The 287,737-nt window shown below is 43.1% G+C and overlaps 12 protein-coding genes and 1 long non-coding RNA gene across 36 annotated transcripts; 6 read left to right on the forward strand and 7 right to left on the reverse strand.

The window, feature by feature from the left end:
- Positions 1-3,503: 3,503 nt before the first annotated feature.
- LOC118302061 (RNA polymerase II elongation factor ELL-like) lies at positions 3,504-28,115 on the forward strand. Its single transcript, XM_035627874.2, has 12 exons — positions 3,504-3,730; positions 4,250-4,297; positions 16,404-16,531; positions 17,528-17,691; positions 19,391-19,635; positions 21,419-21,543; positions 22,377-22,491; positions 22,772-23,255; positions 23,889-23,940; positions 24,528-24,699; positions 25,142-25,186; positions 25,707-28,115. Exons 1-12 carry the CDS (start codon positions 3,593-3,595, stop codon positions 25,815-25,817), a joined length of 1,827 nt encoding a protein of 608 aa, XP_035483767.2. The 5' UTR covers positions 3,504-3,592; the 3' UTR covers positions 25,818-28,115.
- Positions 28,116-29,555: 1,440 nt separating this feature from the next.
- Positions 29,556-36,969, forward strand: wdr93 (WD repeat domain 93). 4 transcript variants are annotated; one of them, XM_035627877.2, is made up of 16 exons: positions 29,556-29,895; positions 30,762-30,858; positions 31,133-31,334; positions 31,615-31,679; positions 31,916-31,994; positions 32,105-32,190; positions 32,643-32,727; positions 32,810-32,948; positions 33,177-33,232; positions 33,508-33,594; positions 33,738-33,872; positions 34,438-34,621; positions 34,708-34,768; positions 34,878-35,034; positions 35,257-35,437; positions 35,580-36,969. In XM_035627877.2, the coding sequence occupies exons 2-16, from the start codon at positions 30,793-30,795 to the stop codon at positions 35,686-35,688; spliced, it is 1,692 nt and encodes a 563-aa protein (XP_035483770.1). In that variant the 5' UTR covers positions 29,556-29,895; positions 30,762-30,792; the 3' UTR covers positions 35,689-36,969. The 4 variants fall into 4 exon arrangements, with proteins under 4 accessions (XP_035483770.1, XP_035483771.1, XP_035483768.1 ...); XM_035627878.2 differs by having other exon boundaries at positions 29,564-29,895; positions 33,741-33,872; XM_035627875.2 differs by having other exon boundaries at positions 29,565-29,895; positions 33,177-33,247.
- A 259-nt stretch (positions 36,970-37,228) lies between these two features.
- Positions 37,229-46,085, reverse strand: LOC118302063 (gonadotropin-releasing hormone II receptor). 2 transcript variants are annotated; one of them, XM_035627879.2, is made up of 6 exons: positions 45,965-46,085; positions 45,673-45,743; positions 43,989-45,378; positions 41,641-42,244; positions 40,565-40,769; positions 37,229-39,359 (listed from the first exon to the last, which is right to left on the reverse strand). In XM_035627879.2, exons 4-6 carry the CDS (start codon positions 42,187-42,189, stop codon positions 38,806-38,808), a joined length of 1,308 nt encoding a protein of 435 aa, XP_035483772.2. In that variant the 5' UTR covers positions 42,190-42,244; positions 43,989-45,378; positions 45,673-45,743; positions 45,965-46,085; the 3' UTR covers positions 37,229-38,805. The 2 variants fall into 2 exon arrangements, with proteins under 2 accessions (XP_035483772.2, XP_047187454.1); XM_047331498.1 differs by having other exon boundaries at positions 45,673-46,085.
- A 7,024-nt stretch (positions 46,086-53,109) lies between these two features.
- Positions 53,110-54,857, forward strand: LOC118302066 (type-2 ice-structuring protein). Its single transcript, XM_035627886.1, has 6 exons — positions 53,110-53,196; positions 53,367-53,463; positions 53,566-53,696; positions 53,866-54,000; positions 54,088-54,199; positions 54,645-54,857. The coding sequence occupies exons 2-6, from the start codon at positions 53,409-53,411 to the stop codon at positions 54,713-54,715; spliced, it is 504 nt and encodes a 167-aa protein (XP_035483779.1). The 5' UTR covers positions 53,110-53,196; positions 53,367-53,408; the 3' UTR covers positions 54,716-54,857.
- A 913-nt stretch (positions 54,858-55,770) lies between these two features.
- zgc:123258 (uncharacterized protein LOC641502 homolog) lies at positions 55,771-70,383 on the forward strand. 3 transcript variants are annotated; one of them, XM_035627883.2, is made up of 17 exons: positions 55,771-55,980; positions 58,257-58,367; positions 58,806-58,988; positions 59,956-60,045; positions 60,609-60,742; positions 61,291-61,448; positions 61,540-61,636; positions 61,839-61,940; positions 63,000-63,081; positions 63,334-63,408; positions 64,140-64,196; positions 65,263-65,316; positions 66,182-66,281; positions 67,090-67,170; positions 67,403-67,563; positions 69,244-69,277; positions 69,849-70,383. In XM_035627883.2, exons 1-17 carry the CDS (start codon positions 55,927-55,929, stop codon positions 69,884-69,886), a joined length of 1,611 nt encoding a protein of 536 aa, XP_035483776.2. In that variant the 5' UTR covers positions 55,771-55,926; the 3' UTR covers positions 69,887-70,383. The 3 variants fall into 3 exon arrangements, with proteins under 3 accessions (XP_035483776.2, XP_035483777.2, XP_035483778.2); XM_035627884.2 differs by lacking the exon at positions 69,244-69,277; XM_035627885.2 differs by lacking the exon at positions 65,263-65,316.
- Positions 70,384-71,191: 808 nt separating this feature from the next.
- On the forward strand, positions 71,192-105,404 carry trpm7 (transient receptor potential cation channel, subfamily M, member 7). Of its 5 annotated transcripts, none has more exons than XM_047331501.1 (40): positions 71,192-71,400; positions 77,445-77,524; positions 78,723-78,761; positions 79,804-80,011; positions 80,336-80,549; positions 81,623-81,747; positions 81,850-82,021; positions 83,002-83,176; positions 84,163-84,286; positions 84,552-84,624; positions 85,690-85,790; positions 86,169-86,303; positions 86,437-86,490; positions 86,596-86,736; positions 86,876-87,010; positions 87,181-87,458; positions 87,545-87,773; positions 88,615-88,770; positions 89,087-89,230; positions 91,777-91,905; positions 92,118-92,369; positions 92,491-92,701; positions 93,245-93,377; positions 93,526-93,704; positions 93,850-93,982; positions 94,206-95,008; positions 95,938-96,032; positions 96,668-96,764; positions 96,937-97,013; positions 97,439-97,476; positions 97,751-97,779; positions 98,298-98,351; positions 99,211-99,255; positions 99,575-99,640; positions 101,860-102,143; positions 102,931-103,013; positions 103,256-103,461; positions 103,759-103,810; positions 104,105-104,211; positions 104,443-105,404. In XM_047331501.1, the coding sequence occupies exons 1-40, from the start codon at positions 71,398-71,400 to the stop codon at positions 104,553-104,555; spliced, it is 5,772 nt and encodes a 1,923-aa protein (XP_047187457.1). In that variant the 5' UTR covers positions 71,192-71,397; the 3' UTR covers positions 104,556-105,404. The 5 variants fall into 5 exon arrangements, with proteins under 5 accessions (XP_047187457.1, XP_047187458.1, XP_035483775.2 ...); XM_035627882.2 differs by lacking the exon at positions 71,192-71,400 and adding an exon at positions 76,080-76,465; XM_047331500.1 differs by lacking the exon at positions 71,192-71,400 and adding an exon at positions 76,080-76,465 and having other exon boundaries at positions 92,491-92,665.
- Positions 105,405-105,698: 294 nt separating this feature from the next.
- Positions 105,699-109,615, forward strand: LOC118302067. The gene is made up of 4 exons (XR_004790454.2): positions 105,699-105,860; positions 106,192-106,286; positions 107,464-107,540; positions 108,370-109,615. It is a non-coding gene; the product is annotated as an uncharacterized LOC118302067 (long non-coding RNA).
- A 2,648-nt stretch (positions 109,616-112,263) lies between these two features.
- bcl2l10 (BCL2 like 10) lies at positions 112,264-116,172 on the reverse strand. 3 transcript variants are annotated; one of them, XM_035627888.2, is made up of 3 exons: positions 116,028-116,172; positions 114,450-114,908; positions 112,264-113,266 (listed from the first exon to the last, which is right to left on the reverse strand). In XM_035627888.2, exons 1-3 carry the CDS (start codon positions 116,115-116,117, stop codon positions 113,144-113,146), a joined length of 672 nt encoding a protein of 223 aa, XP_035483781.2. In that variant the 5' UTR covers positions 116,118-116,172; the 3' UTR covers positions 112,264-113,143. The 3 variants fall into 3 exon arrangements, with proteins under 3 accessions (XP_035483781.2, XP_035483783.2, XP_035483782.2); XM_035627890.2 differs by lacking the exon at positions 116,028-116,172 and adding an exon at positions 115,735-115,889; XM_035627889.2 differs by lacking the exon at positions 116,028-116,172 and adding an exon at positions 115,149-115,430.
- Positions 116,173-117,798: 1,626 nt separating this feature from the next.
- On the reverse strand, positions 117,799-129,717 carry gnb5b (guanine nucleotide binding protein (G protein), beta 5b). The gene is made up of 13 exons (XM_035627887.1): positions 129,581-129,717; positions 128,463-128,613; positions 127,047-127,158; positions 124,888-125,024; positions 124,662-124,703; positions 123,927-124,003; positions 123,409-123,541; positions 121,153-121,296; positions 120,808-120,899; positions 120,172-120,220; positions 119,815-119,911; positions 118,738-118,904; positions 117,799-118,352 (listed from the first exon to the last, which is right to left on the reverse strand). The coding sequence occupies exons 2-13, from the start codon at positions 128,586-128,588 to the stop codon at positions 118,341-118,343; spliced, it is 1,188 nt and encodes a 395-aa protein (XP_035483780.1). The 5' UTR covers positions 128,589-128,613; positions 129,581-129,717; the 3' UTR covers positions 117,799-118,340.
- A 279-nt stretch (positions 129,718-129,996) lies between these two features.
- myo5aa (myosin VAa) lies at positions 129,997-179,081 on the reverse strand. 10 transcript variants are annotated; one of them, XM_035628480.2, is made up of 44 exons: positions 178,624-179,081; positions 166,730-166,840; positions 164,291-164,462; positions 163,546-163,690; positions 162,271-162,427; positions 160,217-160,360; positions 157,877-157,958; positions 156,134-156,241; positions 155,462-155,568; positions 154,508-154,773; positions 154,231-154,312; positions 153,958-154,098; positions 153,004-153,129; positions 152,060-152,143; positions 150,551-150,553; positions 149,386-149,541; positions 149,072-149,169; positions 148,647-148,733; positions 148,142-148,250; positions 147,730-147,941; positions 147,478-147,634; positions 147,111-147,350; positions 146,773-147,021; positions 145,572-145,665; positions 145,329-145,474; positions 144,958-145,071; positions 144,635-144,769; positions 144,197-144,253; positions 143,803-144,030; positions 143,332-143,340; positions 141,863-141,963; positions 141,638-141,694; positions 140,096-140,176; positions 138,817-139,015; positions 137,582-137,647; positions 136,921-137,014; positions 136,634-136,783; positions 136,169-136,323; positions 135,612-135,701; positions 135,148-135,298; positions 134,774-135,056; positions 134,477-134,651; positions 134,266-134,346; positions 129,997-133,725 (listed from the first exon to the last, which is right to left on the reverse strand). In XM_035628480.2, exons 1-44 carry the CDS (start codon positions 178,648-178,650, stop codon positions 133,573-133,575), a joined length of 5,682 nt encoding a protein of 1,893 aa, XP_035484373.2. In that variant the 5' UTR covers positions 178,651-179,081; the 3' UTR covers positions 129,997-133,572. The 10 variants fall into 10 exon arrangements, with proteins under 10 accessions (XP_035484373.2, XP_035484371.2, XP_035484372.2 ...); XM_035628478.2 differs by lacking the exon at positions 178,624-179,081 and adding an exon at positions 175,061-175,214; XM_035628479.2 differs by lacking the exons at positions 150,551-150,553; positions 178,624-179,081 and adding an exon at positions 175,061-175,214.
- Positions 179,082-179,991: 910 nt separating this feature from the next.
- LOC118302554 (cAMP-regulated phosphoprotein 19) lies at positions 179,992-184,041 on the reverse strand. The gene is made up of 3 exons (XM_035628784.2): positions 183,846-184,041; positions 182,845-182,967; positions 179,992-181,634 (listed from the first exon to the last, which is right to left on the reverse strand). The coding sequence occupies exons 1-3, from the start codon at positions 183,900-183,902 to the stop codon at positions 181,461-181,463; spliced, it is 354 nt and encodes a 117-aa protein (XP_035484677.1). The 5' UTR covers positions 183,903-184,041; the 3' UTR covers positions 179,992-181,460.
- A 1,682-nt stretch (positions 184,042-185,723) lies between these two features.
- fam214a (family with sequence similarity 214 member A) lies at positions 185,724-215,527 on the reverse strand. Of its 2 annotated transcripts, XM_035627795.2 has the most exons (12): positions 214,223-215,521; positions 195,962-196,146; positions 194,918-195,114; positions 193,105-193,230; positions 191,021-192,851; positions 190,577-190,702; positions 189,800-189,888; positions 188,765-188,861; positions 187,873-188,031; positions 187,649-187,717; positions 187,115-187,314; positions 185,724-187,010 (listed from the first exon to the last, which is right to left on the reverse strand). In XM_035627795.2, the coding sequence occupies exons 1-12, from the start codon at positions 214,251-214,253 to the stop codon at positions 186,857-186,859; spliced, it is 3,264 nt and encodes a 1,087-aa protein (XP_035483688.1). In that variant the 5' UTR covers positions 214,254-215,521; the 3' UTR covers positions 185,724-186,856. The 2 variants fall into 2 exon arrangements, with proteins under 2 accessions (XP_035483688.1, XP_035483689.1); XM_035627796.2 differs by lacking the exons at positions 185,724-187,010; positions 187,115-187,314; positions 187,649-187,717 and having other exon boundaries at positions 187,884-188,031; positions 189,756-189,888; positions 214,223-215,527.
- A 4,136-nt stretch (positions 215,528-219,663) lies between these two features.
- onecut1 (one cut homeobox 1) lies at positions 219,664-230,377 on the reverse strand. 2 transcript variants are annotated; one of them, XM_035627799.2, is made up of 2 exons: positions 228,901-230,377; positions 219,664-225,086 (listed from the first exon to the last, which is right to left on the reverse strand). In XM_035627799.2, the coding sequence occupies exons 1-2, from the start codon at positions 229,964-229,966 to the stop codon at positions 224,806-224,808; spliced, it is 1,347 nt and encodes a 448-aa protein (XP_035483692.2). In that variant the 5' UTR covers positions 229,967-230,377; the 3' UTR covers positions 219,664-224,805. The 2 variants fall into 2 exon arrangements, with proteins under 2 accessions (XP_035483692.2, XP_035483691.2); XM_035627798.2 differs by having other exon boundaries at positions 228,886-230,377.
- Between the last annotated feature and the right edge of the window lie 57,360 nt (positions 230,378-287,737).

Below are 287,737 nucleotides of genomic sequence, written 5' to 3' on the forward strand. Positions count from 1 at the left end.
GTATTTCATCGGGCTCTTTGAATTTATAGGAGAATGAGTAAACCTCTGCTCATCCGTCCTTCTTTCTCCCCCTCTGCTCATGTTAGAGCCATAACTGTGCGGAGCCATATGATTTTTCGTGTTGTCTCTGTGAGGCCGTGAAGTCATCTGTATTATTTAACCTTTGGTGGCAATGTAATGAAGTGATTACCAACCGTTCTGCACTGAAAGAAGGGGAATCCAGAGGAACAATAAACGCACCGCGAACGAGCGGTGCTCCTTGCCAGTTGCAGGTGTCCTGAGTCATTGACCTCAGGTGCGAAAACGTCACTCCCAGGGGCTCGGTCGGCATTAGCGGTCGCCCATGCAGCAGATGGCAAACCACAGACAATGAGTGGATGAGACAGATGAGCCAGGTAAAGAAGAGGGAGGGGCAGAAATGTGTTAATCTCCCACTGCCTGGCTGTTGAAGGAGCGACTTCAGACCTACATGCATCAGTGGGGGGAGGGGGAGAACTGCTGTATTTAAGTATTATTACATGTAGCATGTAGTCCCCAGTGCTGGTTTTACAGATGGACGCATATTGTTAAAACATGTTAAAATAAAATACACACATACTGTTAGTTAAAACATGTTTGCATTGAATTGTGGAGAAATGCACGGGGATCAGAGGAAACAAGGTTTTTCCAAACCCCAGTTTCATGGACGTGGGGCAGGAGGGGAAGATTCAGCACCACCTGTTCTCTGTTGACCTCCAGCAACCCCTCCTCCTCCTCCTGTTATGTACTTTCATTCAGGGAGTAGCTTAGCAATTTAGCCAAATTGGCTTATATGTCAGACTCATCTGCTTTGCAAACGGCCACCATCACTTGTTGGCTTTCTCACAGTTATGCAAACACTTAAGTTGCCTGGATTCGCTGTCGTTTCAGCTTGGTCATGTTTATTGGCTTCAGTTTGATCAACAGAAAACAGGCCTACAGTGTCTACAGAAGAGGCGTTAGTGCAGGAGCTGCTCCAGTTGATTCACTGATGGGTCTCGACCAACAAGACAAAGGATGGTTGGACAGACTGAGAAAAATGATGATACCTAAGCCCATTAACTCCTCAGAATAAGCATCTTTGCCATCAAGGATTATTTGCAAACTGACCCACATTGTGATTGTTGCTCTTTTTCCCTTTTTGGCCCCTCTGGAAGTTCACCAGACAAATGAATTACAATTAAATTAAAACAAAAACTAAAATTAATACATATTTCCCAAAAATGTTTTTAAATTTTTGCATATTTGTCATTGTTCAATTGCATTTAATTATTTTGCTATTTACGTAACATGACTGCTCCCATACGCCCACAGTAAAAGTCTTTAAAATTGAATTGACGATTCAACCATTACGTTGATGGGTTTGGAGCCAATCCCAGCTAACATTGGGCAAGAGGGGGAGTACACACAGGTCACCAGTCTACCACAGGGCTGACATACAGAGACACACAACCACTCACGCTCACATTCACAGCTACAGGCAGTTCACGTAGCCTGCGTGTCTGTGGGAGGAATCCAGAGTACCCAGAGGAAACCCCGCAGACACAGGGAGAATATAACATAACAAACTACTCACAGAAAGACTCAAGTCGAACTAACGTTCAAACCCTGAACCTTCTTGTTGTGAGTGGCAGTGGCAGTATTCCCAGAGGCCTGCACTTTTGTCAAGTTTACAGTCTGCTCTATGGCTGTAAATGACTCACTTTTTCACAGAGGAAATATGAAAATGTGTTAATTTCAACAATTTTAGTTTTTCTTTTAATCGATTCCATGTAAGGTAAAAATGTTCCTTTGTTCAAAGAGGCAGCACACAACGTTCGTGCCCTTTAGAAGTTCAAGACGTGGTGATATTGTTCGGTCACTGTCGTTAGGATGCTGCAGGTGAGAACGCAGATATTTTCCTCAGGTTCGCCTCTGGGGAAGCTGTCAACGCCGCTTTGGAGATAACGCAGGGAGAAGAAAGACGTTTGTAAACCTAAACTCCTGCTTCGTTTTTGGTTTTGCAATGTGTCTAAATGTGTCCATTCCCACTTTAAGTACAAGTAAAATGTATTCTTATGAATTGGGTGGATGTCTCTAATTATCAGGTCACATTCACAGTCTGATTGCCTGATCTTCTTTAATTGATAAATTGTCGCCAAGTTATGTGTTGTCATGAAACGCACTCGCTGACACTTTAATTATGGTTGACACATTTAAAGAACACTACTATTTATGAAGAAATGTTGATCGGCTGGTTTCGACGTGCCTGACCTAGTTGACTGCCCATCTATGGTCAAAATAGAGCCTGCACAATGCGGCGACATATTTCTCAGGATATCTTTAATGACTTGCATCAGATTTGTGTTCTTGTCTTTTTTGGGGTTTTTCACTAGGAGATTCTAATGAATGACAAACTCCTCTATCTTGGTATCAAATTTAGAATGCCTTTGTCATGTGTAAGATGCTACATTATGTGCTGAAATGACAAACTTGCTGTTTTTTAGTTTACAAAGAGAGTGTTTTATTCAAGGTTTTAGTCTCAATTACATCCCTGAGCAAGTCTGTTTTGTTTCAGAAACTTTAATTCTTTGTATGGCTCAGATATTGTAATATAATATTTTTTCACGTGAAGCACTATTCCGTTATTGTGTGGTCATGTATACGCAGAGGAACAAGCCGTTCAAGCAGCACTGACAAATCCGGCAGGGTAAAAGTGATGGTGTTAGCAGACAGTTGGTTATTTACACATTGAGCAACACACTCAGAGTCATGTCTCTCTCCACCTGGCAAATATAAGTCAAACATACAAACTGCTTTTAGCTTTGTTTCATTGTCTACTGAGGAATATGTCTGGCTCTTGAGTTGCTAAATGGGTCACTTTGTTCACCATCACTAACTTTGTGTGTCTGTCTTTTGGTACTCCGCGAATAGAGATTGATGAGATGAACCAAAACAGCCGTGTGCCTGTTAAGATGTTAAAACTGTCTGTATAGAGCTGAGGAGAACAGCAAGGTCAAGGGACAACCATCAATGGGTCTGCCATCTGGATCATTTGTTTATAAAAAAAACAACATTATTGGTGCAGCTTTAACTGTGAAAGAGGGTAGATCGAGATTCTATACAATAACCATACACATGATTTGTCTTGGGACAAATTTTAAAAGAAATTTAACTTTCCAATGTTTTTCCCATGCCTAATAACAGTGGGTACACGCTAACAACATCAAACAGCACACTCATCAGTATTGTACCCGTTATTTTGGTTGTGAAGTGATTTCTGATCTGATCTAAAATAATTTTACATGATAATGGCTTGAATAGTTGATTCCAACATGCATTGTACAAATAACAAAAGGGTGGTTGAGCTATATTGACAAATGAATGATTGTGGCAGCTGCCCTATCAGATTTGAGTTCAGCATTTGTCAAACTTGACAGGGGTACAATCTTGGTTGCACACCGGGTCACGGCGCTGGGCGTGTCTTCGTCGCCGTGGCCCCGCCCACTCGGTGACGTCTCCGGGAGCGCGTGGAGCGCGGGGAGCGCGGAGGGGGAAAGCGGCTCTGACCGCGGCGCAGCGAGGAGAGCCGGCGATGGCTTCGCTCGGGCAGGAGCAGCGCTACGGCCTCTGCTGCGGGACGAGCGGCCGGACGGGCCCCGGCGCGACGCTGTACCACGTCAAGCTCACGGACACGGCGGTCAAGGCACTGGAGGCTTACCAGCAACTCAAGGTACCGGCTTTAAAAAAAAAAGAAAAAGAAATGCGTGTGCGCGCGCGTGTGGGGATCATTTTTTTTTCTTTCTTACACTTGTCAAAGTTGCTCTCTCCCGTCTCTTCCTTGTCGGTTCTCACTCTTTCGTTTGTTGTTCTTTGTATGTTACGTGACTTCAGTCAAAAGGAGAGAACCCCCCCCCACACACAAACAAGTTCACAATCAGCTTCTAACTGCGCTGCCCCCTTTTCGTGGATGTGTCGGCTCCATCCCGGGACACTGACCGGGCGCCCGTGAGCCGAGGCCGTCAGTCAGCTGTTTTTAAATCACCTTCCGGGTGCTTGAGAAGCGGAGCGGACAGTTCGCACTCCGCCTATCAATCTAATTGACGAGTTGGCGCGTGTGTCTAATAATCAGGCCCAAGCTCGAGACCCCCGACACCGAGCGGGCCTCCCTGGTCGTGTGAGACCGGTGACATCAACATGAGGACTTTCTGTGCCTTACCTTCCTTTTCCTCCTCTCTCCCTCTGACTTTAGGGATCGTTGCCAAATGAACCGTCAATCTGTTTCAAAGGAAACCAAGGGGTAAGTGTATCACATTGCATTGCCATTTGCAGTTGTTATTCATGCTCAGCTTATTGTGCACATTCCAAAAAAAATCTTGTCGCAGTAAAGAACATGCAGGTTTGCTCGTGTATGAGGGCAACGCTTCTTACTTTAAAGGCATCTCTTAAGGTAAAGGTGCGTGCCAAATGCATTTTTCCTTAAATTCAACGACTGCTAAACGCTGATCGTTGACTCACATGTGCCACCTCGACACTGCTCGGGGGAGAGCTTATAGCCGCTGGTCTCCAGCAGATAGGAGGAGGCATGCAGGTTACTGGGTCAGGCTGGAGACTGTGGAGAGGCTTTGTTAGGTCAGCGGGCGACGCTGGGAAAAAGGAAGGTGGGAGGGAGGGGGAACACACACACACGCGCGCTCACACGCAAAGTGACAGAGCCGCAGTCAACAGTGCGGAAAGGAGTTATCATAAGTCAAATTTGCAGCCTTCGGTGACACAGATCGGCCGCCTGCACCTTCTTATCATTCGGGCAAATTCACTTTAATAACATATCTGTGTGGGGGCGTTCATCACGTTCACTTACCGTATGTAACACAACCATTGCACTGTAACACTGAGCCATAATCCGTGATACACAGCCAGAACTATTTGCGTTAAGAAGACTAACGTCACGAGCAGCTGTGTCCTCCGGTGAATACTTTACTTTTTTCAGCCCATGGTAATTGCACGGGCTGGTTGGAGAGAGAGAGTTGCGACCCCCTTCCTGTCCTGACAAGATGAGCTGAGTGCCGGTGCAGTTTGTGAGTGGGCTTGTGTGGTTAACAGACTGGATTGGACCTGAGTACGTGGCTCCTACTTTGTCTGAATTTGACATTCCAAGTGTTGCACTTTTTAAAATGTGTCTTTCCAAAAAAGCATTCTTAATTTCCGCCTTGAGAGAGAGGGTGTGGATTAGTCCAGGGTGTTTGTGTAAAACGTCCTAACTGGCTCCTGCACAAACTGTCTACCTTGACAGGAATGTGTGCGGCATTAAATTAGAAGAAAAGCTGCAAATCCAACCCAGGGCGTCACATCTCCCTCACTTTTAGCCGAGGGAAAGAGTTTGTGCTGAGAAGTAGTGAGCCATTAAAATGTTGCACGAGGACTGGAATCGGTCCACTCGCCTGGAGAAACTACTGTCGCTGCAAAATGAATCCATAGTCACCTTAAGAGGCAGTTTGTTGACTTTGCCCTGTATCCTCTGCAGGAGGGGGAAATACCAGCTGTTCAAACCAAAAGAAGGGACATTTAAATGAGTTTCTATTACACTGATTGTGTTGTAGTTTTTCTCTGCTGTAATGCTGCTGTATTGAATGCTGTATGTATATAATGCATGTCGGGAGATCAGAGTTAGGCCTGTGCCCGAGTCTGAAGTTTGACACCGTGACAGTTCATCTTTGGACCTCTACTGTTGGATTGCAGCCAATTTCACACCACGCCCCAATATATGGCACACAGAGCTCAAGTTATTAGCCAAATGAACGTTTAGAGGTAATTACAGGAGCCAAAATGCTCCTGATTACAGTGTGAAGCATCGTGACTTCAGTGTGCATTAGCGTTCCCCGTCTGTCTGACTCAGACAGTCATGAATATATGGTTTATTTTGACCCACTTTTGCTGCAGTAATAACGAGACAGGTTATATGAACTCTGGCCGGCTAATTTTCCCATCCTGTTCGCAGTTTGCAGTCCCACTTTTTCACTCTCTCTCTCTCTCTCTCTCTTTGTGTGTGTGTGTGTGTGTGTGTGTGTGTGTGTGTGTGTTTCGGTATGTGTTTTTATTTGTTTGATGGTGTGTGAGTGTGTTGTTTCGGTATGTCTTTTTATTTGTGTGATTGTGTGTGTGTGTGTGTGTGTCTATGTTGTGTGGCCTAAAGGCATGATTTATTCATGTCCCACCTCCTTTTTCCTGTCCTGCCCTCTCTTCTTATTGTGTGGCAGTCTCAAGACAGACCAGAGTGGATCCCCCCGAGGACCCTTTGTGCGTGGTGTGTGTGTTTATTTGCGTGTATAAAAGAGCGAGGGACTGAGGGAATTTTTGCCACTTGCGTTTTTTTATAAGAACCCGTGTGTTGGGGGTCTTTGTGTGCGTTTGTGTGTGTGTGTCTATGCTGAGATCTCTAGAGCCCACCCTTATTGTGTGTCGTCTCTTCTGATTTGAATAACAATGAGTGGGGGAATGCAGGCTGTGTGTTGTCACCCTGCTTAGATAACCCGAAAAGAATTGAGTCTTTTTAGCCCGACACATTACAGTCAGTCCAGATGTGTTGTGACCTGCCCCCAGGGTTTGTTTGTGCCCAACAAGATAGAAACTTTCCTGCTGTGGAACTAATGGAGTGGAGCCAAAAATGGGGGACACTACAAACACCTTCCATCATAAACACTCAGTAATTTAACCATCACCACAGGCCGAAGTCTAGACTTTTATCTTGGAAAAAAAAAAGAAGGGCAGATTGTCTAAAGCAGATTATCGAAATATATAAAGCACTGTAAAAATGTACTGTTAACGTGTGCGTGAATCATTTGGAAAGATTTAAAGAGTGCATAGCACTTATTGTCTTCACTTTTCTGGGCCCAGTATCCACCAGGGAATATGACCTTTATTGTGCTATGTAATTCAGGGGTCACTGCGACACGTGAAAAGAGTATAGTGCAATTAATGGGAGCACGTGCATACTTTCACATTCCATAAAATCTTTCACCGCATTCCAGTAATCTCTTCAGTATACTGCATATGTTGTGTATGTCACTTGTTATAAATCTGTGTTGTTTTCCAAAAGATCATGTTAATCAGTGTGTTCCCACAAAGGGGAAACTGTTTTGGGATTATGATGTTTTAAACCGCATAATTCCAGTTTGCCACTGTCTTGCTGCTACTTCTAAAAATCCAAGAATGTAAATATCGTGTGCCGGCAGGATTACGTATTTATTTAGCAAACGTGTGAGTCCAACATTAAGAAAGTGGCCCTCTGAGATCCTGCAGCAGCAGCTCTGGGGAAAAATGCGTTCACTGTCCAATTAAGCAGCTTGGAGATATGGAGCACATCTTGACTTGCTAAAGAACGTGTCCCGTTTAATTCCCTCATGTGAAAATCCACAGCATAAGCTAATGAGGCATAAAAGGGTACACGCGCGCGCTTTATAGTATTGCCCTGTATGTCTAGAAACATATAGCATTCTGTGGGATGGGGTTGGAGGAAGGGTTTTTGTCAAGCACAGTGACTCGCAATTTGTTGAAGTTGACAGTTTTGGCCCTCAGGCAATTGCCAGAGATGTATCTTTGTCGGCACTGCAGAGGGAAACCTCAGGGGATTCACGGGCACAGCGCCCGAGCCTACCATCCTCCTTCATACCCAACCTCCTCTCCGCGAGTACTGGGGCTTGTAGCACTGGCGGCAGCTCTGTCCCTCTGTGAAATTGCAAATGAAAAAGAATGTAAGGTGAGTGTAGGCCGGGTCTTGATTAGATGGGCTGTCTCCCACTTAAAGCCCCAGTGTGTCTGGTGCTAAAGTTGCAAACCGCAACCAACAGAGCACCTGACAAGGGACACTTTATGGTGTCGCGCGCTAATTCCATTTCCGGTTTCAGGCAGCGCTGAAAATTCGACACAAATGCGACGTCTTCTGGACCATTTTGTGCAACCGTATTCAACACGACAATATATTAAATTTCTGTTCTTCTAAATATTACACACTGTAGCTTTAAGGCAGCCACATTAATCCCGCACTTCCAGCATGTGGATCTCAACTAGAGAGACGACTCGTCGTGGCTCCAAGTGTTGACTGATTGACTGTTGGAACATAAACACACTTATGCATTTAACACACTGATTTTTAGGTAATAATATGGGTTGGCTGCGGGTCCTTTTTTAAAAAGTATTAAATTGTCTTAAATTCAGATTACATGGGTCTTAATGTTTTTAGGCATGTCGTAGGTCATAGCGGAAATTTCTGAACTCTGCAGACAATACAAGAATTACTAGTTCTGGTATGCGCTGCATTGTTAGTCTAGTTAAACCAACACCTTTCTAGCCAGACTGGATAGGTAGCATGAGAATGATGAATATTTTGGAAAAAAGTGTATTTTCACTTTTGGTATGTATTTCCATTGCAGCTTTAGTCTTATTTCATATCAAGTGGTATTAAAAAGGTCTTAACAAGATTTTAATTTTTAATAGCTAGTCGCCCTGATATAGGGTAACATTCTAGTAGCTCAATTCGGTACAAAGCACCCTACTTGGGACGTAACAGACAACATCTACATCAGTGCTGATATGTCTGTGAAAAGCCAATAAAATCGACAGACGGATTATCATTCAGGCGCTATTAAACACCCAAATCCTTCTGGTTTGTCTCTTTGCATGTTCTTCTCTGTCTCTGCTGCCCCTCGTCCTTCTCTCTTCCACTGGGCCATGGGAGACACAGACACACATTGTGTTGTGTATCACTGTCCTCCATTGTGGAGGGGACTTGTCTTTAATGGCATGTGTCAACTTGTGGCCCTGGGAACGATTGGGCTCTTTTGTTTGTGATGAGATGATGAGAAGCAGTGTTTACTGAAGTGTGGGGAGGATGAGGGTGGTGGCTGGCTGGCTGAGCATACATGCGTGTTTGTGGCTGTCATTGTCTGTGTCTTTAAGCCACTGGCGGAGATGTTTGGCTGATGGCTAGACTTTGGCCTTTCTCGCTCCTCGGTCTTATGAGTGGCAGTAATGCCGATTACACCCCGGTGAGAGGAGCTGTAGCTGAGCCCCCTTCTCTGCTCACGCTGGATTAACGCTGACGCACACATGCATACAGTTTGCATTTTCACCCGGCCCAGAGTGACTTGCCTCCTGCTGATAACAGACAGCGGTGGTGGCGGCAGGTTTCACTCCCTCCGCCACCTCCAACTGTGCCTCCTCCCTCTCCTCCCATCAACCAGAGAGGGGAAGCAGTGCAATGGCATCCCACTCTGGAGCCGAGGAGGCCAGAACAAAAGACAGCCTGTTTTCAGAAGGCCATTACTCAGGCTGCAGAGGATGTGGAAACAATGGGCTGCATGAGATCTACACCCAGACCCCACATTCAACCAAACCCTAGCAGGAAACATAAGCCCTGTGCACTGACAGCAGTCTCTCACAGCTTTTGTCCCATCGACTTTATAGTTCGATAAAGCCAAGAAAATGAGCCATTCCCGTCCTGCAGCTTTAACATGTGGAGACATTTATGACAGTTGAGAGTGAACTCTGGCTCATCAAGATAGTGGCGCAGCACACGCTGACCGACTTGACTTTTATCGTGTCAAAATTTAACCAGCTGAAATTGCAGTAGTTTCGTGTTTCTCAAGTAAAGCGTCACAATGTGAGAATTGCTCTCGGGTACACTCGTTGTGCTCCTACAGGTGGAAGGTGTAATTCACGTTTTTAGCACAGTCGTAAATACAGGTTGTGGTTTGAGCATCCCATAAGCATATATACACGTCCACAAGCTGATGGGAAAGGAACTTGCAACCTCTGAAGTGAAAGAATCACGTGGACTGAGGAGGCAGAGTAATGTTACAGGATTTCACAAAAAAAATACCACAGCAGTTTGATACTTATTGTGACGTTGGAGATGAAAACTCATATAAGAAAAAGAATGACAGAAGAATTGAGTGTTTTTCATTTAGCTGAAATGTAACTTGATGGGATGGAAGCGCCGGCATTCTGGTTAGTGGACTACCGACTCCACCTCCTGAGCCACAGCTAATGTGTCCTGTTGGTTGTAACAGAACTTCATAAACCAGCATCAAACAGTTGATGTAAACTTGAGCTTCGGGGGAAGCTGGCAGGGGAGAATGCAACTTGCAGGATTGGGATGGAATGTGAGCACTAGTATCTTTTTTTGTTGTTATCTTGAAATAGATTTCAATCTGGCTGTCACCAAAAAGTTTGCATATACACAAAATCACAAACAGAAACTAAAGAAATAGAAGAACCCAGGGAACTGCAATTAACAAACCTCAAAGTGCTGCTGCTCTGTTCGCTTGCATATGCCGGTATTGTGAAACATTGGTCAGCCTAATTTCGAACATGATTAATAAAGCAAGATTGTGAACACGAGTGAATGGATGTGTGCTGATTAAGGGCTCTCAACCAATATTATGAATGAATTGATATAGTTCAAATGGGGGCGAAATGGACATTGGACTGTTGAAATTAACATTTGATTGTGGGTGAATGAATCAGTATGTCATGGCTCTCTGCCTTGCTGCACTGGAGTCACACAACGTCACTTTCATTGATTGGAAATTAAATGTAGGTCAAGCTGAAACGAGCATATAGTTCAACAACAAATGTGGTAGAGTTCACAAAACAACTCTGCCTGAAAGAAAAATTATTTGCTCTTGCAGCAATTTAAAAAAGAAATGTGATAATTTGACTGTACATTTATGAAACCTCAAGAAAAGGTTACTGTTCCAACACAAGCAGCCTGAGGGCTCATCTCTAAAATACTCAATACACTCAAATGAGCATTGTCTAAATGTATATATTTGAAAGCTGTGTTTATGATTAAATAAGTGTACCCATCTCTCTTGTATATTGCTTTGCCCTTTAATGGACATAATGCACAAAATTGATATTTTATTGGTTTGGACCTCTATGGATAGGAGACATTTAAATTCATGAAGTAGCATTCAGGTGAACACTGTCCTGTTGACAGTGATGCTGCTCAGGACTGAGTTTGACTTTTGACATCTTTCTCCTTCAAGCTTTGAGACAATTGACGTCTTCATGATTCCTATTATGGCCCAGTCACACCTGTATTTAAAACTGCAAATGTTTGAAATCAAACCAGTTCTTGTCAATGTTTCCTGAGTCCCATATTTTCCTTTGCTGCAAATTAGATTCCAAATAATTTAAACGATGAAACTTGAGAGGTATCTGCCAGTCAAAAGCATATGTAAACGGCTAAAACTCAGTGCAGATGCAGAAAACAGATGGACAGACTGACCTACGCCTAGAGTAACGCCTTCGAGAGAGATTGATGGAGACGAAGGGGAGAGCGTCAGGGAAGGCTTTGTTTGCTTGTTATTCAGACAGAGGAGGAATTATTGGAAGAACAGAGACTGTCTTAGTCGTATTTACCAGGATGAGAATGTGGAGAGTGAGACAGAGGATCAGGGATAAAACTGAATTGTCTGGAAGTTAATGTGTGAATTTAGCCACCACCGTGGTTAGGATTGAAAGAATGAATTATATTTTGAAACACTTGCCAGGTTCAGGATTCTCTCGGTTGGCCTCCTTGCCTTTTGGCCCCCGTGGGTCACTGAGCCTTACTGAGGGCATAAGTCACTCAAGAATGACATTTTCAATTTTTTCTTATGCATTATCCCTTGCTAATAAAGTGTTGTTGTTTTTTGTTTTACAAATAACTACCTTGCCAACTTTATCTATGCTTGTTTTGTTGCTTCAGTCTTATTTCTGCTTCATTCAACAATTGCAAAGATCAGAAGGAACCCGCAGATGCCCTGAATATTTAACCTGAAAGGAAGACAATAAATATTTAATTATTCATGGTCAGTTGACTTCTTTAAGTGCCAAGTCCTTTTTTGTAAAGAGCACCGCTCTGGGTTTGAATTGTTGTGTTTGCCTCTCAGGAGGAGCCCGAGCGGCTGGGAAGGAGGGTGCTTGTTGTAATTTTCACAGAGGGGGCTCTAGAAATCTGCCCGTTAAGGTCATTCATACCACCATCAGTGGATGAATGCCAGCGAGTGCTCCTCGAGGCTCTGCATGTCTGCACATTTGTAACAGCTGTAATCCTGTAGCGGCACACGGCGCAGTCCTATGAACGCAATGTCGGTAATATTATTAATTGATGCCACTCTGCGGGAAATGTCCTCTGATCATCTCCTCTCCGACTGAGCGGCATAGAGTTTGGATCACGGTGCCTTAATGAGAACAAGACTTCTTACACATTAGAGACATTTCATTTCCACTGAGACGTCCATTGCATCCGCAGCTCTTTCCCTCATCAAAAAGAGATGTGTGAAATTGCCTCAAAGTGCTCGACAAAAACAACTGCTCCCCCAAATAAATTCGTGCTGTCAGTAAGTCAGGAATTTTAAGTTTTGTTTGACCAAGGCCAACAAAGTTTTACGACTTTGAGTTTATGACTGTGTTCCTATGTAATACCATTTACCCCGACACACATACCTTCCCTTTCTGCTGTTCCAATACTGCACATCCCAGGAAATGCATATTACACTTCTTTCACACTTCTTCTTTTTTGTCTTTATTTGGTCAGTCTGTCACCGCACAGCATCTTTCACATTACATGTTGCCATTACTGCAGTTTTAAAGGATTAATTGGTTGTGAGCATTGCTTATGATTAATTGACTGTTTAATCCATTAATTGGCTGATGGTTTCAGCACTTGTAGACAGTTGATAATTTCAAACCACATGACCTGGTGCTCTACAGAGCTCTGATTACCGGCTGTTTCCCTGGTTTCTTAACTTGGTCTGATTATAAAAGTTTCTCAATCAGAAGAGGGAGATTGCTCGAAGAGATTTTGAAGTGCAGGATGACAAAGATGAGCGAGGAGTGAGTGTTTACAGTGACATCAGTGTCTATATGTTTCCCCGTAGTGGTTGTGGAAATAACAAGTCTTTAAACTTTATTACCATTTAGTTAGGGGTATGACTAAGTGGTCTTTAACAAGAAAGTACATGCATCATCTCCTCTCTGTGAATTCAACATGTCTCCTGACTGCTGTCTTTAACAAACAATGCCACATCCAGTTTAAGCTTTTGGCATGTATCACTGCAGGGCTACCCACAGGTAACGATTTGATAATCCAGAACAGGACACAGAATTTACTTAAAAAACTGAGGGGATCCACCTGTGCATCTAAATGCAAGCCGCTCTGTATCTTGCCGTGCCATCAGAGCTCAGCTGTATATAGTTAGCATGTGGTGAAAGCCTGCGTGATAAGACATATGCAGTGGGCTGATAAGAGAAGAGAACCAACGTCTGTGTTATTCGAAACATCTGAAGTGACTTTTAAAAAACAGTTCAAATCAAGGTCTTGACCTTTTGAACCTTCTTTCTTCATAGTGTCATACTCAGTATATACCGCTTTCATACGTAAACTGACGAGCCTTTACCAGGATATCTGCAAGTTAAGTTAAACTCTGATGGATTGGTTGGTGTTAGACATTAAGCTTCGTTTACACTGTGTGACACTGGCGCACAAATAAAAAATGTTTAAAGCTCATTGCAGCATGTAAGTCCATTTTGTCCAGATAGTTGCCACTTTATATTCTATCCATTAATTTATCAATTAATTGACCAATTACTGCCGCTTTAATCTTCTGCCAGTATAAAAAAAATACTGGCTTTAAGAAAAGCCAATAATCACAAGTTACGATTTAAGAGTCTTGTCAATTGAACCACATTCTGTTTAAAATAAAAAGATTCAATTCTGTTATATACATTTTGACTCTTCAGGATTAATGTCCAGCCTGTGCATGGCAGTCTCACATGCTCGCATACGGGTCGAAAAATCTGAACAGCCGCTGGACATAGTTGGCCGAGGGAGTTTGAATTACGAGGAAATTGGATCCGTATAGGAGCAGAGGTACACGGAAGGAGAAACCAGAGGAAGTCTTCTATTCAAACTCATCACTTACACTTGCTTCCTGACCCAAAATGATGGCACAGCTTCTTACAGCATGAAGAATGGGATTGCTTGGGAAACTGCTGAGCCCCCTGCCACTGTTACAAGACAGTGAAAATCACTTGTGATGACGGCGTGGATCTACACTGGGATTGACTTTTAAAGTTGCCTCATTTGCTGCAGCTCTTGACAAGATCGAATCTCCCCCTCTGCATCCATTCTCTCCTACTGTCTTTCATGTACCCCCAAAATTAACTTAAGTACAGTTTCGCAAAATTTCTCATAAAACTAAATGAGAGTACCAGTGACGTATTTCAGAATAAACATGCAATTACATCTTTTTTTCTGTGGTCAAATGAGTCTAGATCTTGGCCCTTTTTTCTTCTGATCCTCATTTTTCCTGATCTGTTATTATGTCTCTGTGTGTGTTCATGTGTGCATTTGCCTGCCCTGGAGGTTGCAAGCTTGGCTCGGCAGCGCTCCACTGAGTCTGCCAAGAGATGGAGGCCTCTTAAAAACTCTGTTTGCCCAAGGAGATTTATTTAAAGTAACAGAGTCACTCTCTAGATACTGTCTGTGTGAATGCCTGTGTATTCTTGTGTGCATACACACAAGGTTGTGTAGAGATGCTGGGAAAACAAAGAGGAACAAGGGTTGTCTGTGTAGCTGACCTTTATAATTTTGCTTCAGTTGAATATTTCTCCACAGCTAATCTTTCTCAGTCAAAGTGCTTTCTAGTCAAATAACTGCACCGTGTTCACACCGTGGTATGGAATAGTAATGCACTGTAATACAGCCAATGTGGTTCTTTTGAAGGGGAAATCCCTTAGCATCCTTATTAGTGAACATTTTGCTTTAATATGCATATTTCAAGGTTTTCTTTTTCAATAGCTCACTCATTTATGAATTTAATGACATCAAACCACCTCTCAAGTGACCGGGACATCCTCTCACAACTTTCTCGGCTGTTAGTTTGTGAAAAAGGCCTTTGCAAATCACTAAGCATCCCTATCAGTGAGCATTTTGCTTGAATATGCATATTTCAAGGTTTTCTTTTTCAATAGCTCTAGGTCAATAGACATCTAGTTGTCCCAGACACAGAGGAGGTTTGAAGTCAATAAATTCATAACTGAGTATAATGACAGTGGGCAGACATTCCTATGTCGAAAAACAAAAAAGTTATTGAAGATGGAAATGGGTCGTCCCTGACAACGCCTATAGTGACATGAACAGAGGGCAGACATTCACTGCCTTGCGCTCTCTCCACTGCATCCTCATCTGGGTGATTTTGATTTGATTGAATCTTTGGAACGTCTCCCTGAATGAACTCCCCAACATATTCCAAACCTGGGACAGATGAAATGTCAAATATGAAAATGACTTCTCGTTCGTCATTCTTCTGCTATCGCCATTACAGTTTTAACATCATATGACAAGTTTAGGTCAATTTTCCACTTTAAATCCAATATAAATGTGTTCTTATGATTTGTGTGGATGTATAGGAATGGCCTAAACATTTCACCTGGCTTTACAGTTGCTGCTACAACTGCAGATCTTTTTTGTGTGAATAAGCAGATTTTGTACACCTATCTACAGTGTATTGAAACAGCATTTACATCATCACAGTATTACTGTTACTAAGGCTAATCTAAGTATCAGGTCACATTCACAGTCTGGCAAACCTATCCTTGCCTAGTCATTAATTGATCAATTATTGCCAAATTATGTGTATCATCAAACACCCTCGCTCACATTTATTGTGGTTGACACATTTAACAAACACTGTTATTTGTTAAGAGATGTTGATCAGCCGGTTTCGTCCTGCTGCCCATCCATGGTCAAAAAAGGGAACGCTGTTCTCGTAGGTGATAAATATAAGTGCGAATGGTGTCGTTCATCTATCGCCATTACACTGTCCAATCAGTTTTAACATCATAATGACAAGAAGTGCAGCATTGGGGAGCTACAAGCTTTTGTCACACTCTGGCCTTTGGCAGTGGTCTGAAAGAATAGGAAAAAAAAAACTTCATTGTTTGATGTTCATTGCAAAAAAAACCTTGACTTTGGAAGGCCCTGTGTTCTTGGCAATGAGGCATTTGGCGTCAGTTTGTCTCTGAAATTTTGCTGAGTAGATGATCGCTTTTCCCTACCCAAAGTTGTCAGTCTGAAAGATAACATTGGAAAGTCAAAGCAACCGGCTGGTACCAGGCCAGTAAAACAATACAGCTTTTCTTTTTAACACGTGATTATGTCCACACACAGTGTTGAATGCTTGGGTTAATGTCATTATACAGACGAAAGGCATGATAAAAACAAACACAAGTCTGCTATATTAGTGACAACACTAATAAGTGGATGCATTTTACTTCCCTGCGTTGTTTGTGCTGGTCATCTGCTGCTATGTTTGTTGGTTTGAGAAAATCTGACTTTCCTCTGGTTTTCCTCATAGTACATCAAGATACCAGCTCCCACACCAGAGTCGCTGTCTGCTCTTCGCATCTTCTCCTTCTACTTATCCAGCGACAGCAAAGACCAACCTCAAGCCAGCTTCGACTGCATCCATCAATATGTCTCAAGGTATGAAACTAGTTTTTTGTGTCATCTATTTCTTCCTTGAAAAATTTCACCAAACTCCTATACTTTCCTGTTTCAGGATTTTGCCTCAAGCTTTTTTTTCTTCTTCACATAAGTCATTGAAGATGATTATGGCCAAAAAAAAATGATTCAGCGCAAAGTTTCCAGATCTGTCCGTCACAACAGTTCACGGTTCAAGTGTTTGAACTACTGTGATCTACTGGCTGCGGCACATGGGACCCCAGATGTCACCAGTGGTCAGCACCACACTTTTGTTCATGTTTCCTCGGCTCTCTCTGTCCCCATCTGGGAATTGTGAGAGACGGGTCTACGCAGGATGGGGCAGTTGTAATTTCCTGTGTAGTTCTGGTCTGACCCTCACATTACTAAGACCTATGATACTATTGTTTATGGGGTGCTATGCTTGGAAAGTGAGGGTCATGCTCTGCTGCCGTTGCCTCCTGCTGCCAGATGGCAAACTGTGGTCTGAACTGAAACTCAGCTGCTGGAGCCAAGAGCAACAGCATAACAGTGTGTGGGCAATTTTGCCCCCATGCTCATTTTGATATTTAGAGGGTATTGAGGGGGAAATTGTCACAAGTCAGATTGTGATGTGAGTGTAAACAGTAAAGGGGTAGTAAATGGTTAAAGTGAATATAGTAAATCCCTGATTTATTTAATGCAAGTCCATGTTACTTTTGTCCAAGAGGATAGTTGTTTTTTTCAAGTATCCTTGCAGGTGCCAAACTAATCCTGGTAGTTTCCCACAGGCTCTAACATGAACCAGGATATCTGGCGTTCTCACTTCTAGCAGACTGCAAGTCTATTTCTGGACTGTGACATAACATACAGTAACCATAGATCTTGCTTAGCCAGCTTCCACCACAAATCCTCTTTGTGCTGGAGTCCATGTTGGTACGCTGCTCTAGTTTTTACAGTGTTTACGTATAGCCAGCAGAGAGCCCTGCGGTTCAACGGCTCTGTGCTTTTGTCTCGCAGTGACGGCCGTGAACAGCTGGAAGGTCAGGGCATCATCCAGGACAAGATTACCGTGTGTGCGACAGAGGACTCCTACCAGATGACCCGCGAGAGGATGTCTCAGGTGGAGAAGGACAGCTGGAGCCGCTCTGCCATTGAGATCAAACCTGGAGCCACACATCCAAGTAAGAATAGACTTTTGTGAAGCAAAAAAACAAGACGATCTGAGGATGATGCAGCAGCAGGAAAGGCCAAACAGCTTTAAGCTTGGAGAGAGGTCTGCTAATTGGATGTGGATAAACTGATGGTATAATAAAAATAAAACCATTAAAAGTAACAGGAATATATCCCTTGCTTGAAAATATAAAAAAAGCAGAAAACCAGATTTCTTCCTGTTTTGATGTGGAATGAAACCAGATGTGAAGGCCATACTTTTGGTTATAAAATAAGTCCCAAGACCTAACTTGTGTCTACTATTCATTATTTTATTATATTCTTTTAACTTTTGGTCGTCAGTTTGTTGTTGAGTCCAATTTTGTCTGACGTGGCTTAGAACAGAATGGATGTTTGTTACTGGTCAAAGTTTGCAGCATCTGTTCTTAAACTTTCCTTTAAAAGGTTAAAGGCCAGTGGGAGATTCAAAGTCATGTTCTTACAATTTGTGCTATTGAAAGGAATATTTTCTGAACATGTGATGGGGCGCATAGGTAAATAGTTAATTTGCTAATTTGCTGCAGGGTGCTGCCAAATGCTTACACAGAAATGGCTCACTATTGTTCCAAACACACATCACACACCTCTGATTATTACAAAAAGTTAACAATATGTGTTCCACAAAACTAAAAACAAGCATAAATTCACATGTTTTGCACCATTTGTCAGTGTGTTTTTTTTTATCTTAATCACCAAGGATACCATACAGCATATTGATCATAAGAGAGCATGAACTGACAAGCTATTTGCTCTTATCTTGTCTCTATATTCTCTTCTCGAACCATTGCTGTTATGTATAAAATTATGCAATAATGTGTCTTGGCATAGATCTTGACCCCCAAGTCAGTGCACCAGCTCCAGGGAGAATTAAATTCTTGATGGTTCAGACCAAATTTAGACTTAGAGGGTTGTGTAACATCAGGTCTTAAGGTGAAAATGACTTTGCAACATATGGGCCCAGAGGTAAACACTTAATAGCTACACTCTGCATTCCCCTCTCAGTCTCAGGAGGTGCTCGTGGACCAGGTGCATATTATCAGGCATGCCGAAATTTACAGAGCATGCATCTGACACTACATACACCCAACAACATAGTTATTTACATTATCCATAATATGTCTTATCATGATTACTGGCTGGCAGTATAATAATGACAATGCAAAAAGGTAATGCAAAAATTATCTCTTGGCAGGACATACTTTTCTGGTGGAAAAGAAAGCCTACTTTTCCTGTACCTCTCCCTCTCTCTGACCTTCAAAGCACAGATTAACCAGTAATGGGATTAGTGCAATGAAATAGCTTTCACTGCTCTAACAGGCCTGTCTGCAGCAAGGATGTAACCAATAATCAGCATGCACATGTGATCTAGAAATAAAGGTTACTATAAGATACTTTGACGAATGTTTTCCTCATTAGTCAGGCAACTGTCAAGTTAGCTTAGCAGAGAGACCTACTGCAGGCGCTGGACAGGTAGTGTTTGACAACTAAGTAAAGAAAAGATAAACTCTCTCAATGTCTGGAAACTTACAGCATTACAGAAACATACATGTTATGCAAACAAACTATCTGTTTAACATGATATGATGTAGAGATTGGCATAGTTTAATCAAAGTACAAACTCTGATTTACACCATGGGACTGAAACTTACTTATATCACTATAAATCCTCAGGTAAATGTGTGAAGTTCCACAAGAGGCCGGCTCCTGCTTCTACGTCAGACAGCAACTTCTTGAAGCAGTGTACCAATAACCAGAGGAATGGCGGCATGGCCACGCCGACCCAGAAGCCCCTGAGGGAACGCATCATTCACCTGCTGGCTCTGAAACCCTACAGGAAGCCAGAGCTGCTGCTGTGGCTGGAAAGAGAGAGAGCCTGCCCCAAGGACAAGGCTGAGCTGGGTCCTATACTGGAGGAGGTGTGCAAAAATACTTTAATTTGTGTGTTTTTCCATGTAAATGCATGCATACACACACAGCTTTAAGTCATCGGATCATGCCCAAATGGACTGCACAATCTTAACATTTAATCAACAATCCTTAACACACTCGGTGACATCTTAAAAATTATTTAAAAAACCCATTGTGGCTGGTGTTGCCTTTGTGCGCCTGAGAACATTTGACCAATACATGTTCCCACTGCTTACACATACAGTAAGAGCATACTTGTTTACGTGCACACACGTATCTGTAGTGTTACTAGGATCAGTTGGTTTTTTAACCACCAGAGAGTGTTCCAACCAGATATTTACACACAGTAAAATGCATTTAGTAGCCTAACAATTAAAGTCATTGCTTCCATTGTTCTCAGTGGGGATGTAAAGAACTGCAATCATTCATAATGTAGCAGCATCGATGCGTCACGCCACCCTTTCCATTAAAACCAACAAACCCAAACCTACAAAATGCTGCGTTTTGGCATTTTAGCAGAGAAACAATTTTAAAGTGTATGTGAGCCAGGATGTGAAAAGTAGAGTTTCCTCCAGCAAACATATAATCTTGGGCTGAGAGAAACCAAGGGCCAGTTGTGCTCAACTGAACTTGTGATCCAATTTAGAAATGTTTACGTTCAGTGACTTTCCTGTATACATATTTTAGTAATTCTTTAAGTGTGTGTGTGTGGGTGTGCGTGCGCGCGTGCGTGTGTGCGTGCGCATATAATTAGGTTGATGCTGTAATTGTCTGAGATTTTGTTTGTAGTGGGGCGGGCTGTTCTGTCAGCAGGCCCCAGAAAGATAGATGCTCTGAGTTAGACAGTCTGTCGAGAGCAGAGAGGAGAATAAAGTCACTAAGAAAGAAAGAAAGAGAAAAATCCTAAAACTCTCAGATAAGAAAATCTGAGAAAAACTGTTTTGCTTTTCATGTCCTGGACACCAGTTACTGAGAGTGTCACTGTTTCACTCCCTTATTACAATTTTGTTTATGGATTTAAAAAAAAAAAACACCATCACTTTAATCCTCAATATATCCTTGTATCACAAGTTTCCAAGAAGTCCAGTTGTAACTGTCAATTTCACTTGATCAGTGACTAGTGATTTTGGGTTAAAATACCTTGACAAAATTTTAATTGGCCAATGCATATTTGGCGAAGGGGTGATCATTTAACCTGATGTTTTTGAGTTGTTACATCCATGCAGAGAAAAATAAATTCGATTTTCTAGAGAGAAACAAACTGTAAATTGAATAAAATCATCAATATTATGTGGCACTGTTTCTATATGTGTTATCGTTAAAGTAATCCTCATCACACAGACCTTAAGGGGTTAAAATGCTGCGATATTTGTATGTGGAGGGCTAGTTTAAAATGATAGTATCCAGCAATAATAAAGACATGGTACAATTGCAATGAAATATACCATTCAAGAGATATGTGGAAGAGGTTCAGGCTGGAGGACAGCAGGAAAGGCATTCTGTGATAATGGTAGTGTTATGGCACACATATATATAGTGTGTGTGTGTGTGTGTGTGTGTGTGTGTGTGTGTGTGTGTGTGTGTGTGTGTGTGTGTGTGTGTGTGTGTGTGTGTGTGTGTGTGTGTGTGTGTGTGTGTGTGTGTGTGTGTGTGTGTGTGTGTGTGTGTGTGTGTGTGTGTGTGTGTGTGTGTGTGTGTGTGTGTGTGAGAGAGTGTGAGAGAGAGAGAGACCTGGACAGATGTGAATTTAGTCAGAAATTAAAAGACTGTTGTGGTGTCTTGTATTGTCAGGTGGCAAAGGCGAATCCCAAAGACAGCAGCTACCTGCTGAGGGATGACTTCTACAAGCATGTGCAGAGGGACTGGCCTGGCTACAGCGAAGAGGAGAGGCAGCTGATCAGCAGGCTGCTGGCCAGGTGGGTCTGAGGCGTGAACCCCACAGGAATCTCATCTCTGCTGTTGTAACTCACAATCAAGTTTCCCCTCTCACATCATGTTCAAGCCTGTTCCTCTGTGCATTTGTACATGTGTCTCTTTATAGCTGTTTTCAAACCTGAAAAATGTTTGGATATTTGTGTTCGGACTTTTTCCGGAGTTTTCCGTTCACATACAGTATGACGAGGCAGCAGGAGTCACAGATGACGAGGGCAGCTGGAGATTATCAGAGTCAGAGACGCGTTCACGCCAACTGGAACATTTCCGGAACATTCAGTGGCGTGTGGGTGGAGCAGCAGCAGCAGGCAGGACATGACTATAACCCCTATAAAGGGGGCCAGCAGGAAATGTTCTGGAAAATGTCCCAAGCAACATTTATGGACATAAACAACCCCTCCAGAAAAGTTTCATAAAATGTTAAGACTTCAGCGTATTTGAGTCAGGGATAAGGAGTTTGAGTCGGGGATAAGCACTTGGTGACACAATCTTTGTCACATGTGACTACAGACCTCTAATAACTGTCAACAATAACATAACGGGACATAACAAATATCCTTTTTAGCAGTAGGATTGCTTCACAGCTCTGGGCAGACAGAGACTCCCATCTTTATCTCCTCCACGTCTTGTTCTCTCATTCCCACACATCTCGTGCACTAATCAACACTCGGAAAACAGAATCGGTCTGCACAAAGAATCTGTGTTTCATGTTCCTTCTCATCCCCCATCAGTCCTCCTGTACATCCACATAACTCTGCAGTGATGCCAGTTGAACTTGAATTGGCTAATTACCATGTTCTGTCTTTCTGTTTAACAGGAAGCTGCAGCCGCAGATCAGCAACCAATTTAGAAGTTTTCAAGCAAACGCGTCTATATTAAAGCCCTCAGAGGATACGGCACTTCATCACAGCACAGTGAAAAATCCCTTAGTGGTAAATGGCCATATTGTTTTTCATTAACCGTTTGAAAATGTATGAAAGTGATTTCTTTCTTTTTTCTACATATGTAAATATAAATACATATACATTTACATTTATGTTCAATATTACACATCTACCATTTGAACTGTTGCCTACTAGTCTTTGGCTTGGTCTTTGTCTGAGTTGAGTTGAGATGATGTGAGGTTGTGAATGTCTGACATCAGATTGACGAGCGAGGCTGCAGATTGTTTATGTGGTTTTGATCTCTGGATTCTTCCCCTTCCTTTTCCAGAAACGCCCTGTGCCTTTTGACTCACTGGAGAGACTAGCTGTTAAGAGACAAAAACTTGTGGACCAGAGGTTGCAACAGCAATCCACTGTAAATGGACTCTTAAAAAATAAAGGACACGACAATGCAACTCCTACGGTCAACCACAGCTTCCACACAAAGACTGAGTTTCGAGGGACCACAAACCATAGTGGTAATCAGAATGCCTCGCCGGAGGGCCACGACAGCTTCCCTGTTGCGCACAAACTGTCCGGCACCTCTGACACACCTGTAACAGGGAACAGGGAGCAAGAACCCAAAGGAAGCGACCACCAGCCACCGCAGGGTCACTCTGACTGCGCTCACCAGCAGCTCACTATCAGCCAGCACCGAAAGAAGAAATCTAAAAAGCACAAAGACAAGCAGCGGGAGAGGTTAAAAGACAACAAGGGCAGTGATTGTTTGGTGACGAGTCCTGATCTTAAGCACAGCCCGGAAAAACTTGAAAGTAAGGCTCCATTTAATATTGATTTTCTTTTTAACGATATTTGCCTCCGTGACTTTTTTTTTACTGTTTTGATTAAGCCCTGAAACCAACACAGTGATTTCGGTTGAGTCTATCTATATTTGGCAGCGGTCTATCTTAACCTAAATTCATATTCTAGGTTTGAATATTCTGTCATGCTGCAGTGGTCGCGTCCCCAAGACGCCCTTTGTTGTCACGTGTCTGATCTGTTGCTTTTACTCTGCACTGGCCTCGGCAAAAATAAGTTGACCACACATACTTTGAACAGATGACCGGTGGTAATGATGTGTGAAGTCTCTCCAGGTCCCACAGCTCATTGCTGCACTTATACAGTATTATCTCATAAGCATGCCTGTGTTTGCTCCCTTAAGCTCCCTCTCTCGAGTCCTCAATGTGTTGTGTGGCTGATTGACTCAACAACAGCTCAAGCAGCGCTTTGGGTCTCTAAGCTGAGACGTCTCCTGACACCCACAAGCTCAGACACACACGCTGTGACTTTTGGAAAAACAAAAACATATTGCTTCACTTTCGGACAGTGACAAAAGTGTCATGTGTGAGTGTTTTGGCAAACTAATGTGGTGTCATTTTCTGTATTTTGTATTTTTTTTTCTCCAGATCTTGACATCACAAAAACTGTGGTCTCTGAGGAGAAGCCTGATTTTGTGCTGTGAGTGTAAACATGTTTATAAATCATTTTTCTATGATGATATCCATGTAGTATATCTTCTATATGTTTTCTTCCTATTTCGCGTGTCCGTAAAGTTAGTTTAAATCCCAATATTTTAACTGAATATTTATTATCCAGTGATGAGAATTTACAGTGACTGGCCTTGGTACAAGATAGTAGACAGACATTACTCCTTTTCCTATATTTATCTGTATCACGTACACGTATAACTTGCTCTACTGAAAGATCAGACAAAGATTTGTATCCAATAGTAATGAATGGGGATATTATGCCTGTATCATGGGACTGAAACTTTGTGGCCTCATGCTGCCATCATGTGTCAAAAAGATGTACTGCAGGGTTTAAGGAAGTTGCTTTTTTCAATTCTTGAAGTCAATTCAAGTCAATTGTGCATGAACGTATTATTGTGACTACTATAATATATATGCAAAGTGAAACCCAGATGGAGGAGTGTGTCCTATTTTATGCCTTTAATCTATCAAATATAATCAGTTAGACTGCTGAAGGTGACTGTTGACGACTACTGTCTGTACTGAGTGTACTAAAGTGTTTGTGTCATCTTGCAGCAACTATGGGCCCATAATGAGTTTGGAGCAACGTAAGAGGTACCAGGAAGATTTTTGTGCAGAGTATGATGAGTACAAAGACCTTCACTCCCGGATCGCCACCATAACTCACATGTTTGTTCAGCTAGGCTCCAAGATCAAGAGCCTGTCGCCGGGCACACACGACTACAAGGTACACACACACACTCACAATCAAACCACACCACACACACACACTCACTCACTCACTCACTCACTCACTCACTCACTCACTCACTCACTCACAATCACACCACACACAAACACTCACTCACTCACTCACTCACTCACTCACTCACTCACTCACTCACTCACAATCACATCACACCACACACACACACTCACTCACAATCACACCACACCACACACACACACTCACTCACAATCACACCACACCACACACACACACACACTCACTCACTCACAATCACACCACACACACACACTCCTAATCTTAACTACTGACACTAAATCCACTTCTGTCCACAATTGTCAGGAAATCTCTGACACACATATGCTATGCTAAGGTATTATTATGTGCAGCTGAAATAATATGTACAATTTAATTTTAATTTTCTCTTTTTTATGTCATGTAGATAATGGAAGACCAAATACTAGTAAAGTACAACAAGTATCGGAAGGTAAGTCAAATTGTTGCTGAGGTCAAATTTAACTTTTTGCTCTTCCTGAAGAAATCACATGGATTTTTTTTTTAATGTAGCAAGATGCAACCATTTTAATTTAGAAGATTTGATGATTGATTTGGGTGTTTGAAAAACCTTCAAAAGTTTAATATTGACTATGCCAATATACAGTACCATATCATTGTGTGATAGTTCGAATCATTACCCAGTGCTTAACAGCAGGAAGTTACAGAATTTTTTTTCTACTACCAGCTTTGAACTTAAGAACATACATATTAAAATGTTTTGTTGAAAGAGTACCAGAAGTTGTTGACTTTAAGGTTTATGTTCAGTGTCATCGTAACTGTTCCGCACTTGGCTCCATGTGGTGTTTGAGGTTTGCATCATCAGCTCAGACATTTCACATCATCAGGTCGTTTGGCAGAAGGCAAACTGCTTGTTGGCTTTGTTGGCTGAATGAAAACGTCGTAATGTTAAAACTTGCTTTTTATTAAAACGCTCTCTCCCTTCCCTACAGAAGTTCCCAGGCTACCGGGAGGAGAAGAAACGCTGCGAGTATCTCCATGAGAAACTGTCCTACATCAAACAGCTCATCATAGACTATGATGTCTCTCAAGCTTCTTCGTAGCATATAGGCTCCCTGCTGACACCAGACTTTATTTATATGGAAGATCCTTCTTTGCATTAACAGCACAGGTATCAAACAATACATTTTTTTTACCTGAGATTAATGTAAAAGGTTGTGGAGGAGACTGCAGGCGTCACACGGACAACTTCTGCCCGGACCATGGATGATGCTGTGAGCACTAATTATTTTATGACAAGGACAGATTTCACTTTCATTTATAAGTCTGTTTGTATTGACCTCAGCATTTGCTTCAAACGATGTCCAATGGAGAAGCGAATATAGTCTTGGGATTATGGGATTGGTGCAACTGTGCACATGACAATGCCATGACAGACAGTTTCCCTAATAGTTGTTGCCAGCCCTGTAAAAACCAGTGTCAGTGTAAGCCATTTTGTTGGATATATGTGCAACGTAGCAAATGAGTCCACACGTTTCTAATGTAGTTTCCCTACAACGTTAAGTTTAAAGTAATCACTGCATCAGCTTCAAGATACTTTTAAAATAAATTGACTTTGTATTGGAGTGAAATAATATCATCTTATTGGGATTAAATAATATACAATTGATGTGATGCGTTAGAATGAAGATAATTTGCAATATAGTGCTAAAGTTCACTTGGATTCATCAGGCTAGCTTGTGTCATGAGAGGAGAATGTGGAACTGACACTTTGGACACTAAAATCAGATCCTTATCATATTTAATAACATTTTGAAAGCAGCTGTGTATATACAGAGAAGAAACTGAAAAGCATATCAAAGGCTGTATATTTGCAAATTCACATAGAACCTGATGCAGCACAGTCTGAGGGATATATCGGTCTGTGCCTTCTCCCAAATGCACTTGCGACTATCTTCAGTATTTATTCACCACACCCTTTTTTTTTCTTCTTCTTCTTTTTTATGATTGGTGAAGGTACCAAAATGCTTGGCTTTATAGGCTGTTGCAATAACTTGGACCATTTACTGACGTGGTCAATCAGGCGCCGAGTCTATTTTTAAGTATTTCAACCCACTGGAAAGAAGTGTGTTCCGCTCTCTGCTTCGAACTACTGATGTATTTATTTTAAACTTCTTCTGTCATGTGTTGTTGGTCTCCTCAGCTTGAAGCGTCAGATTTTGTTAGATCAAAGTGTTTGTGTGCGAGCAGCTTGGGGTGGGAGAGGTGGATGAAAGGCTCGACTTACGTAATATGGTTTGTCTCCTTCTGACCTGACAATAGTGGTGAGTCACTGGGTTTAGAGCTGCCCCCAAGTTCTTCTAAATATGTTATAATATGAAATGGCAAAGAAAGGCTGCAGATGGGAGAGCGGCCACTTCACCAAATACTTAAAACGTGTCTTAAAATAACCAATTGAGGTATTTTAAATATTAACCTGGAGGGTTTTATATTCTTCGGTTTCCAGTTAATAATCAGCACCCAGTTAGGTTTTCTTGCACTAACCCCAGTTTGAAAGAAAAGGGGGAAGCAGGCTCATGAAATTCCCGTTCAGATTATATTGTAGGATAACAGTTTTTGTACTGAATGTTCAATCACCAAGTCAATAATGTACATAGAAGCCTTAAGATTACACTTCAATAGGAAAACAATCTTCAAACTGCCAATATCAATATGGAGTTAATATCCACCCTCATCTGCTATCTGCCTTATATTAGTGTTAGCCATTAAACCTGTATTAAATGTATTTTTAAAATTGTTTAGTGCACACTTTGATTTGCTTCAAAGGCATATCTTACTCAGCAGTTGAGTTTGTAATCCTCATACGGTACTCCGTTTTAAAACCATCATCCAGACACATGGTCAGGCATTTATCATGAGGAATTATATTAGTGGTCCAGACTATCACTGATATTCCTATTTGCATCCCATCTGACTGAGCCCTGAACATACGTTTGATTGGATGTCATCTGTGATTTTCTGCTATACTTCAAGCACATACACAAAAAATAAAACTACTCAATCAGTTTCAGGTAGTGGGTGGTAATTATGAAAACGTTTCAGGGAAAAAACGGTTGATTAGTGTCAAGTGGTTGATTAAAGACTGTAATTATGTGTGGGACTTTGATGAAATAATCATTGGACAGAATATTTCTTGCAAAATCACGAAAATTATATCTTAAAATCTTGCTACAATGAAAGGTTCCTAAGATATATTTTGACTGACGCTGAGCATTTACAAGGCAGATGTTTTTATGTACTATGCACGCGCTGAAAGGAAGGTCAGAGAGCGTCATGAACTTTTTGAAATATGTACTTTCTGTTTTTGTGCAAAGTTCATACGAATAAAAGCATCAAAGTGATTTTTGCCTGGAGGATTGATGTTACAAGACTTTGAATTTCATATTATCTGCATATTTCATACAGGTAACCTGTATTGTTATCATTGACGTCATCATTTGTTGGTTCAGCGATGCAGGCCAATGCAAATCCTCTGGACAATATAGAAGAACATGTCAGTGAATAAAAGTCACATTTCAACTACACAACATCACCAACAACATCCTCTGTATGGGGGTTTATTAGTTGTAAATAATGACTTTATGATCATGATGTGTAACATTTGTTTGAACAAAAGTTTGGGTTGCCAAGTTGTAAAAATGTTCAGCCTTCATCAAGGTCTTTGTACTTCTCTTAATAAGAATTTTACCATTTCTAGGGAGGAAAAAACGTGTGGAGAATCTCGACCAACGTCCATTTGTGATCAAACAATTGATAAAAGTGTGGAGCCCAATAATATAAGCAAGGGATAAAGTGGTATTTGGCAGGTGGGGAAACCCCATGATCATACATGAAGCTAATCTCGTGCAATTTTCTCTAATTGTCTGTTTATGACATGGGCCAGTTATTATAATCCTGATAGGGGCGGAAAATGAAAATACTGTTACTGTGAAGGCTTCATATTGTTGTCCATAACAATAACAATAATCGTCTTTGATTCTAAAGCACTGGGTCCCAGCTGTATAATTAGAAATAGCTAATTTTGTGTTCCCATGTAGGAGGACTAGAGTGCAATCATATAAGACTGACTTGAAATAAAGAAAACCTGTGTTTACTTCTGGGCACATATGCTTTTATAAAGACAGCACTCGGTACACATTTTGAAATGCTTCCCCCTTGTGCTCAGTCCAAGTCTGCCACTCAACCAATGCAACTTGGAACCAATGAGAATTTTTTCCACATCAAATGGTATAGTATCTACTCCTCATTCATGCATTATCTGTCGTTGCACCGTAAAGCTATTCATTGACTGATCACCTAAGATGATCAATATTGTATTTTTTTTTTTTTAAAAAAGAGTCAGTTATTGACCACGATTTGCCTACACTTAGTTTATTTAGGTCAAGGCTCCAAAGGGCCATATCAAAATCACTGGTGGGTAACTTCACTGAGGAGGCAAACTATGCAACCTTCTAGTTTTTGTAAGTGCATCCCACTACAGTCGAGCTGTCGAGCCTGAATTATATTTAGTTTCAAAGTTGGTCTTACTTTTGTATTTATTTATTTATTTTTGTTTTTGTTTTTTGTAGCTGGTGTTGGAATGTTAATCTCCCAAATGTATTGACAAGTACATATTGCAGTAGCCTACATCCCCCCTGGCCCTCCACCAACGACACTTTGATTGGTCGAAAAGTCAGACTTCTACGTGGCAACAGCAATACACTTAATTCTGATTGGTTGTTTATTTTCACCCCAAAAAACAAAATAAAAACATATCCAAAGGCTCCTTTGATGGCTGGTTTGATCTCATCAGCCACGACAGGCAATAACCTCACCGAAACCGCACCCATATATTCAGTTAATACACAGAATGTCGAACTGAATGGTATTTTGTCATCACATCTTACTTTTTTTTTGTCTTTTCTGTTTGTCCCTCAAATTGTCTGAGGAGGGCCCTGCCTCCTACCCACGGTTACAAACATCTGCTCACACTTGAGTTCTCTATCACTAAACAAAAATGACAAAGCGAAAAGGACAGAGCTCTGCGTCCATGGAGACACTGTTGCCATGACGACCGTGAAACGCTTAGCATCCTCCGAGGCTGCTCGTGTGGCCGTCCCGGACTTGGGCCCGATCCACAAGGTAATGACGCCAGCTGTCCAGTGGCGGTTGACTCAAGAAGGAGGTTTTTAAATTCGCCCCTAAGCAGAAGGTCACCGATGTGCGTCCACCTTTCCATTTCCTAGTGTTAGCCTTGGGTAGCATGGGGCATGTAGCATACTCACCGTTTCCGGTGTTAGCACTAGCTGCTAAATACAGCGCCATTGAGTGTGAGCTCAACGTGTTGTCACTTCTCGCCCGGACCCAGACATTGTATCATGTATCATGTCCCGACACGTGATCTTAGCTTCGTGTCTGAACTGCTTCACACATCTACTGATGTACTAGTTCTTTATTTAAGTATTCATATTGAATGTACTTTTGGGTATACAGATATTATACATATTTACTTCACTTCACTGCTCAGATTCAGATTTCACATCTAAAATACATATTAACTTACATAAACCTAAATGTAAGTTTATTAAATGATATGCTACAGAATAGGTTCACTCTAACAACCCAATACAATACATGGAATAGTGTAAATGTTTCACCTACAACATTAAAATGGATTTTGTACCCATATCTAAAGAACAATCTAACACTATATAAGGAGCACTTTTAATTTTGATACTTACTCTGATGATAATACTTATATAATACTGTACTTATACTTATATAGTACTTTTACTTTAAAATCACAATTACTCAACCTTCCTTATTTTCTTCTCATTGCAGATAATTTAACTCAACTAAAAGAGCTTGGTATTTCCCTCACCACTGCATATGTGTGTCGTTTGCTTCTGCCTGTCTGCTCTTTTGCCGTGCCAATATAATGTTGGATCAAACAAAACAAAAAGGTTGTGCCGCATTTAACATTTTTTTTTCCTCATCTCATGTCCCAGTACACCACAACAAGGTACACCAGACTCAGAGATGGAAGCAGCTTTCAAAGCAGAGAAACCAAGAGGGGAAACTTTGGAATTGTCCAGTGCAAAAAAGGTACAGAGTTCATGACGGAGACGTTAACCGCCACAGGCTCGACGAGTCATCTGGCCAAGTTGTTCCTAAACTGTGTATAATTCGGAAGAATGTCAACAGACAATTATTCATTGTAGCGCAATATATTAGTTGTACAGTCACACACGGCCCTTGCTATTTACTCTGCTAATGAAAAGCTTAGCATTAGCAGATAATTAGATAATAGTATATTGATATTTTTGTATAGCGTGGTTATATTGGTATTAGTTTTTGACTGTTATGACTTATCCGTCAGCTTCCACAGAACACCAACTGCCTTGCCTGCTCGGAGGACGGCAGGTACCTCAGTCTGGGCCACTCCCAGGGATTGTCTGTGTGGTGTGTGTCTCCTCTGATCTCTGCTGCAGACTGGCTGGAGGACAGACTGGAAATTACATCCATCCAGATGACCAGAATGGCTGAGGCGGCCTATCTACTTGGCACCATTGATGATATGGGTGGGTAATCCGCCTCTGCTCAGTCACCGTGTTTCTTTTCAGTTTCCCTCTCCTGCATTCAATCTGCTTCTCCAAATTGTCAAGAGAATGATTTTCATTTGTACACTACAAATACCCCAGGCGTACTCCGCAGGTTGTGAATTGTGATGCACCGAACTATGTAAACAATGACACCAGTGAGTCAGAGGAACGAAAGGTTCAAAGAGGAAATCTGCAGGAGGCTTTTTGAAACAGGAACTTATATAACAAAAATATATTGTTGTGCGTCTTTTTGCTGCAGGTGTTGCCAGAGTCTTTGCTTTTCACTGTGACAAAATTCACCTCCTCAGTGTTGTTAACATCATGGTGCGTATTGTCATTATTCACTGTTGTCCCATTTATTTATTTATTTTTACCTCTGCACGCTCCTACAGTTTAATGAAGATAAGTTTCTGTGTTGTCCATAATGGTATACTTATCAGGTTAAACATAAAACTTTTTTTTTGTATTGTTTCACCAAACAATGAATGTATTTGCATATAGGTTTTATTTTTGCCTTTTTTAAATAAAAGAGAGATTGTTAAAAGCTCTGTCAATATTAGGAAGATATCAACAAAAGGAGCGTGTGCTTGACCTTTGAACTGTCTCAAGGGGGACATTACGGAGCGGCAACAATCAGTTGTAAGTAAGAACTTCTCGTCTTGTTTGAGCTATTTTCACTGTGTGATTAATAATAATTAAAGATGTCACATTCAAATGTTGAATCATTTGAATTTCTAATCCCCTGTTAGGCAACAGTGCAATTTGGCTTGAAGTCCACCACTTCCCTTCAGAAACCTGGCTGAAAGAGTTACAGACGACAGTGTCACAGGCGCAGGTATTACACTGTTTTACACCAAATTATTCGGCTGGCCTGGACATGATTTTGTATCAGATATCACATCCGGCATCTTACTAACAGTGAAATGTGTTTGTCAGCTGCCATTTCAACGTGAAGCAAATTTTTCACATTTTTTACATCAATGCTAAATACTGTATGTGCACAAATGAAACATAATGGCTTGAAGAAAACAGAAGGGCATGGTCTCAATGCCGCCTGGGGAAGAGCGCCATGCTTGCAATGTGGTGAATGAAAGAGAAGCTGCGAGTCCAAGTGTTTTTGGTTTTCTTTCATCTCATTAAATTACTGTCTTTCTTCACATATTTTGCACATTTTTCCAATGGTTTTTCCTGCCAGATTCAACTACTGTATAACAAATTTCATAAAAACTATTCGATATTTGCTATGTATTGTATATTGTATTGGTCTTTCTTTTTTTAAATCTTCAGGAATCAAACTCTTCAGGAGACAAGGATGTAAAATGGTCTCCGTTGTCAGTGCCAAATAAAATTCAGCCACCTGAGATTTCAGCAGGTATATGTTTTTATTGATGCCAAACTTTTCCAAGCACTTTTGTTTAGTATAATAAAACTGATCACGCATATATTTTCTGCAGGAATGTCACTGAAAGGTCCACTGAAAGATATTTTCCCACACTATTTGGCTGTGGACGTAGACACCAGGAGGCACGAATGGGAGAAACACTCTTGCAATACTAATGCCGAAAAACCTAAACAAACAAATGAAAGCACAAGGTACAAGATATTACAATCAGTGTTTAACAACTAAGCTGCCACACTCTTTATGATTGCTCTGTTTAATGAAGTATTTTTTGTTTTGTTTTGTTTTGGTTGGGCTGTGTCTCCCCCCTCTGGAACCAAACTGTGCCCTTGATAATATTGCCTGAGAATCATGTAAATCATTTTCTGCAAATGCAGATTTCCCACATTAGTAACGTCAAGCCTTTTTTTTTTTTTTTCCAGATGTTGCACCCAGCACTTTCTTCTGCCTTGTCCTCTGTTTCCTGGTGACAGTAAAGTTAAGTCTCTGCCAGGTTTGTAATGGAGAAGGGGTTGCAGTGCTGGGTTCTTTAGTAATTAGAAATCTGAGTGTTGGCTTTTCACTGCTTCAGGGACAATTCCACTAAAAACACAGTTGGCAAATTCCAAAATGATTGATAATAAATATGAACAGCCCTTGAGGTTGACAGACACAAGTGTGTACCCTTGCAGATTTATTTTTTTGATGGATTTTATCCCTCATATTCATTAAGTGCCCTGATTTCCTCCCTAATCTCTGACCTTTCCTCAGCAGACTTGCCTGTTGCTGTCTGTGTGTGGTGGAGTGGTAGTCATTATCTTCTCCAGTATTTGCTGCAAAAAGCACAGAAGAACAAACCAGGTAGAACGATTAGTTGTTCAGAGTTGAACCCACAACCACATCTTTAAAATGTCTTGCCTGTTGGGGATAGCTTATGTGTACTGTAATGTTTTCACTTTGTCCGTGAGAGGGCAAAAGACATATTTTTTCTCTTTTTTCTTAAGCAGATGTTGAACCCACGCCAGATGTGTTGTGGCCAAATGCAAAGGAAATCCTCTGCTCTGCTGTTAGTAGATGCACCCGCTACATAGCTCTTGGGCTCAACAATGCTTTGGTGTGTGTCTGGGATCGGCAATCTGGTGAGCAAATCTTATGTTGATGCACCTTTTACTTTCTTACAAATGTTACCCCAGTATAGCAATACAATTTATATTTATACAGCTTATAGTATCTAATTTTTCTTGATTGAAAACTCAAATAATGTTATTGATATTTTCCCCCTCTCTCTCTTTCACACACACACACACACACACACACACACCTGTAAATATAATATTACTGCCCATTAAAAAAAAGAAAAAGAAAGTTCACCCTCACACTTATTTTTAATCAGTATCCTATATGACATTTCAACAATTATAATCAAATATTTATGTATTCAAGCTTTTCTCACCGAGCCACCAGCATCAGTATGACAGAAGTAGTTCTTCCCACCTTGGGTGCGGCGAAGACCTGCCCCTACCCTGTGTCTGATTTGCCTTCCCTTATATTCTTACCCGATAGATATATAGGATTCTTATAAGATAAAATTCACTGACAAGCCATAATGAGGCTGAATCAGTTAATGGAAAGTTGTGTGTGTGTGTCTGATAAGCCCTCTGCTTGTTTGATTTTCTTTGTGCCCTTCTCTCGTCTTTCCCTCAGGGTCTCAATTGTCTGTTGTTTCAACGTCAGCAGCACACAGTGCCTTCTTTAGGATCCAGTTTGTGGATTACTGCCATGTGTCTGCTGATGAACTCCGTCTTCTAGTAGTGTGTAAAAGTGGAGAAATTCACACAGTCACCACCGGACGAGGGACACAGTCCTGCACAATGTTGCTCACTGAAAGGTAACCTGAGTGAATCAAGTGCAGTCATATTTTATAAAAAATATAATAATAAAAAAATCAACATGTTATTTCTTGTGTTTTGACAGACCAAAAGACAGTGGGGACCTCCCAACCATCACTGCACCAGTGCCGTTCCTACAGAGCACGGTGGGAACACTGCAGTTGCTTATAAAAGGAATACAAAAGAAATAGAAAATAACTTATAATTTCAGTCTCCTTTGATTCTGCCGTTTTGTTTTTCTTCTGCCTTAACTAGTTCCTTGTGGTGCAAAGAAATGGAAAAATGTTCATCCAAGATGTCATCAACAAAGCCCCTCTGTGCTTCTTGATTCCTCCTAAAACTCATCTGATCGCCACTCCGTGCAATCCTGTTTATGCTCTGAACACCAAGCAGCAAACTCTGTTCATACGAGGTAAAAAGGTTTTCTCTTTTCTTCTTTTTTAATGAAACCAAATTTATGTCCGCTTCAGGGCAAAAGCATTGATCACATAATCACTGGTGATCTTCTAAAAGAGTATTACAGTATCAAATTAGCTTCATATTTAAGTGGATATGTAAACTGGAAAAAAAGCTGCACAAACAAGATAATGGAACTGAACAATTACTGTAATTAAGGCTTTCACGTTTCACGCAGGTAATCAGGACTCCAGCTACAGAGAGTCCTCTAAAAAAGTCAGCCAGAGTCAGCTTCTCATCTTCCATTTTGGAGCGACTGATATCCTTAAGCGGTATATCGTTTCACCTCCATCTCCACAACAGGAATCATTGAGCTTTGTCACTCTCGAAGAAACCTGCAATCGATACCTCCAGCAAAGGTTTGTTTTAATCGTGTCTTTACGCCTCCATCACCTGAACATGTGATGTCCAGATTTCCATCCTGAACGCGACGCCCAATCATGTCCTACTTGAATATTACATTTGTCTCTTGTCATGTGTTTCCTGTGTTTCCATATGAAGAGCACTGTCTGTGGACGAAAGGAACAAAGCTATCACGCAAACATGGAAGCGACTACAGGATACTGCGGTGACGGCACCACAGAGACACAGCGGAGCTGAAGCAAACTGAAGCACTGCAACAAGCAGCACAGTCGTGTATACTTTATGTAGCAATATATGCGAAACATTTAGGCATATAGCAGCAGTGATCCTGAGTTGTCTCAGGGAATTACTTTGTTTCTTGTGTTAAAATGGGCATTGTTTTTATATGCGTGGTGCTTGAAGGCTTCCACTAATATGTTTTTTAAAAGGTTAAAAGTGTTTTCATTCTGATTATGACGGGGTGAACTCACTCAGGGTACCCTGTTTTTGTTGTTGTTGTTGTTGTTGTTGCTGCCTTTGGGGTGTTTCATATGTCACGTTTGAATGTCAGAAGACACACACAAAAAGCCAGGAAAGGAAGCAAAGATTTTTTAAATTTTTGTTACAAAACAATCTTGAAATATCTCTTTCAGAGCTTTGACACTTTGTGCTGTGAAGGTGTAGTTTTACATCTGGTTTTGGCAGTTCTGTAACAACAAAAAGATGTGGAGTATGTTCTTGTGCACCTGCAGCCTCATGCCACTTATATAGTTTATAACTTTATGGAAAGAAAAACATTTGACTACATTATTTGACCTTTTGACCCTACTGAGAAGTTGTCCCAAAATTTTAAAGAATTAAAGATAAGTAGGGAGCAGCATTATAGCCGATTGCTCAATTTTTTTTGTCTGTCATATTCAAATACAAAAGAGCATAATCATCTGCTAAATAACCTCTGTATTTATTGTGTCCCAGGGTAACAACAATCTAGACGAATCCTAATATGTCTGATAGCATAGTGTTCATCTATAACAATGGCACCATTAGTCCTCATTGTCTCCCTCTTCAAGATCAGATTGGTAGCTGGCGGAAATTCTGGTCTCTTTCTGGAAACATTTATCTGCATTTTTGCACCATTTGTTTTCCACCTTCACTAGTTGTATCAAATTATACGATTGCGTCACTCTGTGAAAGGGAACTGTTACGGATACAGATTTTAATCAGCTTGAAACATAATTTGAATAGCTAAAAGCTTCACTGTAGATGCCAAATGTCAACACGTTGCTGAGAGCATAATAAAAGCAAAGGTGTTCTTTTCAGAGAGTCTGGCACGTGTTACTGCCAACATCAGTGATGTACCGGAAAAATGACAGTGACGCGTGTTTGCTTATGTGAAAATGACTCCAACGATGAATAAAGACTTGTCGAACAGTTTGAATACAGAAAAACTTATGAAAGGGACTGTGAGACTATCTTGTTACATCCAAGAGTGTCATTAAAAAAAACACTCTGTGCTTCTTGATTCCTCATAAAACTCATCTGATCCCTATTCCGTGCAATCCTGTTTATGCTCTGAACACCAAGCAGCAAACTTTCTTTATACGAGGTAAAAAATACTTATTTTATCAAAACAAAGTTTTGTCCGCTTCAGGAGAAAAGCATTGATCAGATGATCACTGGTGATCTTCTAAAAGAATATACCGTTCAAATTGGCTGCATATTTAAGTGGATATGTAAACAGAAAAGCTGCACAAACAAGATAATGGAGCTGAACAAATACTTTAATTAAAGGCTTTCACGTTGCACGCAGGTGATCAAGACTCCAGCTGTGAAATTATCTTTTATAAAATGATAAATTAGTACAGAAACAATGAAATTGCTAAAAAGGAGTAGCCGTTTTCTAAATATGCGGGTTTTTTTGTAGTGATTTATCAAAATACATGTTCAGACACAGACAAGCTGTTTCTCCCTGTTTCTTCATGTTAAACTTAGCTAACTGGCTGCTCGGGGTAAATCTCTGTTTGCTATTTTATAGAAGTTTTTGTCCTATAAACTGAAAAATAATACAGTTCAATCTTTGGGATTACAAGATAAACAATGTCAATTAGCTTTACACGTGCTGGTTGCTGGGCTAGCTGTTTCCACAGTATCCGAGGCCTTGATTTTTACCATACAATAGTTGTAAGGAATGGGTGTTTTTTTCCGTACACATGTTATTTTCTTATCTATCGATGATATCATCTGTGATAGTGAATTGGATATTGGGTGTTGAGCTGTTGATCAAATCAAACAGACGATATGGAGATATGAGGGATATATTGGGATATATTAGTTTTTTACTACAGCAACACCAAGCAATTGATTGGTTGAAAATTACACGTCACACGTTTTATCTTGAAATTGTGTATTTGATTTCATATTCAGGAAAATAATATATGGAGTTAATTAAAGGTGGGAGCTACATACTGTACACAATAACAAATCTGTTTTCTGTATAAACTTCTGTTTAAATCATAGAGGACTGACAATATACCACAGTGAAACACATTTTCATTACAACTGCAATGATTATATACCTATTCTGGCTACATTATTTCTTTTGTAAAACATGAAAGAAGCACAAATCCATGATGAATCAAACTTGATAGCTCTACAGTCATTTGTAAATGTTGCTCAGTATCACATTTATTTGGTCAATATTTTACAGCTTTATTTTTTTCTAATATATAGGATCCAGACATTTTTCTTAGCTGGATGAGATGCTATAGCCACAGCAAGTTAAACTACATGTCTCTTTCATTTCAACAAAAGATGAATTATCAAAGAGTTGAGGAGGATTTTAGAGTTATCTTTCATCATTGCCATATATTTATATTTATCCAGGGTGGAAATGCTCTTTCCAGTTGAGCAATATGACTCAGCATCACTGATTTCGGGCAGCCGTCCCCTCAGGGACCCAACTGCGACACATTTATTCAGAGACAGAAGTGGGTTTGCATAAGACGTCTGCAGAAAAATGGCATAGCACTGCTGTGCAACATGAATTTGCGTACAATTGCAGCTGTATGAGTGAATTTAGCCTCTGAACATTGGAAATTACCAGCAGCAACGGATTCACAATATACACTCATCACAGTGAATATACATTTAATCCAAGATGACAACAAATCATGATTTGCAGTGCACATAAACATTACTTTACCAAGTTTCGCCTCTTATAGGAAATATACAGTTCTCATTTCATGTCATATGTCGAACCTGTTTTGTGAGGTAAGGCAAAAATGACACCAAGTATTTTAGGAATACAGGACCCCCCACGTTGGACAGTCAGACATATTAATAAATCTGAATAAATAGTATAGTTATACAACAGCAGATAAACCTGTCAAGAATCTTTTGCCTCTTCCTCATACTGTATGTTGTTGTGGGGCCTTGTCTGGTTTAGATCTCTTTCTGTATTATTGTCTGCTGTTAAAAAGCTACCTCCTGGCGATGTTGACTCTGCTTTGCTGTGAGCACCACGGCACAACACAAACTTCTCCCGGCAAGCCGGGCTCACCGCTCTGTTTGTTGGTAGAATATTGGCAGCACAAACAAAAGATCCAGTCACAATCGTGTTATTATCCAGGTCAGATGCTGTGGGCGCATTGCGGAAAAACCTCCGGAGACCCTTTCGGCAGTGAATGGTGAACAGGCCGTAGATGACTGGGTCCAGGCAGGCGTTGACGAGACCAAAGATGAACAGGATGTGGGTCAGCGAGTGGGAGACCTTCCCCTCCAGGTCGTCAGGGAAGAACCAGTACCACAGGCCCAGCAGGTAGTACGGAGTCCAGCAGATGATAAAAGACAAGACAATGACGATACTCATCTTTAGAGTCCTCATCCGGGCTCTGGGGATGTTATTCTTTGAGCACCGCAAATGCACTTCATTGGAGGACACTGGGGGCAGAAGAGATGAGAGAAACCCGCAAAACACACATTGTCAAAGGCTCGATCGGAACAATCGATATAGGTATCATGTGATGAGTGCAAAATGCAGCGTGGGCATTGTATTTTACATTTAATAAAAAAGAAAATCCAACCCTTCAAGATTCAAGGTGGTTTAGTCTTAAAGTGCCGCGGTAGAGAAAGGATAGTTGAAGACCTGTGCTGCAACTGAGTCATTACTTGACCCGTGAGTCCAGATGGTGAGAGCACGATCAAATCACTTTGTTGTGTAGTCGTTTCACCCAATTTTCTTTTATTTTTCATTTCTTTAATCTCAGTTACCATGCAGATACTTTTAGCTTTACTGGGCCAGTGTTTAAGGTAGGGATTTAAAAAAAAAAGAAGAAGAAAGTATTTAAACTAGGCTAAACTAACAAAATATGGTTATGTTTTGTAGGAGTTTAATCGGAAGGTACAGTATTACAGTAAGGGATCGCCAATGTTAGCTTGTTCAAATTCAACAACTCATTGAGCGGCTGTGGCTCAGGAGGTGGAGTCGGTCGTCCGCCGACCTTGGATCCCAGCCCCCCAGTCCGCATGCCGTTGTGTCCTTGGGCAAGACACTTAACCCTAAATTGCCTCTTCCTGGCAGTGTGTGAATGTGAATGATAGAAGAAGAAAAAACGCGATGTAAATGTGTCTGAATGGGTGAATGTGACTTTTCTTGTAAAGCTCTTTGAGTGGTCTATATGACAAAAAAAAAAATATATATAAATACAGTCCATTTACCGTTCACCATCAATAGTTCTCAAGGCATATCACTAAATTCAAAAATGACGACATGGAGGCACAGAACAAGTCAGGGACCACCATGGTCAGAAAGATTCCTCAATCCATCCAATAGTTGTAGAGATATTTCAGTCTGGACCAAAAGGGGTGGCCCAACTTTCAGGCTGGCTCTGTCATCCCCTGAGCCCGCCGCAACATTTCTTTCAAAAACCATATTCCTCGTCGCTTAATAATCCACAGAAACTGGATTATTTAATGGAAACTGTGCAGGGTGGGGTCTGGAAATTATCAGATGTCTCCAACACATACAGTCGCCCAAACAAGCAGCATTTATACATTCAGGTCAAACACTGTGCAGCAGCATGCTACATGCGCAGTAAGTGTCAGTCACTCATGCAAACTGAGCTGCAGCGTCAATTTTAACTTACGGTTGTCCCTCTTCAGTCGTTTGGAGATCTCACAGAAGATCCTGGTGTAACAGGTGATCATGATGACCAGAGGCAGCAGGAACAGGCAGGAGAAGGTGAACATGTTGTAGGCCGTTTCATGCCAGTGAGTGACGAAACTTCCACGCGTCGTGCACTGAGTGAAGTCCTCCGGAAGAATGATGGTCACGTTGTGAAAAAGGAATACCTAAGGAGGGAAAGGAACATTACTCAAGAGGGCAAATGTGAAGTAACACTCGTTTCTATCCGTGTGTGGTGGTTGTGTCATCATTCTGGTTGACCTGGGATAGAGGTTGTCAGGGGACATGAAATGTAGTGAGCAGCCCACTTGACACTTACCTGTCGTGCTAACACGTGCGATTGTTTTTCCCAAGGTTTGAGATAACAGTGTCAGAGGTTTCCGATTGAGCGTCTAGTTAATATCTGAGGTCAGGAAGTGGGTCCCTCAAAGAGGCGGTCCTTATTGTACACAACCCAAAGCTGGAACGGCAATGCATCGTCTCACTTGTTAAAGTTAGAAAAGGTGACTTTAAAAATACCTCTTTTTTCTGCAAGTGTTCATATGGTCCTTCCCCAAAAAGACACATCTGATGCTTTTTAACCAGGAAGATGAAGACGAAATCCATGGATCACAATTAGGCCAAGCTTATTTGGCTGTATTTCATCTTTTCTTAGTTTCATTTTTGAAAGCTTCTCTTGTAGAAATTGAAACCAACAAGGAATTGTGAGGAGTTTATATTGTGTCACCACAGCTTGACGTTATTCCACTGTGCCTCCGGTGACTTCGGTTAGAAACATGAAAGAGCCCTCGGCAAGTAAATAAATGTTAATGTTGGCAAGAAGCTGCTGGAGATGCAAAAATCTTTTTCACAGGTTGTTCTGTCTTTGGAAAGAAAGACAGAACAACCCCCCCCACACACACACACACACACACAAAAAAAAGAATTGATCAGAGTATAAAAAGTCCCTTGTTGGGCGGCTCATCTAATGACAACCTGTTTATAGCTCAATTAAAAGACAACAGATAGTCCTGTCCCCAGGTTGTTCAACGACTTTACCTGAGGGACCGACAGCACGACACTCATGCCCCACGCCACCGACAGCATGACTCTGTTCCTCTTTCTGGCCTCGTTGATGGCCAGAGGGTTGAGAATGGCTGACTGCCTATCCAGGCTAATCACCACGGTGACAAAGGCGCAGGAGTACATCGCCTGCAGCTTGAGAAACATCAGCAGCCTGCAGGCAAAGTCCCCGGCAAGCCACTGGAGTGTGATGTTCCACACTGCGTCCACAGGCATCACGATGAAGGTCACAAGCAGATCGGCCACAGTCAGGTTGATTATCAGCACCCTGACATGGGATTTGCGTTTCCCATCGCTGTGCGCCGCCCACAGCACGGCCAGGTTGCAAAAGGCCGATGTGGCACAGAGGATGAAGGTAATGGTCACCCTGACTTTGGCTGCTGTGGTGAATGTGGGCAGCTGCAGGGAGTCGACCCCTGCTGTCCAGTTGGAAGGGGGCGAGGAGCAGTTGCAGCTGGCGTTCAGTCGGTGGTCTGCTGTCAGGTGATACATGGTCACACCAGAGTCACACGGAGTGGCGTTCATTTTCTGAGGCTCGCAGGAGGAGAAGCATTCTGCCCATCCACTGTGAAGAGCAGAGCTGTGAACAAGAGTAAAACATAAATCATATGCAGATCTCACAATATGCATATATGGAAGCCCTATTCACATTATAATATAAGTGAGGCAGAAGGAGAGAGTCAACACACGGTGAGGAACATCACTAACACCAATACAGTACATTTAGCTAATATCATATGTAATATTATAATATACAATTGGCTCCAGCCCCACCGCGACCCTTAATGCATAAAGCAGTATTGATAATGGATGGATGGATATATTGTACAAACTTATATACATGCCCGCATATTCCTAGAGTGCATATAATATTCAACCACAACCTGTAAGTCTAAAGTTGCTTTTCAGAATTTTTTTCTTAGAGAGCATAAGAACAGAAATTGAAAAATGGAATGTTTTTTTTTCCCATCCCTTATATTATAATTGATGTAACAACAATTTTATTTTTTTCAGCCAGCATGAGGGCCATATAATGAACCTTCGGTGTGTGAGCCCAAAATAAAACAGTTTCTCAATAAAAAAAATGCAAAAAGCACTGGATCCATTCCTCCAAGGCACGTCTGTCACAAATTTGTCCCACTGTCACTGACAGATGTGACATACGCCATGCCTCTCAATCTGACCCATATGTTTCATTCTTGCCCATTAGTATTTCCCCTCTGGTAGAGGTACTTTGATATTTTCTCAAAAACACTTGTGATAACTGTAAAAGTCTCTCCCCCCATATTTGGATGCCCAGAAGATTACATACTTCAAAGCAATTAGACATCTTTGCTTTCACCTCCTTACTGGCGAGACGACAACTCCCTCTCCACTGAAAATCTACAAAAGACCATTCCAGCACTCAATAGCCGTGGGATGTTGTGTTTTTCTGAAATTGAAAAAGATCAAATATTCTCTGAAAGGTGATTCTGAGCCCTTTTTGAGCTTCTTTAAATCTCTTCCATTTTATCCCCTGGTTGATGGAACCCCCCTCCTTCATTTATTGATTTATTTATTGATTCATTTATTGATATTATTATTATTATTATTATTATTATTATATATGTGTCTGATTTGTGTACAGTATCTGTGTATGCCTGAGTGTTTGAACTTTATATTTCGTTTGCTTTGTGTTTGTGTATGTGTGTTTACATGTTGTACAGCTAAGAAAAGAAAAGCATGGTTAGGGGTCTCATCCAAGTTATTTTACAGTCAACACTGCACTTCCCCACTTCATCATAAATTGAGAAAAACTGAAATACAGAATGTCAGAGGTGTTTCCGCGAACTGACCTGTGGAATCTCAGTGTTGCATATTCTCTTTGGAATATTCTCTTTGGAATATGCAACACACAGATCTTTAAGCAGAATTGAGCACACAGGCATGCCCCCCCCCCCCGTCGTCGTTGATTGTCTTGGGAATTTTAAAATGTTGATCCGAGATGCAAATAGTAAAATATCAATTTAGATAACGATACGACATTTTCTGTTAGAAAGATTTTTTTCCCCAAGAGAAACTCATTTCAATGTGTGCAATACGTATAGATACAGGCAGGAACCCTATACATTAATTATTAAAACAAAAATCACAAATTGTATTTTGACTCATTTGACTCATCTGTGAATGATCTGAACTGCACAAAGATGTGTCCACATCTGGAAAAAACTAACAGACAAATCTTAGTCAAGACGTGTGGACACTATGCGCACTGTTCCCTCTCCATGAATAACAGGGAGAATAAATAAATACATTTAAAAATAAATAAATAAAAAACAACTCACGTTCTGGCATGTGCGGTGGAGACGGGTTCAGCCTCTTGCGCAAAGTCCGGGGGTGTTTCAAGATCCCATCAGGAGCAGAGCTGTGAGATCACACCCAGAGCATCTGTCCTGCGTCCTGCTCCTGCGTCCTGCGCGTCCTGCTCCTGCGTCCTGCTCCTGCGCGCTCAGCATCCGCTCCACCTTTATCTGCATACCGATCAGAGCCGTGCAGGACAAACCTCCGGGGAGGGGTTTAACGCCAAACACCATTAACGCCCCCCCCCCCCCCCCCCCCCAAAAAAAGAGATCACCATGTTAAACATTTTAATTGGAGAAAAAAAAATCTCAGTTTGGATATCGTCTGCCTGCAACTCCTCCAGTAAACAAGATGGGCATGACATATGCAGGCAGCTGAGAGTCAGGGCTGCTGAAAAAAAATAATAATATTCCCTTTGAGAAAAAAAAAGAGCATCAAGCACCAGCAACAAGCAAAGTAAAGTGCCTCAGCTGCAGGGATGTATGAATGTGGTGAATTCTCGTTCGGATCTTGCCACTTATGTAGATGGCGTTAGTACGGTACAGTAAAAAGGTCTAGCACCCGACTGTTATTACAGGGAGCACACAGAAAGGACAAAGTCTTTATGCAAGTTCCCAAAATCTCCATGTTCCAGGTTGGTGTGGCTTTTCATTTGAGGCCATGAAACATCTGAATGGACTTTAAGACCCACGTGTCCGATTCAGGGGTTGTCGTGCTGCACCGTGCAGACCTCCTCCTGGTCGACTGGGAGCAGTTGCTCCGAGAAGTGAACCAGAACTAATTTGGCTTTTTTTTTTTACACTGTGATTGAACAAACATGATCAGAATCAGAATCGGTTTTATTGGCCAATTTACACCTACAAGGAATTTGACTCTGGCTTTTTTTTTACACTATCTCTCTGATGTGTAACATGCTGACGGACGAGCGTCAGGGGTGCACGAAGGAGGATTTTGTTGAACCTCTGGCCAGAGAGCGAGTCTCGCCGCTTCCTCCTGTTTCCTGTCTTTGCGCTAAGTAAAGCCAACTGGCTCCTGGCTAGCTTCTTATTCACTATAGATACGATAGATGAGTGTGTCATTAACTTGTTCATGCAGAATTCCTTAGCCTAGCTTTGAGTGCAAACATATTTTGTTCTCATGTGGATTTGGCAAATCTTTACAAATGCATGTCCGTGGCAGATGTTGCCCTGATCTTTCTCTAATAAAATGGTTGCATATAGATTTCCTAAATATTTAAGTCAATCTAAACACTGGGCTCCGTTTCCATGGCGAGGTCTCACTGAAAGTCGAACACAGGTCAAGGCAAGGAGGAAAGGGGACTAAGCAGAGCGCTCCTTCATCTTCTCACAGCACATTCCTCTACCTTTGCCGTATCTGTGTGAGAAATACAAAAACACCAAAGGGGAAAGAGTTAGAGCCACCGACAGGCCACAGTCAAAAGTGGCACTGCTGTACAAGACAAACGGAAACAGCGCGAGGGCACGTTTCAGGCTTTGCGAGGTCAATAAATTGTAGGCCAGCATGATGAAGTCCTTAACTTTTCAGTGTCAAGTAGAATTTTTTTTCCATTTCCTCCTTGCAAGCGTCTCATTTACCACAAATGCATTGTCCAAAATCAACGTTGCCCGTTTGCCGTACAGCAGCATGTTGAATAGTTTTTTTACTCACAAACGAGCAGGACGATCTTTTACTGGAGTCTCTTTGATCCCTAAACCACTTCTTCTAGTTCCAAACCTCCACTTCTCATAGTAAGATGCCAGATGAACCAGGACCCAAATGCAGAATTGAGAGGGAAAAATTATGAAGATTTAAAGAAACAGTTAACAAAAAATGGACTTTCAATCCTTTAAGGAAAAAAACTAAACCAAATCCTAATTTACATAATCCAAAAACTTGAAAACTACAGGAGCATCAATGGGAAACGCTGGTGAAGAGATCAGACAGAGGTTAACAGACCCACCAACAGAGCACAAAGGGAAGCACAAGGACTAGAAGAGGGCAGAGATAATAGAACACAGCAACAGGTGCAGCCAGACAGACCGACAAGTGACAGGGGAACAGGAAGTGCATGTCAAAAAAAATGTTTGTCCTACGTGCTTGACTGTGATCTCATTCAGACCAGGATTTTATTGCAGTGCTAAGTAAACATTCAGTGCCAGACGAAAGCGTCGCTCAGTCAGCAGCGTGGACTCTATGGCGCAACTGACGGACCAATGCCCGCTCTTTTGAGAGAGCTTAACATTTTTGTCAGCATATCTAGAATTTGCAGTAAACACAGATCAAAATTATAAAGTAGATGCACGGCAAACAGTATTCATCATTTTGACATGAAGAAACTAAGCCCCTTACAAGGGCCTGGCAAGCGATACTTTGTCCCCCTTCCTTTGCGATGTCCGTATGATGTTACAGGATCTGCCGTGATTTATTGCGGTGGATTAATTTCCCTGGTTCCAATTTAAGTTAGATCATTATGTGGTGTTCAAGTTACGTGCAGGAAAGACGGGAACATGATGACCCAAAACATGTTGTTATTTGTCAGCGCGGTCTTCCGGCCTCATTCATAATGAGCTCCCGGAGCAAAAGATTTGTCTATAGTATCAGTTACATCAGAACTGGGGAACATGTCCTCGTTGAAAGAAGAGTAAAGAATGGCACTGATGGGATTTTCTCTGAGGAAAAAGATATTGTTGCTCCCCTTCTGGCTGGCTTCAGCAACTGGGATAGACAGTGATAGATCAACTGCCAGGTGTTTTACACGTCCTACAATTGTGCATCAGAACATACACAGAAGGCTCTAAGATGAAAAAGAATATTGTAAAATAAATTATTAATAGTAATAATAATTGTAAAAATTTGAATTCTTCTCTGCTTCTCTCAAAATGATACTAACAAAGTCATCCCAGATACTTTAGTGTAACAAACCATGTTGCACTTAAAATGTCATCTGTCAAACAAATGATGCTATTGCTGTGAACACACATGCAAGATAGGCCTATTCAGACTGAAGCCACATTTACACGTTGATATGTGGTTACTTTTGATCAACAGCAGTTGCTTGGTCTGACCTTGTTCCACATGAAATTCTGTCAAAAGAGGAAAAGACATCAAATGCTCTGATGTTGGTTGATTGTTGGAAGTTTTCTTCCTACATACCAAAAGTATGCAGTTTGATAAACTTGCCTGTGTGAGTTGAAGGTTTTTTGTTTTTTATACAGCTCTTTATCAAAGCTGCCAAACAAACAGAGAGCGAGCACCCGCCATCATAGGTCAACATTAAGGTGCAGGGTCCTGACTCACTGTGTGGGTTTAATGTTGCAGTTTTCTGGGTAGTCACCCAGAACAGAAATTCACTCTTTATGGTAACACAAAGATCCTTATCCAACAAATAAAACATTTTTAACCTCACAATCTTGAGTGATTAACCTTCACCACACATTTAACTCTTAAACTGTAATTTTTTTCAACCTCTTTCATCATCATCATCTAAATTATGTCTAAAACAACCTAAAATTAACATTTTTGTGACCGAAATATGGAAATATCCCTTTGCTATGTGACCCTCTGTACAGTACCTCCCTGTAAGACACCTCACCTGCTGGATCAATCTGCTCTTGGACAAAAGTCTGTACTGACTTATCAAAAAAAAGTACATTTAGATATAAGTATAATTTCTCCCTCTGTGAGCCTCCCTCAGATACAAAATGTTGTTGAGCCATACTAAAGATGTCAGGCTCTGTGAGTATAGGACCCAAATAATGTGACACAAAGTGCTTTAGAGAATGGAAGCAACACAAACAGCACCCCCACCCACAACAGAAAAGAATTGACTGATCTTATATAATATGACGCAAAATGACAGTGGAAGTGGAGCCTTCTCTCATGCATGTAAACGGCTTGATTGAGCTAATTTCACAGTCTAGTCTAATAGGCTCATCAGTAGACCAACACATGCATGTAGGACCAACACGTGCAAGGCCAAGCTGACACTTTACGATCGCAACTGGAGATGGAGCAAGAACCTTCATCAAGGTCCGCTCAGCTTGAAATCTCTGTCCGGTGTCCTCTCTAATGATGTGAACGTCATTCAGCAGAGAGAGTAAAAATAGCACAGAGCTATACCACAAGCAGACTAGTAAATTCTACTTTTTCAGTCACGTTGTTTGTATCATGTTCCGCAAAGCAGACTGAAGGAGATAATTCAGAAACACTGATAACATTTTTTTCAAACAGATGACGACAACCTTCATACATGGTATTGAAACAAACAAGCTTTAGTAATTCTTTTAAATATCAAAGGGTGAATCCAGTATTTTTACAGGGCGCAAAATATTGGATGTAACAGGGTGTTATGTCCAAGAAAAGGCTTTACCTCCAAAAAACTGTATTTTTTTCTTTTTATATTGTGGTTTTTGAAAAATTGCTACTCTGGAATAGTATATGATATTAAATAGGCTGCTGCCTAGTTTCATATTTATTGTACAGTAATCAGGTAGGAATCAATGTTTTCATCTAACATTCAGCATAATAGCATATCTCCCAAAATGCCAAATCATGCTTTCGATGTGCCAGAACTAGGCAAGCAGAGGTACAGTGAACAGTGTGTTAATCATTTCAGCATACGATCATTTTCTGTTTCCAGTTGTGTGTGTGTGTGTGTGTGTGTGTGTGTGTATGTGTGATCAGTGCGGTATGCTTGGATTGGTTTGAAATGGAATTTGGAATTTGTTGTCTGAAAATAAACACAATCAGTTGTAGATTCACATAAAAATTGATTCATATAAAGGACTATTTAAAATTCACCACAGATTTACGTCTGACTTGCTCCTGACATGATTCCAGAGAAGTACCAAAGATCAATATATATATTCATGTTGGGACACCTTAAATCTGTAACATTGCACACTCAAAATGCATTGCAAGCAACGGAAGATGACAGCAGTTATCTTGACAGTGCAGTTACCTTGTTGTTTGAGAGTGCTTCAGTGCAACCGCAGACTTGGATCTGTCCCATTTAAAGCATAAAAACCCAAGCCCTAGTTGCAGCAGCGGGCTGTACGCAGGTCAGGTTCAAACAAGGCCAGGCAGTTGCTGGGTTTATCACACATTATGGAGCTTCAGGGTTCCAGGAAGTCCTTGTTTAAACTAGAAAAATCCATCTCCATCTGGTTAGTTTCAGCTTTACCTGCCATGCTGTGAAGATCACATTCAGTCTTTACAGATTGACAGATATTCCTGACTAATTCATGTAAAGATGTAGGAAAATTGAAAAAGGCTCAGATAACCTTCAGTTTAGTCTGCATGTGTGCGAGGAAATGAGAATCCCTGCAGATAGATAATTTGGGTGATCCACACTCAATACATGTTTTGACCTGCGCACAGTTCTGTGTTCTTGTTGACCTGGTTATCGTGGTAATACACCAAATTCAGCCCACTAATTCCTACTAAATGATAAGGTGTGTAGCAAAATCTTGCAGGACTGACAGTAACTATCAAAAAAGAATCGGCACTTGAGCTGGTTTTTCTCTCTGTTTCTAAGCACATTGTTATTAGATTTTCAATATTCACAGCTGTCAATGGAATAGGCAGTAAGACTTTTGAAGATCCGATTCAGCAAACATCAGATTACATCTTGGTCAAGCAGGAAGGCAGGCTATTAGATAATTAGTGCTGAGGAATATAGTGAATAGCACTGCAGGGTAAATCACCATTAAAAAGATGACCTGATGCATCTTCATCCTTGGTCGCCTTACACTGAAGGGTGTTGATTTGCTTTCTGTGAGTCATACGTTAATGAGGCAACTCAAGCACAAGCAAAGGGAGGACAGGAAATGGAATATTCAGTAAGAGGTCACTAGAAGAGTCAAATGATGTACACTGTATGAAAAAGCAAGTCATGTAAATATAGAAACACTCACGCAGACGTACATTATGTTATGAATGGGCAGGCAAATAAATCCGGGATTAAAATGTTAGAATTTTTTCCCCTGGAAATTTTGTTTTGTTCTATTGGGACAACAGGTACAGTGGTAACATGCGAGAGAATGATTCACAGGGAGATAATGTTAAATGTTTCCTGTGAATATATAGGTTCAGCGTTTGTATTCAGGCCACCATCATAGGAGAACTCCAGAGCCAGGGAAGAATAGAGGCAATAAACGAAAGGAAAAAATCAATGTGCTTTCTAAGATGATTAGCAACATTGCCGTTGCTCACTTGGGGTGATCCCAAAAAGCTGTAAACACAGTATTACCATATCAGTTTGATGGCAAATATGTTGGCAAGCAGTTTTCACAACAGATATAATATTGAACAATATAAATAGTAAATCTGAGTTCTGTTACTCGCCACCTACCACACCACTAATTGTATCTGTCTATTATTGCAGGGACGGTAGAAATATTTTTAATTTTATTTATTTAAAACAATTACTGTGACCAAAAAGACATTCTTTGGTGATTGGTGTGACTGTGTAAACAAGCAATAAATGTAAAGTCCACCTGGGAATTGGCACAAACATTTTGTCAATCATTCAAATTCTGGTCAGGTTGAAAGATGCTGTGTACACCAACTCTTACCTAGAAATATTATCACATGAAACACCTAAAGTAATGACAGGCCAAGATAATAATTGATGTTGGGTATAATAAAGGAATACATTATAACGTAATGAAGCCCTTTAATAATTGTTTCTAATGGTTATACAACTGTATCTCAATGTGGACAACAGATAATGAAAATGAAATCAAGGCCTGCAGTCGAGAGATATATGTTTGACAATGAAAAAAAGGAAAACTTTTTTTACAAAGGAGTTTAAAAGTCCTGTGACTCAGAGAACGGGCCAGTGATTCTCCAGCACTCGTGATGAACATAGAACTCTTGGTAACAAAGCAAATCAGACTGGTGCTTATGTATTTGTTCTTAGTTGAGTGGAGCCTGTTGAAGAGAGGCAGAGCTACATGGTTTCATACACTGTTCCTGTCATACACCGCTCTCATCATGCAGCATCCAACAAATGGCATGTTGCTTCTGTAATGCTGTAGAACAGTTTGTAATCGGAAAGGGCAACTGCATCATCGACATTGAGTGCAATGACACTAGTAGAAGTTTAAATAAAAAGAAATGTTTGCACAGAGATTAGTTTGTTTGAATCATTTATGGATTTAAAATGACCCATAACGCCCACCAATATTCAACAGAACACAGTTCAGAAAGTGTTGACTTTTCGGTCGTACCCTGCCAAATCAGATAGAACCCGCCAGTTGCATCACTTTCTTGGATTTTGTTCAAAGGTTGTCTCTATAATGTTTGAGAACATTTAGGCCTGTAAATAATATATTTAAACATTTATATTTTTAGATGATTTTAGATTTTGATATCTTTTTCATTTTTGCTCTCTCAAACACACCTCATCTGAGAAGCCACGTCTGGGCATTAATGTCCTAAAGAGGAAGCTATTATTCCTTGTCTCATCAAACTTTGTAGCATAGAGGACAATCACATTCCCAATATGACTGAACCAATAAAAGTTTGCATTGAATGGCTATTGTGAGAGACCACTCCAATATCTTCACGTCTTCTTATTCCGGGAAAATTGACTCCCCCTCTATTCCAATGAACATAATCGAAACATGTATGTCCTCAATTTTTTGACACAATTCAAACCATCATGAGATGCCAAGGCTAAAAAAGAATGTCATCCTAAAATGGATGTTTATTGGTCATTAGTAAAATATCTCTCAAACCTGTGCCTTTTTTACTAATGAGGAAAAAAACAAAACATGAGAGCGGTGGCACGATGTGCAATCATTCAATCAGACTTTATTTACATGTCACTTTTCAGACATTTTGTCCAGGCCAGAAGAAGGCCAGCAGTGCTGCATTATTGACCTGAAGTGGCCCACATCTATAAACTCTTTGATTTATGGACACTGTCCAGATTAACAGCAACAAGGCTTTTGATTTTGGGGAAGATGTGAACTGGGCAACCAGCTACGCAAATATTAAAGGGGAGGCTTTTGGAGAGTATAGACCATGAGCCGATGAGGAGAACCTTGCTCTTATTTCCATTTAGCTTGAGAAGGTTTTTTGACATCCAGATGTTGATGGCCTGTTGACAATTAGCGACAGCAGCAGGGAGGGGTCACTACAATAGTGTCTCCTACAGGTGATAAAACCATGTACTAATGTCACTGTAATGGCTTGAGAGAGGAACCGTCACACTCTGGTAATGTTCTTTAGATGATGAACTGCACTATAGATGTTTCTGATGTGCAGTTCAAATCTGAGCTCTAAATCAAACATGACTCTGAGGTTTTGTCACTTGATTTCTGCAATGAAGTGCCAGGGAGTAGAGTTTCACATTGAATTTCTCTCGCTGAGCTACAGAGGCAATGATTAAGACTTTTTTTTCCTAACTGAAATTTAGAAAGTTATCTGCCATTTATAAGTTCATGTCTAAAATACATTCAAAGTGGACAGTAAGCTGTTATCCCAAAAGAACCCCCTCTGTGACATCACAATGGGAGAGAAAATCTGAACCAGTCGTTCAGAGCCAGGCTGTAGGGTCGAGCCAGCCCACAGACTTTGAAAAAAGACCACCCTGTTGTTTATTGTGTGCTGGCAGGCTCCACGGATACCCAACTTTATGTGCTCAAACACTGAAAAAAGTGATTTTTGCGTGATATGTCACCTTTAGATGAATATTCATCCATACTTCCATCAGTAAGATAAGATTGAATTAAAGACAGTACGAGAGAGAGCGACCAGACTGTGAAGCAATTTCCATGCAGTCTTTAATGTTCCCACTAATAAACCCTAAACACCACTAATATTTAATGAAAATGTCTAAATGTCCATTCATTGAAAAGATCTCAGATTTTGGGGGGAAAAAATGAAAGATACAGATTCATACGATTTTCAGTTTAAGAGATTTAAGTTTGGTTGTAGGAGTAAGTGTAAATAGGTCTTACTGAAGCTGGTCATGTGACGCCCAGTATTTGCCTTTGGAACATCCGTTTTTTTTATGTGCTGCCCTTGGATTTGTTGACATAGATTGAAAATAAATCAATAAATGCATAACTAAATAATGTTGCAACTGGTCAGTGATTGTATATAAGAACAGGTCTGTGTCTTACTCAGTACTTCACAGAGGACGAGTCACACTGCAGCGAAAGAAGAGAAGACATTTCTCCTGTAAGTTTACTACGACTCTCTCCTTCTTCCTCTGTCCTCCTGTTTCCTCTGCTCTGTTCTCTCCACATGTTCTCCTCCATCTTGTAGAGTGTCACAGTCAGCACACGTGCCCTGCTCACATCAGATCTCTTTGTGATCATTTGTAAGTCGTGTGTTTTCCCCTGTGAAAGGTTTTCATCATCTTCAACATCTGCGTCATCTCCACCACCAGGATGCTGACTGCGACTCTACTTGTTTGTGCCTTTGCAGCTCTGACTGGAGCTGATGGTGAGTTTGGGGGGGATTTTTTTGGTGTTTGTATCTGTAACAGAGCAGTGAAATCATAGTTATACATTACATTACCCACTCTTCTCTTTTTGTTTTCAAAAGACCTCAACAACTCTTCTGCCATCAACAACACAGTTTTCAATGTGGCGTTGAGTTGTCCCGTTGACTGGAAACTCTTTGGTGATCACTGTTTCCACTTAGTTTCAAGACAAATGACTTGGGTCGACGCTCAGGTAATCAGGTTTGAAGTCATTTAATATTGTTCTGGTAATGCTGACATGCACACTGTGTTCATTCTTCTTCTGAATTGGTGTATTCCTACTAATCATGTTTTATTTTCTGGTCAACAACTCTCTCTCTCTCTCTCTCTCTCTCTCTCTTGTCTGTTTATCTCTGCTTTAGAAAAACTGTGAGACCCTGGATGCAAATCTTGCATCAATACAGAGTATTGAGGAGCAAATGTTCGTGAAGTCCTTTATACAACTTCACGCTGGAGAGAATGAAGAAGTATGGATCGGGGGCTCCGATTGTCAACAGGTAATTTATTATTGCATGACGTCTGACAGCACTGGTCAGAGTATTTTACTTTACATTGATCAAATATGCGTGTGTTCTGCTTTGTAGGAATTTGTTTTCTTCTGGATTGATGGTGCATCTTTCAAATTCACAAACTGGTGTCCAAAAGAACCTGATAATAGTGGCAAAAATCAACACTGCATACAGTTCAACTATGGAGGTAAATCACAACATGTCATATCATTACATGCTGAATGTTTTTCATTATAAAAGTTATATGAAAGAAAACGAGTTGAATAATGCACAAGGCTCTGTTCAGAATAACTCTTTTATTAGCAGATCCATGAAGTCAGTTCACAGTCATATATTTCCCTTTTGACTCCATCTCAAATGATGCTTATGTCTCTCTGTAATCTGAAACCTAATGGCCTTTTTGTCTTTAAGAATGGCTTTGTCTGAACATCAATGCATTCAGTTGAATTTGTCAACATGACATGTTCTACAAGAAGATGATCTAAAAAACTAGATTGATATTTCACAATATCACAGTATAAGGAGCATCATACTGTATCATAGTGATAGTAAACAACTTCTACCTGTAAGTGTCACACAGAACAGAACAGATTCTGTTTGTCGACTGAACTCAGTGCTTTTGGTGTTTACAGCTGAAGGATGCTGGGACGATGTAGGATGTTCTTCTTCACGTCCATCGGTCTGTAGGAAAGCATCCCACTGATTCCATTGATTCCTGATGTGGGACAGAGACATGCATCAAACACACACATTTGGTGGAGGAGTGGTTGTGTGAATGTTGTGCACTCGTGTGTGATTGTATCGACAGTCTCATTTATTCAAAATTAAAAGATTCAAGCATGTTACAAGCTCGTCTGTAAATTTGTGGGAAGTCTTCTGGTTTTCTGGGTGTTAACTGCATCTCACACACTCTCATGTCAAAATGTTTCTGGACTGAATTTCATTGTCAATTTTCTTTAAATCAGTTTGTATGTAAATCTAAAGTATGTTCAACAAATGATTGTGCTCACTTATACACACACACACACACATACACACACACACACACACACACACACACACAAACAAACACACACACACACACACACACACACAAACACACACACACACACACCAATTTTAGAGACATTTCAGTTTTACAGGCCAAAGCAACAATCACATTTGCTTGGGAGGCCCTGTACTGGGCTCTTTATGAAGTGCGTCTGTGTGTTCATGTACTGAATTTGTAAAAAATAAGGGTAGGAAGTTAAGTTCCTTCATACACAATGATTAGCCATATTTAAGCAAATGTGGGTCTTAAACATGTTCATCATGGCCACTATTTTTCATTTTTCAACTCTTTTGCATTTCTCTAGTTAATAGCTGTATATCTAGTAAAATCAATTGCCCATAAGTGAATTCATTGTTATTTTATCATATTTTTAACTGACTCATGAACAACTTTACAGTGTATGAGCAGCCAGACATCAAGGAGCAGTTGTATTTGTACTGAATTTCCACTGAATTCTTCCAATATGTATGTCAAGAAGAAATGAATTCGCGAAGCGGTTGCTAAGACACGTCTAATTGAAAACCGCCGAGGCCTTAATAGGACAGTTAAGTAGAACGGAGCCATCCAAGTGTCATTTGAGAATTTATAATAAAGAAAACGATGCAGTGCTAAACGACACATCGTACAGCAGTGTTTACGAACGGTCTCCATCAGGCCGGCGCGTGCACACTGTGAGTTTGAGACGCCGAGCGGTGAAACAGAAACCATCGGCCACGCGCGTCACGAGCGACACCGGAAGTTGCCAGCCGAACAATTGCCATGAGCGCATGCGAGTAACTTAGCGACAAAGAAGAAAAAAGCCACACAGGAGTTCCATTAACGTCGACGCCCCGCGCCTCGGTGAAACAACGAATGTTGCCGCCATGGAAGGAGCTGTCAAACTCGTCACTCTGTCAGTCGTCTTCATGGCGTCGCAGGTAAATCGGTGAACGGTCACAGCTGGACTCGGTGTGTGTCGGCGGGGCCCGGGGAGAGAAACGAGCTGAGCCGGAGCTGCTGTCCGCTCGATAAACTATATCCTCGGTGTGTGTGTGTGTGTGTGTGTGTGTGTGTGGTCGAGGCACGGGACTCGTTTGTGCGTGACGACTGTTGCGGGACGCCCAGTGACACAGACAGACGCTCAAGTGGCGAGCTAATGCTAGCTCTGATGTTAGCCACCGCTGGGGCGGTTGGAGTTGGATGAAATAGCTTCTGTGCTGCGTTGTTATTATTATTATTATTCGACGGGGATGCGATGCCGGCGAAGGGGGGACACGTATCTATAAACTGAATATGGATTTGATCCGACTGTTACAGCTTATTTCCAATTGTGAACGGAGGTTTGGCAGAAGGCGATTTCCCCCTGACCAAAGAAAGAGGAAGTATGCTGATGTATTGATCACTGACGTGTGGAGTAACGATTCGGGGTGGGTTCTCGCTTGGTAGGGGGTTAAAATAACCGAAATGTTCCCCTGCTGCTGACTCTAATATGCGTAATGGGCCATGCACTTTAACCCTTCACCGCAGCCGCGATTAATCGATCATCATTGGCCCAAAACAGTCACGTGACACCTTCAGGCGGAAGACAGAATAGATGAAATGTGTCAAAATGCAGAGCTTGCCCCGACTTTTAAGAAATTGAAATATCAATGTGATCTTGTGATTTTCCTTTGTAAATTGTTTGACTTACAGTAGTAAAGAAATGAGAACCCAACAGGCTGCATCTTCAGTGGGTTGCAGTATGGCGGCTATGTCATCCTATTCCGATCCCGATAAGAGATCCTGGACGTTTGCATCGTGATTATATTGTGCATTGTGTGCCTCTTGAGGTGCCATTTCCCAAGTTTTAAACTCATTCAGACAGAACACGTTACTGTGTTCATGTAACTTTGCAGTCGGAATGTTGGGAAAAATGTTGGAAACGTGTTGTATTTCTGTGTTAAGGCCGTTCAGACAATACGACAAAACAACCTTTCCAATATTTTTATAATGACGAAGAGCAAAGAAAAAGGATCAGGTGTGACGGGCATATAAGTAATAATAATTTCCACCCCAACTAATCCAGGTCACTACGGTGACAGCCACAAACATTACAATTTAATACCACATCACAAATTGAATGTTAGCAAAAAATAATTATGTGCAAAACAAATATTTGCAACATTAGAGCCCTAGTGTTTATTTTTGTAATTTTCTGGCGGCATCTGGCGGTAAAGTCGCAAACCAAAACCAACTCAGCACCCAACAGGGACACTTAATGGTGGCGCACCGCTGATTCCATTTCCGGTTTCCGGCAGTGCTGAAAATTCAACGCGAATACAACGTATTCTGGACCATTTTGTGCAACCGTATTCAACACAACGAAGCAAAAATGGCGAATCACACGGGGGTTGGGACATCATGTAACTATATTTAACTCATTCAAAGTTGACGAAAAAACATTGGTTCTTTGTTGCAGGTGATTATACATATATGCACACATAGTTATGGACATAAATATTACACACTGTAGCTTTAATCAAAATGTTTCCCCATCAAGCTAATGTTCTCTTTCCTCCACCATTTTTCTGTGATGTCTGTAACTCGCATGCCAAAATTGTCGCCGACTTTGTGAGTTCTTGTTCCGAGACTAGAGGAGGTGTGTTCGTGCGAATTTTTCCAGTCGGAACACATCGTTCCACTTGGCACTGTAATTCTCAGTTTCAGAATCACCAACTCCTATAACTGAGGCTTTTTATGATCACAGTGCAGTAGTCTGTTCACCACTACTGTGAGTTTGGTAGTGTCAGTTACCACTTGGGAGTAAAAACCTGATGAAAGCCTTGAGATGTCATAAAATCAGTGCTCGATTTTTTTCAAGTGAAATGACAGCATTTTAATATATAAGTGAGTGCATATATATATGCTTATATGTGTGTGTGTGACCCCTAAGCAGTGTCTATTTTTATAATTGAAATGAATTTTGACTTTTTTTTCAAAACTCCTTGAACAGATTATTCAATTTGTAGTCATTAGTAGTCAATTACTAATCAATTCTTCGATTAACTGTTGCAGCTCTAAATAGGATGAAGCATTATGTCAATGGCCTATCAGGCCAGATTTATCTGGTGCTTTCTGTTCTCTCCTTTGGCATGTTTAGTTGCGTTCAGATATTTTCTGCAATGCCTTCCAAGTTGGTGTGAGACTTTGGAGAATAACTTTCCTTTTCCTGCAGATAAACTGCCAAGAAGCAATTCTGGACATTTCAAATGGAAGTATAAATAGGGAGTACTGCATCGTCCACAATCACTCCTGGACCCCACTGTCACAAACACTCGATGCTGCTGTAAGTTTTTCAAACCTTGTTTTATCCTCCATTTTGTTGTGTATCAGGACATAAAAAAATGACTGACTTTCATTGGCTTCTTAAGCAATTTCCTCATTTCTTTTCTTCTCTTTTATATTTTGGTATTTTCTTGTGATGTCCTAAGAAAAATAGTCAACGGTCAATAGTTGAATAGTGTTTACCTCCCAATGTTGCCAGTGCAGTTGACAAAGGAAATTAAAATAATAATCCCCAAATGTCACTTACAATCTTACAGCCTTTATTACAAACTGAATGTATATCACTCTGACTAATGTTGTAGCCAGAAGTAACACTTTTAGATCAAATTGATTCATTGTGTTTAACATTCATAACTGTTAACTTTTATTCCCAAAGTTCTGATGGGAAAATTACAGTCAATTTATTGTGTTAAATCACCGGTTGTTTTCACTTTTCCAGACGCAGTATCCATTGGTGAATATGACCTCAACTGTGCTGTGTAACAGCTCAGGGGTTAGTCCAGACGTGGTAAATGGCAAAGCACTGGTGGTGATGAGGGGGGACTGTAGTTTCAGCCATAAAGCTCTGGTTGCTCAGAGCCTCGGAGTCACAACTTTGCTAATTGCCTCCAACACATCATTGGTAGGACATTTACATCCGACTGTATTTTGTTCATGGCACAAAGAGATAAGGGGTGTAACAATATGCGTATTTGTATTGAATCGTTCGGTACGAAGCTTTCGGTTTGGCATACATTACAAAACAATACGTTGTAATCCTATTACATTTTTAAAATAAAATAAATAAAGCTTAAATTGTGTGAATATATATTATGTTCTCAGATCCACTGCGCTACGCTAAGCTAGCTCGTTGCAATATGGCTCGTAATGCCATTAAAAAAACGGCATCTGCTACACGAGAGGTTACATCAGTGGGACTAAATTGAGTTAAAATACATAGTGAGTTTCATAAAATCATGTTTCTTTTGCTTCTATTTGTTTACAACTACAATACTTCACATTATTTTAATAAAAAGAGCTGCTTTTGTTTTGTATACTGCTAAGAAGACACCCCAGAAGATTAGTCATTGTTCATAGTTAATTTATGTTAGTTTTAATAAATTAAAAAATCAAGGAAATTTCTTAGGCTTTTTTGCTGTATCAAAAATGTACCGAACCTTAGCACCACTCTGACGTATTGAATTGTGTGAACTGTTACACCCCTAAAAGATATATCATTTGACACTTCCCTTCACTTAATGTGGTTTTTAATTGTGAACTAACTACCATAGCTTTTTATTCGTTTATTTTGTCTGTCCCCGATCATAATACTTGTTTCAGGATATGCCAGTGTAACATGTAAGAGACATGCAGAAGTGGTTCAGAAATAGGGAAGTGACATACCAGTTATTTAGATGCGTGGGTTTCCATGGTAAATATAAATATTTTTTTTTTAAAACCAATCTGCTTATTTGCTGTCATCATTATTGGTTCACTGTGTCATCCTCTACATACTATGCATAACATTACATTAATTTCAGCAAAGGTCAGATAAGAATTTAAACAACTGTATTTATTGAAAATCTCCTCTTTACAACTCTGTTTTTCAGACCACGCCGTCAGCCAATGACTCAGAGTATGCAAAGGTCCATATTCCTCTGGCTCTCATGAGGTACAGGGATTTCCTTGGAGCACAGCAGGTCAGACAGTCTTTACCTTTTCTGTTGCTATTGTATAATCAGACAGATTTTGATCTAGAGATGGAATATATATAACGCTTTTATTTAATTTTAGCCAAAAAAAAGATTAACTGAACTTGTCTGAATGTTTCATGGCACTAGAGTTATCAGTTTTTGTATAGTTTACAGTCTATTGAAATTGTCGAGGCCTATTAGTGACAGGTCCCTTGTCGCCCTCTCGCTCACACAAGCGCTTATTGTGGTGTGACGACGCACCATCCGACATACGACTTCACTGCAGCTGAGGCCCACTTGTAAAATCTTTGTTGGATTGAAAGTTGCGGCACATTATATTTTTATCTTCACTTTCTGTGGATGTCATCCACATTCTGACAAATGAGTGATAATTACAGATAACAACCAGTCTAGACAAAAAATGGGAGTCGCCCACACAATAGCGTGAGCAATAATCCCTACCCAAGCCCTCGACCAGTAACATAACAGAAATTACACTTAGTATATTTGGTCTCGTAAATTCTCCTTTTACAAAAGTTGATTTGATGAATCTTTTTGCGTGTCCTTAGGTGATGGGTAAAGAGATGCTAGTGAAGCTGTATGCTCCACCTCACTCAAAGATTGATCCAAGCTTAGCAGTCATCCTACTGATATCAATCGTCACGGTTGCCTTGGGCAGCTACTGGAGTGGGGCGTGTGAGAGGTGAGATATTACGGTTGCACATACAGTGATGTAAGCTTAATATTTGGACATAACTAGGCAAATATGACGCACACAAAAAATGAAGACTCATGCCCCACAAAGACTCCCAATCTGCATGGTGATGGCATTTCTCAAGATAATAGATTGCTAAGTAGAAGTAGTAATTTTGTGATGAGTACACAATATAGATATTAAATATTAAAATATGTATTTGTCATTCTCAACATTCTCTGACTCTACTCAACAATCAATTCTCCCCCTTCAATTCCCTTTTTGATTTGTTGATCTGTTATCTTGTACATAATCTTTTTTTGGAGCAGGTAAGGTTTTCAGTATATAAGTTATATCTTAGTAATTCACCCCAGTTATAAGTCAACCACCACCCTGAAAACCCAGGGTCAAACCTGAAGTTGCCTCACCCACCACAAATCCTGCTTTGTAGTACAGGGCCCTGGTCTTGTTCTTTCTTTTCAAGAACTACTGTTGTCAAATAGAATAGGCGTGGAAAGCACACAGAAACAGTCCACGTGTTTTTTTGTTTGCGGCAGAGAGCGGTTGAATAGTGGTGCGACGGGGGGAGGAGGAGGGGGAGAAAACAAAGCAGACAGCGGAGAGCTTTCCCTGTACTCTCCTATCAAAGTGGTTGCCTTTGTCGCCATGATGTGTGGGATGCTGGTCCTCATGTACTTCTTCTACAATGTCCTTGGTGAGTGTGATGAAATACCGCTCATGTGTATAGAAAGGAGTAGCATTGGTCTGTGTTGTAATGATGTGCTCTGTTCTTCTTTCCCCGCCAGTTTACATCATTATTGCTATATTCTGCCTGGCGTCTGCCTCTGCACTGTTCAGCTGCCTTGACGCAGTGATGGAATTAATTGGCTGTGGCACTGTGAGGTATGAGCCACCCTCCTTCAACAAGGACAAAAGACAAAATTCTAAACAAGACGCACATCGTTGTGGGAAGATGTGGAACTGCCTTGTTTCTGGTTGTCTTCTCATAACTCACCGTGTTGGTGTCTCAATCACACTCTGACATACAAGCTCCAATTGCTGAAAGCTTTTGTTAATTCAAATGTGGGCCTGTGTCTCTTTTTAGCTTTTCTGTCCGAAATTGGAACTTCTCAGTGAGGTCCCTCATACTGGCTGCTGTGTGTGTTAGCATTGCCGTGGTCTGGGGAGTCTACAGAAATGAAGACAGGTACTGTCGGGACACATCCACACACACCACCCACCACACACCACAACACACAACAGGAACTGTTTTGGTGGCCAAGCGAAAAAGGCAAATTACTAACAACGATTTGCTAAACACCCTCATCGCAGTGCTTTTGACATTGCAACACCCAAATCTCTTTCTTTAAGATGGATATACATATGGGTGTTCATGGATAATAATAAATTAATAATGGGTTAGGTTATTCCTAAATTTGTATTTTTAGATATAAGTATGATTTATAGTAATGGTGGAAAACCTGAATATGCATAAAAGTGAAATAAGAATATGGTAATATGTTTGAAGATGTGTGTGTATGTGTGTGTGTGTGTGTGTGTGTGTGTGTGTGTGTGTACTTAATGTGTATACATTAATTATATTGGTGATTATAAATGAAAGTACAATAATAATGCTGGAGGATGCCTAGATGATTATTGACATAATATGTTAATGATCAAAGGTAAAGCAATTAGGTGGGTTATTTCAAAACATTTCTAAGTTTGATTAATAAGAGCATTTAAGAATATAGTAGTATAGTAAGTTTTCTATGTATCTGTTTATTTATGTATTAATGGTTTTCAATGTATATATTATACATTATATATACATGTGTTTATATTATACATTATATATTATATATTATACATTATAGGGTATAGGATTATGAATATAGTAGGCTTATATATATAAATATTTTTGTTAGTAATACCGATTTTTGTATAAAACATTGTATGTGTCTTAACTGACGTAATATTTTTGTTTTCTTATATCACATCTTGTCAACAAATAGACATTGTTATGAAAATACAAACATCTGTAAATTGTAAACTTGGCATATGATAAGTTATTGTGCAGTAGCAAGCAAATACTTTATGTTATCTAAAGCTATTGCATGTTAAATAATGAATTATGACTTTTGTTCAGTTGGGTATTATTAATAATACTATATATTTTTATAGACCTTTCTCTGTTTTATCTGTAAGAATAGGAGGGTGTCGCACTAATATTAAAACACATAGTCAAAGGGATTTGTGTCCTTTTCAGATGGATCTGGATCTTGCAGGACCTGCTCGGCATTGCTTTCTGCCTCAACTTCATGAAGACAATTTCTCTGTCCAATTTCAAGGTAACTCTTTTATCATGCTTGATCTTTCTTTTGAACTTTGTTAAGCACACAGATTATTTTTACTGCCATTGTTATATATATTTGATACAATGACATCATTTTATATTGTCCTCTGCTGCAACACTGCTACTATTATGCCCCATTGTGTCCTTGTCAATAATGCAATTCTGATTAAGCTATGTAAGATTTAAAATATATATATATATATTTCCCGTGATGATTTTTAAAAAAAATGTTTCTATCATCTTTTAGATCTGTGTGATTCTGCTGAGCCTCCTGCTTGTGTATGACGTGTTCTTCGTTTTCATTACTCCTTTCTTCACCAAGGTATGAGTGTATTCTCTCAGGGCCCTCTCTATATGTCTTGTTTTTCCACATACTCAACTGCCACTGATTTAAAATGGAGATGCCATCTTTTGTTTGTTTTTTTATGTTCAACCGTTTCCTCAAAGGGTAATGGCATTGCGTTAACATGTTACACTATTCTGATACGAAAAAGCAGAATTTAAGTCGTTCAACGATGATTTGAAAAATAAAACGGTACACATGCACACAATCAAGTCCACAAGTATTAAGACAGTGACACAATTTTCATAATTTTACCTCTGTACATCACCACCGTGGATTTGAAACAAAGCCATCAAGATGTGAAGAGTTGAAGATCGGACGACTGTCAGAATTAAGCAAGGGGGTTTAACAAAAATGTTGCAATAGCTTTTCAGGAATTAAAACCTTTTTATAGGTGGTAATAAAAGTAATTGGACTAAGTAAAATATTTATAACTAGATGGGCGCTCACAATGCACGTACGCCTGCCAAGGCTAATGCCCTATCTCTACAGTATGTTTAAGAAAGTGAAAGAAAAATTCCCAGATTTGCCCGTTTGACTGGAACTGCTCCAAGATGCTCCGACCCTCCTTGATATTCTTGGAAATCAGTTGAATAGTTTAAGAGTAATCCTGCTGACGAACAGGAAACAAATTGTATTGGAAAACTTGTTTTATAAAGAGATCTGTAACACAATGTATGACTGTTTGGGATCTCTTTCTCTGTCATCAGAATGGCGTTAGCATTATGGTGCAGGTTGCCCTGGGTCCAGATGCATCTGGGGAGAAGGTAAGTCCTCCTGCATCACTTCCCCTAGCCCCTGTCGGTTTGTGCGCACAATAACTCAAAAAATGCACAGGATTTTCACCAGACTTGGTGGGATCGTACGCTTTTACAAAGCAGTGCCAGAGTTTAAGCCAATGTCTGCCTGCTTCAGTGTTTTTAATTACCCAGACTATGGTCCCGCTATATTTAAATTTGTCCCACCACAGTTTCACAATAAAAAAGTTTAACGCTTCTCATAATAACAGAAAGGATCTCTGTTTCGCGGCTTTGCATCATTGCAGAGGTGTATGTGGCGCTGTTGCCCCACTGTTGCTCTCGGTCTTTCCCCCTCTGTGTCGTTGTTTTGTTAAAACATCCGCAAAAAAAGGTCTTTCCTCGGCAGTTAGAATTCAGCATAGCATGGCTAGATACTGCGTTCACTGTGTGTGTTCAAGCGACATCCATACATTTCTCAGCAGGCAGGCAGGCAGGCAGACCCGCCCTTGCTGTCCATCTGGTGCACATGCTAAATTATGGCGTGCATGTTCACAGAACATTATTACAATATATAAAAGTTAGCATTGCCTGATGGGATTATATACTAGCACAGGAATTAATCACCCCTCTGATGCTTTTCATTATTTTGAAGATTTTTGGATGACTTAAAAAACAGTGGACAGGCTGTTTTTTTATATTTGTTTTAACGTCTAGAACTTTGACTGTGAAAAAATGAACCTTTGAATATATGAAGAACTTTTCTTTATACCCCTTCAGAACTATCCCTGGATTTTTCTTTCACCCCCATGCGTTTAGCACTGGACAAATAAAAAAATATATTTACTTAATTGGGTGACTCAAATAACGACATGGTGCATAGATTTACTGGTGGAGTAAATTTGTGTTTAAGAACTGAGCTGATGTTTTTGATGTGATCTCGGTCACGAGAACAGAAAGCTAAAAGCTGAGCTTGGTAGAATTCCCCGTCATGTTTGTATCTTTGTTGTTAATATCCTTGCTGATCTGCTCTGCTGATGAGACTGATAGACTGATTGACTAACGTTGCGCCGGGGTTGGGTGGGCTCTGTCGTAGGCGCAAGGTAACATGGTCGAAGTCCCCGCTGAACCCCAGGCTCCCTCTGAGAAAGTAAGGCTTGACTTGTTACCCCTCCACTACTTCCTTGAAAGCTATATCCTGAGATGTGTGGTAAACTATATCCTGAGATGTGTGGTAAACGCGGGGGAGTAGATGTTATTGTCTGACATATATCATCATGAGCAGAACCATAGGGTCAATTTTTGTGTATTTTATATTTCATTTGAGTCAAATGTTGACAGTTTTGTAAATCTTTTTCTTTCTGAAGTTTTTCCACTATGCTTATATAGAGGACTGTTCCGTTATATCAGGATAAATGAAGAAGTGTTTCTCTTAGGATTCTTCCTGCAGCAGTTTATGTTTGTGGGTTCTCGGGTTTTCTCCAGGAAATTACATTCTGGAAGTGCACACCTGTATTCTCACAACAAAACTGTGTTCAGAAAGTTATTTTTGTACAGTTTGCACAGTATGATTGTGAAGACACGCCAATTAGAGATGTAACCTTTAAACATAATCCCAAACAGAAAGGAGAATTACGTTAGGCAGTAGCATTACTGCTACTGTTATTGCTGCACTAGTAACATCAACAGAATGAAATCTAAGCTTTGTCAAAACTGTTCAAGAAACAACGACGAGGGTAAATGGGGTTGAATTTGTACATTAACTGCTTTCTGTAATGTCCATAATCCACATCGACCATACAGACTCGGTCAAACCAGGGACGAATCAATTTGTAGCATTTGAAGGCAGTGTAGACACATGACATGTATCTTTCACAAAGCAAAATCTCTAGCAGCTTTGAGAAATTGATATGAAGTAGAAAGACTGTAGTCAGATTGAGTCACTTTAACCGTAACAAGTAGAGCTCTCTCATTGCTCTGCTGTCACACTCATCTACAATGTTTTCCTTTTTCAGCTGCCGGTGGTGATGCGTGTCCCGCGGTTCTCAGCCTGGGCTCAGAACCTGTGTGGGATGCAGTTCTCCATCCTAGGTTACGGAGATATCATTGTTCCAGGTGAGGTCAAAGTGTCTCCAAGTCGGCACCTTAGCAGTTGACAGTAAATGTTTTGAATACAGTCAACAGTGGCTGCTGCTGGTCACCTTTTATGCCAGTGGTTCTCAGACTTTCGGCCCGGTCATTCAACGGTGTTGGCTGGGCAGACAGGTTGGGTCGCCAGTGGCACCGCGAGTGCATAATGAAGCTACTGTCTGATCAGATAGGGAAACAGAGGTGTCAGGTTTTCTCTGCACTATAATCTGCAACGCCATAATTCTCAACTGTATGATTAAACTTTGACTGCCGTGACTGTTTTCTCACTTTAGGAGCAAATGAGTTGCAAGGAACATGAGACAACCTGTGATTTTTTTCTAAATTTATTTTTCTTTTCTATTCCCCTGAGCCGCCAGGCAGCTGGTGCGCAGCCAGAACACCCCAAGTCATGTGCACACAGTCTTTGATGCTCAAACACACTCAAATAACATGCATTATAAACCATCTGGTGACAGAAGTTTGAGAATCAATAGTTTAGATAACATTTCTCCCAACCGTGACACAAATCGTGTAGGAGAAGAGTGCAGTCACCAATAGGCTTGCTGTATCTACAGATGTCTGCTAGATAAATGTATCCAGCACTCACCAAAATACATGGTGTACTAAGTTTATAAAAAAAAAAACACATCCTTTTTGACAACTTTTTCATTCAAACATACTCATCTGTTGGTCACCATTGAATAGCCATGAGTCAGGACTGATTTTGTGTTTTAGCTACACTCTTTTTCATCGCACAAACTGTGTGCATGTCTGCGTTTGTCTTGGTCAATAGGTCTCCTGGTGGCCTACTGCAGCCGGTTTGATGTTTGGATCAACAGTAGAAAGAAGATCTACTTTGTCAGCTGCTGCATCGGTACTGTAACTTAGCATGAGCACATGAATATATATGGTATACTTCATATTGCACATATGAAATAATTACTTAGTACTTAGTCATTTCACATACTCTTCAGGCTGAACTCCATACCTTTTTTTAAAATTGAATGTAACTGAATTACATTGTCAAATATTTTGTATTGCTGTGCTTAAATAGATCAATTCTGTCTTCTGTGTTTCTGTTTGTGTCTCTCTCTTATTCCATGCAGCCTATCTGCTCGGAATGATCCTGACATTTGCCGTGATGCTGCTGTCAGGGATGGGCCAGCCTGCTCTACTCTACCTGGTGCCCTTCACCTTGATCACATCCGCTGTGGTCGCCTGGTGCCGGGGAGAGATGAAACAGTTCTGGGCCGGAACAACTTATGAGGTGAGGGAACCAGGGAGAGAATTCTGTGTTTTCTACATGGTTGGCACAAAGCCGTCTTGCTTGATGGCTGTGTTCGTACCTCCCCAGTGCTTTCAAACAGGTTCCAGTGAATTTCCTTGTATATGTGACATAAGCTTTTCAGCACCAGATCATGAAACCACAGGCAACACAGTGACTCCAAAGACTAAAGTACACGGCAAAGCGTACTGCCAAGATGTATGATCACTGCTAGTCGCTTGGAGGATATAGTAAATATTTACTGATGTGAACATGGCTTGCAGACTTTCTACAGAGCTTTGTAGTTGTTTAAAACAAAACAATTTAATCCTTCCCTCTTGCGATTGCATCAACAAATTGTAGCTTGCCATTTACAATTTGCTAAACTACTGTCTTATCATACAAATCAACTGAGATAAAGTTGGTCACGCCAGATATCTGAGGCTCTGAGGGAAAAAATTTAATAGAGAATTCAGGCAGTTTTCCATGTTTCACAACTCAATTGTGACTGTGAACGTCAATCAACAAAAGCTTTCAACTGTCTTTTATTCACTGCACGGCCCACACAAAACCTGCAAAAACCATTCATTCATTATCAGAGAAATTTAGGCTTTAAATTTTTGTTATTGTTATTTATTTCATTAATTTAGTAGTTTTTGCGTAATCCTAATCTACAACATATATACAAACACATAGAAGAAGGGGTCAATGTAAAAGCTATAAAAAAAAAAATATCCTTTTTTCGTTTTGGCAAGTTTTGCAGCATATGAGCAGCAGTAAAGCCAAGAAGTAATGTCTGTAAACTTCAATATTTCATCATTCACATATAATCTATCGTCTATTAAATTCTCTTTTTTTCTTGTTGATTAAGTGGGAGCAGCTCTTAACGTCTCTCCATTATCACTCCATTTTTGAAGTGATCTCTCTTGATCACATTTGGCCAGGTTTTCTTTTTTTTTTTTTTTAAGGAGCAGCCATGTCAGTAAATGATGATTTCCTGTGAAGTTGAGTTTCTTTTGGGAAAATGTCTTAACCTGGTCTTTTGCATCCTCACCCAGGATCTCAGGTTTGCCCATGATACTAAGATTAACGCTCATTGATCTGAACTGAAATCCTCGTGGATTCCCCCAGGCTTCTATTTTTCTGTCCTCTGAGACATTGGATTTTCTTTTTCTACATCCTGGTAGCCATTTCTCAGCTCCTCATTTTCAAACCTCATAGATTTGTTTCTTTCTTTTAAACCCTTTATCTCTATTTGCAGTGCATCCAGAATGTCCAGTTCATTAAATGATGTATTAGGTAGACACATCTCCTCAAACAAAACACTAATATGAGGATGTATTCTGTGTCTTTCAGCTCAGGCCTTTCTGGCGGTACAGAGTTTCTTTCTTTTCTGATTCACTCAGTTATTCCAATAGGTTTTCTCTACTTGTACCTGGATTATGAAGCAATGTGAATCCATGTTGTCTGTTGGCCAACAATCAAAGGGGCCGACAAAATAATCAGCTCTATAGTCAACATCCAGAGTGCTTGCTGAAGAGATTTTATTATTTGATTTGCTCTACTTAAACAGCAACACAGCAGGACCTTTTTTATGTATGTTTGAATGTGAATACAGCCAACCAGCAAAAAAACAACAAAAAAAACACCCACACAATTGTTATCTTGCTTCATCTTCACCAGGTCTTGGACTCCTCCAGGGAACCGTTGTTGCAAGGTTTGCTTCCCTCAACCCAGATCTCTCCCCTGTGTCCCTCCAGCCATTTTACATTGTTGCTTAATGCAGTGCCTTTTCTTCCCTCAGTAGCTTTGTTTTATCCCTCTGTTTTTCTTTTTCTTTTCTCATTTTAACTCCTGATTTCCAGGGTCAGAGTGATAAAATACAAACCTTACAGTGTTGTGCATCAACTGACCACTAGGTGTCACTAGTTGAAAGAAAAATAACTTGTCAGCCACACTCCAAATTGGACTTGTGTTAAAGCCATGGCCCTGGAATACCATTAACCTTATTTCTGTAGTTTGTTTTATCTCTTTCTGCGCTCATCCCTCTTTTCCACCACTGGGGATTAATACTCTTACTACGCCATCCTTCATGCAGTTAGCAATATGTTCATGTTGTCCTCTGCATGATTTGTTGCTTGCAGTTAACTTATCTACTGTTGTGTATGCAGTTTGTATTGCAAATTCAAATCCCCTCCAAGTGACTTGTCGCTCGTTGTCATTGGTATTCAGTGAACTAAAACGTCAAAAGGGAGAATTACTAATGTTTTCTTTCCTTTTCTCTGTAGAGGGAAGAACTGACTGCTGCGTAGGAGAAAAATGCTGACCTACAGTGTAGGTCATGGACCCAACTACTGGATGCTTTTTTATAAATATATATCTCTATATTTTTTAATATTACATTTGCAAAGTGAGGGAACCAATGTTATTGATCAACACATTCTCAACACTTTGTGGGTTAATTTTGGCTGCTGTGAATGGTCAGGAAATTAATAAATACATAAGTAAAACAGATGTTAGTTGATTGAGAGGCTTGATTAGTGCCTGAAATATCCGCCAACTTCACGTTCAGAAAGCTGTTATGACTTTGCCTTGATGATGATGATGATGATAATGATGATGATTGCACACAGCAAAATGAGAAAGCACTTTATAAAATTTAGCTTGACAGTTCATTGTGGACAGGGTGGGGATTAGAGTTTAGGTTACTTGTAGCTACCAAATGACTCATTTTGATAACCATTGTGGGGTTTCTGTGTAACATGTTTGTATGATGTGATTTCTTGCATTGGCTTATATAATAAATTAACAACTTCTACTTAATGGTCTTGCATGTGTATTTTTCTTTACTTGTAAACTATTTCTTAATAGATGTCATGTTGAATGTAAAATGGTAAAAGGCTTCCATCTTCCTGTGGAGGAGGAGCAGCACAGCATCAACATAGTCCCTTCTACCAGCAACCAAACTACCACCAGTTATATTTCAATGAGACACTCTTGCAGTTCTGCTGTGAAGCCTCGTGTCAATTTGAATATGACCAGGCTTATTTTTATTTGAGATTCCAGGATAAGCATGAGGAAATAATGACTACACCACCACCAGCTAATAAATACTCACTTGATCCTTGTGTCCATGTTCATTTACTATCTATTAAAAGTGGGGAAAGCTGAAACGGTAAGAAATTACTGCTTTGTAGGATAGGAGACAAGTTTGATAACAACTTTTTGGGGCTCAAATTTAAAATAAGTCAATAAATGTGGCTGTCTAAAGTGCTAAAAAAAAAATATATATATATATATACATACATATATATATACACACACACACACATATACATATATATATACACACACACACACATATATATATATATATACACACACACACACATATATATATATATATAGGTAGTGGCCACCTCGCAAATGTTCTTAAATGGCTTACCTATAAAGCATTGGTGAGATTATTCATTAACCAATTATAAAGACAATAGTTATTGTTTAACCTCAACAGATGTCTTATTAGGATCATTAGAATTTTTTTTTGTTGCTGGCTGTTTGTACTTATTGGGGGGGGGGGTCAAACAAAGCGCACACGTGGCCGCTGGCTCCGCCCCGGCCATGTGACGGGGTGCTGCTGGCTGACTCAGCCGGCTCGTCATGCAGCGTCAGTCTGGAGTCGCACAATTATGAAAAAGCAACCTTCCGTTGGAGCTGCAGCCGAAGCGGATCTCTCCAGCGTTCACCGGGCTTTCCTTCCAGGGCCAACCGAGAGCACCGGCGATACATGGATAAAAGCCACGCCGCAGCTCTTCCTGAGTCTCAACGGTGAAGAGAATGGTAGGTGCTCCTCTCCCCGGCAGTCCGCGGTCCTTCTCCCGGGGGTGGGGGTGGGGGTTACAGTCCGCTCGAGCCGGCGCCGTGGGTCTTCGTGACTGGGGTTGATGTTCTCGTGAGTGGCAGGCAGGTTCCCCCCCGCCGAGTGCATGCTGTCAGACATCCAGCCGAGGTGCTTGCCGTGTCGGCCGACTCGTCTGCCTGCTCAGCCTCGAACGCCGCGACCCCGGGGACACGACGAGCGGGTCGTGCGCGGTGACACACCGTCGAGCACGGATCCCCCGAAGCCCCCACACGGGCGTATCGTTAGCAGGCTAACTAGCTAGCTCGCAAGCTAGCTAGCTCGCTCGCTAGCGCTATATGCTAGGCGGTAGCGAACCGGGGCGGACCGTCTGCGGCGGCTGGCCGCTTGTTAGCGCTTTCGTTCGCCGCGAGAGACGGAGCTTCTCCTCGCTGGACCGTCTCCTCGGACACTGGGCAGACACAAGAGTCCACCTGAGGGCAGCTGGGACTCGGGGAAGACACATTGCTGTGCCTCGCTGTCTCAGGTGCCCGACGAGACACGCTGTCATTGCCAGTCACAAGTCAATGGCACCTTGAGTGGCAGCCAAGTGTGTGTGTGTGCGCGAAAGTTAACTCGTGTTAAAATGGTGCGTTTATAGTCTGCACTTCTGTCAGACACCCGTGCTGCCCACTCGGGACTCCTTTCAGGCCCGCTGCAGCAGACTCGTCTCGACGTTAGTGTTTTATAAGTTCTCATCCTCCCTGTTCGTGACAAGCACGTCCTCGTCGTTTCACTTCCCCTCGGAGAATGTCCTGTCTCGTTCTTTTCCTCTCCCTCCGATTAGCAAACCGAGGAGATCATGGGGGGATTGAATAGAGAAGATGACATGAAGCCCAAAGCTCCGAGTTTCATGTGAACGCACAGTGTTGTTGTTGGTCCACACACCGTGGGAGCTGCTCATAATGACAACAACGACTATGATACCCAGTACCTGGAAATTATTGATATTGCTGTCATTAAGAATCGGTGGTATATGTATAATGAAGGTATCAATGTTGACAAATGTGTTGTAACAACCAGATGGCACATCACACTGATGTTATAGAATTGCCATAGATCACAGTTCATGTATTTGCGAAGGTGCTCACAATGCCCTGGTCTTACTGGAGTTATTAAAGACAGCAGCATTAAAAGTGGGGCACACTTTTTATTGGTAAACACATTTTCGTATGCTGTCAAACCACCCAAAAGACAGACAATAAGTCATATCTGTGCTGTGGCCAGTAAGATGAGGAAATATCGTTACCCGAAATCCGCGTGATATCTAATCTCCCATCGTGGTATTGATGTATTGATACATCTACCGCTCCTCCGCCGCTTTCGCTTTCATTCACCGGGAATCCGGAGTGGTCGGAGCCAGTCTTTGGTCCAAGTGCAGAGCTGTCTTCTTTCCCACAGTGCCGGGCCCTGAGCTGGTCACATGCCCCAGCTTACCCCTCGAGAAAGGGATGCACCGTCACTGCCAGACCGCTCTGCTTGATTTTCCACGGAATCTGGTCCATCAGAGCTGTCGGCATGATTTGATCTGTGTCACTATAGGTAACATGGTCTTATCGTTGCAAGTCGCAGTCTCTTATGTAACGGTGGAGGGTTGAACTGGTCATAGCCACGGGCTTTAGTGCTCTCTGACCTGTGAGGAAATGGTTTGCATCACTCTGTTGTTGATCTAAAATACACTGTAGTACTGTGTGTGTGTGTGTGTGTGTGTGTGTGTGTGTGTGTGTGTGTGTGTGTGTGTGTGTGTGTGTGTGTGTGTGTGTGTGTGTGTGTGTGTGTGTGTGTGTGTGTGTGTGTGTGTGTGTGTGTGTGTGTGTGTGTGTGTGTGTGTGTGTGTGTGTGTGTGTGTGTGTGTAACTGCTTGCGTGTTTCAGCCTGCAGAGTGACTGCACTATGCCTTTGCCCCTTGAAGCAGGGAAGTGTAGAAAGCAATACCTTGGAACTGTCCCTGCTGCTATCTCCTAACCCTAGACAGCTCGAACCTGGGTTTTCATAGGCTCCCACAACCACGAGTGCCAGATGTTGAGAAGAAAGTGATCACATGCTTTACATCACTAGGTTACACAACTGCTTGGAGCTAGGACTCGGGGTGGCATGCTAACGTGGTCTCGGCCCCCGCCGTGCAGTCTTTCAGAGTGATGCTCCAGGGGCACAAGTGTGAGAGCTGGAGAAGTCATCACACGTTGGTCTCATGACCATATGAACTAGTTTTACGTATTGTTTGCTGCCCTCCAGCAAGCTTATCTGAAGCCTATATCGAACTCTTTCCTTCCATGTAACACTCGGTTATAGCCTAAGATGGGGTAAAGATAGCAAAGTGATGAGGCCTGTCTGTGTTGAATTGATCTTTTTATGATGCTTATTTTGACCCTGTTTTAACCCCATCACCAAGACAAATTTATTTATTTATTTAGTGTACAAAATAATTGTAATCTTTTTAAATGTTGTTTTGTCCAGAGCTGTAAACCTGAGACTTGGATATACAACAACACTTAGGTCTACATGACCAGTACTTGAGTTCTGATTTGGACCTGTATGCATGAAATATTCCAAAATATTCACGTTTAACATTATTTTGTGATTCTGGATGATATTTGAGGTTATCTTGACCCGGTGTACTGGTGGTAAACCATGTCTGTTCGCCTCCCTTTAGAGTGCTTTTGCCTGCCACAGAAACTCATTGAAGATGCGTCATTGCCAGAGATGCAAATTCACACTGAAGTAAATGAAAAAAGGGCCAGCAAATTATCATTTAGTTTCTGCTTTCTGCTTGTTCTCTGAGAACCTGTCTTCTGTTTGGTGCTGACCCCATTGCCTCTACTTTTTCTAATGGGTAATAGACTTACCAAGCCAGATGTTATCTCACCCCATATTACGTCAGACAGGGCCAAAGGAACGATGGCTTGACCAGTCGGCCCTGTTATATTGTTGGGGAAAAAGAAGGAAGGAAAAGGAAAGGAAGCGCTCAGTTGGCAAGGTTTCTGAGTTCAATGTGTGTTTTTGTTACACTGGGAGCTCGTGATCGCGTTTGCATCACACCACAGAAACACATGTACTTTCAGAAAAGCATGTTGATGCAGATGAACGCAACCATACATACACACACAAACACACGGTTACGCAGAAACAAACATTGTTGAACTGAATGGTTTTTGAGGTGCTTGGGTTACATTTCCTTTAGCAACAGAGTAGCTGGAGCTCAGAGAAGAAGCCAGGGAGGAAGAGGGAGGGAACGAGGAAGTGTGTGTGTGTGTGTGTGTGTGTGTGTGTGTGTGTGTGTGTGTGTGTGTGTTTTTGGCAGGAGCGCTCAAGAGCTCAAGTCTTTTGTTGCCTGACATTCTCAGGTACCATGGTTACAGGTTAGCAGAGGACAGTCCTGCTTTATCTGACTCATTAACACTTGGTTGGACCAGGCCGACACCAGCGTTTCTATTTGATGCGTTCTCCAACTCCACAGCGCATCGCTGAGACAGACTTCCCTTACGTCACAGGTGCGTCCCACACCTGCCTCTGCCCCAGCAGACGAGTGGCGACTAATTCACTCTACAGTGAATTAGCTAAGGTTTCAGCCACTGATTAGTCCACTAACTCGATTAACAAGAGAGCAGTTAAAAGAGTCACTGACCTGCTGTACATCCTCAAGACAAGACGGGCACTCGGCGATAACTTCACAGAAGTTGATGGTGGTGGGCTGTAGGGAAAATTTCATGAAAAATGGGAGGTATCATTTTGATTTGATACACAATCCTACTGTACAAGACATGTAATACACTGTGTGATTAACTAGGGATTCAGGGCAAGGTCCAGCCGCCATAAATCCTTATTAAAATGGATGATAATTCCCACCATCAAGATGATAATTTAAACCTACAAGACACTTCTCACACAATAGATATTCGGCCATCCTATTTAGTCACAGCACATTTAATCATATTGAAATGTTTGCTGCTTGTAAGACAAAATTTACACACACCCAAAATAAAAATTCTAGATAAATTGAAAGAGACAACCTGACGCCAGTTGTAGGCATCGTAGGTTCAGAGATTTATTGTCCCTCAATTGGAAATGTAATTTACAGTAGCGGGCAAAAACACACAAACACAACATGCTTAAGGACATCGGACATTGATCAGAGCCATTACAGCAAACCACCAGGTTGAAAAGAGATGCATTTTTTTCCGATAAAGATATCAAATCACTAGGATGGGAGCCAGTCTAAAAACATTTAAATGCTTCCTGAGATTTGAGACATTTTCAATGTCATCATTTTTGCAAGTCACCGATCTTCTCCAGCAGTGTGAATAGGAAACGGTCGTCGCGTTGTGAGATATTTCACAAATGGAAGACCTTTTTGTGATCATCAAAATCATATGTGAAAATATCTTTACTGTGTCCAGTCAATTAAAATGTAGTTTTGCCCTCATGTTGATCTTTTTTTCTCTTGGAAATTAGTCTCAAAGTAGAGGTGGCTCTCCAGAAGCGCAAATGCGAGGCCAAAAAATAGTTGGGGGAGGTTTTGTGTGTACTGCATGAATCACAGTTGGTGGTGTGTCTTCAGTAGACAACTAGGTATATATCATTGAAGCCTCTGCCCATCCACTAATCCTCTCCCACACCTCCGCCTCCCTCGTCTCTTTCTCCCCAGCCCAAGCGTAATATCTAGTTTGTCTCAGACACATTCATCTGCCCCCCGAGCGGCTTCTTACAGATTAACAGTGGATGGAGTTTGGAGTTTTTGGAGTTTGCTGCAACGTCTCACTGATCGCTCAGCTTTTAACTCGGGGCCGGATCTGTGTGGTAACCGCATCGCTGGAGACTTTGAAACCTGTGTGCACATCTTCAGAGACGCAGAGATGTGTGTGTAGTAGTATAGGGATTTGTTGCTAATGATCCGACACTGAAGGGGAGGCTGCGGTGACTGTGGTTTGTCCAGGAGATGCATGAAGGAGCCTTGGTATGTTCCTGTACAAAGCCCTTAAACACAGAGATGAAGAGGAGGACGTCCAGGTACACGCACTAAGCGGCTCGGTCTTACAGCTTGGTCAAGCCGTGGGGTGACCTGTTTGTTGAAATGTTGCCGTTAAAAAAACACGATTCGTTGATGATGGCACGGAACCTACAGAAGTATGGATGGGACTATGGGAATACTAGATCTAACTCTATTGAGTATTGGCTGTAATGGTATTGTTGATGAACTGAAGGGACTTTGAGCGACTGTGAAATAGTTTTAGTTTTTAATTTGTATTTAACTGCAAACATTGACATGTGGATCATTTTCAGCTTGCTCCAACAGAAAAACAAGATATCTGCTTCCCAGCTATAACACATTATAACAACATTACATAACAACAACAATACTGCTGTTTTAAGTTTCAGGCATAGTTGAAAGTCTTTGGTGCGAAGCAGGTGACGGTGTTCGCAGGTTTCCCTCTTTGTGCTGGAAGGGATTAAATGTCGCTAATCACTCTCCGGTCCCTCTGAGCTGTATTGGGCGAACAATGAGGAGTGACATTCCTGTGACATAAATCCTTGTTTTTATTAAGAATGGAATTATTTTATCATGGTTGGCCAATGTGCCTCCACCACCCTATTTATGTATTTGTTAAGCCTTTGTTTTCACACACTAAATCCTAGATTAAGGGGTAATAAGTCCCCCTTTGCCCTTCTATGATGGGCGGAGTTCATTATTTAGAGAAAATTGTTCTGAACTGGAGTAAAACATGCGCTTGCTTATTTATGTTTATCCCCATGTTTCTTTTTTCCCCACTTGCTTTACTTGTCCGTTTGGAGCTAAAATGGCCGTAATGTCAGCCCTGTCAGTGCAAACACTCAATTACTGTACAGAGGAGAATTGTTTTCAACATGCTCCGGGGAGAATTTGCTTTGCAGCCTTAATTCACCAAATGCAAACATAGATTAGCCATAAACACACGAATATATCAGCTGCCGTCCAGCGCTCACAACTGTTTTTCTTCTTTGTTCACAGTCCCAGAAACCCTGGATAGAAAGCACTTTCACCAAGAGGGAATGTGTGTACATACTTCCAGTGTCAAAGGACCCCCACAGGTATGTGCTCGAGGGAACTGTAGACAGCTTTGTGGTGATAGCCATGGAAACAAAGTAATTGTATGGTGAGTGTTAAAGTAGGCCCAAACCCTAACCACCACTCTGCAAAGAGTCAATGAGTCTGTTTCTGCACAATTTTAATGTTTATGTCTGTCAATATAATTACAGTGTTAAATGAGTGGGAATCTGTGTATCGTATTATTGTCCTGTGCTAGAAATGGAACTTCCTTTTTAATTTATTATTAGGCTTCTTTTCTTTTAGAAAGCTTTCGATTTCATCCTCTAGATTTTCTTGACCCCCCATAAAAAAAAAAATATATATATATTTGATGCAGTGATATTCGATTTTCCCCCTTTTAGTCACAATTTATTTCCCTGTGTACTGTTATTTTTAATGTAAAAAAGATCATTTTCGCCGTCCGTGTGAAGAATGGATGTGGACGTCCTTGTTAAAATAAAGCAGGATTTTTCTGCAGACTTGGAGGAATCTAACAATGCAGTGTTATAATTGCACAGACAGCTTCTTGGCTTCGCATGCAGGCCTGTCCACAGTGTTCCATGTCTGCTGTAAGAAGCAGCTAAATTATATGTACAGCAGCTGATATAATCTATTAACCGGTTATAAAGAACTGGACAGAAAACCTTTGGTAAAATTCTGGATTATTTGACAAGAAGCAGTTTCCCCCACCATGCCATTTATTTGGCCGTTTAGCAACCTTCTCTGTATGTAAGCCATTTCTGTTCCTAGTTACACTTTTAAGAAGTTCATTCCTGTCTTCTGTTAAACTCACCGAGCAACGGGGTGACTCTTTTGTTTTCTGTGACATTAATTATTTACCACCGGCTTTTCTCCACTAACTACACTATGTACTGCTGCTCGTAGATGATTGATTGATTGATTGATTGATTGATGAGTTGTTGGTGAACATGGGCCCATGTAGGCCTGCATTGGACTGCGATCAAAGTGAGAGTTCACTTGGTAGGTTTTCATAACTCTCTTGGTCAAAGGCCAGTCTAACCGGGCCGTCTGCCCCAGCTGACAGATAACCTTCCTCACTGCCCTCTCGCAGCTTTTCCCACCAAGAACTTCCTTCTCACCAAGGGAGATCAGACCATTAAAACGGTCTTTGTTTATTTGCAAATTTGCTTTGTTTTATGTTCAATTCAGTGATTGAAAATGTTGTGAAATTCTTTCTAGATGCCTTCCAGGATGCCAGATTTGCCAGCAGCTAGTCCGGTAAGTATTCGTCAGGTCTTTGTTTGACTCGCTCTTTGTTACCTGATAGGATTAGCCTTGGAGCAAAGAGAAATCATGCTTACCAGTAACATGTCTGCAGGTAAATCCCATTTTCAGTGTAATTCCACCGAACATCAACCCTTCTCAGGAAACAATTCACTTTGAGTCTTGTGTGTCAGGATCCACATTCTCCCCTGAGGTGATTGGAAGCAGTTGTGAGGACAAAAAAACACTTCAGCTGGCCCTTAATTGTTTTAATGATACTTTGATTGCACATTTGAAACTAAAGCTCATCTCCAGTCTTCGGTCTGTCAAATACTGTCATCATTGTTGATAATTGACGATGATTGTTGGGATAAAATTTTATGTTTATGTAGTTATATTTTGAAATGCAGGCTTTGGATGTTTCAGGTGTTAATGTTGTAATACTGACTATGGGGCCATTAGATGACCACTGTCAAAGCTTTCTGTTCTCTCAAAGTACATTTTCCAGTTTACAGTGATAATGGAGAAAGATTTACTACTAGAATTTATTTTTACATTTTTGAGATAATAATAACAATAATAATAAATGTCTTATTGTAATCTGAAGACTAAAGCGGCCTCGTCCTCAAGCCAGCGAACATCAATTTTGTCATCTGAAATGACAAGTCACTAGCAGATTGTTTGAAATGCAGCTAGCCAGATCTTAAAACCTACGCTAAACTCCAAGAGTGGATGGACAGTTTTTTGTATCCTGTTGACTCTTTGTTAAAATTAGAATCCTGTGAAATGGTTTTGAATATGCAAGTGGGGCTTGCAAAGTCATCGGCCTCTCAGTTTGTAAAAAGAGTCGTATCAATTTTGTTTTTTGTTGAACTGAAGGGCCAAAATTTTTCCTGAAGAATACTAGGAACTAATATTGATGAGGCACAACGTGGGTTCCTGAGAGTTAGCCCTGCTTTTAAAAACTATTGCTTTGTTGTGCACCTTAAGTTTAATGAACGAGAATAATAAATGTATTGTTGTACTGCTAATTAAAATGATTGTGGTCTCCCTCAAGGTGCTGCTGCGGACGGCTGGTGCGGCAGCATGTTGGCTTCACAGCCAGCCTGGCCACAAAGTACTCGGACGTGAAGCTGGGTGAAAACCCCAGCCTGTCCTTGCCCGAGCTGGAGGAGTGGTCCGTGGAAAAACACACAGAGGCGAGCCCCACTGACACCTATGGTGTCATCAACTTCCAGGGAGGGTCTCACTCGTATAGAGCCAAGGTAGGAAGGGAAATTCTTCTATGTTGGAGGGCAAGTTTTTCATGTAAAAAAAAAAAAAGAGCAAACAGTATTTATAGTGTTTTGTTCCATTTGGATTTGTTCTGTTCCATTTGACGAATTATTTTCAATGAATTCAATTCTGTTGAACTGTTTTTGGTCACCTGGCTGACCAAGTAATGTTTAGGTTTTCACAGTATTTAAAATCTTCGAGATATTCTTGATTAACTTTATGAATCAGTTCTAGCAGCCTTCGTGGGTTGTTGTTTTTTCATGTGTGTCTCAACGTAATCACTGTTTTCCTTGTGTCGGTGCAAACATTGGCAGTATGTGCGTTTGTCCCATGACTCGCGGCCGGAAAGCATCCTGCGCCTGATGCTGAAGGAGTGGCACATGGAACTGCCCAAGATCCTCATCTCTGTCCATGGGGGAGTTCAGAACTTTGAGCTGCACCCACGCCTCAAGCAGGTGGTGGGCAAAGGCCTCATCAAAGCTGCAGTCACCACGGGGGCCTGGATTCTCACCGGAGGGGTCAACACAGGTACATAGTCGAAGAAAGATTATTTAAATTCTTGCATAAAGTGCAAAGTTCCCCTGCTTAATGTCTAGTTCCTGAAATACTAGTGAAGTCATTAAATGTTTTTGTTGAAGTACCAAAATGCATTGTTTACCAACGGTCAAATTCACTTAAAGGTTGTTTCAGCTTGGTTTGCCACAACAAGCTCAACAATAATGGAAAATCATACTGTGCATTGAAAAACACCTCAGGACATGGGCTTGTAGCTGACTAATAAAAGTAGATTAGTGTGCAGCATGCCGCCGATTCATGTACGTCAATAACACTTTACATCCTCGTTTGAACTTAAAATCCACATCAGCGGACAAGGAGAGAATGAATGTTAAGATGATTTTAGTAACTGAATAAATAAAAAGCTCGTAGCCATTTATCCATCCATCCATTATCTATACCGCTTTATTCTTTAAGGGGGGGCTGCAGCCAATCCCAGCTGACATTGGGCGAGAGGCAGGGTTCACCTTTGACAGGTCGCCAGCCTATCACAGGGCAGCATACAGAGACAAACACAAAAACACTAACCTGCACAAACAAACTGCCACCAACAGTGTGATGCGCTGATGTAGCAGAAGTTGTAATACCGGGGCTGTGAGCATGTCATTTGGCTTCGTGTGGTGGCTGAGGTGTGTCTGCTGCCACAGCACGGCATTAAGATGGTGTGGTCTGATCATAGTGTTTAAATCATTACTCACAGGGTCAATTACCCAGAGCGGTGATTACTTGTAATACCTCTCTGGCACCCTGGCCAGTTGAGATGGTCTGCTGGCTCACAAATTACTGCTGAATCCATGAGATCCATTAGCTGAGGCTTGTGGTTCACAAACCTCTCCAAGACTAATGCACTTGTTGTGGACTTGTCTAGTAGGTCGTGTTCTGGTCACAGAAGATCTGGTGTTTTGACTGTATATTCTTGTGCATGCGTTAATGGGATAACACAGTTTTACTGCTCGTAGATTTTTGTCAGATATAGGATTAAAGGTTAAATATTATAATTTTTTGCCTAAAAAGTTGATTGAATGATTCTTGCATCCATCCCGAAGGTGTGGCAAAGCATGTTGGTGATGCTCTCAAAGAGCACTGCTCCAGATCATCAAAGAAAATTTGCACTATCGGGATCGCACCCTGGGGAGTCATTGAAAACAGGAACGATCTCATCGGCAGAGACGTAAGACGCCGGTTCAATCTCAGTTTCACTCTCATTCCTGCTTGAAAAAAATCTGGTTTTCTTTATCCCTGCTGTTACCATTTTCTCGTTTCCACACCACAGATAATCGCTCCGTATCAGACACTACTGAACCCTCTCAGCAAACTAAATGTTCTCAACAATCTGCATTCCCATTTCGTCCTGGTGGACGATGGGACGGTGGGCAAGTACGGCGCTGAGGTCAAATTGCGGCGGGATCTGGAGAAGCACATCAACCTTCAAAGAATACATGCACGTAAGTGAAGCAGCAAAACATTTCCTCTGAAAACAACTGTTTTTATATTGCTGGAAATCCAGAAGAAAGAGTCAACTTAATGGGGATCTTTTAAAATCTGAGAAAGGCATGTTGGGGGATCTTCAACTCCTAAGGATCAGTTATTCAAAAACATCAAGATGCCTCCACCATCTCACTGATAATGGAATGGACCATCAAGTACTGAAACCTAGAACACCATATTTTAAATAATAATAATAATAATAATCCAATTATAGCTTACTTTTCTCTTAAGGAATATTCTTGAATTGCCATTTTTTCAAAAGGAACTTGAGTTTGTTGTTCATTTAGCTCCGAAATTTCTGCCCATCATATCCAAACTAATATAGAGAAACGAGAAACACTACACTTAAACTCAGTGTTATGCTTTCCTCGGTTACTTTTTAATGATATGCTTTAATCAAATATTGTCACTTTTAAGTTCCCTGAAGTGTTGACCAGTACTCGGTGAACATGAAGGCTACATGGTATTACAGAAAAGGAGGATGAATTGTTATATATTATTATAAATCAATAATATACAATACATACAAATTCTAGGGTGACTCCTTTTTAAAACAAAAACATTGTTTTCCAATCATCTTCCAATCATCTGCTCTCTTATGTTGCCGATAAACCCATTTTTAAAGGCTCACATTTCAAAAGGAATCCAAATAAAAAGAATGTTTTATAGGTATTTTTACCAGTAGAGTCTTATCTGATAGATTTTAGGGTTGCGTCATACAGTTCACATAAATCGATGGACAAGTATCTTGTTGCAACCTTCTTTTGGCTTTGCCTGGTGGGAACTATGTGATAACAGTGAGCTGGGCATTATCATCTCACCCTGTCACAAACTGCCATGTGGGTGGACCTGTACTAATTGACTGCAATATGAGCTGAAGGGGAGTAATGTCCCTTACATCCAAACTTGAAGCAGTGCTTTGTCTTCTGTCTTGTAGGTATTGGTCAGGGTGTTCCTGTTGTGGCCCTGATCTTTGAGGGGGGTCCCAATGTGATCCTGACGGTGCTGGAGTACCTTCAGGAGAGCCCCCCTGTCCCCGTGGTGGTGTGTGAGGGTACAGGTCGTGCCGCTGACATACTGGCCTACGTCCACAAGCAGACCGAGGAGGGAGGGTACGACAAATACACTCACAAGCACAAAGGACGGGTGTGTGGGGGAAAGAAAAGGAAGCCTGTGATTGGTGTGCCAAAGCTAAATGCATGTAACCAAATATTGCACGGATGTTACTAAAGGGGCAGTAAGCGATCTTTGGGAATGCTTGTATTCTCTCTTTGTTGTTGTTGTGATTTTACTGCTCTGGCCGGGCCGCGAACCCACGGCCCCGTGAATGGGAGACCGACGAGCAAACCACTAGTCCAAAGCTGCGGAGTTGCTGCGCCATCCGCTAGCATGTCTCTTAGGGCATCGACGCGTACACAGAATCGACAGCTAGCGGACAACGAGGAAATATTTGCTGATTTTTACAAAACGTTTATTGCTTAGAATCGCTTACTGCCCCTTTAATTTTGCTGAGATCAAACTGTGTACAGAGACGAAGCAAAACAAAGCATTCATTGTTGTGGGCAGAACTTTTAGATTTGAAGGGCTGTAATGTTCTTACCCAGACAAACTTAAGACTAATCAGCGAGGAGTTCAGTCTGTTGCTGGTTTAAGTCCAGTTCCTTTTATATAACACTTGAGCTGATTACAGACATACTCTGAAGTCAGGACATTTTCCTGAACTTCACCGGAGGGGCTGTATATCAGACATTTTGAGCGAGAGCCCATGTGAAAATTCGACAGGAAAATCTCGAGAGGTGATGGCATGGTAGGGCGCCCACTCGCCTGCTAGGAATTTTTCTGGAAATGTTCCTCCTCTTGTGAACGCGTCTGACTCAGACAATCTCCTGCTGCCTTCTTCAAATGTGAATGCCAAACCCTGTAAAATGTCCTGACCCAAATTTCAAGACCTTGTTCGGAGTTCATGTCTGAAAACAACTTTAGAAATACAATGACATGGATGACTGAGAACCTGTTGAGACCCGTGCTGGGATGCAACCTATCAAGCAGTTTAAAGAGGGGTAACTACAAACATGTTACGCTGTAATTTTTTCTCTAGCGGTCTTCCTGATGGAGTGGAGACTGACATCATCGCAACCATCAAGAAAACCTTCAACTTCAGCCAGAGCGATGCCATCCATCTCTTTCAGACTCTGATGGAGTGCATGAAGAGCAAAGAACTGGTGAATCCCTGCTCGTCCATCTTTTTTTTCATTCATTTCATTTATTTCTATTTCACTGACGATAAGTGTAACGGTAACAAACTTGTAAGGATTAAAGTCCTGAAGGAAAAGTGAACGGAAAAGTCAAGCTCTGCCTGCCACAAAAACAACTTCTGACACATCACTTTCATCAGCTACTGCATGAATGAATGAATTGAATGACACGCACTCTTCAAACTGTGGGAACATGACATTAAGTGCTGTCTTGTTTATTGGAAAAACGCAGATTACCGTGTTTCACATCAGCTCTGAGGAGCACCAGGACATTGACGTGGCCATTCTGAGGGCTCTGCTCCAAGGTTAGTAGAGGATTTCTCTCTGAACTTCTCCCCCTCCCCTCTCTCAAGTAAAGTTGATTCAATCTATTCATAAAATGAGCTTGTTGATACTGGGAGATTAAGGTTTCAAGACTTCATAATGTTTTCATTCTGATATAGATATGCTTTGAGAACAGAATACCCCCCCCCCCCCCCCCCCCCCGTGTTCTCCTTTCTTTCTTTTCCTGAGGAGATTGTGTTGTTCGCTTTCACAGGGCCTCCTTACTCCAACACTGTCAGTAACTGAGCTGCTGGATGCCTCTCAGTCTAATCCCTCCTTCTTTCTATCTGTTAGAGAAAAAAGTCAGACATTCTCCTGAGCAAGTCTAACTTTGTTTCTATTATGTAAAAAGAGGGGAAAATACCTGCTTAATGATTTTCTTTTAAAACTCAGATCAGCTGTTATTCAAGCAGTTATTTCTCACCTGAAAGATGGGTGTTGCAACAAATCCATGGCAGAGCTGGTTGCATCACCCATTCTCGATCAAAGATTTGTTGGCTCAGAGCAAATTGATCTTGGTGAAACAGTAACTCATCCTTAAAAGGACCCAAGGGAACAAAAGCTCTCAAGCCTTTTAAATGTTATGCGTGCTGCTAAGAGAAGTTCCATTTTCTACAATGGTACAATTCATTGTCAATTCATTTCAGATATTAAATGGGAGGGTTGATTTAGAGAAATTGGATTGTTATTGTCAAAAGCTGGACAATCAAACTGAGAGTCTTATTTGACATCCACAGTCTGTATAAACAATCTGTACAATTCTGTGTCAAGTAAATCGTATCATTGGATTCAGATGGATCCCAGAGACAGATGTCAGAGAGAGAGCAGCAGTTTACTGAGCAGAGGTTTACTTTGTAGTCTAATGGGCTGTATTAGTGTGTAATTGACTGTATTACTGCCCTGGCCCTGCTCTACTAACCCCCTCTAATCCTGCTAGCTGGCTAACAGGAAATGCATGGTTAATAAGGCTTAACATTGCCTGGGAATTCATGTTATTTTAATGTGTGTGTGTGGGTTGTTGTTTTTTTTACACCTGTGTATTTCAGGCACAAACGCTTCTGCTTTCGATCAGCTGGTCCTGACTCTGGCCTGGGACCGTGTCGACATTGCCAAGAATCATGTGTTTGTGTACGGACAGCAGCTCCTGGTAGGTCTCCCTGCCTGTGTGTGCGTGCGTGTGTGGGGGGTGTGTGTGTGTGTCTCCCTCAGTCTGAAGAGCCATGGGACTGACTCGGTCAGGCTGCTGTGAACTGCTTGTCTTTACTGTAACATGAACCCTGTTACTCTTGTCTTCATGAGCTGCCCTCAGTGCTTGTGTTTATTTTTAAACTCTGGGGCTCCTGGCTCTTGAGCAAATAAGAGTATAGATAATGTTTATATTTTCTACATGTGCTTTTTTTATTTGTCTTTTTGAAGGAGACATATTCTGCTCATATTCAGGTTCATAATTTAAATTTTAAGTCCTCTCCCTCATTGTGTTTGCTATGTAAATAATAATTAGCTGCATGTTTATCTTTATGCATAGGTGAGCTCTCTGGAGCAAGCCATGCTGGATGCACTCGTCATGGACCGGGTGGATTTTGTCAAGCTGCTCATAGAAAACGGTGTGAGCATGCACCGTTTCCTGACAATCAGTCGGTTGGAGGAGCTCTACAACACGGTAACATTATGAAACGCTCCAACCGCTGAATACATGTATATGTGTGTATGTATACTGTTTATGCATATATATACTGTATATATATTTGTGTGTAAAGCTTGTTCTAAAGCTTTTTGTATTCTCTTTATTTCAGAAACAGCTTCCCAACAACCCAACTCTCCTCCACCTAGTTAGAGATGTTAAACAGGTATAGTTCAGCTCACCGCTTATGTATTTCTTCATATTTTTTATAAAGATTTTTAGCTTTTTTCGCCTTCACTCACCATTCTGTCCCTGTTACTACCTCTTACAGAGTAATCTGCCTCCAAATTATAAGATCACTTTGATTGACGTTGGTCTGGTCATTGAGTTTCTGATGGGTGGCACTTACCGGTGCAACTACACCAGGAAACGCTTCCGAATCATTTACAACAATCTCCATGGCAACAGTAGGGTGAGTTTGAACTGTTGGGAGTGTCTTTGTAGCAATGCCTAAAATGTATTTTACAGTGTTAATATTTGAAACTACTATTGTGTACTATAATAAAAGCCGACGGTAGTAAAGTGAAGATGTCTTTTCATGTCCTGCACAGAGATCAGGGCGCCACACACCAGGTACTGGTTCTCATTTGAGGAAAAGCCATGAGTCTTTCAGCATGCAGGCTGACAAGAAAGAGAAGACTAGGCACAACCACTTCATCAAGACTGCACAGCCGTACAAACCCAAGGTACACTCTCTCTGTACACTAAAAAGAACGTGGCCTTCTTTAGACTGGAGCGTTTCCCATGCTTAAACGCGCAGATCTCCAGAGATGGAAAAGTCTGTCTCTGCATCTAGAGCCGCCATCAAAGGAGGAAAATAATGTCGGTCTCGTTCTTTACCTCCTTCTCCCCAAAGCTTGAGTCTTCCACAGAGCAGAACAAAAAGAGGAGCAAAGAGGAGATCGTGGACATAGATGACCCAGAGACGCGGCGGTTCCCCTACCCTTTCAATGAGCTCTTGGTGTGGGCTGTGCTGATGAAGAGGCAGAAAATGTCGCTGTTCTTCTGGCAGCACGGCGAGGAGAACATGGCAAAGGCACTGGTGGCCTGCAAACTCTGCCGATCGATGGGCTACGAGGCCAAGAAGAGCGACGTGGTGGACGACACGTCAGAGGAGCTGAAGGAATATTCAAAGTAAGTTTTTCTGCTGCTTTGATACATGTCAAATGGCTACAAAGCAAAATGTTAGAGGTCTTGTTGACCACGCTGATGTGTTTCAGTGAGTTTGGGACGCTGGCAGTGGACCTGCTGGAGCAGTCGTTCAGGCAGGATGAGACCATGGCCATGAAGCTGCTGACCTATGAGCTGAAGAACTGGAGCAATTCCACCTGTTTGAAGTTGGCCGTGTCCTCCCATTTACGGCCCTTTGTGGCTCACACCTGCACCCAGATGCTGCTGTCAGACATGTGGATGGGACGGCTGAACATGCGCAAGAACTCCTGGTACAAGGTTCATGTTCCATTTCGATTTTATTTTTGGCAACACACACTGGTTTATTCTTAGTGCTGGAGTCGGTTAGTTTTCAGTGGCTGCTGAGGCTTATTAGTGTGAAATCTCAGGCAAGGTGCAGTTTAATACATGCAGTAAAATTTTGGCAATGGTTTAGTGTCTTTGTTCCAGTTGGATTCCATATCTAATGGCAATCTCAACCCACTGAACACTGAAACAATTTTGAATGAATATGGTAGAGACAAAATAATTGATTATTTATGCTGCTACAAAGAGTTGCCATTCATGGATGTCTGATGTGGTACTTGCATTGAATGAATGTGCTCTCATTAATTAGGATTGTTTTATTGATTTGATGCCTTTGCATCCATGCATCACATCAGCAGGGATTGGCCTGCATAGTCATAATTGGTACTTTCAAAAGCACAAAATATTTAAATCGGACCATATTTTGGTCATTCACAAGTTCATTATTTTAATTTGGGTGCCTACTAGAATAGGTTAACATGTTGTAATGTTCAAAATATACCATACATCTCTGAAGCACCTCTTTTCCACCCCTCAGGCCCTTGTAACTCAGCTAATCTTTTACATGTACAGGGATGGCAACACACTAAAGGAAAGGGAAAAAAATTCATATATCATGGGCACTTTAAATAAACATTGATGAAAACATGCCAAATTAGGACGGGACACTGTGCTTCTGTCACCACAGTTGTCATTTCAGTTTTCAGGCTAGACTCAGATCACTCGAGGTCCATTAGTGCACAGTATGATATTCAAAGTACAGACTTGACATGGCAGCATCCACCTACATGCGTGTGCGTTTGTTTATCTCCAGGTGATTCTGAGTATCCTGGTGCCTCCTGCCATCCTACTCTTGGAGTACAAATCCAAGGCGGAAATGGCTCACATCCCTCAGAGTCAGGATGACCACCAGATGACCATGGAGGACAGCGAACACAACTTTCAGAACACAGCCGAAGACATCCAAATGGTCAGATTTACTCAGGCCCTTCCATTCTTCGTTTTCTTAACGTAACGTTACTGAAGGCTGGCGGTGCAACCGTATATGTATAAATGTGTAAATTCCTCACAAAAGATGATTAGTGTTAGTGTGTGGTGAACAGGCTGTTTCTAGATGGTGAAATAAAAGGTGAAGACACATAAAAAGTTAACTGATGCATGATTATTTGTACGTAGGACCTCAAATTTCTTTCTTTCTGTCATTTAGTAGCTTCACCTCTGTCATTCTCTTCTTTTTCTGCCCTTTCCCCTGTTTTCTAATTTGGGCCTTTTTAACCTCACTGCAGGATGTGTTCAAGGAGTCCAGATCCCACGACCAGGTGGAGGTGAAAAATGACATGGAGACACACATACGCTCCAGGAAGCTGCCCTTAACCAGGAAAATCTATGCCTTCTACCACGCTCCCATCGTCAAGTTCTGGTCCAACACGGTATGAAGGGGCCACACACATATACAGTCATCAATCCATCAACCTTTTCCTTTTACTTGAGTTCTATCAGGGTAGGTGCAGACGGACCTACAAATGGAAGATGCTTATACCCACGAGTAGTAACCTGATACTGAGACCTTCTCCGGGGCCAAATTGCAGAGAACACAGATACATGTCATTAGTTAGACATTTGGCTCTAGGTGATAATAGTGGTTTGCCTTTCTGTTGTCTCCGCCAGCATGGCAGCACAAAACCTGCTCCGTAATCAGCATTCGATTGAACCTTTTACCTTACCTTCACTTCAGATGTTCAGATATCAACCTAATGTCAGTGAATCAGACCCAGTCCAGACTGTGGATGTCCATGAAAACCACAAACAGGAGAAGGGGACAAGGTGCATCCTTATCAGATAACCACACAGAAAGTGGCAAGATGCTAACAATAGAAACACACTCCCGAACTTGTGAGTCTGTCAGCACTGGCTCACACAGTGGACAGATACTCTCACAACACCACCTACATGGAAGCTCACGGAATAAGATTATACAATATTTTCCCAAACCACAACATGCATCTCATGATGACCCATCAATTACTTGTAAGATAGGTTCGTTCTGGTTAGCTGGTAGTCATCATTTCGGACTCTGACGCTCAGCAGTCTCCTTTCTAGCTCCGTGGTATAGCCTATGTTTATTCATATACTCCAGCCTGAGGCTGGTTCCCAGGAACATGGGAGACGTCATCGTGGATTTTATTTGCCGCCCTGGGCAGAGCTGTTTTTCAGGCTGTTCAAAACTAAGCGGTGCTGATAACATCACTGGAACTGCGTGTGAGCTTATCTACATCTGCTGTACCTGCTTCCCTCCCGACTTCAACACATTGCCTGTCTGACAGGAGTGTTAATGGCTGATTTTCCAACAAGATCACATCTCGCATGTCAAGGTTCAGCAATTGTTTTTTTTAATGGTTGATCTAATCCAGGTTGTACTAACCTGCCTACATGGACATTTTCAAGCTTTCCCACAGTCTTAGACCTTTTCTTTAAAAAGAAAAAGGAAAAGGGGACTTAAAGTACTTGGTCTATATTCTTTAAAATTAATCAATAACATGTTAGTTAACATTAACTAAGTACAACTGAGGGTGATGGGAATGCCCATAGTTTATAGTTATTTGGTCATGAGTGTTGTTTGAAAAAAAAGTTTTAAAGAAAGTAATTAATGGTGCTTTCACACCTACCTTGTTTGTTTCTGAGTTTTTTCTGAGTTTAGTCCGAGCCAAAAAAACTGGTGTGAAATGAAAAACCACAGTCCGGACCAACAGACCAAAATTCTTTCAGACCAAAATAAGTGGTCTTGGTCTTTGCAATGTGAAAACACTTATATTGATGGTTTGGACTTTCAGATCCATTTCAGGTAGTTGAGACATCGATAAACACTAGAAGAAGAAAAAATGGGGAAGAGCAAAAATGAGCCTTGGTATAGGAGACAAAATATTATTTTTGCATGGTTGCTTGGAGTCTTTGCCTCCAGTGATAATGTTTGAACGTTGAGGTGAAATGGTGAATTGGAACTCGTGTCGAATTCATGACGCTGGTAGTAATACCATAGAGATTAATTTGTCTCTATTCAAACGAAAAAAACTTATACCTACTGAATTGACAGTCGCACGAACATCTAGAAACCAATCAAGTCAAGTTTAGGTAGATGCAGCCCACGTAGGCGATGACAACAGGACGTTTGTCATAAAACAATTCTTTAGTGTGCTCTGTTAATTGCGAAACCAAAACTAACCAGATCAAATGTGTACCAGGTAACAAAGACATGAACCCCTGGTTCCCGACTGTCAGGTGAGAAAACGACCCACATAATAAAGACTAATGTTTTTGATGTTGACTGGCACAACACCAGTGTTTCTGAGCAGTGTTACCTGGCCAGTAGGGGGCAGAAGTCACTAAAGGCTGACAAATGTTCCTGACCTCAGGTTGTACAACTAGACAGAACTGTCAAGTACGACAAATGTGCTGCCAAGTCAATCGCACAAAAGAAGAAGTGGTGATCATTTTTGGTGTGTTCATTACTATGAGCAACTAATTTCACACACACACACACAGTCCATTAATTCAATATTTCAATAAAATATTGATAAATGTAGCTTTAGCTAGTTGGTTGTAAATTCCCACCCTCTCTTTCTTACACATTTCCTATTCACACAGTGAACCGCGCCTCAGAGAAAATTGCAGACACTCGCTCTTGAATGAAAAGTGCCAAGATGAGGTTCAGCCCTCACTTTGTCTCAAAATATTTCATCGTGAGGAAGCCCCTCACTGCACCTGTCTGCTTTAAGAGGCTCTTTGTCAGCACATTTCACTAATCATCTATATACATCAAATATACAGCACTTATATTTTTGGTACATCTTGTTGCAAAAAATTACAGCTGCCCGATTCTCTGAAGAATAAATCATTTATCACTTTTAGAGAAGTGTTCTCACAAATGTTTTTAGAGTTTTTTTTGTGAGTAATCTTGTTGTGTGTCTCCCGCCCTCAGCTCTTCTACCTGGGCTTTTTGATGTTCTATTCGTATGTGGTCCTCGTGAAAATGCCTGTATGGCCTTCTCCCCAAGAGTGGGTAGTCATCCTCTACATCTTCACATCTGCCATTGAGAAAATTCGAGAGGTATGTAGAACAGCAGTGTTGGACTTTTAAAGAGGCATTAATGTTCTTTAATTCAAAAGTCGTGAAGAAAATACCTTTTTTAAATCATGGTAGCAAGACACCGGCAGTAGCATTTTGCTACCAGTTTCTCTCTGTCCTGCAAAATAACCAGAGACGGTGAACAAATTAATCTCCTTATCATACCGTCACCACCTTCTCTTTGTAATTTCCAGATGTTCATGTCTGAAGCAGGCAAAATAAGCCAGAAGATAAAGGTGTGGTTCAGTGACTATTTCAATGTGTCCGACTTTCTGGCCATCATGATCTTCTTCATCGGCTTTGGCCTGAGGTTGGGTGGAGGCGATGCCTTCGTCCCTGGCAGGACAGTTTACTGTCTCAATATCATCTTCTGGTACGTGCGACTCCTCGATATCCTGGCTGTCAACCAGCAAGCTGGGCCGTATGTCATGATGATCGCTAAAATGGTGAGTTATTTATGCGCAAAAGAAAATCTCTGTTTTGTACTTTAAGACATGTATATTATTTGAAGTCGCCATAATCCCATGAGTCGTATGTTTCTTTGAGTATGTGTGACGTCTCTTGCAGGTGGCCAACATGTTTTACATTGTGGTGATAATGGCCATAGTGCTGCTGAGCTATGGCGTACCCAGGAAAGCTATTCTGTACCCACAGGAGGAGGCCAGTTGGACACTGGCCAAAGATGTGGTTTTCCAGCCATACTGGATGATGTACGGGGAAGTGTATGCCTATGAAATCGATGGTAAGGACGGTGAGGATGGCAAGGGAGATTACGAGGGTAAGGAGAGTTTTATTCAAAAGCTTCTCTCCACGGCATGATAGCTGATTGCCACTCAAAACAAGCACTTGAAATCAAACCCACAACGGCCTAATCATTGTCTCCACCCTCACAGACACTTTCACCCAACGTGGTTTACAGGCCGAAGCAGCCAACACCGGGTCTCTTTGGGAGGGGGGGGCAGGGCTTTTTGCTTCACCACAAATTGACCGCCTGGACTCGGCTGTCAAGGGGTCTGTAAAAGGCAACAATCGAGTGATCATCATTCGAGTCGAGCACCTCTGAAGCTCGGCTGGATCAAAAACATCTGAGCGTGCTGCATTTAGCACACCGTTGAAATTTATTGCACGGTTTATCACTGTGATTGTGACCTTGTGCAATATGTGGTGCATAGTTAGATGTTCTTTAGTTAGTGCAAGCTTGTGGAAAGAAAAGGAAGTGCTAAGTGCAGATTTTAATAAGAATTAAAAAAAAATCCTTTGAGTGAATCCTCAATCGGTTTGCTCCGAAAAGCAGCTGATTTCTTGCTTCTTCTCCTCACAGTTTGTGCCAATAACAGTGAAGCATCAGTGAAGTCCCTGTGTCAGGCTGGGGTGTGGCTGACTCCTCTGCTACAAGCAGTCTACCTCTTTGTACAGTATATACTAATGGTCAACCTCCTCATCGCCTTCTTCAAGTAAGTGAACAACGCTCAGGTGCTAAATCCACCTGTGGCTGCCCTACTTCGGCTCCTCAGTGTGTTTCCAGCTTTGGAATATGAGTTCAAATGAAATATTGCTGCCATTTTCCTTCACTTCATCCCGAGCACCATTTCTGTTTTCCAGCAATGTGTACATACAAGTGAAGTCCATTTCTAATCTGGTGTGGAAGTACCAGCGCTACCACTTCATCATGGCCTACCACGAGAAGCCTGTCCTCCCGCCGCCCTTCATCCTCCTGTGCCATATCTACTCCCTCTTCTGTATGTGTCGAAAGAGGAAGAAGGAGCATACCTACGGACCAAGTATGTCCATCTTTCTGTCACTCTCTGCGACTTGTACATCGTTTGCCAGCTTTTAGTTTGCTTAGTTTGCTTATTGTTGATAGGTCCATGTTCCTGTCATATACCTAATTTTTTTATCTCCTCTTTAATCTTTTTTTTCTTTTAGAGCTGTTTCTAACTGAGGAAGACCAAAAGAAGCTTCACGATTTTGAGGAGCAGTGCGTGGAGACGTACTTTCATGAAAAGGACGATCAGTTTCACTCGGGGAGTGAGGAGCGCATACGTCTTACCTCAGAAAGGTGGGCCTTCGTAAAAATGTTCAAAAAGAAGCTGTTAAAACATTGACTAGAAATTAAAAAATGAGTCCGTGAGTATGCCTTACTAGAGAATTGGCTACCTCGTACACATGAGTCCTTCACAATTTGAATTTAATAATGACATTTATATATTTTAATCAATATTAACACTAGAAGAGCGAGAGCTGAGCTGTCGCTAACTGAAGCTACTGTTTGTCATCTCCAGAGTTGAGACCATGTGTTTGCAGCTGAGGGAGGTCGGGAACAAGGTCAACTTCATAAAACGTTCTTTGCACACACTGGACTCTCAAATTGGCCACCTGCAGGACCTCTCAGCTCTGACCGTGGACACTCTGAAGTCCCTCACTGCCCAGAGGGCATCAGAGGCCAGCAAGGTGCACAATCAGATCACCCGGGAGCTCAGTCTGTCTAAGAATGTGGTCCCCAGCATTGCCGCTGTGGCAACAGACACCGGCCCCCACTCTAAATCGTCCGGGATATGCAAACGCAGTGTGGGGCCTTACTTCGGCTCCTCTTTCCCCCAGGCAGGAGTCGACATAGCAGATTCTCTTTTCGGGATTGGTGTAGGGGGAGGGGCTGGAACAGAAGGTATCCATAGAATCGGGCCCAGCACTGGAGCAGGACAGGGGCTGGACCCCAACCTCCACCCAGCATCAAGTCCAGAGAGGAGAGACTTATTTGGGCTCGGGCACCTTGCTGCAGAGGCTGGCTCCTCGGGCAGTGCCGGCTCCAGTGCCTTTGTCTTAAGTGCTGTGGCCACCTTCCCTCCGGAGCTGCGTCTCCGAGGCCGCTCTCTCACCCAGAGTAAGCTGACCCGTCCATCAGAGCCGGGCCTTTCCGACTCCCCATCCAGCCTGCCCAACGTACCTTCCCACGGGGCACAGTTCCACATCAGCAGCACCCCTTCCCAGCCCAGTGGCTCCAGCCACCCAGAGCTCACTCTAGCTGGGCTTTACCGGCAGCCCCTCCAGCCCGACAGCACCACTGTAGAGTTTGGTGCTTTTGTGGGTGAGTATGAGAATGAGGGTGAATCTTGTGTTGATGAGAAGACAAAAGAGGAGGATGAGAACTGTGTGTGTGTGTACCCTACTGTTGTCGTCGTTGTCTCGACCTCGGGCACTGCTCATCCTGCCCGCTTGCCTGCTTGCACTGTGAAGCCTGAGAGTACAGAGGGAGAGTTAATAAGGGGGGAGAGAGAGACTGAGGTGAATTGGGCGTATGTGAACGAGGCGTTCTGTGACGACGAGGGCAGATCGGGCTCTCTGAGTAAACATAGTGCAGACACTCAAGTCCCACTGCCTCCAGAAGCTGAAGCACCACTGGGTCACGCCGATGGAAAAAACTCGCAGCCAAGTTGCACTCGTGCCCCTGCTGCGGCACCCAGGAGACCCCACAGACGAAGGGGCAGGAAACGGAGTGAGTCAGGACCAGCAGAGTCCTGCTGTGAGGGTGAAAGTGAGTCAGAAGTCCGCCTTGACAAGAGGAACACAACAAGAGGTTTGAGTCTCAGTCTGAAGTTTAGGGCTTCGTCTGCCGGGTGCTCGGGGCCTGTCCCATCTCCCAGATCAGGATCCCAGTCGGCCTTTAGCTGTCACCTTTTTTTTCCTCTCTCTGTCTCTGCTCTGGAGCTTTTGGTTTCTTCTCCGTTCCTGGGTGGTTATTAGTTTTAAGTACAAAAGTCATGAGACCTGAATGTTGTGATTAGTTGTCTGGTTTTCAGCCCAGTGATTGATAAAGGATGTGTTTGTTGAGTCGAGGTGCGGGAAGAAGTTTCAGATTTTTGATTACGTCGTCATTGTGGTGTTGGTCGTGTCACCTGATCAGGAAGTGTGTTTGCTTGTCTTGTTCTGAATGCACAATGGTAAACCAATGAAACTTTTTTTTAAGCGTTATAATAATTTTACAGTATGAAATTTTGACAATTGCAAAATTTTCAGGACATAAAGACAGTTTGGACCTGCAGCACTCTACACCCAAAGAGACCTCCCCCTCCAGCAGACAGCAAAGTCCGGCCACACAGAGCAGATCACAGGTGTGTGTGTGTGTGTGTGTGTGTGTGTGTGTGTGTGTGTGTGTGTGTGTGTGTGTGTGTGTGTGTGTGTGTGTGTGTGTGTGTGTGTGTGTGTGTGTGTGTGTGTGTGTGTGTGTGTGTGTGTGTGTGTGTGTGTGTGTGTGTGTGTGTGTGTGTGTGTGTTTACTTGTATGATTGTGCTTTGGTTTATTGCATTGACAGTATATTGAATTTTTCATATTTAGATTTTATCCAGGTCATCTGAATTGTTTTTACAGTGTCATATTTCCCTTCATGTGAACACTTTTTGTGTTTTAAAGGTCTTTCAAGTACATTTTAGTCAACTATGATCTTCATTGCTGATGTGTTATGTCACCCAATTTATAAAAACTCAAAAGGTTTTCAGTCTTCCCCTACACGTATGTCGTGATGCTCTGATGGAGGATTAAGCTGCCTCACTCTATAAATGACATTAGAATTGGTGCACTTCGTTTCAGAAGAGACTCTGAATCATGAAGTTTTTTTTAGATTTGCAATGTTTATTGTAGCCATAATTTATGATGCAGGCTGTTAAGATTGATCTTCATGGAATTTACTGCTAATCAGTGTTTCAGAATAATGTTCACCCTCTCATAACTCTCCTCATCTCTCTGTAGGCTCAGCCTGAAGGTCACGGCCACATCAGAGCCGTCAACTCTTACGCTGGTTTCACAGAGTTTGACAGAAAACCGGCTTTTCTCCATCCTGACTCCAGTAAGATCCCTGCTCTTGAGCAAAATCTTCTTAAAGAAGTGTTTTTTTTTTTGTTTTTTTTTCAGTACACCGCACTATTGCAATTATTGGTTGACCTATTTATCTCATAAATGTTCAGTGTCCACGCCGGTAATACTTTGATGCTTGTTGATCATTCGTTCTGTTTTTGTAGCTCTAGCTAAGAGAGACAGAAGCAGAGTGTCGGCTGAAGACATCCTCATCCATGAGGACCCCAGGGCGGCAGTACTGGTAAGAAGTGTGTCTACAGATGTATTTTCATGAAAGTTAAAAGTAATAAGTCAATTTTAAAAATAATCTGTATAATCAACTCTTGTTAACTTATTTAATTCTGGTTTCTGTCATGTATTTTTTATTATTTATTTAACAAGGAAAATCCAATTGAGATACAATATCTCTTCTGCCAGGGCGTCCTGGTCAAGACAAATTAAAAAATTAAATTAAAACAAGCAGGAACATTTAGCATCAAAAACATACTACAAACAGACTAAGGCACAGAACAGAAACAGAAACAGAAAATCAATGGCCAAAAATTGTCAAAAGCAATGGGAACTGATTGTAAACGATTTTCAAACATGCAAAGAGATTTAGGATTAGGTTTAGAATTTTCTTGCAGGTTGTCAACATTGTTTAACAACTTCTCATTTCACCTCCAGGAAAAAGTTCAGGTCAAATCAGCCCAAGCCAGCGGCCTGTAAGTGTACACACTCACACACACCCTACAGAACACACAAACATTCACTTTTCTACTTTACAGGAACGTGCATGAAAACAAATAAAAAATCTGATTAAAGATAAGGTCTGGCGCTTTGTGAACTTGTTCAAACCTGCTCTTCAGTCTTGTTAATGCATTGCACAAGCTTCTGTGTGTCTCTGTGATCTCGGCTGATGCTGAATGTGTGTAGTCGCTTAGTGTTTTGTTAAACAAATAGCTCACTTTTCTCTTTGCCTGTCTTGCTCTCTGTCAGACGAGCCCCTGGCGAGGACACACTTAACGGTAAGATGCGTAGTTTTGCTGTTCCTCCTCCAGTTAGTCGGCTCAGGCCTGTTCTGTCTGGATCGGCTGGTCCGGCAACATTCACATGGACACTGTTGCCAAAGTGCGACCTTTGACCCTTTTTTCTTTTCTTTGCGTCCCTATGTGTGTTTGCGTGTGATTTTAATCTGTGCTGTAACAGGTAGCTTGAAAATCTTTCGAAAAATAATGTATTTCTTCCTTAAATCAAGCCAGGATTTTGGAGCATTGTGTGTGTTAGATTGAGATTTGGCTTCATCAACATCATGTTGTCACAGAAGGGAGAATGTCTCATAACACAGAACATTACAGACACTTCATTAGATGAGAGTCTTGCAGTTGACAGAGAGAGTCCAACTGTTTTGTAAATCATTTTGGAAAGCCTTTTTACTTATTTATGGAGAATCACAGCAAAGATATTTTTACAGAACGTCAGCAGCAGCTACTGTGTAATACTTTTTTTTGGAGCTTAACTATGTTCTCTCCTTCTGTGGTTACAGCTGCAGTTTCTCTCTACCCGCCTCGACACACCCACCTGGGAAGCAGGAAGGATTGTAAGTAACAGACACTGACATAAGTCAACAAAACAACCAAATATCTAACCTAATATTTCATTCTCAAGCAGCAAGTCTATTGATACAGTAGTTGATCAGCTGGAAGTTGATATGCATGTACTTATCCATTCATTTTTTATTTTCCGTTTGAGGTTTAAGGATTTTCTGCTTTTTTATGTTCTATTATTGAAAACTGAATACATTGTGTTTGGATAAAAAGACGTTAAAGATGATTGATATTAAAAAGATAAAGGCAGATGATCAATCATTTGGTCCATGCCCACAACTTTTTGCACAGTTTCATGACAGAATAGAAAATGGTGATACTAAGAGACGGACCTGACTGAATAATATTTGCATATTTAACAATTGTTCTGCCAGATACTTGTGGCTTTGTCCTTTATTTAAAGAAATATGAAATGCATGTGAAGTGATTTCAGTACAGAGCGAATAACTGATGCTCTTACCCAGATTACAAATGAGAATGATCCATCGGCTGAATTTGTATCTAATGACAGAAATGACTTCCAAGAGGTAAACTTGAGCACGAGGCCCGTTTCTTTTTGCCGTCAGGTCGTACAGTGACATCTACTGGTGGATGCTGGAACAGCTCCAGTGTGTTTTAGTTGAAATAATGTGCGCAAGTGATCGTCCGGTGAACTACCACTACTTGTCCTTAAATGACACAAACTACTTGTATAATATAATGGGTAGAATTTGTCCTGGGACACTTGTTGCATGCCATATCCCCCATCTCTTGCTCCCCTGTCATTTCCTCCCTGCCTTCTGCATAGTCAGCTAATCAATAAGGTTTAAAAGTTATCCTGAAAGATTAACATTCCCTTTGATTTCTCTGTAGCCATTGGCTCACCTTTCAAGCCCATCGAAAGTTACCAGTACTCAGGTGAGACACATTTTGTTTACTAAAATCAATGGTTATAGTATTCTTATTCAAAAATTGCACCTGTGTAGTTCCAGCTGCAGGTTCAAATGCTCATCATCGCATAGAGAGTAATACATTTTTACTGCTCATGCCTCATCTGCAGCTTTTTGTAACGTACGTACGTACGTGTGTGTGTGTGTGTGTGTGTGTGTGTGTGTGTGTGTGTGTGTGTGTGTGTGTGTGTGTGTGTGTGTGTGTGTGTGTGTGTGTGTGTGTGTGTGTGTGTGTGTGTGTGTGTGTGTGTGTGTGTGTGTGTGCGCGCGTTTGCACTTCCTCTTAGCTGTTGAACGCAACAACTTGATGAGACTTTCCCAGAGCATCCCCTTCATGCCTGTGCCCCCTAGAGGTAAGTCTGGATTAGGTGTTTTTTTTCCCCACACGTCAGAAAAACCACAGACATTTTGAGCCGGATAACAGGTGTGGTCATTTTTTCAGCCTCCCACGCTTGGGTGTTGTGTTATGGTTTGTGCATCTCCTGGCTGAAGGAGTGTTGTTATTGTTTTGGTGGATGTTTAAATGCCTGTGCGCAGGCTGTTAGGAGGTGGTGGTTACTGCATCTTTTGCGAACAATACATTGTACAGTCTTGGAAATGTGCAGATGACACCTGTTATTACTAGGAGAATTTTCTCAAAACTCCATAAAGATACATTTTAATCTGCCTTCTGATTTAATGTATAACCATTTAACAAGACTCCTGTGATGTAATATGGTACTACAGCACACAAGAATTGACATGATCGTTCTTGAAAAAGTCAAAGTTGTAGAAAACTGCTGTTTGCCAGTTGCTGGCAAAGCGAGCAGTTGCCCTGGAAACTAAACCGATTTGGATCTTTGTGCGCTCATGTTCCATTATTTGGAACATGTTGATTGTTTTATTTTAAAGTCTGTTTTTTTTTTTAGCAAGTCATTGAATATTGAGTTTATGTTTACTGTTCTTTTTACTGTTTTTTAAGTTGAAGTTTTAGTTCACACGTTTATAGCATATATATTTTTACGCAGTAAAATAGATGCGAAAAAAGGTACAGGTTTCAACTCTGACTAAAGTTTTTGGCTTTGTAGGACAGTACAGACAATTAACACAAACACAAAAGTAAATAGTGACAATGACCAAGTTCTTAAAAGTTAACTTACAATCAGCAGGTATAAACTTGGTCTGAAAGTTTCCAAACTAACCGAAGTTGTCTGACCATAAAAGCATTAGATGTTTTAAGGAGCGGGTTAATGTGTCCACTGTCCGGTAGTGTTGAAGGTTATACAGTCAAACTAAAAGCTTGAAAGAATAATGCCTCCGTTCTTTCTGTAGCAGGACTGAGGCTCCTTATCTCTCAGTTTCATGACTCTCATTGATGCACCCAGAGAAACTATGAGCCTTATCTTGCACTGCGGCGGCACCAGGCTGTCTAGTTTCAGATCGACACAGTTGTTATTTTCCTGTCAGGCTGCCACATTGTTTGAATAGCAGATGCACTTGAGCCCATAGGAGCACCCATGGGCGCGTTGGTCTTGAAGTGAGGTGTGGTGTTCAGTCTTATTGTTGGCACATTTCTGTGTTTGCACATTTCTCTGTTTGCACATTTGACAAAAAGACCTGGTCTGTAGTTAGTGCTACAGTATTTCTTAGGCGGGTGCACAATGCACATTAACTCCACTTCTTATGCACACAGATGGATGTGCTTGTACATCCATCTGTTATTTTGCACACATGTATGTTCATTTCTAATGTAGAGAAGCACTTTCTCTCACTACTTGACAAATCTGCAGTTATGATAGCTGTCTCCTCCAAGCTTGCGAGCTCACCTGGCCTTTAAATGGAAAGGGACATGGCACTCTGATTTGTTTTATCACATGTTGTGCCAAAAAAAAAACCCATAATCAATTGAGAGACTACAAGGTTCAAAGTCTTTTTGAACCGTGCCCCTGATGCAGCCACCATTTCTCCACAGTTGTAAACGAGCACTAGTGGATTTGGACATGTCATAAATACCCTTTCCCTCGACTTAAAGTTGTTAAAATAGAGCCCTGTGACTTTGTGCCGGTGTGAAATGGACAGGTAATAAACTCGGTTCGCAGAAATGAAGGAGGAAATACCCACAAATCCTCTGAGAAGGAAACGGAGTGAATTTTGTCACATACCTAGAATGCAAAATAAACATCAAATTCCCAAAACATAAGTATAGATTTAAATAGGGCTGCAACTAACGATTATTTTCATCATTAGATGTTTGGTCCATAAAATGGTGAAAAGTGTTGATCGTGTTTCCCAAACGCCCCATCTGATGTTTTGTTTTTTTCCACACCGAAGATATTCAGGTTACTGTCACAGAAGATCAAAGAAACCAGAAAATATTCACCTTTAAGAAGCTGAGATCAGAGAATTTAGACTTGTTTTTCATAGAAACTACTTAAACCAATTAATTGATTATCAAAATAGTTGGCCCATTAATTTAGTAGTTGATTACTGATCGATTAATCGATAAACTGTTGCTGCTCTAGATTTAAATGGATGCCGTAAAGCAGACTCTGAAAAGAAACTACGCTAACCTCTCCCCCCCCCTCGCCATCAGGGGAGCCGGTGACTGTGTACCGTCTGGAGGAGAGCTCTCCCAACACCATCAACAACAGCATGTCTTCCTGGGCCCAGCGGGGCCTCTGTGCCAAAATAGAGTTCCTCAGCAAGGAAGAGATGGGCGGGGGCCTCCGGCGAGCCCTCAAGGTGCTCTGCACTTGGTCCGAGTACGACATCCTGAAGCCAGGACACCTGTATATAGTCAAGTCCTTCCTTCCCGAGGTGGTCCAGACCTGGCAGAGCATCTACAAGGAGGACACCGTGCTGCACCTTTGTCTCAGGGTAGGGAGCACAAATACACAATCCCCCCTCTCGCCCTGCGACACTAGCTTAAGTGTGTCCACAGAAACTGCCTGAGATTAAAAAACGTATGAGATTGTTTTAGCAGTGCTCAGTAGATTTAGTTATAGATTTGGTTATGGACAGTAGAGACCTGGTCTCTTGCAGAAGTTTCCCTACCAATATTTTACTTCTCAGACAATCATGTCATTTTAACTCAACATCATGTTATGAGTGAGATCTTTGCCAGATCTGTGTGTTTTCTGCAGGACATTGGTTCAAGACATATTCGGTTAATCCGTTTTGGTATTCAGACTCTTGACGTGCATGAGAATGAGAAAAGAAAGTCAGAGAGCAAGTGCCCTTCCGACAGAAAGAAATGTCCCTGACGGAGCTAAAAACCAAACCTACACACCCTGAGCTTGCATGATGTGTTTGAGCTCCTTTCTCTGCAGCTTTCAGTAAGCACTGCACATTCTGTTCAAAATGTAAGTTGTCAAACAATCCGCCTCTAACCAGAATGCACTCAGCTATCAAAGAAGCAAAATAATGCTTTTGTTGGATTTGAAGTGACACTTTGGCAACTTTGTTTTAGATTTATTAAGAATCCATCCACAAAACTAGAAAACATTAAACCACTAAATACTAAATCTACTTAAAAAAAAATCTAATTTAGCATAATTCCACTGTGTTTCTTGTTAACAGCCAAAACATGGTAACAGCAAAGTGGGAATTACACTAATGTGAATCCCAATATGAAGTGAACATTTGTTTCACTGTGTCACTCCAGGAAATTCAACAACAACGAGCTGCTCAAAAGTTGACGTTTGCCTTCAACCAAGTCCGGCCCAAGACGATTCCTTATTCACCGAGGTAAGCGGATGCATGAGGGACGCAGAGAAAGCATTTACACGCATATCTTTTTCATCGCTGTCTTTCATATCTAGTGTTTTTTTGTTTTTTTAATCAAAGTTTGCTTCGCTCATACCTGTTTGTCAAGACCAGATCTGCGTTTTCCTCGGGGCTTTACAGCAGGAGATCTCAGCACAGCTTTTTTTTTGTTTTTTTTGTTAATTGTGTTCTTGTGCAGCCATCTAAGTCCTTTTTGCGTCCAGGTTCCTGGAGGTGTTTCTGCTCTACTGTCACTCTGCCGGACAGTGGTTCGCCATAGAAGAGTGCATCACCGGGGAGTTCAGGAAGTTCAACAACAACAACGGGGACGAGATCGTCCCCACCAACCTGCTGGAGGAAACCATGCTGGCCTTCAGCCACTGGACTTACGAGTACACCCGCGGAGAGCTGCTGGTGCTCGACCTGCAGGGTAAACAGTCCGCCACATGCACCCACATCACACGGAATCCTTTTTTTGAATATGGGACTTGAACAGCGGCTTGTTGTTGCTCATGTGGCAATTGTGAAGTTCGAATATTAATGTGATTCATATGTCCCCGACATATGAATTGGTCTCAGACCTTTTGAACCCCACCGTACATGCATGTGACAAAAGGCAGGGATCCTCTGTTCCTCAGCAGAGTCATATTGATTTGATTGATTGATGTGTTTTCAATATCTATGTCTCCGATGATGACACTTGCGTATTTGCTGCGTTCCTCTGCAGGTGTTGGTGAGATTCTGACAGATCCTTCAGTCATAAAGAGCGGGGAGAAGGGGTACGTTGTACAAACTCTTAATCCGGAATATAAACTTCCTGACTTTAACTACCTGTTTTTAAATTTTTCTCTTCTGTAGCAATTTTACGCTTATGTTTTGTGGTGTTTGTGACTGTGTTTTAAAAGGTTCAATATAAAAGACGTTTCTCACAAAGTTCACTCACCTTTTTATCTATTTATTAGGCTTCTTGTGATTCTGTATTGAGAACAATATCAACTTCACCAGCTACCCATCCCCCTTTTGTTTTCTGTGTGTATTTCTGCACTAACTGACTCGCATATTCCACTGTGCAGATCATACGATATGATATTCGGACCGGCCAACCTGGGGGATGACGCCATCAGAAACTTCCGCGCCAAACACCACTGCAACTCCTGCTGTCGGAAACTCAAACTTCCTGGTGAGAGCTGTTTTACAGCTGCCGCAACGTAGTTACATCATTGCTGCATTAAATTACTGCTCAACTGTCTGTTCTCAAATCTAGAAAACCATTTGTGCTTGTAGCCTTATTTGTGGCTAAGTGTATGGCTTTATATTAAAGAATTATTATTATTACTAAATATATTATATATAAAATATCTGTAATGTTACTTTGGCTTTTTTTTATTTTTATGAACTCTTTGTTCGTCAGATCTTAAACGAAACGACTACACGCCAGAAAAGGTGACGTTCCCACAAGAAGACCCTCCCAATCCCGGCAGCGGCATCAAGGAGACCCGCCAATCGATGAGGCTGATGCTGTGATTGGATTCAAGCGAGGGAGAGAATGTAAAAGGATCACGTGGCTGCGGCGTTCTGAGGAGGAGGAAGGTGCATCTAATCGCCTGGAAGAATCACACCTGGGTTTCCATGAAAACCAGTGCATGCAGACTGTGTCATGTTTCTGTAGTTCCCACCGAAATGCTGTGTCGCACACAATTCAAGCATCCAAATCTTTGTTTTGTAGCACATACATAGGGGGGGGGGGATTTGTGTTCACATTATGGGAATATATAAATATATATAATATTAAAAAAAACTGGATACATCGCCAGGTACAATTTCATTGCAGAAGAGTTATTTATTATACAGTTTGAGAAGTTGCCTTGTTTTAAACGAAAAGAAGAGAAAGAAAGAACAAATCTAAGCGCATTGTACATCTGTTACAGCAGCTTCAGAGCGGACGGCCTGCTGACACTGTCACTGCAACCATGCAGTTTGCCACCAGATCATTTTTATAAATGTATAAGGACTTGTACCACAGATTTTTGTCTTTAGCTAATGAAAATATACATGAATTTGAAAATCTTGTAAAATATGGGCAGATTGCAATGCAACTTTTACAGAACATTGTATGTAATTTTATCGTATCGATTGTGTGTCCAGCAAAATATATTACTGATAGTTTTTACTGTTACAAAGGTACTACTGCAATATCTTTGTCATCAACTATTGTATGAGCAATCTAGTGTATCTTATAGATACTGTTATCTGGCATGAGCTGAGCAGATTCACATATTTTATTCAGGGGAACTGACAAATGTAAGGGTATTACTGTATACATTTTGTACTGGATATCATTTTAAACAAATAAAATGGGAAAGAAAAAAACAATGGTTGAAAGATTTAGTTGTTCTTTGGCTCACATGATCGTAAACTGAAAGTGTTTTTGAGTTGGTCAGACACAACCATCTGAATTTATCACTTTGGTGCTGTAGAAACTTTAAAGGGCATTTGTCAGTATTCTCTGTTGTTTGGAGACAAATACATTTTTTTAAATTTCAACAAGACATCAATCCTCATTTGCTACCGCTTGTAAAAATGTGGTATACAAGGAGCACCTTTTTGTAAACTGAAACAATGCTGCTGATGTGGCACTGAGTTCAAACTGGTTCATACCAAAACCTGACAGGCTGGTTTCCTGCCCACAGGGTGTGGTTTATAAAAATAGAGAAGTCATCGTGACAGTGCATGTTGTGCAGCTGGACTCCGGACTGAAGGTTCACAGCTCTGCAGCAGATTTACTCAAAACAACAGCAAAACAATGGCTTCAGTCAATATTGAATACTGGTGAGTTTTGCGTTTCATCAATTAGTCTGCTGATGTTAGTCGGGACATTTGTTTATGAGATGAGACAAATGGGGTTAAACTACATATAATGTAGGCCTAGTGCTGTCGTTCTGGAACGAATACGGTTTAACTTGCAGACGTTTGTGTCCAATTATTTCCTGACGACGAGCTAAAATACACGACTCTACATTTGTAGTTTTCCAATCACGGACCAGGTAGAAAGAAAATCTTCACGAACTGACATAAAGTGTTAATCATCTCTGCATGGATACTGCCCAGATGTCAAAATCCACATGTGATGTGTTTTTATTTCTTCTTTTTGTTGTCACAGTCCAGGATGAGGTTACGCCTCCCGGTACCAGACCCTGGCTGGTACCCTCAGCCAGATTCCTGGTGTGGAGGTGACCGGATTCAAAGGGAGAAACAGTGAGCTGCTCTTTGTTTTGGTTCCGTCGTCTGGAACAAAAAATGAAATGACAAAAGCAGCATAAACATATATATATATATATATATACATATGTAATGTCATCATGAGAAAAGCAGTTAGATGTTTTCTGTAGGTCTATGGAATACATGCAATACATACATTGTATGGTTTGACAAAAAAAAAGTACAAAGAGTCGACCATAAACTTTGCATCTTTAATAATAATAATAATAATAATTCATTTCATTTATAGAGCACTAAGTTTGCTTGTAACATTATGTGTTACTGTAATGCCACTACTTTTGGCAGTGACAAGCAGTGTAACTAGTTATCTATTCAAATTCTGTAACACAAATAGAGCACATCGATAAGTTCGCATTAGCCTCCACATTGGCCAACAGTCCAACAAATGCAAACCTTTTATTGGGAACATAACGTACACCTCTACTCACTGTGAGTATTTTTGAGTTTTGGTTTCTTTCTCCGTGTGTCTCTCTCTACCCTGGGAGTTCTGCATCCCTACTGTAACACCGGCGCCTCTAGCATTTGACTAAAGTGTCTATTTCAGCATTTCGACTCATGAGTCACTTGTTTTGTTTGATTTCTCTTTTCTGTTTTGGCAGAAATGGTCTTCCATAATCTGTGGTGTATAAAGTACTTACATGCTAAAACTTGGGTTAAAGTAAAGACAACTTACAAGTAGAAGTCACCCACAAGAAAATTTCTTGAGCAAAAGTCTTAAAGTAGCTTACATCCAATATACTTAAGTACTGTAATGGAGAACTTGCACTCATTCTCCTGACGCAGGCTGCAGATTCCCCACAAGAGAGAGCTGTTCAGTTGTTCTACTCTCTCTCTCTCTCTCTCTCTCACACACACACACACACACACACACACACACACACACCACCCTTTCAGAAGCAGCTAGCTTTTCTTTTCAAATATATACAGTTTTCTTTGTGTGTGTCTTAAAAAATGTACATAATTGTGAAATTTCGCCATCCAGTGTTTATCAAAAACTCAAATAGCATGTGGCTGAAAACATCAAATGAGGCCTTTTTCAAATGTTGAACAAACGTTGCCCATTCCGTTGCAGACAACATGTTTCCACTTGATATTGATATTGAAATTGACGTGGATGCTTTTTAATTTCCTGTCACGTCCCGTCCCCCCCCAGCGAGCTTTGAGGTGTCAGTGAACGGGCAGCTGATCTACTCCAAGCTGAAGACGGGGACATTTCCTGATCCTGGAGAGGTTAGTGGGATAAACATCTTCCACTCTGAGAGGCAATTTGAGTGACCCTGTGCTCGCAGCATGGAATTTACAAAAGAATCGAACTTTATCGAATCTTAAATCGAATAACCGGTTATTCGTTTATGAAAACAACTCTTTAGGCGGACTCTTCAACAGCAGAAGCAAGATAATGACAATTCACCACAGCCACTGACAGACGGTGATTTGGTGTTGTGTCATCATGACATTTGTGTTCTTATGTAACAGTAAGATTTTTATATCTAAAGCCTAACCCCCTAACGCGTGTGCCAATTCTTTCCGTGAGACAGGTCATAGCTCAAGTTAACAACTGTGTCACTCCCACAGACCTCAAAACGATGTTGTGTGTTGTTTTTGTCAACCCCTCTTTATTAAGAACAATTAAATGTTTCAGACATTTTTAATAATTCCTCTTTTAATTGCCAATTAGAACATCCAATAGTGACAGACTTCGTGATTGACTCTATCTATTCATACGTTAAAAATTTATTTTTTCAAACAAATGTATCATTGCTTATTTTTATTGTGCAATCATCTATCGATTAATGAAATGCTTCATCACTGTTTCTGTGGCAGTGTGGTCGCTTCACGGGACACGCATGAGGAAAGAGGGTGAAATTATGAATGAGAATTATTCATTTAACTTCGACAAAGCCGGTATCATTAGGCTTTTGGGAAGCGTATGTGTGCACAGAATTTTGTCTGTCAATTTGACAGTTTTTGAGAAATTTCAGTCTGGACCAATGGCGTTTCCTCTACAGATCTGCTGTATTTATATTTCTGTTTACATATACATGTTTCATGTGACCAGGTAGCGGAAATGGTGAGGAAGATGGTCCAAGGCAAGAAAGGCGGGAAAAAGTAGAAGAGTCGGAGGATGGAGGATAAGATGACAGCTGTATTCACACTGCAAGACTACGTGGGGTTTTTTCTTCTGTGGTTCAGAACTCATTCGAATCTCACTCTCGTTACGTCTCCGTAACTGAAGGCCAAAACTAATTCAAACACCGTCGACCATCATCAAAACCAGTTACCGCTCACTGTCAGCCAAGAAGGTCAGCCCATGTCCTTCCTTCAGTGTGAATACAGACGAAGACGAGCGACGAGAGCGACTCTGAGGAGCCGGCCGCTGATCTGTACTTCTGTTTATGAATGTACACACTAAAAAAACACGTGGTGTGTACACGATGCAAGTCTAGAAGCTTTTCATCCGACTGGAGCCTGAGGCACTGCTCTCATCTCGTCTGTCTGTCGTGCAGAAAATATAACTCTTAATCAAGCCACATATTTCATATCCAGCTTTCGGCCTTTTTGAATAAATCCCAGGGTTTCTTGTCTCTACTGTGATCGGTCGTGATTGGAACTTAAAAGAGCCAGTAAGCTCAGCGCCTCTCAAGTTCACAAGTTCACATTTCATATGTCACTTGTTTAGTCCGTACTAAAATGACCATTGGACTCGTTTCTTGACCGGGACCAGTGAATTCCTCAGGTCTTCACAGCTGCTCCAGGTCAAACAAAAAGTCAAACACATAACCGTCCTGTAAAAAATTGCCAATTGTCATTTTGGGGGTTTTTGTACGATTTAAACAAACAAGATGTGTTCTGTAGCGTGGACAGAGTCAGGCCAGCTGAGCTGACCAACTTCTGGCTCCAGCTTCGTATGTATCATGGTGTGCCAGCCTTTTCTCAGCTTCGGCGAGAAAAAACATTTCTTTAAATTTTTTGGTGAGGTTGCCGACAAAATATACTCCAGTAATTTCTCAGTCTTTAAATGTTGTGCATTTCTCACCTATGGATGTCTTAAGCGCTATTTTTATATTCATCCCTTCCATATTCTGCTTTCCCTTCTACTATTTCAACAGTTGTTGAATACTAATTCTGTAACAAATGTTACATAAGAAAAACTAACGTAATTTATGTAATTTGACTTGAAACATATTTGAACTTAAATGACTTGTTCCACTGTTCCAACAATTTGTAACCAATTCCAACCAACTTCCAAATAAATCCAATCCGTTTTTTTTTCCGGAAATGCAATAAAATATGAGGGATTAACATCTGGTCTGCTCGTTTCATATTCTTTTTCACACTTATGTAACAGTGGCGCATTGTGGCGACGGAAGAGGACTATGCAGGCGGGTCTGTAGATCTGTAGGTCGGTTTTTCTCTGTACAGACTGATTCCATCATCCACCTCACCAGAGATCAGGAACGCCGGTAACACTTCCTGAACAGTTCCCGCGCAAATGTCCCTCTGTTTCCAACATCCGCTGGATTCAATCTCAGCTGCCATTGGGCGAGAGGCGGGGTTCACCGTGGACAGGTCGCCAGCCTATCACAGGGCCACATACAGAGACAAACAACCACTCTTCCCCCCTACGGTCAATTTAGAGTCTCCAATCAACCTAACCCCATTCTTTGGACTGTGGGAGGAAGCCGGAGAACCCGGAGAGAACCGGCGCATACACGGGGCGAACATGCAAACTCCACACAGAAAGGCCCTGGTTGGTTTGAACCGGGACTCGAACCCAGAACCTTCTTGCTGTGAGGCGAAGGTGCTGACCACTACGCCACCATGCAGCCCATCTGTTTCCAACAGACGTATTCAAATCATGATGGGATGTAATGTTCCTTTCTTTTTAAAACTATTTTAGAGTGCAGGATGTTTAATGTACACAAAAGTAATTCATCAATGTTTTATGTGCTCATTAAAAAAAATTTAACGCTTGAAACTGCAAAGTAGCCGGCCACCACCCATCCATCACGGGGCGGGCTGCAGCCGGTCCCAGCTACTGAGTGGGTGAGAGGCGAGGGGCACCATGGACAGGTCGCCAGTCTAGCAAAGCGATGACATATGGCGATAAACAACCATTCTAACCTCTGAATAAAAAGTAGTGGAGTAAAAGAAAATACAGCTATGAAATATGGTGTAGTAGAATAGGTAGGATCAAATGTTGTATAGTATAGTGCTTGAGTGAGCTTACTTAAAAACCCGTCATGGTTAGAATATCATCAGGGATCATGACTACAAGGCTCTCTGTTATTTTTAATGTGAGGAAAAATAAAACCCCGGAGCAGGAGCCTGAGGATATCGTCCACATCTGGACCAGCTGCTTGTCATGTCATGATGTTGCTCTGATCGGGTCAGAGAGTTTAACCTGTCCCTCGGTGCCCTTTCAGGAGGTGTGACAGAAAGAAACACATCAGATTGATGAGGATGTCGCTGCATGAGATGAATGTCCGGTCCTTTAAAAAACCCATCTGGAAATTGACAGGCCCTGATCCCTGATCATCGGCAGCAGCGGCTGCGTGCCCTGCATATCAATATGTGGAAGGAGAAGGCTGGTGACATCCCGTTGTTTTGTTCAACATCTCCCATGAAAAGGCCGAGACCGACCGTGTGACGGGTTCACACTGGAAACACGGATGTTTAAAAACAGATGATTGGAAGTGGAGTTTCATTCTGGGGAGTGGATAAATAATAGAATTGAACAGCTGGGCACCTGAGTTTTTGTTGTTGTTGTTTTTCTTAACATTACTCTAGTGAGTCGTGGCAGTGCACATGGGACTGAGTCAAAACAAACTACAGGGATCTTTATTATATTGCTCATCATATTAAAGGGAGTGGGCCTCTGTGGCACAGAGAAAATAATATCCATAATCGGGTTGTGGATACACGGCGAATACTTGTTAACGCGCTCAATTCATCGTTGGTTTTGATTTCTGTTGTCAATCAAATCACCAGAAAGAACAAAAAAACACCTTTAAAGGGACGGGGGAAAAATTAAAAGAATGTTAAGCAGATATATTATAGATCCAAACGTTGGGTCTTTAAACCCTTATGGATTGAGTTTTAAAGTGGTCACGGGAGCCACCACATTATCGTCCATGAGAGACGCAGATACTGAGAGTAGCAGGAGACTTGTGTGTTTGCGATCCTGTCCGGGTCCCACTGGTACAGTGAAGACACTATCAACAGGAAACACACATGCCCACATCAGAAGCAGTCGCGGGTCTTTATTTCACAAACAATAAGAAACAATCATGTGTTGTGACAGTCTAGTGAAGACATATGTTGCTTGGGAGAATGTGAACAGTGTGTTTGTGCTGAAACTGGGCCAACGCACACACACACACACACTTTCTCACACACTCACTCACACTCTCTCACACACACACACACACACACACACACACTCTATGTCAGTGTATGAAGAAATCATGTATAAGCTAATCCACTGAGCATATCAAATAACCACTTTTAAGTGTATTTAAAAACCTGTTTAAGAAAATGTCTGACTTGGATGTCACGTGGAGCCTCTTGGCAGATGTTCATGTGTCTGTCATATGAGAGATAGTGCCACAAGGTGTGTGTGTGTGTGTGCGTTTGTATGTGTGTGTGCAGACAGTGTGCGGATAATAAGTTGTGTAAACAGATAACAAAGCAGAGGGAGCTGGAATGATTTACCAGCATATCTTTGTTTTATTCAAATGTGCACTTTCAATTTACTATCTTCTATCTTATGTTTTGTGAACTGGAGCACTGCGATGGTCAGACAGCAGAACAATATTGATAACAATATGTCGGCATGTGGAAGGAGAGAGAGAATTGCCCACAATTCATTTTCGCCACCACACTCCCGACCTGCTGCGTAGACATTTGGGGGGAAAGATAGAAACACTCAATCACAACAACGGAAAGTCCATTATTGATGTAATTTGTTTTTTTATTACAAAGACTGTGACAAATAAATAGAACAAAACAATGTAAAAATATAATGTTCAAGAGATCTGGGGGAGAAAACGCCATAGCAACGGTTTGATCTAATGGTTTGTTTAAAGTTCGATTGGTCCCTGGTTTGATATGAGAAACATTTCACAACATATCGTAGCACCATTGTGTGGTCGTCACCACGGCAAACAGCTCTAGTGACCCAATGACAGTTCACACGAAAGTAGGACAGACTTCAAAAAATGAAACAACCGAGTCAGCTGTGGAGCGGTTAGAAAAGGGCCACTGCCTTACAGTGTCATTTCATATAAATATAATATATTAATTTATACATTGTACACTAATATGGTTCTATACCACATACACAACTCAGGTAAACACGTGAATAAAAAGGCAGCTGACAAATGTCAAAACTCAAAATCTGTGGGAAAATTGAAATGAAAAGATTTTTTTTAGCGGCACAATTGAAACTACAAACCTCGAGAGCCAGATGATTCTGTGGAGAAATATGTGCTCGGGAAATGAACCTGTCAAAAATATGCAAACTGACACTTACTCCAAAGTTCATGAAGGCATCGAGATCATTTTTACAATCTTAAGGAGCAAGTGAGAAAATGTCAGAACTAGCATGTCAGTGTGTGTGTGTGCGTGTGTGCGTGTGTGCGTGTGCGTGTGTGCGTGTGTGTGGGGGGGGGGGGGGTGTATGTGTAAACATTCAGTTGATGATTTGAGATCAGAACCCTGATTTTACTACAGATTAAGCCCTGTTTTGCAGCATTGACGTTAAAATTCAAATGTCTACTAAAATTGTGCCAAAAGAAATGAGAACGTTCTCGAGGACGCGGGCGTCTGGACTAGCGCACCAGCAGGAAGGTGAGTCCGGCAAGCCCCACGCCAGCAGCAGCAAACAGAGCCGTCTTCATCGACGAGTCCTGGCTCATCTCTCTGGCACTGCGGGAGAACTTACAGAACCCATCCTACAGGGGGGAAGAAAAATGATGTTGTTTACTAGCAATAGTAAAATATTTCTTTTATTTCCAGAGAGGTTTTTGAGAAGAAAGGCAACTCTAGGCTGCCAGTTGGCACAGCCTGTGGCAATTATACAATGTATTTTGGAAAACGTGTCACAGCCGCTGCCTGAAAAATATTTGTACTTGGGTGCTGCTGACATCTGCAACTCTAAAAAAATAAATGATAGAAATGGCACAGCAGTTCTACAAAGTTCCAAAGAACACTGCCAAAAAGGACCAGTTCTTGCAGATACACCGAAACTGCGGGGAGGGGGGGTTCATAAAAACTTGACAGACAGGTGCTGTTCGACGACTCTGAATGGTGTTTTCAGACGGTAACCACACAGACAGAGCACCTGTTTCTCTAGTCGCACAATGATAACTTTCAATATGGCCACTGCCAAACTCAACACACTGACGCTTTGCCTGTTACTACAAAGTCCATCTGGCTGAGCTGGTTACGTGTCTGTTGAAACCAGCTGCGAGCTGGGAAAAGGAGGGAGGGTTGGTTGTGTGTGTGTGTGTGTGTGTGTGTGTGTCTGGGAGGGGGCCAGGGCTAGCCCATTCACAAAAGCAGACTCTGAATGTAGAAGTGTTCACTGTTGTGCAGCCTCCGTGTCCCTCGTAACTATCGGATTAATTTATTCCAGTAAATAAGCCGCACTGAGCAGGTTTAAAACTGTCTCTGTCAGTGTGATGTCCAGTGCTTAAACAAGCCCACAGTCCAGTTACTGCCCAACAACACTGCGTCTGTCTTAACCATTACCAACATAAAAAACCCAGCAGAATTGTCTGGCCCTGAAGTAACACTGTTGAGGTCTGTCTCTTGTTGCAGTACAAAGTCCGAAGAGTCGGCCTGTTGCTTCTCTGCAGTTCCTATAATCACAGCAGCCACTTCTGAAGGCTTCTCTCTTTGGCAAACAAAGGGGAAAAAAGGTTGCATTTAAACTAAGGCCTGGCCATATTTTAAGTCAATACAAAGATCTAAATATAAAAACCAAAGCAGGAAGCAAACAAGATCGCATCGCACTCGAGGGGGTTTCCAATGCCAGCCAGTAGTTTAAAAAGGTCAATTTCACTTTTGAGTCCTACAGCGATTTACCATGTTCAGTTCCACTTTAAACTGGACTTGTTATTGAGACAAACATACCCATCCATCGTTCTCCAGCAGCCAGTCCTTCTTCTCCTCTCCCAGGTAATCGGCTATGGTCTCTGCCAGTCCCCTGCAGCTCCCGGGCCCCTGTGCCAGCTCCTGCCCGGGGTCCAGCCCCGGCTTCGGGCCCTCCTGCTCCAGCAGCTGCCTGACCACCACCCCGGCGAAGGTGAAAATGGAGATGACCCTGCCCCAGTTCAAGTGTCCGTCTCCCGCCAGCTCCTCCATCACCGCCCTGAGGCTGGTGCAGGGGTCCGGCCCGCACTGCCGCAGGAAGGCCTGGGCGAGCGCGTGGAAGCGAGCCTGGTGCTGCTTCTCCATGTCCCGGGCCAGGCGTCTCATGGCGGCGGCTGACTCGCTGGGAGGCGAGGGGGCTGGCCGCGGGCTCTTGCAGCAGAGGGACAGGTAGTCCTCCGCCAGAGCCAGGGTCTCTTTCCACAGCCCACAGGACATTTTCTAATGATAGAGAGAAAAAAGAGAGAGGAAATTCAATGAACTGACAAAATGACAGACTGTGACGTAGATCTGTGAGGGACAGCGACTGGGCACGTTGTGTTCTGGTCAATAAACCTTGACAACTGTGACAAACAGTCAACGTTTGGAGAGTTTACATTTCCAAAGGCTTTTTGTTTTAATTCAAACTGATTCATTCATTTCAGAATGATGGAAAAAGACAAATTGGGTCTATTAATGAACCTTGGGGGTCGACATTCTGTATTATCCCATCAGTTAGCATTAGCATCTCTTCCTTCCGTAGACACGTTACTCTTTAATCAGACCCCATGCCGGTGTTTTCTCCGTGACGTTTTGGCTTCTAATATCAGTCGGTTGTATCGGTTCCAGGCGTCCGCATAAAAATAAATAACTTGACGAGGAGTGTTCATGTGGAGCGTTGCGCGTCCATCCAGCACCAGCGCAGCATTACGAGACGTCGCCTGGGTCCACGTTAGCCCCGATGCTAACGGCTGAGCGCAGCGACGTTAGCTCCGAGCCCCGATGCTAACGGCTGAGCGCAGCGACGTTAGCTCCGAGCCCCGATGCTAACGGCTGAGCGCAGCGACGTTAGCTCCGAGCCCCGATGCTAACGGCTGAGCGCAGCGACGTTAGCTCCGAGCCCCGATGCTAACGACTGAGCGCAGCGACGTTAGCTCCGAGCCCCGATGCTAACGGCTGAGCGCAGCGACGTTAGCCCCGAGCCCCGATGCTAACGGCTGAGCGCAGCGACGTTAGCTCCGACGCAACAAAGAGCCACAGAGAGTCGCGTAGTGTGAGGTCTGAATACCGTTCAGTCGTCCGTGAATTCAGCGGTGAGCCTGCAGTTGACTGGCCGACTGCGGGCCGCCTCTCCCCCGCGGTGAGCGTTGATCTGTCGCCGGGGTAATGGAGGACACAAAGGAGGAGAGTCGGCGGCTCCGCGGCACGGAGCCTCGTCGACGCACTACCTCCCCCCGTGACACCGTTACAAACCCACACCTCCGTGGAGCCGCTGCTCTGTGTTCCCACAAGGACGCGTGTACAGATAGATTGTATATATATATGTATTTTCTTTGTAGGTAAAGGCAACAAAGGACTCACCCTCCCAGCGATATCAGACTGCTCTGCACGGGCGGACTGCGGAAGGAGAACCTCGAAGCACTCACTGCTTCCCTTCAGCCCACCGCACATTTATCGTCTAACTCCGCCCCCGCCCGGAAAAAGCCCCGGCACATAGATTGTAGCCGACGACGCTGAAGTTGGCTTCCCATTCGGAGATAAAGGGGGAAGTTAAGGGAAACTTAACTTACAACTCACCAGGTCCGGATAGAAAACCACTGTTACTAGACTCGTCAAATATGGACTAGATTTGTCACAGAGAGGCCACAGATTCTTTAAAACATAGTTTCAAATTTGTGAAACCTTTATTTTATTTGTGAAAATGTAAAAGTTTTTTTTTAACCTCAAGACCACATTGGACCAGGTCTCTCTCAAAAACCACTGCAACTAGACTCGTCGAATCTGGACTAGATTGTCACAGGGAGGCCAACGACTCTGTAAAACATAGTTTATAGTTTAAGATTTGTGAAACCCATATTCTATTCGCGAAGTTGCAAAAAAACCCCAACGATTTCATTGTTAGTTGAAAGATTGCTGTAAGATAGATCACACGCCACAGTTTCTGAAGTGTGATGTTGAAGTGCTTTGTGGAAATACAATTTTGTAAAGGCAGAAGCATATGCAGGAGATTTGTACGTGGGCCCATAGAATGATGTAAAATGTTTTTTTTGGTTGACTTAACACGTTTATGTCCAGGTGAATTAATACTCATACACTTCATGAGAGAGATACACATGAGAACAGCCATGTTTCACCACAACTGAATTCCATTCATCACCCGAAGGTCGCACTGCGCTCACTCTCGGTGTGGGCCCCCATGTGAACTGAACATATGGGGAAGTGAAAGTCTGGATAAATTGTTTAATGAAATTATTGGCTGACGTAGTTTCGTGGTGTATCAGGTTATAGGTACTTTCTCTGTATGGCAATTCCCTTCTGCCATTGCATCTCCCTGTGCCCTCTCTCTTCTCTCGGAAACTTTTCATCCAGGTTCACAAAAAGAAAGGAAGGCAGAGACAAAGGAAGCGGAACGCCACAACAACAAAAAAGCTTCAGCAATCTCACATGGTCTTCTGTCAAGCACACATTTTCTCACAGCAGAGTACTAAAATGACTGCCATGGTGTTTCCCCAATTTTTTTTTTGTCTCAGAAGAAGGAACGTCAGGTTCTGGTTCCTTTCATCACAGTGCGGTATTCAAGTAAAACTGTGTGATATGCACAGTGATGATGTGTACGACAGCAGCTGAACTTTGACCACGGTTCGAAGAAAATAAAGACGTGTAAGATAGAGACCTTCTGATCAATAACACTTCCGAAACTGCACAAATATTGTGTATCTAATAGTCATACGTTCTGAAGCACAATGACTGGATGATGTGGCTACCTTTTGTTTCTTAACGCCTCGGAGATGACTCTTTCAAACTTTTTCCACGTCTCATCAGCGACAACAAACAACAAGTCCGCATTTACTTTTGTCACAGTGGCCTCAACGTTGTAGAGTAAAGAAGAGTTGAAATGAAACTTAATTTCCAACCAAGACCATGTTTGACAGCGTCGATTTCAGACTTGATGGTTATGGTGATGAATTACGCAAATCACACATTTTTCAGAGCCCACTATTAGATATTGATAGAAAGAAAACTAGCATGGAATATGATTTGTAATATACAAGTAAATGATCCAGAAGTTTTATCATTTCCTAACAAATAATTTACACATGATGTTTTCATATGAAATAAACATAATAAAAAATATATCTTAACCCCTTTATTATTCTCACAACAAGATTTACAAGAAATTAGTTCGGAAGTATTTGAAAGTATGAAAAAGTCAAGAGGTTACATTTAAAGTTGTCTCCCTCAGGATAATCGTGACGTGACCTACAACAGTACCAACGATTACAACAGTATGACATCATTGTTCTGTCCCAGGACAGCGGACGGGAGGGTAAACCAATGAGTGTAATTTACAGGTACGGTCAGCCGTTACACTCTGTGTAGATCTTCACAGCTGGGCTGAACACTACAGCTTGTTGTGGTTCTTTACACTTTGAAAATTACTTCCCACTATATTAGCAACATCACTTTAAATGAATTATCATACATGGAGCTATCAATAACAAAGACTGTGAATCCCAACTTGGTGAAGTGTCCAAATTGAATAACCACCCTATACAGTTAGTATCGCGCGACATATCCTCATTTCAGGTTTCCGTGTTTCTGTGTGTTGATTTCAAACGTTGGCAGTCACGTTGCTGGTGCTGTCTTCGCTGGATCACAACCGTCGTAAGGACACTACGCCCAAATCTGCACCAGTGAAGGGAGAACAGTGTGAGAAATCGTTTTGAATGGAGCTACGCATTTGTTTACAAAAAGCACAAGCAGTCCCATTGTGGGTTCGAATATAGTCCTGTGGTAAACCTGGCTGGACAGTTCCTGCTTTATCAATAGCTTGACTATTAGAATGTTACACAATGTTAATGTCCAGACTAATTCATCAAACCAAGATGTTATGACAGGATTTTATGCATACATATACAACCGTGTTTTTCTTTTTAGATATACTAAATATATGCAAGCATTTTTCCTATAACTGAGGAAGAAATAATAAATGTATTATATTCTATATTGTAAAGATTCCTTTCGGACTCTGGATTCTACCGCTCTGTGTGTGGGGGAGACTTCGGCTCACCCGCAAGGTGTTGTCCCATGAGGCCGAGCAGATGGCCGTGCCGTCAGGTGACAATTTGACTCTGCTGACGCGGTTCTCATGGCCAAACAGGATGGAGACACGATTTCCCTTCAGCACGTCCCACGCATTGATGGTGTAGTCATTGTAACCAGCGAAGAGTAGGCGACCTGGAAGAAAAAGTACGTGAAAGAGGAAGTGGAATATTTTCGGAACGAAAGGGAAGTAGGGGTGGACAAATGATTGGTTGAAATCAGGAAGTAATAATTCCAAATAGTTTTATATACACTGTCGCCCATGAAGTTGGATTCAAATATTTTTTGCCTCTTCTCATGAAATGATTGTGACAATGTGATTTATTCTTGATAGATAAAGTGTATATCTTCTCAAAACTTTATTGATGGTAAATGGTAAATGGACTGTATTTATGTAGCGCTTTTCTAGTCATATAGACCACTCAAAGCGCTTTACAGGAAAGTCACATTCACCCATTCACACACATTCATACAGCGCTGCTATTTACCACGCATTTTTCTGTCACATTCATACTCATTCATGCACTGTCGGAAGAGCCGTCAGAGGCAAGTTAGGGTTGAGTGTCTTGCCCAAGGACACAACGGCATGTGTACTGGCGAGAGGTGGGATCAATCTCTTTCAAACATATCACAGTGAAAGTTAAACCACAAATAAACTTTGCAAACTGTTAATATTCCAAGAAAATCAGCAATGTTGGCTTGTTTGTGTCCGTCCTGTCGGAGTGCAAGCACTCTTTAGCATATTGCCAGTTGCGTGGGACGAGGCATAACCTTGGGAACGTCTGTGTCAAATTTGGTTGAAATTCTGAAAACGTGGACTTACTGCATACAGACTTTTAGCAGGAAAAGGAAAACACAGAGAATGTGTGAATGAAGACATTTATTCAGACATTGAATAATGTCTGAATAAATGTGTTTATTTTATTTTAATTTAGCACAGAAACTTCTGTTTGGAATTTTTCGTTGTTGCCGGAGTCGAGTCAACATTTATCGAGCCCATTAGATGAAAAGGATTACATCTGTAAGTGCTTTACACACGACTCACCACTCAGAGAGAAGTCCACAGTGGAAGCACCAAACACGATGCTGTCCTTCTGGTAGACGGCTACTTCGCGGTCAGCTCGTAGATCATAGAAACGGCACTGACGAACACAAACAGGACACAGAATGGTTTTGACAATAGTAAATTTAGTCTGTGAATAGTCTATGGTAGGTATTTTATTTGATTTATATATACTATATATTACTAGATTACTTTTGAGCAATATTCTCAAAAGTACATTTCTAAAAAAAACAAACATATGAGGAACCTGTATTTTATTACTGAGAATTGCAATTGAACAAATGATCAAAGTATAATATTGTTATGACAGATCATCACAGGTCATAGGACGTGACTTACTGTGGCATCGTCAGAAGCAGAAGCGAATGCGTCTCCGCTGGGGTAGTACCTGGACACACATGACCGAATGTCAAGTTACATATCTTGCTATAAGTCCTGGGAGTTTGAATTAATCATTAATCATTTTAATGGTGCAATTTGGAAATAACATTTAATTTTGAGTACTATGCTTGAAATAAAAAAATCCCAGTCCGTCCCAAACTGCAATCCCAATATTTTCCACGAACCTGAGCAATTGTAAATTTAGAGTAGAGTAAATTAGATACATTTAGCCTAAATTGAAAACTTTAGTTTTAGTACCTATACATTTGTTCTACAGCAAGAGCACTATATAATAAATACAATTTTCATGACTAAAAAAGTGGAAATGAGTGGATCAAACTGTCTCAGATGTCTTGGGGTTGAGCATGTGGATACAATGCCTTTGTAAATTATGCATATATGAATATCCTGTATATAAATATGTCTCCTAGTTGTAATAGTAGAAGTATCAGTATTACTACATCCGCTGCTCTTCCAGTTAGTGCTATTACAGATGCATCTCAAAGGAATTCCCCTAACTATTTTTGTTTTAAGACGAGAAGAGGATAAGAAAAACACAGTGGCTCTTTGTTTTTATCAGACAACTGAACTCACTTCACACAGTTGATGTCGGACTCATGGCTCTCAAAAGACTGGATGTTCTGACCAGAGCGCATGTCCCACACGTTGGCCTTCCTATCACAGCCCTGATAACACAGACACACACACACACACACACACACACACAGACACACACACACACACACACACACACACACACACAATCCAGTTTCTTCAAAATGTCAGTGTTTCATCAAAACTCGAAATCGAAAGAGGACAGAGAGTTTCCCCTTGACCGCATGAATTACTAAAAGACAAAGTACACACATACACACACACACACACGCACGCACGCACGCACACACACACACACTATCTCTCTCTCTCTCTCTTTCTCACCCCGGAGACAAAGGTGTTTCCAGTTTCAGACGGGGCGAGGTCCAGGGACAAGACATCAGCTGTGTGACCGTGGAAACTCTGCAGGAGCTGCCCGCTCTCCACGTCCCACAGGGCACATGTGCCGTCACCACTGGAGGTCAGCATCTAACACACATACACATACATGAATAGAAATGGACAAAGGCACCACACATGTTCAGTACTACTGAGGGAGCTGTGTGAACAAACACTGGCGGCCTTGGCGAACCAGTCCAGTGGAACGCAGAGAGGAGGAAGTGAAAGAACAGAGCGATTCCATGGGTAAAATGTTCTGTTTTCTGTTGGAGACTCCACAGTGACTGTGGACTTGAGGGTAACACTATGCTGAAGTGGGTTTGAAAGGGCAATGCTGGTGGTTATAGGAAAAACACATTTGTGGGGAAAAAAGTTGATTATAAAAACAATTATTTTAGAGAAAATGTAAAATATTGTAGTCTAATATTTTTTATGTTTAAAAAATGGAGTATATGGTTTATTTTAGAGAACTAAAAGCATGAAGTGAGTTTGGAGAAAATAAACATTTAGTTACAAGCACCAACCCAATGCATATTGAATTAATGTTGGTCACGTTGGAGCTATTTCTTTATTTGTTCACCACTTTATACTGAATTTGACTTTGACGACTTCTTTCAGTTCTCAATTCTGGAAACAGAAAACGAAACAGTGCCAAAATAAAAGTGGAATTATATTTTTTTACCTAGTGGAAAAATTAAATGTCAGTTCCTTGTGTGACATCACCACTGGCCTAAAAGTTATTGTATATGCAAATATATATATACATATATACACAATGCATACAGGGAAATCCAAAGGTCAGCACCTTCCTAATCACCGTGCATGTGTGTATCCAGTATCCACGTACAAACAAGCACGCAACACGCCAAAATGTCAGCGGCTCCTCTGATGAAAACAGATTATGAGCACTCAGAGACACACGTAGGCATCAGAGATCCCTGCTGGCTGCTGGATTAGAGAACTCCTGCTGGACGCCCTCAGACACACACACACACACACACACACACACACACACACACACACACACACACACACACACACACACACACACACACACACACACACACACACACACACACTCACACACACACTCACACACACATACATACACTACCCCCTGCCTGCACTGGGAGGAAGCTCCAGTTTCAACATGAATGCAATTATCAGTAAGCCACAATTAATGACACACACACACACACACACACACACACACACACACACACACACACACACACTGACAGCATAACATCCGACCTCCCCTGACAGCAGATTTTAAGGTCGGTCGAAGATGTGCTTTTATGCCTTTTATGTACTTGTGCAGTCAAATGAATAGTGAACAGCCTCCATGTGGTCCGCGGCTTTGTGCTTGAAGGTTCAGAGGCTGTGAGCGTGTCAGCGTGCTCATGTGCATGCGTGTGTCTTTGTGTGTGTGAGATGCGGAGGAGATGTGTGACAGACAGACTGTGCATATGTGTGTGTGTGTGTGTGTGTGTGTGTGTGTGTGTCTGTGTGTGTGTGTGTGTGTGTGTGTGTGTGTGTGTGTGTCTGTGTGTGTGTGTGTGTCTTTGTCTTAAATGTCCTGGCCCCAGGTCAGTGTGCTCCTCTCTTTCCTAGATAAAAGCCACTCAGTGTCTATTAATACACACACAGCATAGAGGACCACCTCCCCCCGATTATCCTCTGCCCCCTCCTCACCCCTGCCGTCCTCTCCTCTTCCTTCCTGTCCTCCACTTACCTCCCACCCCAGTGCGCTCCTCGGCCTTGCTGAGGCCATGAACAGAGTCAATTATTAAAGCCAAAATATATCTCAAGCTGTTTCCTTCACGTTCTCCTTGTGATACTGTCCCCTGCCGCCCTTCTCTCCTGTTGGGAAATCGCAGGCACATCAACAACAACAAGAACAACAACAACAACTTCCAGTTGCCGAAAACTCTCGACACATCAGGTTCATTTGACAGCAGCTGTGCCAGACGGGGGGTCTCATTGATCGAAGGGTATGATTCTAGGTTCAGGTGCAAGACGTCCTGGCTTCAAATCCTGGACTAACCCTCCCTCTGTGTTTTTTTTTAATATTCTAATCTTAACTGTACTGTTTCAAAATCTCCTCAGCATCCCTGTTTACACATAACAAGTGGATGGATGAATTTAATCCTCAGGAGAACTGTATATTCTTTTTTTGCAGAGCGTTGAGCTGGTGCTGACCTGCATGTCAGAGTTGGTGAAGGTGCAGCCTGACACATAGTTGGTGTGCATGGCGACCGACTTCTTCTTCGCGGCCAAGTTCTCATCTTTGTCCAGCGACAGCGGGATCACGGAGCACTTGTTATCCAGTCCACTTTTGGGAGATAGTGATACAAACATCCAAAGTAAACTCGGTGTTTAAAATAAAACATAGGGTAAGATCTACTTTAGTGCCACTGAGAAAAAAAAGAATGTACACTAATTAAACACATACTGAAATTTAAAGTAGCCATCTAATGCAAAGTGATATTAAATCCTAGTATTTCAAAAAAAAATTATAACAGGTGTGAAACTGCAAGTTATTGGACAAAAAACAGCCAACCTATGGAAATGCTGATGTGTGAGTGTTGTCAGAGATTATCTCTCTAAATAGTATCATTTCTTCTCATAACAGGAACATTTTATTAAAACTTTTTCCAGATTTCACTTTGAGATTGAAGTTTTTAACATTTGATTAGGGTATTAACATTTGTACTCACCCACACGCCACAGCGCAACCTGAGGGAGCATAAGCACACGCCATTACCCATGTACATGGCAGGGACACCCCATGTTCCTGTAAGGGACACACACACACACACACACACACACACACACACACACACACACACACACACAAACAAACAAACAGCTGCAGTAAATGTGGATGTGGTGAGTATTAAAAGGGATTATATGTTCAGTGTGGTTATGTCTGTTTCATCCTGGCTACCATCAAAGTGCACTCAGCCACACACAGTTACAGGGGACAGATGGATGGATAATCTCTTAACGCATATTTTCCATTTGACGGTGTCACAACCTCACTCAAGAGCAATAAAGGAGCATTGCTCCGCGAAATTAAAGGCTGAGTTTTGTACAACTTAGATAATTCTAATTATTATCAATTACATTGTGTTTGTTTTTGTAATTCTGGTTTCTTGTTCGTTTAAGGCTCAGGATAACCATGCAGTGGGACTCAACTGGTGGGGAAATGTGAAAACAATTATAATGGATGACCATAATATTATTGTATTATCCAGGATGTGTGTTTCTGATTCTGTTCCCTCACCTGTCCTTCTCCAGGTGCTGTCATCAAAGTAACTCTCTACATCACTAAATTTGATTCAAAACTTCAATACCCAAATCCAAAAATCACTGGATCAATCACTGGATTGGAAGGGATTTCCATTCTCTCTTACAGATACACAAAAGCACCACACAGACTTTATACTCACCTTGTTGAGAGTGAATGCATCCCACACAATCACCTTTCCGTCCTAGATCAGAGCAAGTGAATCAGCACTACTGTACACAAAAACACACTATTTACTGTAAATCTTTCCCACTACATAAGTAATCATTCTCATGTCATATATTTAAATATTAATAAATAATAATAATAATAATAATGCACTGTATCACTCCTAGTACACGAGTCCACAGATCTGTGGATGTGCGTACCTGTGAAGAGCTGACGAGACGACGTTTGTCTTTGCACCAGTCCATACACAGCACCTTGGCCCCGTGGCCCTTCAGGACTCGTCTGGTCTTTATGGAGAGAGCGCCCAACACCTCGGTCTTCTCTGCCACCTGGTGCACTGAGGTACATACACACACGCACGCATGCAAGCAAGCACACACACACACACACACACACACACACACACACACACACAAACACACACACACGCACACACACACACACACACACACACACACAGAGATCTAGTGACCGTGCATATGAAATATAATAATTTTCAGCAAAGTCTGTGGTCATGATGCAGAGTAATATTGAATCAATTCAGACACCATGACACCAAAATGACTGCGACAAAATGTATTGACAAGTTGACATATTTTAGAATTTTAGTCAATTGGAGCGAATAACTTTTCATCCACAAAGAGGCACAAAGTGTTTTGTGTGTTTTTTTAGTTTTTTTTTTACCGTACTTTTTTTAAACCTGTTCTTAATCTAGTCTTTACTCTGTAGAACTTTGGGATTGCTTTTTAACAATGTTTTTTTTTTAACAGTGCTTTACAATTTTTTTTTTTTATTTTTTTTTTTATCAGAACAACAGAGATGTATAGGTACAACAAAAAGATGTAAAACACCCACAAAGAGACACACAACTACACCACATAAAACTAACACACAGAACAACGGGCAAAGATGTGTGATGATTGATGGATCAAGTTAAACTGCGCTGCAGAATGAGGTTTTATTGTTTTATAGCAGCATGAATGACTCTCAGAAGCTATTTACAATCTCACCCTCACCATCATCATCATCATCACCCTCATCATCATCATCATCATCATCATCATCATCATCATCACCTTCATCATCACCCTCATCATCATCATAACCCTCATCATCATCATCATCATCCTCATCATCATCATCATCATCACCCTCAGCATCATCATCATCATCATCACCTTCATCATCACCCTCATCATCATCATGATCATCATCACCCTCATCATCATCATCATCAGCAGCAGCAGCCTCATCCTCATCAGCATCATCATCACCCTCATCATCAGCATCATCATCATCACCCTCATCATCACCCTCAACATCATCATCATCATCAGCCTCATCCTCATCATCACCCTCATCATCATCATCACCCTCATCATCATCATCATCATCAGCCTCATCCTCACCATCATCATCACCCTCATCATCAGCATCATCATCATCATCATCACCCTCATCATCATCATCATCATCATCATCATCATCACCTTCATCATCACCCTCATCATCATCATCATCAGCCTCATCCTCATCATCACCCTCATCATCATCATCATCATCACCCTCATCATCATCATCATCATCAGCCTCATCCTCACCATCATCATCACCCTCATCATCAGCATCATCATCATCATCATCACCCTCATCATCATCATCATCATCATCATCATCATCACCTTCATCATCACCCTCATCATCATCATCATCATCAGCCTCATCCTCAGCATCATCATCATCACCCTCATCATCAGCATCATCATCATCATCATCATCACCCTCATCATCATCATCATCATCACCCTCATCATCATCATCATCATCATCATCACCTTCATCATCACCCTCATCATCATCATAAACCTCATCATCATCATCATCCTCATCATCATCATCATCATCACCCTCAGCATCATCATCATGATCATAACCCTCATCATCATCACCCTCATCATCATCATCATCATCATCATCAGCCTCATCCTCAGCATCATCATCACCCTCATCATCACCCTCATTATCATCTTCATCAGCCTCATCATCATCACCCTCATCATCACCCTCATCATCATCATCATCATCACCCTCATCATCATCATCATCATCAGCCTCCACAGTAAACTGACTGACTCCATTCAAACTTCGCTCCTCACTGACCGTCGCTGTCTGATCTGAACACACTCTTATAAAACAGAACTTGTGTTGAGACGGTGGATTCATTCTCTGCTCTGCACCTGCATGTCGAGCTCCAACACTTTAACCAAACAACAACGCGTTTAAAAAGGCGACGGATCAACGGGTGCACAGTCAGTCACAGTAAGTTTCCCAATCCGCTCGTTGCTGTTCGCACACTTACACTCCACGTCGTTCAGCTTGCCCCGCTCCACCTCCAGCTTCTTCTTCAGACCGTCGCTCTCCGTCTTCAGAGACGCCAGGGTTTCCCCCTTCTGGAGCCCCTGACAGGCCATCTGTGAGAGGCAGCACCCGGCCGGGCAGAGGACGGGAGAGGGGGGGGGGAGGGAGGGAGGGAGGGGGGAGAGAGAGAGAGGGAGGGGGGGAGGGAGAGAGAGAGAGAGAGAGGGAGGGAGGGAGGGGGGGAGAGAGAGAGAGGGAGGGGGGGAGGGAGAGAGAGAGAGAGAGTGAGAGAGAGGGAGGGAGGGAGGGGGGGAGAGAGAGAGAGTGAGAGAGAGGGAGGGAGGGAGGGGGGGAGGGAGAGAGAGAGAGTGAGAGAGAGGGAGGGAGGGAGGGGGGGAGAGAGAGAGAGTGAGAGAGAGGGAGGGAGGGAGGGGGGGAGGGAGAGAGAGAGAGAGAGAGGGAGGGAGGGAGGGGGGAGGAGAGAGAGAGAGGGAGGAGGAGGAGAGAGAGGGGGGGAGGGAGAGAGAGAGAGGGAGGGATGGAGGGAGGGGGAAGTTTGATCGGAAGTTAGAGGTTTGTTCAGTCTGGTCCACAGCAGTGATGCTGCCAAGCGGGTGACGTTGCCCCACTCAGCCTCCCTCCCCTCCCCCTTCTCTCTCCTCCTCCTCCTCCTCCTCCCTCTTTCCCCCCTCTCCTCCCCTTTCTCTCCTCCTCCTCCTCCCTCTCTCCCCCTCTCCTCCCCCTCTCTCTCCTCCTCCCTTTCTGTGCTTCAGTTGATGATTACTTCCAATTACTATTATTTCTTTGCAAACAAAAGTTTACTTTAATTTTTTTTCTTAGACACGTAAAATCTACAATAAATGTTTTTATTTCAAGGATTTGGTATTTTTAAATTTCACTCCACCACTCACAGATAACAACATGAACTGGGTTGATTAAAGATACCCATCTCACCATATCTAAACATTTTGAACTCAACTCACTTTATTAATATGCAAAAATGAGGACTGAGAGTTTTTTCCCCCAAATCATATTCCATCCATTGTGATGTGTATGTGTTCTTGACTGGGGACGGTCACAGCAGATAACTCGTGGGATTGGTGTCTGGTGAGTTGTTGACAAGGAGCCACAGTGTGTGTATGTGTGTGTGTGTGTGTGTGTGTGTGTTAAATAAGCGACAGTTGCATGTCAAAAGGTGCTGCTGCAGTCTGATCGTCATCAAACTAATGAGACACCCTTTCATCAGTGTCATTAAAGTAGGTTACTCCTGGGACTCCTTGCATACACAAGACAATACGTCTAAACGAATTACCCAGAAACGCTTTCAGATACTGGAAACATTGCCGCAGTTTGCCATTGAAATAATTTGTGCAGCTGTTTAGTGTCAAGAAACCGAAAGGACGGAAACCGCACACACCAGTTCCACGCAGAGGGAGCAGTAGTTGATGGCCTCAGTCTTGATGTAGATGTTCATCAGGGGACTGGCCTTCGTGCAGTTGTCGCAGGGGCCAAAGGTGACCGCCACGAACGTCTGGTCACACATGGCTGCAGGTGATCACTGCAGGAACCTGCGGAAAACACACACACACACACACAAATATCAGTTCACCCAGGAACAGGTTGGAGGTATCTTTGACTGAGGCTCTTTTGATTTCTGTGCTGGGTTCTGACCACTTGGCCTCTATGTGCCAGGCCAGTGTGTGTGTGTGGGTGGGTGTGTGAGTGTGTGTGTGTGGGTGTGTGAGTGTGTGGCCTAGAAGATAAGCAGTCGGTAATCTACTCCAGCCTGATCCTTCTCTTGAGCTCCAGAGGAGAGAAGTGCAGCACAGCTATTCTGGGTACTGGGAACACACACGATGATCACTTCGCACATTCCCTTCACAACCGATGCTGACAACTTGCTACTAGAATCCACATGTTGCCACCACTGTACATGTTCTGCTCCTCGATTCAATTTTGAGGCTACAACTTGTTTTCTTAGTAATTTTCAGCCGGGATTTCTTACGAAAACCCAGTGATGTCACAACATAGAGGCGAGAGTAGCCAACAGGTTTATACTCAGAAAACTATGACCTTTTTAGATCAGAAGGTTTCTTTCTCTCTTGTTCATACCGAGATTATGTCCAGTGTGTAGGATAAGAGACCGGATAATGTGAAACATTATATGATTATATCAATCATTTGACGTAAAGATGGGAATTCACAAGACTGCCATTGAGTTGTCACGCAGACTTGTTGCCGCTGAAGATCTGCATTTACATTTGAAGATGCTCCAGAATTTATGACCACTAGTGAACCTTGTGTTTAGACAACAACCAAAAAAAAAAGCTTGGGGCATCTGGAAAACTTGAATAAGATTCATCTCCATCAAATGTCGGTTTTAACTCAACAAGGTCCTATTCTTTAAACTCTATTTACATCTATACAAGAGGTGATTCCATGACTTAGAGCCACATGTAAACACAAAACACACCGACACTAAATCCTAACATTCAGTACAATAAGGGCTAATAAAAGTTGAATAATAGATCTTACTTCACAAGAGAACCCTCTGTATTTCCTCAGGTATTTGTTGCTGGAGATGTGAGCAGCGTTTTGTCCAGTGCAGAGGATTGTCAGCGAGGTGCTGTACAGAGAGGGAACCATAAGCTTCTTAGTGAAGTGTTTAAGCTGTAACTCCGCTCTGCTTTTACCTCCATGCTTCATACACCCCGGCTGCATCATACCTGCAAGGCCTGGCAGGTTCCGCTTACGGCCTAATCCTATGTCATGGACTTAAAGTGTGAGAAAAAAACTGCAAAGTGCAATATTCTCTCTATACTATTCATTACATTGGCCCCTGAAAGGAGAGTTTATAAAATCAGAATCTGAAGAGAAAGAAAAGTCAAAAGGCAGATTAATGTGACTGAAATGATCACAGTGTTTGACAAGAGTAAAAAACAGAAGTAATCTGACAGTGTTGAATTCTTTTATTTTACTTTTACACATCTGACAATTTATTCCAAGTTTCTTAGTTTTCTAAACGGTGAACACATTCACTATGCACAGCTACCAGAAACTACAAACAGTCCAGTTTGTCAAATGTACACGTGGGTGTGGAGAGGAAACAGCTTGGTGCCGGCGTCAGCGTGTTCACACCAGCAACCACCAGAGCTGGGCTGATGATATATCTTCTGCTTTTAACAAGATTTATTTATGCATTCTCTTTTTAAATGACACAAACAACTCTAGTTGCTGATAAGAACAATGGTAATTTATAATGTCTACGTCATATCATACAACCAACATTGATGTCAAAACACAGAGTGAAGGAATGAGACTGCTCAACAATCCGAAGCAATGAATGAATGAATGTGTATCATTTCTTTTTTTTTTCCCTCTCTCCCCCGACACTTGGCCAGCTCTCCCTCTCAATCCACTAGTCCACAAGGCCAGGCTGAGTCTGAGGAGGCTGCTGCTGCGTCCACCAAACGTACAAGAGTGTGTCTTCTGACCTGTGGCTCGCATCAATTGATAGTTTTAGTAAAACAGCAAGGGGGGAAAAAAATCACAGATTAAGAAAAGAAAGCATCTAATCATTCAGGGAACGTGGTAGAGGGAGCTTGAGGGGCCACAGTCGTGTCAAAAGGGGGAAAACAAAAAACAAAAAAAGAAGTATTTCTCATCTTTTTTAATAGACGGGTGTCATCTATTATTCATCTGTCTTCCTCTGAAATGTTAGTTTTTTCCAATGGCATTAAGACAGAAGCCCATATGTGATACCAACTGTATGAGGAGGGGAAAAAAAACACCTACTCCAAATAAAAAGGATCACATTTAACAACTTATATTCATTTTACAGTGGGAAGAAGAAGAAAAAATACTGCCACGACAGAAGAAAACAATGCCACGATGCCGATAATGTGAGTAAGTCATTCAGAGAGCAAATAATTCAGATAAGGCTTTGTCCACAATGTGCAGCTGAAATCATGATACACTTCATCAAACATTATAAAACATTCATATGGTTAATTCCTTCAGTTATCTTCTCTCTCTCTCTCTCTCTCTCTATTCAGATATGTACTCTTCACACAGACCCTCCTTTAAACTTCCTATGAGTCCAAACAGTTGAAAGAAAGCTAGACCGATTCAAATTTTCAAAGACAAGTGCGGCAACTTCACATACCAACCTCTCATTACACTTTCAATTTGTTTTCACCTGCAGCCTGTTCCTGAGGGCGACAGTGGTCCGCTTCATAGCGTATCAATGAGATGCCTCACCTCGGGTAATAAACGTGTTTACGTCTCAGCACGTACATCGATAAGACGCTGATATTTCCCTGGGTCTCTCCGATGCAAACACTTTTCATCCTTGGTTTTGTTGCTTCTACTTTTGAAACTTTGAATAAAAAGAGTACAGAGTTCTGTTTCGGTGACCGTTCACAATCAATGCATGTAAACACCTAAAAAGTGACATTTCATCGTTAAGGGATCAGGTCATGGGGCAAAATAAGGTTCACATGAGGGCAAGAGGCAGATTTGGTGGACTGCTAATACTCATGGCACAAAAGGACATAAACTTAAAGGTGCCAAACAATCTCACTGCAGACGAATGACTTCTCGTGACAACATGGGCAGATTCCCTGACACTCATCCAATGACTCAGACAAACCTACGTTTCTCTACAGATAAAAACAAAAGAGCAGTAGCTCGGGGGGTTCCATTTGTGGCGGCTGCTAAGGCTAAGCCCATGCAGGTTGGACAGGGGCGGCAGCAGCAGTGCATGCTGGACATCACCGTGCAGCCGCACAGACCGAGTGACTGACGTAGCTTTGGAGAACAAGCACCAAACTTGTCTGGATAGCTGAACCAAAACCTAGTGCACCACTAACACGGGGAGGATTCGTCGGGGACGTGAGAGTGATCCGTCCACAAAGCTACAGTTAAACATCAGTGTCAGAGTACAAGAGATAAAACTGCTGGATACTGCTGGACAGATGTGAGGCGAACTCTCCGAAACCGTTTCTCTCCAGTCTGCACAGTTACACGTGGCTTTTACGGTACAAATAACCTTTAGAGAAAGAAAAAAAAAGCCAATACTGAACTAAACAACTGCGCAATGAAGATAGTGAGACATCTCTCTGAGGAGAGAAAAAAACTTGCACTGTTGTGTTCATGTGTGTGTAAATACATGCGTCTCGTGTGTCATGTGTCGGTGTCTCCTGTGGCGCTCAGCTCGCGTCACGGCTGTAGACAGTACAGACTGTAGCAGTTTGAACCCTCGCGCTGGACCTCGTACATCTCTCCTCGGGTAAACTCATCTGCCAGAGACGCCGACTATCGCGACAAAGCAACACCGCCGAGTGAAGTGATCTAATAATACATAATCTGTGCCGGCACTCGTTAAGACGACCCCACATTACTGACCCGGTACTGACGTGAATCGTGTGCAGCGGATCTAAAACACATTCTTCACAAAGCTGTTCGTCTGGGGAAAAATGATGGCCCCGTCATTAAATTCATATCGGACACTTGTTTTGCAAAGAGAAAGCTTCTAATCATCAAAAGGGAGGGTGGGGACAGGGGGGAGTAAATGCAATAAATAAGATACATGATATATATTATTCATATCTATATGTATATATTTATATATGTATAAATAATATAGTACAAACAATGAGTTCTGTCTTGGCTTGACTGACTACTTCAGAGAATAAAATGACGGCATACATAACGAAGCCTGGTTTGTGGTTACCTCCTCATGGGCGAGGGAGAGAGCTCACATCAGCACACGACTGACTGTACCAACAACTGACCTCGTAGCACAAACCCAACATATCAAGCACGACTACAGGTTGTCACGCTGCCCCTCGCCACGAGGCCTCAGCTCCTCGTCCTCCTCCTCTTCGTGGGCCCGTTCTCATGAATGGGTACATACATTCTCACCAGAGAACGAGGCGACGACGGTAAAAACTATCAGAACCGCTAAGCTGAAAACACAGAGGCGGTAGCCGGGGTAACCGGGGTAACTGCGGTAACCGCGGTCGCCGAGTCACGCCTAGGTGTCGATGGGGAGCGAGCGCTGGAGACATTGATCGGGTCCTGTGGCTTCTCTAAGAGTCGAGCATTTATACAAGCAGGGGACGGAGTGGGGTGTTTTACAGCGACTGTGTGCGCCTGTGCATGTTTGACGTGGAGAAGGTGGACGTACGTGTAGGCGTGCGTGCGTGTGTCGGGGTGGATGTTAGTATCGTACAGATGCATGTGGTGGGGTTTGTGTGTTTGATTCTGCATGTCATGTGTGCTCATGTCCAGATTTAGACCAGGGAGATTTAAGAGAACGCGACACCAAAACACTCCTCAATACTTATTTTGGACATAGTTGCGCCTGCAAATTGTGTTAATAGAAATCTTAATTTTTCGAGTGTTTTGTGAACTTCAGAAATATGTATTTATTACTCTTATGATGATTATGGGTCTTTTTGGGCCAGTGAGTGTCAATTGACTTGCAATTCCAACATTGGCCACAAAGCCACAAACACGTCGGTTTAGACTCGGGTGAGGAAGCCCAGCTGGAGCGAGGAGGGGATCTGGATGGTCTCCAAGGCGAGGCAGGAAGGGTTGAACGGGAAGGTGACCGGATATATCATCTTCGTGTCCATCAGCAACTGGGGACTCTCACAACGGTCTCGCAAGCGAGTCTGAAGGTTGAGAGAAGAGAGCACATGGGTCACAGACAGTTCACAATCACGAGACAGTCTCAGCTGTCAATGATGATGTTTCAACCCCATTAAAGAGTCAAATAATTCATTAAAACCAAACTTATCAGAAACATCAATACTGGAGATACACCAGTGTGATAAAAAAAAACTAAAATGACAGAAACCATCTTCAGAAAAATAGATTTGATGTGTGCTTTGCTTTTCTTAGTTTCCATCTACTAACATGAAGAGGGCAGGGTTTAAGACCTATACTGCCGCCAGCCACCGGGGGGCGATCAAGATGATTTGGGTTCACCTCAGGGGAGATGTCATGTGCAATTATTGTTGCTGCTCTGTAAATAGTATTTATATTTTTATATTTTGTACATATCTGTTGCTTTTTTATATTCTTCTATCCACTTTGCGGCTGTAACACCCAAATTTCCCCGCTGTGGGACGAATAAAGGTTTATCTTATCTTATGTTGTCCATCTATATAAACAGTTTGTATATATATATTGATACATCTGGGGTAAATTACCTGTATGGTTCGTATGAATGCAACCGACACTCTCTCCTCAAACTCATTAACTGGAGTGTAGAGGTTCAGGACCTTCACAATCTGAAAGAGAAGTAACACAAAACAGAAAGTTACGAAAACATTTAGCACGTTTTACCTACTAAGAGTGTTTTTCTCCCTTCAGACTGAGACTTCAGATTTGTGCCAGGATCTGTTGAACGTGGTGTCTTACCTGAGCAGTGGTGAGGGCCTGGCACATGGAGCAGATGGCCTCGGCATCCTCGTCCGTCTTCTTCTTCACCTGCAGCAGCTGAGCGGCCTGGATCAGAGGCTCCAGTGTCTCCTTGGCACCGCATGTCATCAGACCTTTGTCTCTGAGCCACTCCTCCAGCTGGCTCACATTGTACCTACACACCACAGCCGAGCACACGCAATCAGCAAAGTTGTCACAACTTACAGAAAGCACAGAAGAAAAGAAAAGATCCATCCAGCAGATGAGCCCCTGAGCGGCAGCAGCGGCAGCTCCTACCTGATCTGCATGCCTTTGCTCCAGGAGCACATGTCCTTGCGTAGCAGCAGGTTGTTGAGGGTGACGGCGCCGATGATGTAGAACTGCTGCTTCACCACTTGCTTGATGAGCTCGGGGTCGGTGCCGTGCTGACACATGGTGGAGTGGAAGGCGCTGAGCTGCCGCAGGATGGAGTCCAGCGTGTAGGTGCCCTCGTCGGCGATGCTGGACGTCCGCTTACGGAGACCTGTGGGCTTCACCCCCGAAACGCCCTGGATGGTCTCGTGCTCCAGCATGCCAGAGACTGCAGGGAACACACACGAATAGTAAGCACTTGGATCGTGTATAGGCAACATTAGATACACACATTCACTCAGACATGTACATGCACACACCTATCATGGGATGGAGGATGTTCTCCATGCATTTGATCAGCTGCTGATAGATCTGGATGGCCAGGTCACTGATCACCTGTCTGTACTCTGCCAGGTCGAAGTTGGAAAGACAATGTTCATTCTGCCTCGATGTGTTGTGCTTCATGAAGGCCTGTGAGACACACACACACACACACACACACACACACACACACACACACACACACACACACACACACACACACACACACACACACACACACACACACACACACACACACACAAACACACAAACACACACACACAGCGGAAGGGTTATATTAGGTTATACTGTAGCGGGCTATTCATTGTTGATGATCAACAATGCGATCAAAACAATCAATTTCCCAATGCGCAATATATTTACATAAATGTCTGTTGAGCTACTTTCGAATGAAAAACACCATGAAGAATCGAAACAAACACCAGGTTATTGTCGTTCTCACCTCGTCTCCGCTGTATTGTTTCAGACAGTGCAGGAAGCGACAGGTGTTGGACAACCAGAAAGAGACGGTCTCAAAGTCATCTCCTCGTTTCTGAGGAGGAAGAGGAAGGACACAACACAGTCAGTGGACCTGCTGGTAACAGTTCTACTGTAACTCAGCCCATCGCTCCCCACCTCAAAACATCCTGCAGCTCTTTTAGAACCTAAATTACACAAAACATACAGTATTCTTCAAAGATGATGATGCAGGTCTTTGGGTGAACTAACCCTTTCACCACATCACAACTGACTCCAGCCAGGGATATCACCCAGTACCATTAACTTTAAATGTGGCAACAATGGCCCAAGAGTGTAGCAAATCACACACACACACACACACACACACACACACACACACACACACACACACACACACACACACACACACACACACACACACACACACACACACACACACACACACACACACACACACACACACACACACACACACACACACGCGCGCGCGTGCACACACACACACACACACACACACGCGCACACACGCACACACAGTACCTTTAGTATCTTCTTAATACTGTTGATGGTCGACGTGAGCAGAGTGCGGACCTTCTGGTCGTCATTGACATAGTCGGCATGTCTCAGACACATGAACAGGATGTAGGCGGGCAGACCTGGGATCAGATTCACGGCCACGCCGCGAGGCTTCAGCTCTGGAGAGACAGAGGGTGAAAGAGTTTAGTGGTGGACTGAGGCAACGACAGTGAGACTGTTTTCAAAAGAGAGAAAAAAAAGATAAACATGTTCTTTTAGATTTCAAACTGGATTAATTGGATGAAACTATTGTTATTGTTAAGTTTACCCAGAAAGGCCTATATGACACAAAGGCACAGTAGATTTCACGAGTAACAACCAACGGCGATTTCAGTGTTCGGGAATTGTTATGTTGGAAACTTGGAGGAGCACCAGTGGTCTCTTTGAAGAACATCTTTTAAATTGAATTTTCCAATCCTCATTTCATACCCAGGATGAGGTTCTTGACCAGTTTGAGCTCATCCTCCTTCTTGTACTCCAGCATGCCCTGGAAGTCTTTCTCCCTGCGAGGAATGTTGACGGGGTGGATCGGCTCGTCCACCATCTGTCCTGGAGACGTCTGTCCCTCAGTTTGACCCGCTGGGACACGGACACACACACACACACACACACACACGAGACAACACCAGTCAGGTGACATAGCTCAAACACTCATACTGCTGCGTTCTCGCCACACATTTTCTCAAGCCATTGCCGAACGATGATTAGGCACGTACCTCCCATCTCTCCAATCCTCTTGGAGTACACCTTCAGCTGCTTCTTCAGCTTGCGGATGGTGCGGTCCTGCTTCTCCAGCTGCTCCATGAGATCCTGAAACAGACAACGCGGCGTGTCGTCATCATGGAGTGATGGAGAGAGGGTTAAGACAAAAGAAAGGAAGAGAAAGAAAGAGAATAGTGCTTCACACTGTCGCCCTCCAGTGGTAAAAGTTGAACACGCCAGTATGGACACAGGAGTCAAAAGAAATTAAGTTGGCCACTGCCACCAAGAACGTGGAGTTTACAAGATGTGGACATTCTTTTCGCTTATTACTCTTCTACTCATAAGACAAACACAATATTACATTCTGTGTGCAAAGTTCATTGAGCTCTGCCTTGGAAAACCTTGAGTTGTGGGGGAAAAAAGCAAACAAAGACAGAGGAGTGTGTGAGAGATTCTCAATCAACATGAAAGCTGCTGTGCTGATTGTTTTTCCTTCAGAGGAAGAGAGGTTGCCGGACTAGCTGGCTGTTAGGAAAGATAAAAAACGTGCAAAGCTGCTCCGCTGGGAGTTAGAAGACACGGCTGTAGAGAGTGAGTGCCACTTCCCCTCAGAACGCACAACCTCGGTTAGTTGGAACACACATGCAAACACACACTCGCGCTGTTTCTACATACAACCATCCGTCGTAAAATGATGACTCGAGCCTCTCTGGATGCCGTGGGGTCCTCGGCCATGAATTCCTGTCAGGTGACACCATCCACACAAATGAGTGTGTGTGTGTGTGTGTGTGTGTGTGTGTGTGTGAGACACAGACCTACAGTGGACGTTCTGTTAGTGACCAAACTTCACCTACATGTGCACTGTTTGTAATATGAGGAAAACAACGTGTGTGAGTGAATATCTGATGTGATATAACGGACCAATCACTTGATCGTCAGCTGTGTTTATTGCTTAAAAAGGCCGTTCGCTTTGTGTGTGAGGGTGTTTTCTCTGCACAATGCCACTTTCGTACATCCTGTCTGTACGACAGATGGCGATACACAGCTATCCTGCAATATCAGCACAGTTGTAATCTTGGCTTATTCAAAAATATTTAAAACGAATTGCCTACGGTATGTTTTCAGTAAATGCTTTCATCTTTATTTATATATCTATTTATATATATATCGTTCATCTTTCTTCTGATTGTGTCTATATGGTTGTAACTCTTGCCTTTTGCTATGTTGTTTAGTCCGTTTTGTCTGTTTTCTGGTTGTCTTGTCTTGGTGAGTGTAGTATACCTTGTTATTGTCCCTTGTATCGTTCTGTTTCCCATTTGTAAGTTTTTGGGACCCCTTTCAAAAATGACATGATGACTTTGGCCTTGTCATACGTTAATAAATTAATTTCTGACATTTGCATCCATCTTAATTTGTTGGTTGATGACTTTTCACTCTGCTAAACAGCTCGACATAAACAACAACGAGGTGTGACAATGCAGCCATCGTCGCTGTTGTTGCTGCACTGATTGTTGAGGCATTAAGATCTATTAATTATTACCTTTCAATGAGCCATACATACCACAAGAGGCCTTTAGTAATCTAGATTTGGGAGCCACATCCTGCCATCCCAACAACTTTGTAATCCACTGACGACAAACATATATTGTATTATGGTGTAACCTGAAATCTTGATGCAATTTGACTGAATCCATGTTCAGTTTGAGATTACAAATGAAAACACCAAAATGTTCTCAAATCCAGGCTTTGGACCCATCTCTTTTCTATACGTTTCATGGGCCATGAGGTCTCACTGTTCCAGCCTGTAAACTGTGCAGAAAATCTCTATGTGACAGTGAATTTAAATAAACTGAAGTCAGAGTCACTCTTCCTCAGCCTGCGCGTATCTGTGTGTGTGCGTCGCAGCGTACCAGGTTCTCGTTCGTGAGCCGCGTGATTTCGTGTTGCAGACTGGCTTCGATTCGAGCCTCCGGAGGCAGCTGGAGGTTTTGGGCCAGGAGCTGCTGCTGACGGTTGTTCTCCTCCTTGACATTCTGCAGCTCGCCGCGCAACGCCTCCACCTCATTATCGTGCCCTCTCCGCTGAGTCTGCAGCTGGTGCTCCAGTAACCTGGGAGGCGGGGCGGTGAGATGAAGAAAGGAGGAGGAAGAGGAGCAGGCCGGGAGTGCAAAACACACAACAAGGAATGGGGGGGGGGTAGATGAAGATGAGATGGAGAAGTAGGAGGAATGTGGCAAGTGAGAGGATGTGAGGGAGTGGGGAGAGGTAGTTGTGGAGGAAGACAGAGGTTTGAGGGAGTGAGGAATATTTGTGTTTGTAGAATGAAGGAGAGAAAGAAGAGGGGGAAAACACCATCAGTAAGCAGTGAGAGGATGAATGGCGGATGTGGTCTTCACCACCAGACAGCAGCATGCTGTGCAGAAAGTACCAGCAGCCCAGAGCGCAGCCTCTCTGACACACTCGTTATTCCGCTGAGTCATTAAGATTCACATGCGTGAAAAGTTTCAGACGAAGCCCTGAAGCTCATCACATCTCAATCAAAATAGTTGGGAATAAATCTGAGTTGGTTTAGAATATCTAGAAGAATACCGTAAGTGACAGATACATTACAAACAGTGTTTAAAGCAAGCTCTGCAGGAAATACTGAGGCACATGGGGCTGAAACATGTTACAGCCTCCCGCTAAAAGTGAACAAACCTAGGTTAGTAACAGAATGAAGACAAATTTGGCTGCACCGTCCATACCAAGCGTTCAAACCAAAATGTTACTCCATTTTTATTGAACACAACCCTGAAAAGTCCTATGCCAGTGTGTTGTGCCATAAACATTGTTGTCTACCTCGGTAAGGCAGGTGTACTAGGCCATAAATCCATTAAACACAGAAAGGTTGTGTCTTTATGTCCACTAAGAATAAAGTAATGGGTGTGTGAAGTTGGCAGTGAAAGCAGCTTCCAAATCTGTAAAACGTTCTGGTTAGTCGATAAGATTCTCGAGTCACTGAGACCAACTAACAAGATGTCCAATTTTCCAAAACGGGCCAACTGGAAATAAATGAAATAGAGAGGTCGACGAGAGAGAAAACTCTTGGCAAGTTGGGAAAAAGGTTGGTAGCAAAACAGCAGCAGACATCCTTTCACAAAAAATAAAATAAAAAATAAAATCACACTTGTGTTTGAAACACAATAACACCTGATGGTCTCCTTTAAGCCCTGATTAACCAGCCACAGCTCCCCGTCCTCATTCAGCTTATGGAAGTCTGGAGCAGCGGATCTGACCGACACACAACACACAGGTACATGAACAACACAAGGACAAAGAAAATGCGGGATGTTTGGGTGGGGGGGGTGTAGACGACGGTGTGGACAAGAATATGCCTCATTTATTACTCAGTGTTCTAATGTATGTGTGTGAGCGCGTGCGGGTGCGTTTATATGCTTCCATCTAACATTTGTTGACTCTTATTTAGTTGGTTTACCATGACACTTGTTTTCTCTGTGTCTGTTTGTTTTTCCTTCTGCAACTGATTTGGTGCATTTTAACAGAGCTGATACCAAAATAGTATGCGGCAGTTTTACAGTCTTCTTTTATGTATTTATACTGTAGCCTGCTGTGTGTTTAACATGTTCTATTGTACACTTAAGATTAGTTGTGTTTAGTTTGTTATCCAAGATCTGCTGATTGAACTCTCGTGTCAACATGAGAACAAAGAAGGTCACGAGCAACGTGGGAGGGATGAATGTCGTGACTTTGGGGGAAGCTCCGTGGGCTTGTGCAAAGAGATGCTGATTTTATTGTCAGAGACATTTTGTTGCTAAGGACTAGACCCTATTCATGTTCTAATGTCTACCCACGTTGTCTACCCACTGTAGTTATATCACCGAGAGTAATGCATGTATTAATTAACATCTCGTGATAAAGTGTGCGGTAGGGGGCTACAGAAGAAAGTAGATTAAATAGTAGGTAGCAGCAATAATCTTAACATACACTTCCCTAAACCTGTGCTGTGCATCTCTTCCTAAGGGAAAATAAAAAAAACATAACAAACATATATAAAACATACAGTAAGAGGATTATTTCATGCACTGCTCATGCCAAACTCATTCCATACAGCTGAGACGGGGGGGGGGGGCATCAAACCTGAATTCACCTTGCGGCTCTGTTGTATGTGTTAATGAAGTGGTGACAGTTGAATCCCTGTCAGCCCAGACATTTTCATGCTTTAATGCCAGACATTCTCTAACTCCTGCACAGTAAGTACAGAGTTCTGTAACATTTCCAAAGGCAGACCAGCGCTGTTGAAGCCACTAACAAAAAAAAACTTTGTTTAGAGAAAACCAGAAACTATTTTGAGTCTGACCCGTCAAGTGGGAGACTCTGCCCTTGTCAACGCTGGACTATCAAAACACATGCAAACCTACAAAGCCTGAAACTGGACTCAAAGGTCAAACACGCATTCCTTGACCGCAGTAAATACTGGAAAACATACGCCTTCCATTAGAGCACAAGTTCAGACCCAAAGTGGAGCGGGAGCTGTTAAGACGGTTCATCATGCCGTTAGGGCCGAAAGTGCATCGCAAAGCTACACAAGCTTCCATCAGCACTACGGTATGGAATCAGCCGAGTCAGGGTCAGTGACGCCAGTCACTGGAAACAATTCTCGACTCTGTTCAGCGACAGCGTGGCCATGCATGTTCCAGTTCCACGATGCATAGGCCACGTCGCGTCCGTTACCTCAGCCTACTCAGGAGATCATTGACATCCAGCGGCTTATGCATGAACCTGGGAGATCTGCACAGGACAAAGAGGTGTTCACAAGCACATACACGTGTACGCATGCACCACTCAGACAGACATCAAATCTACAAATGGAACTGGGGCGTGGCGAGATATTAAAACGGACAAACAAAAGTTAAAGGTGCCAAGAGACGTGGTGGAGGGGAGGCTGGAGGGGAGTACCTGTTGGTGTCTTTGAGGCCTACGTAGGCTTGTTTGATTTCATCAGCGTCCTTCAGTTTAGACACGTCCTCCACGTAGACAGACGGCTCTGTCATGGTCTCCTATAACAGAAAGAGAGCGCGGAGAAATTGGTAGAAGTCGTGTCAAGACAAGAGGGATAAACGAGAAAGATTCACACCACATCTGTAGAGCGACCAGGCCGCTGCAACCACATCATCACCATCACCGCGGGGATTGTCATACCGGCTGGGTGTTTGAATGAAGACAAGGGAGTCGCGGCTTTCGTTGACGTGCGTTTATACTGCTGCGAGCGGTTGGTGTGTGCGTCGGTAACGACACCCTGCCAGCACCAGTGTACATGCCGGCTATGACTGTCCTTTGCACGCTGACAATCATGAGCCACTTGGAGCCTCGGGCGGATATACGGTGACACGCAATCAAATGGCAGCTCAGCCGAGAGCCGTCTATCTGTGGGGAGCGTCACAGCGCTTTCAGAATACTGAAGGTGCTTGTGGAGCGGAGCATCAGCTGATCAGTTACACAGGCTAATAGTTTGGGCAGCGGTACATGTGAGAGCTGTGTGACAGTTTGATTTTCTTCACATGATGGGATGTCGGTTCAAATTACTGTCATGCGCTGATGGAAATTCGCATCACCCAGAGGCCGCAAATTTGAAATTCCACTCGCAGAGAGTTTTCATTTTGTGGTAAAACGTCTACACTGGATGTAAATACATCCATCTAAGTATTGTTTACCTAGATGGATGGGAAAGGACTCGGGAAAAATGGCAACTGAGCAGAAACAAATAGGTCCATAAATGCATCGATCCAGACGAAGGATCAGAAAGATGAGACCAGGCGAGGACGCAGTCTGCACGGACCTGCTGCTCGTCAGAGCAACTGTTTTTTTTGGTGATTTTGTTTAGTTGCCAGGCCTAAGGGGTTGGTTGGTTTTGTTTGTTTTTCACATTTAGCCTTTTCTTTAGCAGCCTGTTCTGTTGTGGCTCCAGTGCAAATTGTTAATAATGATAATTCCCATGATTTCATTATGGGCTTGTACACATAACCATGAGTTCAGGTTTAGCCTTTGTGGAGGCCACTTTCTACAAACAGCTCCCAGAGAACAGGGATTTACTCTTTCCTTCTGGATTTGGAAACAAATTAAACCTGAAATTTACAGTTCATGCCAATGAAAAATTAGAAATAGCCACAACTAAAAAAATAAATAAAAGATAATTTACCCACAACTGCTTTTTTTTTCCTAGGGTCTAAATGCCATTATTTTGTATGTTTAACATTAATTCAAAATGTCCTTGCAGCGGTGGTAGGAGTTGCACTTGTTTCCAGAAGAATCAAGAGTAAACTGTGATTGGAATATTTTGCGTAATATCTCAATGGACTGCAGGAATACAAACACACATTGTGCAAATGTGTCAGATGTTCATGCATGATGCAGTTTCTCAACTCTACCTTCTCATCCTGTGGGGAAGCGTGGATGGAGGAGAGAAGGTGGAGACAGGTGAGTAAGACACAATATTCGCAACAAACATAATGAACAATTTAAATGTGATTTTACCCCAAAATCTACATCAAAATCTGACTTCTCAAGTCAGGAAGTCTCAGATTTTAGGGACTTCCTGAACTACATGAACACATAATTACATTCATTATGAAATATTAGATTTTTGTCCAAATGTAATCCATGAGAGTTTTTAGCTGAATTTCTTTGCAACTTTTTTTGGGAAACAAACATAAAGGCAGACTGGGGTGAAAACACACAAATGTAAGGAGGTGGATGTAAACAAGCAGCGTGCGGTCCACCAACATCTACTGTGACTTAACATGGAACAAAAACATGGCACCATGTGAATCTAAATGGGGACGGTTACAGTCTGAATGCTAATATTTGTTAAGACAAAGGAGATTAAATGCGGTCTGTACCTTGTGGTGCATGGCTTCCTTCTGGCTGACCAGCTGGGAGCGCAGGATCAGAACCTCCTCCTTGCGGACGTCCAGCTCCTCACAGGAGGAGTTGAGCTGGTCCAGGAGCACCTTGTAAGCCGGGGAGCCCGGGGCCCCAGAGTTTGTAGCTGCATTACCCAGCAGGCTTTGCCTCATCTCTGCCAGATTGTGTTTCAGCTTCTTGTTCTCCGACTCCAGCTCCTGACGCTGAGAAGTGAAAACACTCTTGGTTACAGGCGTAACAAGGAAGCGGAAAGTTAGTCATTTTTGGAGTCGCCTGGCTTTCACTCTCTGAAACCGGCGTGAATCAGATGAAGAATGTCTTATCGTTGATGCGGTTCCACTTCCCCGATCCGGACTACACAGTACGTACCTTGAGGGACTCGTACTCCAGCTCTGCCCCACGAGCCTTTTTGAACTCTGCATCATCCTGAAACGAGCAGCAAAACATGGTGATGAGGAAACCGGCTGGAGCGGGATAAAGATCACAGCCTTTTAAGAAAAATATAGATTTTTACTCAATTTTATCTGAAAAATGCTGCACACCCCTTTTCCCAATGGAATAACCTATAATCTATTAACAAATGACACACTTAGATTATGATTGTATTTATGCATGTTGTTCTTACATAACAATGAAAAGCCTTCTAGTATATCAAGAGTCAAGAAAACTGTCAAATACTATCCTAGTATTACAGCATGTTTGTAATTATTTACCGCGAGTTAACAGAGTGGAATGAGGCATATGACATGAAGGGCTATATCATTTGTGAATAGAGTGATACGTGTCAGTGCGACTGGACGTCTGTACCCTCGCTCTAGCCCGCTGGAACTGATCCTCTTTGTTTTCCAGCTCGTTGCGCAGCGACTGCTTTTCTTGCTCCAGTTCTGTGAGACGTTTCTGCAGCTTGAGGGTCAGTGAGGTGTCTATTCCTCGTGTAACATCCTGCATGTCATGGAAACATTAGGGGAGCGTCTGTTCAGTAAACAAGTATTGAAATGCAAAAGTTCTGGTCCACAATTTAAAATGTTATAATCAGCATGTTTCACTTTAAAGCCAGAAATGTCTTTAAAGCCCCGCTCTGGGTTTTTACCCTCTTGCTAAATGTGACGTTATTTAATGCAAACACGTACTTCGGCGGCACGGGAACCTTCCTCCAATTCGGCGTACTCTGAGTTGTAGGTGTACTCTGATTCGTTGCTGCTGTGCGTGGAGTCTGTCCTCCTGTGGCCGGGCTTGGAAACGTTCTTCAGATTAGGGAGAAAATCAACAATTTAAACTAGAAAAAAAATGAACTCCTGAGTTCTCCATTACCGACAACAAACTATTTACCAATTATTGGCTAAAGCAGATTCTACATTAAGTAATATGTCATAACAGGCTACACAGAAAAACAAACATTCAGAACATTTGCTGTGTCAATGTTTTGCAGATTTTAACGAGCACAGCAGCATGAAAAGTGGAGAAATATGTCTGAGTGGCCGTGTGAGTTTGGGTTTCTAACCGAGGACAGAGCCACCTCCTTCAGGTCGTCGTATTTCTCCTCGAGGCGCAGGTGTTCTGTCAGGAGGTTCTGGTAGCGAGATCGCTCCTCGTTCAGGTCCGTCTCCAACTGCTGCGTCTCCTCTGCTATCGCACGGGCCATTTTCTCTAGAGACACAAAAAGAAGTAGTTAAAACGTGTCTGCGTGACGAAGACAACTGCGTCGCGGTAAGTCTGTGTGATCCATGTGGTGACGTTTTCATACCTGTCATCTGCTGACTCTGTTCCTGAATCAACCTGTTCAAGTCGTCCTTGTCCTTCTTCAGCGAGCCATTCTGCTCCTTCAGCTCCGAGACCATCTGGACACACATTGAAATGATCCTTAAAATCACATGTCATGTGAAGGCTGGTGACTGACTTGGACGTGAAATGAACTCTTAAATCCATTCTACAGACCTACTGTAAATGTGACCGATCCGGTTATTTTTCATATCTGTCATGTAACACATTATTGCTTCTCTGACGTTTGAAAAGACGTTAAAAACAAGAGCTTCTCATTCTGAAAAACCTCCAGGGATATTTAAAGTAAACTAAAAAAATTGTATTATTGCAGATCCGAATCCTGGCCAGCTCCAGCAGTGTAGTTTTAAACTTTGACCTGATGGAGATATTACTTTAATACCGCCATAAATTTGTGTCATTATCATTAATTACGGTTTTAGAGAGAATTTCTCCTTTGGAGCTTCATCTACTTTGAAAATTTCTTCTCATGTTGTTTCTTGGACAGGAACTTCATTCTAAAGATTGCAGGCCTAACAGATCAAAAAAAAAAAAAAATCATCACAATGCTCAACTTTGAATATTAGATTATTAGTGTTTGAAAAAAAATGTCTTGATCATGAAATGAAGGAGAACGCTAACACAAAGACAAAGCTAAACAGAAACAGAAGAGCGCACACACAGAGGTCAGTGGCTACCTCACTAGCACACTACTCTATGTCCTGTGCTCACCTGACCCGGGGAAACTCTCCCCCCTGAGCCCACCACGTGCCACTTGTCTCCTGGTTTGCTCTGGCTCCTAAATTGGGGGGAAACTGTTTTCCACTGATGCCAATATCCATATGCAAATGTAGTATCGGTGATGTGTTGTTTATTTTCCAGTGAACTATGGGAGATTCTAATCGTTAGCAACCATTTCTATTGAGCTTGGTTTTAAGACATCACAGTCTCACTAGAAACTGGACAACTAAGTGAAGGAGAGACGACAGGGCGTTAAAGGAGAGGAGAGGAAAGCAGTCACCTCTAAAAAGTTATTTGTCCTTGGAATTCAAAACCTAGTAACTACTTGCCAGGAAAAGGTTTGCTATTCACGTAAATTGGCTTAATTTCAGACTAAAGAGAAAATGGAAGGCAGGTCAAAAACAACAGGTAACAGGTAACAGATGGGGACGTGACCCCTGTCTTACTTTCTCCATTTCGTTCCTGTATGTATGAGCCCAGTCCTCGATGGTCTTCTTCTCCTTCTGCGTGACACTCAGCTCCTTCCTCAGCCTCTCCAGCTCCTCCAGCAGCGATGTCACCTGTATGGTTTTGTTCTTGGCATCCTCCTCCACCCCTCGCAGCCGGCTGAGCTCGCCACGCATCCGCTCGCTCTCGGCGGAGTAGGAGGTCTCCAGACCATTGAGCCTCTCGTTGGTCAACCGCATTTCCTTGCTCTGGATGGACGGTAAAATACCCCAAGTTAACATATATTACGTAAAGTAAAACTGGGGATAAAATCGTCTGTAAAAAAAATCAATCTCACCTGCTCGTCGACCTTCCTCTGCAGCTGCATGATCTTGTTCTCCATGCCTTTGTTGAGCTTCTTGAAGTGCTCCACTGAGCGAGCCTCGATCTTCAGCTTCTTCAACTCGCGCCTCGCCCTCATCCTGCGGATGCAGCACTGCAGGTAGACGATGGACTCGAGGCAGCGCTTGTACCAGCACCGGGCCAACCAGCCACGAATGCGTTTCTGAATGATGACTGCCATGTGCTGCCGCAGTAGCTACAGACACAGACACAGACCCATTGAAGGAGAGGCAGAGGGAGATTAAAACGGATACAATAATGGAAATCTCAAGACGATTCTTTGGGGCTATTTTTCGCAGTGATTTGTGTGATGTGTGTTTTACCCCCTGGTACTTCTGTCGGGCCATATAACCTCTGAGGATCGTCTGCATGGCCAGGGCGGCAGCCTGCTTCTGCCTGTAGCGTTTCTTCTCCACGCACATCCTCTGGTACTTCTGGATGACGGTGGCCGCCTGAGAACGACGCATGAACTTGGCCAAGCTGAGGAGAGGGCGAGATGAACGTGTCTCAATCAACACATTCCATTTTTATTTCAACCTCTGAAGGGAGCGGAGCATCAGGGCCCCTTGACTCACCAGCGCGCCTGGTATCCTCTAGTGAACCTCTGGATGGTGATCGCAGCGCAGCGCTTGCGCAGGTACTTCTTGCGCGCCAGCCAGCAGCGGATGGTCTTCTGGATGCGGATGCAGGCAGCACGCAACTTGTCTGCCCTCAACTTCTCAAGATAAGCGACCTGGCCGGCCCTGAAGAAGATCTTGGTCTTACCAAACTGGTATTTATCCTGGTCCTGAGGGAAAACATGTGCAGAGCTCAGGGTTAAGACAGAGGTTAGATGGACGAAAAGAGACAGAGGCAAAACCAAACAATCAATTCATTATTAACTGCTGTAGGCAACACAAACAATAATAATAAGAATTATAACAACATATCTCTATATTTTTTTATAACTGTTGGACTTAAATATAATGTTGAGGAGAAAAGTCTGACCTCCACTAGTTTCTCCAGAACATTTCTGCAGGTCAACCTTTTGTCAGGGAGCACGTCCTTCTGCTTCATCAGCACTCTGTAACGGCTGAAGAACTCCTGGTACGTCCATCTGTAACACGCATACACACACATGAACACACACACTTAGAAAACTGCCATGACCAAAACATTTAGCTTGAGTTAAACATTTTATAACCAAAGTAAATTTACAAGGAGCAGCAGATTTGCTGACATTATCTGAGGGAAAACACCAAAAATGGCTGTTAAATTGCAAAATATACTCATAAAAGTCTGGTAAGCAAAGTCTGGTAAGCAAAGCCAGACAAGAATACAGTTCTGAAGTCCAGACAAAATATTTCCACTTCTAAATCTAAATCTAATAGACAATAGATAGATAATAGAGACGGCAAATCAGAAAAAGTCTTTAAGGTCGCACGACACGTAAACATACTGGGCTCCTCTGAGAATCATTAGCAGAGTTGCTGGGAATGTACAGAACCAGTACCTGGACGGGAAACCTGCAGCAGAGATGCGGATGGTTTCTAGGACACCACAGGCTCTGAGCTGCTGCACTGCACGTTTGGGATCAAACCTGCCAACAGCAAATGATCACAGTCAACACGGCCGCTGTGAATTACACCTGAGCTAAGATGGTGACGAAGCTTGAGCAAACTGTGTGATTCAGTAATGGCAACAAATGATTTTGTAAATGTGAAATTTCAGCAATTTTCAAAATTGCGAATTAAGATCGGTGATTGCTGTGTTATTGGTGCCTATCTAAATCTAAACTGAGAAAAACCAAGACAACTAACATGGGAGCAAGAGATAATTAATCACAATTAATCACATCATGCAGCCCCACAATAACAAAAAACATTCAACTTTGTTAATTAAAAAAAAGAGATGCAAGATAAAAGAGAGGAGACTCACGTGAAGGCCAGTTTGAAGTCATTTGGTTTGATGCAGCGGACGTAGTGTGGAGTGGTCGCATTCAGAGTCTCCATCAGCATTTGCAGAGAGTTTCGAAACTACAAGACAGGATAATCATCGTCATCACCAGCATCATCATCAATATTAAACCCAAAATTCAAATAGATGGTAGGGATGAATTCATATTTTTTTCCTAAAGGGAACATGGGCCCAGACATCTGGACGCCACCGTCTCTACACTGAGTGCGCAGACACGTGACAGCATTGTACAACAGCACCAGTCTAAATCAGGAAACACCGGAGAGATGCTCGACCTGGCAGCCGACAGTCTTCTTGTGCTCCTTGCTGCTTTTCTCCCGACTCTTGTCCGGTTTGATGCTGAGGCGGGTCCGGCCTCCAGTCCCGGCGACCTGACCAGTGGGACTGGTGGCTGGATGCTCATCCTGAAATAGCTCCACCAGCAGGTCAAACTGGGCACAGCAACAAAACACAGTCAGAGACAGAACAGCTGAGGGGCAGCACCAGACCCTGCAGGCAATATTGCGTTGCTGAGAAATATAGACTAGTTACTAAGTATTTAAAGTTTGTTTCAGTGCAACTACTGTAAATAACACACGGTTGAAAATGGACTTCCTGACAGTCTCTTCTTAGAGCCGTGCATTTGGGCTTTTCTTATTTACTGCTTAGTGCATATCCGCAAAGCAAAGCATATTAATGTTTCATTTTTTTAAATGTATAAAACTCGACGTAAATGTCTAGTAATGAAGTGTAAAGACAGTTTGACATGAGAGTTAATGGATCTCAACTGTTTGTCAGTTTAAGGAGATTGAGTTGTTGATTAGCGTTTGTTAAACTCAGACTGTTGTTATAATGTTATGAAAAGCCAATAAAATTATGAAAGGTTATACTTTATCATATATGACAGTATGCAGTCGTCATATATGGCTGCATGGCTTTACTTTGCCATGACGTTATGACACAAAGGGTATCATGTACAATAGTATGACCTTTAGTAAAGCATGCGCACACATCATTCATGTTCCATATAACACTGTGGTTATATGCCTCATCGTGACGATGCTGTGTTATGTGCGGCAGGAGAAGGCCCTCCTGCTGAGCTCCAGGCGCCGTCATGCTGCTCCTCTCGCCACCTTCGTTAAGCAGGACAGCCAGAGCCACAAAGGCTTTACGTGTTGCTCGCTCTCAGCATCAACCTGAAAGTTCCCTCCTTCCTCTCTTCCTTGTTTTTGTGTACAATACCCTTTTTTCTCCTCCCAGAGTGCCTTTACTGTTCCCCATGCAGCAAACAAAGGCCAAACATACACACAACTTTAATCTCCTCAGTGGTGTTAAGATTATAACTCCGTGCCAGAGAGAGAGAGAGAGAGAGATTCAAGGAAGGAGGAGAGATAAAGGACCAAAAAAAAAGGAGCTGAAGAGCTACTGGCGGCCCGGCGTTGTAAGAACGCCTCTGTTTACCTTCTGCTGGCAGGGAAGGGTTGTCATGATGAGGACAGAACCAAACATACATGGACAACATATGGAGACACAGTGACAACAGAAACACAATGACAATAAAAGGAAATGTTAAGGAAACCAAAATTTCACAACCATTACAATCCCCATCAAAGACTATAATAAACGTCTAGGATTCAAACCGAAACAGGAAATAAAACCAGGGGGACTGGTGATGAAGATGTACAGCACAGTGATGGGAAGAGCACGATGGGATGATGATGATATGTGATCGTGTACGACTCCTGTGTGCATCTTGCAGGTCCTACAGCAGTTTTGAGCAGCGCGGGTAATATCTGTACACGGTGACATTAGATGCCGGAATATTCTATCGTTAGCTGTCAAGATGGACTTTAGTCAGATGTCAACAGCGATGATGTCAGACGTGAGGTTTTAGTAAACATCCTCTATCCTAGATTTGTCATACAGTCAGAAAAAGAAGTCAGGGAACTGTAAAACTGAAGCCTCTATGGAGAGCTGATGCAGCACCCCATTATTATCAACTCCCAATTGTTTAAGTCCCATCAATCTCCATAGCAACAATCACACTTCCCGTTTCAGTGAGTGTGTGTGTGTGTGTGTGTGTGTGTGTGTGTGTGTGTGTGTGTGTTTGTATGTTCAGTGGTAGTATTAGAGGTTAGAGCAGACTAGAGTATTTCAGCCCTTACCCAGCTCTGCTCATGTTGAAGTCTATAAGAGAACAGAGGAAGGCCACTGAGCATTTTGGACAAACACACTGCATCTGTCTGTGTGTGTGTCTGTGTGTGTGTGTGTGTGTGTGTGTGTGTGTGTGTGTGTGTGTGTGTGTGTGTGTGTGTGTGTGTGTGTGTGTGTGTGTGTGTGTGTCTAGCGAAAAACATCAGAAAGGATTTAAAATCCTTAGGCCCCTTTTGACCTTAAAACACTCACGTGAAGTTAATTTGGATGTGATCTGATAATGGCTTGGTTTAATGGCACATGCATGACCACGTTTCCAGTTAACGTATATATATATATATAAATATAATGGTCTCTAGATTCATGTCATGTTGTTCCCAAATTAGATAATAATCCTTTGAAGAACGGTGACAAGTTATTGATTGCATGAAATAACAGAGGTTACGGTATGATGTTGGGAAGTGGCAGTTTGCCAAAACTAGTCATGAGCAGATGTGAAAACTCACTATGTGGGTCATGTTTGTGTTTGTGTGTGCGTTCAGTTTTGCCTGCCATCTGTAAACAAAACATTTACGTCACTGAAAAATAAAATCTCCTGGAACGAGCACTGTTTTCTTTTACAGCTGGAATCGACACTATCACTACACGGCCAGTGGAGGGCGCTGCTTCCATGAGCTGTGCGTCTGTACTTTTGGTCAGAAAGCGATGGTCTGTTTTTCAGAGTCCAGGCGCCACAGCTTCAGGCTTCTTTTGAAGTGTCACAGTAGTTGTATTGTATATGCTGTACAGGTGTGTGTCTGTGTCTGTGCACCTCACCTTGCTGGCCTTCAGCACATTGATCTGCTCTTCATTCACGGTGTCCTTGTTCTTCTCCAGGAAACCGTCGCACTGGTACTCCACCTGCTCGACGACAACAGAGCACAGCTGGTGAGACTTGTTGGCTTTAAAAAGACAGATATTACATTTTTTCATTTTATTTTTACAATTTTTCTCACAGGGGCCCAAACACGCAGGTCTGCATTCAGCGGTCTCTTCTAATAATACTCTTCTGAAAATGCCCGGGTTGAATTCCTCTGATAATGCCAACCTTAAATTTTCTCCACATGACTGGCAGGATGTTGTAAAAACAATCTTTTCCTCAGAGAGCCACAGTAAGTCTAAGTTTCAGCAATAAGACATGTTTTCATCTCTTGGTTTCAAGTCAAATTGAGGCGACGAGGTCTGCAGCGCAGGTGAAGTACGCTCTTTACACACAAAGATCAGTGATCGAAAACTGCAAATATTTGGTCAGAAATGTTTTCATATTCTCTCATAATAATATGACGGGGCCTAGTGGGAAAGTCTCCATTAGTCCTTGACCCGTTTATGTGTAACCTTGTAGTGAGGATATAAAAACAGACACTCATTACAAGATAAGAAATATATTACACTGAAGTGAATTACATCTGCACACAGATGTAAAAGAGCCGTTTGGCACCAAAACAGTGACAACAATGGGGGGAAAAAAAAGTCATCTATCCTGCAGCTATCCTAAAAATATCTCACACCAGCACTGCAGCAGCCTCTGCAGCCAAACTGCTCTGAAATGTTATCTGTGCAGCTCAAAGGCAAAGTGTCACACAAAGCACTAATCCTTCAAACCAACACTGTGACTCTTCTCGCCTAAATAAGAACAGAACAACATTTTGAAATCCTAAATACCAAACTCATGAAAGACACAACTCTTATTCTATGATTAATGCGACACACACACAACCCACCTTGTCAGCAAAGTGTTGGATGATGAAGGCGCGGTTGGACATGCGTGGCTTCTCGAACAGGGAGCAGGTTTTCAGATGGGTGTTGTACAGTTTCTGGGCCCAAGAATCGTCGGAGCCTTTGGGCATCTGGCGAAGAAGGGGAGACGACACAGAGGAATCGATCAGGGAAGCATGTAGAGAACATACCAATCTGCTCTCAGTCACAATGAGCGACCAGTCCAATAGAAACCAGTGTTTAACCAAACTTAACATTTTAAGTCAGACTGCATTTATGAGTTGTTGAATTTTCAATGCACACTTTACAGACATTTTTCTTGTATGCCCTTGCCAGGAAGTGTATCTCCCTACAGTAATGTCAGCAATGTGGCCCACCTCAAATGTCAACAGTCTATAAAATGACCTTGTCGTGCAGATTAGGTACGACGGTGAGTTATCTGGCTGAGCTATGAAAGTGTGTAGATGGAACAGATATCAGCACTTTGCACTTGACACCATGAGCTGACGTGTTTAATGTATGAATTGTGATATTTTCCCCCTTTTTTTTTTTTTTACTTTTCCTGCCCAGCCCCCTACAGTAGTCAACTTTCCAGAGAATGTCCGAGTGAGCCCATGTGAGAATACGATTCACGGCGAGCGAGTGGCCGCTCTGCCCTGGCCCCATCCCTGGCCTGAAAGTTCCTGGGGTCTTGGTTTCGCTCTGCGTTTCCTCTCTGCAGGTGAACGTCGAGTTAAAATAAACTTGTGGGTGTTTTGGAGACTCAGGTCTAGTGTGAGAAGCCTCTTCTTTATGTGCAGCACGGACTTCCACCAAGAGTGCCAAGTCATCAAGTCTTACATAACTGTATAGTTTTGTGCCACTGCATACTGCAAACAGCAAGCAACAAAAAAAAGGCAACTGTGCTGAGCTCCCCTTAATAGTCCTAAAAACAATTTAGTTGACTGTATCAAAAGTACTTTGCACTCCTCGTCCAACAGGTCCAGGATCCCCATCTTGGCTTCTATGAGGTTGATGCAGGGCTGATTGTCGTAGAAGTCGATCAACGTCCAGGGGATCTGCTCCTTCATGTACTCCTCCTGCTCCAGCTTGAACACATGCTGTGCACCAACAGACACACGCAGACAGGTGGGGGTTACGCTGCATGCCTGCATTTAATATATAGCATCTAATCTAACATTTAAACTGTGAATTCAATGTGCCGTCCAACAGGTAAAACACACGCGGCTCACCATGTTGAATTGTTGCTGGAGTTTCTCATTAGCGTAGTTGATACAGAACTGCTCAAAGCTGTTGATCTCAAATGTCTCAAACCTTGTGAGGAAGAAGAGTCGAGTTAAACAGCTGATAAACATCTTTTACAAGGCAAACTGAGTCAGTTAATACATCAAATATATACTTTGTTTCACACAACGATTGACTGCATTTATTTGGTGGGACAGTCCGGGAATTTCACAGTGACAGAAAACTTTACTTTACTACTATATTAGACCATAGTGTCGACTCTACCCGTAGATGTCGAGGACGCCGATGAAGGAGTGCTGTTTGACGTTAGTGATCAGAGCCTTGTTGACATGCTCAACGATCCAGTTGAAGAGTTTGGCGTAGATGTGTTTGGAGAGCGCATCACGTGCGTTGGTGGCCTGCAGACGAGGGAGGGGCTTGATGTACGTCTCCGCGGCCGTCTTCAGCTTCCTGTGGCACAGCCACTGAGTCATGTCCTGGTAGGTCACGCCCACCAGCTCGCAGAACGCCGTCAGGTGGCGATTGTTGGGCTGAAGAAAAATAAAGAAGAGGTTTTTAGTCTTTGCCAGGAGAAATCCAGCAAGGTTCCAAGGACTTCCCATTTTTTCTAGATACATGTGTTCAGCATCGCAGTGACCCTTTCTCAGCAAAGAAATATAGCACTGGCTTATTACGACCTCTTGGATCTCATATTATTATAGCTACATTTCAGTTTCTTACAGTCTTCCATAAACACTCTGTCACTCTCGTGAATAAGGTCAATGTGAAAACGTTGCTGTGTATAAAACCGTTTATAGATCTACTAACAATCTATGTGTATGTGTAATCTATGAAGCGATTGTTTTCAGTGTCTAAAATCTTAACGGTCAACATATAAGGGCTAATTGCTAATTAATCACAAATTTGCAAAAGCAGCATGTGAACATTTCAACCCTCGCAATTCGAGAGATGTATAATTAGTGATTATAAATCTAAATCAAATCTGAATATAGGTTTGAATGAGGAGTGGCATGTTGTGGATCATCGAATTCAAATGACGACTGAAGAAAAATGCAACTGGTAACACAAGGCGAGAAAAAGCAAGACAGGGAGTTGTGTTCTAATAAAAAAAAACTAAAATCCACATGGCCACAGATGGAACCATATACCAAATAAGATGCAATTGGTTTACACATGTCCCAACGACAGTCAACACGGAATTATTAATTTCATCCTCACAGCAATGACGCTACTGTCCGAATCTCTGTCCTTTATTTCCACGTTTCCGAGATGAAGAATAGCTGCCAAAACCCGGAACAAGCCCATCTGATAGGACTCATTAATACCTGCAGATGACACACACACACACACACACACACACACAGGTTACACTGAATATCTGGGTGACTTACATTCACTGCTGTAAAACCCAATCTTAGCTCCCGCTATACAAAGTACATTTTAATCTTTTTATTAATGATCCCCACATTCAACCCTAGAGCTTGGTGCTTTTTCATTAATCTTATACTTGTGTACAGGAGAAAGATTAGACTCCTGGTTACAAATTCCTACATCTTTTACACAGACGTGTCTATGTTTTTTTACACTACAGTGTTGTGTATGTGTGTGAGCCATCAGACTGCACAACACAGCCTAGGACTCAATCCGCTCCAAATCCCAAATGCACACTCATTTAGTTTTGATTACATTTTTATTTTATATTACACAACAGCTACATTGCACATTATTCTATATAGTATTTGTTATTGCTATGGCATAGTATTCCTATTTTATCTTAGATTCTGTTTCTATTATAACTATGTTATTATTACATTTTCCCCTGTGCTGCAGCGCAAATTTTGAAATTCCCCTACGGGGGAATCAGTGAAGGTGCATCTTCTCTTTTCTTACCGAGCAACATGAAGGCATTGCGAGTGGCATTAAGCTCCTTGGTGTCGTCCACACCGACAATGACGGGGCTGCGGCCCTGCCGTGTGTACAGGAAGTCGTTTGCACTGCCTGGGTGGAGAGACAGAGAGAGTAAATATGTTTAGAAATCATCCCCAACACACTGCTTTATCATTAAGAACTGTAGTAACACACGCACTATATGATCAATTTGAATTATAACAATAATATACTGTATAGGACCATGAATTCTATGTACCGTTTGTTCTGAAAACACACTCCAGAACAAAGCACCTGCTTTTGGAGCCCCAAGGCCACCAGGGAGCCCCCTTGTAACTGATTTTAAAGTGTCTATTAAAGTCATACATAGGGACACCTTAGCAACGATGCTCTAGTGAATATGGTTGCCTAGCAAGTAGCCGTAGAAACAATCCCGAGCTGTTTGTTAGTGCTGAAACCAAAAGACGTTAAAAGTCAGACGTCAAAGGTTTTTCCAAGTGGCCAAGGATTTAAGAGAAAAACACATCCATATTTGGATTACTTATTTTCCTACAGTCTGAGACCTGTGTTCATTATCACCTACTTTAGGTTTTCTATCAGCACAATAGATCATTTCTCTCTATAGAGAGAGAAATCTAATCTTTTCAGCAATTTGGATTATAACAGATACTTAAGATGCCGATTCAGAAAAACTGGCAATTTAAAAATTAAATTCACCAAAATCTGTTTCTTCAAATACACTTTCCACTGAATTAAGGCATGCCCTGTTACCTGGCAACAAGAGGCACTGGCATGGCATTGACAACCACTCCATTTACTGAGCCAGGAAGTCAACAGGAGAGGAAAAGACAGCAGCTGTGTGTGTGTGTGTGTGTGTCAACTGAGTTGCAGTAAGTGACATTGGCAGCAGTGTGTGTGTGTGTGTGTGTGTGTGTGTGTGTATTCCCTGACTAAGCTGAGCAGGTGCAGGTCCACAGTGGGAGATCTCTGAATGAGCCTGTTCAACCCCACAGTCATTGAGTTCACTGCCTCTAAACTCATCAGATACATGGCAGCGCACTTCAGATACCATGTTGTGGTTATTGAAGATATTATTCAATATTATTATTATTATTAATATTATTATTATTATTTATTCCTCCCTCTAACTTGGGCCCACAGCAGGGTAATTTCATGTCGGTGATGCAGTTTAAATATGTCTCTTACTCGGATACATAAATGGCAATTAAACGTAAATTGTTTGTTTTTTTGCTTGGCTGAACCCGTCGCTGAGATTATGGATTTTCAGTGTTCTGGCAGTTTTCCTGCTGTGGAGAGCCGCCGCATCTTAACTGAAGAAGAATGATCCTAATTCTGATTCTAACTTTGTCTTACTTTTTCTTCGGGGATTTTTTGTAGCCGATTCCAATCTGGATTCACTAAACTCTCATTACGGCATAAAACCTGTTGTAAATTGCTCGCTTCTGACTGATGAGTAGTACCTGGTCACAAGTAGGTAAGGAAATCATGATGTGCATCATCAATGCCATTTATTCAATTATTAAATAAGGCTGCCCTGTTGTGCTCCATTTGTGGGCAAGTTTAGAGGAGTAACAAGGAAAATTCCGCACCACAAAGTCCAACAGTCCTATGTGGTGTGTGGTGTGTGTGTGTGGTGTGTGTGTGTGTGTGTGTGTGTGTGTGTGTGTGTGTGTGTGTGTGTGTGTGTGTGTGGGTGACGTGTGTGACATGTGTCATGAGACTTACTCAGCTTCAGAGTCTTGAACTCGGGCAGATGCGATGATGCACAGAGCTGATAGAAGATATGATAATTTCTCTCCTCATCCGCCTGGAAGAAGCATGAAGAGTGTGTGATAGGAGATAAACACTACATGTGCCCCTGTAACATGCTCAGTTAAAAAAAATCACATGAATGTCACTGATCAGTCCAACATATCCTCATATCCTAATAAAAAGCTTTTTCCCTCTCTTTTAACCCACATTCATGATAGGAGGGTCGATTGTGTCTGGTTGTTTCTTTACGATGATCTGCTTTACAATTATTCAGTTTCACTGTTTAACATTTCGAAGCTCCACTGAAGCAGTTGGCAATGTAATGCCTTGCTCAAGGGCATGCCAACAGAAGGTCCCAAGTCTGTTATGTGTTTATTTGACCACATTTACATTTCCCATATACATACAGAGAACACCTGCTTTCCACCCACAATTGGGTACCAGATGGATCATATTGTAAATGGGTATATTTAATGCAACTGGCTTATATAGTGATGATTACAGATTATTTTCAGTGAAAATGAATAACTTGCACATTAAAAAGGGTGTGATGTGAGAGCGCTGTGGAGCTGGAAACAAAGCTTAAACTCTTTCAAGATTTGAAGCCTGTTAAAGTAAACTGCGTATTAGTTTTGTGCTACTACACCCAAACGCAGAACGCAAACACACATGCAGACAAACACCTTAAACGGGTGGCACCTGTGCCAAGCATGTGAAAAATGTGAGGAGGAAAGAAAGCACATCTTTCCAACCACTTCCTCATTCCTCAAGAGTGATGTCTACGACGGTAGAGTGTGTGCGTGCGTGTGTGTGTGTGTGTGTGTGTGTGTGCAGAAATAAAATCATCAATTCTTTCTCTAGACTCATACTCTCTCCACCAGTGAGCAAACACAGCCGTGGAGCATAGTGACACTAAAGCTGGACTGAACAGTGACAACTTCTGCAAATTCCAGAAGTTGTCACAGGATACAAGGCAGGCAGAGGGAAAGTGCAAACGTCATAAATTAAATCATAAGGTCAATTTCTTGTCGAGCATGATGCCTGCTTGTTGTCTGAGACTTGAACTCAAATCACACAGGATGCAACACTAATTCTGCCACAACCTTTTGCTGTAATGAAATTTGTTCCCAGAGAAATGCGATAGGTTTTTGTTATTGTTGCTGAGGATAATAAAGAAACACCAGGGATAAAATCAAGAGGCCCTGACCTCGCACACGTTGAATTTAACAAAGTCACGGCGTATGGACCGACCATACAACGTGGCATCAACATTCTCAGCCGTCATTAGCTCTAAGGAGGTTATGTGATTGGTTCGGTTTGTCAGTTTGTTTGTTTGTTTGGTCTCAGCAATGGTAACCGCCGATTAAATTTTGGGAGGGCTCCATATCCGAATCATTTTTCAAGGCTTCTTCTCCACTGCGAGAGGGATTTTGGGGAAACAGAATAAAGGAGGGAGATTGCTGAGCCGCGGCGGAGGTCTGCGCTCTCTGAGTGCTCTCCAAAAAATGTTGTCATGACATGTGAGGAATTGACTCTTTCGTACTGAGAAGATGCTAATGCAAATCTTGACTGTAACAGTCGACTCAACCTAAAGTCTTTGTTTTATTGAACCTTTCTCATGGTCGGTGAACTTGGTTGGTTTTACATTTTTAAAACATTTTTACTTAAGCTCAGTCAACTCATCCTTTTTTTAAGGGCAGCGAGGGAACTTACACTAAAGCTGCTTTCGGACACGAGGTCCAGACATTTTCCTGAACTGCATAAGACAACGCTGACGTCCGCACCATGTGTGAACCACCCAGATGCCACCCCTCACGTGAATGTTCTGGAAAAGGTTCCTGCTGTTGTGAACGTGTCAGACTCGGACAATCTCGGACAAACTCAAGTTCGTGTCTGAAAACAGCTCACGATTCTAAACGGGACAAACTGGATTTCTTAAGTGAAGGAAACAAGCTGCAATAATGACATTAATGAAATAACCAAGCGTGATAGAGTGTTAGATCAGCTCATGAACAACATGTTGGGAAACTGCATGTCAGCAGGAGGTAAACTTGCGGATAATGTGGCTGAAGGAAAGAACTGAAGATAAATGTAGGCGAGGACTATTTATATTTAGGGAGGGTATGTGGAGTTCAGAACAAATGTATACGTATGCAAAGGTTAACAGTGTTCATTTGTCTGTGACGCCCGAGGAGGTCGTAATAGACTGTAATGAGTGGAGGAATGAATGTAAGTCAGTGTAACATCCAGACGGGAATAAACAAACAGTCAATGTTTGTATGCGTTCGAGCAAACGTGTAACCGTGCGCTCACCTGAAAGACCACTCGTGATTTCTCCAGCAGATATGTCCTCATGTTGGCACCGATGATGCGGAAGCGGGTGTCGAAGCCGATCTCGATGTATTTGCCGAAACGACTGCTGTTGTCATTCCTGGTGGTCTTTGCATTTCCGATGGCCTGAGTGACGGACGGGAAGAAGAAACAAAACACAAATGCTGAAACGGACAGAACATTTGAGGGTGACTGACAGTGTTCCCATTCTGACAGAGTAGACGGTGTGGCAGGACATTTTTATTTAAGAACTACACAACAGCAGAGTGAATGGCAATTCTAGCCTGGGGTTATGAGCGCTGTCGTCACATTGAGCGTATTGTAAATATGAAGCTATAGCCGGCCGCCAGTTAAAGAGAGAACAGCTAGCCAAGCCCTGTCTGAAGGTAGAGAAAATCCAGATTATTTCTTGGTCAGATGTCTTGTTGTAGCCAGGAAATCACTGCTCGCAGCCAACTAAATATTGTGGCCCATAAAACCCCTAAAACTACAACGTGTCCTTACTGAATATGTGTTTGTCTGTTTGTCTGTTAAACAAACAAGATCATCATTGTTTCTCCTGTTTCCACTTGTTAAGGCTAAGATGATTTCTGGTAGTAGCTTCCAATCTACGATCTACCTTAGACATGTAAGGGGTATCAGTATTCTCCTCTTTTTTTTAACAAGAATATCCAGATGTTAAACTATAATGTAAATCCACTGACATAGTTTTTTCTTTTCTCCAAGAGTTGGATCGGTTATATGTTGACAGACATTTCCTGCTGAGCTACTGTACGTGACTGTACGCCTGCACACAATTCATCTGCAGTCAGCAGCCCCAGTTCAATACACAGGACTGATCGATGACCACACTAGCAAATGTCAGAAGACGGGTGGGGCCACACACACTCACACACACAGACTAAAACAGAGTAAATCGTGTGTGTGTGTTTGTGTGTGTGTGTGTGTGTGTGTGTGTGTGTGTGTGTGTGTATGTGCGTGTGTGTAGGGGCGAAGGGGTTCTTGCTGAGTTAAGGCCAAACAGTCTTTCACTCCAGACAAAGAGTCTTTCAGCTGAGCAGGTATTGCAGTCTCTGCCTACATCAGCCAAACACTGATACTATAAACACCGCACACACACACACTCTCTCTCTCTCTCTCTCTCTCTCTCTCTCTCTCTCTCTCTCTCTCTCTCTCTCTCTCTCTCTCTCTCTCTCTCTCTCTCTCTCTCTCTCTCTCTCTCTCTTTCTCTCCCTCTCCCTCCCTCTCCCTCTCCGACACTTAAACACACATAGGGGTTTTGTAATATTGAAAAAGCTGATGCAACCGAGTACTCTGCATCCAGACTTGGAGGCCGAATCGACGTCACTGCGACATAAAGAAAGCTTTCTATTCATTTCGTTCAGCTCGTCTCCGTTTGGCTCAATGTAAAAAAGTGGTTGCTGTGAGGGAGGAGAGTCACGTTGGTAAGAGGGCGCTGAGGATGGATGAGCATGATGGGGGATGGCAGGAGGTGGATCGGGGTGGAAGGGGCTGGTATTCAGTGGCATATGGGCACAGGCGAATGCTCCAACCCCTCCTGTCTTTGTGCCTCGACGGGAAGAAGTAAACAAATAAACACGCACTGAAGGAGAAGACCTGTGTAATCACAGCGAGAGAGCCGCCCGAGGCCAGAGAGACAGAGGAGGGAGGAGAAACTGAAGGGAGGGGACGAAAAATGCCGAGTGAAAAGGAGAAGAGCTGAGAGAAGAAGCACAAACATCATTCAAGAATCAACTTTGCCTGTGAATGTACTGATGTGTACAGGGGAAAAAAAATGACGTAAGACTTCCACTTTGACGACAGCAGTTTAGGTTTTGGTCAAAGTTGCAGCAGATGATGTTAGTGAGTGAAAAAAACAGTAAATCAGGACAACGATTATAAACAACAAAACGTTTCAAACATGTTTGTTGTTTCATATTTTCAAAAATGTCATGTACTGTTTCCTGTAGTAAGGAAACTTTTGAGTGTTTTTATATAAAACAGAAAGTAATCCCGGGTCAGCATCCAGTCCTCACCTCCATGATGGGGTTGGAAGCCAAGACCTTCTGCTCCACGTTGGCCTCGCTGGCGGAGCCGCTGACCGTAGCAAAGTATCTCATGGCGTATTTGGCCGATACCGTCTTTCCTGCTCCAGACTCCCCGCTCACGATGATTGACTGGTTCCTCTCATCCCTGGAGAGAGAGAGAAACATAAGAAGACATGTGTATACATCATGTGTTACTGCGGTAAAAGGAGAATTAGTGCTAAAGCCCACTCAGACTCTGTGTGTCATATAGGTCTAAGGAAACAAGGACTATTTGTCAGTGGTCACAAGTGTCGGTACCCTTACACCTCATAGAAACAATGTCCTGTTCTTCCTGGAACAGGAAAGAGTTGTGAGTTAAAGCTGTTTTTGTCATTCGTACCTGCACACCTTTGGTTTGGAATAGAATAAATCGCAGGAACAGGCCTGGACATAATGATTGGTAGCCATTAGAAGTCATATTTCAAGCAGACTTATTGTCTTTAATTGGTATCAGAAGTGTCGTTGGTCTCATCATGAGCCAATCGGCCAATTTAAAATCCCCACTGAGCCGTTTGCTATCCTTATGTGTCCCATACTTCACAAGGACAGGAGAAAGGAGTGAGCCGATGGAGAAGAAAAACAATCGCCAAGCAAGTCAAAGTCGAGGCTACAAGATCATCTCCAAGCACCTCAATGCTCCTTTGACCAAAGTGTGATTCTTATCACGTGAGCTAGGTATGACTTGAATAACCCTCATCTCATTTTAAATAAATGGATTTAATTAATATAAACAACTTCACAGCCCTACACTGTGTGTAAGGTTCTCACACAGATAAATGTAAGTGTGTGCCAGCAGTGCTCTGTCATACTGGGCTTCAACTAACAGAGAGAGCAGAGTGATGATTAGACTTTCTAATCACGACTGTTAGTGTACCTGTGTATGTTAGTGTGTCGATGACATATGCTCACAGAGGGGAGCCAAAATGATCAACTGGTGTGTGTGTGTGTGTGTGATTAAAAGAGTGTGGAAGAGAGACGGTGAGACCACTACGAGGCTATTTCTGTCCTCGCTTTGACCTAAAAAACCCTGAAGGGAGTGGGAGGGGCGAGCAACAAGAAGACTACTCAGGTGACACACACACACACACACACACACACACACACACACACACACACACACACACACACACACACACACACACACACACACACACACACACACACACACACACACACACACACACACACACACACACACACACACACACACACACACACACACACCTGGCCATCTGTTTGTAAGCCTCCTCTGCCACGGCGAAGATGTGCGGGTCCATGTCTCCCATGTTCTGGCCGCTGTAGGCGTTGATGATGTCTGTTCCGTAGATTGGCAGCGTCTCATACGGGTTGATGGCCACCAGAACGATTCCTACGACGCAGACGAAAGACTATGTGAGTTCAGGCGTCACACTGTTGTGCTGCTTTCCAATCGGAGAGGGTAGAAATTATCATCCAAGTATGATATGTACTGCATGTCGTTCCTTCTCTGTTTTTCATTACCAGTATAAAACAAACAGCAACATTGGCAGTGAAGACAAAAGGATCCTGGTGCTCACATTGTGCTCAGTTGGCACAGAGAGTGAGAAAACACTGAATGTCTACGGTTTACAGCTACAATGTTGAAATGTTTTTCACTAAGCGTTATCGTACTTGATAAGCATAGCATGTGTTGAATGAACAATAAACAATACTTGATTCATAGCATAAATACAAGACAGTGCTTAACTAATTAACCATGTCATTTTGTAGCTGAGCTCTTTTCAGCGACTGAGCTATAAACACATGATTAACACACAATCTTAACGCTTCACTTTAGGGGATTATTGGAAATTTAGCAACATTTCTCTTTGACAATGTTTTCTGCTCACACAGCTGTAGTAGACTTGTGTCGGCAGGTGAAAAGGACTATGACCAACTCTGACAACACGCAGTTGGGCTTCATTAGCCGGTGAGAAGGGGGGCTCCCTACCGCAGTAAGTGTAGATGAGCTTCGAGTCGACGAAGCGGACTTTGAGGTTGTGGAGCACGGCCGGCTCGTGGAGGTAGCTGAGCGCCGTGAGGTCATTTTCGCCCACCAGGATGTCGGGGTTTCGCAGGTAAGGCAGGTTCTTCGTCTTGGGGTCCAGCTTGTGCTCAATGTTCTGGGGATGATCAGGAAACCGGGGACAGGAGAGTTATAACTGACACACTGCTTAATGACTTCCAGCTTTAAGGATCCCATGACTCACCCCTTCACCCAACAGTAGTGCGTCATGAGTTGTACCTGTACCTTTTACAGATTCATATGTTCAAAGATAAGAAATCGTGTGAAAACCAACTCAGTCCCAGAGCTGACATTAAAATATGTTTGACATGCTCTCATACATGACCTTTTTACAGACAACTGCCAGCCAATAAGATACATTATGAGTACTTTTTTTCATGGCTATAGCATAAAAAAATACAACTGTAATGTGTTGATTTTGCCAACACATGCTACGTTCTGTGTTGATAAAAGTGAAAATGTTTCCTTCTCATTAATGAAGTTGAATCAAGTCGTGTGATGAAATCCATTGACAGCATCTGTAAACTCCTCTTGTTTCAGTGTCTGGCTGTCAGAGACTGACTGACGTCGTTTATATCATCAACAAACGGATGTCCACACCAACTGAAGGTTTACACACAGTATTTCATATGCATGTTCTCAGTAACATCATGAGACAGGCAGCTCGTTTGTCATGGCCCCGGAGTCATGCTCACATTTTACACATTTTACAGGCCTTCTAAATGCGTATTGGATTCTGCAAGGATAAATTTCTCAGCAACAGGAAGGGATTACATAATCTGAATATTTGACAAATATAGCATGTTATATGAAACATCTTAAACAGCAGCTATTAGCCTAAAATACATGTTTCAATCTCCACATGGATCTGGGACTCCATCGAGATCCACAGTATTTCATTAGCCGTGGACCCAGATGAATTCTGGGAGCTCATTTCATTTGCCCTGCCATACTCGGCCTGGATCCCCTCCGTTGGGAAAGGATTTCCTCCGGCAGAAATGTTGCCGGTCCAATCACAACCGATTATCTGATAATTGGCGGGGTTTAAACCAGGACGCAGAGAGAGGCAACTTGTAAACAACCAAGGCTGCCGATTCTTTCCAATTTCTCCCACAAAAACGGCAACACTGGCTCACAGACCTTGTGGAATCATCACCACAGACGTCTCCTCTCTGCTCTGGTCTGTTGACCTTTTCACGCCGCTCGACAGACGTCACATGATTCTTCGCTCTCACTGGTTGTAGGTCTGTCCAATTGCGTCCGGAGGCATTTTGCTCTGGGTTACGTGGGTACCGCCTCTTGGAAATCGCAAATGAACCGAGAGGTTCCAGACTAATACGCGTTTGAGTATTAGTATCTCATGGGCCAGAAAGGACTATTCCGCAATGCCAAGCATCTATATTTTGTGGGGTTTATGTGGGGATTTCTCTTTGTCCTCATGACCCTGCAAAGATAACCGAGACATGCTATTTAGTGATCAAAAGATCAACCTCATCTCCCTTAAAAAATATATATCCAATTCAAATCGGTCACTGGGTCGTTGGATAATGGCCTCACTTTCCAACAAACGTCACTGAAAACTGTTGACCATGTTTAGAGACATTAAACATATAGGACCAAAAACAAAATGATGAATCTGGCTACATTTATACATGATGGCGTGACTTAAAAGCCCTCGGGGTGATGTTGCTACTAGCTGCTACATTCATTAATAGGAGAGCTTGTTGATGATTCCTAGATGTAAGAAATACATGCTGGGAGCTGTTTGTATTCTAAGATGAGGAATTGAATCCACCAGTACTATACATAAAAAAATGCTCCTTTGGGCATCTTTGCAACCAGGTCTCATTTGTGGAAAGTGCTAATGGTAAAACCAATAGCCACTAATGAGGCGCGGCTTTGAAGTGTCTATGAGGCGCAGAGCGACAGAGCAAGCCACACAAAGGAGCTGAGGAGAAAGAAAGGGAATAGAGGGCGAGAGCCTGATTCCTCCCATCCTCATGGTGCGTTCATGTGGGGTCGGAGCGACGGGGAAAATTCATGCGGACGCCGCCTCAAGTCAGAAAATGATGTTCACACACAAACATGGGGGACGAAAAAGTAAATGTTGGAAACTTTTGATGAATGTGCAAATCCACATATTACACATGATTGTTTTTGGCAAAAGGGTGTATGCAGTGACCTAGGTTAACTAGAAAAAAATATTTATTTGGCAGTAAATCATGATTTCAATGTGTTATTTAAATGTTCTGCCTTCAAAGCAAATAAATACACTGCGGTCAAAAGAGCAACTTCCCCATCTCAGGTAACTGGGAACTCTGAGGAACACATGAATGCCGCACGAATCCATCCAGTGATCCTCACCGTTCCATCCTCCAGCATGAGCACCAGGGAGGCGTCGCCATTTTTGTAGTCCTTGTTGAGCTCAGCAGACTTCCACACCTCCTCTGCATCGGGGATCCACACCCGAGCGCGCTGGGAGACAGAGGGGAAAACAGTGGTTAGCTTTTAAAACACGATACAGCACCTGAGAAATAAAAACAGCGATGCAGACATTTTTACATCTTCACTCCAAATGCTATTCTCGTGTTGGTTGAGCTTATACCGTTTATTGACAATCCCAATTTCTTTAAAAGGATCCCGTTGTGACAGACTAGTCCATCTGCTTGTCCAAGCAGTCCAGCAGAGATACTATTTGACTCAATTTGACTGCACATCAGTTGAACTAACAAAGAAGGATGACATGAGAGATACTTCTTCTTCTCCATTACCAACAGTCTGACCTCAGAGAAAACACTGGCTTCTGTGTCTCCACAATCATGAGCACATGGCTTGTAATTGTCAGTGGGAGTTGTGGGAACGAAATGTTGAGCAAATAGCAGGTCATAACAACGGAAGAAGGATGTTGTGTTGTCATAACTCTAAGTTCACACACACACACACACACACACACACACACACACACACACACACATACACACACACACACACACACACGCACACACACACACACGCACACACACGCACACACACACTCACATACTGTACCAGCTGCACGGTTTTTAATGTCAGATCGTCCAGTTGCTACAGAGTCATCTGGCATACTCCTATACCTTTAGAAGTGTGTGTGTGTGTGTGTGTGTGTGTGTGTGTGTGTGTGTGTGTGTGTGTGTGTGTGTGTGTGTGTGTGTGTGTGTGTGTGTGTGTGTGCGTGCATCTACATTTGTTGAGCTGGATTCCTCAGCCATGTGACCGGCAATGTTCATCGCTGCTTTTCCACATGTCTGCGATCAGCTGATTACCTCCAGTCACAAGTCCTCAACGGCCTGAAATTTTATAGTGATAGTGTGTGTGTGTGTGTGTGTGTGTGTGTGTGTGTGTGTGTGTGTGTTTGCACTGCCCGAGTGGAGAGCTCAGTCAGTGATCCAGCAGCAGCTGAAGCTGTTTTTCTTACATTCGACATTACATGAGGGGAAAGACGCGAGCAAATGAAAATAAGAGTTAAAAGAGGCATGTGAACATAAAACACTATTTTAGCCACTTAAACTGACATGTCTGTGTTCGTTTTGTGTGTTGGACCACTCACCACATGAAAATGTATCATATGACGTGAATGAGAAAATGCCTATTTCGGAAAAAAAAGGTTATTTTTAACCTGCACATAAAGTCTGACCATCAAACCTTTTTTGCAATGAATTTCTTTTACAGCATTACAACATACAGTGTATCGAGAGCTGCACCAGTTAATCGATTAATCGATTAGTTATCGACCACTAAATTAATCGGCAACTATTTTGATAATCGATTGATTGGTAGTTTTTATGGAAAAAAGTCGAAATTTTCTGATTTCAGCTTCTTAATTGTTAATATTTTCTGGTTTCTCTGCTCCTCTGTGACGGTGAAGTGAATATCTCTGGTGTGTGGACAAAACCAAACATCATCTTGGGGGTTTTGGGAAGCACGAACAATATTTTTCACCATTTTATGGACCAAACAACTAATCAGATTAGTCGAGAAAATAATCGACATATTAATCGATTATGAAAATGATCATTAGTTGCAGCCCTACACGTATCATTTAAGATTCAAACAGCAAAGTAAAATAGAAAGAGAGAAAATGAATATTGTGAGTGGATAAGACGCTCAAAAGAAGCCATTGAAACTGACACGTTCTTTTGACTTCCAGTGTCTCGGCGCTCATCTGCTTCACCCAGGAACACAACTGTGTAACAGGACATACTAAGTATAAGAGCGCGCACACCAGCCCACATTCCCACCCACAGCACTACAGGACTTACAGTCTTAACGTCCAATAATCTGAAGATGTAGGAGGAGTTTCACTAAAACGAGTCTCATTCATTTCAAACATGAGCAAAAAAATGGAGCACATCCGTAAAACCGCTACCACAGGAATGTTAAAATGACATCTTCTTACGAGGACTCGGGCAAAGGAAGCACATGATGATGAGCACATCTATCTGGAAAACCAACAACAGCTTCACGACTTATTTGCGGCCTCGTTTTCACGTGAACTGCCTGATGACGATCCGCCGGGCTCACGACAGAAAGGCCGCATTGTAGAGCACAGCGGGCGAGACCCCGCAGCTCCGCCATGCCGATCAACTGAATCACGACGTCCCGGGCCACACCAACCCTGCGCGTCACTCCCTCAGCCTGCGTCTCTATTACGGGGAGCGGTGGTGTGAAATGGCAGCTACAGCCTCAGAGAACGAACAGAGGAGCGCAGGAATTCAAGAACAGTGAAAACCTTTGTTTCGTGCAGATATCGCAAAGAATATTTCTCCGTAACTTCTTCGAATACCCAGTTGTCTTGTGTGGCTCTGGAGCCCTACGAAAAAGGTATTTGACAGTGTTGAGAGTCACAGGATTTTTCTTCAAACCTCTGCAAGCCCCCCCCCCAGGTTTTCTCTCTCCACCCCTGCAGGAACATCTAACAAAAAGTGTGGTTAGGTAAGACACAGTGTGGTCGAGGTTTGACACTGAGTGACAGAAAAGAAAGAAGAGACACAAAGACATGTTTCAAATGAATAAAAAAATTTTTTTAAAACACCAACAATCACAATAGTGTATATGGTATATTCCTCCAAAGTAGAAAAGGCGATGTAAAATACAATCTGACACCATGGACCAGTGTTTCCCACACGGAGAGTTCACTTGGGCGGGTCGCCCAGCTATATTAATGGGCAACAAAGAATATTTGGCAATCAATTTTTATATTGAATCTTTTAACTTGAGGACTAATGTCCTCTCACGCGGCCCCTCCAGTACAATTGGACACATGCTGTGCAGACAAACAGAGACAGAGAGAGAGAGAGAGAGAGATGTTCTCTGGTGTTATGTGAGAAGACTCGTGGACTTTTTATAAAGCACAGGCCGTGATACGTTTTCTCACTAATGCATATGTATACGGTTGAATTTATACGCCTGCCACCATGCGACGGTCGTCTTTGACAGGCCACGGTCTGGACAGAGAAGCTGGACCGTCCTCCATCCTCCTGAGAGGCGCAGGAGCGTTGGCAGCCCACTGTCCTGGAAGAGCTTTGAGAGATGTTGGCCGGTGGGATAGATGACCAAGAATTAGAAGATAGAATCTTTTTTGCCATCTTGAACTCCAGACCAGGACCTGGATCTAGACGTCTAGACCCGATTTTACCAGAGAGCTGTCGAGGGGCAACACCAGAGCTTCGACTGAAGATCCACAGCAGCATCTGATCACCGCCTTGTCCACAAGGAACGCTGCCAGAAAAGACCACGGCTGCAATGAAGTTTCGAGAACGGCAAGAAGCCGCAGACAGCTCGTTGGTCAGATATGGTGGTGAGGGGATTGTGAGTGGAGGGAGTGACATCATGAGAACGCAGAAGTGACGGAGAGAAAAGAATCAGGAGTTCACGACCAATGTTAACTCGTGAAGGAACCAGGCAGAACGTCGGGGGAGGGGTCTACTGTTTGAACTTTCGTCAAAGCTTCATGAAGAGAGAGAGAGAGAAAGAACAAGAGTGCGTGTGGGCCGAGTTCCAGAACAAACAGCTAAAGAGGTAAAAGGCGGAGACCCCCAGGAACAGCCCGCATGATCAAACCACAGATCACAACCTCGCGTGTGTTTGACACAAACGCTCGCAGATCTGTCAGGTCCAACATCCTCACATAGAAGACCTGCTTTTCCCCCGCGATTGCAATGGATTCAAGGAAGAACTGTGAATCTGCATTGTAAAGAGAGGACCAATGTCTGCAACAAACAGCAACAACTGACAGTAACGTTTACTGCTCTGCTCAGAAGCCATTGAGACATGATAGACATTTCACAGCTTCTGTCATTTTCAGTCGTCGGGTATCGCAAGTGGATGTCGAAGCTGTGGAGCCATGAAAAACACGGAGTCGTGTTTGAATATTCAACAGCTTCACAGAAGAGCAGTGACAAGTTCACACAAAATACATTTGAAACTGTTGGATGCTGAGAATTAAGATGATAAGATATCTCTCTCTCTCCGTCTCTCAAAAAGTCCCAGCTCAAATTTGCAAATGTGCTCTGGCCCTACTCATAACGGTTTGTAAGTTAGGAAATAAAATCTACACTCCCTCCTCCTTCCATTCCACCATTTTGTTAGTCCTTTCACCTTTTCGGTCCCTTCAGGAGACTGTCCCAGCAGCCAGCCTCCTAGCAACGAGGAGAGAGGGAGGGAGGGAGGGAGGGAGGGAGGGGGAGGACCAAGGCTAAAAATAGTGACTAGTTCTGAGCAGCATCACACATGATGGGATCACTGTGCTACTGAGCAAAATTCATGATCCTGATAATCATCCTCTCACACACACACACAATGTGCTGATTGGCGGCATATGTCAGTGTTAACTAATTTAGGATTGACACCTAGTGATGTGTGAAATATGTAGGTGTTTGCGTGCATGTGTGTGTGTGTGTGTGTGTGTGTGTGTGTGTGAACCTGAGGATACAATGCAGCTGCAGAATAATATTTATAGACAACCAATTCCCCTGGGTTGAGAAAACAGAGGAGAGATGAAGGATGAAACTAAGCCCCACACACACACACACACACACACACACGCATGCACACAAGCACGCCATAGGAGAGAATACATGAAAACAATGAAACACCTTCCTCAGCTCTGGTCTGCAGCCAGTCAGCGACAGCTGCTCTTCAAATTATTCAGTGTGATCCCGCACAGAGCACACACGTGCGCTCCTGTCACTCAAGTGATTTCTGATTTGGCTGGAAAAAAGGGAAACTCCAGCACTTTACTACAGAACTTCCTCAAGATTGAGAGATTCCTATATGAGAGGTTAAACATTTAAGGACCTAGTGTGGATCAAGGTAAAAAAAAAGAAAAAAGATCCAACATTTACCATAACGAAATTGCAACGAACAATTATTATAATTTCTGATTCATTTTCTAACTGTTGGCCCAATTAATCTCTCGGTCTTCAAAATGTCAGGAAATAAATCCTGCTGTAGTCCAAAACAGTCCAAAACCCAAACATATTCACAGAGAAAAGGCTGCAAATCTTCACATTTTATAGATTGCGAGGACCAGCAAATATTTGTCATTTTTGCTTGATAAACAGACTCTTTGTGATGGAAATCAATAATTTTCATGGTTTTGAAAGTTACTAACCAGAGTCATGGCCTCGTTAATTATAAGAAAATAAGAAAATGAAATACAACAAATCACCACCTTTGTGGCATCTTTTCACCATATTTGAACTTAACAACCTCTTCAAACGGGGCAAAGTCTAAGACTGGAGCTGCACTGCTATGATGAAAATAAAAAAATGAATGTCAATTAGTGTCAATAACAAGATGCGATTTCCTCCATCAAAATGCAAAATAATAATACAAATATTCTTTGTCCTTAATACTGCTCGATCTCAAACACTGGACTGTGAACGTTGGCAATAATCACCTGCGCACACCTCGTCCTCCCTCACAGGAGCCGTCAGCGGGTTGCCCCTGAAGGTACAGGGCAACGCCGGGCGGATGCTGATCCTGGTTTGACTGAGACAAAGGATTTCGGGAGCTGATTAGGCTAGCTCAGGGTTTAAGTCTGGCTAATCTTATTCCAGTCAACTACACCGCGATTTCATTAGGTGTGCGCAGATGGCTGCAGGTTCCCGCTGCTGCAGCTGTAACACCACGACCACGACCACGACCACGACAACGACCACGACGACGGCGACCACGACGACGAAAGGTTCTCGCCCTGAGCCACGGCATCCAACGGGAGGAGAGAAAAACAACAGGATGTGCTACTAACAAAAGATGCAAGTCCATCCAAAGCCCCACAGTGGTTGTAATCTGTGAACATAAAGACGGACTGGACATCTTCGAATTTATCAAACGTTGGCAGGTGCTAAGGGAGTCGTGTTCATGTTCTGCTCATGATGCTGCAACACCTCTGGGTGTCACGTCGCTCCTGTTGCTGAAGGACAGGTGGATGAGTGAGGTCTGGAGGTCATTGGGAGTGTGTGTGTGTGTGTGTGTGTGTGTGTGTGTGTGTACGAACACCACTGTATATGTGTGTTGTTGGGGATATAGAGCTGTGACTCAGGGCAAAGTGAAGTGTTTACAAATCTGCACAAAGTCAACGGATTAGAGAGGCTTCACCGTGCTAATGCGGAGCTCTGAGCTTTCACTCTCGGACTGCAGTGCTCCCGGCCCGCTGTGCCCTCTGTGACCCCTCACGGGCTTCTCTCCAACTGGTCGCACTCGCGACCGCCTTAATACATGCTTCAACTGGCCACTTTCGTGGGAACCACTTCCAAATTGCCTTCAAATTTATCGTGTGCATCGTTTCTGCGCCGATTCAAAAGAAAAAAGTCTCTCTGGCTTTGAATTAGCACTTCTGTTATTTTTGCACAATAACCTGCCAACAAATTCTCGCCAAGACAACAAAAATGAAGAAGGTGTCATCGTGATCGACACATTACCCATGAAGATGAACCCTCCATGAATAATGAGAAAGGCCGCGTTTCCTCTGCTGTGGCGAACTAAATCGTCCAGGGAGGGAAATCATGTTTGTTTGTTTTTAGCTGCACAGAAGAATGAACGTCTAGAGTGAAGGGTTAGGGTACATCACAAAAGACCATCAGGTGGAAACAGAATAAAACCTTCTACAACACAAAACTGGTAGAGGCGACTATCTGGGTGGAATGAGGTGGAATGTGAGGAGTGCTCTTGCCCACATATTCCCAGTAGAACGGTCCGCGGAGTCTCAGACTGATCGTCACATGATGCCCCTCATGTGAGGATCTGCTGTTTTTCTGCTCAGCTGGGCAGACGCAGCATGACGCCAAGATTTGAGGGAGCTCAGAGTGTGTGTGGAAGGGGCCTCCATAGTCTCACCACACCAGGTGATGTTCCTCAACCCCTCGGCACGGGGCAGCGTGCCATCGTGTCCGCGGGATCGCCAAGGGATCAGCGTCTCGAAGAAGCTGTGATGCTGCGCCGCAGCTAATCACATTAGTTCGTTCAGAGCCGATACCTTCACACAGTAGGTCACTGTATGTCAGGCCGGGAGAACGAGAGCGTGGGACGTCAGAACCCTCTCGTCAGAGCTCTTGACTTTGTTTGTTTCATCGCAGACAGTCGGCGGAAAACCTTGGCAATCAGACACAATGGATTCAATTCTGATTCCCAAGGTCTCAATCTCAGATCTGATTCCATGTCGTGGTCATTCAAGGATACTCCAGTTACAGTACCAACTTCGCCTGGAAAGAGATTCTCTGAGGACTGATGCTCAAGGAAAGGCAAAAACGTCATCCCGTCACGTTTGTTTCGGATCGCAGGTAGCGTTTATCTGCAAAGTCTGGTTTAATGGTTTCAGAGATTTGCGGCATGTCACCTCCACTTTGCACATCTTACACAGTGGGGTTTGCTTGAGTCTGACCTGCCGGTGCCTTCGGCAGAGCAGCTTCTGCTATGTTTTAAGTCCGGCCAACGCCACACTAACGCAGTTAAAGCCTCATGCGCACAGGGAAAGGCCGTAGACAGTGAAAGGTTCAGTATAAAGTAAAGGACTGATCTTGGAATTGGATAAATTGGTCAGAGTTCAATTTAGATCTCAAACCGGGCCCTGAATGAGCGACACTTTGCTCTATTGCTACAACTCTAGTCCACCAAAAGCACGCCACAGCAAACCACAGGAAAGAGATTCATATGATCTACAGAACAAGCACAAGCCTCTGCACCCACAGGCGTACAGCCCTGTATCTACATGTACGGCTGTGATACCACATTATAGGCTGATTGAATTTTGACAAACTGAAACAAAGACTTTGTTGTTGCTCAGATTGAGTCTCAAATCTGATTTTGTCGCAAATGCGGACTTTCTGCAGTGCCCTTTCTGATTTGAGTGACATAAGAGTTTCCCTGCAGCGATGAATCCTGAAGAAGGGTGTGTCAGGAGGACTGGGGCTCCGTGTTCCCCCGTCGGAGAGACGCCGCGCCAAACTCGAGGCCAGAACTTAACGATCACTCGTCAGATAACCGCGCACAGACTGAGCTAAAGAGAGAAAGTAGCTCCTTCTTCCCCGGAGCAGCCTCTTTAATTTGATACTTCCTCAACAATTTCCCCTAAAGCGTACTGATACATATCTACGAAACCAATTAATGGAGGGCAGGGATTGGAAATCAAAGACTTAAAAAGTAGCAAGAACTTACTTCGACAAACATATACTCCAACTCCCGGTTCATCTCGTCTCCTTCTCAAGCCTCTGGCTCATGCTGTGAGTCTGCTGGTCTTCTGGACGCTTCCAGCCGCGCATACGCCACAAGACCAGACACTAACTGATGAGACCGTCCCATTGTGAGTGCAGTGTTCACTGAACCTCCCCAAAGTTCCTCGCCCCGCGACAGATGACTGGCCATCCCCGACGTCGATCACATACCCGGGCTTCCCTCCTCGATCACATGAGCAGTCAGCGCGCAAACAGCACTTTCCCACAAACCACCACAAACAACAACAGTGTGACGGACCGCACGCACACACGCACACACGCACACACGAGCGTGTCAGCATTCAAGAGGAGTCTTTGTGGAGTCTGTGTAAAAATAACATGAAGTCTAACTTCAGAAACTAATTTCTGTTTCCGGCTTCTCCCCACAACACACGTGTGACTGCGACCCCGTAACACTGACGGACAGAAAAAAAACAAACCTGGAATCACTATTTAGTCGTGAACATTCGGCCCCGTGTCCATCCGCCTCGGCGTGTCTGTCTGCGTCGGACAGGCAGTGGCTGCTCGCCGGAGCATATACGACATGACTGCGCAATTACTTTAACCAGGTTATCTCGGTAATCGAATGCACATGCTCGACGTTAGAGCCGAGGAGATGAAATATGTAATGAAAGATTCACCACCTCATGCGGTTGAGGTGACACCTACAGCGCACAGAGCCCAACTGTCCACCTACATATCTATATCTTTATAAACCCACAAGGTCTAATATGAAATGTATAAAGACATCAGTCAGTAGATAATGTTTATCCGATGATATCAGGGCTGCAGCTAATGAGTATTTTCCACGACGATCAATATCCGGATCATTTTTGCCGGTATTTGATTAGTTGTTTAGGTCCAAACCCCCGAGATGATGTTTTGTTTTTGTCCACAAAGCAAAGATATTCGGTTTCACTGTCACAGAGGAGCAAAGAAACCAGAACATATTCACATTCAAGAAGCTGAAATGCATAAAAAAAACTACTTGAACCGATTAATCGATCATCAAAATAGTTGTGTTTAAATTTAGTAGTGGATTACTAATAGATTTCACGATTCACTTAAAGGTGTTTTTATCTCACTTCAGTCATGAATGAAACGGACCGTTCAGTTTATCACTCTCTTTTTTGAAACAGTCAAACATCCCGACCACCCAGACGACGGCAGGCGCGCTCACACACAGCGCTTCACCCTGCATGGCATGACATTCAAAATTGTCACACACACGCACACGCACACTGACGAGACAACCATCAAGATCATTTCGGGTTGAATATCGCGGAGGAGGCGAGGATCGAATCCACCGACCTTCCGATGAGTCGACTCACTCTCCTTCCTGAGCCACAGCCCTGTACGACCCAAAGTGCAATGTATAGTTTATGATTGATTTGTGTTCCATGGCCTGGATCCATAGCACCTTTCCGCTGCTAATCTTGTCTCAGGTGGCTTTTTATTGTGTTATTTATTTGGGTGTGGCTGAAATTGTTGTGTGCTACGAACGAATTGTCTGTACGGCTTGGTTTGGTGGCAAATGAGTTTCCCCGTTTGGGATTGTAACGTTTTCTCAATCATTAGAAAAACTGATTCTAAACTTTCACTTTAGAGATTTAGTAGAATCTAGTAAAAAATACAACACATGTCCTTTTGTTGTGTAACAGCAAAACAAGCCTCTAAACGCAGTATGTCATTTTTGAAACTTGAACGTATGTGTGGATAAAGCCTTTCCAGCTCCGAGTCATCTAATGGAGCATCGTCTCACTTCCATTTCCAGGAGAATATCCTCCCTCTCTTCCAGCTCCGCTCCTTCTTACATGGCACCGTTATATATATATACGATGCTCTGTGTGTGTGTGTGTGTGTTTGGCCAAGCAGCTCAATGAGCTTCTATAAGGCTGACTCATACACACAAAGGGCAGAGTGTTTCCTACCCCTGTGTCGGAAAAGTAAATCACAGAGAGGGGTCTGACATCAGAGGCTGACTTCTAAAACAGACTCTACCATTCAAAGCACTCACTAACTTTGGCTTTCCCAGCCACGCTGACACACACACACACACACACACACAAACACACACACACACACATCCTAAGTGTTTGCAGTAACAACCATATAACCCCGAGTCCGACAAGATCCTCACGGAATGAGGCGGACAAATTAATGGCTGGCACCGAGCAGAAGCAGCACATTTAGCAGCCTGGGCCAAACGCTACTGGAGTTCCGTTGGTAACACGCGACTTGTTTTTCTTTTTATTTGCCCCTCTCCTTAAAGAGGCCGGACTCGGCAGCAGACCTGCAGCCCAGGAGCCATTTGGTGAGAGGGGGTTCAAATCTGTGTCATCTGGATCAAAGACACCACCTTTGACCAGTTGTCTCAGAACGCACTAAAGACAGCAGGGGATGGGGGGTGGGGGGGGGGACGCTACAAATACACTGCATTGTTTCTGTTTTGGTGCAGATTTTAAAAAAGAAATGTCAGTGGCAGTCGTCACCATAACACGGTGTTTTTTTGCACCAGCACCGCCTTTATTCAAGCTGAACGAGCTGCTGTCACAGAGGAGGGTGGTGACTCATCTCCCTCCCTACACACACAAAAACACACACACACACACACACACACACACCATCTTCAGTTTCACATTGAGCAGCCATAGATAAACTACAGCAGCAGCAGCAGCAGCAACAACACTGATGACCTTGTGAGTCTTCGGTGCAACAGGCCTGCTCAGCAGCAGCAGAGTCACATTCTCTCCTCCTTCGGGGGCCTCCGCTGGTCCAAACGTCCCGGATGCTGAGAGGAGGAGGAGGAGGAGGAGGAGGAGGAGGATGCTGACGCTGGTCGCAGCATCTCTCGGCGGTGCCCGACCTGAAGGACACGGCTCACATCCCGCACGACGACGAGAGGGACAAAAGTCACACCAGTAATGTCGAGGGGCTCGCAAACGGCCACATGGGCGCACAGGTTCGAGCTGGAGCCGGATGTGAAGGTCTTTTTAAAGGCGTCGAAAGCGCGGAGCCTCCATGATGGCTGGCACCGCCTTTGCATCATCCCACCAGCCCCCTAGCTACCAGTGCAGGGCGGGGGGGGGGGGGGGGGGGGGGGGGCGAGAGAGGAGGAGAACAACCAAGGTGACGAATAATAGACAAAACAACACCAGATGAATAAAGCTGATTTGGTTCGGCGTCGTGTGCGGATCCACACAGGAGACTGACCGGGCGGCTCTTTTCTGTCTCCTTTCTCCCTTTGCTGCGCCGCTGCGCGGAGCTCACAGGTCTATTTATACACCGGCTCCAGGCGCGTTTTCATTCATCCACAGCCGCCGCCTCCTCCGCCTCCTGCGGGGCCGCTGTCGCGGACGGACACATCGCTCCCGAGCCAGAGCACCGAGCCCTCCGCTCGTCCGGTGCACAAACACAAACATAAGTAGCGCACACGGCCGCAGCGCCGGGCCGGTGTGCGAGCAGCCGCCTGTCAACGGGCAGGCGCACACTTGGGTTTTCTTTTACCTTTGTGTACAGCTCGGACGCTGCCATGACGGGGCCGCTGGCTGCGTCCTCTCTCCGACGGGGGCTAACGCTCCGGCAGGTCCCCGCACGGGTCGGCACGGGACTCGGCGCCTGTGCTCATGGAGCGGGGCGGGCGGGAGAAATCCTTTGTCGCTGCGGGGCCTCAGTGGGAAGATGCGTCTCCTCTCGCCATGATAACCCCAAACGCTGCTTCAAGAAGGCTGCTGCTGCTGCTGCTGCTGCTGCTGAGGTTTCGGCGTCTCACTTTGCATTGTGGGTACGATGGATGAAGTGATTCAGCCGAACACAAGGGGCTGCTGCTGCTGCTGCTGCTGCTGCTGCCCGGGAAACTGCGACCCCTGGTGGTCGAGAGGCCGCATTACACCACCACCAACAACAACAACAACAACAAAAGATTCGTCTTCCTACGCCAAACGATGTAGTTCTTGAAAATAAAAAAGCGATTATAAAAAAACTTAATACCATGTGTTTTTCTCTTTTCTTTAGCAGCATGAGCTCAATATGAACCGCACAGTGTAAAATATACTGTATTTCATGTTGTTTTCTTCCAGTTAGCGAGCACCGCTGCAATCTCCACCCTCGCTTTAATAAACAAAGCTTTTCATAGTGTAGACTGCGAGGGCCCTCTGCTGTGGGCCCTCGCAGTCTACACTATGAGTTTGTTTGATTTAATTCGGTTTTGATAAGATAAAAAAAACTAAACAATATTCTATAAAAGTTTGTGCATTTTGCAGTTGTAACTAACACGTTCATGTACATTCACATTCACATGGAATTTGTCCTCTATTCTGTAGAAAAATAAATAATTAATTTCCCTTTTTTTTTACCATTTAATGTGGCAAACATGTGGAATGGGTATAATCCAACTTCAATGTCTGTGCAAATGGCTCCATTGTGATACTCAAAGTTGATTTTTTTTGTTTTGTTTTACTGAGCCTGTCAAGGTGTTCAACAGTGATTTTTGTCTTTATTTATTTTTGCTTTCTTCCAGGCCTTCCGATTAATTCCTGTTTCCTGAGATGAATGAATGTGCTATGTGATCTAAAATCTTAATTTTTATCAATTTAACATGAAATAAATAATTGATCCCAAAAAAAGTATCATTATTTAATGTTTTACTTTGTCATAAAAAATAATTTTAATCAGTCGTTTAAAAATCTAAGTGTCATTGGACTTTACTAAGTGGACACTGGACTTTACTACATTAATAATGGCTCAAAATGGTAAATTTACCACCAAATGGAATTAATAATCAACATGTTTGAAATGTTTGTACTCAACGACTAACAGGGACTTTTCATCTTAAAACACCTAAACTATGTCAACATAACACGCACGACACGGAAATTAAACATTTGTGCAAAACTATTTTATTTACAAAACAAAATGGCATTAAGTGACAGCAGGGCAGCCACGTACATGCACAGCTCAGACGGATGTAGTGCCAGCTTAGATTGACCACATCACAGGTAAACTTCATCCAGTCAGCGAGGACCCTGGAAAAGCACTACACAGGGCCGAGGACAACTTTTTAAAGATAAAACTACTTTCACTTATGAGTATAGATTGTTTGCCCCCAAATCTGAACACAATTCATTAGACTCTTTGTTCCCAGTGCCAAAAGATGCTCCCAGTACATTTATTAACAGATTTTTTTCTTCTCACGCAGCACAAAGACTGGTCCCTACTAACAGGAGTTGAGCTTTCACGTCCCGTGTTCTATGCTACCCTCTACAAGAACTGCAACGAGTCCTTCACAACAACTTGAAACTATAAACTTTGACCCAAGGAAAGGACTGTCGACCTCTCAGGCTGAAATGTCTGGCACAACACGAATACAGTGCAACTTTCAACATTGCACTTCAGACTGAAGCCGACAACAACTTCCTCTCCTCTTTCTCGCTTCAAAGAAATTATTAGTTTCAAGATGTTTTGAACAAACCTTATTTCTGCCACCCAGAGATTTCATGTTGCACCCGAGCTTTCCGGCATGGTTACATGTCCTTTCAGGGCATCTTCATGAGTTTGATTGAAGCCCATTGAAGTCTGCCTTGAGCGAGCCCTGCATCACACATGCAGTTGCTTATGACACTCTGGCCTTCAGTGTGCCGTCTTTTAGTATCGCTCCCCCCTCTTGTTTCACAATCAACGTATTAACAAAACTGAGCTTGGCCTCTGGATTACTATACTCAGTCAATCACTCAAGCATATTCATAGCATAATTTAGAGTTAGGACATACAGTGAATAATACAAATCTGACATTTAACTTTCTAAAAGGCTGACGTCTGCCACACGCACACACGCACACACAATGGAATCCTGATGTCTATGCCAAAAGCCCTCCAAACCACACAAAAAATAGCTTTTGCTTGTTGCGTTTCTCTTCGACCAGTTTACACTGTGGTATCGATCGTCCATCCTTTGTACAGAAGAGTCACAGTCCGCTTGTCACAATCACACATGGATGTCCTGTCTTTCAGTGTATCATACATGGAAGTAATGAAAAAATAAAAGAAGGACAATGGAGAGCTAAGAGGACGATGGCAGAAGGGCAGTCAGTTAGAGACGAAAACATACAGGAGGTAGAGACAGGGACAAGTGGGAAAACTGAAATGAACAGGATTTGAAAGTATCAGCTAGCCAGTTCACTGTGTGATAGGTGTGGGATCTTGTCGAGGAGAGGGGGGGGTGGGGGCAGACAGGTGGAACTGTGGGAGGGGTGGGGGGTGGGAGAGGTAATGTTACAGCTCTGAGGCTTGAGTGGAGAGGCTTAGGGCTGGGAGGTGCTGCAGGAGATATCAAGGCTGCGTGTGCATCAGCCTGCCAGTTTACTGGCCACCAGGGAGGGTTTCCTTTGGGGCAGGTCCTGGGGGGTGGGGATGTGGTCCCCTGTGATCTCCTCGGTCTTCTCTGGTGCAGCTGTTGGCAACTGTTTGTTCTTTATCTTGGCTTTAGCCATGTTGTAGTCGCCCGAGTCAAAATACTTTTGCTGTAGAGAGACATAAAACTTAATCTTAAAACTGAACTGTAAAAAATGTATTCTTATTATTCAAAGTGTGAATAATGCAAAAAAGAATAAAGTAAATATATACAATGCTATTAATGTCAAAAAATCAAATAACATTGAGAAATTAACTGTATCTTCAGTATGCAGTATTGCCAATATATTAGGCAATTATTTTATGAGTGGTTTTTGTTTTGGTCCTTGTTTCGTTAATATCATACACACTAAAGGACAGGCAGGTGACGGGATACACAATGGTCTGTCAGCAAGTTAACAAAGATCTGAAAACAAAAACAAAAACTGAGTTTGCTAATTATTTAAATTAAAAAAATTAAGGAAACACATTCATCGTTTATTACTGAAGGATACAGAAAATACATTTTGGTGAGAATGACTGAATGTAAACGTAACATCTGTTTACAAGAAAACTCTATGGGCACTTTAAAGCCACAGTGTTTAAGCCTGTTTGCCAAGATAAACATATTTAGAGTTAGGGATGCACCGATACCTCTTTTTTTTAGACCAAGTACAAGTACTTACATTTAGCTACTAGCCGATACCGAGTACCATTATGAGTACTTGCCCCTGCTTGAAAGAAGAAATATCCCTTTGGAATTTGTGGAGTCGCTGCTTCCATGTACTGTATAGTTTGTGCTGGTAGCAACATTATGCTCAGTCAGTGCCATTGCTGACATTGCTCCTCCTGTGCTTCATGCCGCCTACCTGCTCCACTGTCCAGAGGACGCTATGTTGCCGTAGTGGTATCTGATACTGTAGTATCGGAGCAGTTTTATGAGTACAAGTATTGAAAATTGCCCATTTTCACTGGCAAGCAAAGCAAGCAGGGGGTTTCACAAAGCCATAAAACAGAGTGTAATTCAACCATCAAGTGATACTTGGTATTTTTACTTATGGTTTATATGAGGCATATCTATCTCAAACACTGCCACCATGAAGGTTATAACAGTATGGCTTTGTTGAAACATTTTTGACTGCGACAAGTATTTCTAAAAATTGATTCTACTCCTGTGATATGCTTTAAAATGGTCTGACAAGTGGACCAGGAGTTATCAAGCAGCATTAACTTAGAACTGCCCGATAACCCGACGACGGAGTGTGGTGGCACGAAACAAAAACGTCAGTGTCCTCAGGTGAAGCCGGACTGTTCAGCAGACAAACACAACAGACAACTCACCCCCTTTTGGAGGCGTTTGCGCAGCAGATCAGAGCCTCCGGGCTTATGTCCTAAATTTGGGTATCTGGCCTTCAGTTTGGCCTCCTCTGCCTTCTCGGGACTGATCAGCTTGTCCTGGACCTCCTGAGAACAAGCAGAAGCATGAGGCTTTGAGATAAAATGAAGAAAAAGAAACGGTTACTGTACAACAACAGGGCACATTCACCAGGTGCCTCCAGGGTCCCTGTGAAATATCTGATCAGCTGACGGCACTGCAGTGAACACATAACCTGATGGTCCACAGAAGGCCTTTGAAAAACGTATGCGTGCGTTTGCTAAAACCCAATGAGTCTAAACAAAACATGTGCAACGATGTTTAACTGCCCACATTTAAAACGGCGACTCAAATCAGCATCAGCAAGGGTTCAGATGACCGCTTGGTTGTGAGGGTCCACTGGGCTCGGCGGTCTGCTGGGGTTTAACAGTGACCAAAGAATTTGCTGCTAAAATGTTATCGTGGACGTCACCAGGAGCTGGGGGTTGCGTGGCCGTGGAGCACGGGGAAACAAAACTGCGGTGACCACATGGCGCCGGGGGTCGTCCTGCGGCAACAAGCCTTGAAGCCAGAGCGCAGATATGTGTTGGCTTGAGCTAACGTTAGCAGCGGAGCTAACGTTAGCAGCGGAGCTAACCGTTGCGCCAGTGTGTGTGAATGTCATGACAGCTAGCCCGAGCTGCTAACGTTAGCCGCTGGCGCCGCTGACATTCACGACAACCGTCCGGACACATTCGCTCTGTTTGCATCCCACGGACGTCTGTCCGGCTGGCCGCTAACGCGATATGGTTACACGGGTTGAGAAGTGGCCAGGGCTCGGTGGCTGGCTTTGGTTTAATATGGAAAAAAAAATTAAATAAAAAAAAATAAAAAGAAATGACGAGCGCGGGGCGAAGAAGCTAACGCTAAGTAACGTTAGCCCCGACAACGTCAACGGCGCCGCCGCTGCTCAACGCCGCGCAGTTACCTTGTCGTCCACCGAAGTCTCCTCGGCCGTGTGCGTTTCTTCGTTGTCCCCCGACATTTTTTCAATTAATCGCGATCTCAGACCGGAGAACTGCTCACTAGGCGGACGAGTGCTCCACTAACCCCCGGCTCTGCCTTCCCGCACCCATACAACTGCCGCCGAGCGCCCGCTGCTCCCGCACAAGAAGTACTACGTCACATGCGGAGTCACCGAGCGCGCTCACGTTCGGACACTCTTGCTCTGTGAGTGCGCGCGCGCGCGCACACGCTGGGATCTGATTGACGTTGCGTAATGTGCTGATCAGCTGTGAGACCCCTTGTGCTGCAACACGAATCCAGGTTTCAGTCTAATAATCCTCAAATCTGGAGGATGATGAAACCTGCACAGATTAGCAAAGGCCCAGGTCATATTTCTTACTTGTTTTTTTTCCATATAAACACGTTTGAGTGTTTGAGGCAGAGACTGAGCACTAGGCCTATTCTTTGCTTTCATTAATGTGCTTTATAGCCACTGGATGACTAAGCAGCAATGCAGTTGGTGTGACATAGACACTTTAACACCAGAGCCACAGGCTGTCAGCATGCAGAAAAAATAAATGATGTATACAATCACAACCACAAATGGGAAAACCAGACAGCAAATCATAAAACACAACGACAAATCAAAAAAGACAAAAAATAACAGTTTATTTTCTTGTTTGATTTGCCATTGTGCTTTTTGATTTGCCCCAGTGTTTTATTTCCCGTTGCAATTTAGTTTTTTCGATTTGCTCTTTTCCCATTTGTCATAGTTATTTGGACTTCAGGGCCACCGTAGCAGAGACCACCAAGTCCAATGACCACCACCACCTACTGCTGTTAAATACTGTGGGTTGCTGTGTGGTTGTATTTTCCAGGTGTTACAGCATGAATGGTTATTACTGTGAAACAGAACATTAGCTGTTACTTCACCACCCAGTGATAAGAGCATGAAAGTTATCTTGCTTATGGTTGTGGATAATTTTGGTGGATGCAGTTTTGGCTAATATTTTTTCTCATGTTCTTATATGTTCAGCATCTACCAGTCTATGGATGTGTGGTTAATGAGGAAGTTCCCTCAGCTTTGATAAGGATTTGACAATGTTCTATACGTTTGTTTTTCATTTAAAATTTGCCTGTGGATAAACTATTGTGTTACACCTAGACAAAATTGTTATGAGACCAATATTTTAGTATATCTTGTTTTAGTTTCTAAGGTTTATCGTGCCCAACACACTTGCAAGACAGATTGAAACATTTGTGACTGAGACTGACCAGAAAACCTCCTGTTATTGCTTTTAAGTGTAGATTTTTTTTAAATGGCTTTTTCCTTATTCAGTTGCATGGTCCATTTCCTCTTGTAATTTAAACTATTTGATTTATACAATTGTTGACATAATGGACATGTAATGCTTTATGATGTCTCTATAGAGCACACTGCTACAATTGTATAAAAACAAACCTACCTAATAGGTCTGATTAACTGTGATGGCTCTCGTGTATCTACAGTGGTGTTTCACAAGACCATTATATACGTAGTCAAGGCCTAGTGGCCAGTGCTTTGATCAGCAGAAAAGCAGCTGTCACATCCCAACCATTATTCCCACCACGTGCGACGAGTGTGGGTATTAACTTTGTCACGATTCCTCATTTGCACTTTTCTCACCAGCTTTGAAATGGTGCAGATTATTATTTGCACAAAGCAGGTGTGATATTTGGATGCTTCATTTCTGAACAGAGGTCCTTGTGTTTTATTGTTCCACCCAACCCCACCCCACTCTCCCCAACCCTTTGTGTGACAACTGTGTTTGGAGATGAAGTGACACGGTTGGAAAATTAAAAACAGACAGAAGATTTCAAGTTTGCTTTAGAAGATATATAGATATATTTTTTCAGATTTGAATATTAATGTCAAAAATACATACTATGATATACAGTTTGCACTACATCATCTTAGCATGACAAACGTCACAAGTAGTAACTGAAATATTAATTTAAATATTAAATAAAACTGATGATAAGTAAACTGAAAGTGAATGTGTAAACACTAAACTAAGGTTACGTCTTTCTATTGCAACACTTCCGATAAAGTGGTTCTGTAACAGTACAAAAGTATTAGAATATTACTATTTTCTGTTTCATTTTCCAGTTATGAGAGAAAAAAAATCCACAGTGCATTTCTGATGTTCTGCTGTGATGCTTCCGTTTGAATCGAGCTTGATTGCTTGTTTGACTTCTTTAGTGGTCCATGGTATGCATGTTTCTTTTCGACAAGGGGATGATGTTGCAGCACGGTCTGCCAACGCGGTACACGCTCTTCCTTATGCACTCCCCACGCTCCGAGCTCTGAATCACAGGGTCAAAGCTGAGTTCACCTTCAGTTAAAATCGAGCTAATCTTCAAGGACTCATAACAAACTCTTTTACCATAAACAGGGCCTCGTATTGCATTCATGAAGAAATCAAACACTTATTCTTTGTATCGAAATAAAGTCAAATTAGCATTTTGATTTGAGTAAACAGGAGCAAAGTAGCCTGAACCTTTTGGAGAACATTTTAAGAGTCTAACTGCTTCTGTAGACAATCACTGGTCTCTACTCTCCAGTCAGACGGTGGAGGGGATGCAAACAACAGCAGGAAAAGGAATCAGCTATCAAATCTGGTAAGGCCCTGTTAACACGGAGAACAGATTCTGAAGTAAAATTATAACCTTTGACCCAACCTCTACCTCTCTAATCAGATGTTAAACCTTGTACAATGTTGGATCAGTCCTCTTGGCTCCTAGCCTCCCTTTGTCAGTTCTGGGTGATAGAGGAGAGGTTATTTAAGATTTCCGGAGCAGGGGAGGCAAGTCTGGTTGGCTGCTGTCCATAAACCTCTTTTCAAATACAAGCCACAGCCCAACAGGCTGAGTAAGAGTATCGCTGGCATCGAGGTGTGATTGAAGCTTCAGTAGTGGCCTGCCCGGCGGAGGAAGGAGGGAAGGAGTCAGGCCTCAGCAGCGGGGAGAGAACGGTGGGTCAATGGGGGACTCTGTGAAGGATTTGAGCTCGTAGGCAGCACCGCTGTCTACCTCCATGGACTTCCTGGAAAACAGCAGACGGATGTCCCTATGGAGGTAGATCTTCCCAGACTTCGAGCTCTGGAACCTGTTTGGGATGGGAGAGGCAGACGACAAGACAGAGAAGCTGAATGAGGAGGAAAATCTTCGTTGCTGCTGGATAGGACAGAGACAAAATGACAGCCATCTGACCTCAGGTGAACAAGGTAGCGCAAGGTGCGGCCCTGGCCCAGGCTGAGGGACTTCCTGCTGGTCTGATTGTTTGTGTCACGGCGGACAGGGACAGAGAAGGTTCTCTGGCGTAAGAAGGTCTGGTGTCCAGCTGGCATGGCTCGTAGGTCGTACATCACAACGAACATCTTAACCACCGTCTTGTTAGGGTTGAATAAGGTCTGAGTGGTACAACCAGAGAGCACAGCTTGATTTAGATCAGATTTAAATAACTTCACAGAAGGAACAGCAACCTCACAAGCTGTGAAAGACTGTACATACTGTACATATCATCCCCATATTGCAATTAAATAATATAAAAGAAAATAAATGTTATATTTATAAATATAATGACCACAAATACATATTTAAAAAAGGCGTTGAATTGGTGTACTATAATAAGTCTACCTCTACAACCACTAGGGGTCTCCCTTTCTTTCTGTCACTGTTTAATCTGCTCTTTGTTTTCAGCCACCATGACACAAACACTTTGTGTTTCTATATTAATTTCCTCACCACTTGAATGGTTCCCGATGGAGGGACACGGTAGCCCCGTTTCCCCAGGGACTCCAGGTTTATTACACCCTGTGAGATAACATGAGAACATCAAGTCACAAACACACGCGGGAGCTCAAACAAATAGGGGCAGTTGCAGATGCAGCTTTCAGCCCAAGGCCCAGTCATGCACAATAGAAAAAAATAGGAATTGAGTATTGATTGACTGCAAAAGGTCTTCACACCATATATGGTGAGGGAGCGTTGTCATCAGAGACACTGTAGAATGTCACATCCACAGGTAAGGTGAGGTGACTGGGGCAGAAGGACCCGCTGGCTCCGACCTCTGCGGCGAAACCCTCCACTGTCCCCAAAGGCTCTAGGCGGTAGTTCAGCACACACTCCTGGAGAAGCACAGTTCAATTAAGCACATTCATTATTTTTATTTTTCACCACTATGGTTTTCAATTCGACTTGACAGGTCAGGCCAATCACAACCATTTATTTAAATGGGGGCAAGTTTGATATGATTACTGACAGAGGAGCTCTGCTAAAGGGTCTCTGTTAACAACCTCTTTTACTTATTGTTGTCTTCCTGGCTGATTTTTCTTTCTATTCATCTCTCCTATTTCAGCAGTGTAGCACCTCTCCTCATCTGTTGTTTTTAAACTGGCTTTACGATTAAATTGACCTGACTTGACAAGATGGATGCCGCCAACGTGAAGAGGTCTGTTAAAATATGTGATTACAACTGCATTAAAAAAAACAACAATTAACTGCCAAATTCTTACTATAAAAACAGCAACACTCAATCACAGACATATGGATGTAACATTGTCAGAGCCCTTCTTTTCATGCTGTGGTCTGTGTGTGCGCTGCTCCGCAATTCGATTGCTCTAATTGGTTGCAGGTCTATCCAATTGTGTCCAGAAGCACTGTGCTGTGCCACCTTTGATAACACCCCGGAAATGGAAAATTAACTTTCCAGAATTGTTTCGCAAATGCAAGTTTGTCTGGTGAGACTAAAGAGGCGTGGCAGGCAAATTCCCTTTGTGACTATTCGGTTGAACTCGGTTAAATGAGTAAAGGGTGAGCTATGATAAAAGACAAGAGTTTGAGTGGGTTTATGGATTATACCTCAAAGTTTCCCAGCAGACTGAGACTGGCAGGTGGAGCGCTGGCACTGAACAGCTGCTGTGACTCATCCGTGTATCCCTCTCTCTTTGGACACACCCTGAAGGGATAAAACGCAAACACTTGATCGACTTGTTTTCAGTGTGTGGTGTGTGAAAGAGCCTCCTAAGGTGCTAACATGACAAATATTCTTCGTATGGCAGACTGTGTCCTCTGTCCTGGGTGAGATGCAGTGATCTCACACTGAAGTTCATTTATTTGTAAACTAAACGCCATCAGCCATCGCAAAATATTTGAGTTATTCTTCAATATCTTAAATCAATGAAGGAACAGGCAGACAAAAATTTAATTGGTGTCAATTGGTCATACACATCTTTAGTCACATACAGTATTTATTAATCAAGCTAATCTTTTAAACTACAAAAAAAAAGAGAGAATCGTGTATGGAAGCAGAAATTGTTCCTTGGCTGAAATTACTTTAGAAACAAACTATTTAAAACATCTGCTTCATCTAAAGTAGCACTGAGCTGCCACCCACGTCTGCTGTGTGTAGGCACTGCCATGGAGCTGTAAAAGTCTGTCGACGATATCTGTCTGCCATTTTGAGCTGAATGCGTGTGATTCTACACTCAGTCACAGTACAGGCGAGCTTCAGCAGGTGGCAGTGTGACAGGAATCCTCAGCAGAACAGGAGTGACCTACCCTTACCACTGAGAACAACACTCCTATTGTCTGATCCACCCCCCCCCCCCCCCACACACACACACACACACAGCTCTTCTAAATCCAATTGTTGGTCTTCTCTACTAAAGCTCCTTGGTAATTCTAATAGTAATAATTCACCTTTAAACACAATAAAAACCTAGTTTTCCTTGCTTCCAGTTACACATAGCTAGTGAGAAAAACCCGTAGGTTTCAAAATCGTAAAACAAAATTAAAGAGCTGTCCTTTAACAGAGATTAAAACTTCATCGAGCCTGTGAAATTTCCCTCACCTTGCATTTGTGGACAAACAGATCTGCAGTGACAAAATGTGTACCTTTTCCCAAAGGCCCAAGGCAAACCCTTGCATCCAGCCAGAGAGGAATCCAGGTCAAAGTAGCCTGTTTGAGTTTTCCTCTGAGGAACCTGCATCAGACACACGGCATATGATTAACTGAGAGAAACTGTCCCATGATCCGAGGACGAAGCTCGGGAGTTTCTTTTGTTTTTTTTAAAAGTAGGAGAAAGCTGTTTTGCTGTTTCTTAATGATTTCAAAAATATTAATGAATGACTACATTTATATCATGATGTTAATGTGTGATGTGAGATATGAGTGTGTAAGAGAACACTGTGCGAGTGCGATCAAAGGACAGGAAACTGACATGATCAAAGTCATCGACGTGATCAAAGAGTGTGGTAAACTCACAAAGTCAGTGCAACAACTAGTGGGAGTCTGATGGGGAAAACATGAGTCACGGCGTGTGTTTGTGTGTACATGAACCTCTGCTAACTTCCTAGTAGCCCAGGGGCAATAAAAGCTGCTGCCAGATAGTTGAGGCCTTTTAAGACAAACATTCGCATGCCCACTTCTTAAACTGTCAGAAGCAGTGTGAGTCATGCTTCAGATGGAATAAAGTAAAGCGTAGTGAATGCGGTGTTATGACAAACACAACTAATACTAATCATAGCTAAGCCAGTAAGTGTTTGAGTGTGCCTGTAGGTCTGTGTGGGAAAGTGTACTTTAATAAATGTACAACGAAGAAAGCTGTTGTGTGTGTGTGTGTGTGTGTGTGTGTGTGTGTGTGTGTGTGTGTGTGTGAGTGTGTCTCGTACAGGGCTAGAGAGCAGCGGCAGGCCAGTGCAGGGGTGGAAGGCCTTGGTTGCCGTGACGTCTATCGAGTGGCGATTCTGTTTCTTCCAGCTGTTGAAGGGACGCAGAGGGGAGGGGCTGGTGGCGCGCTGGAGACGGAGAGAGATTATTATTAAGTGTATTCATTCATCTGTATTCATTAACTAATGTTCTGTTAGATCATCATATGCCATTTTATTTACCACTCCGGTCCAGTGCTTCTGGTAAAACACTTTAAACATAAAACTAAAGCATAAGTTTAAAACATAAACTAAAGTGTGAAAACAGTTTTGGATGGGTCATGTGCCAGACATTTCGTGGCTGGTAGCAGCCTCTAGAGGTGCAGAACCACAATTGCAGATGACTAAATTGGTGATCACTCTAAAGTATATGGACAATCAATACCCACTCAGATAAGAATCTCTTACCAGAACAGTGGGAGGAGGAGTCATGTCAGGCCTTGAGGTGCTGGACCATCCAGACTCTGTGGGTGCCTGGTTCTCATCCTGGAGGGCAGAGGCCTGGGATTTCACACAGTTCTGCATATGCATGTGGGACTGATGCTGAGGATTGCTGTGGTTTATGTTACAGTTCGTGGCCGGGCAGGCATCATTACAAGTCCAACTGAAAATCTGGGCCTTCCTTGGGCTGTTCTCGAGAAAGGAGGCAGGGGGGGTTTCGTGGCTGCTGGGTGTCCTGACTCTGAGCTTTTCCTGTGGGGGGGTCCGTAAACGCTGACCAGCCTGGGCGTGGGGCTGGCCTTTGAACGAGGGTTCTTCAAGTGTAAAGTGAGCACCATTTTGGGCCTGGGGAAAATCAACTCGGGGCTTGTCTGTGCAAAAGGGCGCATGTGTGGCAGCGGTGTGCGTGCTGCCGCTGTGAGGTTCGTGGCTGCGTGTGTGTCCGTTGGTGTAGCCATTGGTGGCAGTGTGTGGGGCTTGTGGGACGTGTGTGATGTGTGAGTATGTGCGGACTGTGTGTGTGACTGTCGTGGTGTGTGTGTGGTGCAGAGGGCTGCTGCTTCTGCTGTGCCTGGGGGACAGAGATGGACCAGACAGTCTTTCCTGAATGAGTCTGGTGATGTCTTGTACTGCCTGGGCAATGAGGGAGCTGTCCCTCTCCCTCTGCCCATCTCTGTACTTCTCTCTATCTCTCTCCCTCTCTCCGTTCCTCTCCTCCTCCCTGTCTCTTGTCTCAGTCATTTTTAGCTTCCTGCAGGCTGCAGGTTTAATGGAGGTGCTCTCCCGTTTGCTGAAAGAAGTGTCAGTCACAGGTGTGTTGAAGGGGCTGCGCCCCACAGATTCATATGGCGGTACCTCAGGCTCTTTGGTCTTACTGGCAGTCATGTCATCATGGTTAGTACCCCACATGGCTTTGGGAGGGTTGTCTGAAGCAAAAAGGCCGGGAGGGAGTGGCGGTGCTGTAGGGTCGCAGAAGTTGAGCCTCTGTGCGATGCGGGCAATAACTTCCTGTCTCTCCTGCAGCAGGGAACCAATCAGGGGGTTTGTTTCAGTTGCAGTGGGCCTTGGGGAGGGGCAGCGGGTCGGCTCAGCCAAGGAAAAAGTCTTGAAAGCTCTCAGTGGCTCAGGGATTGGCCCCTTTGACCTCTCACTGCTGTTGGTACCAGACCCATAGTCCTCTACTTGTGTGGAGTCAGACGAACCATTTAGGGCTGAGTACAGCCACTTCCCTGCTTTACTTGTGGGAAGTGGGGAGGGGGAGCGCGGGGGTGTGGGGGAGTGGAAGGATCTGTGGAACAGCGGTGAGCCCTGCCGATTGGGGATGTTGACCTGCGGGAGTTCCCCGTTCTGATAGGTGTGGTTTTCATCAGGCTCATGGCTTTTCTTGCTGTAGGCAGGCGGCACAGCAGTATGAGGAAGGCTATTGGTGGGGATGTTGTTGATGGGAAGATTAGGAACGGGTAATCCATTGAGAAGAAGGCCGGACATGGGGTTGGAGCTCTTACTGTACATGTTAGAAGGGTGTAGGAGGTTGTCTTTGCTGGGCTCCTGGTTCTTTTTGAGGGTGGACAGTCCACCATGGCTATTGAGATTTGGGCTGAGGCTGGGGGTCTTGCTGTAAAGCGGAGGCAGACCAGTATGGATGCTGCAGGCTAGGGTGGGGTAGGTGGGCTGTCGGGGGAGCGACTGGACACGGACCTGCAGCGCAACACTCTGGGATACATTGGGGACGGGGAAAACGTGCTCCGACGGTGGCTGGGAGAACTGCCACACCAACTCCTCATCAGCAGCACTGATCCTGTTCAGGGTTGAATTGAATAAACAGGTGACTGTTGAGTCTTACGGCGTAAAATATCTACGAACTTTTAGAGATTCAGTTTCACTTCCCATAATTCACTGTTCAAAACATCACGCTGAACACAGATTTACACCTATCTGTAAACCCGAAAAACATCCTAACTTAAGTTTTCTGTCGCTTTAATAATCTGGTCCGACAGCCCGAGTGAAAAGCCTTCAGCCCACCAGTGTGGTAAGTAAGAGTTATGTCTGACCTGTACAGGATGTTTCTGGGGACAATGCCATGGGACGCACTAAGCCAGGCGCTGAGCTGCGAGAAGAAAACATAGGAGCGAACAGCCAACAGCAGGGTCTTCTCCTCAATGAAACGATCGCCGCTCCTATTAGAAACACATTTAAAAGGAGGTGGAAATGTGCCAGTATGTCAGGTTAATGAGAACACAGTTCACGGGTTATTAATGTGTGTTTTGTCAGACACAGTGTTTCGATTTTCCTAAACACGTGAGCAGGAAAGTGGACCAATTGGTCAGGCTAATTAACCCTCTGAGTGCCACGCAAATGTTGATGGTTTTTTTTCCCGGTAGCTTTTTGAACATTTACTTTAGCATGTCTGGATCTGGTGTGAGATTAAAATGTCTACTATGTAATTTTACACATTAAAAATGTCATAAAATATAAGAAATACAATTGACTGTATTGAACACAAAAAAGAAGGTTTATGCACTTTTTCGGGGCTACATTTTTCTCTCAGAAAGTGTTTTCTCGCTGGTATTGTATAGAATCATCTGCCACCAGGACAGGTTACACACGCTGCAACATCATGCCACTGAAGATCAGTTATTTATCTAAAGCTGAGTCACACCTACAGTGTTGTTATATTTGCACTTAAATTTTTGTTTTTTATGGTTTATTCAAGTGAAATCTCCCCTTCCTTTACAAACCTTTGCTGAAAATTATCATATTTTTGATTATTTGTAAAAAAAAAAGAAAAAAAAAAGCATGCAGCATGACTCTTGTTGAGTCCAAGTGCAATAGGCTTTCTGGTGAAACCTGCACAAAGAGTATATGTGCAGACTTCAACACACTTTCATTTATTTTAACTCTGTGTTTTTAATCTGTGTTTTGACCCAGATATGGTATCTATGTTTCTCCTTCTTTTTAAATACTTGTAAGCCCCAGCCCTTGCATGTTTAGATTATGTTGTGCTAGTTGGGAGCAGCCTTGTTAACAAACAGCATAATAATGCATTTCTTTCAAACAGCACATTTTTGACAAAATGTTGGTGAGAACAGTGTCCTCTAAGATTACTGCTGTGAAACATGTGCATGTGTGTATGTGCCTTCAGCTTCGTCATTCGTTCATAGTAAAACGCTGTTCAATAACAAAAACTATCTCCATCTAGATGGGCGTTTTTTGCTCCGTATTTTTGCTCCGTCTGTACCATCATGCCTGAAAAAAAAAATTCACGTACACAGGGCACGCACCTGCTGTATCATTATAAACAGCAGAGTTTAACTTAATTCAACAGCTGCTAGCAAAGACAATGAGGTCAGCAAAGCTTGTAGTTCATTATCCAACGAATCAGGTAAAGGGGTATTGTGACTGATCAAGACCTAATCAAGAGGAGTGTATGCGTCAGTTTTTTGTCTTAAATTGATCGTTTACTGTGCTACCAGGAAACAGACTCCATACATCAGAAACATCATAGAATCTCTGCTTGACCATTCCTCCACCACCAGTCTCTTATACCAAAACTGCAATGAAGATGAGGTCATAAAGAGGGGAGAACTGTGTATGGATCTCCTTGGTTGTTTTGTCTGTTTCCCTGAACAGCAAACTCCAGTCAGTACCAGCTTCAAAAATGGCACTGGGAAAAACCTCACAACTTGCATCATTGTTTCCGAAGGTTCCTGTATTCTGTTTGCCCAGACTAATATGCAATGCGTTTCCGAAATTCTCAGTTTTACAGCCTCAAAAACTCCTGAGTGGTATGGATACCAGTAATAAATGTGAGTTAAAGGGATGCGGTTAAAATCTTAAAATGTAAAAGTTTGGATGTAGCCTTACTGTCTTGGAACTGGCTGCAGGGTCCATCTCTCCAGAAGCAGGGCATCCTGTTTGATGATTGGGTCACTGATGGGGTCATTCGGGGGGGACTCATCGCCATAGCAACAATCCGGCAGGAGCATGACCTCGATCATGATGGGGATGCTGTTCTTCCAAAGCAGGATCACCTCTGAACGGGTTCGCCTTGCCTGCCGACACTGGTCACACACAGTCACAGAGAAAGGTGGAGGGTTAGTGCTCATTAGTGAATGTCAACACAGAGACCTTAAAATTCAGAGGCAAAGCACAAACAGACTTCCAATGAGCCTCACTTTGAGTTGAATTACTCTGAATTCATTGAGGTCACATCTGAATATAATATTAAAAATATTTTCACCTTGTCCAATGCAAGTGTATAGTGTCTTGCAGACACATTAGGCAAAGAGCAGCAGAAGAACATTGAGTGTTTTTAAGAGGCAAGACAAATAGATTCAGCCTTCTGCCATGTTTTCATTAATGCAAAACAAACCCACGCTGCACTTGGGAGCTTTTTGTTAACTTTTTACCTGAGTTTATCAAGACGCAGTAATCGAACAAGGTCTTAATGATAACTCAAATTTGAAATGGTAATGGTACTATGGTTAGCATGAAACCAGTGACCATTTCATCACAATACCTTATCAATTTGAATGTAGACTAACACAACAGTCCCGCAGTCCTATCAGTCAGTAGGTACATAATGTCCAGTTTTTGTTATAACTACGTCAATGAGACATCGATTAAACTTAATGGTCGTTTCAGAGGCTGTAGTTTGTGGCACTGCTGAAGTGTTTTACATTTAATGTTTCAAAAACATTTATATCAGTGTGAGTTGGGTACTGAGATCCAGCTATCTTAATAAAATTACAGATTATTACCAGCATCTCCAATAAAGAATTAATCAATCAAATGTGCATCCTGTTTGATAAGTGGGTCTGCTCATGACTCGAATGACACAGATGAAGCAGCAACAGGCTCTTGTAAAACGAGAAGACACTGGCTCTTGTTTACAGTTACACAAGTTACCTGGGGCAGTTTGTCGCTGCACTCGTGCTTGTGGAGAGGCGGCATGGCCGACTGGGCTGGGGGACAGTGCAGCCCCTCGGTCCTGCCCTTCACAGAATATTCCGGTGTCCGTCCCTCGGTGATGAGCAAGGTCAGGAACACCAGGAACTCCTCCGCATCGTACTCGAAAAACTCCTCCGTTGCATCTAGACAAGGCAGAGAAACGGAGGGTCAGTATATTCATTCTCCCCACGCCTAAACAGAAAACAGGGAACCAAGTGGAGGAAAGGAGCAGTTAAAAAAATGTGCGTGACTGATGCTGGGGCAACACAAGTGCTATTAGTAACCAGTATTGCCAACAAAGAAAAACAAACTCCTGAATGTCTTTGTTTATAATGTTGCTCAGGTGGATGTGGATATTCAGCTCAGGCTAGAAAAGCTTGTTTGGAGAAGGGGTGTCGGGGAAGGCAGAGGGTGACAAGTTTTCTAGTGTGACTGCTTCAAAGGATTATATTTAGATCTACCATGTCAGCTGAGTTCAGAGCCGAAGCCACACAATACACAGACAGTGACATCATACAACACTCTTTGACAAAACATTTACAAACAAAAACCAACACGAGGACAGAGATGCTAAAGTTATGCTGCACCACCCGATGCTCCACTAATTTTGCTTGGGTGGGGCTGGGACAGGAAAAGGCAGAACAGAGAAGGGCTGAATCAACCTTTCACTGTTGAGAAGGAGGAAAATAGAAGCTGTTCAAATACATGCGTGATAGTTATAAAGAAGTGTAAAGACTTCTGACAAGGCAAAACTGTCTGTCGCTCTTCTGAAAAATATAATTAACAATAGCTGAATATATGTTTGTGGGTTTTTACACTGTGTTAGGTCAGCAGGTAAAATCCTACTAGCTGTAGCAGAGGCTCAGAGGTTTGTCTACTGCCACGACAACATTAATACATTTTTTACACAAACAGAGCAGGGTTAATGCTTAATATCTAAAGTGGGGTATTATTAGCGGCTTGAAGAGCCTGTCTTGGCTCTCTATCTGCAGTACTCCTCCAGGAGTACACTCCCAGAATCCCGCAGGAGGCAGCTGATACACAGCGGCTCTGGGAGTCGCAGCTTTCTCTCCTCATGGCAAACAAGCAAACACAATAGGAAATACAGAAGCAGATTGCTCGACAATCGCTGGGTCCTGCTTTCATGTAATTGGAGTCAAACAAATATTAGCTCACCATTAAGTGCATATTTGTTTTTAGGTTAGGTCATAGAAGTACAATAACTCACACACATGCACACACACATGCCCTCCCCCTCCATCAGAGCAGGACTTGCGAGAACAGAGTCCCTCTCAGCTGGCTCTGCAGAAGTGTGAGCTACAAGCTGTTGCTGTGTGTGTATGTGTGTGTGCATGTGTGCGTGTATGTATTGCAGCGAGCCAGCCAGTCACGCACATTCCTCTCAGGGAACTCCTCCTACATGCTTTTGAGCTGCTGCTGCACGTGGAGAGGCTCACTCCAACACAAAACATGACGAAGGAGGGAGGGGTGGAATGGGGCCTGTTCACCAGCTGTAGGCTGAATAAGTGCAGGGTGAATGAGATGGAGAGGGAGGCTACATTCAGGGACAAACTCCTTTACTGCACGAGCTCGAATCAGAAAGGTTCGAACAAAGGGAGAAAGAGACCAGGCAAGCAGCAGGAGAGAGGGAGTGATAGACGACTAAGGTCAAGATTCAAGGTCCCAGGGTTTATCACCTGGGACTTTCCAGAGTGGTTTGCTTCAATGTACTGGATGAATGGTAAAGTGGGCTGGGGTTGAGGTATAAACCCAGTGTGTGCTGGGAAAGGATAGTGTCGTCAGGGGATGATGGCTAAAGCTCTGCTTTGTGAAGAAGGCAAGAAGCAAAAAAAGGAGGAAGGAGGAAGCATGGATGGATGAAACAGGGAGATAAAAGAGTGATTAAACGGCCTCTGAGAAATGGTGTGCTACTCATGCCCCCCCCTTAAACACAGACAGACACACACACACACACGCACACGCAGATCCCCCAATCATGTGTGCACAGTGGGTGTGAGATTGCTGCTTTCGAGGAAAGTCAAACCCATGAACACATACGCTCACAAACGCTCTTGAGCTCACATGTGAAAAACACATGCCTAGCAACAAACACAGACGCACTGATAACCAACTCACCATCAACACACAAACATACGAACCCACTGAAAATATACACAATAAAAAGACACACACACACACACACACACACACACACACACACACACACACACACACACACACACACACACACACACACACACACACACACACACACACACACACACACACACACACACACACACACACACACACACACACACACACACACGAGAGGACAAAGGACAAATGATGGAGGCTTAAGGGAAGGGGCCCACCCTGTGTAGGCACAGATGAGAGCTGTCATTCTTTAGTGCCATGCCTGAATACAACATTCCTGTGAAGCCTACACACGCGCGCGCACACACCTCAAACATGTGTGCACAGTGGGTGTTAGATTCCTGCTTTCTAGGAAAGTCAAACCCATGAACACGTACGCTCACAAAAGCTCTTTGCCACTGAACTGTGACCAATTCATTCTAGCCCCTACAACTCTTAGAAAACAGAAATATGGCTCTCATCAATCTATATTTCATCTTTGGAATTATTGTGCATTTGTGAGAAATCTTTTCTCTTGCTCTCTTCAATTTGTTTTGTTTCCATTACTTTTTTTTCCTCTTTCTCTGCTGGTCTCCTTGCATTCAGTGGGAGAAGTACCATAGCAACTACTTGCACTGCTTGAGTAATGCAAACAGGGAATATTTCAATCAGGTTTAACCACATAATGGAAAACAGATTTTTCTCTTATTCCCGTGTGCGTGTGACCTCTCCTCCGTCTCCCGATAATGTGTGATTTGAATTATGTAACAGGTCAGTCGGATTTAGATTCAGGCGTCTTATTATTAGATAACCTGTGACCGCCTGCCACCGAGTGCAGCTGGAGTCCCGCCTACAGATCGGCTGGTTTGGCCTGTGTACACACACACCTCAGCTCAGCTGTCTCCATGCCCTCTGGCCAACAGATCAGAATAGAGTCATGTGGGATGGAAAAAGGCCTCCAGGACAACAGTGGAGGGGTCACACACACGGTGTCTCTCTCACACACACACACACACACACACACACACACACACACACACACACACACACACACACACACACACACACACACACACACACACACACACACACACACACACACACACACACACACACACACACACACACACACACACACACACACACACACACACACACACACACACACACACACACACCCCTAAGACCTGTCAGAGAGGCTAGTGAACTGTCTTGTGTTCTGTGTGTATGCTGCTTTTTTTCGTGTTGTGTAAAACAAAGCAAGATTCCTGTACACGCCTGCCTGGTTACGACAGTGATGTGAAGCTCTTAAATTGAATACATGTGCCTGGGATCAATATTTACATTTTGTGACACCACCTGGACGACAGACAGAAGGAGAGACAGACTCACACGTTCATATCAGCTGGCCCATTAATCTGTGAACTGTGGACACACAATCACCATGTAGCTGTCCCTCTTTTTATCACTCTCATCCCCAGTGCTGCACTCAATATGTTTCATTTGTTTAGAGAGTTCTGCTAGATATTCCTCATCTGTGTTGATGGACTGGAGTCAAAACCCAGTCGAGGATAACAGGAGAAAGAAAAAGAGTCACAGATCAAAGTGTCGCAATGATGAGCTCCCCTAAAGCTGAGCTACTGGTTATCAAAGTATTGAGTGTTACACACAGAGAAAATTTGAAATAACAAACTGCGGGGCGGCAACGGGGAGAGACGAGATTTACTTCAGAGGGAGACAAACAGAAGGTCTCGGCAGATAAAGGAAGAAACAAGCTGAGTAGTCTTAAGGGCAGATGGGAAACGCACAACGTTGGGGAAAGACAGTTCTCTTTCAGTTACAGTACCTGACTGTCAAGTGAATTTCATGCAAATGGTTGAAAGCTCGTGAATAAGGCAAATTAGGTGAAATTTGTATCAGCTGAAGTCTGATCATAAAAATTAAGCTTTCTGCATGTCAAAACACTCCCATGAGGAAAAAGTTGTCTGTTACAAAATGACAAGTTGTTCTTGAATTTAATTTTTTTTTACACTTTGTCACTGTATGGCTATTCACTACCAATCTGGCAGCTTGTGGCGGACAGATATTTTACAGATGTATCAAAGAATAAATAAACCCTTGTATGAAAAACTGAACATATCCCAACTGGCTATGGGGTTTTATTTACATTTCTTGAATAAACCCTCATGCTTTTGGACACTTCCTGTCAGTACTTCTTGGTCTCAATGAAGTGGTCCAGGACAGCCTAAAAGCTGGGTGTAAATAGCCACATTGGCTATCCACCCCCATGTGCAAATAGCTATAGTTGCAAATAGTTGGCTACAGACACTTTGGGGCAAGCAATGTCTGCCTTTAATATAAAACGGCTACAAACTCGGACTAAACAGACAAGAAGGGAAGACAATGAGGCTGATGTAGATACAAACAAATGAAAAAAAAAAGAGTTTAAGGGGACATAAAATGAAAGAGAGTTTAAATTCCACTGATCTTTTGTATAAAATATCCCATGTATAAAAAAGTCTAAGATTCAAATTTACTTAAATTAGGGGGAAAAATTGAAAAATGCATATGCAACTGCTTTGTTCCAGTTTTAATGTCGAGACTGGTTATGAAACTAAACAAAGGTTCTCCTGAGCAAAACACTCGAGCCCTGACTCCGCCGAGTCAATTTTTTCTCCAGACGAATAAATAATAAAACAATGAGAACAAGAGATCTATATAACTGTACCAACTACTTACATCACTCACACTGCAAGGACACTTGAGGATATTTCTGAGATTTAAAATGCTCTTTAAGGTCTCAAGTCAATATGATAAAAAAAAAAAAATCTGACCTGCAGACTCTAGATAACCAGCCTGCAGGGAGGACGTGTGTGTTAACAGCATATCCAGGCAGCCTCTGTGCAGTAGTGGCAGCAGTCTGCTGAGCTCACTGAGGTGTGTCAGCTGAACACATAATGATATCCAGCTCCTTCTGAAGGGAACAAAACAGTGAAGATTCATTGTCCCCACGCTGAAAATCCCTCATTCTCACCACGTACAACACTGGATGTCGTCAGAGGGAAACAACTCAAAGTCAAAGCTTTTTCTCCGCACCAACACCATATAGTCACCACTCTCAGTAAGATGTTGAACAGAGTGAGCTGAGATGTTTTAATGGAATGACCTTGAATCATGCGTAGACAAGAAAAAGTGGATATGCCAAAAAAGGCATTCACACTTGGGTCATGTGATATCCTAATTGTGATTTAATTCCCATGTTCATGCAAGGTCAGTTTCATTCTTTAAAAAACAGCAGTTTGGCAATATATACTTATAGGAGGGAGATCTTAACAAAACACTACTTAATTTTCCCCAATACTGCATCAAATCACTTGAACTGCGAATCGGTATGACACAAATCTAAATTTAACCCCAGTTCTGTTGAGCTCGTATTGAAAACCAGGTCATATTCTCTGCTGTGTTTGGAGACGATAGTCAAAAAATAAGAACCTGTACAAACTGTATTGCTCCTGTTGAAATACCAAACGACGCCAACAATATGTAAGACATATATATAATATAAGACAAAACGGCACACTCAATTCTGTGTTGGGAAAATGAGACTCATTTATCAAGAACTGTGCAGTCCTAATACACACATTTTTACATGAACACAGTTGCATTTCTATAAAAGTATACAGAGGCAGAATGGGGGCAGATTACACTGGCAGTTCTTCCATGCTAAATCGTACTGCAGCCCCCGGTGAGATAAATATAGACACAACTTGGTAGCTCTCATTTTCTGTTCTCTTCTCTCTCTCTGATTTCAAAGTCTAAATTCCTACAATAAAGTACTTGATGACTTTGTGATGGTGTCTGCCTTGCAGCATGTGCTGAAGTCCCGCTCTGTGGAATGATTAAAATAATTTCAAGCTTGTGAGAAAAGTTCCAGCAGACATAAATTGATTGCTTAATTACAGACACGTATACCATATTATGTTTCTTTTGATTTCCACACACTGAAGCTAGTAGGGCTGAACTAAGCCTTCCTAAAGATTAGCACAGACAAATTGTGTATTATTTGAAAACTACAAAGGGGATCCCCTAAAATCCACCATGGGAAAGAGCTTTTGAAGCTTGCACGACGTCCACTATGTTGTTATCCCAAAACTGTGAAAGCACAGCAAGTTTCAATGCATTCAAATGCAATGGCAGCAAAGCAGGAGGCAGATCTGAAAGGTCAGCAGGTTTAGCAACCGGATTTCTATCACAGCAGGAATTGCATCCTTTCTGTTCCGTGGCCATAACTAAATTTGCGGATCAGCTGGTGTGCATGAGCAACTAAACTATGTCTTCTTTCAGAGTTTGCCATAAGTGTTGGCGGCTTTCTCACAGTTTCAAGTCACTGTCACATTTTAAAACCTTATAACTATGTAACTAGAACCTTTAACCAGTTTAAGGATTTTGGTCATTGGACGTCTAGATCTTAAGAAACTAGAAAGACAAGCTAAGCAAACAGACCCTCCTGAACATCATGTGTACACCAAGGGCATTGGAGAAACAGGTCTTTTTTGTGTGAGAATTATTTAATGTTTTTAAAAACAACTAACACTGAAAGAATTGATTACCATAATGTCACAAGCTATTCAGGACCTACATTGCTTACATTAAGCTGCTTGTAGGAATTCTAACATTTAGCAACTTATGTTACCAAAAATGCTATATACCTTAAATATGATCAATTATATACCTGGTTAATATTCATATTTGCAGTGAACAATACAGACGGTCCAAGTGTTAGCCATCAAGAACTGGGTCCCAGCAAATCTGGACATTGCTCATTGTTGCCGTCTGACACAACCAATCATCAGCATGTTGTACTTGAATCGTTGCACCCTGAATTGAAATCAGGTCATATGGTTCCTACAGATTCCAGAAACTCACACAACTTTTTTGTAGCTACAACGGCTATCATACTGTTTTTGCTTGCTAATGTTCCTCACACAAAAAAAACCCCATCAGTGAAAACAGACTATGGAGTCTTGTGGTATCCACAGTGCTGTCATGGCTTCAAGCATACTGTGCATTCAACTGCTCATGTTGAAAACATGCAGGCAGGCAAGTGATGCCTATTTTTTTTTTTTTTGTTACGTCATCTTTCTTATCCATGTTTTGTTCTGTGCCGTTTCATTCCTATGTATGTTGTAAACCTTGTTTAGTTAAGTGCTCTAGAAATAAAGTTTTATCATTATTATAGAGCCCGACCGATATATTGGTTGGTCGATAATGTCGGCCGATATTAGCCTTTCACATATATATCGGTATCGGCATATAGTTTTAAGGTCTGACCGATATTATCGGCCAGCTGATTTGAGCCTTTCAATGTGCATCTATGTTTACATTTTATGTAAAATAATTGTTCTATGTATTTGGTTGTATTTGTATTCTCAATTTATAGTTATTTATGATAAAGTTCATGTTTAAACTAAAATATCGAGCCTCAATTACATGTCTTTGTCATAAAGGTTTGATAAAGACATCTTAGGAATCATTGACAAATTTAAAAAATATATATATATATCGGCCAATGTATCCTATCTGGAATCTTGTACTCCCAAATAACGATATCGGCATCGCCCCCCAAAAAAACATATCGGTCAGGCTCTAATTGTTATTATTATTATTATTATATTTGGACAACTAAATTAATGTCAATTACTTAGTTACTTTTACTAGACACACTAGAGTCACAGTGAACTATCAAACTGCAGAATTATAGCAAAGATGTTGACTAAATTCATGTGTTGAATAAGTGGACATTCAAACAAAACATCCACTTATGCAACACAACTGTGGGAGAGTTCAATGTTTCTCATATTGCAAAATGTCCATTCACTGTGCATCTGTGCACATGTCTTCAGTCATTTCTCTCCTGCCCGACTGATCTGGGACCGGTGGAGAACAGTGAATAACAATCGCAACTATTGACCAGGGATGAAAGGCTGAAAAAAAAAGTTACGGCAACAGAAACATGGTGTCAAAAATTCCCATCACAGTGATTGAGGAGTAGTAGTAGTAGTAATGAGCTAATATGAACCAATATGCGTCTCTGTTTGTGACAGTGAGCTGCAGTTTTACATCAAAATGTTGGGAGACAATTGATGCTTCTGTTGTGCTCTATGAGTGTGTAGTGACGTGTACTGGCTTTATACAGCATAGGATTCCTTAGTGTGAAGATCATGTGTGTATGTTGCCCTGAGTGTGTCTGAATGTTTATGTCGACCCACAGCAGGGCAACAGAGCACGGTTGCTGAACTTCGACTGTGATAACAGGGCCAGTTGTATTTCCATGCCAGCTAACCTTTCCTGTTTTTGTCTACCTTGTGTGTTGCGAGAGTAAAAACAACTGGAAGTGGAGGCTTTCTGCCAAGAAACTGGCCTTTTTATTTTTTTGGTAGACCATAAAGAATGAATGGCTAGGAAAAGCTGGAAAGGTTCAATTGCTATTAATTATTATTTTAAACTGCTGTTAACACACTTGGCAAACCTGAAATGAACCTAAACCTAAATTCCACTATTAACTTAACCATCGGCATATGACACAAATAAACTTTGTCTGTCAAGAGTTTAGTTTGTTTGTCCAAGAGTCTCAAAACTTTTACCATTACTGAGAAGATGTGTCTTCAAGAGCATGGGTTTGGGATGTGTGTGTGTGTGTGTGTGTGTGTGTGTGTGTGTGTGTGTGTGTGTGTGTGTGTGTGTGTGTGTGTGTGTGTGTGTGTGTGTGTGTGTGTGTGTGTGCACTTCCCACTCTCCCACTCTGCAACACAAAGGGGGCAGATTCACAGCACACGTAGCAACAGGCCGTGATTGGCTGGGGGGCGTTTCTACAGTTCCAGCAGAGGAGAACCATTCTTCTGTTTCGTGATCTCAGCTGCTATTACTCTAACACAGCCAACAAACACACCCACACGGACACACACACACACGCACCCTAACACTCATCCCAGACTGACAAACCATCTTGCCCTCTCTCTCACATCCATTATTGTCATCCATAAACAGAGCTGTTGTTAATAACTCGTGAAGTCACATGGTAAACAAGCTCTGAGCCACTGGAATAAAAAAAAAACTTTTCATCATGAGGCCTTAGAACTTAGATTACAAAACTAATCTCATCTGATTTGGGAAGAGTATGGCTCTTGATGCAGCATGACTCCAAAGCAAATTGTTACATATGTTTAAAAAAAGCTGTTCTAGATCTGGTGGATATAGGCTAAAATTTGAGTGGCTGCCTTTGCTGAACTTGTAAATGCTGCATTAGTCACTTATCCTGTTTAAATCCAAACTTGCTGTGAACTTTTGTTGAGTTTCTGTACACAAATCCCCCTAAAAGCACTTACTGTTCATTCTTTCTTACAGTGTTAAGGTCGGCACAGTTAGGTTACTGTGCCAGGATGTCATTGTAACCTCACACTGTGGACCTGCGTGCGATTTCAGTTAGTAGCACAACTTTTACCAGAAATCTTCATTCTCTCTGCCAGCTCCTGACCACAAAGCTGCACATTCAAATCCCAGACCTGCTTCGACATTGAAGGTGATGTATGAGATGCAGTGTGCCCTCTTCATCTTCAACAACCACAGCAAGTTCAGTCCTTGAGGACAGTACATCAAACCCCCTTATTAAGATGAGTTGCTCAGTGGCTATAAGCAGATGACTGGTTGCACTGGGCAGCTTTCAGATAAATGCATTAAGGCTGAGTTAATGTCAAGCACAGTGTAGATTAAAAAAAAAACGCTGTAAACTTTTCTGAGATTAAAATAAATATACACATGAACACTTGTGAGCATGTGTGAATAAAGGGGGCTGGAGTGTATACCATGTGTTTGTGACTTCTACTTGTTCATAACAATTCCTCACAGCACTCTCCTAACCTCCTTCTCATTATTCCAGAAATATCAGAAACAATATCCTCAGACACACTGGCCTAAGGTGCGTTGTGCCTCCCCACATATTGTAGCGGGGGCCCCCTTAGCTCCTGTTATTCAGGCAAAAGAGGTCCTTCACAAATTCAATTGTCTACCTAACACCTGTTATGTAACGTGGAGTGGAGAGAATAGAGGTTGGCACGGTGGGTGATCGGATCACAAGTGGAGAGCTACAAGTTCATCAGTTCACACCTGGCATAAAAATGTCTCCACATGTGTCTCCAGAGAGCACTAGTGATTTCATCTCACTTCCCTGCTCTACATGCAAAAAGCATGTGCGTCATTTAAATTTGCAAAAGAGCAAATGTTGCCTTTAGCCTGTCTGACTGCACAGATGAGTGTGTGTTGGTGAGAGAGGGAGACAAAGAGGCAAGGAGAGGCTGAGTGAAGCAATGTGCAGCGTTCTATACAATGAAAAGAAAGAAAAAATTGAAAATCAATATCTGGTGGTTAATGTATAGTAATAGCAGGTCAGAGGACGTCAGCTGAGTAGGCGGTCCCAGGACGCATTTGTAATCACTGCAAAAAAAGCGACTGTGGCCACATGCGTCTCTGACCACCTCCAGATGTGATCTTATCTAGAAGCCATGTTCAAATGTGTCTTGGGTGCTTTCATATATGTACTTAAGAGGTGTCCCCTTGTGATTGGATCACTCAGGAAGGATCGTTAATACCAGGTCTGAACAGGGAAGTTTCTTTTCCCCGGTAGAGCCAACAATCATGCAGTTCCATAACCCATAACAATGTACACTTAAGGTACAAGCTTTAATGTCACATTTTCATATTATGAAAGACGTCCCAATATCAGATGCATTGGAAAGAAGGCAAAAGCAATATCAAGGTTTATGAGAATGAAAATGTTAAAGAGATTACAAGTGCATCCTCTAAAATACTCTATATAAGAACCTGTGCATATATGGAATCCCCATCAAATCCCTGTCTCCTTCACTGGCAACATATGCCACTAAATCTTTACTACAGCAGTTTAAATTTCAGCAAGCTGACAACTGGGTACAGGAGACTAGGGCAGTAGGACAAACCAGCCTCTTTCTGTAACCAGAGCCACCCAGTCCAACATGAATGCACAGGCCTTTGGCCTCTCGTGTGCTGCTGATGCCAATTTTTAGAAGGGGGAGTCTGAATTGAGCAACCCGAGCAGCGTCACTCTCGGGGCCACGTGAAAAGTGTGTCAGTTGAGGCACAGGCAGATCGAAGTGGTTGGTGGCTGGAGTTAACCGTCGAGATAAGGAAGCACAAGGCCAAAGTCTTGACATGGTTCACTCACATACTATTCTGATAAAGCTGAACTAGATGATTAATCTGCCAAAAAAAACCCACCAACAAACAGCTCTTCTTTACCTTTTATGCTTTTTTTTCTCGAGAGCACAGAAGCAGTGTAAGTGCGAGCAACAATATATTTGCCCAAAAGCATACAGTTTGAGCAAAAACAGAATAAATACGAATGCAAGAAGAAAGTATTTGAGCACAAGAAGAAACTATTTGAGCACAAGAAGGAGCTATTTGAGTGCGAGGGCAGAGTTTGAAGGAAAGAATGAGAAATCTGAACGTGAAATCAGTAAATAATGCGCTCAAACCGAAAGACCACACTCTTGAATAAGATAGTAAAATAACTCCATAGGTCAGTAGCATGAAGCTGTTAAATACGTTTTATAAGTCGTTAGATTTGAATGCACCGTTATCAGCTCGGTACTCGGTATCGGCGGATACTCAAAGTCCGGGTTTCGGAATCGGTATCAGGAAGGGAAAAGTGGTATAGGAACATCTACAGTGAGGATGAAAGAGATGAGGTGAGAAAATGGAAAAAAAGAACTCAATGTCATCCTGATGTTCATAAACAATTTGCTGAACAGCTCCACAACTAGGCCCCCGAGGTGCTCTCAGTTAACAGATACTGGTGATTTGTGTTTGCGTACGTGCAGCCATGTTTCTATTATCTTAAAAGAATAGGTCACACGAGGGATAGATCAATTATCCTCTCCGAAACCCTGATTAATAAGTATTAGATAACTCACTGTGTGTATGCAATCTTTCTCTGTATTTTGGCTTATTCTCTCTTCATACAATTAATCAGACATTTCAATTCTTAATAATCCTGGTTGGCCTTTTGATTCTAGACCACAGCCGCACACCGTCAGCATGCAAAGACAGAAACAGCTGAGAGGTGTGTGTGTGGTACGTGAACCCGATTAAAGTGCTGCTTACGCAACACTCTTTGCAACCGAAGAGGTGTGGTGTCTGGTAACAGACCTTTAAACCATCCTCCTCTGACTGCGTCAGTCAATATTAACATTTAACTATTGTAATAAATCAGTGACATCTGACTCGAAAAACACTGGCTTTGTTATTATTTCCTTATTATCTTAAAGGAAACTGCTCTGTTAACACTGCTGAGGGGTTGTGATGTTTTAATACAATGTCTGGCAAACACAGAATTTGTTATTTTAATATAAACATCTTTCTGGTAAATACATACACATACAATTTAGCTTGAAAACAAAAATAACTTGTATTGCATAGCATATCTATTTTATGAGGTAGATGACACCCTGGTGTGTTTGAGAAAGGGTCTTACTCTATAGTCTCACTTTTTCTCCAAAGCATTATATGTGAGATGAATACCAAAGGCAATACATCTGCGAAATGCATTTATTGAGTAATCAATATACTGATGAATAAGTCAGACCTTACTATTGCCTATTTCATCCTGGTGTTTTAGGTAGTAAGAGAACCAGGCTCCATTTCTGTGAATATGCTTTTTGTCTAGATACCATCAGCAGATAGTGGTGGTGGGGGTGTTAAGTGCTGCGGTGTTACAGTAGCTGAAGTCTGTGTGATGTGACTCAGAGGGGAGAAAAAAAGAAAGGAGGTGAGGAATGGAAAAAAAAGGATGGGTAAAAGAAGACCAGCAGAGCGAGAAGTGGGAAAGTTGATTCACTACAAGGTCAGAGGGAGACAGAATTGCCTGTACACGGTTTCCCCAGCTTCCCAAAAATTTCGGTAATCACACATCCCTTGACATGCTCCTTTCTAAACACTGCTGAGATTAACACAAATCTTCCATTTTGGTTTCTCAGTTACAAAAATAACAACCATGGTGGACGCATGACAAAGAAATACTGAAAACATCCGTGGCAGGCGTGAGCCCTGGTGTTTTCTGTTTTTATGTGGTTTTTCTGAGAAAGGCGTGCGAGTCGAACAGAACTTGCAGCTTAGCACAGAACTAGTTATGTCACGTCAAGGATTAATACTAAAGTGGAAGGACGGAACCACTAGAAAGGAGACTTGGAATTAATTGGTCATGGACGTAAAGTTGCCGTACTTGAGCTATGGGGCCACAAAAAGTGTTTTCATCTTACTCAGCCCTGTTCAGTGTGTTTTCAGGATTAATCTAAAATCCTATATAAAAGGTGGTCACTAGTTTATTTGTGATACAGAGGGTACAGGGACATAGACCTCACGCACACCACCCTCCTCAAGACAAAAACACCAGGGCCAGATGGCTCTTCCTGTTCCTGCAGTGCTGGCTGCTGGTTGGCTACGAGGAGCCACACGGGGCGGGACGATGTGACGAACACACACAGCAATGACATCACTGGCTCAGTGGCACGCTGGCAGCAGAAATACGACCCGTGCTGGTTCAGCCAGTGCAGCACTATGTCTGGAGGGTGTATTTTTGTGTGTCCATGCAGGCTTGTTAACACGAGTAGCTGTACTAAATATGTACACTTGGTTTTATGTCCTTGTGTGTTTACATGTGGACATAGCTCACTATGACCCTAAGCATTAAACCTATACCACACACACACACACACACACACACACACACACACACACACACACACACACACACACACACACACACACACACACACACACACACACACACACACACACACACACACACACACACACACACACACACACACACACACACACACACACACACACACACACACACACACGTCAATATACACTACAGACACATCCATGATCACATGTACATGTGTCTCTATAAGGAGCTTGTGTGCAAAATGAAATGTCCCAGCGTTATGTAAGAGCATTACTGCACTGGGAGCACTGGGTTCCCAATCCCATGCAGCGGCTTGGCAAAGCTAGGCTACTTACAGCCCAACCTGTCACAACAGCATTGATTTAGGCTGATTACACCAGGGAGCAGGATCGTAACTCACAGCTGAATGCCTACCCGCCATTGGTATTCATTGCGAAAGGCTCCGAATGTCACTGTAAAATGGCCAATATCCATGTTGAATGTCGCTGGGTCAGCAAATAGCCGTGGTGCTGTATTGAAATGTATTGAAAAGGCAACACGGAGAAGCACTTATATTGACTTAAGCTTGCTGATAAAGAATAAATTCCAATTGTACAACTGAATGCCTAAGAAAAACTAATTATGGGCCTTTTAAATTTGTGTAAAATTCAGTGATCATTACAATACAAAATCAATTTTCCAATTCTCCACACAAATTATAACTGACATGTAAGTAAAGACATTGGACAGTTATAGTTATGACAGTTATGGTTGAACGGTTCAATCCGGCCCATCCAGCCTGCATGCTGAGGGATCCTTGGGCAAGACACTGAACCCCAAAGTTCTCCTGAACTCAGTGTATAAGTGGTGTGTGACAGAAAAGGTGCTATAGAAGTGCCATAAGATTTTGTGTGATTTGTACTGTAAAAGCTAGGAAAGACTAAATGTAAATACAGTCCATTTGCCATTTACTACCAGTCAACACAAGTCGTGACAACAGAGACTTGGTAAAAAAAAATATATATATATATATATATATTAAATTAAAAAAACACAAACAAATGATACAGACGGAGTCCAACTGTGTGAGGTGAGTAAAACACAAGAGAGCACCTGTCGTGGCGCGACCTTCTGCTACAGCAAGGGGTGAATCACTGCCATGGAGGAGGCAGAGACAACGCAGTGCTGGACAGGTGTTGTACGGGACAACAGTGTATGTCGCTTTGCGTTATCTGGGTCTCTCGTCAGTGAGAGTGTATACTCTGATCTGCTGTCTGGGACGTCTCAGGGCAGCTGTAATCTGACTGAGCGCACGGCAGAAGGCAGGTGGTGGAGTAAGTTGTGTGTGTGTGTGTGTGTGTGTGTGTGTGTGTGTGTGTGTGTGTGTGTGTGTGTGTGTGTGTGTGTGTGTGTGTGTCTGTCTGTGTAGACTTGTATTCAACTCCTCCTCTAAGGACTAATGGCTCTGGACAGGAAGTACAGCTACATACTAACACACCAAATAAGATTACAGAGCGCAGGAGCACAGAGCTGAGGTTTGCCAGCTGACTGAGTCTCTCCAACATGACTAGCTCTGAGATCATCTGTGTATATTGTTCAAACTCGAATAAGAGCTGTGTTTCAGGGCATCAAGGAGGAAACACTTAGTCACCATTCTTAGCTCGTTGCTCAAACAAATTCACCGTATGACCTCATTCGACCATCTAAGGTTGAGTCTTCTTTATTCACCGATCTTATCCACAAAAACAGCCCCTTTTTTTAATGCTGTAAAAAAAATCCCAGAGTGGTTTTGGACCAAACTTTTTGCTTCTATATGCGGAGACAACGGACTATGACAAAATGATGTCTTTAAAGTTACAAATGAAACCCAGCTTAACCACACTTTGGCTGAGAGCCGATTCCACAAGCCATGTTTTGCCCGACTGGTGTACACAGGTCCCGGGTTTCCCATAGCTACACTTCATGGGACCAGTAAAAGCTGTCAGTTGAGCCACATGGTGCAACGTACAGCGCTTATTAAGGCCAACAGCAATCTGTTGCATACTCTCTGCCACACTCATTCTCTCCTCACGCACACACACCCACACACACACAAAATTTTGACTAACAGCTCAACTCACAGAAAAACAAGGGGGTCAGATGACTCCGGTTGGGCCACTGAGCACAACAGAAGTGCTCCTCTTCTACCTTTATGACAAAAGTGTGGTTCACACAAAATGCCACAAAGAGACTCTAATCAGGAGGTGGAACCAATTCTAATGTTAGCCGTTATATATATATATATATATATATATATATATATATATATATATAAAATGGTATCAGACCAGTTAGGATCAATCTACTGAGTACAAGGAAACAACACTGATGAGCCAAACTTTAAAACCAGATACCTGGGTTATGTGTCTTTACACCAGGGAATAAGTAACAACCCACTTATCAAAGATTGTTCACATCAGTCTGATATGAAATCTTTTTATTCCATTTAATACTGGAACATGTTGGATTTCAGCATCAGGAGTTCTCATGGTGATGGCATAGCTCAAGGCATGGGCCGTATTCTATTACCTCATCACCGACCCAAATCCTTGGGTTGATTTTTAACACCTAACTGATCTGGAGGTCACAGCCTGTGAGACTTGCCAGGACTGCTGTGTCAGATGAACATGCCCGGACTTGTTACGCTCAGCCCTCGCAAACATAACACAGCTAGATTCTCCTACATGGGAACCTTCGGCCCAGCATCGTGGCACAGTGAAACTATCTGAACTCAACCTTGGTATGGTCCAGGTCCACTGAGTAAACAACTCCTCTCAGCACTGCAGCCCCTCTCTCTGGGAGCAGGCAGAGGAGAAGGGCAAGAAAAGCCGGGCATCTGGCCTAAAAGCTATCCAGCATCCCCGCCACCGAAGCGGTACAGTATGTTCCACATAACAATAGCGCCACAGTATCTGCCAGTCAAAACGGGGAGCTGCTGCTGTGGAGCAGCTTCTGCTCAGCACAAGCTTTCATAATTAGAACACGACAGTGAGCGAGTCAATCTGACATGGTGACAATCCATGAAGGGCGAAGAGCAGATGCACTGTAGCCATGTGCCTCGGGCCAACACTTCTCAGTTTGTGGCTCGCGCAAGGTAGTGATGCATCCATGAAAGACTTGATTTTAAATCATTTCAATATCCCCCAAAAGTTGAGTGATTATTCCATCCAGTACTAAAACACACAACAGCAGTGTTGCTGTGGCGACTATAATTACATTGTACTGCGTCAGTCAGTGTGCCCCTTAATCGGGCCAGTCACATCATACATATACAACTGGTGTCAGTGCTTCTATATAAAGGATCCTAAAAGCAAGGGGAGGGTTAAAAGTCTAGGCCCATATAGGGCACATGTTTACCGTGTGTTGAGGAGTCCCATTACCAACATATTGTGCTCTACACGGAAGACCTCACTCTGGCCGGTCAGCAGCCGGACTGCAGTTTCATAACCTACACAAACAAACAAGACTATCCCTGATTGACTGTAGCTAATCTCATCATGACTTGAGAATAGTGGTCCTGCACCACCTCCGAGTGCAGCTCCACTGTGTTGTCAACAACAAATCAAGTCATCGTTGACCCTGGATCACAAACAATCACGTACAATCCATCATTGTGCGAGGTCATTGAGTTTATACAGTAAAGGGGCTTTCACACAGCAACTTATAAAGATTAAGGTACTAAGACAAGCCTTTGCCAAATTAATGCAACTGCAGAATTAGCATGATCACAATGAAACACACAAGGGTGTCCCCACTGTCCCCGTTTCACCTCCTGCTGCAGATACAGCATCATGTGAACCAATTGCAGAGCATACGGCAGGAGCCTCATGTCCACTATAGGGTGGGTGTCAGAACATTTTGTCAAAACAACTGGCAAAATGGAGCAGTATTTGGCATGTGAGAATCCTGCAGGTTACACACAAATAGAGGGGGGGGGGGGGGGGGGGGGGGGGGGCAGCAGACATTTGAGGTAACATCCAAAACTAGAGCAGAAAATGTGTGTTTGCGCGTACATGTCCTCATTTTACCCGGGTCAGGCTTTGTTAATTCACATAACCAGTGACCAGGCTGACGAGCTGTTACATCATTCCCTGGCCTCATTCTCCTCTCAGGGAGACTGGGTGCAACCGGTCCATCAAACCTGGAAAGGCACAGCTGGCCCCCACACGCTGACCATCAAATGATGAGTGTGTGTGTGTGTGTGTGTGTGTGTGTGTGTGTGTGTGTGTGTGTGTGTGTGTGTGTGTGTGTGTGTGTGTGTGTGTTCCTGGTGCCCCACGTACCTCGCTCGGTCTTCATGTTGTCCAGTGTCATCTCTTTATATCACTCACACACACACACACACACACACACACACACACAGCCCTGGCAGCACCAGGTGTCTGGACCTCTGTGACCGGGACCCGCTGTATTAGCTCAGCAGTAATATCAGCAGTGAAAGCCCGTGTGTTTGGTGCCAGCGGCCCCCTATCCAACAACAACAACAACAACAACAACAACAAAGCATTGCTTTGTTAGCATGCCACTGTACTGCGCTCCCATCGAGTTGCGCTGTAGTGTCCAACTGACAGACCCAGGAGAAGAAAGAAAAGACAGCTGATGGCTAACGTCCGCCGCTGTTGGCGTCGGGTACTGGAGTTGTCAATCCGCTTGCTAGTCGCGCTGCTAGTGATTGAATCAGCGAGCTGGCTGCTCTCTCGCCGCCCGTCTCGGATCACGCCACCGGAACCATCGTTACGTCGCGGTGCATTGCTCTGCGTCTCGCCTCCTCACGCCAAACAACCCAGCCGCGTTAGCTCCGCGGCGAACTCAACCCAACTGACCGCGTCCCTTTTCACCGAGTGGCTAAGCGTCCGCAAAACATCCCAACCCCACGGAGCTGCGCAGGTGGCCACGGCTCGCGGCTACCACGGACACCGACGCCGACGACGGACGGTCTCGGTATCTTCCGCTGCGGCGCGAGCGTCTCCGTTCATTGTCCTCACGAGACGTTCACCGACGGCGTCGCGCGGCCGACACGCTCCACGTTAACGTCCGTCGTCCGCTGCGCCTCGGCGGCCGCCATCTACTACTTCACGTGAGCCGCGCCACCTGCGTTGACTTCCTTTGTGAGCCTCATTAAAACTTTTCAAACAAACAGCCCGACTCCGGGTGCCAGCGCGTCGCGAACCACTGCGACGGGTTGTTCTCTTTTTTTTTTTTTCTCGCGAGCGTCAACTGAAGTAGCGGTCGCGTTCTCCGCCGACTGGTCAAGCGAAACCCCACAGGACTACTGCTGATACCACCACGCAGGCGACATGCAGATGAAGTGAACAGTGGGTGCTCCCGGTCGTGATGCTCTCAGTCCGCCTCCCCTCCCCGCTGCTTGTCAAAACAGATCAGCGCAGCTCCAGTCACGTGTCCCAACAACAGCCCCGCTCGTCACTTCCCTCTCTGCCAGCCTCGCATGAACTCGCAGCCATAGTAACCGTCAACTTAGAGTTGGCACCGAAAACTTCCGCCTGCGTCCGACGGATTTCGGATACGAGGACGGAACCGGACGGAGCACCCGAATAAGTTTCTGCGCGGCCGCGTCACGTTTAAGTGCAGCGGTGAATGGGGACAAACAGGGGATGGAGCTGCTCCGATTGGTCAGCGGAACTCGGTGCGCGCTCACGTGCGCACGTGAGCGTTCGTTCTTTTCCGTGGTGAACATTTTGTCCTGGCTTGTTTGGCTCGTCTGAAGCCAAAATTCGTGTTGGTAAACGCTGTTCTAGTTTATGGCACAAAGCCCAGACTGGCCCAGGGATTGCTTTAGATCTTTTATTACTATTAATTCTGTTATTTATGACGTCTAAAATAAAAACTAAAAACTTTTGTCACTGGCATTATGCTTATAGAAATGAACCACCCTTTTTGTTCCCTTTGTCCATATTACAAACAAAAGACAGCTTCAATAAATTGGCTGAACTTTAATTTTTCAGTCGCGATTGAGTATCATAAAACGAACAGAAGAAGCTATAGGTTGTTAGTTGGGAAAAAAAGTAGACCAATACCAAAACCCAAATGTCATGCTATGACAAGTTGTCAGATATGGTACAGAATTATATGTTGACATGCAAACTTTGTCCCACCTTTGGCCAATCATTAAAGATTTCCATTCAACATTTGAATTGGAAAAAAAATGCTACAAAAATGATAAAATTAACTCAAACATGTTAAGTTAATATGGATAAATACATCTAGAATCTTTCTGCTCAGTACATGACTGCAGCCTGTGGTCCATTGCCATTTTTTGCACAAATGAAAGCAGACAGAGGGAGAGCTCTTTGTTTTAATCTCTTCTCTGCAGAAACCCCTTGGAACAAAGGCAAAGGCCAAAATGAGGACACCAGAATCTGCTTCACAAATCTGTCTGACAGCTGCACTTTGTGCTTTACTATTGTTTGCTTCACACAGATAGACTTTGCACAATGGGCTTAAGTATGATTTAGAATTATTTTTATCATCAACATCATCATCAGTATCATTGTTAATGTAATGCTCTCTGTCGACTGACTGTAAAGAGTAATCACTAACTTTTCCAGATTCCAGGTTAAAAAAAAGACATGCCTGATGTGAAGCAGCTTTGTGCTTCACTGCTGTTTGAATGGTGTATTTTTCTATTTTAACTGATTCTGTAACTCTCCCATGACAGCCACAAACCCTCTGTTATTACTGAGGAATGTGTTCTTAAAAAAAACCTAATCAAATTAAAAGTCTTTGATTTATGGTAGTTGGGGCTGTACTAAGTGTGGTGATGTCATTCAGAAATAAATCCTTGCACTAATAGTAGCAACTCCTTGGAAGCTGTAGCACTTTCTTGATGATGAAGCTGATTTTAAAGCGACATGGGGACCGTTAGCGACTGGATGATGCAGTAAAACAAATAAGGTGATGGTAAGGTGTACCAATTGTGTTATTTATTCAAAAACAGTTTCAGCACAAACATAACAGCAACATAATTAGATCTGACCATAAACACAAAAAAGATGGTAACTGGCACGTTTAATACTATGTCACCGGTATACCCACAGATAATGATAATGACTCCTCTGATGCAATGGTGATTAACCTTCTCCTTTAAGATGATCAACCAGCACCAAGAAACCTCCAGATCGACCCCAGCTTTGGCTCAAGTGTATTTAATTTTAACAAATCCCACTTGTTCCCACTGATAACATAACACGGAGATGCATCCTCCCAGCAAGAATGTTGTTCCTGAGCTCAGAGTGATTTCATACTTGAAGGAACAGGGGCAAGTTGGGAATTTCATCCCTCAAGGTAGGTGGTGGAAGAGATATGACATGTATAATGGTTTTATCTGCTCATTTTTTTGGCCGCCATCAGATATGACATGTATAATGGTTTTATCTGCTCATTTTTTTGGCCGCCATCTCAGCTTCTGTTAGCTGTGGAAGACTGATGGAAGATCTAAACTGACTGTCATTCACATAACTGGCAGGCAGCACATCAGGGGAGATGGAAAAGTTACTCTAAGGGCAAGATGGCCTTGTCTGTCGCAGATGGCCTGGATAGTTTGTTGATCAATGGAAACCAAAGCAGGATCTGACTGATGATGTTCGGCCAATTTCCACATTCTCTCTCTCCTTCTGAGACCTGAGATCATCCGGTAGATCACCACGAGGTCTGCAGCCACCTGCGACGGCACGGATCCCCTGCGTGAGGAAGTGATTTCCCCCCGGCAGAAAAAAACTTGCCGGTCCAATCCGTCCAATCACAACCGATTATCTGATAATGGGCGGGGTTTATACAAAGACGCGGACGGAAGTGACTTTTGTAAACAAGCCAAGGCGGCCGCAGATGTGCGCGCGTCTGACTAGAAGAACCCGGCATCTTCAAATCTCTCCCACAAAAACGGCAACTCTCGTTCGCAGACCTCGTGGAATCATCACCACGGACGTCGCATGATTCGCCTGCGTCCGTTGGTAGCGCCTCTTGGGAATCCAACAGAGGTACGTATTTGAGTTTAGCTACGCCAGGCTAGGACAGTGCAGCTAGCCAGGTGAGTCACAGGTGAGTCACAGGTGAGCATCCGGTCCAGCGTGGCCGTGGTCAGACCAAGGTATGTTAAGAGGGTTACCACCGCGAAATGAATGTTTCTGTCACTGCCCATTCACAGAGGAATTCACACTTAGGAGCTGTATAATAGGAATCACTGTGAGAAAGTCCCATAAGCAGTGAATCCTGTCTGTCCTTTTTGTTCTTGGTGGTTGAAGCGCATGTTCAAAAGTGTCCATCTTGCGGTACACTAATATTCTTTTTTGTTCAGTTATTTGTTGGGTAACATGGCCTTTGTGTATTGTGTATGTCACATAGAGCAGCAGCACACATTTGATTTTGTTTTTCTTAGAGCCCAACTGCTGTCCATGGTTGCTGAACCATTGGTAGCCAACAAGATTTTCATTTGTGTCAATTTTACAGGCCAAAGTGCCGAAATTGTAACCCAGCATTAGCATGCTGTCTTGTTTCTCTGTTTTGTCTGAATCCAAATGGTGGCTTTTTGGTGCTACTACTAAACTACTACATCTAACACATGCTGTGCCTTTGTGCTCCTTCTCTCTTGGGGATGGCAACAATGCCATTTCAGTATGACGGAATTATGAAACCATCATTACTATACTATACAATAAATCATTTTTGACATCTTCATATGCAGTGTTTCATGTCTATATCCTGTATGATGCAGAGATACCTCATAAAAAATATTTTTTGAACCATTCATGGTGTCATTTCCAAGTGTATAAACAGAATGTAGGACAAATACAAGTTACATTGAAACTGCACCAAAAAGGTCACAAAAATGCTGACCAAAATCTTTTTGGGGCTGTTTCTATAGAAGTCATTTATATACCCTTCTTTGCTGCTATTTATATTTCCATTATCAATGACGCAGCAAAAGTGCTTGTCTTTGAGTGGCGTTGATGATATAGTCTTCCCCTGCATCATTACTTATTTACTGTGATGTCAGTGCAAAGGTAGCAATAAATGTTTGAGTCAGCATTAGAGCCAGAAACATAGAAAATGTCAAATCTGGTTGGAGAGTGAGATTTTCTGCAGTGATTATTAGTACAACTTTCTATAAAGACACAATTCATAGCACTAAGCTGTAACTAAATGAATTGTTAATGGTTGATAATTATGTAATGCTATAAATTACAAACAATAAGTGATTAATAATAACAACAATGATTGTGTATACCTAGTATTTCCAATGTGAAACAACAGAGTCCTTGTGTTTGGCTAACCCCATGGCATAGCCCCATCTAGTGACAAAATACAAGTAATGCCGCAAAGTAAAATCTGTCTGTTTGCCTGCCTGCCTGCCTGCCTGCCTGCCTGCCTGCCTGCCTGCCTGCCTGCCTGCCTGCCTGCCTGCCTGCCTGTCTGCCTGTCTGCCTGTCTGCCTGTCTACCTGTCTACCTGTCTACCTGTCTACCTGTCTACCTGTCTGCCTGCCTGCCTGCCTGCCTGCCTGCCTGCCTGTCTGTCTGTCTGTCTGTCTGTCTGTCTGTCTAGCAAATATGAGTGCACCTGGGGTGAAGCAGTAAGGACACGTTGGCAGGTGTTGGGACTCCCTTGGGTCACGTTCCTGTGACCTGTGTCATCCTTCAACTGTCTGGCCACATGCGCATGCATGCACGCACACACAAACACAAAATAATAATAACAACAAGAGCCAGGATTCAGAAGCTGGAAAATACCAACAGTTTATTTTTTCTACTTTTTGTGACTACAGAAATGTTGAAACATCTGAACACTGAAAAAAGCTGGATGACATCATCACTTGCTTCTCAATTTTCTTTCCTTTTTTTTCAATTTGCTTAGCAATCACAACAGATGATATTGCACGGCACTGAGAAAGCAGTAGCAAAGCTTAGATAACAGCAATGACAAATCAAGTCATGAGACATGGAGTTATACATCTGAGAGTAACACGGACAGTATTACCTCTCTGGGACTCGCACACACATACACTCACTCACTCACACAAACAGGCACGCCTGCACACACACCCACACGCACACACTGTGAAAACTGAAGAAGCATTGTGAGTCACGAAGGAGATCAAAAGAAAGGTCTAGGTTGACAAGAGAACAAGGCCGACGAGAGCAATGAGATTTCCTTTCGAAATGCAAGTCCAAGATGAAGTACTACTGTGATCTATTCCTAAATGGCTATGACAACAAATATGCATGTTTATCAAAACCCTTCAAGCGTCTTTGTATATGAATAGCCGGAGGACACCCCACTGTGGGTGAGAAACTAGTTCCCCAGCGTAAGAGATCCAGATGATTGTCTTCGGCGCTGCAGTATTGTTATGAGACTTGTAGCTAAGCTACCCATCATATGGGAACTCCTTATGGACAAACTAAATAATAGAAAGCATTGGTCCACACCGCATCGTTCATTCTTTGTTAAATACAGGCTGTTCACAGTTTCCTGTCTGTAACACAATGGCTGCATAATGTGCCCGTGTAATCTGTCATGGACAGTTTGTTAATAACCTTCAGTCCCTGGAGATGCTGTGCTGTCTGAGCTTGATAGACAGGAAACTGCAATGTTGTGATACGCACCAATCAGCCCCACACACACACACACACACACACCAAAGACTTTATATGCAGTTAAACAATGGACACACACACAGTAAAGTAATATACCAATGAGCACACACACACACATACACCTTGCATACCTGCAAGCCTCAGCAGTGCTGGGACACGCATGCACACTCTCACTCATCCACAGACAGGAGAAGAAGATGAGCAATCCAGTGAATCGTCACCTTCACACACACGCGCACACACACACAATGATTCCTTGGTAAGGTTCTTTGAAGTTTTATTAGACTTTGCTCATAGTCATTACACGAGTACGTACCAAAAGAACAGATACTAGATGGAGTGAGGCGGCAGTGCCACGGCATTAAAAACAGACCCAGCTCCGTGGCACAGCCCCTGGCAGACCGGCTGCCCATCCTTCACTCCACCTCACTCTGTGCATGAGACAGCAAAGTGAGCGGGACTTGCAGCCCTCGTTTCAGATGCTTCAGATTGTACATTGAACAGGAGATTCCCCACATGGTAGAGTAAGCTCGTCTACATAGCCCTACGCCTTCTACATTCTATACCCGTGCGAATGGCAAATCAAAACTCAACAAGTCTACCTCACAAATGCCAGTGCTTTTCAACATTAAACATATTTTTTTTTCAAATTTTTGGTTTGTTTTAAAAATCTTTGGATGTGCAGTAATACCCATAAAATAACAGTTTTTAAAAAGTCAAAAGAATAGAAAACACGCACACACACGCACACACACGCACACACACGCACACACACACGTACACACTGCTTTTTGCCTGCTGTTCAACAAAGTAGCTCCTGTATGACTTTGTCTGCATTGGCAAACCAACTGTCTGGGTTTTCTGGCAGTGTTTAAAACACACATTGAAATGCCGGCTAGGATTTAGCTGAAGAGAAAAATACAAACTACTCCTTTGTCATATCTAAGCGTGGGCAATAAGGCTGTAACATAAAACTGTCTTTTTTTTGTTTGTTTGTTTTTTTTCTCCCAAAAAACCTACTATATACAAATCTAGAGTTTCTACAAATGCATAAATTAAAGCAGTGGTTAAACGATACAAAAATGCAATTAAATAAAAAATCACAACACAGAAGTAGACAAAAGGGGAAAATATTAACACAATATCACAGCAGTTGGTTTTACCCTGTAAAAGCAATAGTCTACCATCATAATATTGGCATAAAACAATGTCTGATAAAAAATACGCTTCTCCCTCCACCCCATAAGTTTCATACATCAACCCTGAAACGTGTCCTCCGTGACTTGAAACAGAGCACTTCTGCCAACACCCCCCCCCCCCCAAACTACAAAATAGATAATCATACATCTTTTTGAAGTAACAATAACAATTACCACACAAGGGGAGTTCCGCCTTACTCCCGGATAGACGTCTCGATGCAGAACTCAAAGGAATTATTACTATGAGGTATTCAGAGACATTGGTAAAGACATGCACGGCCAGAGTGCTGGACCTTCCTACACACAGCACAGGGACGAGGAAGGCTGGGGAAAGGAGGGGCGGAGGGGTAAAAAAGGGGGGCAGGGGAGAGGAGAAACTAAGAACTTTGGTTTAATCTGTAGAAGTGGACAACAGAAATTCCTTTGGTTTGTTTTCATTGCATGGTTGCGCTGGCGAAAGCACCACGGTGTGATTAAAACAAAATCTTTCCTTGTTTCTTCAGTAGTGGCCTTTCTACAGGCTGAGGTATTCACAGAGTCAAAGGTGAGAGGTCAACAGCGGTTTAACACTTTGGTTCAAGCAAGGCACTCGTCCTGGGAGTTTTAGAAAGATTGCAACATGTCTGCTTCTACTTTCATGAACATGTCCGCCTATTGTTGAGTCAGCGATTCTTCCCATGGCTATGATAGCTTGTCTGCCTACTGTCATGTGAAGATGTCTGACCTACATGTTGGATCAATCTTATCAACCTATAGATACACACGTAGAAAGCTGAGGCCAAGTGGAAGTAAAACTCACAAAAAAAGTGGCACTATAGGGGTACCATCAAATTCACAGAGACTCTGTTGAAATTGTTGGCGAACCAAACTCAAATCTTAATTTTCCATACTGATTGGTTTGCCACATTGCAATCTTTAACATGTTTACTTTCTTTTCTGCCAAGAAATGGATGTTTTTTTCTCTTGCCAAAACACTGACTGATCACAGTTCGCTGTACCCCGAAGGCACCTGTTTGGCCCGGTTGTGTGTATCTATGGCTGGATCAGCATATCCGCCTATAGCTACATCAGCATGACTATCTATGAAGCTGTAATCAGAGCACAGATGAAGCGAGAGCAAGCATAGCAGGGGTGCATGGGTTGAGTGCAGGTGGGAGGGGGAGAAGAAAGGAAGAGAGGGGAAGAGCCAAAGGGATTGGGGGAGGGGAGACATACACCATCTTTTAACACCACTCGTAGAGGCCGTGCAATGAGAAAAAATCTTTGGTTATCTTTGGTATCATCAAAGTGATAGAAATCACGTATGGAACTTGAGTGAGGTAGCATCTTTGGTTCACACTTTAAAACATCAGCAGGTCTTGACACGTTCTTTTTGTTTCTTGTCGTCTTTTTTTTGGTTTTGTCTCTCGGAGATGATGAGGCAGCTCTCTCTCACCCGCCTCTCCATAAGCGCTTGTTCTGATGAAGGTAGAGCTGCTAACCCTGGCCATGAGGAGGATGATGGCAAGGGGCCAGCTTAATATATCTAATGCTACGCTGCCCTGAGCCGGCCCTGTGTGTAGTGCTTTCCTCCTAGTGCTGAAATGCATAGCTCACCAGGAGACGGGTGGCAGGATAGTGGGGGGAGGGGGTCTGTTGATTGGCAGCGGGCACGGATGGGGCGCTTTGGTATTCAGGTGACGAGTTGACATTGCCATGTAATCACCTGGAATTGATTTGATCATTGATATCATCCCCGCCGCCCGACACCTCTGATGGGGAGATAAAATCAAATACGTATGAAGTGCACGGGGATGATGGAGCAAAGCTGAATGCTTATTTTTAAGGTGGTGACAGAGTTTGTCCTCAAAATAATAATAAATAAACCCATCAGAGGCGACCTCACAGTGTCGAGCCTGCACATGGAGCCAGTGTAGAGAGAACATCCTACAGAATGGGTTTCTCTTAGTTTGCAGCAACTGTTTTTTGAACAAATAAACCGGACCTGTGGAAACAGACTAACAGCAAAGATTGTGGTTGAAATGATTACTCGTCACAAAAATCCTCTCAGTTTCAGTTTGATTCAAAAAGGCAACTATAAGGCAAATGTCAGTAGGTTACTTTTTGGCGGTATGTTATATTGTATTTGCATTTAAGTATGACTCAAAATGCTGAATGAGCTTATATAACATTCTCTTCTTTTGTGGCGCCTAACTTAACAGTCTGTCTAAGGAGGTAAGGGAGGAAATGAGAAAAAAAAATTCTCAAGATTATCCACTAAAACATATTCTCTTTGGTTAGATTACTTGGTGGCATTTTTGGTGGTTTTATTTCTAAGCTGCGTGAGGCGTCAGGGTGACGAAGGCTTTGGTTTCTTGTTTTTTTTTTTTTTTTATCATTCAACGCTTCAGCATGTTGGAAGAAAGCACTAACATGTGGGTTGAGGTTCGGGAAACTTGGTTTGAGATTTTGGCTCAGGGTTAGCAGTCTACGCATGGGCATCCCTCCTGTCTGTCTGGAATGCTTGATAGAGAGACAGACAGTCGACTGCCACCGATCCAAACAAGGTCGCACAACAATCCAGTCGCTCCTGTAGGATTATGTTTCTTTAAAGTTGATTGGCCAATCCCACATTCTGGCTGCTCTCCAAGGCTGTGGACAGCTGCAGATCACACTGTCAATAGGCTGATTAAACCTCCGTTTAGGGACCCATCATTAAAGCCGACCAATCAGATTAGAGATAAGGATGGCGAATGATAGATTGTTACTGGGTGGGGAGGTGAGGAGGGGTTGTAGTAAAGCTAGAGACCAGTGACAGTGAATGTGTGGGGGGTGAAATTATAGTCTTTTTGCAGTATGTTACACATAAAATGTGTTGCTGAAACAAACATTTCAAAGCAGGTCAAACAAGAAGTCTTTGGTTTGTTTTTTCATCTTTGGATACTATAGATATCAATATAGTACAGGTTTAAGGGCAAAACGTTGCTTCAAGGTATTTTTTTTTTTTTAAGTTTCTCTTAAGTTTTAAAGCTTTTCCACCGAGGTTGAGTCAGTCCATGAGTTGGTCAAATCAGTCCGTCTTCAGGCTTTGGTGCAGGTGTTGGGTCCAGGGTGACCGGAGCCGTCGTCCACCCACTTGTCCAGGCTCCGGCGGCGTGCATTCATGAAGAAGTTGCTGACCGTGGTCAGCTCCAGGCCCAGCTGTTGGGAGATGGTGACCTGCAGCTCTTTTGATGGACGCTTGTTCTCCTTGAAGATGGCGTGAAGCGTCCGCCGCTGCACGTCCGTGAACACCAGCCGGGGCTTCTTGCTCGCGCTCCCTCGCTCCCCTCTGCCGTGGTCCTGTTCCTTACGCTTGCATGCTGTAGAGAATTCAGGACAGAGACAGGCAGGAAGAGAGAGGGTCTGTGAGAGAGGTAATGTACTCGTGTAAAAACAAAGCTTATGACAGAAAACTTAACACACCTCAACCTTGGATTAAACACTATAGTCCATGCTATAGTGTAATAATATCTGAATATTTTCTTTCCATTTTGACCAAAACAACTCAAAACAGAAGATGCAAAACAAGTTAATTTTTCACAAGGATAATTCAGGGTTGTTGTTGTTGTTGTTGTTGTTTTTTACTTTTGAAAAACCATAATATTTAGCTTCCAGTGTTAATTTGAGAAATGTATCCTGTGAATTTTTCCTAGAAACAATGATCCCAAGAAATTATCCTACAATCCGCCTTCAGCAATAATAACACAAATGTACATTATTTCTGAATGGTACCAAATGGAAACAGACATTTAACATTGCCCATGCATTATATTTCAGGAAACACATTTTAATTGTCTGCCTGTCATCCCTTTTCATTTTAGACTAAATAAAGTTAATACTGCCTGGGAATTATAACAATATGTCTGCATCCAATAACTAAACACCCCCCCCCCCCCCCCCCCCCCCCCCCCCCCCCCAAGATGATCGGTTCCCCTGACTAGATGAAAAGGAGTAAACTCTCATCACAGGACTCAGAGATGCATATTTCAAACTCTACAACTGATATTGTTGAAAAAGGCACTGAAAGACTCCCAACAGCCATATTTATCATAAACCCCTTATTGACCAAATATGCAAGACTTCACCTAAAGGAATCATGCCAATGCAGTGGCTTGAAGCAGTGGACCTTCTGTTCCAAACACCAAGACGCTCATTGTGCAAAACCGCTAGGGTGCATGGGAAATAACAGCGGCACTAAACTCTTCCACATGCTGTCAGGGACCTCCGACTCCCCCCAGTGGCCCCCGCGGACCAGCAGCTACAGTCCCGCTGGAGACGAGCCCGTCAGCCCGGGGACAACGAGCGCTGTCCACGGTGCTGAAAACGACGCTTTACGCCTCAGTAATCTCCATCTCTGGTGCAGAAATGAACCGCAGATACTCACGAAATGTTGGAAAGACTGAAGCAAGTGGATCAGTTTAAAAGCAAAAGAACAAATCTCCCCTCGGTCGATCTCGTGTCATTGTTAAATCTGATCGTTTTCTTTCTGCAGCACATCCAAACGGACGGTCCTCGGTGAGCAGAGGCCACGAGGGGGCGGACACGGGCCGCTGGAGCAGGGCCCAACTTGGACCCTCAGAGGAAAAATAATCAGCGTCACATATCCTACCCACAAAGCCACTCTAAAACCAGAACGGATTTTGCGAAAAAAAAAATACCTTGGGTGCATGACCTCAATAATAAAAATAAATCCATTAAATGAACGGATTTAATCAAACTGGCATATTTCTGCTCCAAGATACTATATCTTTGGTCTTTAGTTTTTACATGATATCGGTGCCATTGCCCTCCAAATCCATCATTACTAGGGAGAGATAGAAATCGTCAATATTATTAATGAATCGAATCTTGTTTCCCACCGATCTCAAAGTAGACCACAGTGCAGCGGCCTGCGCGCAGCGCCATGAGCACGAGTATCACTGTGAGTGTGGGCAGCCCGGTGTCTCCAGTGCTGGTAAATATTAACCGAGAGCCCGAGCTCCTCGTGTTAGGGCGGCTATAAATCAACAGGAGTGAAGGCCACTGGGACAGCAGGAGCCACCACGGAGCGGCCAGGTCCCGGCACAGGAGACCCGGGCGAAGAGGCTGCATTTCCCAGGATCAGGGGGGACGCAACAACGGCCTCGTTATCAGGTTAATCACACACACACACACACACACACACATACATACACCGCTGCTTCTCCCAGCTAATCATTACAAACACACCGATAACTTCACACACTCAAACAGAGTGCACACACACACACACACTCACACTCACACACACACACACACACACACACACACGGTGGGACGATAGCCCTGCGTTTCATAATGTCAGGGCACGAGAGAACAACAAACAGACCTCTGTGCTGGAAGGAAAGTTTGCCAATATTCAACCTAAAGACCAGACACACAAACGCCTATCCTATTTTATTGTAAGCAGTTATGTATAATACATATTCTATTCAAGCAAATTCGTGTGGGTAATTGAATACGTGTCTCAAAAGAGAATAGGCCCCAGATTAATTTCAGAAGCCTGAAATCGATAAGTGTTTCACATCTACTTCGGCACACGATCACATCTAGTTCCCCGGAACGAACGGATCAATAAAATGGCGCTCAGTCTATTCTCTTCGAATTCATTCTTCTTTTTTTCAACTGTAAATGTTTTATTTGATAGAACTTCAAATTGTATATGTATTCATTTATTCATTCGCCAAAGAGATGCTTTTGAATGTCTATTTATGAGTTCTGTTCTTATGGAAAGTTGAAGAAAACGAGACTGCAAAAATGTTCATGAAAATGCGAAATAATAATAATAATAATAATAATATAATGCGAACAACTGAAGCTGAAACTCGCACACATTTATGATCCCCTCATAGTCCGTATGAATATCTCTTCAATAAAACAAACAAACCAACCATCATCAGTACTAATTAATAGGCTGCTGGTCTGATTTGGGCTTTAATCATCGGCTGATCACACTAATCATCAAATGATCAAATTAAAAAGTTTTAAATTGTAAATGAGATTCAACCATTAGCAAATGTAAACACACACACACACACATACACACGCACACACGCACACACGCACAGCGGCAGCAGCAGATGGGAAAACTGAAAAGTAATCAATCGCGAGTACAGTAGTATAGGTTATACTCACGTTTACGAGCATGCACGCAAATACACGCACTTTCCACCACGCAGCCCCAGCCTCACTTTTCAAAGAATCAAACACGGCCCAAGTGTAGAGTATCGATCAGGCCTTGAAACGTTATGAACACGGGGTTTATGTGAACGCACACGGCCCTAATTTATTCGTGCTTTACCTTATATGTAGGACAAATTAATAGAGGATCATCATTTGATTTTAAAAAAAAACAACCCTCAAGCTATAGATTTAGTTTCTATTCTGTTGTGAAATGAAGGCCTGTAACGTTTGACCACACGGGACAAAACCAATCTCACCATCTGAACAATACAGGACTGCGGCTTCACTTAACATACAATTTAGTCAGGCTCTTGAGAACACGTGCATAAACACACACACACACACACACACACACACACACACACACACACACACACACACACACACACAAAAATACCCCTGGCTGTTTACACCGAGGGCAACAACAACCCCCCAAAAAAGGCTGATCGGTTGCATCTTCACCAAAATAAACACATTCCAAACGATTTCTGGGCGCAGGATCGTCTTACGCACACACACACACACACACACACTCCATCGGTCGATATTTTGAGGTAAAATGACATGAGTTCCTGTTTCACACGAGACGAGAAATCAGTGTAGAAACAGAAAAGGGATGCGTATTTGATATCAGGCCACTCGTCTGGTGAAACACTTTACCAACTGGGTTTGACCATCCAGGAACTATCAGCCCAGAGAGCCATGCGTCCTGAATGCTGCCGTAATCGGATCTTACATGGTTTTACACTTGGACAGCTGTAAAAGCTTTGTGGTAAAAACTTTTTTTTTGTTCCCAGCCCACCTGACCCATTGCTCAAATGAGGACCAGTGATCCTCCACGCGGATTCAACTCCCCGAGCGTCTGACTGTCTCACTAGCACATGCAGAAAATGGAAGCAAATAAAAGGGGGGCTTTACCGAGGCTTCGCTCACCTGCGAGCCTGAGCGCACTCATGCGCTGGAACTCAGGCTCCTGCAGCCACTTCCACATGCGGCGGAAAGTCTCTCTACCGGACTTGAGCTTGGACCAGGGTTTGGGGTTTCTCAGCAGGTCGGACAGGGTCCCCTGGGACCTGCAGAGGACCCGCTGGGCGAAGATGGCCTGAGGGATGCTGTAGCGCTTCAGCTCCGTGGTGATCCTCTGCGCCACCTCTTTGGTATTCACCTCCTCCATCTGTCCGCCAGACACACCGCCTCCTCCGCCCCCTTGCTGCCCGGGCCCGGAGGCCTGCTCCCGGCTGTTCCCCAGCCCCTGGCCGTGCCCCTGCGCGCCGAGGTGAGCGTGCGGGTGGTGGTGGAGGCCGTTGATTTGTACCATGCCCGCCGAGGAGCTCATGTGCTGCTCCGTGTGTCTGCCGAGCATGGCCGGGTGGTGAGCCTCGAAGCCGCTGGGGGTGAGCATCTTCTCACCAGGCATGGCAGCGCCGGGGAGGGCATAGGGAGGGATGCCAGCCTGGGACGTGTGTATGCTGGCCAGCCCGGAACCAGACAGCGGGGACAAGCTCTGGCCCATGCAGGGATCCTTGTGATGATATGCGGGATACAGACTATTCATGGGCGCCAGACTCCGGTCCTCTCGCATCAACGTGAAGCTGCCGCTGACGTTCCCGGGGATCCGTTGGTGAGCGTGGGGGTGTGGATGATGGGGATGGTGGTGGTGGTGGTGGTGGTGGTGGTGATGGGGAGGAAACTTGTCGGACACCGTGGAGATGGGGGGTAAGGGCTGCAGCGGAGTCAGGGTGGTGTAAGTGCTGCTCGCACTCATGCCAGGGGGGACTTCGCACATGCTGATGGCTGGATGCAGGTGTCCCGGGTGGCCGGGGTGATAGTCTCCGCTGTCCAGCAGGGTCGCCATGCCCATGGCGCGGTGGCCCAGACCCCGGGGGCTCGGACGGGAATGCGGACTGTGGCCACTCAGCAGCTCTCCGTGGCCGGTCACGGACTCATGGCTCACTCCGTGCATGTCGCCAATATTCTCCATCGACAGATGTGCGTTCATGATCCGGGCAGCGCTGTGGACAAACCATCTATCTGACCTACCGCAGGTAGCGATGTCCAGAAGTCCTCACGTCCAGTAAACTTCAATTGTCTTTTGTTGCTTTTTGATTCTTCCCTTTTCTTGTTGCAGCAGCCTTTTGCTATTGCCTCTTCTCCTTGTATTTCCCCTAAAGGCTTTTGGATTATTGTCCTACCTCTGGTACAGTCCGGCAGGGTGGAAACTCCTTTTTCCGAATCCCCCTTTTTCCTGGTATAAACATAAATAAATATATTTTAAATTTTTTTTCCTGATTCTCTTTATAATTCAAGCCCCCCCACCGCTAACCAGCTGTCCTTGCGCTCCGGTCGGATGCCGCGCCATCTCCCTAGTTGTGTGTCTCCTGCCCTCTTCCACCGCAGCACAGACCACCGTCTGCACATGCGCACTACGGACACCCACCTCCTCCCGTTCTCGCTCTCCCTCTCTGTCTCTCTCTCTCTCATACACATACACAAACCGCCCCATTGCTCTGACGTCAGCTACCTTATTAAGGAAGGGAGGTATCAAGCCACCTGCTAAAAGCTGTTGTCCAGAATATATTCAGCATCCCGTGTAGCCTTCACTGATGTGTTGAAAACTTGCAAAGAGACGCATCCCTAATAATGTTCTCACAAAATCGACCCGATGGAAATGGACTGGACACTCCGCCTATATTCAGTTCAATAGTTAATTGTTATTAAGATTAGATATTAAATCTATTAGCGCCATAATGAGGCGTTGGCGTCAGTCCCCCTTAAATGATTAAGTGCAAATGAAGTAAACTTCCGGGTTCATTTGGAGTTGATTTCTGTCTGGGGGGGGAGAAAAAATTCAAAGCCTCCAACGTAAACACACTCAGTTCTCCTCGAGAAGGCAGAAAGAGGAGGCTCAACAAAGCGCAATGATTGAATCAAGTTAATCAAGTCACATGCGTTGTGTTCACATCGCATAGATCCATTCTTTCTTCATGAGGCTTCTTCGGCTGCAGCACCCCCCCCCCCTCCCCCCAAAAAGCCCCCTGACAAATATGTGGCGGTTTAACCAAACGAAGGAGACTGTAGTACCTTCTCTTTTGATAGAAAAAGATGAGCAGATGTGTCTATTGTTCAACCATTAGGCTTAACGAACCAAGCCCAGCAGTAGTGTGTGTGTGTGTGTGTGTGTGTGTGTTTGAGCACACGCGTGTCCTATTTGGAGATGGACCCCAAGTTTTGGAACCATTTAAGTATATAGATTTGAACCCATTCAAAAAAAAAAAAAATGCAAACGTGATTTATTCAAATGCAATTTTATTTTTCTTGATAACAATTATATAACAACCAAAATGACAGAAAAACACATGCCATAGCAATCTCTATTATAAAAAAAGAAAGAATTCAAGGCCACGGAGGAAAAGACATGCTGACACGGAACGTGTTGTTGCGGTGCATTACACAGGACGAGTGTCCTACTCCCCGGACCAGCAGGCCGATTAAAGTCGCCTCCTCCACTCTGACATGTCAAGGGCCGTTTAGCCTAATAGAGCGGTGGCGCAGGGCGTCCTCGGCCGGCCGAGGTGACAGCTTGCAGCGGTCAGTGTCCTGCTGGACCCCCTGCTGAATGAGGGACATGTCAAAGGTGACGCTTCAAGACTCCCAAAGCCAACATCTGCGGGGGGACAGATTAACCTTTCAGACTTTTCCCTGTCCCGGACCTGCTTTAGGGCCCCCGCATCTGTCAGCCCCCCCCCCCCCCCCCCCCCCCCCCACACACACACACACAAACACACACACCCCACAATAGACCCGACGCTCGGTTGAACGAGTTAAATAAAAAGAATAGAAGAAAAAAAAAAGAAGAGAAGAAGTTAAACTGTCTCCGATGTGAAGTCAATGTCAACGGCGTGTGTGTGACGTGTGTCGAGACAAAGGGACACTAATTCCTCGAAGTGGGGCTGTCCAACCGTGCAGTCCCGGGGACATAATAGATTCGAGGCAGCAGAGTCACAAAAACACCGTGGACATTATGACATATTTATTTTGAAACGGTGTGATCGTGCACATTTGGACACTCAAATTAAAAGTCGAAATTCATTAGAAAAATCGTATCATCAAGTTAAAGTGTGCATTTATTTTTATCTATATAATAAAATAAAATTAACCCTGTTCCAGACAACAATTTTTTTTAATTAATTTTTTTTAAATTTTGGACTGCAAACGAGTTTCTCGTGCTTTTATTTGGTTGCACACGCGCACAGAGTCACATTATTATGATGTAGAAAAGAGAGAGGAAGATGAAACGCCAACGTTTGGCCCTTACATGGCAGCAAGCCTCATCCACACGTCCTCGTGCGGATCGATAGGCTGCTGCCACGTCCGCACGAGCTGAGCTGAGTGTGTGCGTGTGCGTGTGTGTGCGCGCGTGCGCGTGTGTGTGTGTGTTTGTGTGTGTGGCCATTGTGCCCAGATATAGGCCACGGGCCCTTATACGGGCCGCGGTGACATTTGCTTTTTGCACAGAGCCTACAAAGTGACACGGGGCTTCTGAGCACTTCTGGAGGAGGAGTTATATGTCAAGGGGAATTTCCGATCAATTAGTGCAAAGGATACAGAGGCCGAAGTGTAGCGGCCCTGCAGATCCATACACGTGCTGATATAGATATGCAGAGTTTGGAGAAGAAAAAAAGAAATACAGGCTACATACATTTTTATAATGCAGCCCTGTTACATGCCAGAGCGAAGTGTGGGCCAGTAATCGGCTCCTGAAGGCACCGTGTCAATTAGCCCCTCACGTTTGGTCTCGCAGTGAATAGTAATCAGGGGCATCCTGCCCCGAGAAGCCCACCGCGGCACAGCCGAGCAGGACCGCTGTTCCCCCGCGCAGGAGGACCGGGGATCAATATTTCTGCAGCTCTGCAAAGTGACACAGCGTCGCGAGCGTTATAGATGTGCAAAATGACAATTACAGCTTGTTTAGGACCGAGCCCCCGCCAAGTGGCATCTGGTGAAATTCAACTTTTATAAATGGGCCTGACTTCAGTTGGGCCTACACGGTCCATTTGTGGCGGATGGACCCGTATTATGTAAGGGCACATATTCGTGGAAAACCGAATTAGCCTTTTGAAAATGAATCGCATCGCTCTCGTTCTATCCCTTTTGAACCGATAACCTAATTTACTGGTTCACCTTTAAACTCCCGAGTTCCGTAAATATCGTTGCTCTGCTGATCTATTGCACGATTTATCCGCAGATCATCCACGAAATAAAATTCATTAGGGGGAAATACAGAAACGTTGAACGTTGAAATATTTGAGAAGATATGAGATTATGCCTCTCTGCGCTCCTTTTCCAAAATGTGCATTGCAGTGTTACTGGTGGCCTTTACAGCATATTTGAAGTATGGGCCTTGAAAACACACCACAGCGCGACAATCGATACTGAATACAATTATAATTCTTGGAGGAACCCGGGCTGAGGCCTTTGATTTGTTAGAATAAACAAAAGTAAAACAATTTATACGTTTTTGAAATGTTCTCTGTCTGTGGCATTTTTGTCGTAAACTTCCAAATATAAATGATTTAAAAAAAAATGGTTATTATTCAAATGAGCAACTGAGTTATTTTTTGAAAGGAAAACACACAAATCTACTTACACCATTGAAAATAAATCTTTCAATGCTGCGCGAATGACTTCATTCTGACGTGTTCTACTTTATTCTTTGGGCGAAAATGCAAGAAAAGAAAATGAAGAGAGATCAACTCAAATTATTTCGACCACGACAAACCAAGCAGAAATGAAGCGATGCTCTATTTAAATCCGCATCAGAGAATTTAAAAAAAATAACAGTTTATTTTCCATGTGAGTAATCTCATCTCACAGGAAGAAGTAAACCCTCAGAGCTGAAACTACTCGAGCTCGCCCCCTCCCCTTCCCCATTGATTTAGGAATTTACTTTTTATGTACCCCCCTAATTAATAAAAAAAATGCCATCATGGCTCAGCGGCAGATCGGGGACCTGCTGCCTTGCTCAGAGGCAGATCAACTGCCTCTGCCCTCGCGTTATTCCGCGTCACTTGCTCTGATTCGTGCGCTCATGCGAAATTAACCAGGCATCACTTTACATCAAGGTGTCCATATGTCGCCCAATTACTCCATGTAACTTTGGCGAGACTCCAATTATGGCAACAAAACCGTGTCAACGATAGCCAAACCAGCCCCGCCGCGGTGCTCGAAATGTGCACTTCAAATTCAAAATGACTTCTCACTCCAACAGCCTGGGGCTCAGCGAGCATTAATAAACGGGTTTGAGACTTTGAAATAGATTAAAAAAGAACAACAACCCGCGTCTTCCACCTCTCTGGTGAGATTTAAAAAAATCTATGTGTTATGGTGCTTTTTTAAAATCCACAATTTCGGCCTAATTTTAGTGACATTGTGATTTTTATTACTTTATAATTGTAATTGAAAAATATTTGACCTGTTGGGAATTTTCAAGATGACTGTTCTAGCATTAGGGCATTTAGCATGTGGTCTCAAATGTACACTATTACTTTAAACATATACCCATATGCAAATCATCAACCTCCTGATGAAATGTTTCCAATTTTTGACAGAACTGCCCTCGCGAATTTCGGGCATTATGACAATATTAAGTATGATAATTAGGGATTTCTCGGCACTGTTTCCAAGTAGATCAACATTTTTCACATGACAGCAACACCATGCAGGGTGGGGCTGGTTTTTCAATAGGAGAATTGACAACATGATTTCCTGCATGATCATCTTCCCCGGTGCATTAGTTGTCTTTGCAAACAGAGACTCATCTCTCATAAGAGAACCCGGACTGTTACGGATAAATTCATTTACATGGAATTTATTTTAATTCGACAAAACGGCTGAATTTGAGCCCTTCATTGCGTGTGTGTGTATGTGTATGTGTGTGTTTGTCCGCGGACGAACGAGCATACACACACACACACACACACACATACACACACACACACACACACGGACACACACACACACACACACACACACACAAAGCTAGAGTTGATCATTACATTATTTATCAGTTACTATCAGTGTGTGTGTGTGTGTGTGTGTGTGTGTGTGTGTGTGTGTGTGTGGGTGTGTGTGTTTATCCACAGGTCACTGTCAGTATATTAAAAAAATACCACAGTTTGACTCTACAGATACATTATGCAGAAAATCAATCAGCCGTTCGTTACAGTGTTGCCCACTGCGGCCTAGACAGTGCATTGTTATTATCATTACTATAACCCCACTTAATGAAGTCGGATCTTTCATTAATGGAACCGTTCTCCAGAGATCACTGCTTTGGCCCCGATCTGACGCCACGGTGTGTAGATGTCACGGGATGAAGAGAGTCGCAGCTGCTGCTGCTGCTGTAAGTTTGTGCGCAGATGTGTCAGGATGCGGACAAACAGTCGGATGCCGTGCGTCAGACCTGGACGACGCACGCTTTTGTCCGTGCCAGGGTGCAAACATGTCTGCATTTAAACTCCTCTTCTTCTGCGCCACACGTGAGCTCTCTCAAACACACAAACACGCACACGCACTAACCACACACACACAGACGCGCGCGCGCGCGCGCACGCACGTACACTGTAGACCTCGACTTTACCGCAGCATCCTTTTCCGCCACGCACCTTTGACAGCCTCACAGCTCCGACCCATGCAGCAGGGCGCACGACGACAGAGCTCGAGGCATCAATTTACATGAAGTCTTTAACTCCCCGCGTCTGTAGGACTTGCAAAAAAAAGAAAAGAAAGAGAAAAGCAGAGGATGCACTCGCATCCACTCGTCTCCTCTCTGTTTCCCCCGTCCCACCCTCTCCCTCTCCCTCGACCCTCCGGCTTCCAGCTTCGCTCCCAGAGCCAGAGCCAGAGCAAGAGTCCCAAATCCTGACCGAGGTAAACATCCTTAGCCGCCGCATGCGTCCTCCGTGTCCAACCGCAAATTATCCGTCCCGCAAGCAAAAAATAAAGCCTCTCTTTTTCCTGCTCCGGTACCGAGCTTCTTCTTCTCCGTGCTTTTGTCGAGGCAGGCGCATTTGAATAGCTGGCCGGCGTCGTTATGGATCCGTGCGCACTGAAAGAGAATCAGTATGCAAATTGTTTCAGTATCAATCGAAAGGTTCGATCCGCCTGAGCGTCAGCCCCTTTGGCACGAGAGGCTGCATAAATGTTTATAATGATCCCATGTATTAACACACACACACACACACACACACACACGCACACACACAGAGAGGGAAAGAGAGAGAGATGAGGGAAAACGCTGAACTTAAGATGTAACTAAAATACAGAATAAATAAAATGTAAATGTAGGGATGCAGGGCGATGTAGATGTTGCCTGCATGACAAGGATGCAGATCCATAACTAAGCTCAGCACCTTTTTTTATTGTTGAAAAAAACCCCACCAAAAAACAGTCGCAGTGCAGCACTAAAGTATTTATATGCTAATATTAATATTTAATCTTTGATTGATTTGATTTTTGTAGTCACCGTTGGAGGACTACGATGATTACACCTCTGAATTTTACTCACAGCCGAAGACTGAGAAGATGCTGTTTCTTGGAACAATTCTTTATATTACAGACAGTCTTATTTGGAAATGAGTTGTTGAATGCATTATAATCATGTGAATTTTTATTATTAAAAATCACGACAGTCGTCCGGTTTGTATAAAGCAGCTCATACAGGCTGTAACAATTTTCATGGTTCTGTCTGTATACTATATTTGAGGGGGTGAAAATCATGGGAGTGGTAGAACAGGGGAAGGGTGGAGGAGGAGGGAAGAAGGAGTAAAGGTAAAAACACAGGATGTGGAAATGCACATAAAGGTGGTGGCGGGAGTGAAGAAGACAGTGAAGACGAGGGAGAAGAGAAAAGGAGAGACTATATGGCAATAAGGGCAGGGAGGAAGGAGAGTGTGGTCAGGTGGAGATAAAGCATAGAGTCCGTTATCCATCTGTCCCAGGGATCGAGTTTGACCAGCTGAGGGGGTCAGGGGTGAGGGGTCAGTGATCCCTTGGCCTGTGGTCAGTGCGCTGGCAGATACACACTGGGGACAGGATTATACAATAGATTTGAAAATATCAAAAGGTGCATGCACAGATAGACCATCCAGTTTACAGATTGTATTCTTTAACACAATTCACGTGAATGTATTAGCAAGTAAGATGAAATGGGTGTAGGTGGATTTTCGTTTCGTACTTCCCCACTGCAACAAGATGGATCTCTACACTACAAAGATTACAACTATTTAATGGAAAGAGTAATTTATTTAAGTGCATATATGCAAATATGTGATCATCTGGGAAAAAATTTCTGTCATTACGTAATATGGCCAATTTTGTTGACAAATTTTGTCCGAGGACAATAGCTGTTGAAAGATGAATACACAATTTACAAATATAGAACAAATATGCGTCTCTATCACCTCCGTCACTCCACTGACCGTGTACAGTATAGTTTCCGGAACTGTCGATGAAATGGGTTTTTAATCTGTATTTCATAGCTGTTTTTACTCAAATCAAATACGGTAAATACAATTTTATGTCGACTACTTCAAAATCAACAAAGCTTTCTTTATTTTAGAATATAGAAAATGATTCTACTCAAGTGTAGATGTGCCGCCTAGTGTCCCAGGAAACTGCAAAGCTCAGAAGTGGATATCTCTGTTTAAACTTTAATAATGCCTGGCGCAGCGGTGTCCCTCTTGATCAGTTAAGATCCTCTCAGCCACTTACACCATAGGAAGTGTCATATTGAATAACTAGGTTCCACCTGTTAAAAGTGATGTGTGTGTGCAGTGCACAGTATGTGCAGATTTAACAAGGCGCTCAGTGGTTAGGTCAAGGATTTCTGTCCTTTACTTGTTCCAGAAAATCTATATCTGGGAAAAAGGGGATGGATTATATATATATATATATATATATATATATATATATATATATATATATATATATATATATATATTATGTCAACAAGAGACTGTGCTCTCCTTTTGTGTGTTTGTGTGTCTGCGTAAGGCTGTGAGTGGCTTTGCCATTGTGCTATATGTATGCAAAACGCTGACTGCCGGTGTGTATGTCATTGTTAGTGAGAAGGAAAGAGACATCAATGAACAGGGGTATCTGTGGTATAATTAAAGCTAATGGGTGACAATATTGCAATTTATATATATATACTGGTAAATTGTATATACAACTTAATGTATTCACCACTGAGAAAAATGTCTTCATCTTCCCTTCCTTAAGTCAATAGAGACCTTATATTGAGACATTTCATAAGAGAACAGGCGAAAGCTGGCAAATGAAGAAACCTTTCACGATCAGTGTGAAATTCCGCAAAACGTAATCGGAGAATCACTTTGAATGTCCTGATTTCAGTCAATCAGAGATCGACGGGGTTAAGTGTCATTTAAAATCAAATAAACAGCGGAGGCGGTGATTGCAAGGAAATTCAAAACAGCAGGATCACAGTGGAACACTTTTTATTTGTTTGAACATAGGGCAATTGTTTCAGTTGTTGGAAATGTAATGACTACACTTTTTCGGCATGAAACTGGATGAAGCATTTCATCGATGCCATGCAGAAGTATCTCTTATTGTTTTAGTTTCTACTCCAGTTCATAATTTACAATAACCTCTTTGTCACAGATATTAAATGTGCCTCTTCTTCTTTACCCAATTGAAGAAATATTGTATTTTATTTTCAGGTAGATCATTAAAGGACAGGTTCATTTTTCGGCTGATGACAACATGCGCTTCAGATTCAGGCAGTGCACTATTGCTGCGATTGAGTTTGTGTGTTTTGACTAAATGTGGGAATAGATTGACAAGTGTTAGTTTTTTGCATTTATCTATAAATCATGATTCAATGTGCATGCCGCGATGAGTACTGTATATACACAGGTGTGTATCTGTGCTTGAGTGTGTGTGCCTGGGGGGGTTGGAGGGTGGGGAGTGTGGGGGTGGGGGTTGGAGGGTGGGGGGGGATTAGTAGGGAAAGTGGGTGAGGTAAGGACAATGATAGCTGCATCTCAAAGAGGATTACATGGGTTCCCCCGAACATCATGTACCTGCCATTATGGGATTACGGATGCCACTTCCACCTTCTCCATTCAAAGCTGCAGTGCCGGGCCAAAGCCCTCAGAATACCTCCACACTCAGATACCGGCTCAAAGCTGAGAGAAGAGACCAGGTTGATAGGTAAAGTTTAAATTTCTTTTTTTTTTATATAGGTCTGGACCCCATTGTGTTAATCCAAAATCAGACTGTGTGTGCTTGTGGTGTGTGGATTAAACTGTTCTCCATGCAGCATGTTGACAGAGATGGACACAACACTCAGAAAGTGCCTTGCTGTATAAACCACTGCATTCACAAACACAAAACCATGCTGACACATTCAATTACACAACTAAAAGCACGTTAATGAGTGTGAGACATACACTTTAGATACAGATACGCACACATGGACACTCATTTTATTGGAGAGAAAAAAAAATGAATGGAGCTATGATTGCCTTTCATACAGACACACACACACACACCCTCTCAGTAACAGTGAATACTGATTTGGCACAGTCTCTCATGATATCTATTGTTCATTAGTCATTGTTATCCGGCTTCTGATGTAGCTGTAATGGGCTTTAGATGTGTGGACCGGCTCCATAAAGACCCCTGTTTAGTAATGGCCACAGTTTAAATGCTCTTAATGTGCTGTCGAGGTGTGGGGAGGGGCCAAGAGCTGTAAATCACAGAGGGAGCGGTGGTGGTGGTGGTGGTGGTGGTGGTGGGGTTCCAGTGACGAGGGAATGGAATCTGTGTGTGTGCATTCTGATGAACGTCCCTCCGAAACTGCAGGTTTGTTTACACAGCACAGGTTCGCACGCACGCACGCACGCACGCACGCACGCACGCACGCACGCACACATACACACAGACGCACACACACACAGTTACATTCTGTTACGATCCGTCCTGTTCCCAGTGGGGACAGAGCAAACAGACAGAGGCAGCTCTCAGCCTCTCCATTGTATTGTATTCGTCTGATCACTAATCTTCAATGGTTAAATCATTATCCATCCACGGCCTTATCAAAGGGCCGGGCAAACACTACTGGGCTGTCACCAAGCAGCACCAACCCTTAATATGTTACTGACACACACACACACACGCACGCACGCACGCACGCACGCACGCACGCACGCACGCACGCACGCACACACACACACACACACACGCACACACGCACACACACACACCACACCACACCACACACACACACACACACACACACACACACACACACACCACACCACACCACACCACACACCCCACAACACAACACAAAAATGCACAGGTTCACACAAACTCCAGGAGTGTTAAAACACATTTATGTTAACACTCACAGGAAGGCACACACAAGCTAAAAACACACAAATACAAGTGTGCACTTTAACACCCACACTGTATAGGTGCAAATTAACACACACACACACACACACACAGACACAAAGAGCACGGGTCGTTGCCGTCTCCAGGACTGGGCAGCCTCCATCACTCCCAGCAGGATACTCAGGCAAATCTAATTGCAGGTAAATGTACAGTGCTGCTCTCTGTGGCTCCTGTGTGGAGAAGATGGGAGGAGAGGCCCAGCGACATGGTTAGTATTGGTTGGGATGACTGATCTGCCCTGCCCTAACCACATTATGCTGTGGAGAAGTGCCTGGAACCCTTTCCCTGCCCCCTACACATTGCGGCTGCTCCTGCTCCCAGCCCCTCCTCCAGAGATGGCAGAGGTAGCTGGCGAGGCTTTGGTAGGGTGTTACGTAGGGGGTACTGGGTGTGACCTGTCCCTGCCATGGAACCCTGTGTAGCAAACTCCAATGGAGGAGCCCACAGTTGATAGGAATATATTAGCAGTCTGTTGGGTTGGAGGTAGTCCAGGCCCAGCGGAGGGCTCTGCCATCTCAGATCTGATCAGAGGTTATTAGCAGTAAAGAGCCACTGTGGATGAGGGGAGGAGAGACATCATTTAGAGGGTCAGAGCCTGGTCGCACAGAACCGGCTGGGCAGTGCACACACACACACACACACACACACACACACACACACACACACACACACACACACACACACACACACACACACACACACACACACACACACACACAAAAAACACACAAAACACACACACAACACACACACACACACACACACACGCACACACACAGAAAAAGCATACACAAGGCTACACGCACACATGCTACACAGTAACGGGGGCCTCATTACTCAGTGAGAGCTCAGGTTTCCAGCGTAGACCTCTCCATTAGACCCCCAGTTAGAGAGAAATGAATGGCTGGAGCTTCTCCACACTCATAAACCATCCAACCATCCACAGCAGGAGAAAATGAGATACAAGTAAAAGGAGGGAGGGGAACTTAGAGGTGGTAAGTGTGTGCATGTGTGTGTGTGTGTATACGTGTGTATGTGTGTGTATGTGCGTGCGTCGTCGTGTGAGAGAGCTGCAGGGTCCTCGGGGTCTTTGAGATGGAAATGTCCAGCTGGCTGGCCGTCTGCTGCCTGACCCCTGAGCTCAAGGTCAAAAGCCAGGGCCCCCAACCAACCGGCCACTGACCAACACACACACACACACACACACACACACACACACACACACATACACACACACGCACACTCGCACACTCGTTAATATCCTTCTTTTGTCTGTATGTGTTTTTTATGTGTGTTTTCGAAAAGAGGGATCGTGCACTCTGCCGCGCACATGCGTGTGTGTAATTGATCATTTAATCGGGCTGACATCATAATCCCTGACGCGTGTTTAACTAACTGTCTGACCAGCGGAGGAGCAGGAGGGCTGAGTAATTATCTCATCTGGATACATTAATAACGAAGCATCACTCACCGCCACCACGGCTCCATCAGTCCCGGATCAATCACCGTGCACAGCCCAGGGTGTTTGAACGTGTGAAAGAGCAAATGACAGAGAGTGAGTGTGTATATTGTGTATGTTTAGCCTTGTGTGTTAACATGCATGTTCGAGGAAGCTGCATCGATGCGTTGCACCTTGAAGCAGAGTGTCGGCCATCACACAGCCCAACCTGCAGCGGGAGTGAGCTAAAATGGAGACGGGTGCCGGCGTCGGTGCATCGGTGTATGGATTTGCGGGGAAGCCCCCCAAAAAAAGAACCACAAATCAACAATATAGGAGGGGAAACAATCAATAGATTTAAACGAGAGATGAGGATATGAGAAAGATATGCGGTGTGCATCAAGAAACGGAATGTTGTTTTGTTTCAAAACCGATTGCTCAAAGGACAAACATCCACACAAAAGGCTATCAAATTAAATGGACGCTGAAACAAAGACAAGTAGACCTATGCACATGTCCTTGTCTTTGCGAGTGAGTCTGTGTGTGTGTGTGTGTGTGCATGCACGCAGGAGGGGTCTTAGGAAAATTATTGCTATTGATTTAAGGCGGAGAAACGTGGAAATGTTACCAGATGGGACATTTAGCTTTGAGTGGCTTTGGATGAGGCGAGTCATCTCGGAAAGGCCAGGGCAGAGAGACGCAGCAAATGCACATCAAAACATGGAGACCTTCCCTCAGGATGAATCCACAATTCATCATGAAAAGCTGAGGTATATTCATTCTTGTTCATGGACATTTCAGTGTGTATTGGATCCAATAAGATTTTGCTGGAATTTGCTGAAATACAGGATATGTCTGATGATATAATGTATTGTTCGTCATTGACAACAAATCACATGGAAAGACCGAATGGACAAAGAGCTGAGGCCATACCTGTGAGTCAGTATTGCTTGTGTAGCTAAAGCTTGATATGTCTTACTCATCTGTGCCATAGAGCTTCATTGTAAAAAAAAAGAAGAAAAAGTGAGCCACAGCAGTGGATGACATTGTTCCTCCTTGAACATGGGCATTGCCATTTATTTTTGACCTGATCCAAGTGGCAACCCACCGTGGCGTCGCCCATTGGTTTGTAATATGCCATTTTGAAGCCTCGAGCTCAGTAGTTTGACCAGTGCTACCAGTCTTGTTTTTTTTTCGTCCCCAGAAGTCACCATATACGGAGGAGCTGGGGGTGGGCCTGAGTGAGGGCTCGACCACTGCACGTCCCCCTACAGCTGAAAGCATGCACCTATTGGACTCCGTGACAACGTCCATTTTCATGTACAGTCTATGAGCTGATCCCACATGCCAGCTGGCCCACTCGTTGTGATTATTCAAAAGCCAGGGCCCCTAACTTTCCTTCCCTTTGTAAAATCCCCATAGTACCTGGAGCAGTGTTTTCTGTTGGGGAGAGAACCTCCCCCCCTTTTTTTTTTAGCTTCACAACTAATTATTATAATTTTTTTAGATATGTTTTGCACTACCACTAAGCTAACCGACGCCCCACTTCACAACTAATGCTTAATAAATGAATTTAAATCAGAGATCATCTTTGCTGAACCAATCATTAAGCTGTCACGTGCAAATATACTTTGATTATAGTGCTACAATTTTAGTTTTGATTTCTACTGATGATTGTTCTCAGGATCTTCAAAAAAGACAAAGCAAAGCATTTCAGCAACACTTTCGATTTCAGCTGCCCATTGCTGTCATCCACACCCACACAAAGGAAATCTGACTGTTTAGAGGCATAAGCTTCCTTCCTGCCTCTGTGACCTCTGCTGGGTGAGTTATGTTTTCAGAGCAGATTGTCCCTTCAACTATCTGTTCCTCACTGACCACTGACCGCTGTCCGTCTGTTCTGGTGCAGGTTAGGAGCCTCTCAGAAGAGCTGTTCAGATTACACCAACAGCTCAATAGAGACAAACTCAGCATGCTGCAGCAGATGCACACACGCGCACACACACACACACACACACACATGCACACACACACACTGCACAATAGTGAAGCCCTTGCATTGTACAGCAATGTTTATGATGATACACACGCCTGCAAATAGACGTTGATTTCATTTTAGCGCACTTAAACATCTGGAAACCTGTACATACATACACACACACGCACACACACACACACACACACGCACACAAAGAAAGCCTGGCAGTCTGTTGTTCTTCAAGTTAATTTGACACAGAATCGATTAGATCCCTCGTCATCTCAATAATGATAGAAAAGATGCTAAATGCAATAGAATCCCTGAAATCTAATATTTTGGGGTCAAACCGTTTAATGAAGAGCAATCTGACTCTGGACTTTCACTGTTCGTACGGCATGCGATCTATTAGGACGGCGCTCCTCCAGATGCTATCTTGAATTATGGCAAGTTTAAAACGATACCGCAAAACGGTCTTGAGGTACTGTGACCAAACTCTACTCAGTATTACAATTACAGTTTAGGCCTATAGCTGAATAGGGTTTTGAGCGTCTACCACAGAATCACAGAAACCAACACCAGATGAGTAAATCTAAATGCTAAACAAAAATGCTAATTTAAGTTCCAAAATACGTCATCGAGACAGACGAACACACAAAATAGAGATTTCCTATCAATAAGTCAAACTCTTTAATTATTTAGGTGATATTAGATGGAGGATTTTGGGAACAGCTTGTCTATTGTGGTCGAAAAAACATATAAGCTACTGGAATAGATCAAAAACACTATGAGCAACTGACATTGTTTGATATTTTCAGCCATACTCATTACAAAAGGAATGATTTGGTATAAAAGGGTAAAAGAAATCCTGTGGCCATATAGATCCTTTAACTTGGCTACTTGAGGCCAAAGTAGCCTGCAAAAAGGACATTTCTCTCGATTTATACACACACACACACACACATATATATGTATATAAAAGAACGCGTATATGCATCTTTATTATGCATGAGAAAAGGTAAGAAATAACCCTTCAGTTGACATCTGATGCTGTGGAGGCTGTGATTGTGTGTCTGAGCCGCAGCTTAGTGAAACGGGACCTTTGAGTTGTTTATTTCCACCATCACGTGCAACAATCATACCTTATACGTGAGTGCTTTGTGGTACCTCACATGTGTGTCTGTGTATTTCTGCAAGTGTATGTGTGTATGTGTGTATGTGTGTGTGTGTGTGTGTGTGTGTGTGTGCGCATTGGATTACCCATACTGTTATCAGCGGCAAGCCGCCATTCACTCCAGCTGAAATGAAAGGTTTTCCTATGTCACAAAGCACTTTCTTTGTTTCCATGGCGCTATTATTATGTCAAAATCCCAGAGAAAACAGAGGGGGGTGTGTGGGGGGGGGGGGGAAGAAAAAAAAAATCAATGTCCCCCATCACCAACAGCAGTGTCAGCCTTGCACGCTGACACCATGCGAGCACACACCACAAAACATGCATACACAGACAGCGGCTGGCACAAATACCGAGAAAAAAGTTTCCCCCCGCGACTTAAATCTGTTTTTTTGATTTTTTTACTGAAGGAAGTGGACAGCAGTGTCTCGGGGATATTTTTGATAATAGCAGAAGAATGCCCGAGAAGGAAGTGACACTGAGAGGTTAGAATGGAGACATGGATTTCTATCTGAACAAGCATGGATTCAGAACATCCTGACAGCACTTACAGTTGCTACCTGCAGTGAGTGAGAGTATAGTCTACTCTCACACTCTCACGTCTTTGTCATCACGGGATATGTGTGAGGGCGAGCCAAACACACAGTGTGAAGATGAATACTGAATATGCAGAATGTCTGTTTCAAAGATTTCAGATAAAAGAGTGGCTCACGGATGATGATCTGTTTTGAGTAAGTTCGAAGTAATCAAAGACAAACAGGCTGAAAATTGTGTGAAGGAACCAAAATTGTACCTGACACGTGTGTGTGACATATTCAGCGATGATGCGGGACCTTGTGTGAATCAGTTGCTGCCAGTGGGTTATCTGAAGGTGTGCTCATGTCAACCGCACAAAGTTAGACTACTAGACAGTACAACTGTACCAAATGTACATGAGATGCACTGTAAATTAGAAATAATATGCCTCTAAAATGAGCTTTGTGATCAGCTTGAACACACAGTAAGAGTTCCAGAAAACTTAATGTAGTCAACCTTAGTCAAAACTCACCCTTTGACTTCGAGTTGTGCTTGGAAGCAGTTTTTTTATGAGCATGTTCGCTGTTTTGTTTCAGACAGCACTTTTGCTGGAACTCAAGAATACACACAAAGCATTTTTTAAGCATTTAATGAAACTCAAAGGGGTACGTTGTCTTTCAGGATGGTTCTATTGCCTTTCATGCCTGTTTAACTTACAAAATGAACATCATGATGTATTGGAGAAGACGTGAAACTAATGATTGAGACCATAAACTCATCATGAACATGTTTACTGACGTTATAAACCAAGTAAGAAGCTGGGTCGTGTTCTCATAGACTTCTACAGAAACGGACTTCTTTTTGCATCCAGTGGAGTCGCTGGTGATTCCAGAGATTCCAGTCTCCTACATTGGCTTAATTTCTTCATTTTCCAGGCCCAGTGACTGCCTCCATTTTTAAATACAGTCTATGAGGAAAACTTGTTGAAGGGTGCTCACTCAAGATACAGAGATTATTTCCAATTAAAACCTTCCAAGATTTTCTCATATAGAGCACATTCCTGAATCTCCACTTGATGTATGTGTTAGCTGTTTGATTTTCATTTTGATCTGGTCTCACCTATTAAAGGGGCAGTGAGCGATTCTGGAGGAAGCTTGGTTCTCTCTTTGTTGTTGTTGTTGTTGTGAATTTACTGCTCTGGCCGTCCATCAACCTGGGTCATCCGGTATGGGAGTCCAACGCACTAACCACTAGGCCAAAACCAGAGGTTTTCTTGGCGCACACACAAAAGCGACACCTAAAGGACAGTGAGGAAATACTGTATATTTGCATATTTTTACAATACGTGTATTGCTTTAGAATCGCTCACAGCCTCTGTAAGTCTATACACTCATTCAGAGTCAGTGACACACAGAAAGTTGTGTTTAACTTGAACAGCTGCATGAAGGTCATTTTGGACATCATTTTGAGATATTGGACCATAGTTTGAAAAATAACTGGAAATAACCCACCAAAGAACAATTCTGTTCTGGGAGTCTTCAAGTGCCCAGAAAACTGTTTGAAATCTGCTTGAAAAAATACACAGAAGGATGGACCCTGCGAAGTGTTTTTGTGTGTGTGTGTGTGTGTGTGTGTGTGTGTGTCTGTCTGTCTCCCCTGCTACTCATGGCTAATGTGAGGCCATTAGTGTGTGTGTTTGTGTGTGTCCCTCTCAGAAAGCCCTTCATGCTTTTAAGACACTCCTCAAGATTCTTCAAGGCTGCAAAGACACACAATGGACAGTCTGGAGCATGGACAGTGTGTGTGTGTGTGTGTGTGTGTGTGCGTGTGCCTGTGTGTGTCTGCGTGCCCAAGTGTTTGTTTGAGGCTGTTTATATTTGTATGTGGGCTTATGAAAGGCCACTTGCTGGTCTTCAAGGAAGCTCTCTAGAGTTGGAGACAGACAGCCGTGACATCAAACCCAGTCATTAAAGAGGCTTTCACAGAAATAAAGAGGCAGGTGATGAAGAAGATGATGATGAGGAGGAGTAATTAGGAGGAGATGAGAGGAAATGGATTAGCTGCTTTTATGTCTTTGACTCTTAAAGGCTAAAGTAAGGTCGTAAGAGTTTGGAGCAAGCAAATAAGAGGAAAAACATAAAGAAAATAACATTACCAGAGAATACACAGCATGTAAGATGTGAGATAGGCAGAGAGACATGGAGATAAATGGATAGACAGATAGACAGATAGATAGATAGATAGATAGATAGATAGATAGAAAGATAGATAGACAGATAGATAGATAGATAGATAGATAGATAGATAGATAGATAGAAAGATAGATAGAAAGATAGATAGAAAGATAGATAGATAGAAAGATAGAAAGATAGATAGATACATAGATACGTAGACTCACCACTGTCCAAATACAGGATATACAGTAATACCCATCTCAGGCAGTCAGATGTTGCTGTTCTTCGTACATCACAGCTATAAATCTTGATTTTTCTCATTGATCACAAACAGGTTCTGCAAATACAATTTCAAATTTAAAAGCTAATGCACAAAAAAGCTTGAAAAATCAATTTTTATTCCACTAGAGCAGCCCCATATCGGGAGAAAAGTAGACAAAAATCAAAGCCGGTATATACATTTTCCCGTGAAATCATTCCTTTGGCCCAGTGTAACGAAGTTCGAGAGAATATAAAGCGCATAGTTTTTGGGGAGAAATTGCAATAAGACGCAGTTGAAGTTTAGACCATTAGATTTATTACCCAGGGGCACTGAAGAACCACCCCCCCACATGATGGGAAAGTGAGGCATCCCATCTAAAAGAGATTAGAGACTCGCAAACATGCCTTGGTGGGTGAGGTCATGCCCAAAAAACCATCACAGACACCAAACTGCACATAATAGCCCCTGAAAAGCAAGCCACACACACACACACACACACACACACACACACACACACACACACACACACACACACACACACATGCTTGTTTCTATTTGACTCTAGACTGCGGTTTTAAAATGAATCACTAATATGCCTGACCCCCAACAAAAACAACCCCCCCCCCCGTAAAATATAGTTTTAATACATATTTCGTTTACTGTGTTGAACATGGTAGTGGGACAAGTTTGAAAATGTATGTAAAAGAAAGTGCAACTGAAGATTCATTCTGAAAACCTTTTTCACCACACATTAATGAGTGTTAAAAGCGTTCTGTTCTGACCTTCCGCACTTTGTAAACTCTCACATTACCTTTATATTTCCCAACATCCTCACACTGCTTTCACCCCTCAACGCTCCTATTGTGGAAGATGTTTTTCATCTCAATGGGACTCCTCGCTTACAGACGGAGAGACGCATCATACATAAATAATACTGAAAACGTACAGATGGATTAATTGTGCCTCAAAGTGTGTGTGTTTGTGCGCGCCTGTGTGTTGCAAAATAGAAAAGACACTTTCATCATGATGTGGACTGTTATTCCGGTTGAGCACCAGAGAGGAGCTTTCATCACACATTTGTTTTCTTTGTCTGCACTTTACGCCTTTCAGTGCGAGCAGCAAATGTTTAAGCGCGTTTTTCGTTTCAGCTCTGCTGATGGATTTTACAGTCAATAATATCATCCTTGATCAATTTGCATTGTGCAAGCCGCTTTGGCTCAGGTGGCAGAAGGCCTTGAGTGTGTTAATCACACTCTCTGTCCCCCCCCCTGCGTATGCATATGTGTGTGTGTGTGTGTGTGTGTGTGTGTGTGTGTGTGTGTGTGTGTGTCTGTGCATCAAGGAGAAAGAGCGATGAAGCAATGGAGAAAGTGAGCAATGAACGATTGATGAGAGATAGAGGAGGGGAGCTTTTTTTGGGTTGAGTCAATACGACTTGGGGGAAGTGTGTGTGTGTGTGTGTGTGTGTGTGTGTGTGTGTGTGTGTGTGTGTCTGTGTCTGTGGGTTATACGGAGAGTTCACTCTGCAGGGTGAGGGGGTCAGTGGTCAGAAAGAAGGAGTCAGGAGAGCCCTGAGCGAGAGATGTAGATCGAGGGAAAAAGAGAGATGGGGAAAGAGAAAAGAAGACAGGAGGGGAGCGAGGGAGAAGGAGAGCGAGTCGGCATATTGATCGATCAGACCTGTCGGCAGCCAGACAGCCTGGGAGACGTCTGTCCTTGTGCTGCCACTCTCTGGCCTGCAGACACCTAACCCCCCTGCTCCTTCTGGGGTGGTGGCGTCAGACCGGGGGACCATGCGGGCGTGTGTGTGTGTGTATGTGTCTGTGTGTGTGTGTGTCTATATACACTTACATGTGCATGTTTAAGTGGGGAGGACACCCATGAGTTTCTATTTGGTATTTAGTGTGTCCACAATGTCAATGTGTGTGTGTGTGTGTGTGTGTGTGTGTTGCCCCTGTAGTCTGCCTGTCGCTGCCCTGTGTCTTCCAGGGCCTCAGGTGTGGAGGTCTTCTCCTCTGTGGAATTAACTAGGTTCCAGTCAGGAAACTAATCTCACGCTCCCTGTCGCACACAGATGCATCTCAGGAGTATGGATTTTATCAATATAAAGAGCGCCGTGCGCTGAGGCAATACCAGCACTGCAGTGTTTTCCTGAAGAGCCGCTGTCAACCGGCAACATCCCCCTCCCACTCAACGCTTTCATCCCCCCATTTGGGATATTTTCCCGACGAGACACTTCATTTCCGGCGAGTCTTCTCGGGCAGCGAGGAGCACGCAGAGAGAACTGATGCAGCAGTGGAGGAGGTATTCAAATTCTTGAAATTATGTAATTATTATCAACAAAACAATACTTAAAGTATCCAATGTTTAAAAGCGAATAAGACTGGCTCCGTGGAGAGTCTCATGGCACAGATTCGTCAATATGTAACCAGTAACACTATATTGAGTTCGGTCCAGGTCAAGCTCATTTTCCAATAAAGTAAATGTACCTACAAATTGTGCTACAAGAGCCCGTTCACTCACAGGTCAAACGCTCATTCGTTTTCACAGGGTCTATTGATGGAAAATAGTTTGAATGTAAACTGTTCACCATGAGGATTGGGGAGAGTTTAATCGGGAGGCACGTTGCTGTTGAATTTTGTTTATTTGAATTTGTCTGAACTGACCCTTTAAGTACAGCGCCTGAGTATTTCGCTACCGTCCAACCTGTCATCTAGATGTGTACATATTTTACATCTGTGATTCCTGAGGGTGCAAAATGTTGAACACTGCAGCAACTACGGCAGCACAGGGTCTATTTGATAGACCGAGTGTCCCAATCGCTCTCATCCTTTTTTTCTCTGCCTCTGTCATCTTGCCTGTCCATCCATTACAGCTGATCCTATTGTTCCAAACCCAGAGAGCCGCGAGTTGACCCGAGAGGTCAGATAATCAGATGCTCTTCACTGTGACCTACACTGACCCGCAGCTCAGGGGATAGTGTGATATGAGCCCATGCTCCTATTCAGCCTTGAACACAAACTCATACAACACTGGGATGCAGTTGTGAACTGGCCACCGGTTACACCGGGACAAATCCCTCAAAATAATCCATAAAGTAGTTATCGGCCCTCGTTGGAGGCCCGCCCGCTCCCCCTGTAGGCCGGTCCCAGCCGGTAAGTCCTGGGCTGCAGTTCTTTACCCAGTAAACCCCCGTAGGGATGCTGTGGTGTTGGCGTGAGTTTGATGATTGAAGTTACAGTATTTCTGCGAGGCAACACAACTGGACATTAAAACCAAGATGAAGTAAGACAGCGCTGGTATAACTGTCCCTGTAAAAAATAAACATACTTGGAGCAAAGAAAAAGCTGTCACATGGAATAAGAGTTAGTTCTAAGTCTAAGTCTGTATCACTTTGGAGGATGCAACTGTGTATAATTTAAGAAACAGTGTATGTTTTGAATTTTACTTATTTTCCTTCTGAAGGCCAAAAGCGGACACGAGACGAAGCCGGTGAACAAGAAGGAACGACTGAATCAAATTTAAAAGATTCCTCGCTATCGTTTAAGTATAAAGCAATCGGCGTGCAAGCGCCTCGCACGAACACTCATATGCAGCAGCACCAGGGTGAAAATTCAACGGACAAGATGGGCAGACAATAGCAAAACAGGAAAGACAAGAGGAAGACGGGTATAAGTGAAAGGGAGCGAGGGAGAGAAAGAAGAAACAAGTGTAGGAGAAGGTGAATCCGATTTCTCCCAGTAAATTGGACTCCCCTGCTTTCTCTAATTCATGTTACAGTGTTGCTGCATCGATGGGGAGATGGAGAGGGTGAAGAGAGTAAAGGGAAGAAAGGAGGAGAAAGGGAAGACAAATCCATGCAGGGGAGAGCAAAGGGAGACTGCGGCCGCTCTCCCACAGGCAGACAGCAATCAATAAATCAATAGGAAACTGTGGTTGGCTGGAGAACGGCTGGGGCTGGGAGGATGGAGGATGGAGGATGGAGGATGGAGGATGTAAAACAGAGAGACCTGAATCAAAGTAGCTCCAAGATGGATGAAGCGAGGAGAGGAAGGGAGTAGAGGAGGAGGAGGAAGGGAGGGTGGGTCGGTTCAATGGAGGTGCAGGCGCTGAGAAGGGTGCAAGGAAAAAAGGGGGAGGAGTGTGTGGAGGAAAGGTGGTTTTAGCAGGAGCTGTGAGGGGAAAACGGGTGGAGGTCCAGCAGGCTCTCGGGGTCCCCTCCCCGTCCTGCCTACAGCACATCCTGCATCAGTGGTGCAGTGATTGGGCTTGGCACTGTGCGGGGCCCCGCTGTGGCCTGTCCAATGAGCCCAGTGAAGCGCGGCTGTATCTGGGGCCGGGGGAAAGCCGTAGGCCCCCTCTGCCCGCTGTTTGCAGCCTGGTTGACTGGCTGCTTGCCTGCTGGCTGCCTGGCTGGCTGGACATCGATCTCAGTGGGTTGGAGAGTACAGCTGGACGCACACTGAGAGCTGGGGCTAAATCTGGCTCAGGCTCAATCAACGTTTGCACCTGTCTTTTCCAAAGGGAATTAAGTGTAGTAGATAGAGAGAAAGAAAGAGTAATGGTGTGTGTGAGCATGTGTGTGTGTGTGTGTGTGTGTGTGTGTGTGTGTGTGTGTGTGTTTACGTCTGTGTGTGTGTGTTAAGGTGAACTTTTGAAGGTGCAGCGGTGGTGGATAGTCTGCAAGGAACATGCTGGTCTTGTCGTTAGTCAACGTGGTTTGACTGCAGCAGGTGAGGTTGGAACTGGATGTGTGTTTCTGTGTGTTTCTGTGCGTGTGTGTGTGTGTGTGTGTGTGTCTGTGTGTGTGTGTGTGTGTGTGTGTGCGCCTTATCTGCATGGCTTTGATGTGCAAATGACAAGGTGAATGAGAAGCAGATAGTTTCTGAGCCTCACACAGATTGGACAGTTTGTTCGAGTTAAACAGACGAGATAGTGAGATCAAATATTGTTCCAGATGAATTCTCCCCCAAACTCACCCTCACAAAAAAAAAGAAGGAATTTGATTTTGTTTATTACTTTCTGCGTTTTTTTCTCCACTATAGGTTCATCATACATTGCACACCTTCGCAGATTTAGGAAATATGCTCTTTCACTTTCTTGCCGAGACATAGATGACAAGACTGATAACCGCTCTCTCAAGTTAATGTAAGTCTACAGCCAGAAGCTTGGCTCAGCATGTCATATTGTTTTTACACTTCATTTTTTTACAACATTTTTTTTATTCTGGTGCGGTCTTTCCCCTGAAGCCCCGCCCACATATGAAATTATGAACTCAGCACCAACCAAACTCTGTGCGCTTTTCCATATATTTAAAATCCTAAAATTTCACAGCTGATTTTTCTCACGGTTTATTTTCCGTAAATCTGATTTGAATATTGTTTCCAAACCTTTGAGCCCGGTGCATAGTTCAATCTTCTGTAGAATACTAAATCCCTTTCATTTTTTATTCATTTAGTTTTGTTGCCTAAAAAGAATCACAATTTTAAGATATTTAGTCTCTTTTGTGTGTCTTACACATGATGGGTCTTAAAACCCATCATGTGTGATTTGTCTGTAATTGGAGTACGTCAACTCCTCCTTCTGGACATTAAACTCCTTCAAATTCCCAGAAATACAGAGGACGTGGCCTCTGTGGTAACTACAGCCGTCCTCAACAGCACCTCAACTATGGTTCCCGAGGGAGAGGAGTATTATATTCCCATTCCCAGAAATGTCCACACTCATTTACTGCTCTCCCCTTGGTTTTTGGTTTTTTGAATGATTTGATCCAGTCGGTGTGTAACAGAAAAAAACATGAAGATGATCTGAAGGGACAACTTACTAATTCAACAAATAACAACAAAGGGCTTTCTTAACAAAAACACCTCTGTGGCCTCGCAGATTAATAGTGCATTTCCTTTCGGACTCACTGCATTTTACTCCCTTCCATTTGGAAAAAACATGTGCTGCAGTTCAAGCATTTGAAAGCAGCAGCGCACACAAACTGATCTCCATTAGCTTGCCCCGAACTCCTGAGACGTTTAAAGCTATTGTCAATAGTCATTGTGCAATTAAGCTGTTTGCATTGATATCCTATTAGATGTCTTTTCTACAGAGTCGTTATAAACTGCTTTGTGGACTGCCAGAGACTTATTGCACATGCACAACTAACAATCACTGTCCAGCAAGTGTGTTACAAATAACTAGTCCTCTCTTCTGTTTTCTTTCCCCTTTTCCCCCCCTTCATTGTTCTTTTCCCTTTGTCCCCCCGTCTAAACTATATATTCTCAGCCTTTCCTCTCCCTCGTCTCCTCAGTTTTCTCCTCTCCTCTCCTCTCCTCTCCTTACCTCTCTGGGGTCCCATCCCAGAGAGGCTGCTCCCACCCAGACACAGATGGCCCCCAGATCAGATTTATCAAGGCCAGTAGAAACCTCTGCAAAAGGTCACTCTCTTAAAAGCTGACCGATCAATGGTTCAACTCCTAATACTAACAGCCATGCTTTTTCGTCTGATCTTTCTTCTTTTTTTTTTTTCTTTTTTTTTGCGCGTGACCATGATGTGCATCTGTATAAGGTGTGTATGCTTTTATCCATGCATGTACCTGCCTGTGTGTGCGTTTGTGCGTGTGCGCAGCTCCGTGAGGACCGACAGAGACGAGGGCCCTGGGTGTTACTAATCGAAGGGCCGTCCCTCAGACAGTCCTCTAATGACCTCTCCCACCTCTAATAGTGCAACCTTATTGAGGCTCTACTAAATATTTCAGCGAGTCATTAGCTCATTACACGTCATTATCTACAGCGTGTTCAGCCCGCCAGGATTAGCTGCGAGACTTTTAGCAACTTCTCTGTAGGAAATCAATAATCAGCAGACACTTCCAATCACCGGGATCATCTGTGTGTGGCTATCAGAAATTCACACACACACACACACGCATGCACACACGCACACACGCACGCACGCACGCACACACACACACACACACACACATATTGTTTCTCATTGGGTCTCCTGTAAATACTGAATGTCTGTACTTTACACATTGCACATTTTGTGTTGGATGAGTATTTAAATATTTTAGTTTTCTTCTCTTTCTCTCTTTCTTTGGGAAAGCAGAAAAACATTTGTTTCTCAAGATTACATTATGACTGTGAATGTTAAGATGCTGACAAAGGTCCCTGGTTGGAATTTGGCCCGGGACCTTTTTTTTGTATCTCCCTCATATCCTGTTGTGTCTCTGCTGAGTCATAGATATGCTTTATATGCTCTCATATTCTGTTTTCAATGAAATGGAAATACCCACACAGCAGCGTTGGGAATTATTGTGCCATGTGGAATCAGATTGACATGTTTACGTTATAGACTACAGGCTAAGTTTTAAAGAAGTAACCCAGACATTTAGAATTGCATTTCATAAATATAGAGTGAATGATGATAAAATTGATGCAGCAGAGCCCGAGTTATCTGGACTTTTATTCCTTATCAAAGCTCCAAAAACACACTGGATAACTACATTTGTGCAATGCTGCTGAATAGTGTCTCACTACCAGGTAAACATTATGCCTCAACAGAGTCATGTCAACTTTCCCAGAGACATGTTACGGTAAAGACGATGATACACTTGTCACAGAGGAATAAAAGTGTAAAATTGGTGTCGTGCCCTTTTAAATGTTGTGTAGTTTGTTTATCTTCTGTAAATCAGCGTTGCTGAGGGGATTATCCTGGTAGATCAAAGTGAATTAAATGGAATTGACATGAAATGTCCTTTTATGAAAGTATCATAGACATATTTACCTCAACGCTGTTACAGGCACCTGCAAGATCGTTGTGATGGGATTTGAATGAAGTGAACATTGATTTCTCTATATATTCAATTTTTAATAATATTTCAGATTTTCCCTCTTAAAATCAGAGCCAACACGTTGGAGACGACATTCAGGGTTTGCAGTGTGTGTGTGTGTGTGTGTGTGTGTGTGTGTGTGTGTATGTGTGTGTGTGTGTGTGTGGAGGGTATACCATGGAGCCATTTCTTTTTTTTCTTCTTCTCAGTGTCATGGGCCAAGGTGGAGTACCTCAGCTCCAGTGTCTAGAAGGGTCTGTGTGCTGAACCTGAGCGTGCCTGCTGCCTGGGAGGGAGACGGGAGCTGTTTAAGGCAACCATGAAATCTCACTTAACAATGGGCAGGGTGTGCCTGGTTAAGTGTGTGACTAATTTGCTTTAACACAGTGTGAGATTGAGAGACTCTGGGCCAGAAGAAGGTGGGGCTGCCACTTGTTAAGAAGGTCAGGGGTCAGCTCTTCCTGAATGGACCCAGAAATCCCCAATTAATTACGCAAACACACACGTGCGCACACACACACACACACACACACACACACAAACAGATACGCAAACACAAAAGAATCCGAGGAGTCTATTTTAAGCTAATACATTTTTGTTTGGAGCCACGCTGCTGTGTACCAAATAGAAATGGATATAATTCCATGGGGGCAGTGAGTTAACAATCGGTCAACGACAAGTGGGAAGCACGGCGTCTGTAAACAGTCGTAACAGTTACGAACCAAACTGCAGCTTTCTCCTGCTCTGGCTTTTGCATTAAACGGCGTATCTGCGGGCTCCATCTATCACCCTCTCCTCACCCCGTCCTCCTGCCGCACCAAGACAGAAGATAGAGATGTTTGAATCAGCTAAAAGTTTAAAAGCTTCATTATGAAGAGGAAATACAATCGCTCCCTTTTGTAGCCCATCCGTCTTCCCCTCTGCTGTTGTGTGCTGTCCGTTTGGACTGCAGCGCCATTACTCAGCAAAACACCAAATCTCCTCATCGGAGAAATTAATAAGTGAGATATGATCTAATCTAAAGTTAGTGCGGAGGCACAATCGAGGGGCGCTCGGAGTTTACAATATGTAATCAGATCTCAGCTATCTCCCCCTTTAAGTGTTTTCTTTGAGCAAATGTTTCTACACTGTATCTAATATGAAGGAATTTGTTTACTTAAAAAAAATAGCTTCAGTAATTGTATAATGCTCAGTTGCAAAGACGTTTTTTAGTGTGGAAAGATGTTGCGATACAGGTTACGTAGCACTTGTAGGTCATATTATGTGAACAATTTGTGAGGATGTTTTGTGATTAGTAGAGAACATGGCGTGGCTATATGATTGCTGCAAAGACAATGTAGAATCAAGCACTTTCCATCCGTTGCTGAAGTTGTACCTTCTTAGTGATGAATCTGACTTTTCCTATTTGCTCATAATGTGTTTAAAAGGAGCTTGTGGTGCGTTTTCACAACCTCCGAGCCGAACCTCAACCTAAATCATATGCAGCCATCCGACATCGCACGATATCTACTGGGTTCATTTCCATCTTTCACTTTTTTTACACTCCCTATCTCTCTTCCGCTCATTTCCCCCCCACTCCTCCCTAGTACTCATTTCAGACCTAGGCCCATCCCTGGCATCCACCCCAACAATATTTCACATCCTGATTTATTTTGGTCCTGGAGTCATGTGACCATAAATATTGTAACTGACCCTGGGCGTATTGATCCCCCTGTGTCGGCTAGCACTGCGATTTCCTGCCTTATAACGACCTTATGAAACCCTCTGCGATTCATCATTATCAACATCATCATCATCATCATTTAGGGAAAAGAGCACTGCGCTCCACATTCATCTGTTTGCATGTGCGTGTTTATTTGCGTATGTGTCGCTTTGTGGGTGCGTTGTGTTGGCATTTTCCTTGACATCATGTTTTCTGCATTTGTATCCTGCATCAAAATCTGCAGTATGTCTCTGTGTGTATGTCGTTGTTTCTTTGTATATCTGCTGGTGGTGCCATGTATATTGTGACCATTGTGAATATATATATATATATATATATATATATATATATATATATATATATATATATGTGTATGTGTGTGTCTAATGATGCTATTTTACCAGAGGAGAGAAGAAGCCCCTGTCACCATTGTAATGAAGGGTATTTATATCAGTTACCTAGCAGTAAACCACTCTGATCTCCCTTCTCATGTCTCATTCCCACAAGACAGGTGTGTGTGTGTGTGTGTGTGTCAGTGTGACAGGGCTAGTTTTGCATTTGTAAGCACAAGAATATCTGTGGCCAAAAAGCATGCCGGTGGTTGTGGGTGTGCATGAAGGTGCACATAAGTGCGTAAAGGTACAAGAAATGTACAGGACGTTATGGACACTGAGCAAAACGGTGTGAGTGTGTGTGTGCACGTGAGAAGGAGGAGTTTGCCGAGGACGGAGGAGACAAAGAGGGTAAATTGAAAGGAAATGATGAGCGATGAGTCTGTGTCGCACATTAGTGTTCTGCAGTTTTTTTTTGGTTTTTTTCCGCCACATTGTCTGTCTGTTTCCTTGGACCTTACTCTCTCTGTGTGTGTGTGTTTGCTCAATGTAGCCACAGGGCACAGTTTTTATCCTTATCTACACATCCAGGAGGGTGACAAGTCCAGAAACACCTTCAGAAATTTCCACATCTTTTGACCAGAGGCCTAAAATAAAGTGTGTGTATCATCTGTGTGTACTTAACACTTGAAGCCTTGGTTGGGGCAGTGCATGTACTATATATATATGTACGTATGTGAATGTGTGTGTGCACGTTGGGATGGTGGAAATGGGTGTTGGTGTGTTTGTGTGTGTGTGTGTGTGTGTGTGTGGGGGGGGGGTGTATCCATGGTAACACCCCACCACCACCCCACTAGGTCCTTAAAGACAAAGCCTCACACACACACACACACACGCACACACACACACACACACACACACAGAGCACTACAGGGCCAGCTGAGCCAGATCAATATTTCTCGCCATTTAAAGAACAGAATTCAGAGAATGGCTTTTCAGCGCCCAGACTGCAGCCGGGCTTTAGACCTTGGGTTTTTATACTAAACAACCAATCTGCAAAGTGGGGAGGTTTTTTTCTCATGCTGAACCAAAACACTTCCTGGCCTGAATCTTTTTCTTTCTTTTCCGTCTACTTCACTGATGGATCCGTTCGGCACTGCTTCGACCACTGTCCTGCTCGCGATCCTCGTCTGACCCCCCCAGCACCCTGTGTTCTCCCTGCTTTACTTCTACCCTCTGTCCTGCCCGTTTCCACTGCACTCGCTCTCTTTGCCTCTCAGAATGAGTGACAGGGTCAGATTGCAGTCAGGATCCCAGCTCTTTGTTCCACCCCGTGTCTGACCACAGCTCAGGCCTCAGCAGGTCCCTCTCTGGTCCCCTGGGGGGTCCAAGCCCATCTCTGCGGCTGAAGGGCTGGACTGGCCTTGGCCCAGTGGCTCTGCCGGCTGCCTGGAGGCCGAGCGGTGGCTGGCCGAGGGACTGTGGGTAGGGGTGTTGGTGTTAGGGGGGTTGGGTCCTTGCCGGCTGCCTGTCATTGAAATGGAGGAGGGCTCCCTCTAGCACTGCTAAGCTGCAACAACAAGGGAATAAGCTTAAAAGAACAAATCATTCTTGGTGAGCAAAAAAAGGCAACAGCAAACTGACTCATTGTTTCATAAAAGTAAGAAAAATATATTTTTTCCCCCACCAAAATTTGACACACACAATTTCAAGCTGATAAATACAGGCGCATGAACCTTCACATAAGACACGCACAAGCAACTCCCGGACTCAAACAAATGCACAAACGCACATATAGAGAATTGCCTGGGGCTGCTTTGTACATCCTGTTTCTGAAGCAGCATGGGAGGTATCTGAGGCCTCTGGTTCAATATCTTGACAGCCCCAGTGTGTGTGGGTGTGTGAACATTTTGAGCTCCTGCATTTCATTAAACACATCCCACATAGTGGTCTGTCACTCTCCACCACCGAATGGAATAATTCATTGCTCTTTGATTTCGTTTGCTCGGAGTCTTTGCAGGCGCCTCTCGCTCTTTCCCCATCGCTGTTGAGACGGTGAGCTGTCGGAGGAAACTCATAATTGATTTCATCAGCCAACGAGGCTGTGGGCCACTCCAAGCAGAGGGCCAGAGATTGGAGAGGACTTTACCTGAGTGGCTCCATTTTCTACATAATCCTCCACAATCATCCTCCAGTCATCGCCGCCGTGCTACCGGAGAGCCCGTGTGACACACGGAAGATTACCGTGCAATGCTCTCATTAGACGTTAACTCTCAGTGACCTGTCAAGTGCTCTTGAACAAAGCTCCAGCGGGCCGCGGTGGCGCTAATGAGAGGACAGAGCGCATATGTGGAGCCAGTGTGGTGTCAAAAGGATGAGTCACTGCAGTTTGACACGAGACATTTGAAAGAATAAAGGCATCGGGACAGCCTGAGAACACGAGTCTTTCCACACTATTATCACATGTATGCTAAAATCACACGCCCAATGTAAGACTGTGTGAAAGAACATACAGGCACTCTAGCATGGAATTTAATGCTTTTTTTTACGTCACCCAACTTTTCATTAAATTTCTATACTTACATTTTATGTTTGAGAACATGGGAGCCTATCCCAGCATGCACTGGGCAACAGGAAGTGCCCCATGGACAGGCTGCCAACACACAAACAGAGTCCAATTTTACTGGAGGGAAATAGATAACATGGGGGAAACCCACAGAGGCACAGAATCCACCCAGAATATGCAGAATCCTTTGAGTACCACTCATCCTCCGTGGGCTGGAAAAGTTTGCAGTTGTGTCCTTCACGCAGATCAATGGCTGTGGTCGGCTTGAGTGACGCTGAATGGATATCACTTAATTTCAGTCCTGGGAAAAGGTGCTAAAATGCCTATAGTACACTTCGCCACTGTCCATCCATATACCCGCCATGTGCCGTGTTAGGCTTATTCTTTTCCGTGTGAACTTTTACGAGTTACATTACCAGGCTACAGGAGGCTGCAAAGCGTTTTTGTTATGTATTGGAATAAAGCGGCACACCATATTTGGAGCAGCGGGGGCGCGACTGAGAGCTCGTCCACCAACACCTGCAACCATGCTCCTGTCAATCACACCGTAGTCACGCCCCAATGTTTACTGTGCTTTATTCTTCTTCTAAATGGGACCATAATTTACAAAATTGACACCATGCTGTTGTGAAGAAGACTTGAAACAAGAGATCGAGACATTAACTCCTCAGAAAAATGTTTGCTGACATTTTTAAACAAGTGACAAGTAGAGTCAGCTCAGGCGCGTCCATATTGGCTTCACAACCCGGACCCAGGGTCTACGTCAATTTTTATATGCAGCCTATGATTGGAATATCTTGAATATTGTGCCCATATGACATAAACAACAATGTTTTAAAGATCAATTAAAAAATGCATCAGTTGATTATTTTATTGAGCTCATGTGCCCTCTACTAGGTTTTGGAGGGTGGATCTTTGTGAAGTATTATTTATAATATCCATAATTGCTTAATATGCTGGGTCTATATTGGCCTAGTTAAGAGAATCAGCACTTCAAGTTGAGATGTCAGATTTGGTATGAGGAGAGAAGAAGTTGGATCCGTGAATGTCTGGTTGTGTCATCATAGGCAATGCTGTTTTATAGTATCATTATAAAACAGCAGCAGCAGCTCGTCAAGAGAGAAACTAATAAGTGAGAGATTTTAATAACTGAGCTTTGACCAAGTCGCCAACTTTCTGTCTGCTTAAAAAAAAGGAAAAAACAGTTGAATCTTAAATTTTGCAAGATCACACACTGTCCATCCATGTGCTGTACCAGTTTTCTACCTAGTCTTGTTGTATTATTCTCCAGACATAACCTTTTATGGTGTGATGAAGCATCCTCCCGCCTGTGAATAATTGATCAACGGTGCATGAAAGGCAGTCCACACATGTCACAGACTGTGTGCGACTTCCATTTTGCCGCTGACCTGTTAGAGCGCCGCTTTCCTGAGCTATTTGTGGTGGTGCTTCTTCCATCAGCAGCGACCAAGGTTTTCTGCCGAAGGGACACGTCAAGATATACAGAACAGGCAGACGCAGCCATATTTCAGAGGGGAGAGGGCGAGGTGTGCGCCAGGGGTTGTGTGACAAGCGGACACGGACATGCCGTTGAGTGTGTGTGTCAGGGGTAAAGACATTTTTGTGTGCGTGTGTGTGTGTGTGTGTGTGTGTGTGTGTGTGTTTGTGTGTGTGCGCATGTGCTTGGTGGTGACACAGACACCTTGAGGTGTGGCAGACAGCAACCAGCTGCCTGTAAATAATGTGTGATGGAGAAGGAATGTCAAAACCTGAAGAAAAAAAATATGTCCAGAATGGCGTTTGCCAAAAATATTTTCTATAAACTCTACTCAACCAAACCACATACCAAACCATGAAATGATAATTCCAACCAATCCCACGTAACACTTGGCGAGAGGCAGGATACATCCTGACCCAAGAGTCACTTCTTAGCCAAACCTGCATGTCTTTGGACTTTGGGAAGAAACAGAGAACATACAAACTCCACACAGAAAGGCAAGCCAGGGTTTGAACCCAGAACTGTGCCTTACCATTGTACCACGCACATTATTATTACATTGTTTACCATGTTTTACAATAATGTAACTTGTGCACTTGGTTATGACATGTCCAAATTCTCCCATACTGAATCCATTACTGTAAAAAAGTCAATTTACAATGAAAATAAATGGTTAATAGAGTCCAGATTACTCTTACAGAGTTCTCCGTATTTTACCGTAATGTGCACTAGCCACAAAACAGTAAAAATGTGCCTTTCACCAAGCTCAATTAGTAAGATGTTGTGTACCTTTATTGATCCCCATAAAAAAAGAAGTGTAGCAGCACAAGGTGGCAAATGTAAAGTAAGATAAGATAGAAATTCTATACAGTAACAAATACTAAATGAAAATAATGCGATTGCGCAGTTGGGATATGGAATGGAGTCTTACACTGTGGGCACTGTGGCGTAGGGCAGTCGTATGGCTGACGGCACAGAGGAGCTCCCAAAGCGCTTTGAGGCACATGGCTGGATGAGCAAATAACACCTGATGTCTCACTGCCAGTAAGTCTTTTACGACAAGGTTTTTTAAAATGTCCAAAAGCTGGGATTTTAAAAATGTACAATACCTGGAATCAAGGGTGTCTCCTTTTGGGAAAAATGGCCGTGCTTGTCAGACTGTCGGGTTCACAAAGTGACAACGAAGGCTCGACGCCGTCTTCCCTGTTTCCAGATGCTGTTCGCAGACCGGACAAAGCACTTTGTTCCGAGCACAGTGATGCCTTGGGCCAAGTGTTTAAACAGCCGTGATCTGAGGTATCACAGTTACAAGAAAGGGAACTTAAACCTTAACTACAGTTTCCACCTGTTGTAGTTCATTTTCCTCCTATTTCCAGCACATTCATTTTCATTAATTCCTCCAATGTCACTGCCCTCCAGTTCTGTGAGGGGCAATAAAAACAAGACGTTCAAAGTTTCACATGGCTGCAGTGAGTTACATTTCTTTTTTTCAAATTCCCATGTGCGACTTCACTACCGTGGCTTATTAGTGTAATAGAGCTGTCACAGTTTTATTAAAAGCCCTTTTCCCGCTGTGTCTCTGCAGATGAATATGGATAATTTTAAATGGCAAAGAGTAACGTGTGAGCAGAAATCAAGGCTGTCATTTATTGGCCCGCGTCTTGTCCCGCAGCAAGGAATCTGCAGCAGGAGCCGGGGCACCAATCATACTATATTGCTTTATGGTTCTCAAATAAAAACATGAATCATCCGGCTTTCTAAAGTGCAATGTCTAATAATATCAGAGTGTCTGTTTCTGCCTGCGTCTGCACTCTGAAGGGAATCACTGCGTTTGTGCGTGAAAAAAGAGTGAGAGGAAGAGGGATCGAGTGTGTGCATGAGCGGCCGCAGAGCAAGAATGAAAGTGTGAAAAAGAAAACTTAGTCTGTGTGCGTGCGTGTGTGTGTGCGTGTGAGTTTGTATTTCTGTCATTGTGTGTGTGTGTGTGTGTGTGTGTGTGTTGAGGCACATCAGTAGATGCTGGTTGATTAAAGTGCCTCTGTGTAAGTGGTAAGCGGGGAGGAGGAGGCATCACACAAACTAGATTTACACACACAGGGAGTCTCTGCAGATTAGAACTAAGTGTCATTTCTTTCAATGTATTACACCTATATCTCTGTTTTTACTCTTGCACACACTGTACGTCTCTCCAGCAAAGAGCATTTGCTTATTGTCTGAAATGTAAATGCATGCTGCCTGCATAATATACACAAATCCATACAACGAAAAGCTCCAGAGCTGCTGTTCTGTTTTTTTTTTCCTTCTTTCTATTAGAGAACGAGACACTTTAGTGCATGGAAATCCAATTAGGGCGTCTGTTTTCTGAGAAGGAGAAACTACTACGTCTGGCACCAAACATTCATACCGCACTAAAAGTTGTTTGGGCGAGACGTCTCTTTCACTTTAATGTTCATGGGCTAATGTTTTAGTTGGGCTGCCTTGTTTGCAAGTGGATGTCCGACACAAGCTTCACTTTCTGAAAGGCATTAGTTTGATTATGCTTGTTTGGATACATGTTGGTTTTGTTGCTTCAGGTTTTTGCAGTTTTCAATTTTAATATGTAATATATCTAATGTAATTTAGTTTTTAAAAGTGCAGTATAAAATTAAATAAAAATCAGTATATATTCATATTTCTTTTAGCGATATACAGTATAGTACCTTTCACTTACTCACGTTCCCCCTGAATACATGTTACCAGCAAATAGCCAATAAAAGTACTAAAATCTAAAAACGTCTCAGCAAATTGGCAACACACAACGACGTTGATATAGTCAGCAGCATTGTCATTTTTGTATTCATTTTCAAATTGAATAATTTCAGTATCACATTTTACTCAAAATTAATCTATTGATTCAGATTAAGAAACGGTTTAGTCAAATTTGTGTTTTTCCTCTGTAAAGACAAGCAGTCAATCTGTTCTGGAAGACTCAAAGTAAGAAAAATTCAAAGTATGAGAAAATGTTTGATCGCCACAAATTCTCTTACATCACTTCGTACATGAGTCCAGGTTTAGCCTGATATGGACTGTAACCAAACAAAGGGGCGTGAAGTGAGGACAACAGGAGGTTTAAATGTTATTTGGTTTATTTTGTAACTAATACCCAATACCTTTACCCAATTAAACTCAAACTGAAGACAGAAACATAAAGACGTAAATTGTCAGGCTCGCAGGCGGGTAGACTCAATGATACAGACTCGGGCGAGGTCGAATTGTTAAATTGGCTTAGGAAGTTTACTAAATCTTAACGTGGACGAGCCAAGAAGTATTTGATCAGCAGCCATGATAAGAGCTGTTCGGGTTCTCTAAATGCACAGGAAAGGAGCCTCCATGTTTCCTATCCCATCTCCTTTAGCATTGGGTACACTGGAGCTTCCTATGTGAGAGTAAGGAGATGTAGACGCCCCACAATTCATTGCGGCAGCGATATTTAACGTTTCAATCTGACGTAGAAGAAGAAGTACAGGAGAATGAAAATGACCCAGAAGAGACGCACGTAACGGTAAGTTACTGTTACATATGAATCATTTACATCTAAAACATGCTGATGGAGCAGCGGTGTTTTTTGGAGTTCATCTACAGAAATTTGCAGTTTCACCACGGCAGACAGACACACGTCAATAACATCCGCCGTCGCGTGATGACGTAGTTTAGTGAAAGTCCAGTCAGATTCTCTGAGCAGAGCTGTCGGCTTTTCCTGAATCCTATCAGTTCTCTTTTACACCTTTCCTTGACCTCATGACGTTTTCCACTGATGTCAAGGAAAAGTGGATAGGAATAGTAGACAGGAAGGACAATCCCACCTCTACCACACTCCTCACATACACTATAGGAGGGAAAGACAACGAGACACCGGGGGAAGACATGAGGGCGGAGCACAGCAATCATACAAGCCGGAAACCTGACAGGATGTGGGGAAAGACATCAGACAGACTATCAAAATACAGGAAGTACATGAACACAAGAACAAACAATCTAACTTGATGGACCCTCACATCACAATAGAAACGTTTTAATCACATAAAGGATACATACAAACATGAATTTGAATCCTTTTTTGTAAAAATGTCAAAACAAAACATAGTTTGTTCTGCTGGATGTTCCTCTGAACAAGCACCACAGTGTGTCTCCCTCATCACCCTCCTTTCTCTGCTCTCGCTCGCTTCTCCTCCATTTCCCGTTCATCAGCCTCTCTCTCTCTCTCTGTAGCTTTCTTCCTCTGTGTCTCTCTCTGTCCTCCTCTCATCTCCTCACCCTCCCCCCTCTCCACTGCTGAAACAATCATCAATTACCTGCATCCCGTTGTGGTATCCCTCTCTCAATCTCCCTCCGTCTCCCCGGCCCGTCCAGCAGCGTGGTACCTCCTGGTTGGCTGCGGGCCACTCAACCTCGTCCCTGTCAGACACCGTGCTCCCGGTAGCAGAGCGGAGACTGACAGCTCCATGAGCAAATCAATAGTAATCTTTAGCCAGTGTAATCCTATACCTGAGGATATCCCTTGGCAACCCCACAGCATCCTGGTTTTGCTCACCGATTCATAAGCTACGATTAGCATAATTTTTGTTGTTGTGGTGCAGAAATTAGGGGGGGGGGGGGGTCAGAAAGAACAGAAACGAGGTGTGTATGTGTGAATGCTCTCAGTCTCACAAGCCTTTCTGTTATGTGGATGAACACACACAGAAACACACACTTGTGCGCAACATCCTGTCCTGACTGTCACCGAGGCGAAGGTCATCTTGTTTGATGTATGAGCCGATTCATATGACAACCTTCATATAACTCCAACCTTTTTCCTCCCCAAGAAAATTAACAGGAGGGGCTGAAGGACTGAAGTAGGAGACGTGATCTCGCCTGTGATAGGGAAACTTCTTACTCTTTGCTTGAAGTTTCTGCTGTCGGATGCTTGTAATGCTTCAGGAGTTTTCATTTTACTTAGTTGACCTTGAGTGTATCATTCTGGGTAAGAATGCCTGGCGCTTTCCAGGACTTCAAAATCAAAACTTTCTTTAAATATTGTTTTGCTTCATGTTATCCACAACGTGATGGCAAACCCGACGTGATGTCACCCATTGGTTTGTGAACTGTGGGTCTGACTGAGAGCTCGTCCACTGCACGCCCACCTACACCTGCAACCATGAACCGATTGGACGTGCTGTCTGTCAATCATGCTGTATTCACACTCAGATTTATATGGTGCTTTATTGTCTAATTTACTCTAATGAAGTATTGAAGGTGACTGGAAACTAGAGATTGAGATAATCAACTTACGTTACAAATCAAGTGAGAAGTAGTCATTTTTCTCATATTTGTATAGAAAGAGACTTTTTTTTGGCAACCAGTAGAGTCGCCCTCTGCTGGTGATCCCCGAGAATACAGGTTTTAGCCACTTTCGCATTGGCTTCATTTTCCGGACCGGATGACTGTGTCCATTTTTATATACAGTCTGTGGCAGATACAGAGAATTTTGCAATCGCTGACATAGTCACCCACATTTGCTTCCTGATTTGGTCTTATAGGTCGCAACTTGACGACCTGCACATCACCATTGCTGTTATCATATTTTCCCTCTCAAACTAAGCGACCATGCAAACCTTCGTATGTTCACCTGTCTTCCTCTCTTCGTTACATCTTCTGCTTCACGTGTCAAGTGGATCCTCGAGACGGAAAGTCAAAAAGGGGATTATAGTCTCCAGAATCTGGATCAGTCAGTGCTCCTGTTATTTTCTACAGCAGAGCACAATGTTGAGTATACGGGAGGAAGTCCTCCACTCCTCTGCTTCCTTCACACCTCTTCTTTCTCTTGAGTTAATCCACTTGCCCTCACTCAGCTTCCCCCCGTGTGCAGGTCCCTCAGATACTATCTCCATCTGCTGTAATTACAGAGACCCCCACCCCCCTACTCGCTCAGCCTCACAAACACATACACACACTGAACACGCTGCCCACTGGTGTAATTCATGCTGCCTAGGGGGTGATGGGAGATTATGAGTGGGATCGATCAATGTGATGGTTCACACACACACACACACACACACACATGCTCGCACACACACACAGTCACACACGCTCACACACACACACACACACACACACACACACACATGCTCACACACACACACACACATGCTCACACACACACACACACACACACACACACACACACACACAAACACACACGCTCACACACACACACACACACACACACACACACACAAACACACGCTCACACGCTCACACACACACACACACACACACACACACTCACACGCACAACCTCATCATCGATGAGGACCTCCTTACCTCCCCTCTCCTACTGAGGGACATCCTGCAGCTAATGAGGACACACAAACACTGTCGACTCTATCGACCACTTTAGCTTAACAAGGTACTTCATATATGGACCTGCTGGAAGACCATCAGCACGGTGACTCCCTGCTCCACACCTGCTCCACCACCGGAAAGTGTAGTTAAAGACCTATTAGCACAGAATGAGACAATGTCCAGGTGGAGTCTTCCCTCTCTCCCGCTGCGTTCACTTCCTGAACTCTTCTTGGTGTTTTTCTCACCTCAGCATGTGGTTTGTGTCATGCCAGATGATGTAGATTTAAAATAGATTAACTTGCAACATGCAAAAAAAAATTACCCAGATGCTGATAATTTATTTCTGTCTAACACTGTAACACTTGCACATATTGCAGGTCTTTCTTCAATATGGTAGAGTGCAGGATAAATCACTGTTGAGAAGCTTCTAGGAACAAGACAGCATAAATACAATTAGCCTCTCTTGGAAAAACATGAGCTTTAAGAACCATGTGTGTGGAAGCAGTTTCTTCCAGTTCCCTTGATGTACAATTTTAACGAAATCTGGTTGCAAAATGGGTTCTTTATACAAGAAAACATATTCTGGCATAGATAACACAATTATCTTATTTATATTAAAGAAAGTAACTGAAACTGTAGGAGCAGGACATTCAGCATCAGATAAATCAGGGATGTGGATGTTGGAGTAGATGATAGGTGGGTGTTAATCGTTCAGTTGGTCCCCCTCCAACTGAACATTGGTAGTAGTTTTCATTCATTTTTAATCCTACTTATGTAATGTAAATGTATAATTTGATTTTACATTTCAGAATCAAACATTTAAATTGACTCAAAATTCATGTGTTCATTCAGTTTGCCGCAAGAGACAGTCGTACAAACACTCCCATCCATCCATCTCTATGCCCATTATCCATCCCAGTATTCCCTGCATGACAGGCAAAAAACAGTGATGAATGTTGCTGAAGCAACATGGCCCGTTGTGAAAATGCTTTGATTGTGTTAAAACACCCCATATACCACAAAAACAAACCGGGCCAATCAATTTGTCCCAGAATATTGGTGTCCATCAGTGTCAATAATTGTGTTATGTTTACATGTCGAGATGTGTGTTTGTATGAAGGTGTGTTTGCAGGTGTGAACATCCACCATACGTGTGCCTGTGGAGACTGTCCCGTATCAAACAAACAAGCAGGTCGTACGCGGAGCAGCTTATTATGAGCCACTTCGAGGTTTTACTGTTAACTCGAGCAGATGATGTAACTACAATGGGCACCTAGGAAGAAGTCAACTGATGTAGCATACAGAGCTGACAAGTCTGTGTTTGGATGAGGAGGGAGAGTTGTGAGGGCCAATTTTGATTCAAAACCATCATTGTGAGGACATTTTGGCCAGTCCTCTCATCTTCAGAGGGCTGTTTGAGGGTCTGAGGGTTTGGGCTTAGGTTTAGGTCTAGGTTTGGATTCGGGTAAGGGTTGGGGTTAGGCATTTAGTTGTGATGGTTAAGGTTAGGGCAAGGGGGCTAAGGAATGCATTATGTCAATGGCTGTCCTAACAACTGTAGAAAGACAAGGATATGTGTGTGTGTGTGTGTGCGTGCGAGTGTGTGTGATGTATGGATTATGGAGGCTGACTGCTGGGGTCCAGAGCAGGTGTCAGGTTGCTGCTGGGAACATGAAAGAGCCTCTCAGAGGAGGGGAGGGAACTGGTCAGCGGACCTGACCCACAGAATCAATGTCCTCATGAAAGAGTAAATGACAAGATCAGAAGAACGGCCAACATCAGGCGGTGACAGAGAACGAGTACAGCACAAAGTGCAGACACAATAACCAGAGAAAAGAACAGTTTGATTCAGAAATACAAAGATTTGTATTGTGCAACCAAAAGCTAACGTAGATCCTCCTCAGACATGCCTTTACTGATGAAATTTAACCTGGTTGTAAGGACAGTGCAGGAGTCATGTGGATTTATAGCTTGCATAACCCCAGTAGGAAAGTGGCTGCAGTGGCCCACATAAACTCTGCTGCTATAAATCTGTCTCCGTTAACAATGGGGGACAGCGTGCTGAGCAGACTACTCACTGTGGAGCAATACAACCTATTAAAAACGTACAAATCTGGCTTTATTTTTATTATACTTTATCACCCACATTTACATTTAGCCCTGGGATTTTGTTTTAGCCTGTTTGAGACATTCGCAAAATCAACATGATAGGATGTTGTTCAAGTGTTACAGTAAATGGAAACGATTACAGAGCTGACAACATCAATGTGTTAATGTTGTCAGCTAAGTCGGTGATAGTTTAGTTAACCTCGTACAATTTGAAATTTTCTATAGTCAATGAAAGCTCATTTGAGACATTTTACTTACGTCGAACAGAAGAAAAACATTTTGCTCTAGTTTTAGTCCAGACCAGGAATACACACTTTCGACAAACTTCAGCAAAAAGGCTTTCGAATATAATTTCATCTAACTGATGATATTGACAATTAAATCTGTTGAGGTGCAATGTTGGCAGATCCAATGCATTCTGTCCCTTCCAATGAGAAAACCCTTAAAACAATTCATCAGCTTATAATGTCTTGGTTTTATTTTGTTGGCCGTATGTGTACTGCTTTACTAGATGTGTGTTTGGTAGTGTTTATGATAGGTTGTATGCTAACACTTCAATAAACTTGTAAAGAAAACATACACAAAACATATTATATGTTGCGTATTTCATTAACCAACAGTGGCATACCACATTTAAGTGTCACAGACCCATTCAATATCGACAAGGCCTGAGATCTGTATGGCAGTTAGGTTGTGTGAGCTTGTGTTAAGCGAAACAGTAGCCGCTGAAGCTGACTGAGCCACTGACTTCCATTGAAACTGAATCTACCAATGTCACGTTGTTGAGAAATGATATTAGATAATGTTAAGTACCTTTGAAAATAATGTAATATAATACCCCAACGTTAACATTACCTCCATTTCTGTGTGGTGCGTCTTCAGGGATGTGCTTTTCTTCCCAGTGATTTTGTTGCCTCAGGGCTTCTCCCCCAATAAAACTACCCACTCACTGTTCTCCGCTTTGTTATATTTGGAGTGGGTCCAAATGTCAACCCGTTTTGTTGCCATCAGGCTCTTTTTCCCCTCACTGCATGTTATCTGAAATCCTACAGCCAAGGTGTTCAATGGCTTGGTCCAGGTTCGCACATTGCGTTTCATGGTTGTGCAGCTATTGAGCAGAAGAAAAAGGATTTGCTTTTGAAAATCCTTTTTATTTTTTAAACTACATGTTAGTCGTTTTCATGTTGCATGTTGTCACAGTTGGTGCTGTCTCATCTGATCTTAAATTTACCTGATGATCACATTCAGTCACCACACAATGCACACAAAGAACAGAGATAAAGACCTACAGTACATACCCTGAGTTTTTTTATTTCATCTTCAGCATGCTGCTGGGCCTCCAGTATCGACATCGTGTGGCCTTTTTTCGCGCCCCCGCCAACTCGGTTTCCTTTATCACTGGCTCGGATGGCTCTGCAGCGACCAGTGGGGTTCCCTCCACTACAGGAGCAGGGACTTTCTCAACCTAAAGGTCAATGACATTGCCCAAAGGCTTCTAGTCCTGCATCTGTCCAGCTTGGTTTTACTCACACTGGTAATGAGTAAAAGAAGAGTGACGATTGTGGAGCTTGGAGTAGTGGCAAATATAAATATGCCAAACTGAGTAGAGCACCACAATTGTCCTTCGTTATTATACCAGGCCACAGGCTTGGAGATTTGAGCACAGGAAGATCCAATCAGACTTAATTACAATAAGTTTTGAATTTTTTGACTCAAAAAGTAAAGTGGAAACAAAGCATCCCAATTTGATAGAATTAACATAAACAAATCCGCAAGGCTGGTAAAAAAAATTATGTCAGGTATTACAGAGCTGGGGAAGGGCTGTTATACTCTGGGGAAAGAACTCAGAAGTGCCAACATTCGTAAGTAAATTTGTAATTCCCCCCTCAAAATCCAGATAATAAAAACACAAATGACAAGATAAACCAGTGTTTGTCTTTGTCATTGACCCTGGAATACTTTACAGGTATATCTTTACAAGTTTTTTTTTTGCAAACGATAAAGTGGAGATTTATCCGGGGAGACGAGGGGCTCTGGCAGGCGAAGGCTGAGGGCAAAGAGCTGATGGTGGTTTGCAGGATGGAGCCATAGGAGGCTGAGCTGTGAGTGAGGTTGTGCGACCCTCCAGCAGGCGGGAGGATGAGCTGCGGAGCCGACTGGCAAGGCTGCAGGGTTGAGTGATGACGGGGGACTAGTGGAGATGAGCTGATCATGGAGAGGTGCGTTGTGTGGCAGAAAGTCGAGCAGACGAACAGGCAAAGAGGCGGTGATCCTGCAGCTGAGGGAAACAAAGGTTACGCAGAAAAAAAGAATCCCATTGAATTACCAGTAGATGTAAGCAGCGATATATTTGCACCTGTCCATTGGGTAGTTGAGTTTTGAGCTTTTCATTATGAATTGACAACTTTAACTTCAGAGAATATGTTACTAGTGCTATTAATAAATTCTTAGTCCACCCCTCTCTTTCATATTTTGCTACCTACAACTGGCCTGATATACCTTCCTCGGACCCAACCACATGGCCGAGGTGTGGGACCTGTGCAATTTACTGCAGACTTTGCTGAAATTGTCAGAGACCATGTGTCCTGCGTGTAAAGCAGAGAATTCCTCTACTTAAAAAAACCACACAACTGGGCGACTGCGAGATAAGTAGTGGCTTTGTGAATGTGGTCCAGCAGTAATAGAGAGAGGAAACTGGCAAGTGCGGGCGGCTTGGCATTTTGCAGGCACAGCAGTCGTGATGAAACTGCCTAGTTAAGCAAACGCGGCCGTAATGAAGAGCGGCGATTAGCAGGCGAGGCCCTAACAAGGGCGTGTTTATTGAGAGGCAGTCGGATGAAAGTGTTGCCGGGAGAGAGGGAGAGAGAATACGGGGGAAGGGGAGGGGGGATTATAGGCTGAGTGATGCTGCCAGAGCCAATTCATTACGACTGCAGCTCTGTCAATCCCTGCTCATCTCCCATAGCACTAGACCACTAATGGAATTAGTCCCTGTCACACACACACACACGCGCACACACACACACACACACACACACACACTCACACTCACACGCACACACACACGCACACAGCGCTAGAGACACTGGGAGAGACAAATACACAAACACACACTGCATTAACACAATGGGTCCTGCAGATATATCTCTGTGACAAAGCTCTCACACTTGCAGCCCATAAATCCTTGGAGGTCAACAGGCCACACACATGCAGTGTACACACACACACACACACACGTAAGCACGCACGCACGCACACGCAGATGCACACACGCACACGCACACACACACACACACACACACACACGCAAACACACACACACACACACACGTACGCACGTATGCCCGCACACGCAGACGCACACACGCACACACACACGATATAATGAATATATTCTACCAATCAGTGCACAGAAAGTCTTAACTATCATTTTGTATGTATTGTTTGTATGCAGATGGCCTTTTTGTGAGCATAAAGTGCTCCCGGGTTAACCTACGATCAATCCTCTCAAACCTCCACAAACCCACATGAAAGGGAATAAGGTTAATCTCAATTACAAACTCTCTGTGGTAAATAATTGATGAAAGATTCTCTATACCCAGTCCAGGATGAATGTGAACCTGCATTAGGTTTTCAGTGGCACACGCCAAGACAATGTCTTTGACTGAGAACTGGTTATCTAATTTGATCTTATAGAGGTCAACACCAGCCGGCCAGTCCTGAGGACAGAAGATCACCCGCACCCCTCTCTCCCTCCCGCCAGGCCCCATCACCAATCCTTGCAGACCATCCCCCCCTCATCTTCTCCTCGCCTGGCCACTCCTCCCGTGGCCTCAACCTCCTCCTCCTCCTTTACCCTCCTGCTCTGAGTGAGCGGTCATTAGATTACCCCAACGTTCATGACCGTAAGGATTCTCCATCACTTTCCAGTAAACTCCATTCCCCGCGACTTAACCAGACCAGCAGGAGACTACAGGGCAGGAACATAAATCCCAACCTGGATGTTTGCTCCTGGATGTTTCATACATGGGGCCCCTCCAGTTTGTCTAATGTCAGTTCACACCCGTCACACTTTTCAGCTCACACTGCTTTGTACAACGTGATCCTGTTTCACACGCACACAGACGCACACGAGCCGAGGCTTGTCAGCACAGGCTTCTGGGACAGGAAACCTACAGATCTGCCGTGATAGGCAGACGCTACAACATATGCTCCATCACAGCAGGGTGGTATGTTTTTATGGTCAGCTTCCCCCCACGCGTGTAGCCCAACCTCTTTCCCTCCAAGCAGGGGGTCAGAGAGTGAATCCGAGAGAACCGTGATTGGCTGGCTTTGACTGAAAGACCTCAGAGGTCAAGGGTGAGTGACCGCACAGGCCTGGTGAAGAGTCAATTCTCCCCAGGTCACAGGTCAGAAGTATACCCCCCCCCCCACCCCCCCTACAGCAGCTTCAGGAGCTGGGGGCATCATGGGGGATGAGCTGTGTTTCAGCATGCCTGGGTGATGCAAACACACACACACACACACACACACACACACACACACACACGCACACACACACACACACACACACACATCAAAGAGATTGGTAGAGGAAAGGTGCGTGTGAAGGGCTTGATTGGACGTGACCGACAGCGATGGCAGGCCTTGCAACAGGGGAGGAGGTGGGGAGCAGGATGCGGAGGGTGGTGGTTGGTCCTCTGAATGCCTTTGACCTTTGCTCTGACCCCCTGCCGAAAGCTCTCTCCCTGCACTGTGACTGATGGACAGTAATGACTGTGTTTGTGTGAGCGTGTGTATGTACAACAAATAGTGTTTTCATATAGCTTTAGGCATAAAGCTTCTGGTCACCTCCCTCAAGACCTCTCCAATTGCACTTGCTCTCTTTTCTCCAGACTGTATCATCAGCATGCACTCTCAAACCCAATCTAATCCCACACGCTGCTCAGGAACACACTTCTTCTCCTGGTGTCCAACTTTGCCTCGTTTTCTCTCGCTCAGTCTCTCTCATTGCTTGTCACTTATTTCAGTACAGTGAAACCTCGACCACTAAACAGAGAAAAAAACTGGGCAGTAATTAGCAAGTACGTTCAGATCAACATCCGCTCAAACAAATGCTTTTCTTTAAGGACGGACAAGGTGGATATTCAGCTTTGGACAGCAGGAATTTAGATTCTTGTCTCAGCTACAGATGTGCTTTCCCTTTTATTTTGAAGGTATGTTCAAAAAGGTTTTCAGCTCTGTTGTACTGCTGGGCTATCGTCATGTATATCTAATGTCACAGCATGATATCAGTGAACTTTATGTTCATCATTTACGGCTTTGAGAGGAGCTGATTTTTAATCAAAAACAACGCAACACAAGAAAATCTATGTTTAGCTGTCCATCCATCCATTGCTAGAGAGCAGTCATCCACTGACTGTGACTCTTGGGACTATTTGTGGCTTGTAGGAGGGTAGGAGGTTGTTCAACCACAGGACACTGTTGATTGAATAATTAATGTGTGCCTTCATGTAACAGGGAAACCCCATACTCACCACAGAAAGGACACATTCAGTGGTCACATTCCACCTCCATCCATCCATCCATCCATCCATCCACCCATCAATCCATCCATCCAGGTCCTCTGAGAAAATATCCTTTCCTCCCCCCCTCCGCTGGATTGTTTCCTTCTCTGGCTGTTTTCTGTTTCTACATGTCTTCTCATCTGATCGGTTCCACTCCCCCCTTCCTCTCCTCTTCTGGTTAGCTGTCTTTGACCTTTGCCCCCTTGTGTGATCAAGCTAACGCGGTGCACACTCCCATGCACCCTGACAAACAGCCTGACACACTCCCTGACACACACAAACACACACACACACACACACACAGAAATATCATCTGAGCATCTGAATGTGCTTGACAGCGTGGAGAAACACAGCTGCTTTAAAACACAGTGAGATGAGACTTTAATGTGTGTGACCAGGAACTCCTGCTGGCATCTGAACATCGCTAACAATGGAAACACACATAAAGACACACGCACAAAGACCACAGTCGTGCGTGCACAAAGCATCAAGGTACAGTACATAACAGATGTCACTGACACGCATGTAGACTCCAGTGTTTTTTTACCCACAAGCGCACACACACACTCCATATGTTCTCACACACTGCAGTCCCAACGGCAAGCCGCGTTCTCAAATTGACACACTAGTAACACATTCTGCACATGTACGCACATAATGCATGCATTCATCGCATGTGCAATGTCCTTGGGCTACTTTTCTTGTGTGTGACTGTGTATGTATGTACGTACTGTGTACTGTATGTAAGCACTGTGTGTGTGTGACTGTGTATGTATGTACGTACTGTGTACTGTATGTAAGCACTGTGTGTGTGTGACTGTGTATGTATATACGTACTGTGTACTGTATGTATGCACTGTGTGTGTGTGTGTGAGTGTTTATGTGTGTGCGCGCAGCCGTCACAGTGAAACACTGCACCAGAGAGAGAGATTGGAATCAATACTTTCTGCTCCGTCATTTGTCACATCTTTACAAGGCTGAAGCCATCTGAACACCAGTCTATTCTACTTTAGCATCATTTATCAAATTGCCCCACCTTGCAAAGACGCACGCACACATGCACACACGCACGCGCGCACACACACACACACACACACACACACACACACACACACACACACACACACATGAATTTACACACAAAAATATACAGCCACATACGCAAAACAGGGACAAACACATGCAGCATTCACACAGGCTCTTATTTAAACAGTCACCAAAACTTTTAGGCCATTAAAAGTACAGAACAAATGTATACCTGGCTATCGTTTTCCACCTGAACATTCACACGTGTTCAGTAATGTCAATGGGACACTGATTCCAGGCTACATTCATATTTCTAAGTTTTTGTTTTAAAACACATCACTGCCGCTACGTGTGCCGTCCACACTACTTGAGATTTTCCGAGCGCTTAAAACGATGAAGACACAGCGTTGTAAACACTTTCAGTTTCACCTCATTGTCGGTCCAAGAAAAGAAGCCCCTCAGTCTTACGTTTCACCATTTGCAGTTTCTCGTTTATGGTACTTTCTGCAAGTCGGTAGCCGGCTGCAAAGTGGATAATCTGCTTCTTGTTTACACCAGCGCTGCACTGTACGTGAAAGGTCACGTGACATGGGTTTTCATGTGTGTTATGTGAGTATGGGCGGGGAGTAATACTGATATGGATCTTAAATGTTTGTCTGGATGGAGAACGTCAAAGTTTTGAAATGAAAACGTAGTAGTGTTGCTGTAGCCTCAGACAGAGGAAGACAAAAGGCTATGAATGTGAAATCCATAGACCCATCTATTCCTGACCACTGAAATACCAACTGTCGTTGACTTTATAATGTTTCCAGGTGACTTATGTACTCTATACAATACTAGTCCGCCACAATTACTACACACAGCTAATAAAAACATCATCAGGGCAGCCTCGGCTTCGGGCCTCTGTCTGTGTCTACACAGGATGGTTCAAAGAAGGTCGCCTGTATTCTGGCAGCAATCACAGCCTAACACAAAATTGTTGTCAGTACACAATTGAAATGGAAGCATGAAATTATGCTGTGGGTCATGTTTAGGTGGATTAATAGCAAAGAACGTGTGGTTAAAAGAGTATCTGTTCCATCAGACACGTGGCGGAAACATCTCTTGCGTAGACGAGCTGTCAGGCGGAAGCTGCATGTCGCAGTTGATAGTCCATGTGAGTGAAAGAGATGGAAACAAGCAAAGAGTATAGTTACAGTTAGCATCATAGTATGAGTCTGATGAGGAAAAATATAACCTGTCTAATCTTGCAACTATATCTCTGCTTTCAAGATAACCTTCAACAAAACATTTGCTATGACTTTGGAGAAAGTTGCACTTCTCCTTTTCCAAGGCCCATGAGGTATTTTTCCACAACAGCCCTGACTGAGTGCATGGTGAGTGTGTAACAGGATCTTGGAAATTTCAGCGAGATTGCTCCGCTAACCAATTTTCCTGAACCCTGTGGTAAAATTCCAAAAAGCCTGATACGACTTTATTCAATTCATCCACAAACGATAAAGCAATTTGGCCCCGACCACTTTCCACTGCCTTACACATGGTCCGCTGTGCACGTGCACTTGCTCACACACACACACACACACACACTCACACACACGCACAGGCACACACACACACACACACACACACACACACACACACACACACACACACACACACTCACACACAGACGTACAACATATTGTAAGTGCAGTTAATCCAGACAGTTCTGCTGTAAGCGTCCTCTTGAGAAGGCTCTTATTCAGGTCAGTTTTCCAGGAAGGTTGAAGCTTCACTTAGGCCAGAATGATACATTTAAAATAATTAAGCGCATCTTTCTACTTTGTAATAGCTCAGTGTTTCACAGCATCCACGTTTTCCAATAAAAATATATTTCTCATTAAAAAAAAAAAGTACATGGTCTTAGATGGGGCTGTGGGAAATGTCAAGATCAGTGCGCTATTGTCTGTTTTCATCCACTGGAAGAAACTTCCTATGCCGGAGGTCCATGTTTTACTGAGTGGCCTGTACACTTTTATCATTGCTGCCTATAGGTCGTAAGATATTAGATTTAAATTGTCAGGACAATCTGGAGGGATGAAACAGGAGGGATCTTATGTAAGGAGTCCAAAATCTCTCTTAGCTGTTCAGCTGGGGCTGAGATCTGGTGATTTTCAAGCAGTCAATTGAATTTATTATTTAGTTTTTGCACTTATTTTTTTAATTTGGATCATGGTAAACAGACTGCATTTATTTAGCAGTTTACTTGTCCAAACTACTCAAAGGGCTTTACAATCTATATCACATTCACCCATTCACACATACATTCACACTGATGACACAGTATTAGGAGCACTTGGACCTTTTGACCTTCTCTCTGGAGGAGCCATGGATCAAACCAGGAACTTTTGGACAAACCAGGACTACTTGATGACCCTACCTCGATATACACACCGCCTCAATCCTCAACCCCAATCGCCCCCCCCCCCCCAGTGGATGTCACACGTCCTGTGACATCCATTCATCCATCCTGGCTTGGTTCTGAGCAGTGGGAAGAAAAACATCCCGACACAGACACACATGACCCTCTCTGCCTGTGGAGTCCCATACAGTGCTACAGCTACATGCTTCACAGAATGAGAAATGATGACTGTAGTGGTTTGCAAAAAATTCTATATAAAAAATATCTCCCTTCCTGAGGGCAATATTCAGACCAGCCCTTTTGATCTGCCCTCAGGCCTGCTGGTGGGCATCTTCTAATGAGGGGGCGGTCGTTGACCATATTCTCTGACTATTGATTCTCATTGGTGACATGTGCTAATAGGATTCTGCAGTTCTGGAATTAAAGATCAGCGGACAAAGGCCGGAGCAGCTTGAAGATTAGGAATTTAAAGTGACATGATGGTCATAAATTCATAAATAAAGGGAAAATGTAGGAAATCATGTATCTAAGATGCAGTAGTAAAATGTCTGAGCATGTGTCATTGCAATAAATCAAGTACAATGTGCAGTGATATACTGTTCTATTTATATTGATACTTCATTCAAAAGAATAACAAACATAATATTTTAGATGTTCCAGATCATCACTCTTATCAAGACCTATGCAATTTAAGATGAAAACGTCTTTGATTAAAGTACGATCAACAACTCTGACTCTGACAAAGTAAATAGAGTGAAGAAGAAGGTCAACGAGTTAAAGAAATGCACCCGACACTCTGACGGACATTTTCTGTCTGTATGGATCATTGGGATGCAGGGGGGAGGGGGGGGGGGGGGGGGGGGGGGGGGGAGTACACAAAACAAGTTAAAATGAAGGTAACACCTCAGACCACTGGGACTGCAACTGAACAGCTCACACCTCCTCTTTACCAGGCCCGGAACAAGACAACAGGCTTTCTCCATTTACACCCATTGATTCTGTCGCCGACATGTGTTTGAGTCTTGTTTGGCTAAAAGTCGAAATTTAGGACAAGTCAAGCCATTCAATTCATGTTCTCGACCTCGATGATCAAAAACTGTCCTTTTATGGCCCGTGAGCGAGACGATGTGGGGACTCCAGACAGAGCAACATCACACCACAATAGGGATTTTTTTTTTAAGAAACACATGAACAGAGACAACAGACAACATAAACTTATTCACAATGTAAAAGGAAGACATAACTCACTGTAAATGCTGGTATGGATTTATATGATCCATATCTGTCTCGGAATTAATGTCTGTTACGTGAGTTATTAATTCAGAGTGAATGAGAATTATTGCTAGCATAGTCAACCATAATCCGTTACCTCTTGAAATGAGTTAAGACTACACTAAATATATGTTTCTATGCTTATATGTAGGATTTGTGTAATTTAATTGCATGTCCATCCATTTGGTTTAACAAAAACAAACTAATAAACTTAATATGATTTATACTTGTCAGTCAAACATAAATATTCTTTAGATGCATGATAACCATATTTATTTAACACAAACCAATAAGCATTTAACACACATTGGGTCTATTAGTACAATATCATAAATCTCATCAGGACTATTTAATTTACTATATTTTGGACTGAAAGACCTATTAGTCATATGAAAGCTGAAGTTCCATAGTTTTTTATAAAGTACAGTACCTGTTACTTGCAAGTGACTCTTAACACAACTTCAGATTATAGAGAACAACATTTCTCATCACATCTCTATGGTTTGACAAACCATGATTTGCAGCTCCATCACTTCCTGAAGAATATTCTCACGTGGAAATGACATTTGACTTGTTCGTCTCCTGCATTTTGAACAAACTTTGTAAAACTTCATGAACAGCACGCTCTTGTTGATTTGTGCCAAAAACCAGTCCAGCACTTTTTATCGGGAAATCAAAGTCAATATGTCGACTGCGCTGTAATGAGAAGTCAAAACACATGCATTCATTGCACTAACAGTAAAAACTGTGTAGCCCCAGCTCTCATGTTTGAAGGAGGAAATGGTGGCGGCTGCGGCGCGGTGTTCAGGCGTGACTCCGTAAAGTGGAATCATCTTTCCTTTGAAAGGACTGATAGTTAGGACACCTCTCTGAAAGTGATCGTTGAGGATAACTGCTAACACCACAGCCAAAGAAGAGACAATTACCTGCAATCACACTGGCTGCTAGTGGAGTGGTATTTTATGCAAGTGTTTGTGTGTGTATGTGTGTGCTCGCATTGGAGGCTTGTTCGCCCCCCCCCCCCCCCCCCCCCCCCCCCCCCCCCCCCCCCCACTAGGCGTCTGGATGGCCCCCGTCTGCCCGGCCAGTCATCTGTCACCATTACAGGACAAAGACAGCAGCATCTCAGGGCCATTACCGAGATTGCTGGAGATGATTCGGAGTGTCCTCCTCAGCACCGAGAAAATCATTTCCTCACAGAGGCTGCCCCCTCGGCTCTGCGGGCCCCTGCCAGCCTGCGGGACAAACTACAGGGCACCGCTATACTGCCTCAGTCACCTCCGAGAGTGATGGACATAAATAGTTAGAGGGAGAGAGAGAGAGAGAGAGAGAGAGAGGGAGAGAGAGAGAGAGAGACAGAGGGAGTGAGTCACGGAACAGACTGAGAAGAAAACTAATGGGATCAACGGTGCAATAAGAGCCGAGCAAATGAGATAGCGGAGAGAAAATTGGATGAAAAATTAATGGTATATAATGGAAGAAACGGTTAAGAAAAAATGGATATGAGGTCAATTCGGCCCGACTGGAATGAGAGAAAAGTAAGTCTGGAATAAGGTTGAATTAGCCAATCTCTAACACACATCCTCGCTTCAGTTCATACTGTAAATGCTCTAATCGTTTCGCATCTCTTGTTTTCTCCCCCCCTGTCTCTCGTCTCATCCTTTCTTTCTCACTCAGTCCCTGCAGATACACACAAGGGCACACACACTGCTCGACAGATGTGTTGCTTCATTTACAATCCAGCTGACCTTGGCTGGAATGTGGATGAGTGTTTAAAGATCAGTGTTGTGAAGTGAGCTCTCTCTCTCTCCCTCTCTCTCTGCATGTGTGTGTGGACCACTGACTGGGCAGTAGTTGTAATGTTGCAGTCATCCCCTTCCACCTCTGCAACCCGCCAGACCCACACACACATTTGCACACACCCCTGACACATAGAGATCATGATGAATTGTCCTCTCTGCAGGCCCAGATTGTTTTTTAAGGTTTAATTCAGTTTCTTCCTGTGCTTGGATGAGCAGCTGTGTATATGAGTGCGTATGTGTGCGTGTGTGTGTGTGTGTGTGTGTGTGTGTGTATGTGTGTATTGATGAGTGTGTTTGCACCTCTGAGTAGGTGTGTCATAGTACGTGTGTGTGAGATAGAGAAGGAGCAGGAAGAGAGAGAAAGAAGAAGAGAGTGAGAGAGCAACCGGGCGTTATGGATCTCAGGTCTAATGTACTCCAGCAGGTCAGAGAGGGGGGGCCTCCAGTGGCCATGGAAATTAAAAAAACCTGATCAATACTCAAGGTTATGACCTCTAAACTGCGACCCCTCCTCCAAACTCATGTCTCCCACCCATTTCTCTCTTCGATCTATCTATCTATCTATCTATCTTTTTATATGTCTATCTAATTCCACCTTTTCTTTTCTCCAAACTGTCCTCGATACGCAGTCACCAAACCCAATCAAGCCCAGCTCAAAAACACACTCTTCCTTTTTTCTCTTAGTCTTTCATTCTCGTTCTTTACCTTTACCCATTCCTTTTTTTTCTTCCAGATTTTGATTCTACAAGTTCAACACAGTTCATAAAATCAAGACAAAAGCTGTAAAATCCAATGAATGGCGGTTGTCAAGGTGAACATCAGCCAAAATGGAAGCTTAAATAATAAAGCACATGTCATGTGGCATGTTATAAATTGAGCTTTGGAAACTAGTTTGAAAGAGCAGAGAGGTAATTGAGTTGAGGTTGAGGTTTCTCTGACAGTGGTTCAAAAATGGGTGCCGCAGCCTCCTGGGGTGTCCCTAACATTTTCCTTGAGTATTTTGAAACACAGAAAAAACAAACTACAGTCTACAGCCATGTTGGTGCCTCTGTGAGGCCGGGCCTTGGCATGGTGCTTCTTATTGAAATTATTTTTGTGGCGATTTATGCCTTGACAGGAGCGAGAACAGGAAATGGAAATCATATTCACCATCATAATGCATCATGCTAACATGTATTCAATCACAGACAAGTGGCAACCAATTGTGACGTCACCCACTGGTTTGTGGACAACCGTTTTGAAGCACTGAGTTTGGCCAGCACCATCTTTTTTGAAACAAGAAGTAACCATATTTGGAGGAACTGACTGAGAGACCAAGGTTTGGGCTTCATTGACATTTTTACCCAATGATGGCACTAGATAAAATGTAAAGGGATCGCTAAATATTTTACAATTCATTACTGAAGTTGTTGAGCGGTAGACTGATCACCAACAACATTGCCATCCCCTGAGCCACGCTGCCAAAGTGGGTAAAAATACACAATCACGTGCTTATTCATCACATGAAAAAACAATGGGTTCAATCATGGCGCAGCCAAATTTGGCGGCAACAGCTGATTCATCTCAATCTGAGATGACCAAGATGGAACCAAACGAGGTCAAATCAGACCGTACACTGAAAACTACTCTGCTTACACCTGTTTGTGAACATGTAGAAGCTAATTGTCCCACACACTGCCTGCAAATCCTTAACCCCAACCCTAATTCGCATGCCTGCTGTTCCATATATTTTCTATGTTTCTGTGTGTTTTTAGTCCTAGAGAAACTAAATTGTATGCTAACTTTACATTTGAAAAAAAAAACTATTATCTTTTTTTTCGTTAAATTCGCAGCAATATTGCCTGTGGCTTCATCATTTCACCTAATATTGATGTTAAATTATATCTATTATATGTTGAACATCAATGGTGATTGATTTGTTAAGAGAAATAACTCCTATACAGTGTACATTTTAGCCGAAAAGGGTTTCATGTTCTTCTAAAAAATGATGAAGGGATCTCAGGCTCTATTTTCTGGTGTGTCCAAGCAAGTTCTCATGTAACATCATCAATTTTGAAGGTGTACAATGAAAATAACATCTTCTTGTCATTATTGATGACTTGAGACATGCAGATATCCAAGATTTTGCGGGAAAAGGGTCTTCTAAACAGAGCAAAGCGGCCAAAGAGAGGGATGTTTATAAATGATGCAAGTGGAAAGACAGAAGAGAAGAAAAACTGATTAACTGTCAGAGACTTCTTGGCTTTGCAGAGTGTATTCATCAATACAGAGGCAGCGCTGCTTTCTGTCTGTGAGGGCAGGAAAAGTAGAACATGTTGGACGTCTTCCACTCTGCAAACCACAGACCAAAGCCTCCATTTGAAGTTATCAATAACAATCTATCTTGGCCTTCCTTCAAACTGAATAAAAGGTGCAGGTTCTCTTCATCACTGCTGCACAATAAACTGATACCATCTGGCACAAAAAGGATATAGCAAGGAAGAGGAGGTAACAGCGACTATATGCAATAAATAATTTCAATAAAATCCGGTGGACACAGTCTTATATCAAAGTATCATTTCTGACATAATCTTGTTCTGTGGTTTTGGGAAAGACATGGACAAGATTATGTCTTCAGGGTTCAGAAGATAAAAGTGTCTTTGGTCTTTTATTGTGTACTTATTTGTGTTCATCTGTTGACTGTGATAATAAACAAAGACAAACTAAATATCTATAACAAATATGAATTATATGTCTGTAAAAGGCCAAACAGAAATTTCAATAAAAATAAGAGTAAGTCATTTTCCCAGTGTGGGATTAATAAAGTCTTATCTTATCTCTAATTTTAACCATTTTTCAAGATAGCCTTTGGGCAAAGGATTATCGTTTTGTCTTTTTCAATCAGAGAATAAACACATTTAACATAATTAATAAACTGAAGAGAAGCTGGCAGTGGAAAGTATAATGGATAGAAGGTGGAGGGGGTGGAGGGGGACCTGGGGTGGCTTGAAAGTGAAAGTACAGGGAGGTTCTTGTGGAATTATATTTGCTGTATGCCACTCTATTCAATTTAATTCAATATGCTTACTTGGCATGACATATCATTTAAATTTGATAAAACGGTATTAGAATACTATTATTACAGGATTGTATGACTATAATTTTTTATACACCCATAATCACTGCCAGGGCTAATTTGACCCATAGCACCACATATGTAACACTTTTTTTTAATCAGTTCATTTAACATAATAATAAATAATAATAATAGTGCTTTGTTTAATTCAGTAGACTATTATTAAACATGTAAGGAGGGTTGGTTTTTAACAGAAAAAAAGAAGCTAGGCTATGTTTCACACATGTAAACCCATAAGCAGGTCAAATTGTACCTGGACTCAACAGCAGGGTTAAACCCGTTAAACCCTGCACAGATTGTGCTGCAGCTTTGACAATGTAAACTATCCAAATTGCAGTGTTTTAGTGCCTGTCTTTTCTCTGCCGAGCTGGGCAGCGAGGCGTGAGGCTGTCAGCCTTGTCAAACGGCCTTTCTCTCCCTCCTTTCTCTGCCGCTCCGCGGCTGCTATCATCATCACCGGCCTTTCAGACACCAAACTTTGTCCCTTTATCCCCGATTGTGCCTCTCCCACACTATTCCGCCGAAATTACCCTTTCATTTTGTTGTGCCATAAAATTACAGCCTGGTGAAGATTGGCAGCGTTTTTTGCAGAAGGAGGGGGCAATCAATGTTTTTGTTGTAGCTTTGTGCACGCGTGTGTACGTGTGTGTGTGTGTGTGTATGTGTGTGTATGGGCGTCTTCAGATTGTCAGAATGTAGTGACGTGTGATCGATGTGCCATTGTTTGTGTGTGTGTGTGTGTGTGTCTCAGAGCTATCACTGAGGATAATAGGACTCTTGGTAATGCCAGGCTACAGGGGCAAAGACCCCTGTTTTACTGGACACTTTAAGATTTCTTCAATCAGTAAAAAGGAAAAAAGCAAAGTAGTACTGGAGGTGAGGACCTGCAGAGGGGCCAAAGCAAAAAAGGGAGAGGGCTGTGGTTGATGAATGAAATCATATTCATACCAAATGTCAGCGAGGCAGACACGGATTCCCTCATTTTCAATGTCAGAGTTGATGCTCTGCTTCCCCGCACAGTGAAGATTCAAACAAAGCACTTTCCAAGAGATAAACACATTTCACAGTCACATATCACAATTTGTGTGAATATAAATATCGGCTCACACTCACTTCTCACTCACTAATACTAGAAGAAGGTTCTGGTGGAGTTGTCGTCAGCCCATTACAGTGACCTTATAGTAGTGACATCCATATTGGACGATTCTGTAGCTTGAAACACCCCAACAGGACGTAGTGAGTCCACCAGCAAGGAAGAAAATAAAAATGTAGCAGGTTGATGTGGTGTTTCTATTAACATCAACACACCGACCACATTTCCCTCATCTAATACTTGAGGTGCAGTGGACACCGGGAGGGAGGATTTTTTGAAATATTATTGTAAATAAACAACAACAAAAAATCGATTCATCTAAAAATCGTATTGAACGTAATTCAGGGTTCTGCAGATCATTGTCAGGCGACGGGGTTGTGTCAGCTGTCAACACAATCGGTAACGTGGAACTAGCAAGAAGAAATTAAATGTAAAGAAATGCATATATTCATATTTTTGCCAGGGATGTGACACTTAGGTTCAGTCTTCACACTAGTTGCTATGAGAAGACTGAGGTAAAATATATATTTTTTGTAGATATGTGTTGTTTATACTGGGAGCACTAGTGGCAAGTTTAGTCTCTATCACATTTTAAAAGCATGATTTGATTAATCTGAAAAATAGCTTTTACAAAAAATAAGAAATAACAAATGACCTAGTTAAATGGCCCAGGATTAGGCAGCCAGCCACAGGACTGTTCATGCCACAGTGAGGAGTTATAACAATTGGTGTAAAAGTGTCCAGATGAGCTGCGCATTGTGGTCACTGCTGCGGAGGAAAGTTCCCGTTTATGAACAGTGTCTCACTACCAACCTTCAGCACCAACGTGATCAGAAGCACCAAAACTAATCATCAGCTACAGTATAAAGCGGACTAAATTAGTCCAAGGGAACCATCAGGAATGAAAATGGTGGACAAGAAAGAGCCATGACTGGTTGAACTTTTCTTTTTGGTATTGTCACTTCTGGGCTTTGTCCTTTTACATTAAAGTGTCCTTATGAAATTATGTCCCCTTGTGCCTATTGCCTGATCCCCCGCTGCAAAGACACAACCTATGTTGAAGACCATTTCTTTGTAAATGTTCATTT

This window comes from Scophthalmus maximus, chromosome 4 (genome assembly GCF_022379125.1).
Source record: "Scophthalmus maximus strain ysfricsl-2021 chromosome 4, ASM2237912v1, whole genome shotgun sequence".
NCBI classification, from domain to species: Eukaryota; Metazoa; Chordata; class Actinopteri; order Pleuronectiformes; family Scophthalmidae; genus Scophthalmus; species Scophthalmus maximus.

Coding starts and splice junctions, on each gene's coding strand:
- LOC118302061 (XM_035627874.2), top strand. CDS start 3,593: ATGGCTTCGCTCGGGCAGGAGCAGCGCTACGGCCTCTGCTGCGGGACG. Junction 17,692..19,390: donor ACCTGGAGCCACACATCCAA/GTAAGAATAGAC, acceptor ATAAATCCTCAG/GTAAATGTGTGAAGTTCCAC. Junction 21,544..22,376: donor ATCAGCAGGCTGCTGGCCAG/GTGGGTCTGAGG, acceptor TCTGTTTAACAG/GAAGCTGCAGCCGCAGATCA.
- wdr93 (XM_035627875.2), top strand. CDS start 30,793: ATGGAAGCAGCTTTCAAAGCAGAGAAACCAAGAGGGGAAACTTTGGAA. Junction 34,769..34,877: donor TGCCGTTCCTACAGAGCACG/GTGGGAACACTG, acceptor TGCCTTAACTAG/TTCCTTGTGGTGCAAAGAAA. Junction 35,035..35,256: donor GCAAACTCTGTTCATACGAG/GTAAAAAGGTTT, acceptor CGTTTCACGCAG/GTAATCAGGACTCCAGCTAC.
- LOC118302063 (XM_035627879.2), bottom strand. CDS start 42,189: ATGAACGCCACTCCGTGTGACTCTGGTGTGACCATGTATCACCTGACA. Junction 40,770..41,640: donor TCGTGCTGTCGGTCCCTCAG/GTAAAGTCGTTG, acceptor TTCCCTCCTTAG/GTATTCCTTTTTCACAACGT. Junction 39,360..40,564: donor ACGACTGAAGAGGGACAACC/GTAAGTTAAAAT, acceptor TTCTGCCCCCAG/TGTCCTCCAATGAAGTGCAT.
- LOC118302066 (XM_035627886.1), top strand. CDS start 53,409: ATGCTGACTGCGACTCTACTTGTTTGTGCCTTTGCAGCTCTGACTGGA. Junction 53,464..53,565: donor AGCTCTGACTGGAGCTGATG/GTGAGTTTGGGG, acceptor TGTTTTCAAAAG/ACCTCAACAACTCTTCTGCC. Junction 53,697..53,865: donor TGACTTGGGTCGACGCTCAG/GTAATCAGGTTT, acceptor TCTCTGCTTTAG/AAAAACTGTGAGACCCTGGA.
- zgc:123258 (XM_035627883.2), top strand. CDS start 55,927: ATGGAAGGAGCTGTCAAACTCGTCACTCTGTCAGTCGTCTTCATGGCG. Junction 58,989..59,955: donor TTGCCTCCAACACATCATTG/GTAGGACATTTA, acceptor TCTGTTTTTCAG/ACCACGCCGTCAGCCAATGA. Junction 63,082..63,333: donor TTTCTCTGTCCAATTTCAAG/GTAACTCTTTTA, acceptor ATCATCTTTTAG/ATCTGTGTGATTCTGCTGAG.
- trpm7 (XM_035627882.2), top strand. CDS start 76,415: ATGTTCCTGTACAAAGCCCTTAAACACAGAGATGAAGAGGAGGACGTC. Junction 84,625..85,689: donor TCTGAGGGCTCTGCTCCAAG/GTTAGTAGAGGA, acceptor TGTGTATTTCAG/GCACAAACGCTTCTGCTTTC. Junction 85,791..86,168: donor TGTACGGACAGCAGCTCCTG/GTAGGTCTCCCT, acceptor CTTTATGCATAG/GTGAGCTCTCTGGAGCAAGC.
- bcl2l10 (XM_035627888.2), bottom strand. CDS start 116,117: ATGTGCGGTGGGCTGAAGGGAAGCAGTGAGTGCTTCGAGGTTCTCCTT. Junction 114,909..116,027: donor AGTCTGATATCGCTGGGAGG/GTGAGTCCTTTG, acceptor CTCTATCATTAG/AAAATGTCCTGTGGGCTGTG. Junction 113,267..114,449: donor TGCTGGAGAACGATGGATGG/GTATGTTTGTCT, acceptor TCCCCCCTGTAG/GATGGGTTCTGTAAGTTCTC.
- gnb5b (XM_035627887.1), bottom strand. CDS start 128,588: ATGTGTGACCAGACGTTCGTGGCGGTCACCTTTGGCCCCTGCGACAAC. Junction 120,221..120,807: donor TCCGACATCAACTGTGTGAA/GTGAGTTCAGTT, acceptor ATGTGTGTCCAG/GTACTACCCCAGCGGAGACG. Junction 118,905..119,814: donor TGTGGACTTCTCTCTGAGTG/GTGAGTCGTGTG, acceptor TTTTTCTTCCAG/GTCGCCTACTCTTCGCTGGT.
- myo5aa (XM_035628478.2), bottom strand. CDS start 175,093: ATGAACCGGGAGTTGGAGTATATGTTTGTCGAA. Junction 147,022..147,110: donor AGAGGAAGGTCGACGAGCAG/GTGAGATTGATT, acceptor CCGTCCATCCAG/AGCAAGGAAATGCGGTTGAC. Junction 134,347..134,476: donor AGGCCCTCACCACTGCTCAG/GTAAGACACCAC, acceptor CTTCTCTTTCAG/ATTGTGAAGGTCCTGAACCT.
- LOC118302554 (XM_035628784.2), bottom strand. CDS start 183,902: ATGTCGGGGGACAACGAAGAAACGCACACGGCCGAGGAGACTTCGGTG. Junction 182,968..183,845: donor AGACTTCGGTGGACGACAAG/GTAACTGCGCGG, acceptor GCTTGTTCTCAG/GAGGTCCAGGACAAGCTGAT. Junction 181,635..182,844: donor GCAAACGCCTCCAAAAGGGG/GTGAGTTGTCTG, acceptor GTCTCTCTACAG/CAAAAGTATTTTGACTCGGG.
- fam214a (XM_035627795.2), bottom strand. CDS start 214,253: ATGACACTGGACAACATGAAGACCGAGCGAG. Junction 190,703..191,020: donor CTCCTCCTCCCACTGTTCTG/GTAAGAGATTCT, acceptor CTCCGTCTCCAG/CGCGCCACCAGCCCCTCCCC. Junction 187,315..187,648: donor CATCGGGAACCATTCAAGTG/GTGAGGAAATTA, acceptor TGTACCACTCAG/ACCTTATTCAACCCTAACAA.
- onecut1 (XM_035627798.2), bottom strand. CDS start 229,966: ATGAACGCACATCTGTCGATGGAGAATATTGGCGACATGCACGGAGTG. Junction 225,087..228,885: donor CGCAGGTGAGCGAAGCCTCG/GTAAAGCCCCCC, acceptor AATTCTCTACAG/CATGCAAGCGTAAGGAACAG.